Below are 287291 nucleotides of genomic sequence, written 5' to 3'. Positions count from 1 at the left end.
GAAAATTTGGAAAAAAAAAAAAAGATTCTGATTGGGCAGGCCTGCATCATGTGACCAATCCTAGGGAGAGACTTTAATTGGGGAAGCCTGTACCCTGTGATTGGTCATAGGGAAAGATTTTGATTGGGCAGATCTGTGCCATGTGATCAATCCTAGGGGAAAATCTGATTGGGCAGGCCTGCATCATATGATCAATCTGAGGCTGATTCCTAGATTCAGGGACAGGAGTGGCCACACTATGATGAGCAGCCTTTATCAGACCACATGAGGAATCGTTTTGTGCAGAACGAGGGCAAAGCATTCTAGTCCAAAAGACAGATTTGGCAGGGTACCTCATCTGCAGCACCAACTAACCTATGGGAGATGAGCACATGTGTGGATGGTTTAGGTCACCCATTTCCCAAGGAGAAGTGTGGGAGAGGGAAGTAACAGGAAATATGTCAAGGGTGCCAGGCACTGTATTAGGTGCTCCACAAGCATCATCTCTCCTTTTGACCACGTAGGGATATATGCTTAGCCCTGTTTAACTGACAAAGAATACCAAGGCTCAGAAAGAGCAAGTGGGTCATATGGTGGTGGAGAAGGCCCTGGGAACAAGGATCTTTGACCTCCCATATTCCTCCCCCACCAAAATAGTTTAACCACACTGTGAAGCCCTCCCTGAGCCCCACAGTCCCACTGCTAGGTGATCACTGTACAGAAATGAGGGCTGTGCACAGAAGATAATATGCAGAAGAGTGTTTATAGCAACTGTTTTTCCCAGAACGACCCCAAACAGGAAACAAGCCAAAGTCTGTCTACAATAAAATGGGCAAATTATTTGGGGTATACTCACACATGGAATACTATATGGCAAAGAAAATTAATACATTACAACATGAATAAACAGCATGAATAAATCTCACAGGCATTTTGTTGAGTAACAGAAGCCACACACCATATATGTCCACTTATGTGAAGTTCAAGAAGAGGGAAAGTTAATCTAGGTGCAGAGATCAGAATAGTGGTTACCCCTGGGGTGGGATAAAGACTGGGAAGAGGCATCAGAGAGCCTAGGGTGGGGGCTCAAAAACTCGATATCTTGATAGGAGTGATGGTGATGCAGATGTATATGTGGGTAAGAGTTCATCAAGCCAAGAGCACTTTAAACATGGCCACACCAATGTTCATAGCAGCTTAATTCACAAGAGCTAAGCTATGGAACCAGCCTAGATGCCCTTCAATGGATGAATGGATAAAGAAGAAAATGTGGTACATATATCTACAATGGAATATTACAGAACCATAAAGAAGAATGAAATTATGGCAGCTGCTGGTAAATGGATGGAACTGGAGGCTGTCATGCTAAGTGAAATCAGCCACACCAAAGGCTGAATGTTCTCTCTGATATGTGGGTGCTAACACACAATAAGGGGAGGGGAGAATAGAAGTTCATAGACAAAGAGGAATGAAGGGAAAGGAGGGAGGGTGGGGGTAGGAAAGACAGTAGAGTGAGTCAGATATAACTTCCCTGTGTTCATATGTGAACTCACAATCACTGTGACTCCACATCATGAACAAGCACAAGAATGGAAAGTTACACCCCACGTATGTATCAGGGTTCTCTAGGGGAACAGAATCAACAGGAAGTACAATTATAAAAAGGGGATTTATCAGGTTGGTTTACGTGACCAGAAGCTGGGTAGTCTACAGTGGCCGTCTGCAGGCAGGAGAGCTGGGAGAACCAGGAACTGTGCAGCCCAAGGGGCAAAGCCCAGGAACAAGAGGGATCAATGGTGCTACCCTAGTTCAAGACCGAAGGCTTCTGGAAACGCCCTGGAGAACCACTGCAGAGTCTGCTTTGGAAGAATGAAGAAGTAAGACTCCCATATCCTCAGATGATCACAGCAGTAATCAAGAACCACTGGAGGAGAACCAAGCTGGCCTCTGCGGCTGCTTCCTTGTTCTTCCAACTTTCATTCAATCTAAGCCATCATCCTTTTGGACGGGGCTGTCCACACTCAGGGAGGGTCTCCACTAGTTGGCTATCCCACACGCCAATCATTTCTAGACACACCCTCATTGACACGCCCAGAAGCCTCTTAATCTCAGCATCTCTTAACCCAATCAAGTTGACAACTCAATTAACCATTACAGTGGATGTATAATACATCAAAATACACTCTACTGTCATGTATAACTGAAAAGAACAAATTTAAAAAGCAGTTGTGCACTTCATAGCCACAGGTTGAATGGTGTGCTTTATATAATTCTTACAAGTTGTGTTGGGTGCCGCAGTCTGGCTGGGCACAAAATAACCGAGCCACCACAAAAACTTGTAGATTCAAACAGCAACTCTTTATTCCCGACTCTCACCAGCACTCTACACGCACATTCTGGGAAAAATACACTCCCTCCACCGGGCTCTGCATACCAATTCTCTCAGAACCCCGCTGCAGAGAACTCCACGGGAACTCAAGGAGCAGGCACCTGAGGCAGCAGGATACGCCCTATTCCCAGCAGGATCCACCCTAAACCTGGAGCCACCCTAATCCCTGAGCAGGGTCACCTTTCAACCAAAAAATGCCATGCGTCATTCTTACTTGGCTATGGCTCTCAGCAGTTGGGATATATATATCATACTTCAATTTTTTTAAAAAAACTTCATTCACAAGTTTGATGGGTAGATATTGCACTCCCTTCAAGTCTGTGCAAAAGGGTGCTGATGCTTTCCCACCTAAAAACTCTTCACTTCTCAGGACCTCTTACTAGAGGTGCTTTAGTGACATCACACTTCAGAGACCCCTCTGAAGTCCCCCCTCCCTTCCACTACCTCGCAAGTTCCAAAAGAGTGAGCCGTGGGTTCCACAGGGACCTACTCTTTTTCTGGCTTCAACCACCAAAGTGAGTTGGGGCCAGGAATGGCGCTGTCAGCACACCATCCTCCTGGGAAGGAAGCCCTGGCATGGCCACAAGGACCCGCAGTTCCCAGGAGGACTGAGGGGTGGAAGTCAGCGGGCAGACCACCGTCAGTAGTAACGTGCTCACAGAAAATGGAACCAGACGAAGGATCCAGTGGCCAGGACACAGCAGGGAAGTGGCTGGATCTTGGGCATCTCAGGTCATAAGGTCCTTGCTTACCCACTGAATTAACTCAATCTTGCCTCTCTCAGATTCCTCCCCAGTAAAATGGACACAGACCACCTCATCACACACGGAGGCAGAATAGCAGAATGGAGACTTAGCAGAAAGGCTAATCTAATCTTTGTGTAGATGAGAGAAAAGGAAGTTCCATCTATTGAGTTACTCTAATTGTAAGGGTCTGGCGAACGACGGAGGAAGAGACCACCAAGAGACTGACTCATGCAACCGCAGAAGGGGGTTTATTGAAGAATCCAGCGTGCTGGGGCTCCGTGCTCACTCAACAAGGGAGAGCGGCCCAGAGCCCCGAGCAGGGGTTGAGCAGTGCTTAAGTACACTTTTTGGGGAGGGCGGGGACTTTACATACATCACAGTCTCCTTTAACAAATCATCATACACCGGCGGGAAAATCAAACAACAATTCTTAAACATGATTAGCACATTAATTGGCGGGAACAGGTCAGGCGGGGGTGATAGGTCACTCCTAAAGAGGGGGGTACATTCAAACTGATGGGTTTGGGCCCTGAGATGCCTCCGTGCCAAGCTGCACAGGGTCCTAGGTTATTAAACAACCAGATGGTCAGGGGGGATATTTACTGGGCAGTCCCGTGAATTGTCCTAACAGCTACAGGAATTTCAGGTTTTGGGTGTAGCATAGGAACTTAACAATACCTGGTCCTTTACATTTTAACTCAGGCTTTGCAGCTTAGAAACTTTACGATACCCGGTCTTTTACACTTTAACTTCAATTTCTTTTACTCTTACATAATATACTAATTTTCCTAGAATAAGACACATGGTGACCATCTTCCATAAAAAAATATTAAGTTTTCAAATCTACGATGTCTTTGATATGACTGGTATCCACTAGGGTTGTGCAGTGCACTATGTGAACAACCATACACATGTTGCTGTTTGTAGGACATGAGGTACTATGCAAATATAAGAGGTTCACTTTATTATTCTGGCCAGGAATTTTAGCCTTCATCTTGTAGGCTAGGAAGAGAGCCCTCACTAAACTCTGGCTGAGCCCATGCTGTGATCTCAGACTTCTAGTCTCCGTAATCAGGAGAAAGTAACTTCCTGGTGTTCAAACCACTAAGACGGTTCTGATCATCTGGTAATTGACATTCCCTGAAGCCATCAACCGGTAATCATCTTAGTTGCTGTCTCTCTCGGGGATATTTGATTTCAGAGTCTATCCAAACCCAAGACCCAAAGAGTGAAATGCTAAGGAGGACTCTTTGAGCAGCACCCGTTAGAGGGGAGATGTGCTCCAGGGAGACGGAGGCTGCCTCCCTCCCTCATCACACACGGAGGCAGCAGCCTCCTCTGCCCACACCCGAAGATGGCCACGGCTCTGGGTTCTGAGACCCTGTCCTCTGGGACAGAGGCTGATCCTGCAAGACACTCCCCAGGCAGGAGGCTCCGTGTCTGCAGCCTCCCTCTGCTGTAAAATTAGACTCGCCTATTTCCAGCAGGCAGCTGGCGGGTGGGAGGCACGGAGAGTGGGCCCTGACCCTCCAGGGACGCTTGGCATGGAATCAATAGGGAAAGTCATCTAGTGGGCTTCCACACACTTCCTCCCCCACAGCTTCTGTTTTAGCATTTTGGGAGGGAAAAAAATAAAAAGTCATTCTGGTGATGAAAGCAGGTCCTGCCGGAGGAAAATGGCCTTCATCGTAGCGGGCTGGTTCCCTGGGAAATGCACGTCCTCCAGCTCTCGAGCTTTCCTGGGCGTGGCTCAAGCACTGGGGAGAGAGAGATGGACAGGACCCATCCCACCCTCAGGCCCCACAGCCTGCCAACTAGTAGAGGAATCATTACCAAAGGGTGTGACAAGTCCCATGGGAGGAACAGGGGAATGGGGGACATGGAGAAGATGGCCAGGAGGCCCTCTGGTTGAGCCCAAGGAGGTCCCATTTGAACAGACTCTTGCGGAGCCATTCAGAGTTCACCGGGCAGAGGGAAGTGTGGGTACCACCAAGGGGCAGACCCCCAGGCAAAGGCAAAGTCCTGAAGGATCCATGGGTCGTGCTGAGCAGTTTGGACTTGACCCTCCTTGACCTCCCAGTAGTGACTGGGAGCCAGGGAGGGCTTAAACCAAGGCTGGGGGCCACTTTCCAGTGAGGACCAGCATGATCTTCCCTGAAACCCGGGCTTTCCCAGGATGGAGCAGAAGGACACTGCACCCTGGGACTCTCCTCCTCAGGGCCTGGCTTTCTGCTCAGTGACCTCCAAGCCCAGGTGGTGTTCCAATAAGAGTTTAGGTCCATGTTTGCTGCAGTTCTTCCAGTCTTTCTGAAAACACAGGCCAGTCACTCCTACTACAACTCATATATCGGGTGGTCCACCCCCATTGGAGAGGGAGATGGGGAGCCCAGGCTAGGGAGCAAGACCTGTCCATCAGGAGAGGAGACTGGAAGGAAGGATGGGGGAGAGCAGGACTGGATACCTCTCTGGGCGCGAGTCCAAAGTACAGAGGCCTGTGTCTGAAGGATACAGCAGCCTGGCCATCTGGAGACCACGCAGGATGTGGGCACACCTCCACAGTAGTGGACCTTGGTTCTCTGTGTTATCTTTGGAATTCATTTAGGTTGGCCACAATTATATTTGGAGGTAGTGGTGCCTGTTAGGTCTATAGCTTCGTGGGGAAGTGATAAAATCTTTCCTAAAAAAAATGTCCTTCCGTTCCTGTTGGAAAAACTTTCGGTTCACACAGTGACTAGGAACACATACACATTCCTTTTCAGTCAAATACAGAGGAGTAAAGTCTTCAGTCAGTGACCCGGAATGCCGAAGGTAGTTCTTAGACAGCCAGAAGAAACAGGAATCTCTCTGGACCTCATCCTCCTGGATTTCAACCCCAAGGGGGCTGTTGTCCAGGAGGAGCTCTCTGGGCCGGAAACCAAGATGGCGCCCAGCCCCACCAGGCAGGCAGAGATGAGGATGGAGAAGGCCAGATTGCCCCAGAGGAGGAGAGGCCCTGTGAGCCCGATGGGCCAGTTGTATGTAACTCTCAGGATTTATTTTTTCTACCTATTAAACACCTGTGAGCTTCCAGAACACCTTGTCTAACAACCTCAACCTGGGCAGAAATTGAGGACAATGTGACAATGGGAAACATTCCTAAGGCAGCCAGAGTGCCCTGAGGCCAGCCAAGAGGTAGCAGCAGTAATTACTACAAGAGCCCCAAGGGAGGTGACTGGGGACAAAGGTGAGCACTACCTCCCCTGGAGAAACTTCCCTCCCAGGTAGGTGCTTTGAAGGGTCTAAGTGGGTTTAGAGGGAGATTGTGGTTCTTTGTGACCTTAATGTAAGAATCCATGAAGAAGGACCTTTGAAAAAAAGAAACTCTTAGCTCCTGTTGAGAAAGTAGAAGTCCCCACCACCTCCCCACCAGGACAGGGCCAGAGAGGTGGGAGGTGGTCAGGGCGAAAACAGGATCCTAAGAGGCCTCAGGGTCACAGTTAGGGCTTCTGGTTCTGAATGAAGGCACTGGAATCCCTGTTCCCCTCCTGAAAATGTCTATGCAAAAACATACGCGCTCATTCAGAAATGAACCCAGGAACACCCGAACAACACCCGTACCCCGGGAAACCCCTCCCTGCTGCCTCCCTCTTCTGCTCCCAACAGACAAAGCCGCATGGAGGGACTCTGACTTCCCAATAATCTTGCAAACAAATGAGCCTGACTCTAACTCCATTACAGGGCTAATCTGTGTGACTCGGGCCTGATACGAACAGGAAATGGGCTCATTCATTATGGATGGTGTGCACTTGGCCCGTTCTCCAGAGGCATCTGTTAAGCAGTTTGCAGCGACATTTTCCTTAAGCAAAGGGGAGGGGCTGAGACATGACTCCTAGGTAAAGGTCAGGCCCACAGGGACCATGGCTGGAAGGACTTGCCCATCTCCCACCCCATGGGCAGCGCTTGCCTTTCCTGCTCCACTCAGTGTCCAGAGATGAGCTCACAGCCTGTGGCATCTCTGCCCCTGGGCAGCTCCACAGCCATTTCATTCATATCCCTTCTTGGTTTGCATGAGAAAGGACAGGGCATCTGGGGCATGGTTTTAGAGGGCTTTGGTTCTGCAGGACGGCGGTTCTCAGGCCCTGGCTCGGTGAGCACCTCTGGAGGCTCCCACTGCCCTGAAGCTTCTGGTTCACAGTCTGGGTGGGTGTGAGCTTTGCATTTCTCACCTCCAGGGGCAGCTGCTGCTAGCCCGAGGACCACACTTTGAGAACCACCAGTCTAATTCCTGCCCTGGCACCAGAATCCCTCTGCAAGCCCCCCTCGAAGGTAACACTGGACATGACACGTTCTTCCTCCTTTCAGTCACCTCTTGGTAGCACTGGCCTCTCTGCGTTGTGCTGTATTGCCTTGCCTGTCTGTCCTACTGGTGCCCAGAGGGCGGGATGTGTCTTAGGTACTGTGTCCTCGCAGGGCCAAGTTCATGGGTGTAAATGAAGCTGGAGGAGTCGCAGGAGGCCACGCAGCACTCAGAGGACAGTGGATGCTGCTGCAGGAAGAGGCAGGCTCAGGGAAGGAAGGGGTGACACAAAGGGACAATCAGCAGAGGGACAGTTTCTTTTCGATACCATCTCATTGTTTGGATTTTAAAAATGAGAATGATTCACGCACTGTTGAGTGACTCAAAGAGACTGAGGACTATGGCATTGACTCACACATTCCCCTTAGACGCTGGCTCCGCCACCCCACCCTCCCACTGTGTCCTCACTTATGCCCAGCCAATGGCCGACTTGCCAGGTGCCGCGTAGAGAGCTGTCAGCACACAGCCTTGTCCAGTCACTGCCACGATCACCGGGTGCCTACTACTTCCCTTCCCTGTCCCCCACGGGACACGACTGAGGCACAGGGAGTTGGACCCTGTGTAATGGGCAGTGGGGTGGCATTCACTTGCCCTGGCAGCTCCTTGGGGAGGTGGAATCTTCGCCTCTGGCGAGGTTTCACCCCCTGGATGTGGAGGCTCATCTAGAGATGGAGTCTCAGTCATGTGCAGCAGTTCCACTGTGCCCCAAAGAGGATGTGAAGCAACTGCAGATTTAGTTAAACAAAGCTCGTGTTGCCCAGAAATGTAGCCTTTAATTCAATTTGTGCTGGAATCACAACTGAAAAACAAAACAAACAGCAGAGCATGGAGGTGCACACCCGTAATCCAAACAGCTCTGGAGGCTGAGGCAGGAGGACTGCGAATTCAAAGCCAGCTTCCACAATTTAGAGAGGCCCTAAGTAACTTAGCAAGGCCCAGTCTCTAAAGAAAATATAAAAAGGGCTGGAGATGTGGCTCAGTGGTAAAGCACCCCTGGGTTCACTCCCTGGTAACACACACATACACACACACACTAACACACACACACAGAGACACACACACACACACACAGACTCGAGCATGTGGGTGTACCAAAATAATAATGATAAAAACAAAAAACAAAACAAAAGCCATCAATCAATCAGAGTGGGCATGACAGATGTCTTCTGAGAGCTCCTGTCCCCTGTTGCTGGTAGGCTCACAGCAGTAGGTGCCAAATGCGGAGGAAAGGGTAATGGGTGGGGGTTAAATACAGAAGATTCTATTCCTTCCTTGATGTCTTCTGCTCCTGGGTGCAGAGTGGCCATTGGCTGTCAGGAAGGGAGCCCGGGCCCTGCTCTGACAGGCCTTGAGCCACGGAGCTTGGAGGTTCTGGACTGAAGTGGGCCTAGGTCCCTCTGGGGAGACCTTCTGCCCCAGGTCAGCAGGGCTGGGGAGGGGAGGAGTGGCCAGTCTGTCCTTTAACAACCCACCACAGATGATCCTGATATGCGGCAGGGGGTGAGAACCACCGGGAAGTCCTTCACAATTTTAAAATTCTGATTTCCACATTAAAATCTCTCCATTTTCTAATATTTCAGATTCTGTCCCTCTCGGTAGCCCCAGAGCCCTGGCCCTGCCTTTCTGATGCAAGTGACTGGGTTGGTCTGGAGTTTAATGGCCTCCTTGGAAGGAGCCAGTTCCCCAGGGGGCTGCTTGTTCCCCTGGAGGCCTGCAGGGTTATTTATGGTTTCTGATTTTATTTATTCCCCGCCTCAGAGCTAACTGTTCTGCATACAGAGAACTCAGGCCTGGGGTCTGCTGCTGGGCGGCTGGGAGCCCTGCTTGGGTGGATGGGCAGAGCCAGCCCACTGCCTTGGCAGAAGAGCCAGGCCCCTCCTAGGGGTGATTTATGTGCTGCAGGCACTGCAGGGACACTCCACCCCTGGGAGCTGTCCCCAGCATGGGGTTGGGAACGGGTGGGTTGACAGGGGCTTCCCCGGCAGGAGGCTCCTGAGGATTCCCTTGGAATTGGAGGGCTCCACTGTCTATTTAACCACTCGCCCAGGACCACCCAGGAGGGCATCAGCTGGAGCGTGTCTTCCTGTGGGTCCCGCTGACGAGGACAGAGCTGGAGGGCACAGCCCTCGGGACGTGGATGTATGTGTTGGAGACCCACAAAGAGGGGCTGGGAAGGAGATCGTCACTTGAGACAGAGCCGGGGCTGCCCACGAGGGCTGGAGCCATGGCCAGCCAGCCAGCCCACAGGACAGGAGCTGAGCAGAGAGGAGAGCCAGCCAGCGCCAGGGGCCACCAGGCAGGGACAGGGGGACAGGCAGTCTTGCTTGCTCTTCCCTCAAACCCTGTGCTCCCCACAAGGAAAATGGAACCCAGCTGATGGCAAGTCTGAGCAGGGCAGCTTCAGGGACCAGCCCCAGGATGCAGAGCGGGGCGGGATGAAGGCCTGGTCCCCAGAAGGGACTTGAGGCCAGCTCGGCGGGACCCCCAGGCCAGCAGGTCCCCAGAGACTGTGAATGGACTGACTGGAGCTCCCACAGCTGGTGAGGAATACGCCAAGCCTCACCCTGGTGGCCAGGCTTTCTGCCCCGTCCTCTTACTTAGGACCAGGTGGTTTTGGAGGCAGGTGGCTGAAGAGAGCGACGTGGTCCTGGCTGGGCAGCGTGGGGTGAGGGAAGGGCTGAGGGCACCCTTGCCCCTCCTCCCCCTCCACCCACCCCACATCCCTTCCCATCCTCTTTACTTCAAGGTCCCCCCCAACTCTGCCCTTGAACCTGCAGCTTGGAGGTCATGGTCACACCCCCAACCTTCTCTTTCTGGGACCCAGGGACGTGAGCCGCCAAGGCAGAGGCAATGCCACTCTGTCTGAGCATGTGGCAAAGTTCCATCTCCCAGCCTCCTTCATGCTGAGTCGAAGTCATGTGACCAGTTCTGGCCAATGGGACACAAGCAGAGGTGACACGGTGCCTCTGGGTACTCAGAGGCAGGCTGAGTACCCAGTTCTAGTTCTTTCCCTGCGCCGTCACTGGAAGGGGACACCTGTTGACACATCACAGGACAGAAGGGATCCCCAGGGGAGGATGGCCACCCTGGAGAGGCGCTCGACCTTCCTGTGCTTGACAGGCAGTGAAGCCACCTGAGCTGGGGGGTGACTTTTTTTTTAACTGTGACAAAGCTGGCGTCACCTGCAGTGGCCACATGGTACAATTACTTCTCCCAGAGAGACAGTGAGGTCCCCTCTTGCTCACTTCCACAGTCCCCGGGGCCGTCCTCCTTCCCTGTCACTTCTCCTTGCTAAAACATGCTCCCAGGGAGGCCAGGGACCGCCTGTGTGTGGCACGGAGGAGAAACAGCTGTCACCAGACGGACAAGTGTGGGGACACACGGGGAGACAAGGGCCACTCAGAGTGTCTGAGTCCTGACTGGCCCTGGGGCACCTGAAGGAAAGCCATCAGAGAGCAGGACGGGATTCAGGGGGACCCAGACAGAAAATCGATCCGTTCAGAAGGGGCAAAGCACGAGCCCCCTCCGTCCAGGGGGTGGTGAGGACAAAGGCCAAGGGGACCCAGGACCCCGGGGACCCGAGCCTTCCAGCACGCACAGGAAAGGGGCCATCCCGTCCCAGGCTGGGACAGGCCCCAGGGAGAGGAAGCTGTGATCATCCCACTGCACTTGGCCTTCTCCCGGTGGCAATTTTAGTTGTCACATTTAAGGATTTGGTGGGTCTGGAGAGGAGCCAGAGCCGATAGGAGAAACACGAAAGGTTGAAAAAAAATAGAAACTGTAGAAAACGCCTAGGGGAGATGGGAGCCCAATGGGGCTGAGGGAGGCAGGTGGATACTGGTGAGCAGCTCTCTAGTTCTGGGGAGAGACCCTACTAGGGGGCATAGATTTGTACAGCAGCAAGAAATATTTAAGTTAGACTCTAGGAAGCAAACCTAGGTGGAAGGTAGTCATGCATTGGAGGAGGAGGTCTGGCTGCTCCTGAAGTAAGCACTTCTCTCAGTCGCCCCTCTTCTCAGAAGACCCTGGTGGGCCTTTCCTGGTCCCATCAGCTGGACTAATGGCTTGGTTTTTTTGGAGTTTTCCCATATGGTGTGCAGAAAGAGTGAAACTTCAGGAATTTTCTATTTTACGATTTCCCCTTAAGTGATTTCCTCTATGGCTCTATTCCTAGGAAATGGCTCATGCCAGAGAAAGTTCTCACTGTGACCCTGGGACCAGCTTTAGGAAAGACGTCACAGAGGATTTGGGGAACTAATGTATTCCAGAATATCAGGACTGAAAGGGCGCCTTCAGGTGGTCCAGCCACCCGGCTACCCTACAGAAGAGCAGGGGAGCTCCCACCTGCGGTTCCTCCTGCGTCCTGTGACCCTCAGAGGCCGAGCTGGGGAAGCAGGGAATGTCAGGGCGGAGGACAGGGAGGGATGGAGGCCTGGGCAGGAAGGAAGCACACAGCGCCCCTCCCTGGGCTGGTGGTGGGCGCTGCCAAAAGGGGGGCGCCCATGGGGAGGGTTGCGTTGGGTCCAGGCTGCGGGGCTTCCTCCACCTGCCTGCCCCAGATTCCCGCTGCCACCTGGCCCCTCCCCCAGGAAACCCTCAGGACCACAGGGAAAGCGGGATTCAGGGGCCAGGTTGAGAAGGGGCTTGGGAATGGGGTGCTGGGATGTGACTTCGAGAAGTGCCAACTAGAAACAGGAGTGCACCCCACAGAGCTTCCTGGAGGCGCCTCGGAGTAGTAAAGGGTCCTGGTGCCGAAGACCCAGTGGTGCCAAGGCCCGGGGAGGGGGCGGCGCAAAGCCCTGGCAGGTCCCCGAGCTGAGGGGCCTCCAGGTCTCAGCTTGCGTGCACTGCCACCCCCGGGGGTGGCGCAGCTCTAGGACCCGGGATCCCTCTTCCTGCCCAGGGACGCGCCTCCACGTGGCTGCTCCTCCCAGGCAGTCTCTGGGCTCCCTCCAGGTTTTCTCGAGCTTTTCAGCCAAGACACAGCCCACGTCGGGGATCCACGGACGAGGACCAGCGCCAGCCGCGCGGGGGAAACGACTGACAGTGGTTCCCCGCCCGGCCACGTGCTCGCCCGGCCCCGGCGCACCTGGCGCTGCCTCCCGCTCCCGCAGGGGAGCTGCTGCCGCCCCTGCACCTGGTCGCTAGAGGGCGCCAGGCTCCCGCTGCCACCTCGCTGCCCTCTCCACCTCCCTCCCCATTGAACAGTCAGAGGACAACCAGGAACCCCCCCCCCCCCCGCCGCCGCCCCCCGGATAATCCAAGGAGCTTGCGTCAAAACCAGAAAGAAAAATGCATGCCCTGCAGGTGCCCACCTGCTCAAGGTTCAGTCTTAGGGGAGAAAGGCCATCGCTGTGCAGTGGGTGAGCCCAGGATGAGCCTCCCACCCTGACATCTCCCTGGTGCCCCAGCTCGGCCTCTGAGGGTCACAGGGCGCAGGAGAAACCCGGGGTGAGAGCTCCCCGCCCTCATCTGTAGGGTAGGGTGGTAGCCGAGGATGGGACGCCCCCAGATCCCTGCTTCCGGTTTCAGCAGGGGGCTCAGGGAAGATTTCTGGAAGATTCCTGAAGGCCGAGTAGGCAGTAGCAAGACAGGAGGGAAGGGCTTCCCAGGGGGCAGGAACAGCATGAGCAGGCTCAGAGGCATGCTGCAGTGGAATGCCCCCAATGACAGCGCTGTTGGGGCTAGGGGGAAAAAAAAATCCAGACCTCAAACCCCAGATCCTGTGACCTGTGCTGGCCAGGAGGAGGACCTGTGCCACAGCTCCACAGCCTCCAAGACAGCCAGTAGCCATTTTCACAGATTTTTTTTTTCTAAGGGAGGTTCCCCATTACAGAGTAATGCATGCTTACTCTATTAAAACTCCAAACACTACAGAAAACTTCAATACTCAAAGCAAAAGTCCTTCCTAATCCTCTCTCTCTCTCCTAGAGATAGCTACTGCTAACAGTGTGATTCAGATTTTTCTTGACTTTTCCTGTGAGTTTTCAAATACGTGTGATTGTATATATTTTTTTAAACGGAATTAAGCTTTTCTGCAATTTGTTTTCTTCACAGTTCATCTTGGACACATTTTGATGTGCAGGCATGTCAATCTAGACAGCAGGGTTCCTTGTGAGCCCCACTTACTGTTGAAGAAGCCTGCTCGCAGAAGTTCGGGGGCTCCGGGCCCCACACTCCCTGGTGCAGAGCCACACCCCTGTCCCTGCAGCCTCTCCCACCCTCCCTGCTGGGAATGGTCAGGAATAGGTTCCTGTGTCACTTCGGGCTGACCAGGAACATCCCAGCAAACACAGTGCCTGAGCCTTTGGGGTGGCCTTGCGTGTGCTGATAAAGTCCTGTCAGCTGAAAACCAAGGCTCATCCCTCTTATCTGTCCACGATCCCAGGAAGGAGGCTTTGGGGGGCAGCTCCATGAGGGTGGGGGTGAGTGGAGTAGACGCACCTGCTAAGTCAACAGCTTTCAGAAATAGCCAGAAGTCACCGGGGGCTGGAGGAGGCAGGAGCCGGCTGAGATTCACCCCGTAGGATCCCTTCACCTCGTGCTACTCAACACGTGGTCGGAGCCACAGTGTGGTCTGGCCTGGGACCTGGTGAAGGACACAGAACCCAGGGCCACAGGAGGACCCACCGAGTCAGATTCTGGATTCCCGTGCCTGGTAAAGGACGGGGAGCCAAGCTTTGGCCCAATTCCACACCCCATAAAGCCAGTCATGGCCACTTTTCTAGACCTTCAGCTGATGTACTCAGTATTCAAAAGGGAGCAATTATGAGGCGTGTCTGTGTGTCAAGCATTCGCTCGTATTCATTTATTTAATCCTCCCAGGGTGCTTTACAGAGGAAGAGGCTGGGATGGAGAGGCCATCCGACTGGCCGGAGGTCACATGCCCACCCTCGGGTGGGCTGGGACTCAAACCCAGGCCCCCGGGGACCTCACTACCACTCCACCCCGCCTGCAGTGAGATGGGCCTCTGCAGCCTGACGCTGTTCCAACCCAGAGCACCTTCCCAGTGGCGCTTGCCAGTACGTCTTGCTTTCCTCCCCCTTTACCTCCCTCCTCAAACACGATTGCCTTCCAGAAGCCGGGAGAACTCACCACGAGCATCTTGTCTGCTCTTTCAGGGATGCTGAGATAGACAAGGAATAGCAGCACATGGTATTTATAAGACCCTTTATCTCCCTTTAGCTACCCCCCCAAGAACCAAGGAAGATGAGACAGGACTTATCATCCCCACCAGATGAAGGGAAAAGGAGCCCAGAGATGCCCAGCGACTTTGCCAAGGTCACACAGAGCTGAGGCTAGTTGCAGGGGCCCCCTGACTTCCTGAGCACATTGCCTTCATCCCTCCAGGGAGCCTCCGTTTCATCCCAGCCTCCCCACCCTCAAGGCGGCCCACATCATCTCTCTCTGCCTCTGAAGCTCTGTGGGGAAACCGGGCCCTGATGGAGCCTCAGCCTCTCTCCCAGGCTGCCTCCTGCTTGAAGCAATAATAAATCACGGCGTTTCCCTTCATTCCGGCCTGATGTTTAATTCATCGCTATTCTGGCTGCTTTAATGCCAAACATTTATTCAGCGAATAGCTTTGTTTTGCCGCCCAAGCTTTCTTCTCCTGTTTAGAATACCATTTCCATGGCAGAGGGAGCCCTCCGTTAGCTGCCTTCCGGGACCCTCCCCTTTCCTACTCCCCACTAGTGGCCCAGCCCAGCTCTGCAGGCCCTGGGGACCCACCCTGGCGCTGTGGGGTGGCTCTAGCTCTGCCAAGGAGCCCAGGCTTTCCGACTTGGGTCAAAGCATCTGACACAGTCCATCTGCTCAGCCTCCCTTCGTCCCGGCCAGTGCCTGGTGTAAAGAGCTGCCTGCTCCCTGTCCCCCGGCTTCCAAACCCCACAGCTGGGAAATGGAGTCCCCTGCTACAAGGCGGGGTCTGCCCCTGTACCACACCAGTAGGAGTTCTTGCTCTGCGTTACCCATATCTTGCACTTCCCTTAGCCAGACAAGTCTAGAACCCTCCACTCCTACCCCCGAGTGCTACCTGGGGCCCCAGCTCCTGTGACAGGCTTTCAGTAGCAAATGCTCTTGTTCTATATTCAGCCTCCATAGTCAAGAGAGGCTGATGAATATCTACGCAGCGTCCACTCTCCCTCTCTGTGGCAGCAACAGTTCCCTTAGCCGAGCACTGGGCTTGAAACTCAACAGGCATAAAACATTCTATTACCCAGCCTTCCTTAGAGCTAGGTATGTTTGCATGACTAGGTTCTGGCCACTGAGATCTAAGTGGAAGTGTTATGTGGGACTTCTGGGAAGACTTCCTAAAAGGGAAAAGGCACAACTTTCTTCATCTCTTTGTCTTATTTGCTATCTGGAAGGTGGATGCAATGCCTGGAGCTCTAGCAGCCATTTTGGACCATAAAGTGGGATCTGGGTTTAGGAGAAATACAAGAGGAGCCCAGGTCCCTGATATTAAGGATTCACCCTTCTGTGTGGTTGGTTCATCTCTGAATTTCTTTCACAATAGTAATAAACTTGTATATTACTTTGGTAACTATTCCTTTGTATCTTTCAGATGTAGGTGGCCAAATAACTCCTAGCTGAAGACACAGCCTCTTACCTCTTCTCCTGATCTTGATGGGAACTGGTTGTCTGCCAAGTCAGCTGCCTACACCAGTTTCGGATATAAGATTTATGGATGTGGTACCTGGTAGGAATGAAGGACCGGAGAGGTACAGGAGGGGGAAGTGTCTGGGACACAGAAGTAAGATGGTACAGCTGTAATTCAGTCAGCTCACTTCACAGATCAGGAGAGTAAGTTTCATTAGGGACAAATCATTAGTCCACAGCCCCAGAGCCACTGCGTAGCAGATCCAGGATCTGACACCAGATGTGCCTGACTCCACCCACCACTCCATCACTGCTGGGAGAGTCTGGAGAACTTCACAGAGAACCCAAGTGCTTGCCAATCTTGCCCCAGGGTGGGGCTGCCTTCGAGAGGCCGATGCCTTAGCACAGCTCTCCCCTCCCAGGCAAGCTCTGCCAGCTGCCTTCTCCTCGAGGTTCCCTGGCCTGAAGAGCACCAGGCTTCTCCTTGTGACCCTACAGAGCAGTGCAGGGAAGGATTCGTCCCTCTCTGAGGAGCCTGGTCGGAGGCAGCTGCTCTGCCCTGCTGCAGTCAGGGGGCAGCCTCAGGCTTCCCAGACCCTGCCTCCCGGCCTGGGCACAGAGTGGCTCTGAGCACTGGACCCAAACCACCGCTGGGCAACGTGTGTCCTTGGGAAAAATGCTCACCCTCGCCTGGATCAGCTCCATCACCTGTGAAAGGGATACGAGTCCACCTCCTGGGGCTGCTGTGAAGACGCACCAAGAGCAGGGGGCGGCCTTAGCTGGCCTGGCTCCCTTGGTCTCCAGAACAGGAGCCCTGGGCAAGGTGGGCACAGCCATGGTGCCCTCTGGTGACTTTGCTTGTTGTTCACATCACTGTTGGATCCTGAGCTCCCTCCTAGCAGGGAGAGCTGACTGTCTAAGTGGCGGGCTAGTCTTTGGTCCTGTGACTTAGAACAGTGACTGTCACATGGCAGATACCCCAATACAGAGGAGTCTAATAGAACTGTGCAGAGGGGGAGCGCTTTCCTTTTCCTCCCCCACCCCATTTTCTTCTTTCCTGTTTTTTTTTGGGGGGGGGTGGGAGGAACTGGGGATTGAACCCACTGAGCCACATCCCCAGCCCTTTTTTGTATTCTGTTTAGAGACAGGGGCTCACTGAGTTGCTCAGGGCCTCGCTAAGTCACTGAGGCTGGCTTTGACCTCGAGATCCTCCTGCCTCAGCCTCCTGGGCCCCTGGGATTACAGGTGTGGGCCACTGTGCCCAGCTTATCTTCTCCCATTCCCTTCCCCTCCCAACCTGTCCCCCCCCCTCTCTGTTATGCCCCACCCTTCTCTCCCTCCTGCTCTTCTCTCTGCTCCAGCCTTTGAACTGTCTCCTTGGCAGGGCTCAGGGCCGGGTGGGAGTCTTGCTGCCTGTTCTGCTCCAGTCTCCTTGCTTTAGGATGAGGAGACCAAGGTGAAAAGTTCAGAGGGGGCAGAGGGGACCATCTCCCCACGCACAGCCACCTACCCGAGCCGGGATCAGCGCAAGACCATCCAGGGGATGAGTGACACACGGATGTGTCCTGTCGCTTCTTCTTCTGGAGCCCCGCCTGACCTGCTCTGCCCCCAGTGCATCTAGGGGTCTCCAAAGGCGGTCTCTTCTCGCTGGGCAGGTGACCATGCCACCGCCCAGGGAGCCCGGCTCCCTCCCTCTGCTCCTGTGTGTACACAGAGACCCTTTGCCTTGTTTCCTATGGGGTTCTCTTTAGAGGCCCTGGCCCTCCTGGGGAGTCGTGGGGGGCCTTGTCTGGGCGCTCTAGGCGGCTCAGAGCTGCATGTTCTGATCAGAACAAAGTCCCTCCTTTGAAGCCTGCAGCCTGTCGCTGCTGCCTGCTTTTCATTGTCCCAACCTCCTCTCCTCTGGGGAAAAGAGGTTGTCTGCACCTGACACCCTCCCCACAAAGCCCAGCCTGGGGTTTCTGTGGGCTCCACCTGTCCTTCCTGTCCCCTTTCCCTGCGCCTGGCCCTGGGCTTCCTGAAGGCTACCTGGCCCTCGGGGGCTGTGGCTCCTCCCGGGCCTGGAGCCTGGAGAACAGCTACTCCGGAGGCGGATGGATCTGGCCACAGCCACCCGTTAGTCTGCCATCCTGCAGCCAAGTGGGTTGCATGCCCAGCTGTGAAGGGGAAAGGGGCGTGGCTTCTGGAGCCTGCTCAAGCGGGGGTGGGAGGGGGCTGAGCTGAGGGCGCAGAGGTGGCCAGAGCCCTGAGGTCAGGGGGTCTGGCTGGCTGGAGCCCACTGGTCTTGGAATAGGGCCAGAGGAGCCCGTGGGGAAGGGCTTTCTTACACATCCCAGCGAGCAAGCCCCAAACTACAGGGCGTCTCAGTCTTGCCAATATCTCAAGGCGACACAACAGCTGACGGATCCAATGGAGCCTTGCACCTCGAGCCCTGAATTTACACACTGATTTACCTACTGCGTGAATGAATGGGGGTGGCGGTTTCACAGGTCGGGAGTGGAAGACGGGACCACTGTGCACAGTGGACCCCAACACCTGGGGGAAGCTATGGAGCTGCCCCCACCCCCGCCAGACGGCGTTTTGCAAACAGCTCTGGGGTCACGGAAACCCCTTTGGAAGCTGAAGTTCTTACTCTCTGGAACCCGGTTAGGAGCCCCTGGCACAGGGGTAGAGTGAGAAGGTCCAATTTGGAGTGCGTGGACCCCTGTTAGGCTGCGAGAGGCCGAGATCACCGCTGAGACCGGGTTCCTTGCTGGGTCGGTGACGGTCCGTGCGACGGTGTTGGTGGAAACGCCGTGTTGCCAGCCTGTTTTTAGTAGCCTCATTGACTGCGATCACACCTGCCCAGGACAAAATGAGCCCCCGAGCACTGTGGAGCAACAGGGGGACCGTCCTGGGGGGCACGGCCCAGCAATCGTCCAGGAAAAATAGCTACTGGGCCCCCAGCTGTGGGAGGGGCCCCCCTGCCCTTCCCGGGGTCTCTGGTACCCGAGTGGCCTGGGAGCTTCGAGCCGGGCCTTTGGAGCTGACCGGGTGACCCGGTGATGTTTTGCCCACGGCTTTGGGTACTGACAACCACAGGGGCTGAGCAGGCTTTAGCTGCATTACTAAAGCTATTAACTTAAAAGCCACTAAACAGCCCCAGCTTGTGTCCCTTCATCTGCCCCCCAGGCAGCCAAACAAAACCAACCAGAATGTGGCACAGTCAAAAGGACACGGGGGCTTATGGATACCTTCCCACTGCCGGGCGCTGTGGGAGCAAACCCGAGTCTGGGAAGGCAGCGGCCACGGTCCCCCAGAGCATCCTGCACCCCCTCCCAGAATCCTCTGCGTCCCAGGCCAATTCTCAGGACCTGTTACCAGAGGGGATTTCTGAGCACATCCGTGACACAGGGGTACCTGGGTGGGGGACATCTTCGACATCGTCGGTCAGGGATCAGAGTTGAAAACCCTGGGGCAAGCACAGCGGCCAGAGGGAAGGGGCACTGAGTGGAGGCTGGGCTGTGGGCACCAGGGAGGCCCAAATGCACCCTCCATGCAGGAGTCGAGGCAGTGACCTCCCTGGGGCAGAGGGCCCACAGAGTGAGTCTGCAGACCACCCTCAGGCTGGCTGGCTCTGCAGACAGCACCCGTGAGTTAAGGCGGCATCCTACTCTGAACAGCAGCTCCCTTTATACAGTCAACAGCACAGTCGCCAGGCACCTGGGGAGCAGCGGCCAGAGGATTTGTACCCCAGGATTAAAGCCACAAGCCCCGGCGTGTAGGAGGGGGACGCAGGGCAGTTTCCTGCTCAGCGACGTGGCTGGCAGGGTGGCTCTCCTAGATGACTTGCCGCAGCCTTGACACCTCTCACTGCCTCTCCTGGGGATCAGAGGGCCAGCAAGCTCAGGGCTGCTCACGAGGAAGCCCCCTCCGGTCGCCCAGGCAGACCTGGGCCTTGCCTCATTGAGGGAAGACTCAGCATCTTTGCAGCCAGCTGAAGCCAGTGGTCACGGCGTGGCGAGGCGCTGCTCAGCCCCCTGGTTACAGTCGGTCTGCACATTCAGTATTTATGGCAGCTGAGTGGCTGCGAACAAGCTGAGACTCAATTAAGATAATGCTCCCCGCGCAGAAGCCGTGGTTAATGCCGAGAAGCGATTCCCGTCCCCTCCACCGGCCCGGAGTGGAGATGCCAGGAGACCAAGAGCCAGGGCAGAAGCCCAGAGATGGGGAGCGGTGGGGGGCGGGCCAGGCGGAGCCGAGGGGCCATCTCAGGCCCCCACTCCAAGACAGCACCCCACTCCTGTCCTCCAGGGTGCTGTCACTTAGCCATCCCTGGGGGCCCTCCAGGTTGCCACCATCATGAGAGAGGTTGGGTTCAAGAGGACCACGGGTGGCACCAGGGAGAGACAGAGGCAGCGCAAGAGGAGAAGGAGGTGAGCGGTGAGGCCAGGAAGGGACTCCCAGGAAAGACTGCAGGGGACGGCTGGAGGTGAGGGTTTGTGGCCCGAGAGGAGAAGAAAGGAGATGGTGGAGAGGTGGCTGGGGAGGGTGAGGGGAAAGAGGGACGAAGGAGGCAGGGGGTGGGCCAAGGGCACAAGGTAGGGTGAACACAGAGGAGGTGGGCGGGGCAAGGGAGGTGAGACCCAAGAAAGGAGGCTTGGAGGGCAGGGCAGAGGGAGGAGAAGCTGAGGGGGTGAGGGTGGAGAGGCCAGGCAAGGCCAGGGTGGAGAGGCTGAGGGGAGAGGAGTGTGGAGAGGCTGAGGGAGGCCAGGGTGGAGAGGCTGAGGGAGGAGAGGCTGAGGGAGGCCAGGTTGGGGAGGTGAGGGGCTTCAAGCTGAGTGAGGAGAACTCATCAAGGGAAGAATGGTTTTTGATGAGTGGCCATCAAGGAAACTGTCCAGCATCAAGAGCAGGAATGACTGTCCACGCCATCCTAGGCCCTGCTCCTAGACTCTGGGGCAGTCTGCCGGCTCCCTGTTCAGGAGGCCTCAGGGCTGTGGTGCCTGCCAGGGGTGCAGTGCTGGGCATCAGGGGTGGCTGTGCCAGCCAGAGGGGCCAGATTCAGAGTGGTGGCCAGCAGGCCAGACCCCATCTTTGGCCTGTCCTCAGCTGCTTTGGCCCCTGCATCTCTGCAGGGTCACTTTGCTCCCTTTTGATCCCAGATGGCACACTCTCCCCAGTAGAGGAGAGTAGTAGAAGGCCCCAGGGCCGGGTGCTGCGCAGGTCTTGGTGCCGCTGTGAGCACCTCCTCCTGCTCCAGTCACTCCTCCAGGTCAAGACATCCTGGTCACCATGAGCGTCATCCCCGTCACCCTCGTCACCATTGCCTTGCTTGCTCTCACCACCTCTGCGTGTTCAAGTGTTCCACACACACTCATGCACACTCACTTTCTGTTGACACAGACCCCAGATCTACTCCTGGGGAGCACTGGGACTGTCAGGGTGTTTGGAAACTCAAGTCCTTAAACAGAAAACCAAGATGTTCAATCTCTAGGGAGCCAGATGTTGGGAGGGGCTAGACGGTGCCGGCCAACCCTCCACCCTACTCCGGCTAAGACCCTGTGATTGTGGCGGGACACACGTCACAGCTCTGCCTGCTCCCAAGGGGTCCCAGATCCTTCCTCTGCCCCTAAAGCAGATGCCTCTGCCCCTGTTCTTACCAGGCAATGGACAGGGTGCACACATGTCTCCAGCCGAAGACTCTGACGGGTGGGTCCATGTCTGTGCCTGTGTCCCGGCCATGAAAGACACTGGGAAATATTCTCTAGTCTCTCAAGAGGCAGGATCCGCAGAGCAGGAAATGCCCCAAGAGACTGTTCAAGACAGATGGGGCCAGGTGCTGTGGTACCCTCCTAGAATCCCAGCATCTCGGGAGGCTGAAGTAGGAGGATCGTGAGTTCAAAGCCAGCCTCAGCAACAAAGAGGTACTGAGCAACTCAGTGAGACCCTCCCTGTCTCTAAGTAAAATACAAAATAGGGCTGGGGATGGGGCTCAGTGGTTGAGGTCCCCTGAGTTCAATCCCCGGTACCTCCCCCCCCATAACAACAAAACAGACAGGTGGGTGGCCAAAAAGCAGGGTGGATGCTCCCCTGGGTGGGGAGGGGACCGGCCTGGAGCCAAGTGCAGGGCAGAACTGAACAAAGCTGTCACTCACCCACAACCTCCTGCGTTTGTTTCTGCGGGTGCCTAGCAGGGGAGGGGAATAGTTCCGTCAGCTCTCAACAGGTGCTGCCCTGGGTGGGGGAGGAAGCGGTGCGTCATGGCAGCCGCCCTGGAGCGCAGGTGAACTTACTGGTGGGGTTGGGAGGTGAACCCAGCGGACCGGGTGGGCACGGAGGGTGCGAGATGGGCTGCACGGGCTCAGCAGGGAGGCGGGAAGACGAGCCGTGGCTCCTGTCCACTGCAGCTCGTCTTCTGCCAGGGAGCTGTCCAGATCTGCCCGAGGAGCAGGCCCCAGAGTGAGGACATGGAATACAGATTGGAAGGCGGGAGGCGAGCGTCTGGCTGTGCCCGCGTTGCCGACCTGTCCCTGGAGGATACATCTGCTCATCTGGCTCCCGGTGTCCCCTCCTCTCCACGCTTAAGAGAGAAAGGCCACAAAGACCAGAACAGTCCCTGCCACCTCTCCAGAGGAGGAAGAGTCCAGGGCTGGGGCCCCCTTGCCTTATACCAGGTAGTCAGTCAGTCCACCACAGTGTCACAGGATTGGCATCTGTCCCACCCCAGGGCCCATGGCCCCCCATGCTGGACCCTTCTCCACGTCTCACTTCCTGGTGAACTGCTCCAGGCTTCTGTTTTTCTTGTGGCTTTCGGCTGACGGGATCCGGGAGCAGCCGGCGGGTTTGTGGGCCTAATCGGGCCTGATGCATCTCTAACGAGACAGAGAGCATGCATCTGGATTTGTCACCCGACAGGTACAGATGTCGGAGGCTCTCATCCATGAGACAGAACAGCTCTTGGGGATTGAGAGGCTCAGACGGTGTTAGTCACACGCGGGCTGCTCACCTCCAGCGGCTGCTGGCAGACCTTCTCCAGCAGGTGGGGGGCTGGGGGCCCAGAATGTCATCAACTGAGTTATGAGGACAGAGCTGAAAACTGCCCCCTCCCCATCCTGCTCCCAGCCACCACAGGCAAAGGGATGGCAAGAGCAGAACACCTAGGCTGAGACCCTGGGGCTCTTCCGACTAGCCAGGAGGCCCTGGGCAAGGCCCTTCCTGCCCTGAGCCCTGGGGACTCAGCTGGCTCATGGGCTCAGGAGGAGCAGCTCCTGCCTGGGGTGCCCTGCGAGGTGGCTCCAGCCCTGGCCCCACACTCGTCAGCTGTGAGGCCCTGGACGTTTCTGAAGCACAGCTGGTGTCCCTCTAGAATGCAGAGCCTGCCTGGTCGAGTGGCCTGAGGGTTAACACCTTTAACAGCCAGGGAGGTGCTGCTGGCCCTTCCTGTTGGGGGTGCAGGCAGGAGCGACCCGGCAGCCACCTCCCTGGGCGGGAAGCTTTCTGCTTGCTCATCCTGCTTCTCCTGTCAGTCAGGGGGCTGCAGGCGAGGTCTGCATCCAGCCTGGGTCCTGATGAGGAGGGGCGATGCCACGCACCCATGGTTGATGAAGGGAAAGAGATGCTCCCCATGAAGGTGGCATGCACTGCGGGGCTCCCGAGGACTCAACGTCGGCAGGACCCCCAAGGGCTCTGGGCCATCGTGGGCACATGGGCAGGGGACTCCTCTCTGGGCCTCAGTTTCCCCATCTGGGATGTGGGCATCTGTGAAACATGGATGAAGCAGGAAGAGATATTTTGGTCTTATACTTTGCTTCCTGGAACCCAACTCCAAAAACTCTTGGAATCTCTGAAGAAGCATCTTTTTTGTGTGCTGGGGTGGTTCGTGGCTGGGGGGCTCTGCGGTAGCCTCAGGATAGGGTGCCTGTTGCCAGGGGTGCCAAGCATGTGACTAAAGAGTTAGAACTTTTAGCCTCGCCCCCATCCTTTGAGGTCGGGGGGGACTGGAAATTGCTCTCATCACTGATGGCCAGTGACTTAATCCAGCTCACCTGGGTAGTGGACCGTCCACAAACGCATTATAGACAGGAAGACAGCCAGGCTCCCTGGGCGTGCGGTGTGCCTAGGAGCAAGCCCAAGCCCTGTCCCCGTCCCCAGCCCTGTCCCCGTCCCAAGCCCTGCCATCTCCTCCATCTCTGAGCTCCAGCTGTAGCCTTCTCTAATAAACAGATAATGGAGGAGCTAAGTAAGGAAAAGCTTTTCTTGAGTTCTGGGAGCATATCCTTGGAACAGATCCTTGAGCATCGGACGTGGGTCCTAGGACTCTGATTCACAGCCAATTGGTCAGAAGCCCGGTGGCCGCCTGGACTGGTGACTGGGGTCTGAGATGGGGAGGGGGCAGTCTTAGGGGTCTGAGCCCATAACCTGTGTGGTCTGCACTAACTCTAGGGGGCTAGTGTCAGAATTGTAGGCCACCCGGTGGGTGTGGAGGGACACCCACTGCACATTTGGTGGCCCGAGAACTAGTGTAGCAGAAGAGAAAATGAGGGCAGTTGGTGTAGAGAAGGGACGAATTCCAGGCCGGGGGTGGGGCGTGGATGGGTGGCAGCACTTTTTCCTCCACCGTCAGAACCTTCCAGGTCAGCTCCAGTCTCAGAACCAGTGGAGCGAGGGAAGCTGCTCCGGGGGGGCCTTTCCTCTCCTCCTGCTCCCCTCAAAGGAGCCAAGAGCCGGGAAGGCCACCTCTCCTCCCCACGGCACAAGCCGAGGCCAAGCCCCTTTCCCTATTTAGAAAGCTTTGGGACTTAAATGTCAGTGGCTGATAAGAGAGTGGCACGGTAGCATGGCAGTTACCAGCTGGAACCTAAAGAAAGGAAAGGAAGATCAGAAACAGAACCCCTTGGCCTGCCTCCTGGGGCCAGGAGAAGGGCAGGGCCTGTCTCCATACTAACTCCTCACCTTGCCCAGGTCAGGGGTGGCCAGTGAACACAGCACAGGGAGGTGTGAGGGACTAAGGTGGTGACGTGGCTCACAGAGGCCAGGCGGGGCCCGGAGTCACCTTGCCTGGGTCACTAGACTGTGGCTCCAAGCGAGGAAAACGGTTCGAATCCCAGCCCCTGATGGCTGGTGGCTTCCTGGACCACCTGGAACTCAGTCTCCTCATCTGCAACGTGGCCATGATGATGACTCCTGTGGGGACTGAAGGCAGGGAGGGGGCAGTACCTGTAAGTCCCTCCAGGTGTCCACCCTCAGCAGATCGCCTCCTCGAGAGATGAAGTCAGGAGCCAAGAGCCAGGAGCATCATGCGCAAGCCCAGGACATCTCAGCCTGTCTGACAAGCCCTTTCATAGCCATTGTCCTCTACGGGAACGTGCGATGCTCCCACGGGTCTGGCAGGAACTCGGCAGCTTTCAGGGCAGCCCCAGGGTGCAGGCCGCAGCGGGCAAACGTGCTGGGAGCGGGGCCTGGGCCCTCTCCGGAGCCTGGCTCCTCGCCCTCCTTTCCAGGCTGACTGGCCATGGAGATGCTGGAGACGGGGAGGGAGGGGAGGGAGGGGAGAAAGGCCTGGGAGCCAAGGCAGCCTGGGCAGCTTTCCCAGTCTGGAAGGTGCTGCTGGTCTGTCCTCCCTGGATGTTCTAGAATTCTCCCCCAGGCTGACCTGGCTGAGTTGCCCCTGGGTTTGTTTTACCGCGTCCTTGTCTCTCTGCAGGAGAGTGGCCCTGGGGTTCTGGATGAGGCAGTGCCAGGTCACCTTTGGCTGGGATTTCTTCCCTGGTCCCTCCTGTGTCCTCATAGGGTCACTGAGGCCCAGTGGGTGGTCCATCCCTGGCCACCACAACAGCCTCTGAGCCTGGCTCTCCACGCACCTGCAGCTCACAATTCTCAACCACACCAGGCTTGGCATCTCCCGGGCCCCCGACTCAGGTCCCAGTCCTGCACCACTCAGCCCCAGGTCTACCTGTCCCAGCCATGCCCAGTCCCTGTCACTCGCACTGTCTGTAGAAGACAGAGTGCCCGGGGGTCTCCAGCAGTTTAAGACGGGAGATGGGGGTCACACACGAGCAGAGGGTCAGGATGACTGGATGCCGGGGTCTCCCTGGGGTTTTTGACTTGCCATGAGCCCAAGACCGGGAGACAGTTGCTGCCTCTGCTAGGGCCACATCGGTGGCCCCACACAGGGCTCACCATGGTGTGGCAAGGGACAGATGAGCTTGCTCCGGCACCACAGGATTGTCAGGCCAGAGATGTGGCAGGTGCTACAAATTCTCATGTCAGCCAGAGCCTGCCCGCCGTCTGCCACCAGCACAGAGGGACGCCTTCTGCCTCCCTCGCCCTCCAGAGCTCTCGTGGGGGGTGCCTCTGGTTGGCAACACCCAGGTGTGGCTCGAATCCAAGCAGCGAGGGATTCTGGGAAATGTTGCATTTATCCTTGTAGACCCTGTGATGGATACAGTGGGCACACAAGGGGGAGAAAGCGGAAGCCCAGTACTACTAGACAATATCTGATATGCACACGACCCCCTCAGCCCCCACCTGGCCTGCAATCCCGGCCAGCTGAGCCCCAAACCCGCCTCTGCTACATGGAGAGGGGCTGTCCCCCCTCAGCCACAGCAGGGACTGGCCCCTCCCCAAGACCCATCACCCACCCAGCTCCTTCCCTGAGGTCCTCCTAGCCCGACTGTACCTCCCTGGACCTTCTGGGGCTCCTTTGGGGTGACACTAAAGCTGAAGAAGAGCTGTCACTAGAGAGTACTGGCCTAGGCTCAGGAGGCTCAGAAAGCCGGGGTGTCGGCTGTGAATGTGTCTGTGGCCGCTCACAGCCTCGTTCTTGGAGTGGATTCACTCCCAGGCCTCATCCAGCTGTGAGTGCCTGAGGTTTCTAAGCATCTCTTTTTTTTAATTAACAGAATGAACACAGTCACATACACAGTCCCCAGGAGCTGGACACAGGTCTGCTGGGCTCACCCAGCGTCACTGTGAAACTCTGCCCTAGAAAAAGGCTAAAGATAGGTGCTGGGGGAGGAGGTGGTTGGAGGGGAAGAAGGCCAGGCAGGGGACTGCCCCAACAGAGTCACACAGCCTGGGGGCCTCCGAACCAAGACTGGGCTCAGGAAACCAGCCACGTGCAGGTGGGGGGCAGGGGGACAGCGGTAGGCAGGAGCTCAGCACTTGGACCCCTGGGAGGGAAGGCCACTGTCCAAACTGAGCTGGACATTGGGGTTCAGGCTTCAGTGTCCCGTGATCCCCTCCCTCACAAGCCCCCACTGGACCTTCCTCAGAGCTATCAGAGTCGCAGCCATGCCCATGACCTTGAGCCTGCACATCCAGCTTAATCCACACCAGCGTCAGAGCGAAGGCCTGCCTGTCACTCGGGGATATTTATAACCTCCTGCCAGGCCCCACTACCTGGCAGCCGCCTGGAAACTAGGCCACAGGAGCCATGGAGGAGCAGGCCCTTCCCCCTGCCCGGCTCCGGCATCAGCAGGCCCTGAGCAGCCCTCAGGCATGAGCCCAGCCCCAGCCCCAGCCTCCGCCCTGGCATCTCCCCCACTCCCTGCTCCCTCTCAGAGACCCAAACTCCCCAGAGCTCCCAGTGCCAGTGGACAAGTCCACGCACCTGAGAACAGAGCCTGAGACCTTCACCTGCCTCCCCTGCCCCACTCTGTGTGGCGGATTGGACTCAGACTGTCTGGATCAGGTACTGGCTACCCTGCTCTCTTTTGGGCCTTATGTAATGTTGTGTGACCTTTCTGTGCCTCCATCTTCTCATCTGTCAAAAGGGTTCAACACTGAGGAGTCTCTGAATAGACGTCTCGGCATGGTATGTGGTTAGGAGCAGAGACCACAGAGCCAACCTACCCTGGTTCAAATCCTGAGTCTGCCACTCACTGGCTGTGTGATCTTGTGCCTATTACAATTAACCTCTCTGGGCTTCAGTTTCTTCTCTCATAAAATAAGGAACAAGAATAATACCTGCATCCTAGGGTTGATGTGAGGATTAAGTTGATAGCGAAGCTCTAAGAATGTTGCCTGGCACATAGTAGGTGCTCAATTAGTATCAGCTTTAATGGTGATGATTGCGGAAAGGTTTTCTTCTAGCCAGGCTGCCCTCACTCCTTCCTTCCCCCACACTGCAGCTGACACAGCTCTCTCCTGAAGGACTCCCTCTTTTCTCTTCTTCCCCCACCGCAGTTCAAATGCTCCACTTCTTGCAAGCCCTGCCTGTTCCGTGCAGCCTTCCCTGACCAGTTCTCCAAACCCTCTTAGGCCTACCCTCATGTGATCCCCCTGGGTAAATGTAGACTCAGGACCCTGAAGGAGTCTGTGAGGCACACTCCTGCTTCCTACCCCGCGCGGGGCCAAAGCTCTCCTGGATCAACCCTGTCCTTGCCCAATCACCCTCTGGCCCAGGCAGGACTCTGGATTCCTGGGTGGGTGAGAGGTGTGATTTGTCTCCCAACAGACCAGCAAGGGCTCTTGCTCGCTTGCACACACACACACACACACACTCACACAGAAGGTGTGCACAGTGCTTATGTCCTGTAAAATAGAAACCAGCCACTTTCCCAGAAATGACTCCACATTCCTACTAATGACAATCAAAACACACTGTTCCCAAGTCTGGATTTCTTAGCTCCAGGGGTAGCAGACAAGGGTCCTTCTGGCCCCTGGGTACGTGGAACACATCCAGGAGGTCAGGCCCTGCTGTGTCCTGGACACAGAATCCTCCCCCCCTAGAAAGGGACACAGCGCTCACCATGGTGTGGCAGGGGACAGATGAGCTTGCTCCAGGGCCATGTTGTTTCAGAGGCAGAAGAAGTCCCAGAGCCACTGATTTCTCCATCTTGGAGGCCTGACGGATGGCAGGCGGCCCCTGTGAGGGTGCCCCCAGGCATTCAGTTCCAGGCCCGTCAGTGGCTCTGCTGACATGGCCACCCCTGCCTGTCCCTCACCGCTGTGCCCTGGACGGCAGCAGCTCGCTCCTCCCACAGGTGATGGCTTTGCAAGTCCCCCTTTTTCCTGCAGGTGCAGGGAGAAGCAGGCTCTATTGGGGGCAGAAGGGGGGTGTCTTTGGACTCATTGTCCTTTCTGGGGGACTGAGGGCCACCCAGCCTGAGTGTTCAGCCCCTTCCAGCGTCCAAATCAGCCTGCACCAGAATGGATGCGGATGGAAAGAGGCCGTCCCGTGTCCCCCGTGGAACTCAGGATGCCCCTGCCTGGCCCTCGGCAGCCCCTCCTCCCTCCCTGCTCTAGTTGGGAAAGGGAGCATCAGTCCTCATGATAAGTACCAACTACCCCCACACTGTCTTTTTAAGTCGCCCCAGAGAACAAGGACACCCCAAGAGAGTGGAGGGAGCCCAGACAGGAGGACAGGGAGGAGAGACGCCTGGTAGAGCCCGCCAAGCCGAGCCCCATTGGCCTGTGCTCCGTCCACACCTGGAGTCTGTGTGTTTCCTCCACCATCCTGTGTGGGACACTGCGGGGACACAGGCTACGACAGCGTTAAGAGGCTTCCCACATCCCCTGGCCTTCTGACCTTTCTGCATGACCAGAGAACAAGGCAGGCCATGTAACCCTCTCCCCCAGGCAGGAAGAGGAGCCTCAGGGCTGCAGGATGAGCCACCCTACCCTGGACGGAGTCCGAGGCTCCCCAGGTGCCACCCGGAGCTGCTAATGGCTCAGAACTGCTCCTGCCTGCAGGGACCTCTCCCCCAGGAGGCTGAGCACGCCACCCTCCCCGGCAGCAGCTTCTGGGCCTCGGTTCCCCTCCTGCTCCTCCAGCTTCTCCTGAAAGTGCTTCCCCCCAATCCCACGGCAGAACCCCAGCTCCGACTTGGCTTCTGTGGAACTGAAGGGCTAGAAGAAAGGGCTTCCTGTCCCCAATCTTGATGCTCTTAAAAGGGTGCTGGGAGTCCTGTGGGTGTCCATGGTGATGGGAAACCTGGCCTCGTGCGGGGACCTTGTCCTCCTCTCCACCTCCCAGGGGACAAGGGCTTTTGTACCTTCCCTGGGAAGCTGCCCTGAGAGCCCAGCAGCTCCCACAGCCTGCTGAAGGCCCCCCTCTCCCCCCAGCCCCAGTCCCCAGGCTGTGACAGCCAACACCATGACTCACATCCCACCCCCACAATCCTCAGTGGGCCTCAGATTGCCACCCAGCGCCCTGGCTTGTTAAGCAGTGCAGATGGCAATTAGCTGCATGATATGAAAATATCCCGACCCTAATTATTTCAGGATGAGGCCAGGGACCATTAATAAATGATGAAGGAGAGTCTTTCCAGAGGTTTCGCTGGCCCCTGCGCTGGCTTGTGGAAGGCCGGGCCGTTGAAGGGTCCTTCCCCACACAGAGTTCAGAGGCATGGGGTGGTGAGACAAGGGACAGCACCCAGGGAGTCACCGTGAACCTTCTGGGGAGACCAGGCCACTCTTCCTGCCCTTAAATGCAGTCCTCATCCTCCAGACAGGCGGGAAGCGCACAACAGCAGTCCCCGGATGTTCCCTGGGGCACGCTGATTGTAGAATGCAGCCTTATGAATGACTTCCAGGAGGGTTCCCGGGCATCCACTCCTGCACCCTCCCATCTTCCTCCCTTCCCTGTCCCAATCCAAGCAACAGTGACATTTTCCATTTTTCCCAGATTATTAAGCTTCCTCTGCGCCTCCTTCTGAGGTGGTCCCTAGGGCTGTGCCCACTGGGAGTGGCAGTCACACGCCAGGAAGGAGGGATGGAGTGCTCAGACAGAGATCCGAGAAGCTGGGTCTGCCCTGTGTGTAAACAGTGGGTGTCTTTTTCCAGCAACCCATCCTAACAGAGCCTGGGAGAGAAAGAAAAAATGAGGTATTCATGAATCTTTTCATGTGCCAGAGTGAATGCAAATGCACGCTCACGCTCTTTCACACGCATGTGTGTGCACGCACACACACTTGAACAGAGCGGGGCTCCCCTTCTTTGAAAGCCTGAACATGAACACTAATACCTATGGGAAGGGGTGTATTTGCTTCACAAAAGGATTTGCAGCAGGGCTTCTTTCAATAGTAAAAAAACAGAATGCATTGAAAATAGAATTAGATTTACAAGAATGTGATTTTCCTGTAAATTCTCAGAAGCCCACATGTTGCAGGGGCGTGCCTACGTGTGCGTGAAGAAGCAGAACTTGTTGGTGTCTCTCGTCACCCAGTTGAGGACAGGGAAGGCATTTCAGAATCGACTCATCTCCAGGACAGTGGGCACATCCCACCAAGAGGTCTGGTCACTAGAGAGTGGCCTCTAGTGATCTGGGACTTACAACCTCACTTCCTTCTCCACCTCCTGCTAGCACAGGTGAAACAAAACACTGGACCCCTAACCTGCCACAAGCCTGGGGCTCCTGATTCCCCACGAGGTCCCCATCTCCACATGGCTGCCCTGACCCATAGCCAGCCCAGCCTCCAGGGATGTTTGAGTGGGGTCAGCTAGGAAGGGTCTTTCCAGTGATCTCAACCAGCAACTTGATTAACCCACCCAGCAGCAGCCTGACCCCCAGGACCCAACAGGACCCTGGGCCTTCCATCTTTCTGCCAAGGTGACTAATAAAGAAAGCCAGGCTCCACCAGTCCCCTGTCTGTCCCCCTCCCACTGCCGTGCCTGGCCTCTAATCCCTGCTCTTGGGAATTCTTATCTCTCCATCTTCTTTACTGGGCTAGGACACCTTCCGGATGAGTTTGGACTCACTTCCCGGGTAACAAGCTCGCCTCTCATTAAGACCTCACCCTTAGGACCTGGGTATCCACTAAGCTGGAGCCCCACAGGTGTCCATCCACAGGGACTGGACACCCAGGGGCTTAGATTCAGGCCTCTGCCAACTCCAGTCCAGAACTTGTCCCAGTAGACACACGCACACACACCTCTTGAAATCTAAGCTCCTTTCCCAGGACCAGGAGGCGATCACAGTAGTAAATACTTACTGAAGAAAGGCTCAGGCATAGCACAGCTACGGTGTCCAGGCAGCATTCTAAGCCCTTCACATAAGTTAAATCATTCAATCGTCACCTTAACTCTCCAAAGGGGGGCAGCGCCATTACCCCTCAGAAGCCCAGAGAGGTTAAGGAACTCCCTCAAGATCACACAGCTACCAAGTGGCAAAGGAGGGAATTGGGCCCAGGCAATCTGACTTCAGAGTGCGGGTTTAGGGACCCCTGAGCCCTGCTGACTCCTCCATCACTGACCTCAGATCCTGCCCTTCCCCCTGCCCGCCCTCCTGGCCCCTCTGCCGTCCAGCTGCCGCACGCCAAGTTCACTCTACGCAGGCTCCTGGCCTTGGCTTTCCCCTGCCTAGACTCAGGACCCCACCTTCCTGTGGCCTCGGGAGACCTTGCCTGGGGCCGTCTGAAGCCATCTTTTCATTCACTGCATTTCTCGGCTGTTTTTCCAGCGCTTCTGCCCCAGCTGAAAGGGTCCCATGTGCTGGTCACTGATTTTACCACTGCTGCCAAACTCCACGCGGCCCCTCATCTAGACCACCCCAGCCTGGCGTCCTGTGGGCACTAATAGAGACTCATGCATGATCTTTCCACAAGTGAGGTGAGACCGGCTGTCCAGTAGTGGACGCCAAGAAACAGAATTCTCTGGGGACAGGTTCGAAGTTCCCGGCCCAGTAGAGACAACAGAACCTCCACGTAGGGCTGAGTGTCCCCACCAGCTGGGCCAAGCCCTCTGTCGTTGCCTGGAGAAATGGAAGGCTGGATTAAAAGGTGTGAGAAGCCAGCCCCTCCAGACTCCTCGAAGGGGTGAGGGCTAGGGTGGCCCAGTCGCTCTGGTTACCCAGTCAGACATGGGGCTCTGAGGAGGCAGAGCTCAGCCCGGTGCAGAGGGCGCCCTCCACACCCCAGCAGCGCCGCCCGCTCCGTGCCACTCTCATCCCAGGCCCCATCTGTGGGAAGAGGATACCATCTCTGCTCTCGACAGAGAGGTGGAGAGAAAGAGGTAGCGGCACCCAAGCACACAGATGTTCTGCCCAGTGCTGCCCGGAACTGGGGTGTTCTATTCTGGACAGCAGATGTTTGGGGGAAGGCAGGGTCGCACGGGGTCTTGGTCATGGATAGCCCAACTCTAGCAGATGGGGCTTTCTCTGTGGCACTCAGGTCTTATCAGTTTGTACGCTGCTTGAAGACCTCATGTGTGTGCACACGTGTGCCCAGAATGTGCACAGGGGGCAGTGATTCGCGCAGTAGGAGGAGCAGGATGCCCTAACCCCCTGGGTGGTTAAAAGCCAAGGAGTTAAACATAGTCTTCCTAGGGGAGAGACTGGGGGGGGGGGGTAGCATGTGCCCCATAACTGTCCCTAGTGGCAGGGGCTGAATTAGTCCTCACTGGCTTGGAGGTCCCCAGAGCCGCTGTTCCCAGGTGAGAAGGTTCTTAGAAGCATGTGCTGGATGGAATGGGCTGGGCAGAGCTCTCCAAGGGAGACGACCAGGAAGCCTTGGCTGGAAATAGGCAACCGGCTGAAGCTGAGACGGTCCTTCTCAGAGCATCACTGACGGTCCTGCCCTGGTCCCCAGCCACCCAGAGACCTCCCAGAGTCCTGTGTCTGTAACATGGGACTAACAAGTGACCTTTTCAGAGCATCGTTGAGAGGCTGGAGAGAGGACGGGAGAGTACTCAGCACAGCCAGAACAGCACCAGGGCTCTCTGCTTAATCCCCCAAGGCAGCCCCCTCCCTGCCCTGCCTCTAGTGGAAACGTCCCCGCATGCTCACGCAGGCACAGGTGGCAGGATTTCCTTTTTTCACCAAAAACCATTTCACAGCATGTGTATGACATTTTCTTTATCTATTCATTCTTCGATGAAAACTCAGCCTGTTCCCATATCTGGGCTACTGTGAACCATGCTGCAATGAATCCGGAGGTCTCTGGAGAGAGAGGCTGCATTCCATTGAAATGAGGAGTCTGAGGGTGGAGCCGCAGGAGCCGGGAGGGGAAGGGCGCTTAATGGAGGCGGGGGAGGGGGCAGGATGGCGAGTCGCCTCCGCCTCCGTTCAGTGGGTGTGAAGTTTCAGTAATGCAAGAAGAATTCCTTCCCCAGATCTGCGGGGCCACATTGTCACCACTGTTACCGCTGACAATACCACATTGTGCACCTCCAAATGGTTAAGAGAGTTCTCACCACAATGAGGGGGAAACGGACCACAGGAGCAATGCCTTATCCTGTCCACGTCTCTGTGAGAGTGACTAATGCCTGTGTCGGCTCAGCTGTGGGCCGGGATAGGCTGTGCCTGTCCCTGGTGCTGAATCTGCATGGCGCTCCCTGCGGCTGCCTGTCTGCCAAGGTCTCCTGGGTGACTTTTTCACAAGGATCAAAGCTCAGGATCTTTACCCAAGCGAGATCCCAGGGAAGAGGACCAGCCACCCATGTTTCCCTTCTGGGCAGACTCCACCTGGTCTTCTCAGGCTCCTTCCTACCCTGCACCCTCAGAGCTCAGGAACCTGGAGAAGGTTGTGTTTGCAGGACCTGGGGCCTTTGTTCCTGCCTCTGAAGTCCCCAACTTTGGTGAGGAGAGAGAAATAAGGCACCCCAAGAAATGCCCCAATTCCTCCCCCTTTCCAAGGATAAGATCCCACCATTCCTCAGGGGCAGCAATCCTGGTATGAGGAACATGGTCCTCCATCCCCAATCCCCCCCACAGTTTGTCTGGGGCCCTCTGTTCATATCCACATAGGTCAAGCTCTTCACCTGGACAGGACCCTGCCCCTCCACCAAGTGTCCTGGCAGACCCCACCCCTGCCTTAAAGCTGACCGTGGACATCTGCCTCACCCACAGCCCACGGGGCTCAGACAGCTATGCCGGCTCTTTCAGGGACATTCCTGCACCAGGAAGGGGTCAGTAGTTTCTTTAATGAAGACTTCATATCATATTCCTTACTTCTTAAAGACGTGCTTGGAGACAAGACAATTAAGAGTCCATTTTACTTTCCATTCCTTTGGGGCACTTGGTTTGGGGCAGAAGAGAGATGAGAATTCAAGGAAAGAATTGGTCAGAGTCTCCCTCCTCACCTTCCAGGGTCGATGGCCTCCCGTGCCCTCCGACCCCTGGGGTGGGGATCATCTTCCTGAACATGCTTTGCAGACAAGGTTCTGGCAACTCAAGGAGCGGCCTCTTCTCAGTGACATCCTGGGCAAGCTGCTGTGGGCCAGCGTCCTTCTCTGGTGTGATTCTCACGGGTTCTACCAAGAACAGTGAAAGGGTGAGTCCTGGCTAACAGAGGTGGCCACAGCGCCCATCCACATGGCGGTAGGGCGTGAGCCCCAGGGCATCGGGGCCCTGGGCTGCTGCTGTGTCTCTCTGGACTCATCAGGGGCATGGAGTCCTTTCAGCTCATACTGAAAACACTGAGGCCCGGTGTCCTCCTGGGCCTGGGGAATGGGACAGTCCAAGCCCTGGCGCATGGCTGGTGCATCTCTTCAGACGTAACCACACCCACTCTGGACGTGCCCTACGGATCAAAGAGGGATGGATCTGGTGAACATGGGCTGCCGGGAGGTGGGCCCAGTCCCTGGATGAATTCTGAAAGTCAACACACCCCTCGTTCCCCAGCACAATGCCGGCACTCCTGGGCACCATCTTGAAGAGCAAATTCTAATAGCACCTAGAGGAGACTAGAGGGATGGCCCCGGCCACTGTGCCAGTCTAGTGATTCTAGAACCCAGGCAACCGGACGTTGTCATTCGGAGGCTGCGACTGCTGGCTGCATTCAGTGATGCGTGTAATTAACATACAGGAGGCTGTTAGCACTTCTGCTTCTCCAGCTGCTGTGTGCTGCGTATTTAATTACTTATTACTTCTCAGTTTACACATACACAACCCCCTGAGCTGCATCTTCTGCATGGCCACTTTACACATTAAGGAAGTAAAGCCATGAAATAAAACCCTATTCCTGTCCCGGCCTTTGACAGCTGATGGAACCTCCGGTTGTCCCCAGGCCCAAGGCCCCTAAGCCCACCCACCTCAGCCAATGTAGCCGCAGCAGACACACCCCAAATTCTGAATCTGCAGTTTGCTCCCTGAGGCATCCTCTGTCCTCAGAAATGACAGTCAGCCTCACTGACTCCTAAGGCTGGCCTCTTCCCCTTAGTCACTAAATGGGGCACATGGGCCTGGGAGCTGCTGTGAGCCCCCAGGCCCTCTTCCAGCTTCAAGAGCCAACTCAGCTGGGTGCTGTTGTGCTTCGCCACCCCTGGTCAGACAGCGAGCTCCCCAGAAACACAGGCACCAGGTGAGATGTAGGAAAAGCACACCTGTGACCATCAGCCAGCCGTGAGCTCTCCAAGCAGCTGCGGCCGGGCCTCGAGGGCCTCTCTCACAGCCTGGGGAAGCAAGTTCCTAAGAGTGAGCTGCTCCGTTTCCCCAGTCCTCGCATTGCTGCTGGACTCGGCCTTCTCAAGCTTGTGGCCTGTGAGCTCAGATTCAAGGCCTTAGGAACGACGGGATCATCGATTCCAGTGTAGGTGAGTGTGCTTATTGAAGACTTGCTTGGCCCTGTCACTTACCAGGACTGTGACCTTGGATGACCTCTCTGTGCCTCACCTTGCTCATCTGAAAAATGGGAGCCCTACTGTCCATGTCAAAAGTTTAGAGAGGCTTAGCTGGATAGCTGGTGCCTGAACTCCCCAGGGACTGTGTAAAGAAGCGCCAGCTTCCCCTTGCCCGCTCACACAGCCCTCTCTACATGGCGGAGGGCCTTCCCTTCACAAGGCTCAGAACAGCCAGGTTACCAGGACACACCGCATGGGCTCTCCCTTTTCACTACAACTGCCATGGCTTGGCCCATTCTGTGCCCTTGGCATACCCCATAAGGCCTGACCTCAGAGCGCTTCCTGTGCTGCTGTCCCCAAGGCCAACCCTAAATCGCAGAGGTCCCGCTTTACCCACATCCAGGGGCAGCATGGCTGACCAGGGGACCACAGTTTTAAAAGGCCAGAGGCTCACTGCCTGCTCCCTCCATGCTTGGGCCAGCGTTTCAGACCCATAAGAGGAGAGGAGGCCTGGGGCAGGAGTGGAGTGGGGCGATGTTGGTAGAGGGCCCTGGAGTCAGGCTTCTTGACTTACTCCTGATGTGACGACTGCTGAGTCCTCAGGAGCAGGTGCCCTCCTGCCTCCCCTACTGGTGATGGGCCATAAGTGACAGGTAAGAGTAACCGGCCTAGGGGACCTTCCTGAGAATGAGCTGCGACCCCCAGAGCAGGGGAAAGAGCACCCTGAGGTCAGAATGCAAGCTTCCCTGGCTCAGAGCCCCATCCCGCCACCCCCATGCCCTGAGCTGCAGAGGTCCCCTGCCCCACGGCACAAGCCAAAATCAGAGGGTTTCATCTGCATCTCTTTCTGCACCATGGAGCCTGCTTCTGGCTTTCAGGATGGGCTGAGTTCCCCTCGGGGGACGCCAGAGGAAGACAGGTTCAGCTCACCACCAGCTGGGTGACACTTGCAGTCCTGTTTTGTTTTGTTTGTTTCCAATCCACTTGCTGGTATTGACTGTTCCGAGACTTCAGACAGCCGCAGCCTGCGCTCTGTCCAGTGGCAGTCAGTGGGAGTGAGGATGCCCAAAGTTCACCTCTCCTCACCTGCAAGCAGGACACAAGGTGTCAAAGCCAGATCAAGTTCTCAAACCCGTGGTCCTTCCCCGTCTCCAGGAGGAAGGCCGCAAGCCCTGGCTGATCGTTCTATTGTCCTGTATTCCCATAAAAAGGCCATGACACCTATTCATTGCTTCCTTCATTTAACAACTATTTCCTGAGCTAGAAATTGAGTATAACAATAATAAAAAAAAAAAAAAACAGGCAAAGCCACTGTCAGGACAGTCGGAATACAAACAAATGATTAACTATGTATGTGTAGGTGTTAGGTGCTGCTATGAAAATAAAGGAAGATCAAAGGATGGGATTTTTTTTTTTTTATAAAGGTGGACAGGCAGAGCGTCTTTGGATAGATAATGACATCTAAAGAGAAAGCAGGAAAAGTAAACATTTCAAATACTAGGGGCAAAAGCACTGCAGCAAGAGGATACTGCCGTGGTCCCTTGAGAGGAGAGTGTGCTAAGGAGCAGCCAGGAGGCCAGCATCAGCAGGGAGCATGGGCCAGCAGGACCACAGGGAGGGTAAAATCAGTTTGGTGGGGCTGGGGCAGTGACTGGGGCCATGGGGGACATTGGCTTTTCCTGGGAATGAGATGGGGTTTGACAGAGAGGGAGGGACATTATCTGACTTATGATCCAACAGGATCCATCTGACCCCTATTGAAAACAGACTGGGATAGGAAAGTCCGGGGTGCAGGGGGCAAGAAAGAAGCAGAGAAGTCATCTATAAGGCTACAGAAATAGCTCAGGGGGCAGAATACCATGTGTAGATCCAGAGTGATTCAAACATTGAGAAGGGTGTTGAAGATTTGTTGACAGTGTGGGTTTGGATGGCCAGAGGTGAATGGCCAACTTGGCATTGCCACAAAGACCATCTGGCAATTACTCCGCTGACCCAGGAATCTCCTACCCAACATCCAGACATCACATCCAGAACTGGACACTCTCTGGTTGTGGAGAACAGTGATTTGAATCACAGTCTGACTCCCCCATGGATGCATTGCACTGGAACTGCCTGTGCAGAGGTGCAATTCAAGATGGCCCAGTTGCTATGGTGATGCTGACCCAAGGAAACTGTGCAAAGGATCAGGGTTCTCATTTGAGGCCTTGAGTTCAGGCACCAACTCCCAGGGATAGACGATGCTGAGCATAACAAGATAACCCTAATGTCTCGCTGATCCTGCATCCTTCAGATTGCCTGCTTTGCTAAAACTTTCTAACAAATTACCTTTTAATGATGAAACCTATAAAATAAATGTGCTGAGCTAGCTCTGAGTCAGTCAAACTCCATCAGAGTTTGGCTGCCCACCTGGCCCCACCTTTTTCTCTCTATCTGTATCTGTTTGTCTTTTCTTCATTCCCTCATAGCTCCTTGTCCTTGTTCTTCCCTGAATTAACGGCTTTGGCTGAGAGAGAGATGAGAGGGCTACAGCATCTGGGGTAAAGAACCCATGGCCTCACATGCTAACCCTGCCCAGACCTGTAACCTCCTTTCTTATACTAACTCAAAATCCATGTCCCTGTGTTTCACTAAAGCAACTCAGGGCATGTCTCCACCACCTCCCACAGGATGTCCTCCAGATTCCCAATAAAAGTTTTCCCTGAGCCTGGCTTCTTGCTTAGCACTACTTTCAGTCCCCCTGGATATGGAGATCCCAGAAGGAAGCAGATCTGGGTCTTGTATTAGGTAAGAGGGTAAGGGACAGATTGCCCTCTGAGCTGCTTCTAGATCATTCATGGAGTTTGGTAACTGATTGGCTCCCATCCAGGAATCTAACTTTGTCAAATGCACTCAACTCCACCCTGTTTTCCAGGTGAGGGATTGGAGTTAGATTAGATGGTGCTTCCCTACCATGAGAAAGCCACAGTATAGAAGAGCCCCTCCTGGATCCCCTCCTCCAGGACTGCCTGCTTTTTAGCGTCCATGGCCATGTCCTCTGTCTCTCTGCCCATCCTAGTAAATAAATTAGGTGCTCCTATCCAACAGCAGTCCTCACCACTCTACACCATTCTGACCCTCCTTGCCTATTTAAGAGGTTGGTTTCCCCGAGAAGTGGAGGGAGCATGGAATAAGGGTTAATATCTTTTAATGGAATCCAAAAATTCTTTATAGAAATAAGAGAAAAATCTACATTTTTGTACCTAAGAAAATTGACTGAGAAAGATCAACTAAGACATAGTCTCTAAATCTTTAAGACAAAGGTTTTGGTTTCAGACAAAAGAACAATACTCAAGACCTCCAGACCCAATACTGTAATCTACAAAGGTAAGAAAAATATCTTAGCATCAGGGTATCTGGAGCATCCTGCAAAGCAAGGCAAGAGTGGAGCGCTATTTTCAAGAAACCAACGGAAAATATATAGTGGGCCAAGGACTTCACGTGCTAAAGCTGTCATTCAGTTTTGCAGGCTGTAGAAAGGCAAATCATACATTCAAGGAGCGAGAGAACTTCACATACATGAACCCTTCTTGGTTGATCTGCTGGAGGATGAATTCCACCCTACCAACATATGATTGGGGTGGAATTCTGGAAAAAGAGTCTAGAGTGTCTCTAAGAGTAGATCTGTGACTTAAACAAGGATTGGGAACAAGAGTGGAAAATAATTATAAATGTCACACGCTCTAACAAAGCAAAAAGAATACAGCTTAAGATTGAGCTGACGTAGAAGATTTGTTGAACTTGGGTCACAGGCCCACACCCCAAGTTACTGATCTAGTTGTGCATGGGTGGGGTCTGAGAATTTTTACTTCTGTACAAATTCTCAAATGATGGCTTTCTGGAATCTCCTTCAGAACTTTTGCTGTTATGGTTATAAGTCAATTCAGGTTCAGCATTTCTTCTTGGGTTAATTTTGGTAAATTAAAAAAATGGCATATTTCATCTGTGTCTGAGATCTTAATTATCAACTCTGATCTTTTCTATATTCTGATATTTTTAACATTATAATTGCCCACGAAAATTTGAGCTGTGAAGAAAGACAAAAAAAAGAAATTAGAATAGGATAATCAATCATTGCACAGGAAATGGGGAGGTATCAAATTATACTACTTAGAATCATCTAGATACTAAAAGCTTCAGAAAGATTAAAAGGTGAATAAGGATATTTTGAAAGGTATCAATGCAGAAAGCAACTACAGAGCCAAATGTACACTTGAGCAAATATCAAAGCAAATCTTTTTGAAAAGAGTAAGAAGATATTTAATATAGAGATAGAAACACAATAAATATAATGAATAAAACTGTTCTAAGATAAATTGACATAGGAGTTGATACTCAATATATTAGTGATATCAGCAAATGTGAATGAGCTTAAGTTACCTTAGTAAAAGAAAGAGATTTTTCAGACTATCTAAGAAAGAAATAGGCTCTGGTTTATTCCATGTACAAGTGATTAAAAGGCTTACAAAGAAAAAAATGAATATGGAAAAAGTTATGGCAGGTAAATGAGAAGAATTCCAGTGTTTGGGGAGCAGATATTACACAGTTCAGAATTTAGGACACAAAACATCAAACAAGACATAGAAAAACATTGTAATGTAATAAACCACATCCACAACATAACTATATCAGTCACGAATATCTATGAACCAAATTGCACAAAACCCACCTATAACATAAAGTAGAAATTACAGCCATGAAAGGAGAAATACTTGGAAAAAATAATGATTAGAGAGTTTTCCACACCACTCTCAGGACAAGACAGATCATGTGAACAAAAAGTAAATACGGATACAGAAGGCTTCGTCAACGTGGATGATAAATTAGATTCTGTAAATGTGTATCAAATGGTGCAGTCTTTAATAAAGAATGTGTTTTCTTCTCAAGAGGATGTGAAACATTCATTGAAACTGATCGAATATTAGATCACAAAAGAAATGTAAGTTCCACATTACAAACAGAATTATTTGATCACAACGCAGTGAAAGTAGAAATGAAAAGCAAACTTTAAACATGTTCTTCCAGAGATGGGGGAAAGAGACTGATTTCCCTCCTAAAAGTTAAACAAATACATGACATTTACTAAGTTACTGATATCAAAATATGAAGGACAGTGATCCAGAAAAGTCAGGGAACAGATGACACAAGTTTTATTTTGCTGGCCTAGTGCTGTGGGAGAATTCCCAGTCCTTGGGACAGAGAAGGGGATCTGGGCAGAGCTCTATAGACTCCCTGACCTGGGAGCCTGTGTCTGGAGAGATCACAGTGGCTGGAGTCCATAGAACAGCACGCCACAGACAGGAGCTATAGAAGGTCTCTCTCAGCACAGAATTGGTCAGTTCATATTGATCAGCATATACTAATCATGTAAAGAACTACCCAGAGCCATATAAAGAATCAACCAAAGGAAATACTGCCAGGTACTCTGTCAGGGCAAGGATAGTGTCTGTCCTCAAGAGCCGAACTGGGAAATGTCATAATGTGCATAGTCTCAATATATTTTTTGTTTCATTTTTTAATTTCTTCTTTGGCCTAATGGTTTGTTCAGGTCTGTGGTTTTTAATTTCTACACATTTGTGGATTTCCAGTTTCATTTCTGCTATTGATGGCTAGTTTCTTTCATTGTGATTAGAAAAGATACCTGGTATGATTTCAAGCTTCCTAAGTTTGTTAAGGCTTGTTTGTAACCTAATGTGATAGATCTTTCAGAAAGATGCATTTGTGCTTGAGAATACGTACTCTTTTGCAGTTGGGTGCAAGGTTGTGCATATGTCTGTTGGTGACAGTGGTCTACGCTGTTATTCAAGTTCTCTGTTCTCTGACTGATCTCCTTTCTGGATTCTATCCATTATTGAAAGTGAGGTATTGAAGTATCCTACTATTATTGTAGCGTCTTTTTCTTTCTTCATTTCTGTCAATGTTTGCTTTATATATTTAGGTGTTCTGATGTTGGTTGTTGGGATGTTCTGATGTTTATAATTGCTATATCTTCCTGATGGGTTGATCCTTTGATAATTACAAAATATCCTTCTTTGTCTCTTAGGAAAATAAAAATAAAATCGGAGATAAAACATTTTTCAGGATTATATGTCTGATAAAGAACTTGTATCCAGAGTATGAAAGAAGAACTCTCAAAATAATAAGAAATCATAAAAATCAGTAGAAATGGGCAAAAGACTTAACCAGATACTTCACCAAAGAAGATCTACAGATATCAATAAGCCCATGAAAAAATGCTCAACACTAGCAGCCATCAGGGTCATACAAATTAAAAATATAATGAGATATGACAGCATAAATTTTCAAATGGATAAATTTTTTTAAAAATTAGCTATATCAAGTATTGGTGACAATTTGAATGAAGTAAAAGGCAAAGTCATATACGTCTTTCCTTCCTTCTTGTTTTTTTTTTTTTTTTTTTTTTTTTTTTGGTGGTGGGGGGGACTGGGGATTCAACCCAGGGATGCTTAGCCATTAAGCCACATCCTCAGCCCTTTTAATATATTATTTTGAGACGGGATCTCCCTAAGTTGTGTAGGGCCTCCCTACATTGCTGAGGCTGGCCTTGAACTCACAATCCTCCTGCCTTATCCTTCCGAGTTGTTGGGATTACAGGCGTGTGCCACCATGCCAGCCATACACTGCTGTTGATGTAAAATGTACAGTCACTTTGGTAGGCAGTTTGGTAGCTTCTTATAAGTTAAACATACCCATCATATGATAAATCATTCACATCCTAGATACGAGAATGAAAGTGTATGTCTATACAACTGCATACTCCCAGCAGCTGTATTTGTACTAGCTAAAAATGGAAAACACAAAAGTCATCGGGCGAGTAGATAAACCAATTGTTGAACATCCAGGCAGTGGAATTCTATTCGCAGTAAAAAGGAATGAACATTAAGACATGGATGGATCTCAGAATAATTATGATGTGTAAAAGAAACTGTACAAAAAGAGTACATACTATATGATTCCATTTATATTAAATCCTATAAAATTCAAAGTAACCTACAGTGACATAGCAGGTCATTTCTTGGTAGGAACCAGGGTAAGAGAAGAAAACAGCGTGGGTTTTGCTGATGTGCTCACTATCTTCATTGTGGTGATGGTTTCATTGGCGTTTATAAATGTCAGAATTTAGGAAAAGACTTTCATATCAAAATATTTTTAGCGATGCCTTTCCAACTAAAGTTTTAAACCAACCTCTTCTTAAACAATTCTGGAGTGATAATTAAAACTTAAGAGGGAATTCAAGAATCCTGATGAAAAAAAGGATAATCAAACCACTAAATATCCTATCATAAGATGCATTTAAAGCAGTGATGAGAAAATTCTTCACAGCTATAAAAAATCATATTGATAAACACTGAAAAATGAAAATACGTAATGTTTCCCCCCAAAGTACAAAAAAGTAAATATGCAACCTAAATATGTGAAGAGTTGAGATAGAGGACAGGAATATAATAAGCCTAAACAACAAATTAAAATCCCAGTTATTTTTTAAAACAGCATTTAAGAAAAAATGTATAGAAAAAATATATGTATATATAATTGATAAGGAAGAAATATCTACTGATAGAGAGCAAAATTTTCTTTAAAGTTGGGAGTCATTTTCCACATTTGTGCAAGTAAATTGAGTGGAAGGAGTAGAGAATCAAGCAGACACTCACTGATTAGAAGACTGAATATGGTTTGACATTTGAAATCAGGTGATTGTTCTCCGTATTTAAAGAATCATATCAAATCAAGGCTGAGGGAAAGGATATTAACATCATCTCTAAGACTCTTCCATGAAATTACTTATTAATTATGAAAGAAAAAAAAAGACTTTGGCAAAGGAATAATTCTAGCTCAGTACCTCTTCATAAAATGGAACAAAGTTAACGTCATCAACCAAAAGACAAGATAACAACATGGCCCCCAAATCCAAAAATCACTGAGCTAGTGTTTCTGCCAAGAACGCATTAAGTGAGTCCAATCCACAGGAGACAGCAGGCCAACCACATTGTGGAGGGTTCTAAAAATAACTGATCTGTGCTCCTGGTGTCAATGTGACAGCACCAAGGAGGAGTGAGGCAAGAGTTCCAGATGAAAGACACATGACCAATGCAAAGTGTGACGCCGCACTGAATTCTAGACTGGAAAACAAAACTGCCTGAGAAAACACCACTGGGATCCTAGAGGAAATTGAAAAATATGCCAATGACATGACAGTTAGCTCTCCTGATTGATAAAATCCTGCACTTCTGCGAGGGAATGTCTTGGGAAATATTATGACGGAGCAGGCAAACGTGATGTAATGCAACTTGCTATTAAACAAGAGACAGAATGATAAGGAGATATGGCAAAGCATTGCTTATGAGCAGAGCCAAGCAAGCAGATAAGGAAATTCATGTGCTGTGGTTGCAAATTCTCTATAAATTGGCAACTATGACAAAGCAAAAGCTTGATAATTTATCCATCTCCATGACAGTCCTGATGCTCAATGTGTATCCAATTTCTTAATTCCATAGGCCTTATTAAGCCCCATCACCACCAGCTATTTGTTTATTATGTTCATTATGAATCTCCCTCCGTAAAAACCTGAGCCCTCAGGAACAGAAATCTTTGCTCTTTTGTAGAATGAAGTAATCCTGAATTTCTAGAACTGTGCCTAGCACTTAGTACGTGATGTAAGACAAATCCTCCTGAGTGAATGCATACTAGAGCAGGTTCAAGGTTCAAGCTCCTGTGTCCAAGGCCTTCCTCTCCTGTTACTCGATCAACCTGGGCACAACACTCACTGCCATGGAGCCCAGCTCCCAAAGAATATTTACTTCAAGGGATATGGAGAGGGTGGTGTCAGCAGAAATGGAAGAGTCTGTTCCTGTGGTCACAAAGTTTAAGAATAAACTGGCAAAGCCTGTAGGGATCAACTTTTTAGGAATTCTGGAACCTAATCAAAAGCTTTAGGCAAGCAGGGGAATATTTAATCAAGGGGAAAAGAATTATGTCTTAATAAGAAAGCTTTGTGACATTTTTATTTACCCTGGCCCTGTCCCCCATTCCCCAGCTTGGTGGCAGGTATAAGACAACAGACAGCATGCCCAGCATGTACCAATTACCACAGGGAACAGAACAGATCTCATTTCCAAAGAATCGGGATTTTGTTTTGATCTATCTGGTGGCTCATTGAAGAACTATCTCAAAAGTGCTCGCCTCTATTTCATCTAACTGGAACACATCCAGGGTTGAGCCAGTTATCTGGAAAGAATTTTATTGAAAATATTTAAAGGCCAGTGCATTAACTGCTCCTGCCCAAGGAAAGAGATCACAGTTGAGAAAAATAATAGACTAACATAAAAGCTTGGGGAGAAAGTCTAGGCTATGAGAGGCTTTGGAGAAGAAGCTCTTTTAAAAGGTCCCACAATTCCTGGGGATCTAGAAGGTCATGCACATAATTTAGGATAGACATAATTTAGGCTCAAAAAAAGTGTGAAAAAATCCTGCCCTCTTACCTGTGGCCAGACTTAAGGCTCTGCATACCAGGAAATGAGGCTTAGGCAGAATCGTAAGCTCTCTGGCTAGTTTTTGAAGGTTTACTCTGACACATTCAGAGTCCATCCTAAAAATCTAGGACTCTTTAACTTTTGGTTCTGTTATTTAAGGAAATCTCTCTGTGAAATCACTATCTGACCACTCTTCTAACAGAATAGAATATGTTTACAGGATACCAACTATGCAAACTGGCTCAAAAAATGCACTAAACCTATAATAAAACAACAAACACAATTAGAAGTAACAATTAAAGCTCTAGGGGTGGGGTACAGAATCTGATTTCAAGAGTTTCCACATTACAATGTTCAAAATGTCCAGTTCTTAACAAAAAAAAAAAATGAGGTGTGCAAAAAAAAAAGTATGATCCATACATTGGGAAAAAAAGAAATTAAAAGAAACAATTCCAATGGAATCACAGACATTAAGACTTTAAATATTTTAAATATACTTAGAGTCATAGAAAACCATATATATAGAACTAAAGGAACCTTTGATAAGGAGAAATACTAATAAATATTATTATATAAATGCACACATACATACATATACACAAGAAATGTAAACAAGAATGAATATAAAAAGGAGCCAAATTGAAATTCTGGAGTTGAAAAAAAAGCGATTAAAAAATAATTTAGTAGCAGATTTGAGCAGAGAAAAGATTAAATTTGAAGATAGTCCAATTAAAATTATACATCAGGAGGAACAGAAAGAAAACCTAAAGAAAATTGAATACAGATTAAGAGACCTGTGGGACACCATCAAGCATATCTATATAATAATGAAAATCTCAGAAGGAACAGAGTAAAGAAGAAGGCATAAAAATAATATTTAAAGCAAGTCAAACATGGTCCAAAATTGATGAAAGATGTGAATCTACACATCCAAGAAGTTCAATGAACTCCAAGTAGGATAGGTTCAAAAATATCTACACTAAAGTTGATTGTAAACAAAGGGCTGAGATCCAAGGACAAAAAGAGTCTTGAGACCAACAAGAAAGGAATGAAGTCCTTGTCATGTACAAGGATTTCTCAATAAAACTAGGAGCTGGTTTTTCATTAGAAAGCATGAAAGCCAAAAGACAGTGAACTGATATATTCAAAGTGCTAAAAGGAGAAAACATAAATCCTGTCAACCAAGAATTCTATTATCTAGCAAAACTATATTTAAAATATAAAAGAAAAATCATGACAGTCCCCCAATTTTTGAAAAAAAAAATCTAATGGAATGTGTGGCTAGTAAACATGCTCACAAAATGCTAAGGAGAGTCCTTTAGGTTAAAATAGAAGGACATGAGATGGTACCACAAATTCACATTTTTTTTTTTAAAAAAAGGATCACCTGCAAAGGTAACTACATTGGTAAACATGAAAGTCTGTATTACTATATTTTTATAACTCTTCTTTTTTTTCTGTATGATTTCAAATACAATTTTATAAAACAATAATTATAAATCTATGTTGATGGCCACACAATATATAAAGACATATTTTGTGCAAATAACAGAGGGGGTGGAGTATATGAGATCACAGATTTTCAAACTCTATGTTGGTACTAATTCTAACTAGATTGTTACAGAGTAAGATATTAACTATAATGCCCAGGGAGCAGTAAAAAAAAATAACTCTAAAGGTACAATAAATAAACTAAAAGGGAACATAATGACACATTAAAAATATCTACTAAAGCTAAAAAATGCAGACATGAAGAAATTTAGAAAATATAATAGAAAAGACAAATAAACAAAAGTGATGAAAGCTTTACCTTATTAGCAATTATGTTAAATATAAATGGATTAATATCTCAAATTAAAAGGCAAAGATCAGCAGAATGAATTTTTTACATGGTTTGCTGTCTGTGAGATACATAATGTATATTCAAAGAAGGAAATACGGTGAAAATGCAAGGATGGGGAAACATTTCATGCAAATGGAAACCCAAAAGGAGAGGATGGAAGGCTTTTTCCCCTTTTGGTTCTGGGTGCTTAAGGAAATCTCTTTCAAATCACTATCTAGCAAGACAAAATAGACTCTAACACAATGGTTACAAGGATATTGTATAATAATGAAGGAGCTATCAAGTCAAAATATAACAATGATGCACTAAATATGCCTAACAAGAGAGCACCCAGACGTATGCAATAATGGCTGTTAGAACTGAAAGGAGAAAATGGCAGTTCAAGAGTAATTCTTGGTGCTGTGGTTTGAATATGCTCCTTAACGTTCACGGGTTAGAAACTTAATCCCCAATCCACAGTGTTTTAAGAGATGGCTAAGTCAGGAGGGTAGAGTCCTTGTAAATGGGTTAATGCCATTATCATGGGAATGGATTAGTTACATAGGGAGGGGGTTCCTGATAAAAAGATGGGTTCAGTCCTCTTCCCTCTCTCATGCTACATGTTCTTTTGCCTGTCCATTCTCCTGACATTGAATAACACAGCAAGAGGCCCGTGGTATATGTGGCCCTTTGATCTTGAACTTTCCAGCCTCCAGAACTGTGAGACAAACAATTTTCATCATGAATTACCCAGTCCTAGATATTCTGTTATAACAGCAAAAAAATGGACTAAGACACTGGGGACCTTAATATACTACCTTTAATAATGAATAGAACAACTAGACAAGAGATTATCCAGCAAATAGATGACTTGAACAACACTATAAACCAAGAGGACTTTGCTGATATCTACATAGAACATTCCATCCAACCACAACACAATATTCTTCTCAAGACTACTTGTAAACTCTCCAGTAGGAGCCATAAGTTTGGCATTGAAATAAGTCCCAATAAGTATAAAAATAATGACATCATATAAAGTATCTTCTTCAATTACAACAGAATGATATTAGAGATCAAATAAAATTGGAAAATTAACAAATACATGGAAATAAAACTACACACTCCTAATCCAATGGGTCAAAAAAGAAATTATAAGAAAAATTATTTTAAAAATCATTTATAGGGCTGGGATGTGGCTCAAGCGGTAGCGCTCTCGCCTGGCTACCGTGGGGCGCTGGGTTCGATCCTCAACACCACATAAAAATAAAAAATAAAGATATTGTGTCCACTGAAAACTAAAAAATAAAAATCATTTATATCAGAGAATATAAATGAAAACACAATCACAAAATGCCAAAATGTATATATGATGTAGTGAAAGCAGCACTCAGGAGAGTTTTAGCTATAAACACCATTTGAAAAGAAAAATTAACCCAAATCAATAACTAAATTCTATAATGAACTAGAAAAGCAAACCAAACTAAATTCAAGCAAGCAGAAGAAAGGAAATGATAAAGATTAGATAAATGACATAGAGTTTAGAAAAATAACAGAGAAAAAACAAACCCAAAAGTTGGTTATTTACAAAAGTCAACAAAACTGACACATTTTTTAGCTTGACCAACCAAGAAAAAGAGAGAGAACATTCAAATTACTAAATTCAGAAACAAAAGAGGGGACATTACTATGACCTTGCCTCAAAAAAGGATTATAAGGGAATCATATGAACAATAGTATGCTAGCCATTATATAAATTAAATGACATTAACAAAATCCTAGAAAAATGCAAACTACCAAAATTGACTGATGAATAAATACAAAGCATAGACACATAGATGAAAGAAATTACACTTAGAGTTCAGAAATAACTTCATATATTAATGTTTAACTGCTTTTCACCAAGGGTCCCAAGACCAGTCAGTGAGGGGAAAGAAGAGTATTTTCAACAAATGATGCTGAGATAATGTGCAAAAGAATTAATTTGGACCTCTATTCACCATAAAAAATTAATTTTAAGTGATAAAAGACCAAATGTAAAAACTAAAAACTATAAAAATTCTTACTTTAAAAAAGGTAAGTGACCTTGGATTTGGCAATGTCTTCTTAGATCCAACACCAAAAGCATAAGCAACAAAGGAAATAAAGATAAATGGGACTTCATCAAAATTAAGTTTTGTGCCTCAAAGGACACTATCAAGAAAGTGGAAAAACAAATACACTGGGAGAAAATATTTGCAAATCATTCATCCTGTAAGGGACTTGCCTTGGACTGCGTATTTTTGTTCCCTCAACGTTAGTATGCGGAAATTCTACCTTCAAGGTGAAGGTATCAATAGGTGAGTTCTTTGGGAGGCAATTCATGAGGGTCCTAAAGAAGGGCCAGCCCCTTTATAAAAACAGGCCCAAGAGCCCCTGTGTTCCCTTCCATCATGCAAGGAAGCAGTGTGAAAAGACCACCCTCTATGAACCAGCTAGCGGGCCCTCACTTAGAGGCCAAATCGCCAACACCTTGATCATGAACTTGATCACAATCATATAAGTGATTGTGAAAACTAAATTTTTATTGTTTATATACCACTTCTGGTACACATGGGAGCTGGTGATAGTGATTCAAACAAAGAGCAGCCAGGGGTAGTATCTAAACTACATAAAGAACTCTTTAAAATTCAACTAGAAAAAGACAATCTAATTTTATTAACAAGCAAAGGACTGAAGTAGACATTTTTTTCCAAAGAAAACGTACCAAGACGATGTGGCCAAGAAATATGTTTAAAAATGATCAAAATCTTTTAACATTAGGGAAGTGCAAATCAAAATCAAGACAGACCATGGCGCACATAGTAGCACAGCTATGATTAAAAGGAAGAAAAGAACAAAGGTTGATAAGGATGAGGAAAGAGCAGGACCCTTATACATGACTGGTCAGGGTGTAAAATGGTAGAGTCACCCTGGAAAGCATTTTGAGAGTTCCTCAAAAAGTTACACATATGGTTACCACAGGATCAAGCAATCCAATTCCTAAGTATGTACTCAAGAAAGCTGAAATCATGTCCAAAGAAAAACATCTTACACAAGTCCACAGCAGAATTGTTCATGAAGTGGTAAACACTCAATTGACCATCAAATGATAAATATGTAAACAGCATATGCAACAGAATATTATTTAGTCTTTAAAAGAATGAATACTGATACATGCAACAAATGGATGAATCTTGCAAACTTCATGCCAAATGAAAGAAGCCATTCACAAGGGTTATCTATTGTATTATTCCATTTACAAGAAATGTCCAGAATAGGCAAATCCATTCAAACAGCAAGCCAATTAGTAGTTACCAGAGACTGAGGGGAGGGCAGAATAGGGTGTGATTACTTGATGTGCTTAGGGCTTCATTCTGGGGTAAGAAAAAAGTCCTGGAATTAGTGATCATGGTGGCATAATTTGGGAATGCACCAAAACCCAATGAATCATACACTTAAAATGAGCTTTATGTTATGTTCCTTTTATATCAATTTTAACAGAGATATGAGAGGTTCTAATGTGATGGTGCACTTGAAACTTCCACACGGGATCTTTCCAAGCATGTCCCCAATGACTATTAATACACAGGCATTCCCAACTGGCCCCTTCTCAGCCACAAGTTTTCTTATCTCATTCCCTGGACCCTAAATACTAGGACTATGAGGATCACATCTTCCTGGCTGCATTGCAGCAGGGGCAGAAGGGCTGAAGGGGGTATTGACAATCCTTCAGCTAGAAATCTGGGTCCCCATGAGCTGGCTGCGCCTGTTCAAGCGTTTCTGTCTAGTGACAGGTCAGCAGCTGGCATCAGGAGGGTCCAGCTTGCAGCCCCACCCTTCACTCTTGGGCAATCTGGCCAAGTGTCTTCTGCACGCTGCTTTCTCGGGGTAAATCTGAAGGGGGCACTGGAGGAGGATCAGTGCCCAGGATTTTGGCAGCTAATACAAAGAAGAGGTCTTTGCCCCTTTGAAGCCAGGCCAGGGATGCCCAAGATGCTCCTGCCGTCCCACGTCCAGAGGATAGCCCTCCCCGCCAGCTCCTTGGTCCCAGGAGCCCAAGAGGGTCTCCGAAGCCCTGGAAACTCAGGGAGAGTGAGGGGGTGGGGAGGGGGTGGGGATCCGGGCCTTTGATTGGAGGATGCCAGGGTTGTGGGCGTGGCTAACGGCCCAGGGCAGCCGTTGGCGGTTATTTTTCCAAGAGTCATTTTCAGAAATGTCCCCAAGCTGACATCTTGCTGCGAGGTGCTTGGTGGGCCTACCGGGAAGATGGGGACCCCTCTAAGGATGCGGCAAGCCACTGAGGCCCGGGTGCTGGAGACCAGGGATGGCCCCTTCACTTACCCTCATTGATATCTGAAGTTTTTCAGAAGCCTTCACCAGGGCCACTGTCCTGGGGTGCGGAGCCCCGCCCTGGGATAGTTTGCCAGAGCTGCTTGGAAGCCCCTCCGCGCCCTTCCCTCGGGGTCTGGGGACTCACCCCTCGCGCTTGTCCAGCTGCCCTCCCTCTGCCGTGGTATTGCATCTCTCGTGGAAGAAGGATTCCATTCGCCCAAGGAAGGGAGTTTCCTGCGTGGGGTGAGAGGGCCTGGAACGCGCGGGCCGGCAGGTGCACACCCAGCGGCAGGAGGTGGCCCGAGCGCCTGTCCCAGCCTGGTCCCATGCTCGGCTCCCTGTCTGCTGGGATGGGTGAAGGGTTGGGGAGGCTGGCCCTCCAAGACCTGGGCTCAGGAGATGCCATTATGAAGCCCTAGGGCTTCTCCTCGAACTCCGTGGGATCGTGGGAAAGACGCCTTACCTTCTGTGGGCATGCCGTGTCCCCTGAACGGCCCAGGCCTAGTCAGGCCTGATTCAAAGTCCACGTGAGAATGGCGATGATGGTGTCTTTTGGAAACCAATGGGCGGCCCCTGGTGATTTCAACTCTGTCTTCCCTGATGCTCCCTTTCTACCTTTTTTGAGTTTCTGTTTATTCTCTTCCATAGGAAGAGCCACTGGCCAGGACGCCCCCGTCAAGCTATAACAAGGAAAGTGGAGCCACCAGTCCCTTTTTCCACTTGGCCATTTTCTAGGAACTGGGAAGCCAACCTTCATGAGAACCCACGCCAGCAAGACCTTGCCCAGGCTCACCCCTTCCCAGCCTGGGCTGAGCTTTAGCTGTCTGGAAAAGGACCTGCTAGCAGGACCAGGGCTCTGGTTCCCTGAACTCACACCCCCATGACTCCCCCTCTAAATATTCAGAACTCTACTTTCAGGAAGGAGATTTGAGTTCAGGCAGCCAAAGAAAAGCCTAGCCCTCCAGAGGCCAAGGCTCCCATAATTCCTTCATAAGTGGGCTGGCCTTCAATGGAGCCCCACTGTGTCCTTAAAACTAGGAAAGAGGAAATTCTTCCTACCTCCTCCGTTTGGTCCCAGAGCTCAGCTCTCACCCAGAGGTTTTTCCATTTACCATCAACATGGAGACTTGGCTCTTCACAAGGGTATATTCTCCCTCTTTCGTGCATTATCTTGTTCCTCAAAACTGCCCTTCTGCAAAAGAGGCCTGTGGGACCTAAGGAGCCTGGTCAGCCACCCAGGCCCCAATAAAGTCCCTCATACCTCAGGAGAGAGCGGGAAGAGTTTAATAAAGGCGTGACGGCACGCTTTACTGCCTGAGCTCACATTTGGTGTGCTGATTCACAAGCAGAGCCCTGGATCCCATTTTCCTTCCCACACCAATCAGATGGATTTGTGTTTGTACTAGGGAGGTAACCTGGGCTATGAGGATGGCTGTGATAGGGGGTGTCCCTGGCCCTCCCACCTCCCCCTCTGAATAATGTTCAGGATCTTAGGGACTTGACACCAGTTTACTTGACACCTGGCAAGGTTTCTCTGCGTATTTGTGTTAGGGCAAGGACTAAAGGGAATGGATGTATCCTGCAGAACATTATGGCCTTCAGAAGATGTGGGAGGAGGAAATAGCAGTTGATTTATGATTTTTGAAACTTTGTTCTGATCTTTGAATGAAGGCAAAATTGGGAGATTTCTAGGTTGCTAGTGACATAACTCGGGTTATTACAGTTTAGATACGAGGTGTAGCCCAAAAGCTCATGTGTGAGGCAACACAAGAGGATTTAGAGGTGAAACAACTGGGTTATGAGAGACTGGAGCTAATCAGTGCTGATCCACTTAGGGATTAACTGGTTGGTGATTGTAGGCAGCTACTGTGGCAGGCATCTGAGGAGGTGGGCGTGCGTGCCCTTGGAATTTATGAGTTCTCCCAGCTGCTTTCCTCTGCCACACACTTCCGCCACGGTGTTCGGCCTCACCGTGAGTCCCTAGGAATGGAATTGGCTGTCCATGGACTGAGACTATGTGAGACCATGAACCCCCAAATAAACTTTTCCTCCTCTGATTATTCTTGTCAGGTCTTTTGGTCACAGCAATGAATAGTCACTAAAACTCCACCTTGTTGTATACCTGGGAGGCAGTGGGCAACTTACCTGCACCTCACAACTGGTAGTGAAATGAGCAGAACCCCAAACATCCACTTCCTGGGGCCTCAGAGTTGCCCAGTGCCCTCTGCCCCTGGCCCCTCTCCCCTTCTGGCTTTCCCTATGTGTCACGGAAGCTGATTTGGTAAGAATAAGGATATCCCTAAGACTTCTCAGTAGGGGCCCTGGCTGGCTCTCTACCCCCATGGTGGCCATGGAACAGTCTGGAAATTGACTTTGATAATGGCTCTGGGTGAAAGAATTCCCCACGCAAAGACACTTCGCCGGGAGAATTCCAATTTTATTGCAAAAAGCTGTGTGTTTATATAGAACTAAGGGGGAGATGGTAGGGCTTAGATAAACGGCAGGCAACCCGTTTATTGGCAAGTTCTTCCAGATATCAGCTCCGGAGCCCAGGAATTAGTTCTCATTGGGGCTAAGGTTCCCTGCCAGCGAGATTTGAAATTGGCGCTGGTGGGAGAGTTCACACGGGCGGGAACTTTTTGCGCCACTGCAGAAAAGAAGAAGGTAGAAAGAAGAGGTCCTTAGGCGCCATGTTGGGGTTTTTTCTCTGGGGTATGGCTGCCGTTTATACTTTTCCCAACACTGGGGTCTTTACGGGGGAAGGGAGGGTACCAGAGACTGAACTCGGGGGACACTCGACCACTGAGCCACATCCCGGCCCTATTTTGTATTTTATTTAGAGACAGGGTCTCACTGAGTTGCTTAGTTCCTCATTGTTGCTGAGGCTGGCTGTGAACTCACAATCCTCCTGTCTCAGCCTCCCAAGCCGCTGGGTGTTACTAGGCGTGCACCACCACGCCCAGCAGCTCTATGGTCTTTTTGAGGAGCAGGAATTGTGGGATCTGTACAAACCTGGAGCCACAATCATAAAGCTATTTGCTCATCAGAGCCCAGGGCACAAGAATACCTTCTCATGTGTTCTATTCCTTGGAGGTCTTATGAATTAAAACTATGGATTGATTTATAATTAGAATAATACCACCTGGAAGGGATATTGATGTGTGGAGGAGGGCTTATGTGAAGACTTCTGATCTTTTCCATCCCTGAGACGCTGGGCTTAATACCCATATAATGATCATAAATGTCCTATTATTTATAATAGTGTTACCATTGATCCATTACATTAATCATCATGAGTTGGTAACTCCTGGAATCCTATGGCTTATTTGTATAACTTTAGAGAGCACTGTAATTTGCAACACAAAAATCCTTTGAGATAGATGCCATAGCCATTCTACATTTGCAGATTCTAGAAGCAGAAAAAAAAACAAAACTCAGTGCCCTTGACGAAGAGAGTTTGCAGTGAACCTAGCCTGACTGGGGAGGAACCACCTCTTCTGGTCAGCTGTGCTTGCTCATTTCCCTATGTAACAGTGATAAGTAAAAATGATACATGTTAAAAATACGATATGGCAACCACCGTGCTCAATAAGTAACGTGGGTTCCTCTTCCATGTTTGGACAGTCCTTTGATTTCTACTAAGGGGCTTTCTATTTGTGCTGCCTCACAATCTAAGGCAAAAGAGTCCTGAGCCCTGGGCTCACACCTTGTCCCTTCTCTGCTGGTTCAAGGCCAATCCAGACCCCATGAAAAACTCCCACCCTTCTGTGCAACAACCTTGCTCCCAAGGAGCCTGGACCTAGCCAGTCAGTGCACTCCAGAACAACCCGGAAGGCCAGGCTCCTTGCCTTCAGTCATTCCCCACCCGTCTACCTTGATCCATCCCCTCAAGGGACCTGGAAATGGCAAATGAATGGGGCTGTGCCTTGCAGCCATCAGTCTTCATGGAGAAATGGGTTCTTTCCTCCTCCACTGCAGCAGGGGAGGACACAGCCAAGGTTTCCAGTGGGCCTCTGTCAGAACTGCAGGAAGGAGGGGTTGGGCGTCTCTTCCTGCCCTCAAGGGACAGACACTTGAATCCTGAACATGACCACATACCAGGTGGGCCCTGCCTGCCTCCTGGCTTTCCCAGGTGGAGGGCCCACAGGGATGCTGTACCCCTTCCTCCCTCCCCTCAGTGTGCACAGTGGATGGATGGGGCCTTCATCCTGGACCTGGACAGCTGTGTCTTCCCACCCAACTCTTCTGGTTCTGCCCCTCCCCTCTTCCCTACATCTCCTGGCCTGGAGCCCTTCTTTTCTGCTTAGTCCACAATGAACAACAGACTCTCACCCCTTCCACTGGACCCTTTGGCTCTGGAGGGCTGAGAGATCTCGTGTCCATGGAGAATTCTGGTAAAGCTGCCCTTTGCAGCCCCATCCCAACTTTCCAGAGTCCTGTCCTGCACCCCCTTCCCCAGCCTGACTGCCCTCCTGTGTGGACCTCCCCTCTCCTAGCTCTGGACTGCCCTCACAGCCTCCCTTCTTGCCCTCTGCCCACTGTGGCAGCCCTACCTGTGGGGCTGAGCCCGAGGGCATGTGTGACAGGAACATCACTTCTGGGGTCACGAGATTTAAAGTCAGAGACGTGTTTCTGCTCCATAAACCCCTTAAGGTCTTGAACAACAGCAATAAATAAATAAAAAGCTTTGCTGGCCAGTTTAGGAAATCTGCACAACACAGAAGCAGCAATGTGCCAATGGGAGTCTGGTGTGAGACTGGGAGGAGTGATCATCCAAGTTCTTTTCCAGAAAGAACTTTCTGGAAAACTGAGATACTTTCTGACTCTGCTAATTTTGTGGATCTCTTCATATAAATGCCTCCAGAAGTGCTTCCTCCTCACGGTTCTGCAGACAACGCTGGACTCAGGCAGCAGAGGATCCAAGGCCAGCCCTGGAGTCAGGTGGGCTCAGCTGCCCTCGCCACCTTTGGTTTGTGAGAAAGCAAAGCTGGCACACCTGCTCTTCTTTCTCATGATTGTCACAGACCCACATTTCCCATAAACTCAGGGAGGGTGGAAAACCTTAAAGGGCAAGAGAAAGTCCTAGTCTGTGCTTCCCCAGGTCTAGGCAGAAGGATCCTGGAGTTGTTTGCATGATTCCTCCCTCAGAAGGAATCCTCTAAGGGACTCTTCTAAGAGTGGAGACTGAGGACCACTTACGCTGTTGTACTGCTGTTGAGCCCCTCCCACCCCCTCCCAGCCTTCTCCGCACTGGGGTTGGAGGGACCCTGGGTATTAAAGGGAGGAAGAGCCGGCTTGTCAGTAGGGACCTCTGGGCCACTTTTCAGCCCTCTGATCAGGGCCAGGCTCTCACGGGGTGATTTTCCTGGTAGCTGGCAGAGTTTTCCTATCCCAGAAAAGTTGGCTAATCAAAAGGAATGAAGGAAGGAAAGGAGGGAGGGATGAAGGGAAGGAGGAATGGATGATGGAAGGAGGGAGGGAGAGGGGGAGAGAGAGAGAGAGAGGGAAGAAGGAAACCAACTAGTGGGACGTTTTGGTGGCCATATTTGTGTCCTTCTGAAGCCCTGCTGGTCAGATTCTGGCTGTTATGCTGCTCCTGGAATGAGGGGTGAGCAAAGATTGGATATCTGGTGAGAAAGGGGTAGAACTGCCATCCTCATCCCAGCAGTGAGTTCCAGAATTTTCCAGGTCCTTCTAGCTGTTTGGAACTGTGTATGTCAGAAAATAAAGGTATACCTGGGGCCACAGACCATATGTGTCCTCTCTGCCCCTCCCCTGCCTCCTTCCTTCTCAAATGGCATAAAGACCAGTGCTGATTTGGCAAAGGAACAGCACCCCCTGAAGTGTTCCCAGCCAGGGCCCTGGCTCTGTACCCAGTGTCCAAAACTATTTCTCCATCATACTTTGGGAGCTGCTTTCTGTTGGGGCTCTGCATTTCCCATCATGGAGCCATAATCACAAGACCTGGGTCTGACCAGAGTCCAGGGAGCCACTCCCTGCCTTGGATGAACACTGAAATTCATCATGCACCATTTTCCTTGTAAGAAGATTAATAAGAGTTTTCATGGATAGTGAACAGGGCATTCTGGAGTAGATGACTTCTGAGAGCTTCCGCCACTCCTGAGAGTCTGTGAGCCTGACATACCTAAAATTACCCTTAATATGCTATAATTTATAATAATATTTTCAATGTTGCATATCATTACTAATAATGACTGTTATCATTCTGCCTTTCCAATTCGCTGGATGATCTGTGTAACTCCACAGGAGCCCGCAGCACACTTGCTGAGGTCAATACTTACCATTGATACTTTCCTGAAAAGGAAACAGAAGCCAAGAGATAGGCCCCCAACCAGCTCCTCCCACTGAACAGCCCCTCCTCCCAGGAGCAAGTGCATCTTGCTCAACTCAGGACTCTCCAGTTCCCGGCAGCTGTCCTTCTGCCAAGCCTGCTTAGCTCCCTGTACCCTAGTCTGTCCCTCAAAAGCTCCAGAGACAGCTAGATTTGCCTCCTATAGCTCCTGCTTTCCCAGGTGCAGGATTCCAGTCCTGCCTGGGCCCCTGCTCCACTCAACACCAGCCACTTCCCCTGCCAAATCTTAATTCCCTCCCTCTAAGATGGGCCAAGATTGGGAATTTAAAATCTGGTGAATTCCTCCAGAGGTGCCATAATAGACTTTGTAACTCTCTGTCTCTTCTCGAATAGTAGTTTTCCCAGGGCTATGTGTTGTTCTACAATGAGCAAAAACAACCCATCTTTGTAAAACCAGAGATCTGGATGCCAGCTTGTGCCCCTTGCAGAAACATGCAGTCCTCAAGGGCATACACAGCAACTGTCATTTTTACTTTAAATTGTTTCTGGTCTGCGAGGCCAGCAAATGCATGTTGAATAGGCACACAGGGATTTCTCCACCTCTCTCGCTTTTTCTGCTGGGCTTCATCTCCTCAAGGGCAAGGTTCACATGCCAGGAAGCAAGCTTTTGACATGAAACCCAAACAACTCCTCATTGCTAATCTCCTCTGCAGCTGTGTAAGCAACTTCAGGACAAACCCACAGTCTAGCCAGCTCTTCCCTGCACTACCTCTGTGACCTTGGGCAAGGTTAATCCTCCTTTACCTTAGTTTCCCTACCCATAATGAAAGTAGTAATCCCTGGCCAGGCACAGTGGTGCATGCTTGCAATCCTAGCAGCTCAGGAGGCTGAGGCAGGAGGATCACGAGTTCAAAGCCAGCAAAAGCGAGGTACTAAGCAATTCAGTGAGACCCTGGTCTCTAAAGAAAATACAAAATAGGGCTGGGGATGTGGCTCAGTGGTCGAATGTCCCCCAGTTCAATCCCCAGTATCAAAAAAAAAAAGGAAAGAAAGAAGGTAGTGATACCTGTTTCACTGTGTTGCTTTGATGAAAAATTGAGATAATCTACATAAAACTCTTAGAAAGTACGTGGCATATAGCAAACTCTCAATAAATATCAGATATGATCACACATTCAATTTTGCAGTTCACTATTCACCTGAAAATTGCCGACCTTATGTCCACTGAATGGATTTCCTATAATTGGTCTGGATAGTAAGGCACCATGTCCTCCAGAACTCCACAGCAACGACTGGGAAGAGCACAAGAGGGGAACCAGGAGAGAAGCGGATGTAACTGAGGAATTAAACCCTTTCTTCTTGCAATAGTCTTCCTCAAAAGATGAGCAAGATACTCACTTGTGACCAGGATTGCTGAGTCCATGATGGAGGGGACAGGTGTGAGGCTCTGAGGTTTCTTCCCAGGAATGTAGAAACAGGGTCAGGTAGGTCAGCTTACAGAAGGACCCATGGTTTGGGGAACAGGGACATCTTGGATGTAGTTCAGGGGATTCAAAGAAAAGAAAATTAACTATTGTCAAGTATTAAATGTTGAGTTGCTGCTGGGTGTGCCAGGGCATATCACAACCACAGTTCCTGAGCATGTGCAAAAGTAAGGTGGTGAGTTCACCATTGAATCACCAGGCTGGTTGGAGGGACCTGAGGCCATGGGAGGCTGGTAAATGGACTGACTGACTACAGGCCAGAAGGGCTTTGGGATCCTTTGGAGATGGGTGAAATCCTAGCTCCATTTCTTCATCAGTAGGAAACCAAGCATATACCTTCAAGATCCACTGACATCTCAGAGGGACTAGAGCAGGAGATCTTGCTCTAATTCCAGACAGATGCCAGCCTGTGAGGTCAAGGCCACTGGCTAGACTCCCCAGCAGCACATCCTGATGTTGGATAAAGGGGCCAGAGGTTAATGATCCCCAGAAGAACAGGAAAATGACCAGAAGTCTGGACGCCCTTCCCCTGGGTCAGAGAGCAGAAGAGAGATGGAAGACATTGTCCAAACTGAGATCAGGGTCAAGGCCACTGATCTGTCGATTGACCCTCATGGCTATGGCAGGATTCCCAGGACAGCTTTAGAGGTAAAGGCCAGCTCCTCTCTTTGGTCTGGGGAAGCACGTCAACATTCCTCTGCTATAAACTGCAGAGAAGGGAAACCCAGGAGCCTGGTTGTCAACACCTCCTGGCTGTGATATGGAGAAGCGTCATGAAGACAACAGAAGCTGAGAACCCACGATCTTTGGTTTAAAGACTGAAAGCACAAATAGAGGTGTTCTAAACATGGAGGTCAATGTTCTTTTTACATGTTGGGAGAGCAACTTGAGTGGATCTGGTTCTGCTCTGCGAAGGGACAAGCCCCAGGTATTTGGCTGGGAGAGGCTGTCGTGACACAACAAACTTTTCCCGTCGCCAACAGCATCACGTGGGACCACACTGAATTGGGAATCTGGGTGTTTTGTTTAAAGCTTCATGTTGAGGTGTTCTGGCTGCTGCCTGCCAACAGTCTTTTCTCTTGAGTGTATGTTTTTCCAGCAGTAGTGTGCAGAAACCCCAGTGGCTGCAAGAGCGGAAGAAGCCCTCAGCCCCAGCTCACTGAAGCCCTGAGAACTTCACTGTAGACACTTGGAGATCAAAAGTCCTGGGAGCACATGGACTGTGCTTAGGAGCAATCAATACTCCATACTTTTGGACGATCATTCCTTTCCATTTTGGGAAGGGGAAAATCTGACACAGTGACCTTTCTCTTACTTGGCTGAAAATTACAACCCTAAAAAAAAAAAAAAAAAGTGTGCCTAAGATCTGGGAGAAGTTCAACACTCTTATGATGGAAAAATGAAAAAACATTTCCTCTGAGGGGAGCCTGCGATGTGTCATTATCAAGGAGGCGGGGAAGGGAGCTGCATTGTCTGCCTGAACACCTGACAATCAAGCATTTCCTCCATCTCTGCCACTCTCCTCTGCCAAAGACGGGGAGCTGTCAGGAGAGCGAATCTGGGTGGGTAAGTATCTCCCCCGACAGGAACAGCATTTTTGGACTAGGAAGAGGTGAGACAATAGGTTTGGTTATAGGAGCAAGCCGGTGTGAGGGTTTTTACCTCCAGGGCAAGAAGTTACAGGCTCCCAGGGTAGAGGGGACCCAAGGAGACTGGAGAGGGAAGGCTTATTAACCTAGAGGTCACCAAGAGGGGTGAAAGGTGACCATGGGGTGGGCCAGGCCAGGCAGTCTGAATCCTGGAAGAAGATTCCTGGCAGAAGGAGAGAATGTTTCAAGCCAAGAAGGGCCAGGAAGGCCAGTGTGAGGTCAGAATGAACCACTTAAACAACAGGTTCTTGCCTAAAGTCAAAACTGAGGATCAAATAAAAGCCGGGTGCTAAATTCATGGGCAAAACTTGGGAAGTTGTGTCAGTGTAGAACCCAACCTGTAACAGGCTGAAGGGTGAAAGTGGGGCAGTGTGACGTCACAGACCCTGGGTAAGTTAACCCCTCTGAACTTCAATTGTTTTATTTTTTAAAAGAACATAATAACATCTCATTTGAAAGAATGTAGAAAGGGTTCAGTAAGAAAAGTATGTGAAGTACCAAGCACAGTACTTGGAAACTGTAGGTACTTAATAAGCATTCATCTCTTTCACCTTCCAAAAGTTGCTTTCTAGTCAATTTTGCTGTCACTCTAGAGCTGTGCTGTCCAACTCAGTGGCCAGCACTTTAAAGGTGGCTAGCCAGAATTGAGATGTGCTCTAAGCGTAAAATATACACCAGCTTTCCAAAACTTGGTACAAAAAAAAATTGCAAATTCTTTTTACTAGTTTTATAATGATTGCATGTTGAAATAATACTTTGTATATATTGGGTTAAATAAAATAAATAACTAATGTTGAACTCAACTGTTTCACCCCACGGCTACAAAGAAGTCTAAAATTTCATTGTGGCTCACATCTGATCCCTATGGGGTGGCACTGAGGCAGATATAGAGAGAGGGTCTGGGACTGGGAAGCTGTGTTCAGGAAGCTTATTTGTTCCTATACTTTGGTTTTGAGTGTTGGTTTGTCTTCATGGTCCTCTGATAAAAGACCCTTTTGAAAACACCACCCAGGACTCCACCAAAATGGAGGGAAAGTACCCGTGCGCCCCTAGTGGCCAGGTGTGGTAGGGCTGGGGGGGCTGGTGTATCAGGTGGGCAGTCAGGCCTGGGGATGGACTGCTCCCTTCCCCACCTGGAGTTTCACTCCACAGTCCACCTTTACTCCGGGATGACGGCCTCACCCTCTATTTCAGAAAACTCCCCCACCTTTTACATGAACTTGGCAGGAAGCAAGCTCTCGCCAGGCAGTAACAAACAGGTGCAAGAGAAAATGCCATTTCAAAGTCATCTTTAGAAAACCCAGAGTTTCCAGAGAAATGAACAGCAGACATTCACAGACAGGAGAATGTTTTTTTTTCCTCCCTCCCAGGAAGTGTGGTTGGTAGCTGTTTGGAAAACCATACATTTGACTGTACTTTATCTTTTGCGAGAAGATTGGCATTTATATTCTGACCACAGGGATGTTGCTTTCCCAAACCCCAAAGTCAGAAACATGACAATCAAAAGAGCAAGTACATATCGTGTCACCACAAAGCTCTGCCCGCTGAGGGGCACAGACAGTGAGTTGGGTCCTCCCCTTCTGCTGTCCACCACATCCCCCTGCGGGTCTGACAAAGGCAAAACGTCAGGTGGCATTTGAGACCACTTCCACAATGGCTACGTTTGGACAGGATGAAGGGGTAGGAGTCACAGACAAGGGGGAGGGGAAGGGGGGGAGAGATTTCCCTTCAAGTGGCCCAATTCTGTGGGTGACACCCCGACAGGGAAGGGATATCCCCCTGGCACTGGGGATGGCTTGGAAAATGAACCTGGAGTCTTGGGAGAGACTGGCCTGATCTGCTGATGACCTTGTTAGAACCAGAAAAAGATAGGGGGAGGGCAGAGTAGCAGACAGGAAAAGAAGAACCAAGACAGGAGGGGGCAGGGGGGAGAGAGGGCGGAAGGGCACAGCTGGGTTGGGAGGCTCCCACGTGAGCCAGAAGGCGGCCCTGCAGGGAGCCCCGCCTCCACCCTCCAGCGCCCGGGAGGCAGGGGCGGGGCTTGCCTCAGCATCAGGCCGGAGCCCATCAGAACTTCTACAAAGTCCAGGATGGCCTCACCTGTGTGCTTTTTACACTGTGGTGGACAAGTAGAAGGAGGAGGAAGAAGAACAAGAGGAAGAGGGTGGAGGTCCGTGGAGGAGGCTGGGGGGAGGGAGGCGTGAATCGGGGAGACCAAGGGAGGGAGAGGTAGTGCGTTGGTAATGGGGAGAGACGTAGAAGGAGGCAGAGGCCAGGACAACAGAGATGCAGGGAACACCCTTCAGGTTTGTCCTCCAGAGTTTCTCCCCGGCTCTCTGGGAGTGGGGGGTTAATCCCTAGGTAGACAGGAATGGTGAGCCTCCCCTCCCACCCTGCCCACCTCTAGGGGTGGGTCCTCCTCAGGGAACCATCCAGAAGGCACCCCAGATCCCATCCTGAGCCTCCTTCTTCAGGAACAGACAGGGGACAGACCTGGGACACAGAACTGTTCTAGTTGGGGCGAAGACAGGGGCATGGATCACAATGCCCCCAGGAGGTAGGCAGCCTCCGCCCTGCCCTGGCTTGGTCACTAATGCTCCATGAGACTGTGGGCCCATCTCTGCTCTCAGGGAGACACAGGAAGGGATGAGGGTGGGATGATCATAATACCTCCCCAAGCTCCAAAACTCTGATTCCGTTTCCCCTCAAACGTCTAGAATGTTCCTTCTGTGCCCGGAGAGGATAAGGACTGCTCTGGCAGCTGGTGCTCCTGGCCCACTGAGCTGGACACCGCCGTACGCTAGAGTTGGGGAAAGCCAGTGAGTCCTGAGACTGGAAGGGAAGTGGGGGGGGTCTTCCAGTTCTGTCTCAGGATTTTGCCAGTTAGAAAGCTGAGATCTACAGAGAAAATGTCCTCGCCTGTGTCATTCAGCTGGTGGTCCCTGTGGCTCTGGAAACCACACCCAGAGCTCTGGGCTCAAAATCTGTTGTCCCCTGGTCACCCCACATCTCTTAATAAGACCCCTCTCAGCCAGCACATGATCATGGGAACTTCCTGTCCCAGCTTCCCAGGAAAAGAGGCAAATGCCCTGAAGCAACCCCAGAGCAAGGTCCCTATGCCCTACAGGCTAGAGCCCCCTCCCTGCCCATGTGTAGGTCCTGGAGGTCATCCTCTGGCTTAAGCCACTGTGCTGGGTGAGGGCCTATTTGAGAAGCAAAGGACACTGGGTCACTATCGGCCATTCCTGCCTACCAGAGCAGGGCGTGGGGATGGCTGGGGGTAATGAGGGCTCTGGGCAGGGAACTCCACACTCATCTCCAAACAAGACTGAGACCAGAGTCATCCCCACGCCTTGCCAACTGGCCATGGTCACCCGCAACCAGGGAGGACTCTTTCTCGTGTAGAGGGAATTCTCTCGGTTATCTGTGGGAATGAAGAGGAGAAGTCTGGGAAATGGAAACATAAATTAGAAATAAAAACAGCACTGGACCCATGAGCGATCCGAAGCCGCTTGCTCAAAGCTACATTTGTGATCAGAAAGACGGAGTCCCCGCCTCTCCAAACACTCAGGGCTCAGCGGACACTTGAGCGAGTCACATTCCCTGAGCACACCCTGCTGGGTGGTGGGGACGGGCCTGGGAAGGTGACATGGGGGGCGGGGGACTGGGGGGAAGGGACGAGAGGCCTTGACTGGGAGACAGAACTGCCCCTGGATGTAAACATCACCATGGAAACTCCACAAGACTTGCCCGAAAAGGTCCTTTGCCCTACTTCTCCCACTCCTCGAGGGTGGGAGGGAGGGTACCACCCGGGGGCTACACCGTGCTCTCCATCACCCACTCGGAGCTGCCGAAAGTCCCCCGGGCCCCCACAAGGTCACTCTCCTCAAATGGCAAGAGCATGCCATTGACGGAAAGGCTGCGCTTCGTCCAGATGTTTGAGACCCTCCGGGGAGGACTGTAGCCACCGGGGGCCACCCCTCCTGCAGCGGCAGCCACAGCTGCAAAGTCCCCCATGTCAAAGGAGTGGCTGCGTTTGGTCTTGCCCTCCAGGGGCAGAGGGAGCAGGCTCCTGGCCCGGGCGGCCGGGGGCCCTAGCAGTGGCTCTCGGTCTGAGTGTTGGGCCCTGGCTGATGTCCCGGACCCTCTCCCTGCTGGAGTCCTGGAGTCTAGCAGCTCTTCCTTCCTCTGACTCTTGAGGTCCAGGGAAGCAAAGGCCCCCATCAAGCGGTCAAGGTTGGGTTTGGGGCGGGTGGCAGGGGGTGGAAGTCTCCAGGGACCCCGTCCCAGCCCCGCAGCCTCCCCGCTGCCCAGTGAGCTGGAAGAGGAAGAGTCGCTGAAGCCCACCAGCTCGTTCCGCACCACCACCTTGGGCCGCGGCTGCAGGGCTGGCAGGGCTGGCCCGGCGGGCGCGCTGCCCGGAGGTGGAGGCTGGGCCCCATTGGTCTGCGAGTACACGTTGCTGACAGTGGCTGCTGCCATCTTGCTGGGGACCTCCTGATTGCAGACCTTGTAGCGCACCATGAGGATGACGATGAAGACCAGCAGCGTGGCCACGATGATGCCCCCGATGACCAGGATCATGGTACCACCCAGGATCTGGCTGTGCATGGACTGGCACTGCGGGTAGTCAGCCTTGGTGAAGAACTGGGCGCAGCCCACGATGTTGGTGGCCGTGAGGGTCGTGGCCGTGTCATCCCACATGGCCAGCACGCACAGGTCGTAGCCTGTCCCCGACACCAGGTTGTTGACCACGAAGGCCTTGTTGGAGGCTGGGATCATCCTGGGGAGGGAGGTAGACATGGGGTAAGGGAGGGCGCAGTGGAAGGTCAAGGTGACAGGGACGCAGAGAGCCCCGCAGAACCAAAGGAAGAGCAACGGGGAGAGGAGGGACAGGAAAGGGGAGATGGGGCAAGAAGAGGAGGAGGAGGACAGGGCAGGTGACAGGCAGGTGATAGGCATGGGCACAGAAAACAATGGGAAAGCAAGGACACAAGGAGCGAGACCCAGGGAGGGGGAGCCGGAGAAAGGCCGTGGAAGAGGAAGCGTGGGGAGTTAAGGGAAGGATATCAGAGAGCAAGGCAGCAGAGGAGGGCAGGAAGCCACCCAGAGGGAACAGGAAATGGATGGTGGAGGTGAGAGAAGCAGCAGAGGACAGTGCAGAGGGGACACACAGGGAGAGGCAGGGGGGACACCAGAGGCAGAGATTAAAGGAGCGAAGAAACAAGACTTAGACAAAGGGGCCCCCGCCACCCCCTCCCAGGCCTGCTGCCAACATCCCCCAGTCTCTGGGACGTGGAGGTGGGGGGAGTCAGGTCAGCCCTGCCCTACTCCAGCCTGTCCTGTTCTCTGGGGCGCCTCAGGACACCAGCACTGAGCCCTCTCTGGGCCAGGTGCTCTGCTGAGCCAGACAGGGTCCTGCCCTGGGCCACCCACCAGCACTGCCCCCACCTGCAGGGCTCTCTCCTGAGCCAGGAGGGCTGGTGACTGCACTGGGGGCCTGTTGGGCTGGGGGTGGGGTCAGGTGGGGTTTAAGTAGAAGTGGGGGGGAGTGGAGAACCGAGCTCCCCCAGGGAAGGGATGGACACTCCCCACTCCAGGCCACAGCAGGTGGCCCCCCCAACAGCTCTGGGGAAGTTTCTCAGTCAGGAGGACCCTGCTAGGGCCTCCACCTTCAGAACCGGCCTAATGGGGCAGCCGTCTCCCACACTGGGGTCCGTCCACTGCAGCCTGGGCCCCTCCTGCTTGGGCCTTCCAGACATAAGCATGGACACAAGGCCCCATCTCTAATCGAGGGCCCACTTCTGTTTCCAGGGGTGAGGCCTGGATCACCCTGTAAATGCTCCTGCAGAAATACCCCCTGGGCCTGAAGGAATGCCCTGTAGCCTCCCTGGTGGCCCCTCTTCTACCCCAACCCCCTATTCCCCAGGACTTGAGAACGAGAAGGCTCCATCCGCCCCTCCAGCCCCGAGACAGGCCACAGATTGAGATCTCAGATGTGAAATACTGAGGCCTGAAGACACCCACCTGAGAGATCAGGGCTGACAGGCAGATATTGACATCCTGTCAGTGCATGGCCCGGGAGGCTCTGCTGTCCCCCCAGCTCCTGGGTCCTGCTGCTGGGGAAGTCACACTGGGGGAAAGCCCCTCAAGCCCCTCTGCATCCCAGAGGGTTTGGGGCACAAGAGGCCAGAGGGGAGGAGAGGTGGATCTGTCTGAGGACTCCACTGCCGCAGTTCTACCTGGCACTGTGCCCTCTTGTGAAAGAGTGCTTAGGGCTCTCATTTCGCAGGAGGAACGGCTGAGACTCAGAGAGGGTAAGTGATTACCAGAGGTCACACAGCTGGGACTGCTGGGATGAGGCAGTTTGGGGACTTTGACTTTATTTCTAGGTCCACAGTCTGGGCTTGTGGTGGATACGGGGATGCATTTCTTCATTTCAAGTCCTGTAGGGCCCATTGCAGCTCACGCTCCACCCATAGGATCCCTGGCCCCCCGGACAGATCCCAAGGATCCCTATGTGACCCGTGTTCCTGGGGACACTGGCAATCCCCAAGCCCAGTTCCTCCTCCCTGAGGCTATAGATGCAACTTGGCGAGGCGGGAGCTGGGCACACCCAGAATGATGTCAGTGGTAAGAGCAACTAGCAGCTGGCACCTGAGTGCCAGGCTCTTGTAGTGCCCTGTGCCTGTCAACTCGGCTCTCCAGAAGCTCTCTGGGTGGCCGCTGCCATGATGCTCCTTCTGCAGTGGGGGACAAAGCCGGGATGCAGACCCCAGCAGCCCAGCTGCCGTCGCTGTGAATCCCTGCCCTCCACCACCTGGAGGGCTCGGGTGACTTGAAAAAGCAGAGCCACCGGAGGAGGGGGGCATGCTGCGTCCTGGACACCTACAGCCACATGGCTCTCCCCATCACTCCCCAACCACCCAGCACAGGACCTGCCTCGAGACCCCTGAGGTCATCTCCATGTGCACCCACCTTCTGGGAGGCAGGTGCTGCGACTATTGCTGTCATTACTAAAATGACAGTGAAATGAGAGTGGCTCCCAGGGCCTTGCCTTGGGCCAGCTCCATCCTCAGCTCTTCAGAGAGCATGAATACTCACATAATTCTCCCAGCAATTGTCCAGAGGTAGTTACCACGATGGCATCTCCACTTTATAGACAAAAAACTGAGGCACAGAAAGGTTACGCTACCTGCCTGAGGGTGCCCAGCCGTGGCCTGGGGCCCCAAACCAGGCAGTCTGGCTCCATGGCCTCCACTCCTCCCAGACACTGCTCATCTTCCTGCCGTCCCTGGGTGACTTTGGAGCCCTGCCTGCTTCCCAAATAAGGGAAATCATAATGGAATGAAAGCTAGTTGGACCAAGCTGCTCATGGAGGTGCCATTGGGTGAGGCTGGTTCTTGGCAGGCTGCTGGCACCGGGGTTGCAAGGTCAGCCTGGAAAAGCCCCCCAGGGTATCTAGCCCAGCAATGAGGCAGGAGGAATAATCCTGCTTCCTCAGGCCAGGACCAAGAGCCAGGAGGCAGCTCCTGGATCCTCTGCCCCTGTGGGGTGTGTGTGTGTGTGTGTGTGTGTGTGTGGTGTACAGGTGTGGCATGTATCCGGTATATGTATGTGGCGTGTGTGGGTCTGGGGTATGGGTCTGGGGTGTGTGTGTGTGTGTGTGTGTGTGCGCGCACGCCCATGCATCTGGGAAGGAGATGTCAAGGAGAGCCAGAGCAGCTGACTCAGCAGGCCCCAGCTGGCAAGGTCAAGTTCATCTCTGCTGCACCAATAACTGGGACTTGCAGAGCCCTTACCTGGGGCTGGGAAGTTCCCATGCATATCTCATATAAGCTCCTGCAAACCCCTGAGGAAGTTAGCATCATTCTGATTCAGAGGAAGAGGAGGCCGAAGAGTTTGCACTCTTCCCTGGGGGAATGATGGAGCGGAGACCAGATGGGCTCCACTGGGATCCCACCCTTCTTCGTCTGAAGCCAGGCCGCTCCTGGATCCAGGTAGCAAAGACAAGCCACTTGAAAAAGTCACATAGAATGGCCACTCTTCAAATTCTAGTGACAGAAATGGAATTCCCTTGCCACCCCGTGCTCTGTACACCCTATCACACCCCCAACAGAGCCATCTGCTGACCCTGGCTGCACTGGGGGCCTGGACTCCCCCTCATGCCCACCTGCCCCTCCCTGGGGGGTAGTTCTGCTACCTAAAGGCCCCCTGCCTCCTGATGCCACGCGCAGGCCCTGCCTGGGCCTCTCCACTTCTGGTCTGGACAGAGGCACAGCCGCCACACAGATGTTCTGCATTGGGTATGCTCCTCAGAAGTCCCCTCAGCCCACCATCTCCAGAGTGATCCACCCAAGTCTCAACTGTGACTGTGTCCCTTGCCACTGACGTGCTGGTCAAGGGCGAGCCATGACCTACAAGAGACGGTCGCAGCCGAAGCCCGAGCATCATCTCCTTGTCGTCCCACCTATACGACCTCCAACTTTGCTTACTTAGGCAGGAAAACATCCCAGAATCAGTGGGGGCCTGTCAGGCAGAGGGCTTAGTGGCAGAGGGATAATAACTGAGGGCATTTACGAAAGGACCCATTTCAAGGAGGTGGGTAGGGCATGGGGGACCACAAGGGAATAGGCAATAACCCAAGGCTAGTGTCACCTAGCTGTGACCCCCTGCTGTCCCAGGAAGGACAGAGAATCACAGAGGTGGGTCTTGCTCATAGGATGGCCCACCGAAGAATCCTGTCCATGAACTGTTTATTCCTGCTCCATGATCAGCTGCCCAGAAATTGAGAGTAGGCCTTACAGTTGTGAGCAACTTGGCATGGGCTGTCACATCCAAGCGCATGATGGTATTTTCTAATGTCTGTTACATAATTACAAAAGCATTCAGACAGGGAAGAAACAGAGCTGGTCCTTTTGGAGGAATCTGAGAAGCAGCAAACGAGAGCACAGTTCCTGAGCCTCAGCCCTCAGGACCCCTGGCCTGGCTAAGTCCTGGCCGGGCCGTTGCCCTCTGCACTGCAGGATGTTTGCAGCACCCTGGCCTCCAGGACTTGCAGTCCAGAACACACCCCCAGCTCTACAAACCAAAAATGTCTCCAAGCATTACTGAATGGCCTCTAGGGTCAAAATCACCCCTCATTGAGACACAATGGCCTACAGGATTGGGGTGATGGAGTTTCCAGGGTCACTTCCTGGGGTGGGGACCCAACAAACAAGTAGCCCAACCTCCCTCTTCCCGGCCCAACCTTCTGCTTCTCTTCTCCATGGCAGAAGCCCACTAAAGGCAGAGCCCCTTGGTCTCAGTAGTCAGCGTTCCACCAGAGCAAGGTGCAGGAGGGGAGAGTGCACTTGGGGACAATGACATTAACTGAATAGCCAGAGGTCTCCGCCCTTTGAAAACCACATTCCTGAAACCCTGATGCATTTCCCTCCATCACGTAAACTGGCGACGTCTCTGTTAGCAGAAAATATGAATTGCTATTTTAAGTTAAGTTGCTCCAACGTGTTAAATTTAATTAAGCTCACACACTCTAAAACACAGTTTGAAATTGCAATCCCGGCGCCTACCCAGGAAAACAAAGCAGGCCTAAATGGCTGTTTCTGAGTCAGTCTCTTCCTCTCCCTCTCTCTACCCCCCGCCCCCACTCCCTCTCTGTGTTTTTATTCATTTGGCATTTATTCATTCAGCTGAACACTATCCAACAATCTTCAGCTGACCCCAGAAGTTTAAGAAGAATTCACAGGCAAGAGCAGCCCAGTCATCCTGCTGTTTTCTCTCAAATTTGCTTTCCCTCTTTCCCTGGCCCCCTCCCTAACCACTGCATGGCAGGGAACTACATTTCCCATGCTCCCTTGCTCTTCCCAGGTTCCTGTGCCCTGGGTCAGCCAGGTCCAGCTGGCCAGTGCAGGCTAGAGGGTGGGAAGAGGGAGAAGCTGCTGTGACACAGTCTCTCTTCCTCTTCTTTTTTCCAGTGCTTTCTCTCTGACAGCCTGAGTCCCCTCTGGAGGCTGGCTCCTGGTTCCAGCTCCTTCCAGAGAGATCTGGATCCCCATCCTGCTGACACCCCCTCCTTATGCTCTTCCAGCCTTGGATGGGGCGGGGCGGTCACTTCTCACCTAGGCTCATCTGTGGTGCTCCCTGTCTCCTGGGTGACCCCCAGCCACTCCATCATCCGCACAAGCCCTTGCTCCGAAATTTCTTTGGAAAGACTCGCAGGGCTCTTTCCCTCTCTCTGACAGAATCCTAAGTGACACAGGAGGTAGCTTTGACGGGATGCCAACATCCCATTCACACCATCTTTTCCTCGTAGGTGGGATTAGACTATCATTTCTCCACGCCAGCAGCTCACATCTTGGCACTGCCTGGTGGGACTCCAACTAGGGCATCCCTCACACTCCCCAGGTCTCCATGTACTTGGGCCGCCAGGTCCAGTGCACTAGTGCAGGCACGGGTTGGTCCCCTTGCATGCAGAGGTCCCTCTCCCCAGAAAGGCCATCTCCTTCTCCACCCAGGTCCTCACCCTCTGAGGCTGATGCAGATATCATTTCTGACCCCAGCCAGAGCATGTCCTGCTGCCTCTCCTCAGCCCTCCGCGCTATCCCCTCAGGGCCCTTCTCCCTGATGACGGCTGGTTCATGCCACCACCCCCTCGAGGACCAGGTTGTGTCTTATCCCTCTTTGTACCTCTGAACTCGGGGTCTGGGTTGCTCCTTGGGGGATGTGTGCTTGGTTAGGTGCTGAGGGTAGAGTCCCTTTGTGCATGGGGAGGGGCTTATTGAGACTCACTGGGGACTAGCGCTAGGCTCTCAGACACCGCTGGCCTGCGACCTTGCTGCAGGGAGTCTTCTGTGTCCTTCAGGCTCACTGCATGGGCCCCTGAAGGCCATTCATGGATGTGCATGTATGGGTTTGGGATGCATGAGTGCAGGGTACAGGTGAGTGTGTGTGTGTGAGTGTGAGTGTGAGTGTGTGTGTGTGTGTGTGTGAGTGTGTGTGGGTGTGTGTGTGGAGTGGAGGTGTTTACTCCTGGATCATTTGTAAGGGTCTGATCCCAGGCAACATTAGCCACTGTTAGGCCCCTCTTCTACCCAGGCCTAGCCCTAGACTCCCACATTCCCTGACACTGGGAGGGGTCACCCCATGTGACCTCCCAGAGACATCTGCAAGCTGGTCCTGCTCTTTCTTAGCAGCACAGTTTACCCCCAGAATACACCCCTGGGGCCTCAGGGCCCAGGATTGGGAGTGGGAACAGGAATTGGGGGGATTCTGAGTTTCCCCCTGGGCCTCATGGTGAAGCGTAAATGACCACCTCAAGCCACTCTCCCCTCTTGGGCCCCTCTAGACTTCCTCCCCAGCCTCCCTTGCAGCTAGGGATGTTTGAGGACAGTACATTCTGGCAAATGGAATGGGGGACACAGTGTGCCACCAGCTTTCTAAGAGCCAGAGCGCCTCCCCCACATGCTCCTTCCCTTCACCCCTGGACCTTGCGGTAACCTGACCTTGATAAGCCCTGCGGGGAGCTGCAGACCCAACCTGAGCGTCTCCTGCCTGGTCTGGCACACCACACTGAACATCAGGAGGCCAAGAAAGACATCAAATCCTGTTGTGTTTGAGCTTCTCCATTTTTGCAGCAGCCATGAACCTCCCCCAGGAATGCAGCCCCCAAGAGAAGACAGGTGGGCGGAGTCGCTGGCCTTGTGCAGCTGTGTGTTGGGGGGGGGCGTGTAGGGTGCTTTTGTGTGAGGAGGAAATGGGTGCTGGTGTCCACGTAAGAAAGCAGCTCCTTCCTTTCCTGAAGTTGTCAAACACCCCTTTTATCTTCGGGGCTCCTCCTGCCCCATCCATCTCAGCTCCCCCAGCACCTCCCCTTTGCAGAAGCTCTGCCCCCCCCCTCTCCCCTCCATCAGCGATACGCACAGCTGCCTGCTGAGCCCAGCACTAATTTGGAGAGGCCACGTCAAGCTCCCCGCGCCCCTTCCCTGGCTCGGCATCCTCATTACCAGCCCTTCATGGACCCGTGGCCTGCCAACCTCTTCAGCCGCCTTCACATCTCCGACCGCATGAAAGGGCCTCATTAAACCCAGACGAGAGGCCCTGACTTTGCAGCCTCTCCTTCCTCTGCCGAGCCCCTAAGGGGCCTGCTGGCTTCCCTGCACAAACCCAAGGCAGGAGAGGAGATTGGATGCTCTATCTGCACACCCTGCATGGGGTACTTCCTGTGAGGCTGGCACTTCCTGCAGGCAGGGTCTCATTCTGCAAACTGACTCTGATGCAGGAATGTTGCCCCACATTGCAGATGAAGAAATGGAGGCTGGGCAGAGAGGCTGCCTGCACAGGCCTGCCAGGCCACCCAAGCAAGACTTCCCTATGCAGTGTTACCTGGGAATCCTCCAATTCCGCAGCCTCAAAGTCAACCAGCTGTGGATTGGAAATATTTGAAGAAAAAAAAAATCTGTGTACAGACTCTTTTTCTTACCACTATTATTGCATCCTCTTAGGTGCTATGAATAATCTGAAGATGACTTAAGAATACAGGAGGATGTGTGTAGGTTATATGCAAATACTATGCCGGTTCCATATAAGGGACCTGAACATCTGCGGATTTGGGTACCTGCAGGGGTCCTGGAACCAGTTCTCCTCAGACATTAAAGGATGACTGTACTGTTTTACTTAAATTTAACTAAGCAGAATGAAATTTTGGCAGGAAGTAAGTCTTTGAGTCAAGCCAACTGTTTGATGGCAATTATCAAAGAAGAAAACATGTTACCTTGCAGTAACAGGTAACGGTTACTGAGCATCTACCATTCGTCAAACGCCGTTCTGAGTATTTTACATTATTAATTAATTTAATTTGTATAGCAGCCTGTGAGGGAGGTGCTATTATCATCCCATTTTACAGAAGTGAAAATTGAGGCTCAGAGAGGTTATGAGATTTGCCCAAGTTCTTGCAGAGTTTTGTGCTCAGCCAAGATGAAAACCCAGAACCCTCGTATTTTCTCAAGCTATGTGGAAAGTACATTTAATTTTGCTCCCCATTTTACAGACAGTGATTAAATGAACTTCCTGAGGTCACACAGTCAATTGGAACAGAGATGGGATCTGGTGAGAGATGATGGTGGTCTCAGGGCTTCATGCCAGTGGGAGGTCTGAGGGAAGTAAAGAGCCACGTGGATACATGTGGGCACAGTTTGGGGGCAGAAGGAGCTGCCTGGAAAGGCCATGCAAAGGCCCTGAGACAGGAACAGTGAGGAGGTAGCATGGCTGGAATGGAGATAGAAAGGGAGGGTGGTAGGGAATGAGGTCACCAAGGCAGTGGCCAGGAACCAGGTTCTAGAAGGTTTGCAAATGTGTTTACTCTTGTGTTCCATCTCTGAGGGTTTTCTGGGTGCCAGTGTTGAGAAGAATTCTGAGGTTGCATTCAAACTCTGTGGGATGGAGTGTTGTGCATCTGGAAGACCCCGGGCCCCATATTTGATGGTCCAGGGATTAGAGGAGTCGAAATTATCAGAATTACCAGTGCAAGGCATGGAGTCCCCTCTACTGGTGCCAAACACCGGCCTTGCCTGAACACAGGGCCCTGAGTGAGGACCGGAAGAGGTGCAGGGCTGCTCTTCAGAATGGTGGAGTATGCAGAAGCCTCAAGGCCCCAAAGGTCAGGCCTTTTATCCACTTGCAAGCCAGGGCCCGGGATGAGGAACTGGCTGTGACCCTGCTCACTGCCTTTGCCCCTCCTGAGAACATGGGACCCTCCCAAGTGCCCCTGCCTTGGTGGCTCCACCGGTCAGTGAGCCGAGGAGACACTTCCTTCCATCATGGCTGAGATTCTGAGACGAAGCGCCCAGCCAAGGCCTCCAGCCTCAGGTGTATCCAGACATTCCTTCCACAGCCCTGGGGACTGCAGGCAGAGTTAAAGGTCAAACCTCTGCCTCTGGGTGTCCTCCCTTGCTCCCTTCCCCCAGCTGCATCTCCACAGCAGTCAGAGGGATACAGTTAGAATATACGTCAGTCCTGTCCCTCCTCTGTTCAATGCCACCCCAGTGAAGCCCATTTCATGTAACCCAGAGTCCTCCATAGTGCACAGGTCCCAGGTGATCTGCCTCTTGCCTCACGGATTCCCTCTCCAAATACTCCCCCTGCTCACTCTGTAACCTTGGCTGCCTGCAGCTCCTCAGACCCACCCAGGGCTTCTTGCCACAGGACCTTTGCACTGGCTGTTCTCTTTGCCTGTATGCTCTTCTTCCAGGTAGCTAGGTGCTCACCTACATACCTTCTCCAAACTTCTGCTCTAAGGTCTCCTCAGGGAGACCATCTCAATCACCCTATGTGAGCTTCCGCCCACCTCTACCCCTGGCTCCCCCAAGCCCTTTACTCTGTTCATTTTCCTCCATTGCACTTTGCCTGACAGACATTATCTCTCACTCCCTGTGCTTACTGTTCAGTGTCTGTCTTTCTCTCCTTCCACTGGAATGTCAGCTCCCTGAGGTCAGAACTTTTCCTCTCTTTTGTTCCTGGATTTCCCCAGGGCCTAGAACAACACTTGGCACAGAGTAAGCCCTTGACATCCTGAGGTGTCGTAGTGTCCTCTGTGTCTTAGTGTCCTAGGAATGTCCTGTTTCTGTAAAATGGGGTGTTCGTCATCTCTGCCTTACAGGGTGTCCTGAGGATTCAGTCAATTACAATTCATGAAGAACCCAGGTCAGGGTCTGGCACAGAGGAAGGTCTGCATGAGGATGAGCCACATATAGGAGTGGGCAATGCTTCACCCCACAACCCAGAGAGAGGCAACCCTGGTGCTGGTTCCTCAAGCTGGAAGCTGGAGATGGGCGGTGCCTGGTCCTGACTGAGCATGCAAGGAGCCATCTTGGGTGTGGCACTTGCAGGGAGCCATCTTGGGTGTGGCACTTGCAGGGAGCCATCTTGAGTGTGGCACTTGCACACTGCCGGATGTGCCACTTGTTTTCAGCAGACACAAGGACAAAGCCCTGGCCACTATTGGAAATTAGGCCACAGTGATCTGAGACCCAGCAGGCTGTCTCTGCACCCATCTCCCCAGAGTAAGAGCTTACCTGGAGACAGGTGAACTGCCCCATCAGGAAGGCCCTGCCTTTGCTTCCTGGCTGGGGAACCACGGCAGACCCTGCTGCCTGTGCCTGTGTGGCAGCTGCTGCTTCAGGGTGCTCCTTCACAGAGTGGAGAAAGCCAGGAGGTTGGGGACAGGTGCCAGTAATCACTACCAGGGCTCCAACCCCTGTGCCACCAGTGACCAGTTGTGTGACCTTGGGCATGCCACTTAACCTCTCTGTAAAAGGGGCAGGTGATGGAGTCCCTCCCAGAGTTGCTGTGGGCTGAGATCTGGGGTCTGTCTAGGTGCAGCCCTGGGCCTCCTGGGCCCTTCCGTCCAGCACTGCCTTTGCTGGCTCTCAGCCGGCGGCTGGCTTCTTTCTAGTTCTCCTGCTCATCTCCACTCAGACCACAGGAACAAGAGGGGCCCTGACAGTCACTGGATTCCTCAGTCCCTCAACATAGGCCCCTCTGGCTGCAGCACTCTGCTCCTGCACTTCCTGGGACACGCCAACTGCTGCCCCCCTCCTAGTTCTGGGCAACACATCCATTCCTGATGCTCACCTCAGGTGGGCTGTGTTCTGAAAGCCTGCTCCTCCCCTCCTCAGGGACCACCCATCTGTCCCTAGTGCAACCCCAGGGGTCCGCCTGGAAAGCTCCTATGTCTTTCTTTTACCCCTGGCTGACTTTCTCCAGTTGTGAGGCCACGCCACCCCACTTCTCCAGAATTAGCATCCCATGCCCCCCAGCAACTGCCAGGCACAGATCCCAGTGCTTCTTAGCTGCTCCCCTCCCGTCAGGTGATTTGTCTTAGGACCCACATTCTCCCCATCAGATGTCACGCTTCTCAGGGCCACTCTGAATTCCCTGGGAGCTGCATCCGTGGGTGGCCCACACTGAGCCATTGGTGAGACCCCCGGGGCTGCTCCTGAGACTCCTTTCTCTCTCTGTTCTCTTAGAGCAGTGCTCTGTCACCATGGGCTAAGCCCACCAGGACCAGCCCCCTTATCCCATGCAAGGCCTCTGTCTGTCTGTCTGTCTGTCTCTCCTTTCTCTCTCTCTTCATCCAGGTCTTCACAGATGTGGGACTTCCCTCTGGATTTATTCGTCCTCAACCTCCACCCACACAGGGACTGGTTTAGCATATCTTAGAGGAAAGACTGTGGACTTTGGAATCAGACAGAAACTTCTTCGGAAGACCAGTCCTGCCTCTGCCTAGCTGACTCCAGATCATTTTTCCTCTCAATTTCCTCACATGTGAAATGGGATAGCAAAGCCAACCCTCTGCGAGAAATTACGGGCAATGGGGATAAGCACACCTGTCCCTTCCCGGGGCCTTTCAGGGCCACAGCAATGATGGCTACGATGACAATAGTTGCCATTTGTCTCCTGGAGGAGCTGAGAAGAGTTTGCTCAACAAGTCATCGTTTACGGAAAAACACAGAAGGTGTCAGGTCAATTACACCTTGTCACATACAGAACGGTGGGAGCCGAAGATTCCCCACCAGCTGTGTCCAGGATGCGCTAGGACAACCAGCTGGCGCCGAGTCGGCACCACCCAACATGGAACCGGATGGCACGATTCACCTCCACCCGCATGGGACAACACCCAGGGGCAAAGCCAGCGCCAGCATCCTTCAGAATGCCACCACAGTGCTCTCTTCAGCACACATAGACTAAAAACTGGAACCTTACAGAGAAGACGAGTGTGACCCCTGTCAGAGGTGACATGCACATCTGTGAAGCTGTCACCATTTTTTGGTAAAATTCTGATACATGCTACAACCGGGATGACCCTGGAAGACATTGGGTGCAAATGGACAGATACAGTACACAAAGCACCTAGCGTGGACGCACTCAGAGAGACAGAGGGCGGGAGGGTGGCTTAGGGGCTGGTGGAGGGGGACGCGGTTGCTGTCTGAGGGTGCCCATCTCACACTGGGATGATGACTCCTAGAGACGGACAGAGGCGATAGTTACACAACACGAATGAATTCGATGCCACCAAACTGTCACTTAAAAGTGGTTAAAATAGTCCCTGCGACACGCGTACATTTTGTACCTCTCTCTCTATATATATATATATATATATAAAATGTTATCACAAAGCAAATTCTGCCAGGGGAGCAGGAAGAACAGGGGTTGCTGGGAATCTGTGTGTCGCTCCAGCAAGGCTGAGGACGCTCGGGTGGCCAGCAGTGCACACAGGGGCTGCTTAGTTCTGTTGCCCAGGCTGGCTGGCCCTGTCGGACCTGGGGCCACAGGCGGCATTGGAGAAGGTGCCCAGCGGGGAGAGTGGCCCCTGACCATCTGCTTGCTCTTCTCCATACTCATTGAGGGTTGAAGACTGGGGCAGTTTCAGGGCAGGACATGGCAGGAATCCAATGCCCAGGAGGAACTGCTGAAGATGAAAACCCAGTGACTCGCAGCACCTGGGCCTGAGTTCAAACCTTGCTCTGGCACTGACTAGCTGTGTGACCCTGGGCAGATTACCTGACCCCTCTGCCCAGGATGCCTAACCCTCCTTTATGAAATACTGTGGTCATAAAGCCAAATGTCTGAAGGTCAAGTTCAAATCCACCCCTGCCATCTGCCAGCTGAGTGACCTTGGACAAAGAGATGTTTCTCTCGTCTATCAAACAGGAAGGCCCACACTACTACTGAAGCCAGATTTAAAGTTAGGTAGTCAGTGTAGTTAGGTAAATCGGGTCTAATATCCAGTGAAATCTAAAATGGAGGCCATGCTGAGAATGATTCCGGGAAACGCAGGACAGCTCATGGAATGTTAATGAAGTCCCCAAAAAGGCCCTAGGCCAAAGTCCACCTCAAAGAAAAGTTAATGGAGCCCAGGAAACAGCCCCAACAGATTTGGAGATAGCCCATCCCAGAGAAGTGATAAGCCCATCCCAAAAGGTGATAATTAAGTCCTTCCTGCCCATTTGGCCCACCTGTGTCCTAACCCTTCCCCCTTGCATTTCATCACCAAACCTATAAAAAGGGGAGACAACCGCACTTCCATGGATTCCACCTCTTGGGTCCCCTTCTTCCTCCGGGAGAAGTCTTTTCTGCTGTCCTTTAATAAACTTCTAATTTCTACTCTGACCTTGCCTCGGCGTGTGCTTTTCTGGTGTTATTCTTCAACATCGGGGAAGCAAGGACTCGTCACTGGTCAACAGCGGTAACACTACCTGCCCTCAGGACTGCTGAGGAACCCAAAGAGACGCATCCCTCCTGGGACAGGCTGCAAGTGGCAAAGCATGCACCAGTGTGAGCTGTCACTTTTATATCCCGAGGATAGTTGGTATGACAGCTTGGTGGAGAAACTGGCCGATGCTTTCTTGGGGGCTGACGCGTGGCCTGCTGGTCATCTGGCTTGCAGATCTGCTGCATCATCTGCCCACTGCCTGGGCCCCTGGAGAAATGCCCTTCCAGCAGTGGTCAGGTGGAGCCCACTCAGCACTTCCCTGGGCTGGTTCTGCTGATCCTCCCAGACACCACATCTGCAGCGAGCAGACAGGAGGGAGGAAAGGGAGGAGGCGTGGCTTCAGGAGGGAGACCTCCACTCTGTCCAGACAACTGCAGCCTCTGACAGAGTCCAAACCCAGGAGCCCAAGGAAAGGAGGATGGGGACAGAGCTGTTCCCACCCACCAGGCACCCAGGTTCAGGCTGGGGACGGGAGCCTGGAGCAGTAGCTCTGTCATGAGCCCTGTGTGACCTGGGGAAAGACACTTCCCTTCTCTGTACTTCCACACCCACTTCGGACATTCCAAGTTTCCACAAGAACATCACCAGAAGGGAAGAGGCAGGGGAAGGCAAGGCGGGGCACAGCCATAGAAGGACAGTGGGAAGGCAGGGACAGGTCCCTAACCCTGAATGCTCACATGATTTAGCACCAGAGGAACCTGGGCTCTGGGCTAAATCCTGACTCCACAGCTTCCCTCTATATCTTTACCCTGTTCACAGATTTCCCAGAAAGCATTAGTCTTCCTTTTTTTTTTTTAATTTCTTTTTTGGTACCAGGGATTGAACCTGGGGTGCTTAACCACTGAGCCACATCCCCAGCCCTTTTTATGTTTTAATTTGAGACAGAGTCTTGCTAAGTTGCTTAGGCCTTTCCCTAAGTTGCTGAGGCTGGTTTTGAACTCATGATCCTCCTGCCTCAGCCTCCTGAGTTGCTGGGATGACAGGCATGGGCCACCATGCCCAGTTAGTCTTCTTGTTTGTAAAAGCAGTTACAATCATAACTGCAGTGGTGGGAGCATTACAATCAACGTATGCAGAGCGCCGACATCAAAAATAGCTCCATCACCCATGTATGCATATGGCGAATGCTTTTTTCCTTTATCATCTATCAATAGATGAATTAATTGATGACCTATCTAAGTGTCCATCGTTTTCACAGACAACATTGGCACCGCTGGCCCACCCTCCAGCAGGAGCCCTCTGGTGGTGAAGGTGAGCCATGCGGGGCTGAGGGAGCCGGGTCTGGTCCTGGGCTGGGGGAAGATGAGCCTCATCAGGCACCGGACTCCTTATCCAGGAGCGTGGAGGTGCCCCTCCGGCCGGGAGGCACAGTCCTAGTTTTGACTGAGGGTAACTAAAAGCAGCAGTGTCATGACCCCACCCGCAGGTGGCTCCTATGGTATGAAGAACGAGCCACACTCAGGCGTCATTGTCCCTGCATGAGGATGCGTGCAGGCCTGAGACCTTTAGTTTAGACGTGGTCACGTGAGTAAATTACACACGAGAAAGTCGCAGACTTGCTTTCCATGAGGTGTACCGTCTGAGGCCCCAGAACCTGGGGCTCTGTCCCCCTCTTCTGCTGTGGCTGGGCAGAGGGAAGGACGCTGGGGAGGAGTCGCCCTGCTCCTCTCTGGCACACTCACACCCACGCAGGAGGGTGGCGGTGAAGCCGGGTGTGGGTGGAGGAGAGCTGTGCATATTGGCCAGTGTGTTTGTGAATGTGTGCGTGTGTGCATGAGTGTGTGTGGTGTGTGTCCATTGGCCAGTGTGTAAGTGTGTTCATCGTTCAGTGTGGAAGCATCCCTGGGAGAGCAAGCAGAGGCGGGAAGAGGCTCTTGGTTCAGGCTGTGAGCATCTGTGAATGTGTCCCCAGGGGTGAACCCTGACACAACGTCTTTCCAGGGACCACCGTACCCTGCCCCCCCTCCACTCTAGCCACCCTGGCCCCCTCGCAGGGTCCCGATGCTCTCCAGCCTTGGGGCTTCTCCCTGCTGCTCCCCTGCCTGGGATCCCTTCCCAGAGATTCCGGCTCACCCCCTCCAAGTCGGCCCCCGGTGGCCACCCTATTCAATGCTGTGATTTTCCCACCACCCAAGTCCCCTGGCCCCTCCCCTGCTGTGCCGTTTCCTTCAGCACCTCCATCCTAGTGTGCTCGAGGACGATGCTGGAGCCTGGTCCCTCCAGGAAGAGGAGCCTCTCCAGTTGTCCTGCTTCCTCATGTGTTCCCAGCACTCGGGACAGAGTGTTTCTTTTATAGCTTATTTGCCTCATTTTTAACACCGGGACGATGGCAGGAGCTCGCCACTTCCCAGACGGGTTTAATGAATGTGTAAGGAAAAGCGCTGAGAACGGAGCTCGGCACACAGCTCGATGGATGTGTTGGCACCGCAGCTTGGGGGTGAGGGTGGCATGAGCCTCCGTGGGGAGGGTCCAGCCAGGCGGGAGGATGGGGTGGTGCTTAGGAAACACCCCTCCCCATTTCCCACCCCAACCCTACAATTCTTAGGAAAGAAACTCCCCGAATTCCCCAATTAATGGAACACATAGTTTTGGGCCCCCTTTGGGTTAGGAGGTGTGTTATCAGTCAACTTGTCACCCATTTTGTTTTGTAAGTCAGGGTGAGAAGCAAGCACGCCTTCCCTGCCCTGGGCTGCACTGCCCTGGGTCCTCTGGGTGGTTAATGGAACGTGACGGACAGCAACGTGGTATCGGAGCAGCTTGGACCCTGCAGGACCTGGAGCTCTGGCTGGGAGCAGGAATCTGGGTCCTCCTCCCAGTTCTGTACCCCCATCAGTGCTCTCCTCCTCCAGAGCTCAGCTCTCCCTGGCGTGGTGAGGGGTCTGAGTCAGACCATCTCTCAGGTAACTTCCAGAGAGTCATCCATCTAAAAAATGTCCACGGAGCACCTGTCACATGATAGGTGGAGCTGTCCTGGGACCTTGGGTACAGCAGTCACCACAACCAACACAAGTCCTGGCCTGAGAGGGCTGGAGATGTGGGAAGGTGGAGGGAGACGGCGCTCGGTACCATCTTTGTGCGTGAGTAACTCATTCAGCAGGTTAGAACTCGGGATGTGCCAGGGACAAATGAAGAGGTGTTTCAGCAGGTTAAGAGAGACAGGAAGTGTCAGTGAGGGGGACAGGCTGAGCCCCACCTGGGGGTCAGGCTAAGCGGGAAGGGAAGGTGACATTGGAGGTGAGGGACTCCTTACATTCTAGAGGTCTGTGAATCTCACTGACTCTCAGGACTGCTATAATACAGAGTGAGTACCATCTGGGGTCCCCCGGAGCCCCCACATCTTCTCTCCCTCCACCTCTGTGCACACGGATGCCCGGTGGCCCAGCGGGTGACAGGGTGGAAGACAGATCGGGCGAGTTCCCCGGAGTGGTGAGTGATTTACCACCGTCTTTACTCACACTCCCGTATTTCAGGCTCCCGTGGCTCTGATGGAATAAATATGACCTTTTATTCTTCACTTTGCTTAAGACTCAAGGTCAACAGCCCAGCTGTGATCTATGGGCTGCTTCCTCCATTGGGCGTCCTCCGCGGGGAGCCCCATGGCTGTCAGAGATTCATGGTGCCATCCTCCAGCCCCGCATGCCCTCGGGAGCTCTGGGAGATGCTGGCGCCTGAAGGGCAAAGGCCAAACCATAAATTTCCTCCCTCTCTCCCAGGCCCGCCCCATCACTGGGGTGGACCCTGACCCGATTCATCTCAGCCTGGGAGACATCGGCAACAGGGAGGGGCAGCCATGGTCCAAATGGCACCTTATAAATGAGAACTCTCAAGGGCATGGCCAAGCCAGGCACGGTGGCCCACGCCTGTAATCCAGAGGCTCAGGAGGCAGAGGCAGGGGAATCGTGAGTGAGTTCAAAGCCAGCCTCAGCAACTTCGCGAGACTCTGTCTCAAAATAAAATATTTAAAAAAGAGGCAGGGGTTGTAGCTCAGTAGTAAAGCGCCCCTGGGTTCATTAAAAAAATAAATAAATAAAAGCCAGCCTGACTCAGATGGATTCCTCCAGGCTCTCTATGCACTCCGTTTCCAATCCAAGACTTTGTCAGGCATCACCAGTACTGTCTGGAAGTTCTTCCACTTGTCTAACTTAGAATCTTCCTGAAGCACCCACCTGTCTCTGTATCTGTGGATGGATGGGGTGGGTTGGTCTGGTGCATACATCACTTGTTTCCTCATGGTGACTCTGAGTGACAAAAGGCCGATGATTTGGAGGTTGTTAGTAGAGAAGGCGACAGTGTGAAAGGAAATGGAGTCGCTGGTTTCTAGTTTAAACACATCCCCTGTGACCCCAAGACAACTTATTCCTCACCATCCTCTCATGATCTGGAAGGAAGAGGAGTGGCCAGGTGCTCATTAGAGCATGATAGGCCTGGATTCAAATTCTGAACCTGCCACTTCCTGGCTGGGAGACCTCAGGCAGCTTGCTTACCCACTCTGGTCCCAGAGATTACAACCAGTAAAGCAGGCATAATAGCTACTCCCGGGTAGCTGTGAAGGTGCTTGGGCAGTGGGAGGACACAGCAGGCACTCAGACAGGTGCTGGAGACTTCCGCCAAGGCCTGGAGCCAGCTGGCCTGGGTACGAATCCCAGCTGAGACCTTGCAAAACTTCTTAACCAAATTGTTCCCCGGAAAATTGTGCTTCCTGCAAAGTGATCTCAGGGTCCTTCTTGGTCGGGATGTTGAACAAACTAAAGGAGCCGGTCAGCGGCGGCTGCTAGGAAGTCCCTGGGGCTAACAGCTCTCGGGACAGCTGGCCTTTATCTTCGTCATCACTGAGGAGAAACCACCCACGTTTACTTGGCACTTGTTGATAAACTGATGTGACTCCATTTTTGGGAAACCAGCCTCTACCTCAGGGCAAAGCCTGCCCAAGGAAGGGGGTGTGACCCTTGTCCTTGGAAAAACCCACAGAGCACTCCTAGGCACATACCCACTCCGCTGAGTTGTTTGGAGAGATCTGCTGCGCTAGGTGTCCCTGACTCAGTCAGGCTAGGTGAGGACCCATAGCAACCACCTAGCAACCACCAATCAGCATGAGACAGGGAAAATACCTGGGATGCCAGATGACCCTCCCAGTAGTTTATGGTGGTTGGTAACAAGTTGGGAAACCATGTAGTTCAGCATGCACTCCCCTCATGGCTTAAACCAATGGTTCAAACGAATCCCCCTCTTGTACTAGCCAATCACCCCTACCTAACTTGTTTCCACCAGTGAATGTGCTAATCATGTTTTAGAGTTGTTTTATGATCTTCCCGAGGTGAGTGATGATTTGCTAAGAGATGCTATGATGTATGTGAAGTCCCTGCTTTCCCCAAAGAGTGTATAAAACTGCTGCAAATCCCGGGCTCGGGCCTCTCAGTGTCACCAGTTGCTGTGTGTGCGCGGAGGACCGAGCTAGCTCACAATAAATGCTTCTTTGCTGCTTACATCAATCTTGGTCTCTGGTGGTCTTTTGGGGGTCCCGATCTGGAGCATATCATTGTGACCTAATTTCCATCCCTCAGTCTCTGGTTTTAATCCATGCACTTCCACTCAAAGATGCACAATCTAGAAACATGCAGAAGTGAGACGAGTGCTTCTTTTAATGTTTTATTGAAGATCAAAAGTCAACATCGGGCCTGAGCTAGAGGCCCTGGGTCCCCAGGACGGTTTGCTGTGACATCCGGACACTGACTTCCCCTATGCACCCCACCATGGAACTGCCACAGAGTCCGGGCCACTTCATCTTGGGAACAGCCTGAGGAGGAGGGGTCAGGAGGGCCCAGAGCAATGCGAGGGGCGTGTCCTCATGGGCGTGGCCTCTCGAGGACCGCCCAGGACGGGGAGGGGCTGCCTCTGCCCGTTTAGCCCTGGCCAGGCTGGCCCTGGGACTGCAGAGTCATCACCATGGAGGCGAGGCCCCAGGAGACAGACCTCAGGCACACACAGCCAGGCGAGAAACACAGTGGCGCCCCGACCTGCTGCACATGTGTCAGTCCTCCTGGAACCCTTCCCTGACTCCCAGGGCTGGGCCAGTCCCCAGCACCTGCTGTCACAGGCACAGCCCTCCTCAGGGCCCTAACTCCTGACGTGCCCACCCCTCCCGCATTTCTATTTACCATCTGTCTGTCTGTCTCCCTGGGGAACACGATCTGCTGGAGGGCGGGAGGGCCCTGTGTCCCCCTGCTTGGGACCGAGACCTGACTTCATAAGCCTAAAGGTAAAGGGAAGGGTGGAGGGCGGCAGGGGGAGAGGTTAATCTGAGTCAGTTAGCACTGGGTGGACCATGACAAGCGTGGACATATTATAGAAGAATTAGTTTAATTATTTCTGCTGAGGACAGAGGTAGGATCTCAGGACAGGAGGCGGGGGGATGGATTTGGGGGCTGTACTCAGGAGGGCTCAGAAGTCCTTGGCACCGAATAGGGATGTGGGCCTTGAGGGAAATGTGGGGTAGTTTTTGTCCCTGGGAGTTACTTCACATGGGACCAGTCCGCGTCCCAAAGGGTAGTGGGGTGAGGGGTGACAGGTGGCAGAAGTGTGGGTAAGTAGGACTCACACAGGGAGGGATGGTCTGAGTGACCTTGAACTGGCCCTTTCTCACTTGGGAATCTCTCAGCTTGTGAATGCAGCAAGAAGGAGGCCCATTTTAAAGACAAAAGAACTGAGTCCAGGATAGTTGGGATGAGCTGGCAGCTGGGTTGATCCAAGGATCTTGGCTTTATGGCTCCTCTTCCCAAACTGTCTACAGCTCTCTAAGTATGCCCACACTGGGAACTGGGCTTGAGGTCACTTGTGACCTCTTCTGGCCTCTTCCCTCCTGCTACTGCCAGAGTTTCCACTGTGTCCTCCAATAGTTTCCCCTGTTGGCCCAACTCAGAGGAAGCCACCTCTGCGTCTCCCAGATTTCTGTACATTTTACATGCAAAGAAATGCATCTCTAATGGTGGAATTTCAGTCCCTTTGATCCATGAAAAAGTATATTTTGGACAGGCTCCTGTTCCTGGCCCACTCCAGGTAGGGTGGCAGGAAATGGGATTGAGCCTGAACAGGGACACTAGGGGTGGCGGACCCAGCCTGACCCAGTGGCCACAAGGCCAAGACATCCTCCAGCCCCGGCCCCGAGGAACAGACTAATAATTACTAGCCAGGCCGACCTGCGAATTTTCAAAGCCCCCCCTTTCTACTCAGACCTTCTTCCTAGTGACACTCAAAGCCAGGGACAGGGAGGGGAGCAGCCCGTGGCTCACACACGGTGGCATTTTGACAGGTGGTAAAAATATCTTTCTGGAGTTTAGTGCCAGCTGCCACCAAAACACCCCAGCTTCCAGGATCCTGTCCTGTGCCCAGTCCTGTCCTCAGCAGCACCCCTGCCTGTCCCTCCACAGGGAAGCACAGGACCCCAAGACCCTGGCCACCTTCTAACCTGCAAATGCCACCTTCATCCCGTGGCCAGACGCCGGCACCCGCACACCTAGGAGCCACTAGAGAAGGTGACTTATGATCAGAAACGCCGCGGCACATACCGAATGAGCTAATTAAACAAGAATATAAATAATTACTCCCCCGTCAGGGATGGGGTACGATGGCTGAGGAGCTGGGACAGTGGCCTCGTGGGACACTCTGCCCTGCTCAGGGAGGGCGCGAACTCCTTGTCTCCACTCGGATGGTGAGCTGGAACTCATCTGGTCCCAGGCCCAAGGATTCTGCCAGAAAAACCATTGTAACACGCCACTGAGCTCATCCGGAAGGACACCCGGGTCCTGCTGCCCATCTTATAGATGTGGACATGGAGGAGCAGAAGGGTCTAGACACAGCTCAGATCCCAGCACCCGCCCTCAGCGGGTCTCCTGGCTCCACCCTTTGGCTACAGTGTATTCTCCCTGCAGTAGCCAGAATTTTCTTTCTCAGTTACATGATGCCTATTTCCTGCTTTCAACCCCTCAGTGGCTCTTACCTTTTGCAGGATAAAATCCAAGGCCTTACCCTGGCCTGAGTGGCCCTGTCTGCTGAAGCCCCGCCTGGACCTCACCTCACTCCCTGCAACTTCTCCCTCAGAGACACCAGAGTCCTTGCTGCCTCTGCAACGCTGTGAGTGCATCCTGCCCCAGGGCCTTTGCACCAGCTGCCTCCCCTGCCTGGCCTTTTCTCTCACTCCACTCTGATCTCTACTCCAATGTCACTCCTCAGCAGGACCATCCCTGACTACCTGTATAAAATAGTAGCCCCAGCCTCTGTCTCCTGGTGCACATTTTTAATCCCATCTCTCTCTCCCCCATAAGAATGTTAGATCCTTGAAGGCGAGGACTTTGCCTATCTGGTTCTCACCCTGAGTCTGGATCGGACTCTCAATACAGATTTGTTGATTGAATAAGTGAATATTGAAATCAATGACTATCAGTGCCAAATCCAGAGTTTTCCTAAGCACACGTCATTTATCCCCTCAGAACTAGGCCCTGGCTCCTTGCTGCCAACACGAGCAAGCCCAAAGTCACATCACCTCCCTGGGGCTGAGTTCTCATCCACCAAATAACAAATAACGGGTCCCACCTCTCAGGGGAGTAGTGAGTACCAGGTACAAGAACACACAGGAAATGTGGCAGGAGCTCGGGAACATGGCAGCCGTGGGTGACAGGCAAGGCCTGCCTCTGCCCTCTTCCAACCTCCCTGCACAAACCTCCTGTTAACTCACTAGACCCACAGTTCTCAAAGTGTTGGTCCCCAGGCCAGCAGGACAGTGGCAGCCTCGCGAGAGACTGTGTTCCAAATGCAGATTTCCAGAGACCCCTCCAGGCTGACTGGATGGGAAGGGCAGGGGCAGATTCTGCATTGTGTTGACAAGCCCAGGGGCTGATTCTGACACTTGGTGGGGTTTGAGAGCCACGGCCCCAGAGCCAGCCTGTCCGCCCAGGACGTCAGGAGTGCTCTACTGAGTTATTGGTCCTGTTTCTTCACTTGCATGATTATAACCGTGGCCTCCTCCCGGCCTGGAGGTGGGGTGGGGGAAGGCCTGCCCTGCCCCTCGCCCTGGGTCTGCCAGGGAATGTGCCTCGGCTAACATGTGATCTAGCAGATGCGACCCCAGCAGCCTGCCACTTGCCCCTGCCACTGGCTTGCCCACAGGGACACACCCTGTTCTCCTCTCAACCATGAGAAAAATATACCCGGATGACACCTGTCCTCCCCTGGGACTCCAGAACAAGCCACGGTGAGGAGATTCCAACCTGGAACTGAGAGCCACGCGCAGCCCACCCCGCAGAGACCAGTTCAACCCCAATCAACCTCAGAGCCATGATCGAGGAAGTCAAATGTTAGCAGCTGCAGCCACTAGATACTGAGACGGCTTGTTGGGTGACATTCCCGCAGCCACAGCAGCTGACGGGCACACCTACACTCGGGCCTCGCGGTCCCCCTGTCTCTTTCTTCACTGGCTCCATCTGAAAGCTACACCCTCCCTTCTTCTCCGAACCCCACCTGTGCAGCTTCTACTCCTCGGGGTCTCAGAGGTCCCCGACATGGCCCTGCAGGCCCAGGACAGGAGGTACTTCAGCAAGTTCCTGGAAAAGCTCGAGAGGACGAATTTCTCCAGGCAATTCATTCCCAGGCTGACCCTTGAAGGGGCTAATTACTCAGTGGAAAGGCTCTTTAAGGTACCATCACTAACTCCCGACCTGGTTAGAGGCTCCGGGTGTCAGAGCTCTAGGTGACGCTGGACTTCCTGGCACCTGTATTATTTACCAGGCACTAAGAGTTGGTCAGTACCCAAAGCCTCCACCCCACCGCCACAGAACAAGTGGGGACCCACATGTGGAGCCCACCCCAGTTAGAAATAACCCTTCTCTGGATAATCAGGGGGCTTCTTCATCCTTACCATGTGCCTCTGTGACCCGCCTTTGGCCTGGCTTGGCGCATCCCATAACGCTCTTGGGACTCCTCCCATTCACTCCCCCATATCTGAAGATGATGGGTGTTCGTGTGTCGTTTGTCCTCACACAGGGTGCCCACTCTCACCCCCCACACACGTGCCAGGCCGCAGGCCTAATTGGCGAGAACTGAGACATCCCTCCTAGCTTCCCTCTGTGTCCTGGTGTCCCCAGAGAGGAGAAAAAAGCCAACTCAGCATCACAGAGAGGATGCCCAGATCACCCGCCCTCCGAGCCTGGCCTCGGCTCCCCAGGCTGGCTGCTGGTCTCAGGGAGTGTGTGGGTAGCTGGAGAGGGACATTAGTGACAGGGCCCTGTGCCACCTGCCACGCACCCTCCTCTCCTCATTTCCCAGCACAAGGCTGACTTTCACTGGGGGAGGTGTCCATGGGCCTGATCACATGCTTCCCTTGCTCAGCCCCCACGGCAGACTGGGGGGACTCAGAGCAGAGTCAGGGGGCGGTCATTATAGGGGCTGACACATCCTGGAGACTGGAGCCTTACTTTGGGTTCCCAGGAGGTGGACAAAATTGGGTAGCAGTTGTTTATTCGGGAGGCGGACTCAGAAGCCCTGGTGAAGGAATCAGAAGGGATCAACACAGGCGGTCTTGTTAGGCAGGTTTCCACTATGGACCCCACAGGCCTAGAACATGCCCCCACCTCCCCACCCCTGGCTGTCCTCTCTTCTCCCCTGAGCATGAGGAAGCTGGGGATCCATATCTCCTTGACTCTGTAATAGGCAAGGGGCTGCACCTGGGGACGCCAGCTCTGCCATGGCCTGGCACTGCAGAGAAAGCCCCGGGCACAGTGTCAGCAGACACAGGACAGTGAGCCCTGCCTCAGTTCCCTGGGCCCAGGGAGCTCCCAAAGCATCCCGGAAACACCCCCCCAGCTGCTTTTGCTTGGTATTTATTTATTATCAACACAGGTCAGTTGTACAAATGAAGGGCTTCCGGGTGGCATTTCCATACATGTATATAGCAAGCTTGGAGCATGCACCCTCCTATCTACTGTTTTCCCCATTTCCTGACCCTCTTTTCCAGACCCTAATTGTCCCTCTTCTACTTTCAAGACATTTTTTTTTAAGTTTCCATGTATGAGAGAAAACGTGATATTGGTCCACGGGTGTCTGGCTTATTCTGCTTGACGTGATGTCCTCCAGTGCCATCCGTTTTCATGCAAATGGCAGGATTTCATTCTTTATGGCTGGACGAAACCCCACTGTGCATATAGAACATATTTTCTGTCTCCCTGCATCTGTGGATGGGCTCCAGGCTGATTCTATGACTGGCCATTGTGAACAGAGCCTCTACCTGTGCTGGCTTGAGTTCTTTCAGGTGTAACCCAGGAATGCCACACTGGAGCATCACAGTTCTAGTTGGAGCTTTTCGAGGAAGCTCCATGCCATCCTCCGTAGTGGTCACACTAATTTCCATTGGACATGGGCTTCTTTCACAGGACAGAAACAAACCCTGGGTCTGGATGAGCTGCTGTCATCAGATCTCCGCAGCTAGAAGTGTGTCCATGCTTTGAAGATGTCCTCTTTCATGTCTGTCATCTCCTTCCAATTCTACAAGCACTTTGGGAGGTAGCAGGATGGTTGTTATCATCCCCATTCCACAGATGAGAAGCCTGAGGCACAGACAAGGGAAGACAGGGATTCCACATCTAGAGCCCCAGACTCGGCTAATAGGAATGGCTCCAGCATCCACACTGCCCAGGCTCTGGCTTCCGAAGGGTTTTCACAGACATTCCTCTTTGGACATGGAATGTTATAGAGGAAGCAAAATCCTGGAGAGGTCGGAGCAGCGCAGGGTAGAGCCAGGATCCAACCTGGGTCTCCTGGCTCCTTTTGTCCCTAGGAGTTAGGGACCAAACCCCCAGCTACGGATTTACAGAAGCTCTGTCAACCAGCACTGCCCAAGCCCCTGACTACCCTGGGTACCGTGGGACTACGCCCAGTTACCACGAGAGCTTTGGGAACACTGGATACAGACCCAGGTGGACTCAGGAAATGGGTCCTGTGCCGGGGAAAGTCTAGTGTCATTGGAGGGCTCAGTGTGGTTCTAGTGACCACCAGCAGCAGCACTGTCTAGAGTCTTGATGCTCCTCCCAGCCCAGCCCCTCCCTCTGCAAACATGTTTTGGTGTTTCATGGGAGGAAGTCAAGGGTATCTCCATCCGGCCCTTCCGACTGCCCACACATGCCTAAGGTTACCACAGGGTGGGCTCCCGTCCTCTCTTACTAGAGAGTTAACAGCCTCACCTCTAAGGGCTGGAGGTGGGTGTGTGTTGTGATCTCCTCAGTCCTGTGAGTCATCCCTGTCTTCAGAGAAGGAGCTCTTTTGAGAGTAAACAGGGAAAGACATGCAGAGAAATCAGTTGCCTCTGAACGCTTGCCCTGAAGGTTTTTGAATCTGAGTGGTGTCACCATCTTGAGCAGAGAGGGACCTGATGAAGGGCCAATAATAGGACTTAAGGCACTCTTAGAAGGCACCCTGATACCGTCTCCCCTGTGCATGAGCCCGCAGTGGGTTTTGAAATTCCACCATTAGAGATTCACTCCTTTGGGTTTTACTGAGCTGCAAACTGAATTGCAAATATTTCTAAAAGGTACACCTTAGACCTCGAGCCCTTACAACAGATCTCTCTTCATATTCTTTTCCAGGGTTACAGCTCTCTAGGTTTTGAAAAATGGAGACCCAAGAGGCATCCTGGCCAACCGAGACAAGAAGCACCAAACAGGAAAAGTGGGAGGCTCCTCGCCACAGTGAGCACTTACTGGTATCAGTGCGTCCCAGTTAGCTGTGATTTCATTCCAGGACACCCTGTCCTGTGGAATATACATAAAGGAGTCATCCCATTTACAGATGAAAAAATGAAGACTGAGAGCAGAGATTGGCATACGGTCTCAGGACTAGTAAACGATGGAGCTGAGGTGCAAGCAAAGGTCATGGAGCCATGGAAGGGTTAGCTGTCTCCCTATCTTCTCTGCATTACTGAGGGTGCCTTGTGCAAAATTTCCCAGACTCCCTTGCAGAAATGTGCACATGTGCACCACTGAAGTATGAACAGAAGGAATTAGGTGGGGCTTCTGAAAAATCTCTCACTTTGTCCTCTTGCTTTTCTTTTTGTTCATTTTTCCTGCTGCATAAAAGAGCACTGTGATAGCTAGAGCTGCAGCAGCTCTTGTGTGCTATGAGGAGACCTTAAAGACAGAAACTGTGTGCAGAGGAAGGCAGGGGAGAAAGATAGAAAGAGCTGGGCACTCTCTTCCACTGAACTTCTCTTAACAGAGGGGCACGTACACTACTGTGGATGTCAGCCAGGTGGGAGGGCCTTGCTGCCCTTCCTCTGGGGTCCTTCTTCTCACATCCAGGTTAAATTCCCTTTTCTGTTCACCCACTTTTTCTGTGAGACCTCCAGCAACTTTGCCACTTCTCAATGGCTCACCATTGAAATGAGGGATGGGATGCTGCTCTTCATCTTGCCCCTAATTCCTACCAGGTGGTCCCAGCGGCTGCTTCTCAGTGGAACCGAGGTTCTCACTGCCACCCGTGTCTCCGCTTTGTGCCAACATTGCTGGAATTTGGAAATGTGGGGAAGCGAGGAAGCTGACAGAGAAGATCCCTGCAGACTCTGGCAGGATAAAGAGAGGTCCTGGTTGTTGTCCCCCACCCACATCTCCAGGCTTGATGAAGACTCCGGGTCATTGTGAGACGCCCTGCAGCGTGGAGCCTGGCACGGTGGGGAAGGCCCGGGTCTGGGAGACTGTATTCCTTATTCTTTGCTTTGTGAAACTCAGGGAATCTACTCAATTCACCTGAGACTTGGTTTTGTCACCTGCGAAGAGGGCACAATATTCTTTGCCCCGCGCCTTCTTGTGGATGTCAGGTTTCAATGGTCAGCAGGACAAAATCTGTAAATGTGGAATTCAGGGCAGGCTGATTTTGATCTGGGCTCTGCCTAAAGAGCTGCCTCTCCCCCATGCACCCCATTTCCCGTGGCTGCCTTTCTCTTCTGCCTGTGGGAGCTCAACCCACCTTCTCAGGAGACGCCAGCCTGGGGACACAGCTGAGTCCAGGAACCTTCCTGGGATTGGTGGCAGCCTGTCCTGGCACGCCCCCTTGCCTTGAGGGAGCATGTGTCCCTACCAGCTCTTCCCCATGTCCCAGAACCTGGGGGCCAGGTTCATTAGTAAATTTTCCTCCACTCGATGGTGGAGGTGGCCGTATATTTTCCTGGGTTGGGGATGGAGCTCCCCCAAGGCGTGACTGAGAAGGTCCTGGCGGGGTGGAAACTGGCTAAATCTGTCTCCTTGATCTTTACCCAGACGGGAGACGAGCAGCAGCCAGAGTTAGAGCCTCCAGCCCTGCCAAGCTCTCTCCAGGGTGGGCAGGGTGTGGCAGAGAAGCCTGGTAGAGCAGGGTGGGAGGGCCATTGCCCTTCCTCCAGGGTCCCTCTTCTCACAGACCCTCCCTTGGCCTTGGAGGGGACCGGGGCTGTGACCCAGCAGTAGGGCGGGGAGAGCAGCATCCTAGTTAGTTCCACACTGTGCTTTGCAAGTATGTGTGCTGTCCCCTGGTCCTCCTGGGGACTGTTCTAACATCATGCCTGGTGACAGATGTTCTTGACGACTCTTAGAGACAAGTGTTTGTGAATGTCACTCGGGCTGATAATGACATGCAGGGCACTTAATTTCCCATGTCACATCAGGGATGAGGTCCAGCTGGATGGGTTGTCGCTCTCTCTGGGGCAGGGAGTGGGGGACGCCCCTCCCATCCCCTGTCTACTCTTCTTTCGTGATATGTCGCCTTTGATGCTGGCTCCGACCTAGAAGGCAGGCCCTGACCATGAGAGACGTGACTGCCAGCCGTCCCCAGTCACTTGATGAACAGGCCAGGCCCTGCTCGAGGACTGTCTGTGGACGGGCATGTCCCCAGTGTCTACCTGCAGGGTCCACTGTGTGTACTTGGGGAGGACAAATGCTTTGGGAGGGCAGCCAGAGCCAATGGGTAACTAGGGGTCTTGTCATGTGACACAAGAGCCAGGCGTGGTTGCACAGTCAGACCGGATCCCGCAGGAGCTGGGCAGGTGTCGACATGACCCAAGGCTGCACGGCGCCCCCTGGAATGCAGGTTACAGCTCCTGTGCCCAGACACTGCTCACAGTTCCCCGGGACTCTTATGGGACCTTGGGGTAGCTCAAGGTGACCTGTCAATGACCTATGTCCACGTTGAGTTGGACCCTCTGACCCTCTATCAAGGTCCTATGAGACAGGGTCCCTAACCCTGGGGTACCAGACGCCACAGTGGTCCCAACCGGTAGAAGCAGGTGAGTTTAGCAGGAGCCTCCTCGTCCTGCTCAGGCAGCCGTGGAAGTCTGAAGTGAAGCGATGGCCTCAGCAGGCCAGGATCATGTAGGTCATGTTTCCACTCCTGCCTTAAAGTCAGGGCACCGGCTTGGTATCCCTGGGATAGGGACAGCCAGGTTGTCCTGAAGGCCTTCTCCTGTGGGCAGCCAATGGTTGCATGATGGCTGTTCCTCAGCTGCCTCTCAAGGCCCGAAGGAGGGCAGCGGGAGGGTGTGGAAAATGGGGGCTGCTGTAATTTTATTCTTGTAATGGGCCAATGCCTATTGTCCTGTGTGCGTACGTGCATGTGTGCTGTGTGCGTGCATGTGTGTGCGAGTGCATGTGTGTGTGTGCGTGAGTGCGTGTGTGTGTGTGTGTGTGTAAGAGAGAGAGAGTGTGTGTGTTTCTCTTCTCCCACCCGTAAGTTCTTCAAAATCATTAAAGGACCCAGGATTTCTTTCCTGCGTCCTCTCATCTCCAAGGTCAGCTTCACCCTGTCTCCCATGAGCCTCCAGGATCCCATTCATCCACAGCCTCTGGAGGCATGGCAATGTGTGTACGTGACCCCTAAATCTGGGCCGTCCTGAATTCACCCTCTCACGGCCCCCCTGTGACGGGGGTCTGAATGATTCAGGACGGCCATTAACCTCCCACGGTCTGTTAGTGGACTCCTGCTAACACAGCTGAGGACTAGGGGTGCATTTCAACGCCCCCAGCACTGGTGACTGTGGTATTCTCCAGAGCAGGTACAACTCTGAGCGTAGGCACACGGAACCCCAGGCAAGGCGGGGCCTCTTCACCTTGAGTTTGGGCAATTTCAATGGAGTCCCTGAACCAAAATAGGCAGGTGGGTAGACAGATGGATAGTTAGACAGACAGACAGACAGATGATAGACTGGTAGCCATGACAATTTTCTAAACACATTTTCTCTGCAGATATCCGTTCCAACAACAAGACACTGAGCTGCACAGAAATGGGGACAGCCGCTGGGGTGCAAGTCCACGGCCTTCTAGCACGTTCACATCAACTTCTGAGTCAGTGTGGGTATCTGACCAGTTGCAGTTCCCTTCAGGAGGTCAAGTTTCTCCATTTTGTCCTCGGGACAGCAGGGGGCTTTGCCAACATCCCACACAGTTGTAATACGCTGTTTGTGGTAGTGACTCGTCCAGTGGAAACCCTGATGGTGTTTGCCCAGTTCACCGGTCACCCCAGAGGTTCCAGTCCACTTTCATGGAAAGTCTTTCTAGAATTTTCTAGGGACTTCATGCCCAGTCTTGCACTGTAAGCTTTATCGGGTTTATTCTTTGCAAAACAGAATGTCTTTCTTCCTGCTCGTCTATCTCAAAGTCACCGCCAAGGCTTGCACATCTCGCCTCTGTGTTCTTCCAGTCCTGGAACGTGGCCTAGGAGCCCAGAACTCGCCCTTGACATTCCGAGGCATGTCTGTTGAGCTTGGACATCCCTCTCCGTGGTACCGGCCTCATCCCTCCTGGATCAGGCTCTGGGCAAGCACAGACTGCCGGCATCTGGATTCTGTCTCTGCTACTTACCTGCAGAGGAACACCTTGGGCAGGTTTCTTGTAAAAACAGAGTAATGGGTTTTACCCCCTGGGGTTCCTTGCGAACCAGAGCCCATTTTGTGCATTAAAGCCCTTAGAACAGCAATGGCAAGGCCTCCCTCTGGGCAGCCTGTGCCACCCCGCTGTGCCCTTCTCCTTACTGGGGGAGATGGAGGCCAGTGGAAGGTGCCCATGTTTGCCTCTATCTGTGCCTTGCAGCCTCTTTCCTGACCAGCATTAGTTCTTCCTGCTATGAATACAGACTAAAACGACCTTGGGGCTGCTTTGGGGCTGCCTTTAATATTCACCTTCTGATCAGGACTTTCCTTTTTCCTTTGGTCCATCTTCTGGTTAAAACCTAAGCCTGGTAGAGAGTCCATGCAGCCTGATGACATCTGGTTTGTTGTTGTTTGTTTGTTTGATGCCATGCATCCTCATGGGGATGATTCATTTTCTAAAAACCCAGTTTCTTGATTAAAGTCTGCTAGCTGTGGTCCCATGAGGACAGTGACGACAGTGGTTGAGCTGGCCATTGAAGGCAGGGGCCAGGGTACACATATGGTTTATTGTTCGATTTCATGTTTCCATAAAGGAATAGCTGAAGCAATTAGCTCAATAAAGGGAAAAGGTGTATTTGGCTCATGGTTCTGGAGGTTCAAGTCCAAAGTTAGGAGTCCTTTGGTTCTGGGCCTCTGATGAGGCCATCAGATGCCAGTGACAGGAAGTCGGGTTGGAGCAAACCACTCAGAGGGAAAAAGGAAGACTCTGTGGGCCCCACAATCCTTTCTGGGGCACTAAGACCTAAGGACCTCCCAAGAGGCCCCACCTCTTAAAGGCCCACCGCACCTTCTGATACCACCAGGGAGAGGACCAGGACTTTATAGACGGACCTCTGAGGGACACACATCTAAACTCTAGCAACAGCCCTGCCTCTTTCTGGCTGAGTGACCTTGGGAGAGTTGTCAAATTCTCTTGACCTTTTATGCTTCTGGGTGTGTCCAGGAGGATTAAATGAGATAGTGCCTACAAAGCTGAGAACATCAAACACACAGTAAGCCTGCAAACATGCTGGCTAGGGAGTCTCTCACTATTATTTGGCCCCAGGCCCACGTTTAACATTTTTCTCCCAAATTCTGGAAGTCTGTCTTCTTAAAGATAAGACTGAATTGTATATCTAAACTTCCTCTTCCAGGAAGACTTACCTGAAGCCCTCCCCTGCCTTCCCCCAGCCCCAGGTGTATTTTTTTTTTAAAGAGAGAGAGAGAGAGAACTATTTATTATTTATTTTTTGGCGGACACAACATTTTTGTTTATTATGTGGTGCTGAGGATCGAACCCGGGCCGCACGCATGCCAGGCGAGCGCGCTACCGCTTGAGCCACATCCCCAGCCCCCCCAGGTGTATTTTTGAGACATCACTTTGGTGACATGGGTGGGCCGCTGCCTAGATGCCCATGTCTTCTCTGCAAGCCTTAGCTGTGTTTCCCTCCCCCCATGCCAGGGCCAGCCACAGAGCTGGTGGCTCGTTCCCTTCATGCTTTTTATCAAAGTCAAGACCATATAATAAATTCACCAGGGAAGAAATAGACTTATTTTCAAAAGGTCAGCCTCCCAAGTTATCAAAGAATGTAAATTAAAACAAGTTCCATTTTTCATCTCTGGAATTGGCAAAGATAAAAGGCATTGTGTACTCAATATCAGCAAAGGTGTGGTCAAGTAGGGGCGCTGTCGCCCACCACCAGGGAAGGGTAGGAAAGCACTCACATGTACGTGCAAAGATGGAAATTGACTTGTTAAATCCATCATTCGACTCTAGGAAAATAGGTTAAGGCAATCACTGAAGTTGCAGCAACATAGTTATGTACGAAAATATCCATCCCTGTGCTACTTTTAATATGGAAAAATGGGAAACAACCTGGATGTCCAAGGATTGGAGATTGGTTAAATAAATTATGGTCCAGAGAAATGAAAAATATGTTCATATCATGGGAACTAAGCCAGCTGTAATGTTGAGTGGAAAGAATTAAGATATAATAGCATATACTAGATTGACCATAAATATCATTTAGAACTGATGTAAAATGGAAGGCACTTTCCAAATACTTCTGGTTACATTTGGATAATGAGACTGCAAGTCATTTTTATTTCTCTCTTTATAATTTTTCTTTTCTTTCCAAATTTTCTACGAAGACTATGGCTTTTATAAGTAGAAAAATACATGTATTCTTAAGCTGAATGATATATCTCTGTATATTTTGATATATGTATGTATGTGCATATGTTTGACTTCAAATCTAATCCTGCTTTCTTTCCATTCTGAGATATGAAACTGCAGAGCAGTCCTGCAGATGTGGAGAGGGGGAGTTCCCTAGCCCCTCTCTGATTCCCACCACAATCACATGTACCTGTTCTCCCTCTTGAGCTCTCTTCTCCCACCGCTTCCCATCCAGAGACTAGGCCATCACAAAATCCTCAATGATGGATCCAGGATTCTTGCTCCGGGGACTCTAGTTGTCTGGTGGAGCCTATGGGCTCCCTTCTCCAACCAGCATGTGTAAAATGAAACATGGGCCCCTAGGCCTCCGTGTGTCCCTCTGCAAGTAAGGTAGGCAGCTACTGCAGCTTTCTGCTCCTTTATATCTACCAGGCTTAGGAAATGATCCCCTTGACCTTCACAGTAAGTCTGCAAGGTCAACATCCTTGTTTCCACCTCCGTCGGCAGAATGGAGCCCAGTGGGGTCAGCACAGATGACAAGATGAACCTCCTCTAAGACCCTGGTCCCACACAGCAGAGTGCAACCCAGAAAGGGATGCTCTTCTCCCTCTAGGGTGGCTTAGAAGACCTAGCAGAGGTCTCCCAAAGGAGAGAGGCTGCCTGAGGGTGGAGCCAGTCCAGAGGCAAACGGAACCTAGGGGAGGTCAGAAACAAAGGCAAGGCATTTGTGGGGACCTCTACCCAGCTAAGCCTGAAATGGGATCCTGACTTTCCAATTACATAAATCAGCACATTACTGTGCTCTTTTCCTTCTCTCCCCCCGCCCTCTGTTTTCTTTAGCCAGTCTGATGTAACTCTCTGCCACCAGATGTACATATTAAGTCAGGCATAGATTATACCGAATTACAGATGAGGAAACTGAGATAGACCAGAATAATCAAATGACTAGCAGGTGGAAGAGCCATGACATGAATCCCACTCTTTCTGACTTTCACCACAATTACACAGAAACCAAGGCGAAGGCCAAGTGCCTTCCTCCTTGGACCTCTTTCCACCAAGAGGTCTCCTCATTGCTCTTGTAGGACCCCCAGCTGGGCTCCTTCCAGAACGTTCAGAGGCTCCAGACCAAGGACCAGCAACCACAGCCACTGAAGGGCACAGTTCTGCTGCACACATACCCTGTGCAGGTCCTTTTCTTAGATTTGTAGTCATCTATCTCCTTTTACTTGCATGAATGATAAGGTGAGCCCCACAGGCACCCAGGGGGAAAGGGGCACAGGTGGCAACAGATCAAAACCCTGGTGGTCCCCTCCTCCTTCCCGCCAGTTACAGCCCCTGCCTCTGCCACGGCCACTCGCTCACCTGTAGATCAGTACCTCATCGTCGGAGCAGTTGTACTGCAGCTGGTACATCTTCACCCGCGGCGCCGACTTGCTGACCGACCACTTGACCAGGGCCGAGGTGGTGGTCACATCGGACACCAGCACAGCCCTCTCGGGGGTGCTTTTAGAAGGCTCCCCTCCCCCGCTGCCTCCACCACCACGGCCGGTCTTGCTGGAGCCCGTGATGTCGGAGAGGCGAGACTTGGGGGGCGCCGTGCGGCTGGTGCTGTTGCTGAGGTGTGGCAGCTGGACAATGGATACCTCCACGGTGGCCGTGGCCTCCCCCGCAGCATTGGCGGCTATGCAGGTGAAGGCGCCGCTGTCCTGAGACGTGGTGATGAAGATGTCCAGGGTGCCGTTGTCATATACAGCGGTCCTTGAGGAATTGCCCACCAGCCGGTCATCGGGGGCTACCCAGTGGATAAGGGGACTGGGGTCCCCGATGGCCTTGCACTTGAGCGTGGCCGCCTGGCCCTCCAGGACCAGCAGCTTGTGTGTGTGCTGTGTGATGAGAGGCGGCTCACACACAAACTCCTCCTCACGCACGTGCCAGAAGTAGCGCCCCTTGAGGGCCCCCGGAGAGCCACAGGTCTCCAGGTCATCATCCCTCTGGAGCCTCCGCAGCCAAAGCAGCTCGCAATTGCAGTGCAGCGGGTTCCCCCCGAAACTAAAGGACAAGGGCGGGGCAAAGGGCGTGGCGGTCAGAGCAGAAGCCTGGGAGCGGGCAAAGATGGGATCTGGGGGCAGCTTCTGCAGCCTGTTGGAGGTGAGGTCCAGGCGGGCCAGTTTCTGCAGGTCGGCAAAGGTGCCCTCGGCGATGTGGTCCAGCAGGTTGTGGTCCAGGCTCAGCTGGTGGAGGTTGACCATGCGCCGCACGGAGTCCCAGGGCAGGCCATGCAGATTGTTGTAGGAGAGGTCCAGGTCCTCCAGCGTCAGCAGGAAGTCCTCGAAGGCGTCATCTGCGATGCCACCCAGCTGGTTGTTGTTGACGATGAGGTGCTGCAGGTTGACCAGGCCCCGGAGGGTGTCCTCTCCCAGGCTGGGCAGCCGGTTGCTGTCCAGGTGCAGGGAGCGGAGGCTCTCCAGGTCCAGGAAGGAGAAGGGCTGGATGTGGCTGATGGTGTTCCTGGACAGAGTCAGGTCCACCAGCCCCGTCATGTTGGCGAAGTCCTGGCGGCCGATGTGGATGATGAAGTTGCCACCCAGGCGCAGCTCCACTGTCCTCCGGTCGATGTCGGGGGGCACGAAGAGCAGCCCCTTGGAGGGGCACAGGGTCCCCAGTGACTCAGACAGGTTCTGGCAGACACAGTACTTGGGGCAGGCATCGACCACGGCAAACGCCATGCCAAACGCCAGCAGCCCACCAAGCAGGGTCTCCATGGTCTGGTCACTCGGCCTTGGCGCCTGAAAGGGAGGCACAGAAGGTCAAGGTCAGGAGGTGACTTCCTACTGCCCTCACAGAGCTTCCTCCCTCCCCCAACCCACTGCCTCAGGGAGAGGCAGAGGCTGCCCGTGCCCAGGCGAGCTCTCCTGCCTTCTCATTCAGTCCCACTAACTCAGGTCTTAGTTTTCTTCTTTCCTTGGTTCTTACCGTCTTCTAACATCCTATTTAATTTACTCATTTATTGTGCTTATTGATTGTTTCCTATACCCGCTGCTAGAACTCCAGCTCCATGCTCCATGAATTGCTGTATCCCAAGCATCTAGCACAGTGCCTGGAACACAGTTGGTGCTCAACAAATATGTGTTGGATGGATGGATAGATGAGTAGGTGGATGGATGGATGAGTAGGTGGATGGATGGATAGATGGATGATACCATATCAACGGTTCATCCAATGGTAGTTGAGTTTGAAGGTATATTATAGCTGTCTTTTGAAGTACAGTGTTATCTGCTTAGTTGGTTTAGACTTTTTTTTAAATATTTTTTTAGTTATACATGGGCACAATATCTTTGAGAGTTGGGGGAGTGAAGAGAGACACAGGAAGGGAGGCAAAGGAACCAACTTCTGAGCACTTCCTTCCTGTAGGGTCCTATGTGTGGCCCCTCATGTATTTGGACTCCCTTTACAAGGAAGGGATTGCCCATGCATGCAGGCCAGGACTAACGGTGGCCACAGGGTCTCCTGGGGTCTTTATTCAAAAATCGTTTTTTGGCTTCCTGACAACCCTCCCCTGTGGTCTCCCACTCAGCGTGTCCCTCTTTCCTGCTGGGTCTTTCCTCTTTGGAACCTGCCATGGTCTACTTTACTTGATATTTCACCTACTTGTCTGGTTTATTGTTTGTCCTCCATGCTGGTGACAAAGCCCCCAGGAGAAGGGGCTCTTTTTTACTCACCACTGTGTGCACCACTGGCACTTAGTAGACACTTTTGCATGAATCTACTCTCTAGGGCAGAGTGGAACAGCCATGGGCTGCAGCCTCTGTGCCTCCAAATCCTACAGTTTTCTCAGTTGTCCATGTTAGAGCAACTTTCTGTACCTTATTTGTGTGGCGCTAAAAGCAACCAATTGAGTTGGACTCTGGGAGAATCATACACACTCTTGTGCAGCGTCTCGCAGACCAGCATTTCTCAAATTGCCTTCTAGGAGTGCTAATTAGGATTCTGCAAAACCGGCTTCTGAGGCCAATAAGTTGGTGAAAGTGCTGCCTACTCCTTTGCTCTTGCAGAAGCTCTACACACATTTCACCAGTTCAGAAGAGTTGAGGGAGGCTGCGGCAGCCAGACACTGGTTAACATTTAATTCCACTTTACTCCCATTTTTTAAACCCTAAAGATATCCCCTCGTAAGCAACAGTTATTAACATCTTGAGGAAGTAGCTTTCCATAGGTCCCAATGTGAAGACCATTGCTGCACATAAAAAACTGGCAGAGTTTTAAAAAAGGGATGTATACTGTAGTAATTTAAAACACTATTCCAATCAGAATCTTTACCATGTAGATTCGAATTCCATTATGCAGCCTGTTGAAGGGTAAATCCCCACCTGAGACCCTTCAAGGGCCAGTGATTCACCCTTCATTTCAGCAGGAGACAGTGGTACTCTAAAAACAGCCCTGTCAAGCAGATATACAATGTGAGCCAGAAATGTAACTGTAAATTTTCTAGTGGCTATATTTTTAAAAACCTAAAAAAGAAATGGGTGAGATTAATTTTGATAACATATTTTATTTCACTATATCCAAAATTCTATTTGAGTATATTGTCATAACAATTATTAATGAGGTGTTGAACATTATTTTATTTGTATGAAATCTTCAAAATCGGTGTGTATTTTATACTTAGCGCATGTGTCAAAAGCTTGTCCACCACAGATGGACTTTGGTTTCCATAACGGACAGTGATGAGAACTGTAGCTCAAAGCTGAAACTCTCCTGCCACCTGTTTGTGTAAATAAAGTTTTATTGGAACACAGCCACTCTCGTTCATTTGCATATGTCTAGGGCTTCTTTCCTGCCACAGTGGCAGAGGGGAGTAGTTGCAGCAGATAGCATGTAGCCAGCAAAGCTGAAAATACTTACTACTTGTCCTCATGTAAAATGTTTTCTGACCTCTGTTCTAGAGGATTTTATTTCTTTTCATCTTCTTTATTGTGGGGACTCTGTTTGAAAGCATTTACCAAATGCCTAATTCCACCCAGTTCTGCTCTGGGCTCCCCATGGGCGGCTGCCCCCCACCCCAGCACCTATTCTCACCAAACTCTTGCCTGAGGTGGGCACACCCACCCCGCCCCACATCCTGCCATGTAAGTACATCTATCCCCCCATGTGGAGAGATGGTAGCTTCCCACCTGCTACCCTGTGCTGTGCTCACACGTGTTCTGGCCTTCTGGGTCCCTGCTCAGCTGTGGCCTGATTGAGCAACTGGAGTCTTCTCCCTGTGCCTTGAGTCCTCTCAGGCTTTCCAGCTATTGGACCCCATGATGCAGAGTGGAGGAGGTGACATTCCTTTGCCTGCCATGGCTGACTGACTGTATTGAGAGGTACCCCATACTCCTTGGGGGTCAGGGACAGCCAGAACCAAGGAAGCCCCTGGTTAATATGGCAGGAGGTGACTGTGTGTGTTCTGTGGCCCCATGAGGAAGGCTGTCTTCCTCGTGAGCCCTTGTCAGTAACTGCTGTGGTGTTCTAAGGCCAAGTGATGCTGCCCGACATTGGATCATCGTGGCGTAGCTCAGAAATGATAATATTTGACAGTTGCAGTAGTGTACGCCTGTAATCCCAGCCACTTGGGAGGCTGAGGCAGGAGGATCTCAAGTTCAAAGCCAGCTTCGGCAATGGAGAGGCGCTATGCAACTCAGGGAGACCCTGTCACTAAATAAAATACAAAATAGGGCTGGGGATGTGACTCAGGGGTCGAGTGCCCCTGAGTTCAATCCCTGGTACAAAAAAAAAAAAAAGAAAAGAAATGATAATATTTGTCAGATGCATCCGTTTGTCCCTTGGGATCCTCTTTCCTCCCCAGCTGTTCTGTGTCCTGGGCAGGTGACCCATAGGGACTACACCAGGGTCATGTGGATGTCTGCCTGCTGCATCCTGTGGCTCTGTTGCTGGCCCTCAGGAGCTGGCAGAGGAGGTGGCTGCAAGCAGGGAAGGAAGGCCACTTTGGGATGCAGCCCCTGGAGCCCGAGCTGGAGCCCAGGGCCTATTACTTCAAACAGCTCCGTCTTTGTAAATGATGCTAAACAAACCACACTTAAAAAAAAAGGAAAAAAAAGTTTTTTGGGGATTAACAAATGTCTAATGAATTCAAATCTGTGACATAATAGAGCCAGGTAAATATATTTTAAGTAATCAGCATGGAAGATTACTGACAGAGAAGTGACTATTGAATCTTAATTAAAATTGTATTCCGAGAACTGTCATTTAACACATTTCTCTAACAGTCAAACAAAAGGCGCTTTAAACCCCAAGAACAGAGGGAGACAATGAACGGAGTGACTCTGCAATGGTGTGAATTCGGGGTGGGAAGGGGCTGGAGGAGGCAGCCTCCGGGTAGGTCACTCCATCAGCCCCCGTGGTGTGGGTGGTGGAGGGAAACGGGCGAGGTGGCCATTAGGAGACCAGGGCTGGGACCAGGTACAAGATCACAAAGGAATGTAGGTGGAAGGGCCAGAGGATTATTTGTGGGCAAAGCTGGGAGCTGTACTGAGATCAGAAGCCAGACTGTGGAATAGATGCTGGTATCAAATGTCAGGATCGGCTTTGTAGGAGGAGTCCAGGTGAGCTCCTCAGCTCAGAAAGGCTATGTGCTGGCACTAGCAGAGAGGGTGGGACACAAGGAGAGGCAGAATCAGAGGAGCAGGAAGAGGAAGAAACTCTTTCCGGGCTCCAGCCTGCAGTGGCCTCAGTCAGCTCAGGTTTGGATGTTTATCCAGTGTAGGAACAGTATCTCCTCCCTCCCTTGATTGGATTTCTTCATGAGTCCTTGAAAAATTGCAAGGTGAGTGCTATCACCAGGACAGTGAGCAACCTGCCCCACTTTTCCTTGTGGCCCTGGGTACTGTTATCAACATTTTAACCTCTATGCAGTGAGGTTCAAAGCAGGTTGGGTTTCCCCAAACTCCCCTAGCTACCCTGGAAAGAACCACGATTCACACTGAGGACTGCCTGGCTCCACGCCATGCTCAGAGCGCAGGAGTCCCCTTTTGGAGGCTTCTCTGGGTTTACCCAGGGAAACTGGCTGTTTCCACTACAGGATTGCCTAGGAATTGGTGATGCCCCAGCTGTTCCACTACAGTCTTGGAGAAAGGCCTGGAAGGAACACGGAGGTTCTCAGAAACTGCACTGGCTCAGAAAGACCCGCATGTCAGTCCCCAACGGTGATGAGTCATACACACCCCGCACACATGCACGTGCACACACAGGCATGCACGCATGCACACATGCAAGCACAGAGAGAGAGAAATGTATTGGCAATGAATACAGGATTGTGAAACGAGGCTGTGTGTTTGTAGTCAAAGGCTCCAGACAGAATTTTATATTTAAAACAAAAGGAAAAAAGAATGGACAGAGAATGGAAGCAGAAAGGAGAGATCCTATTCCTGGGCCAGAGGACTGCAGGCCCCATCATTCCCATCCCAGTTGCTGCCTCCATTCCCTCCTGGGGCCGCCTCCCTGTCAGCATCACCTCCAAGCTGCTCCAGACGGAAGGAGCAGCATTTAGCAGATGGCTGGCTCAATGTCTGTGCCATCTCTCCACCCTGATTTCCATTTAAAAGATACCTTAGCAACCAGCCCGAGCCACCCGCCCCTCCAGCCTATAAATCAAGCAAGATGCTTGTCTCTGGCTTCAGGTAAAAAGAATCAGCCCCTCCAGGGTGCTCCAGGCTGGGAAAGTGTGAATTAATAAGAGTGGGAGGGGCTGGGATGTGCCACCTAGAGGCAGCTGCCTGCCTGAGCTCCTCTCCAACTTCCCTCCCAGCAATCTGCTGCTCCTCCGTATCACACCACTCCAGAGGAGCCTGGGGCACTGGCTCTGGGGCAAGGGGTGGGGGGATCCCGGGCCCCAGGGGTGCCCAGAGACTTGGAAAATGACAATCTGGACCACAATTATTCTAAGAGCAACAAAAGCCAGTAGGCTTCAGAAGCTGATTTCCCACTCCCCTCCCCAGCACCACCACTTACAGGGATCCTTCTAGAACCACAAGAAGATGTGTGATGAGTGTGTGTTGGGGAAGAAGAGAGCCCAGGCCTGATAAGAGAGGCACAACCCGTGACCTCAGAAGCCCCGATTTTGATATTGGAGTCTTGGCTTCCAGAGAAAAAAACCAGACAGGGGGGAGAGAATCACCGAGAGGCCCCTGGCCCACTCCATCACTAGCTTGTTGGAGACAAGGAGCCACACATTGAACCGTCAAACCCTTCATAAACCAGAGAAGAAGAGAAGCCTCGGTTGGCACAGACAACAGCGAAGAAAAGGGAAAACAACGTCTAAAACGTGGCAAGGGAAGAAGGCAACCATTGAGGCTGTTTAAACTTCTATTGTGCAAGATAAGCAGTTGTTAGCCTAAGTTATTAAGCACAGAACGCTTCCTCCCTGTGCTCAATGACAGCATTACGCCTCTCTGTCACGGCATCCACCATGGCTTTTATTGTGTTGCAAGGTAATTATGTGTTTGCCTGCCTTCTACCCCCCATTCACCAGGGACCCCGTTCTTGGCAGGGACTGAATTTTGTTCAGCTCTGAATCCCCAGTAGCAAGCCCAATACCCGGCACTAAGTAGGCACCCGGATGTGTCTGATGAGTGAATGAATAGGTGCTCTACCAGGAATGACCATAGCCTTTGGTACTTGTCACAGCCTGTATCCTCTGAGTTGCTGCAGGGGGAGGGCTTGTCCTTGTGGGCCGGCCAGGCCTGCTGGGGAATGAGTGCCCCACCCGGACAACAGTCCCCCACCAATGCTAGTAGCAGATGGGGGATGAATACCTCGATTCCCTCTCCCCTTGGCAGAGTCAACATGGAGGCATGTTCTACAGTGTCCCCTAGAGAACCCCAGTGGGACCGAGTCTCAATTTCCCTTGAAGTCACCTGCTCCTTAATGCAGTGTCTGCTGGCCTCCTTCCCTGGCCCAGACTCATTTCCCCACTTCTCTTCCCATGTTTCCTGAAATCACCCAAATAAACCACTTACACTCAAACCCTCGTTTCAAATCCTTGTTCCACTTCTGAGGAAGCCAGCCCAAGGCAAAGTCCTTAATTATAGCTGTCATTATATAAGCTACAGACAGCCCGGGCACCGTGGCAATGTGAGATACAGGGGAATGAAAACTGTTAGGAAAACCACGCGGCTTCTTCTCAATGACCAACGGACCCAGCAAGTTATTGGAGGAAGGAGACCTCAGTTTGCACACGAATGATGGGTGGCCGCCCTTTAATGGAAATGTCTCCTGCCCAGCGTGGCCGTGACCTGGTGGGAGCCCTGTGTTAGTGAGGGTCTGATTGCAGATGGAGCATGGCCCGGGCCTTTGTGGGGGTGAGGTGATGAGGAGTTGGCGTGGAGAGGGTCTGCACGTGCCTGTGAGGAAGGTCGTGTTGGGACAGCGGGTGTGAGTGACAGCCTCTGAGGGGGTGTGTGTGTGTGACAGAGGGGCGGGGCATGAATGGGGCTGAGGGAGGGAGGGAGGGGTGTGCTCACAGGACCAGGTCTGTGTGTGTGGAGGAGGGCTGGTTTCCCAAACCACCAGGATGTACTGAGGCTGCAGGAGGAAGGAGAGGGACAGGGGTCTGTTGGTTTGGCTTTGATGGAAACAAATGCCATTTTGCTGCCGCCTTGTCAACTTCAAATGCATTAATCTCCATGGTTGCCTGTGATCTGTCCCTGTGTTGGGGACACAGACAGCCCATGGCTGGCAGCTCTCTGTATCCCTCTCGGCCTCAGACTCGCCTTCCTCCTACCTGCCAGCCTCTACTCCAGCCTCAGGTGTGAGTCGCGGGGGCTCAGGTGACACAGACTTCTGCTTTGGTTCAGTTGTGACTCTCAAGGTTCTTTCTCTAAAATCCCCCCCTGCCCCGATTCCAAGCATCTTTTGGGGTTCATCACTCGAAATCTTCAGCTAGGAAATAGCTCTAGAAACCTGAGGGGACCATGACCTTCTCACCCTAGAGAGCCAGGATGGAGAATGTGGACACCCAGGGGTGTGTTTCCAGTCACTGGGGACTCTTGGGGCCTTTGTCCCTTGCCCCGGCTCTTCTCCAGCGGGTGAATCCCAGGACCCAGCCCTCGCTATCTCCACGCTTCACATCTGATCACAGATGCCCCAGACTCCCTGACTGTCCAGCACGCCGCCCTCCCAGTGCCCCCTGGCTCTGCCCCAGGACCACGTGTCCCGGTCCTCTGCAGGATGGGGCTAGCGAAGGGGCAGTGGGGTGGATAATTCAAAGCAGCAGATAATCCAAACCTCATTTCCATTTGGCCGGAGAATGTTCACTCTATGATTTACTCTCCTCATTACATTTGGCTCAGGCTAAAATTAAAATTGGCTTTTCATATTCGAGCCCCCCAGGCTGGAGGCTAGCCCAGGCAAGATAGTATTAAAGTCCATTGTGACTAGGGGACATGATTGTACAGTGACATCTTGTGAGGGACATCAGATTTGAAGATCATTAGAGGGAAGGGGTGTTTCTGCCAGCCAACTGGGGCTCTCTGAGGATGGGGCAGTGTCCATTTCCTTTATCCCAAGAACTAAAGTCCTGCTTCCTAGGTCTGAGGCAGATGTTCACAATGTCCCCCCACCCCCTCCAGGAAGCTGCCCCGTGAGGCCTGGTCTCCTGGACACCCCTCCCTGTGCTGTACATCTGGGCCTCGTCAGGGACACAGGCCGTCTCAGGACAGCTCAGAGTCTGCTCTGAGGACCGAGCCTCACACAGGCCGGCGGTCATTAGTGGCCCTCTTTTGCATTTGGTAGGACATCAAGCATGGCAGGTTTAATATCAGGCTCCTGATAACACTTATAGTTATTAAGACAAAAAGAGTGTAGAAAATGAAATTTGCTTCTCGATGGGTGTTTGTTTGCCTGTTGGATTGCACCTGTTGACAGGTGGCAGGCAGGGTGCTCTGCTGGGGGAACGTTGCAGACAGGAGGCTCCCGTGCCATGCCTGGGCCTGGCCTTTCCAACCTGGGTTCACAGGAGAGAGCCCGAGTCACAGAAGCACAGCGCCTTTCAGCTGGGACTAACTTTACAGTCAGAGCTCTCCCCAGGTCCCTCGGCAGATGTAAGTCACAAGGAAGCCACCGTAGGATCAGGGGCAGGATGAGATGTGGGGCAAGACTTCCAGGGCCTCTGAGGGCACAGGGTGCTGGGCTGGTGTGTCCTCGTTGTCCCCTTTGCACACATGGCTGAGACCTCCCAAAGACCAGGTGTGGGGGGAGCCCCCAGCCCCTCCCTGTGTCTTCCACTTGGCCCAAGGCAGATGGGACAGGTTCCTCCCAACCTAGCATCTTTGTTATGCTACTCTTCTCTGTACCCTGACACAAAATCAGGGTCCTGGGGGGAAACAGATGGCAGAATCAAAGGGACACCTGCAGGAAGTGAAAGAAGGGGACTATTGATAGAGGCCTGGGTGGGATTGAGGAAGCAGGAGTGGGGGTGCAGCACCCAAGGCTGGCAGCACGGGGACCCCTTCACCCTCTCAGTGCCAAGCCTGAAGGGGTGAGATAGGGGGCACCCTCAAAAACTCATCCAGCCTAGCCACAGAGAAGGAGAAGTTTGCAATCCAGGAGCTGCGGCCCAAGTCCACAGAAGTACCAACTGGCCACGCGCCTGGGAGGGAGCAGTCAAGGGCATGAGCATCTCGCTCCCACCCCACCTCCTGCTGATGGCTCCAGGGCCAAATCCAGCCAGGAGCCAGAGGACAGGGAGCCCACCCGCCTGGACCTGGCGGAGCAGCCCTTGGAGCCCAGAGCCCCGCGAATACAGGTAGAGAGTTAATATGGAAGGGCAAATGGAGAATGACCAGAGAGCCTTCCCCTCCTCAACTGTCCCAAAGAGTTGTTGGATAATTAAAAAAAAAAACCCTCAGAAATATAAAGAAGAAAGAAGGAGGGGAGACAGGAAAAAGAAAGAAGAGAAATTAATCCATTGGAAACAACAAGCCCCATAGACTCAAGGGCAGTAAATATGAATTCAATTTGGTTTTGCCATTTACAGAATCCAGCCTTCTCAAGCGCTGACAGGCTGATCAGATAAAAGCCACTGTTGCCACCAGGACGGTGCATTTAAATTTTTATTGCAAACACCAGGCTCCATTACCCCAGGATTTGCTCTCTGCATTCCTAATACCGCCCGTCTCCGTATTGGAACAGGAGCATCCGGCTCTCACCTACAGGGTAGCAGACAGAGCGAGGCCAGGAGCTCTGCTCACTAGGCCACGTGCTGGCCCTGCCTTGGGCCTCCACGAGCTGCTTCTCCTCTTCCTGCCTCGGTTTCCTCACCTGGGCAATTTGGCTGAATAGGGGGATGGGGACAGCCTTCAATGCAAGTTCCAACCCTAGTTAGATGAGATTTGGGGAGGGAGCAAGGACCTCCAGGCCACCCCAGCACCCACCAGAGCCCATCCCAGGCCCTCAGGTGTGCAGGGTGAGACCTCGGCTGTCTCCCTCAACATCCTGAAGTTCAAACAGACTCCCCCCTTCTTCTCAAGGTGCTGCCTTTCCCTCTTCGTCTCTCTTCTCCATCGCTTTTCTTCCCCCCTCCTTTGGCCTCCTTGCTGAGATTTCATCTGGAGCTGAGATCTGGACCCCTGCTATCAACCCCTCCTTCCCACCCACCTCTACCCCACCCTGCAACATGGGGACACGCTCTGCTCAGCAGCACCGCTGCAGACCCTGCATCAGGCTCCTGTCAGGCAGCTCATTCACGGGGGGCGGGAGGGACAGGCAGGGCTGGATGGGCCACTCCCTCTTCTCAAAGGTGCTCAGCTTACAAACACGCCCCACAATGACTGTAATCAGGGGAGGAGGGAAATATTTACAGTGACCCTGGCCCTCGATGTGCTACTTCATGCCAACCATTCCAGAATGCAATACCGTCTGCCCATTCCACAGACAGAGAAACGGAGGCCCAGAAGCTCAGGTAACATGTTCAATGACTCATGACAAAAAGCAAAGCTGAGACCCCAGCCCAGGTGTGCCCTACCCCATCACAGGTGACACTTCCTGGAATGGGTGGCGCTGACTGTGGCCTTGAATGACAGATGGGAGGATCTATGTAGCAAATGCAAGGGCGAGGTGCTTAATGAGGATGTTCTAGAAGGCAGAACAGAGGTTCCAGGTGTCGTGGGGGAGAGGCAGTGCTGACCAAGGTGGGCCATTACAGATCCCCTTTAAAGCAAGACCCTGTGGGAGGCCCAAGTATAAGAAGTGTGTCTTAAGAACTTAGCAGAGAGATGACAGGAGGTAAACACATGGGCTCACCCTCATGGGCCAGGGATTCACCTCACCTGGAATCCTGCCTTACCTCTCACCAGCTGTGTGATCTTGGGCAGGTTACTTGACCTCTCAGGGGCTCTCAATTTTTCTCATCTGTAAAATTGTCTCATTGGGCAGATGCACTGGGTAAAACTCTGAAGCATGTTGTGAAATCTCAAAATGGTGCTGCCTGGTAGAATTCTTATTCTGTGGACTGGCTGCTGTCAGATGGAAGATGGGTACAGAATGGATTTTCGATTGCCACTGAAATAGAACGTGAAACCGCAAAGCTCTATCACAGAACTCAGCGCTCCCGGGGGACCTGGGCCACTAGTTGAAGAAATGCTGGTTGTCGTGGGCTGTGTGGATAGGAGAGCACAGGGAAGGCCGTGACCCTGGGCCACCAGCTCTTCTCCACCTGCCACCCCAGGGTACAGGCTTGGGCAGGGTAGGGTGCAGTCTCTGGTCCAGGAGAAAGGTGGCCAAGGGTACAGGCAAAAGGGTCCAGAGCCCATGAGAGTAATGTGCAGCCCTGCTCTGACACTTTTGGCCACCTGCTGTGACCATGCCCATGCGGACCACAGAGGAGAGAGGTCCCAGCCTCCTCTCGGGTCACCATACGTCTCTTAAGAATTTCCACCCCTGCCCGTTCCTAACCACCAATGGCTGCTGAGTGCTGTCTTCTGCTGCTGCCAGGAGGCTGTACTATTTATTGAGCTGAATCATTATCAGCTATAAATATTTATTGAGCACCTGCTGTGCTGAGCTCCCTGTCGCCTGAGCAAGAGCCCCCTTCTGTCCTCTGGGAGGCTTCCATCTCTTACACGCAAGACAGAAATGCTCCCGAGAGGGAAGACACACAATTTTCTTCCTCCAGAGGCAGGGAGAGTTGTATGGGGCAGGGGACAAGTGACAGAGGAAAAGCTGACAGCCTCTTCCTCAAACTGGAATTTGAGAAAGGCGGGGGGCTGACTCCCTCAGACAGAGGCTCCCTTTTGGCCACCCTGGGGCCTTCCATTCCTTTGCCATGAGAGTAGTTCTCCAAGAATTTCTATTTCCTCTTTGTGCAAGACAGAAGACCCCAGGAACTTCTATTAACCTCCAACAAAGCATGTCCCCATATTATGTCCCAGTTGGTCCTGTGTAAATTTGGACGTTACTTACCCTTTGTGTGTGTATGTGTGGTACTGGGGATGAAACCCAGAACCTCACATGTGGTATGCAAGCACTTGACAACTGAGCTACACCTCAGCCCTTTTTTTGTTCTAAGTATTATTTTATTTTGAGATAAGTTCTCACTAAAATTGCAGGGGTTGGCAAATTGAACTTGAGATCCTCCTTCCTCAGCCTCCTGGGGCACTGGAATAACAGGCATGTGCCACCACACTTGGGAGATACTAATTACCTTTAAAGTTGCCATTATGTTGCGACACCAACCACAGACTCTGAGATGGCCACGCCCTCAGTCTTTCTTCTCTTTCCAAATCTGGCTGCCATTTTAGCATCTCCATAGGCAGAGCTGCCACTCTGGGGGCGGGGGAGGGGTGCTTCCAGGTGACCTAACTGGGAACCTGAGGTTAGAATCTTGAAAGTTTGTCCTCAATCTTTATCTTTCAGTGAACTTCTCAGAAGGTGACTGACTTGCATTTAGCTCAACTAATTGTCACTCATTGCTATTTCAAATGTAGATCCTCTTCCTCCTCCTTGTCATCTGATGGCAAAGGCTAGTGAGGGCCAACTATATGCTAAGCACTTCCTGCTGTAACCCTCTTTGTTGGCCTCCACCCGGGAGGTGGGCATGGTCACCAGCCCTACTTTACAGGTGAGATGAGCAACTCCTAGGTTGGAGTTTAGAAGACTTGCCCAGGTGGCCCTCCTAGTGAGTGGTCACTCATGTCCCTGTAGATATCAATAGGGTTTAGGGACCCTTAGGCCCACCATGCTCTCTTCCAGTAGAACCAACCAACGAAACAGATGTGAAGCTCGCCAAACAGCAATCACTTTATTATCAAGCGGTGATAATAACTGATAATTAATTGAGTGAGAATGGGGAGTATTTTAGTCAGCTTTTTTGCTGCTGTGACTAAAAGACCCGACCAGAGTAACTGTAGAGGAAGAAAAGTTTGAGGACTCATGGTTTCGGAGGTCTTAGTCCATAGACAGCTGGCTCCATTCCTCGGGGCCCAAGGTGAGGCAGAACATCATGGCAAAAGCAGCTCATATGCTGATCAGGAAGCAGAAAGATCTCTACTAGCCAAATACAAATATATACCCAAAGCCATGCCCCCAGAGACCCTCCTCCTCCAGCCACCCCCTACCCGCCTCCAGTTACCACTCAGTTAATTCCAGCAGGGGATTAATTGGGTTAAGGCTCTCACAACCCGATCATTTTTCCTCTGAACCTTCTTGTCTCACATCCAAACCATCATAAGGAGCATGCACCAGAGCTTGGGGGTGGGCAGGCCAGATGTACTAAAGGCCAGAAAGGTGCCCTCGCAGTGAGACAGAGAGCCTGGGTGCTCCTGAGCACTGTCCCTCACACCTGGGGTGGAATGTGGCCTCATCTTGACTCACACCTGCAGAGCTGGGTAGGTGCCCACACCTTCCCACTAGGACCATGAGAAGAGGAAGCTGTCTTAAGAGGGGGGTAGTGGATTCTGGGATTCTGTGGGGATTAGTGTGCTCAGCAAGTGAGAGCTCCTCTCCAGACCCCACCCCAGCCAGCCTCAGATAGGATGAATGAATAATGATATAGAGGTCATGTGGTCAGGGTGAGCTTGAAGCCAAAAGAGACCCACTTCTGCCAGCATGTGACCACAGCTGGCCAAGCCAGACCCATTACCCTGTTGCTTCCAATGCAAAATAGGAGGGGTATTTGGGGACGATAAGATGATGAATCCACTTTCAGCCCTCACCTTTTAAGATGCTTGTCTTGCTGCAATACTCAAAAAGATCAGTTAAGTAGGTAGCTGAAATATTAATGGCTGGTTGTGTTAATTGAGGATCTGCACTGCCTTAACCCAGGCACTGGGTCCTCAATGGTGTCTGTGGCATGTGGAGGGACTGCAGGGCTGGGGGAGCCTGCCTGGTTCTCCCAATTCACATCACATATGCACCCCTCACCATTTGACATCAAGCAAGCCTAGGAAACCGAGGCCCCTGGCTCAGCTCCCTGTGGAGCCCAGGAGATTGCATGGAGGACTTGCAGAGCAGAGGAGGAGGGGCCTTTGGCTAAAGAAACGAAATGGGGGCAACTTCCCGCTGCTGTCGGAGGGATAAATGGCCCTTCCTGCAAGGGAATTGTGCAGAACCTCCTGCTGTCCTCTTTCCCTGCTAAGAACCTCCAGGTGTATACCGTGAATATAATTAATAATAGAGTGTTTCACATTTCAAAATTGCTAAGAAAATAAATTTCAAATGTTTTCACCACCAAATGTTGAGTATTTAATTATTCCTTATCATACTTATAAATTATAGCCTCACTTTTAACCTCCAAAATATGCAATTTATAAACTATCAATTTAAAATAATAATAGTAATAAAAATCCCCAAGTGTTATTTGACCACAAGGTCAGCCCAGAAGAAGACTACATTTCCCAGCCTCCCTTGTACCTAGGCATGGTCATGTGACTAAATTCTAGCCAATGGGTTATAGGTCTGTGATGCCTACAGGTATCCTTTAGAAAGACCACACTCTTCCTAGCTCCTCTCTGTTCCTGGTGACTGGGAGATAGGCCAATGTGTAGAGCTTGAGCAGCCATCATGGGCCACGAGGTGGTAGCCATGTTTCAAGGAGGCAAAATATAAAAAAAAGAGGAACCCAGATACCAGATGATGATGACAGCTCCATATAACCCTGAAGACTTCCTGCAATTTCTTTTCATTACCAATTCTAATTTTGAAATAGTTTAAGATTCATAAGAAGTCATGAAAATAGCATAAATAGTGCCCATAGACTCTTCTCTCCGGTTTCCTGGTGATGATATCTTATGTAAGCATGGCACTGTTGACCCGGGTTCTTGTCTGTTGACACAGACAAGCCTTGCTCCCTGAACTTGTCACCTGAGAGAGAAATAAAATACGACCTCACTTATTACTGTTTCATGAAAATAAATTCTGCATTTTTAATCACTCCCAAAGAAATCTAAATTTTTTTTAATCACTCCCCAAAGTATATGGGGTCATCCCAGCCTCATCCATGAGACCTACACAATGGGCAGATGGATCTGCACAGGTGCAAGGAAGTAGGAAGCTTCAGGACACGTGGGCAGGCCTTTGGAACACCGAGGAGCACAGGACATCCTGCCATCTTTCCCTCTGCAGACGCTTGCAGGACGGACTTCTCCTGGCCCTTCTCCATCTCTGACACCACCCTCTCTGAGGCCATGCTCAGCCTGCACACCCCTATCACCTAACCAGTGCTCAGCCATTCGCCCTTGAGTGTCCATTAGTGTGGAGTCTCGTGTGATGGACACACTGGGAAGGCGGGTGACATTTGTTGGTATTTTAAACTCTGGTGAAAACAAACAAATTGCACTGGAGTTTAATGTCAGAGGCCCCTGAGCACATTGCAGGGGAGGGGAGGGAGGAACCCCTCATCTGAGGGACATCCTCCTCCGCGTCCCTGTGTGGGTATGCATGGGGGATCAACCATGCCGGAAGCCTGAGAGAAGTCCAGGTGCACAGCTCTTGACCAACGTCCAGCTGCATCCCATTGTGGACTGGCTGGTTATACATGAGCACATGTCCGTCACCCCTTCATCCACCCAGTGAACACTGAATCCACACAAAAGATTCGGCATTCTGTGCAGAGGGTCAGTCAGTGATGGGACAAATATGGGTGATCCCCACCTGCAGGGAAAGGTCTCCTTCAGAGAGGACAAAGGGATATGAGCATAACGCAAGAAGGACATGACCACCATCGTTAGGAGTACAGTTCTTTGATTGCTTAGATAAAGGAGGAGGAGGAGGATGGGAAGGATTTCAGACGCTTTGCCCTGAGGCCCGAAGAACAAACATGGGGTGTGTGTAGGTGGAGTCCGTCCATGCCATTCATCTCAAAGGTAGCATAAAAGCATCATCACACACATTACTGTTGACTTTATTGTCATCACTCCTCTCGAACTGAAGGGATGTGTGCTGGAGAAGCTGACCTGTGGGGCCTAACCTGCAGAGGAGTGTTTATCTGTCTCCTGAGTCCACGGAGGGGTTGTTTCCCGAGGCCTGTGAGTGAACTGTTCAAATTGCATGCTGGCCTTTGGGTGATCAATGTATGTTCCTGGGAAGAGCATCCAGAGCCTTCTTAGATTCTCCACCGTGAGGATGATTTGACTCAAAGTTCAGCTCCCATTCTAGAATCTACCAGAGGGGAGGCCTTGCTGGCCCTCTCTCCATAACTCATCCGACTGAACCTCTCCATGGAGAGAGGCTGCCCATTTCTAGACGTGGCTCTCATTCCTGAGACCTGGGTTGAGGCCTGATCTGGGGAGAAACACGGGGGAGAACAAGGTGAGCTGTGTCCCCAGGGGAGTTGGCATGGTTTGCTGATGTCTGGCCGTGCCGTGATTGAATTATCAGCCCTTTCACTTAATGAGCTTCTCTTGGGACCGGCCACGAGGCCTGTGTTGGGAGAGCAGGCGTCTCATTACCAGGCTCCAGTGGCACCGTGTGGAGCCTGGTCTCCTGACAATTAGGAGAAGGAGCTGGAGCGCCAGGCAGTGTCCCTACGTGAGCCTGGGCCTGTCAAGAACATACAAGCTCCCTTCCACCTGCGCGGCCTGGCAAGGCGGGAGGCCTCTCGTAGGAGATACCAAAGAGAGACGCTCTGTTTGATGTCCCCTGGGATCTGGACCAGTCTGGCTGCGGAGAATACATCATGGCTGCCTTCCAGATAAGGAAAGGGAAAGAACTGTACAGGCTGCCAGGCCCCGACCCATCACTCCTTCTCCACATCACTTTCATCCTCAGGGAAGATCCGGGAATGAAAGGCAGACACAGGCTAGAACTGCCATGTGAGGTGACTGTTACAGTTTGGATAATTGGTGTCCCCTGAAAGCTGAGGAGGGAGACAATGCAGAATATCCAGAGGTGACCTGATTAGATCCTGAGAGTTGTAGCCTAATGGGTGAATGAATTCACTGATATGGGCTGACTGGGTGGAAACCTTGGGCAGGCAGGGTGTGGCTGGAGGAGGTGGGGCACTGGGGGCGTGCCTTTGGGTGTATATTTTGTCCCTGGTGAGCAGAGCTCTTTCTGCTTCCTGATTGTCACATCCTGAGCTGCTTTCCTCCGCCATGATGTTCTGCCTCATCTTGGTCCTAGAACTGCGGAGTTGGCCCGTCATGGACTGAACACCTGAAGCCGTGAACTAAAACAAACGTTTCCTCCCCTACATTGTCCTTGTCAGGTCTTTGGTCACGGTGATGAAAAGGCTGAGGGAAACAGTGAGAAGGCACGTCAGAGTGCCTCTAAGTCACCAGCTTAGACGCCCTCAGGACCTCACGAGTCATGGTTGGTCAACATGGAAAAGTTCAAGGCCAACCACATCGTGGGCCAGGCACATGGCGGATCTACTCCTGGGAGACTGTCCACAAGCTCACACTGACCCAGCCTTCACCCCATCAGCTGGCCAGGTCAGAAAAGCCTGTGGCCTCACCAGCTGGGGCAGTAATGTCACCATCTGCTTTGATGAGTCCTGAGCATGACTGGATGCTCACCCCAGGGCGTGATGTGGGGGACAGAAGGACATTGTAAGCATGACTCTCCTTGGATTCTCCATGTTCAAAGACAGAACTCAGGGACCAGACCCACCTGACTGTCAGCTCTATGAGGCTTTCGTGACACTGACCCCAAGGAGGAGAGGGATGACTGGCAGCGTAAGGGAAGCTCCCGTGAAGCCACCCGTGAGAACATTTTGAAGTTGAGGGGAGAGAGGGAAGGCAGGGGGAGGGGCGGGCGAGAAGGAACTGGGGGAGCTGTAGGGAGTCCCCCATCTCACACCAGTCGGTTGGAGCCCTGGGCTTGTTAGGCAAAATAAGAGTGATCCCTTGCCAGGGGTATGGTGTGAGGCCAGGGCACTGGACTGGCAGAGTAGGGGACAGGTCCTCCTTGGGGATGGTGTATATCCCCACTTCAAACCAAAGGAGGGTCCTGATCTGCACTGCAGGTGGAACCCCGACTTTCTCCAGGAAGCAGGCCCAAAGTGCTTCTCTCTTCTGTGTCCTGGCAGGAACTGTGCCCTGTCACCAGTCATGTCAACAGGCTGGACAGAAAAAGAAGAAGGGACAAGGAGAGCTGGAGAAGGACATTGTGGCCAGAGCGTTAGGGGACACTGAGTGCCTCCCTGTGGTACTGATGTGGCACCATGTGGCTGTGAGGTGAGCGTTCAGGCCTCTGGCTGTAAGATCTAAGGCCTAAGTGTCACTAGACCATCACACCAACTGCCACCAACCATAAGTCCTCATTAGTACCCTCCCCATCTCTATTCCCCCTGCCCAGATTCCCTCTCTCTCTCTCTCTCTCTCTTTCACACACACACACACACACACACACACACACACAAAATGCTTTTTGAGTTGGCTTTGATATCCAGATGTTCCTTCCCTCTAGGTTAAACACCCCCCACCACACACCCCCTAGTCTTCTCCCAAAGGAAAGCATGGTCAGGAAGGGTGCGGGAGTGTCTGAAGTTTTATCCACATCACTCACAGGGATTTCATTTGCTGGGGGCAGGTCGTATGCCCAGGATCAGTAAGTCACTGATTCAGACTATCTTCTACAGCAAACTAATTTTCAAGGTTCTCTTGGATGTGCCACAGCTAAAAGCAAAATGTTCCCCTGAATGTCCAGCCCCCACCTCCTTTCACCTGGCTCAGAACACCCGCCCTCCTCTCCCTGGCCAACCCTCCAGGCCTAATATTTCTGCTCCCTTTCTTCCTGCTAGGAGCAATCCTAGGGTCCTTGGGGCAGGCTCTCCTGCTGAGCCAGGTACTCCAGACCAAGAGGACAGACTGCAAGATGCCTAGACGATTTTAAAACGACCTTCGAGGCCTAAGTTGTTCAACCTTATTCTTAATGAAGGAAATGCAGATGAAAACATTTCAACTTCATGTGTCACCGAGTTTGATGAAGAACAGCATATTGGCTAATTCCAGTGCTGGTGAGGCTGTGGGTAGACAGGCCACCAAACACTGTTGGGGGTGGCGGGAGGGAGGTGCAAACTAGAACAGAACTGGAAGACATTTAGGCAATATCTATAGAAATTTAAACGCTAGGGGACACTGAGTGGCTGGCATTGACATTCTCCCTGTGGCACTGCCATGTGGCTATGGGGTGAGCATTCAGGCCTCTGACTGTAAGATCCAAGACCTAAGTGTCACTAGACCATCATACCAGCTCCACCAACCATAAGTCCTCAGTAGTGCCCTCTATTCCTCCTGCCCAAATATTCTCTCTTTCTCTCTCTCTCTCTCTCTCTCACACACACACACACACACGCACACCTAACCTATGTATTTATCTCTCATCTAGTTATCTACCTTCTCTCCATCTTTGATTGACCAAGCGAGGAAAAAAAATCTTGAGAGGTTTCTCTGAGAACCATAACTGGGAATCTAGGACATTAAAAAAAAAAAAAAAAAGCTTTCTTTTCATTATATACATTTTGCTACTTTCCCCATTTTTAATTTAAGTGTCACTTTTATAATTAAAAGTAGTCATAAAGTAGATAATGAAAGTAAGGGGACACCCCTTGATTCTCTCCCCTGCTCTTTTGCCTGGGGAATTCTGCCTTCAAGCCCTGTTTCCAGCTCGGGGGGGCCCCTGGTGAGGTTTTCCGAGGTCCCTCTCCATCATCCCTCCAAGTTTGCCCATGCAGCTCCAGGACATCGGGGTCTGTAAGATCTAAGCGTCTTGAGGCTTCACCTGCATCCCAGACCCTCAGCCACTCGCTCACCTCCGTTGCTACCATGGCAGAACACTTCCATGCAGACGTGGGGACCCCTGTAAGTCTGGGCTAATTCCCCGCACCCCGGGCATGGGATCTGGCTTCTGAAGCAGCTCCCCAAGAGGCCAAGGCTCCACCTGGAGGGCAGGGGAGGCCACTCCCTCTGAGGCACTGGCCCATGAGAGCAGGAGACAGGAGGGAGCAGCAGATCCTCAGCAGGCTTCCCCCGGGACACGGGTTTCCAGAAGCCCTCCCAGAGCAGCTGTGCTAGACTGAGCTCGTGCCCCTGGCACAGGACCTGCTCTGGGGGGCTTGTTGTGAAGCAGAGGCCACCACAAGGACATGTCACCCTGCCTGGCTCCCAGCCTTCTCCGTTCCTCCCCGTGGCCTTCACTCTCTCCACCCTGGAACTGTGCCTCCAAATACGTAGCCAGCTCCTCGGGCTCGGGGTTCTCAGGGTTCTGGGGACATCAGGCTGAGCCGATCACTCTGAGCACTACTTGCTTTTAAGCCTCGGCGGTGGTTAATGGCACGTGTCGGTTTAACTGGCGACACGTGCCAGGATTAAGTGTGTTTCTAGAGGGGTCTGTGAGGGCCATGTGAATGGGTGGACTCCATGGGAGAGCGGGTTGCAGCTTCCAGTGTGGGCACCATCCCATCCCCGGAGGCCCCAGTAGAACCAGCCGTGGAAGGGAAGGACTTTGCCCCTTTGTCTCCTGCCTGCCTGCTTGAGCTGTAAAGCCTCATCTCCTCGTCCTCTACCCTTGGGCTGGGATTTACAGCACCGGCTTCTCCAACTTGAAAATGGCAGATGGAAGGATTTCTCAGCCTCCATAATTGCATGAGCCAATTGCTCATCATCTATCTTTCTCTCAACATTTTCCTGGACTGGCGCTCAAACTGATCTGAGAGAAGAATAGAGGACCAGAAACACAGAGCCCCTGGATGCTGTGGAAGGCAGAATTTAAAGAGCCCCCCCCCCCAGGTCCCTACCTCCTAGACAATCCCCTCCCATTGAATGTGAGGGGCAGGGATTGTGGGTGTGGCAGGGCTTCACTCCTCCTGTGACTGTGCCCCATTCCACAGCAGAAAGGACTGGGCAGAAGATATTAATGAAGATCCCTAATCAATTGGCTTTGAGATGATGGAAGAGAAAATCCTGGTGGGCCTGAACTCATCAGATGAACCCTTAACAGGGACTCCGCCCTTCTTGAAGTCACAGAGATTCATGGTAGGAGAAATGTTTCCCCTTCTGGCCTCGAGCAAACCGCCATGTCAACATGGCTAGGCAGCAGGGATTGGGGGACAGCCTCTTGGAGCTGAGAGGCCCCAAGAGAGGCAAGAGAGCGGGAGCCGGAGTCCTCGAGGATCTTTGATCTCCCAGTGATCTGAGAGAGCTTGGATCCTTTCCCAAGTTCAGCTGCCAGATGAGGAGGCCTTGATACAGTCAGGCCAAGAGGATCCACAGGTACAGAGACAATAAATCTGTGTTTCTGTAATCCATGAAGGTTTGGGTCATTTGTTATGCAGCAGTTAGAAACCAACAAACCAGAGACAGCTCCAAAGCCAGTGAAGGACACTGAGCTCAGAGGCAGGGGGTCTAAGTAAGAGGGACAGAGAAACTGGATCCAGGTGTCGAGGAGGCCTGATTCTTGATTCAGAAATAGCCTGGCTCCATAGCTGCTCTAGGAACCTGTGATGGCTGGTATCTTTCTGCCTCTGTGCTGTCATGAATGGCTGGGGACACATGATAACCATGATGATGATGGTGGTGATGGTAACCAGGCTGCAGTGGTACCCCACGTCACAGACCTGTTGTCAAATCTGGTACATGTGTTACCTCGTGTGATCCTCCAAGAACCCTGGAGGGGAATATTTGATGTTTTGCCTTCATTCCATAAATAGAGAAAATGAAAACAGATCCCTGGGGGCTTTCCTTGGTGACACAGTGATCAGAGGCTGTGCAGGACCCAGATCTAAAGATCATGGCCTTAGGGGGGGACAGAAAAGAGGAGGAGGAAACGTAGTAGCAGTGCTCCTCTGGTCAGGGTCAAAGACACTTACTCACAGGAATGCTGGTGCCCAGGGAGAATGGCGGTCCCAGAATCCCCCATGCATGCTTTCCCCCAACCAGGAGCGATCGACATGGGGCTCTGCAGCTTCTTCCTTAGAGAAGGACTGGACTCGTCATCATGCAGTTCCTCATGACCACGGCATTGTCCCCACTGTGGCCCTCCCTTCCACACACTCCTCCACTTCCCCTGTGGAAGCACACCTGCTTGAACTCCCTGGTTCTGGGCACTAAGAGACCCCCATATATGGAGGCATGAATGGATAATGAGGGTCCTATACTCCGCCTCCAAGCCAAGAGAGCATGCATCTTCTTAGACGTTTGTCTGAGTCCCAATCCCCAATTCCAAGGAGGGATGCTAATTATGTAGCTCTGGGGTCTTGAAATATAGGTAAGCTGCCTAGTCTGGAGAACAGCCCAGCAGCTTCTCATATGGGATTAGCATTTTTCTCCTCGAAATACCTGTCTAATCAGTAACATGTAAATATTCATTGTTATTCCCAGGGTTACATCAGAAATAAGAACACTCAGAAAATAGCTTCAGGTGCCATGATTTGCCATGGGATTGTGGGCCAGGCACGTGCAACAGGTACCACTAGTGTTCACTGATACTCAGTCTTCCCTGTCTAGAAAAACACTTCTGAGCCCTTCTGCAGGTTTGTGAGCTTTGTGACAGCCTCTGGCCAATAACATGTGAGCAGAAACGATGTGTGTCATTGGCACAACTGAACATCCACACTCTCTGTTGTCCTGCCATAAGGGACAAGGAGGCTACGGGTTCTGGAAGTCACAGCTACAAGATCAGCCATCCTTGGCCTGATCTTTGAGAACCACATGGCAGATGGTTGCCCCTCAAAACGTCACTCAGGCTCACAGTGGATTTTGTGAGGGTTAGCAACAAACCTTCACAGTGTTAAAATATCACAACTAGGGGCTGCTTGTTGCTGAAGCATAATTTAACTTATTCTAACCAGTACATCACTTCACTTAACTGAGACTGTGTCTCTTCTATGACATGGAGAAAACCTGCCCAGCCTTTATCCCAGTGTGACCCTGAGGAACAGATGAACCCAGAGATAACTTCTTTGTAAACATGGATGGGTGAATCACTGCAGGTGAGTTCAGGGAATGGGAAACTCACGAGGATGGGGTCTCATTGCCCATTGGTGTCCTTCCTACGTGCATGCGGTGATGACCATATGTATGAGGCAGCAGTGACAGCTGGGCACTAGACGTTCTCATGGGAAAAGCTACTTAGGAACAGTGAAAAGCCCCAGGTCTCAGGAAACAGATACATGTTCCTTTTGGCGCTCAGTCTAGGACAGCCCATGCAGTCTCCATGTTGGGTTCTAAGTCCTGGCCACCTGGTAGGCAGTGATCCCAAGCAGCACCAAGTGCATCTCAGCTTTCTCTGTTCTCCCAACAGTGAGATAGAGCACAAATGCTCCACCCTCTCTTCTTTATGCTAACAGATGCCCCCATCCTTTCCCCAGGGTTCAGTTAGGTGCATGGGGCCATCCAAATAAGAGATCTTATTCCTTAGCCTCTGGTAGGGTAGGTGTGCCAATGTGACTGTGTTCTCCAAAGGAAAATGGAAGCAAAGAGTGCAATATTCATACCTTTTGTTTTAAAGAAAAGCTCTTATCCTCGGTTTCTCTTTCCAATTCCTATGAGTTGGATGGCAAATGTGGCAGCAGATGAGCACAATACCTAAGGGGACAGTTGAAGCACAAGATAGAAGGAACCTGGGTCTGACCCACTCTGTGGAGCACAGCTGCCCACCTGCCTGAACCAGCCAGACTGCTCTGTGAGTATAAAATACGCTCCCATCTTATTTAAGCCACTCTCTATGGGAACTCTTTGTTACACAGCTTCACTTCTATCCTAACTAATACACTGGATAAAAAGATGCCGTGAGTAGATATTTTAGTTTATTCCACACCTGCTTTCCAAGAACATAAGGGACCAGTAGCAACTAAGCAGGCTTTCTTGTTTGTGAGCTTGGCTGAAGATCTTTGCCATCCCAAAGGAGTGAATCCAGGCCCCTCCACTGGTTGGGGCCCTGAAGGGTCTCAAGATCTATAGGCCCCACCAACTCTGCTTGTGTTCCCCAATAATCCAAGGAAATGGTCTCTCCACCTTGACCACCATTACTTTAAACAACGTGAATAAAGTCCTTAATGGCACAGTCACAGGATAAAGGCTTAGACCAGAAGAATTGCCATTGCAAGGGATGATGTGTTCCCTGATGTCCCTGCCTGGTGGGGGTGGTAACAAATTAGAGTAAGATGCTCAGGGAGGCTGTGTATGATGTATAACTCCCTAATCAACTGCAGTGAAATTGCACATATTGTCATTTTATAGTAAATGGAGATACTTTGCAGCCTGATGGTCTCCACCTTGTCTATTAAGTCCTAACTCTATCATCTTTCAGGACGCAGAACAAATGACACCTATTTCATCTTGAAAAACCTGCCATGTTCTGCAAAACCCCTTCTCCAAACTGCCAAAGCACTTTCCCTCTGCTTCTTTTGGGACACTTGGCCCTCTGTTCCTCCAACATAGGCAGTGAAAACGCGACATGAAGACTTGCTAATGAGAACGTGTCACATTTGTCTTCTGCATCCTGCTAAGGACCTCACATGCGTTGCCTCATTGGATTCTTAAGTCAATTCAATGGATCAGCCATGATTGTTATCTCAGTCTTACCAGGAAGCACAAAGAGATTAAGTCACTCTTTTTTTGGTCACCCTGCTAACAACTGGTAGAGAGGAGATTTCAGCAAGCTGCACCTCTATAACCAGTGGGCAATGCTCCCTCATCCCAGAGAGAAAAAAATGGGTGCCTGTGAAGCTGGGCACGAGGGAAATGTCCACACCAGAGAAGGTGGTTGCAAACAGGAGCAGCCACAAGATCTGAACCTTGTCTCTTCAGAGGGGCTCCCTTGCTGAGGCTCGTACCAACAGCAGGACTGAGCTTTGAGCTCCTCAGCTGAGACAGCGAAACAATTCTGTCAATTAAGTCAAAAATCTGCTCAATGTAGCGAAAAATCAGTCACCAGGGTCTGGCCACAGACCCAGGACTCCTTCCAGGGGACAGACTCCTCCCAGGTCCAGACCAAGGGGATGGAGAAAGAGCTGCCTCCCAGGACCTGGGCCCTGATTTGCATACGCCCTCTGATTGGTTGGTGAGACTCACACCTCCTCTGGTCCTAAGGACCTCCCCTGAGTGCAGGAGGGGCAAATCCTGTGGGCTCCGAAATGTGCATTAGAAGAAGAGCTGGAAGCCGCCCAGATCCAAAAAGCGCATTCCCAAACCGGGGAGTAAGTTCTGTGCTGCCTGCTGTAGAAATGCAAATTGCCATAATAAATGCCGATTATCCCAATTACCTCTAATTGTCTGGCTTGTGCAGCAAGAGCATTACCATAGGAAAGGCCTAGAAGGGAGAGAGCATATTTAGCAGAAGGCCCCCACCCAAGGATCTGGGTGACAAATGAAGTAGGTGATCTGGCCCAGGAAGCCCCCACTGTGTCCCCTAGGATGGATCATTTGAGGGGGCTTCACAATCTCCCGGCTGCTTAGGGATGGCACCGAGGCAGTGACATCTTTGTGCAATGGTCATTAAATGCTATTTTAGAAATTGGCTGTGTGCTGGGGAGATAAGGGCAGAGAATAAATGCTTGTTTTCCATGCTGCCTTCCTGCTGGCCAGCTGGGGCTGGGGGAGAGCTAGGAGAGAAGAGAGGCTACTGAATGAATGACCCACATTATTTTGTATCGTTATAATGTAACATTTGATGCCTGCATTTACTGAATCAAGCAGCCAGGCAGCCAGGCCTGGAAACACAGGAATTTAGAGCCCCAAAGTGATGGTTAAAATGACACACACACCCCTGCCCCACTCTGTACCAGGTAACTTCAATCCTTCCGAGAGCAAATCACTTTTTGAGCTTCCAGCCCATGCCAGGCACGGTTCTAGGCCCTCCAGACGCCACAGAGAATAAAGTAGACAAAAGAGAAACAAACAAATCCCCAACCAAAGACAGGGCCTCTATTCTAGTTGGGGGAGACAGAGAATCAGTGAGTAAAACCAAGGAAACAGTATTTTTGAAAATGGGACGTGCTCAAGGGAAAAGAAAAGCCGAAGGGGGGGGGGGGTGGACAAGGCAGGTCTAGGGTGGAAGTTTAGTGACATTTGGGTGACAGGAAAGAACACAACACAAAATCTCCATCTGTAGCAGCAATGATAGATTGGGCCCTCTTCCAAGAAACACAAACTCTATTAGTCACCACCTGAATGAACTCCAGACACAGGACAGAAAAATGTGGTCCCCTGCTATCTATACAAAAGCATTAGCTAAGGTCCTGTTTGCAGTTATGTACACTCATTTTTTATTAGCTTAGGTAAGATCACAAACCTTGCTGGGACCTCTCAATTCTGTTACAGTATCGATTGAGGAGAAAGGAATGCAAAATGTGCAATCTACATCTACCCTTGTGAAATTAAAACCTTTGCATTTACTGAGAGAGCAATAATTACTCTAGAGTCGAGGGAGCCTTACCTAAAACCAAGAAAGGATTTCATTTGCCAATAAAGAGAAAAACAGAGCCTGAACAATGAGTCTGGGAACACTTGCCCTGGGTTCCAGTTCTCAAGCCTGGTGCGGTCCAAGGGCAGAAGCGTTGGCAGGTGCAGAATGATCGAGAGTCCAGGAGGGCAGCCACCCAGAGTTGTGGATTACACAGGAAACTAGAGATGACCTGTCTTGCAGGATTCCAGGGATGTGTTTGTTTTTTTCTCTCTCCCCCCCACTAGGGATTGAATGGTGGCGGGGAGGTTACCACTGAACCACATCCCTGGCTCTTTTTAATATTTTATTTAGAGACAGGGTCTTGCTGAAGTGCTTGCGGCCTTGCTAAGTTGCAGAGGCTGGCCTTGAACTTGCAAGCCTCCTGTCTCAGCCTCCCAAGCCTCTAGGATTTCAGGTGTGCGCCACCGTGCCCATCTGGCTGGAGATGCCGCCTCTAGAGGAGCTGGGACTCTGTGAGGAGAGAGAGCCTGCGATTCCCTCTGTACTTGATTCCCAACCTCCTTTCCCTGGCCCACTGCCCTGGAGAAGTCTGCAGCCACTTCCTCTTTCTCTCCTCCACTGCCAGCGAGTTTACTGGCTCCTGGGTACTCTAGACCCACAAAGCAATCCTGGTCATCAAGGGGCTCTGAGGAACACGACACCTCATAAGTGACAGCACTTAGGGTTTACAAAGCACTTTGGTGTCCGTTTGCTCATTGAATCTTCACAAGCACCCCACATTTCTGTTTACAGGTGAGGGCACCAACACCCAGAGAAGGTGCCAAGTTCACAAAGAGCCGGGTGGCCTAGCCACAATACACATGTCCATCATTACCTCATCGCAGCCAATTGCCTCCAATGTCTATGGTGTACTTCTTCTGTACTGATAATTGTGACTAATATGCATATGTGACTGTCCATATAACTTCCGAAAAAGCAACCACATGTTTAAGTTCTGGTCAATAAGATAAGTAGTGGAGGTATGGGCAACTTCTAGGAAGTCTTCTGAAAAGAAAGGCTGGGTTGTTCTCCCTTCTCCCTTTTGCTGGCTCAAATGTGGATGTGATGGATGGAGTCACAGAGGCCAGGTTGGACCATGAGGTAAGTTTGGGAATGGATGACATGCCCAATAGGGTTATGGAATAGAAAAACCCTGGACTTTCTAACTGGGCTTTCACATAAGACGAAAATAAATTTCTACTCATCAATTTGGATCTTCTGTCTCTCAAAGTCATATCTTGTCCTAAGTAACAATAGTATTTTATCTACAACGAACCTACAATTAGGATAGAGACAGATGCCTCTTTGCATCTTTGACCAGAATTCTAACTTGGCAACCCTCTGTCTCTTCCCTGGTCCACTGCAAAAGCTTCTGTTTCCACTCTTGCTACTTGGTATCCACGTCCCCCATTGTGGAGAAGGCACCTAACAGCGATGTTAATCAGGCTACATTACTTCCTGGCTCAAAACCACGAATGGCTTCCTGTATGCTGTAATGTGGTGTGTGGCCGGGGGCTCGTGTCTCATGGCCACGTTCCTGCTTGGCTTTCCAGGGGACTCCCCACCTCCTGTGTCTTGAGCAGGGCTGCCCATTCCACCCTGGGCTTCCGGCACGCACTACATCATTTCCTACCCATGGGCCTTTGCTCATGCCTCCTGCCTTTACCTGGAACAGTGGCAGGGGACATGGGATCTACAGGGCTCCTTACGAATGCTTCTCTGGAATCCCTTCCCACATACCACACTAAGCCTGCTCTTCTGGCCCAAGATGGGAGGCTTCTGTGTCTTCCTAGAACTCTCTGTCATTAATTATTTATCAAGTAGCTGCCTCGTGCCCTGCAAATGGGGACTCAGGTGAACCATCTGAACCTGGCCTCTGCCCCGTCCAGCCTCTGGAATTCCCTGTACAGCATCAGAAGTAGGTAGGTAAACAGGCCCTCGCCCCTCCCGCCCTTCCACTCCTCCCCAGGCTCTGAGGGGTCAGCGATGCCTCCCCAGATGCCACGAGTGCTGGGGCCTGCCCTGGCCATCTCCAAGACCTGCGTCCAGCACAGGGTCCAGCACACGTGTTCAGAAATTATTTGCTGCATTGAAAACACTTCAAGGCAGGTGTCCACACGGTATTTTCTGTATCCTTCTGCAGGCCGGAGATAGTCATCATTTAAGAAAGGAAATGCGACGAGAGGGGTGCGCTGGAAGGAATGAGCGGACTCAGAGAGGCACCTCTGGGCCAGCGGGTGTTTCTGAGGGTGGGAACGAGCTCAGATGTGGCTCCTGGTGGAGTTTTGTCTGGGGCTATGGGTTTGTGAGTACTTCTTCCCTGACTCGGAAAAAACAAACTAAATATCCAAATAACAGTGGGCAATGAAGACCAATCAGGACGGAGATGACCAGTTCTGGGTGCTGGAAGCCCAAAGGGGAGGAAAACACCCCCAGTGGAAACTGTGCTGACGTGGAGGTGGAGGGGCAGCTGAGGGAGCACAGGGGGGCTGGTTCTGGCCCACAGTACGTAGGGAAGGACACAGGAGGAGCCCAACAAGTTCGCATTCCCATCCACCTCTGCTTCCCGCCCCCCTCGGATACAACTCCTCTCCTTTCTGGCTCCATCTGTAAAATGGGAATGATGTCAAGCTTGGTCTATCCCCCTGGCCAATTTTCCAGGGCAATGAGGTGATGTGAAGGGGACACGAGGAGGAACAGTCCTCTGTCTCAACCTGAGATGACCATTGCAGTGGGGTGAATAGAACCTCATCCTTAGAACCCTGAATGTGACCTCATTTGCATGAAGCCTCTTTGGAGATGTAGTTTAGTTGGGTGATGAGAGGCTCCTGGAATAGCCAGTCGGACCCCAAGTCCAATGGCAAGAACCTTCGAGGAGAAATGCGGAGCAGGGGGGTGGGGGAGACAGAAGGGAGCAGGCCATGTGCCTGGAGGGGACATTGAGACTCTTATCTCTTCCTCTCGTTTTTCACTTCCCAGACACCACAAGGCAATCAGGCCTCTTTAGCCCTGTGCTCCCCCTCATGATGTCCTGGGCCACCACAGTCCCAGAGTGACACAGCCAAGCAATCAGACTGAACTGACTCAACTCCCAAGCCAAATTCAACCTCTCCCTTCCTGTAAGTTGCTTTTGCCCTGTGTCACCCTGATGGGAAGCTAAGACCCCTATGACAAGAGAAGCAGATCCTGGAGCCCTGCAGCCCCAAGACCAGGAATGTTGGCACCACAGGAGCTGGAGACACACACAGAGGACCCGCCCCTGAAGCCTTAGGGGGAGGTGACACCAGCACCTTGATTCAGGCTTCTGGTCCTCACAGCTGTGAGAATTGACATTTCTGTGGTTTAAAGTCACCTGCTTACAATAATTTATCACAGCAGCCACAGCAAACGCAGGCACCATGAGTTGTGGTATGTGTGCCCCACAAGTCCATGCCACTCTCTGCCCTCTGACCTCAGGGCTGGCCCCTATAGACATAGCTCTCCAGGGCACACCTGGCCCCTCCCTGTGCTCTGACAGCCTTCCAGATGGCCTGGAAATGCCCAGAGCTGCCAGCCCCTGTCAGATCCCTGACTCTGTCCAACCTAGGTGAACACATCTTTCATTCATCTCTTCAGTTGACCGTGGCAGATGCACCTATCTGTAGCCAGGTCCCTGCCAGCCACAGTGTCCTCCTACATTGGGACAGAGGAAGAGATTGATTGCTTCAATACTGGCCCTTTCCTTCTGAATCCTCCCTGGCAGATTCTTCTTCCTACACATTGGGTGACCATGTCCCCTTGGTACCTGAGGCATGTCTGGGAATGCATCTCCCCATCCTGCCTGCAGAGCCCCCCTGGCCCAGCCAGCTGGGGTGAGAGGCATGTGGGCTTGGAAAGGGACAGTTGTGGCGGGAGACACAGCTACAAAAACACAATGCCCCTCCTCCTCCGCCACCTCCCCATGCCAAAGAAACCATAGTGAAAGGGCCTGATGTTCTTCATGTAATAAACCATTTAATAGGCAGCTTCCTGCCAGCTGCAGAGGGGTTCCCTGGAGAGCAAGGCAGGGGTAGATCTGGAAGGCCACACAGCTGGCAGTGTCCCTTCTCTGGTGACACCTCCACCAAAATGTCCCAGCCTCAGGGTCTAGTGCCCCTTGCCACCTGCTGCCGCTCTCATTATCTGGCTCCTGCACATGAGTGACCAGGCCTGTGCCCACCTCCAGGGGCCTGAGACACTCAGGACAGGAAGTGGGGATACAGGTGGCTTTCCCACAGATACTGCAATGTCAGGAGAAATGACAGGGCTGCTTGAGCCAAGCCCTCACCCCACGGAGGATGTCAAGGACCAGAGGCACCAAGGTCATACCTGGAATGCCCAGCCTAAGCCTGAGAGGGACATTCTCAAGCCAGAGCAGCAAGACTGAACCTGGCAGGCGAGGGGTTTGCAGGCCAATGGCTAAAAAGGAGGAAAGGGCTGGGGGGTTCTGGGACCCCAAATTTGTGCCATCTAAAGCTGCAGGCCTGGTGCTAGGGATTGGAAGGGGGTCCAGGAAGGGGCTGGGACTCTACTCAGCAGCTCCAGAACTGAAGCCGGGCAGGAGGGACTAGGGAGGCAAGTTTACGGATCAATATCCAAATGACTTTTCCCAAAATGCAACCTGTTGGAAGGCTGGGTCTGGCCTCCCAGAGAAGATGAGCAGACTGTCCCTGGATGTGTTCCCTGAAAGACTGTCATCATGGGTAGCATGTGCAACTTCACAGGGACCCCAAACATCTATTACCTGATTACAACAGATGCCCCACCATGGATACCTGGGGAGTGTGTGTGTGTGTGTGCGCGCGCGTGCGCTCCCTCTTGCTCTGCCCTCCCTCTAGCCTCTGGCTTCTTCGGTTTGGTCTCCTCCCCAGGGCTGGGTGGGGTTTCGAAAGAATCTGGAGAGTTATTCTGGCAACACAAGAACAAACCACTGTTTGCCTGAACTTTTCACTTCTCTGCTGGCCGGGTCGGCATCTGGAGCCTCCGAGCTGTTGGCCACAGCAGGGACAGAGCAGAAGTGGGAGGGTTAGTGGTGCAGGGATCAGGGGGCCACCTGGGTCATTTTCAGCCTGGATTCCCAGGGTCCTGACAAATGACCTTTGGAGACAGTCTGCTGAGTACCTCCTCTGTTGCCAGGTGGTACCCAATCTACCCTCAGAGAGAGGCACAGAGACACTCCCTCCTGCCGATGCTAAAACGGCTTCAGAAACTGCACCTGTGCTTCCGAGGAGATGCTCCCGCGAGCTGGATGTGTCATGACTCTGAGCCTCATTTGACACGTTGATATCATTTGTTTCCCCTCGCCTCTCCCCTATCTGAGGCTGCCACCCCCACCTGGAGGCACTTTGGCAGGCTGACAGGTCTGAACCCTGTCGTTCCCAAGCCTCATTTCCATTCTCTAAGCTTCCCATGAATGGGATCCTCCTGGGCTTGGAATCCGCCTTTCCCAGCTGCCACTCAGCCAGCCTTCATTCACTCTGGGCTGATCCGCCAGCAGCTCCTTCAGCACCTGTCTCTGGCTGTTTTGGAAACGGGTCTCCCTAGGTGAGCTGCTGGGACAGAGGTCCTCCCTGTGTCCCCAGAGGACACACAGAACACTCCTGGCTCACCCTGACCCTGCAGTACAGCTCACATCACATCTTCCCAGGCCTATGCCTTCGGGTCCCCTCCTCTATCTCTTTCCCTCCAAGAAATGTGACCCATTGAGCCCCAGCCAGGCTCCAGGGTCCAGCTCTCTGCTGGGTGGTGGCCAGGAGTGATAGTTATGAACTGACAAGCAGCCCAGCTGCTCACTCCCGGGGCCAGATGGCCTGTGACGCATCTCAGGTAACATCACACCTGTTCTCAGCTCACATTGTCTGCAGGAAGCTCCCAAAACAAGGCAGCGTGTGTCAGAGTAGAGAGCACCTGTGCTTCAAAGTCAGGAAGACCTGGTTTCAACTCCAACCACTTCAGAGTCACATGAGGAAGGTGGCATGGACCGCCTGTCCTCTGTGTCCTTTCCGGGCTGTGGGGAGATGCTAAACAGCCAGGGCTGACAGAGCCTCAGCCTCATCCTAACCCATGCAATCTGCACTGCAGCCCCCAAAGCAGGCATTCCTATGGTCACCCCCATTTCACTGATGGGGAAACTGAGGCCCAAAGGGGTGAAATCACCTGCCCAGGGACACACAGCTAGAGGGTGGCCATCTGAACCATCCATCCATATGACTATCGCATGCCACCTCTCCTGACCACCCTCCTCGCTCACCCAGGTGTTCCCGACTCGGAGCAGGCACACAATGAATGAGAGATGTTTTTATCACTGCTGTTACTTTAGACACGGGGCTTTCAGGTGGGCCAAAGCATCCACCAGGTGTGACAGATGAAGCCACTGAACTCAAGAGGGAGCCGGGGCACCTTCCAGTAAGCCATGAGCCTTCTATGGTGGCTTCCTGGGGCTGCCTGAATGAATTGCCACAGGTCAGGGGACTTAAACAATCGAAAGTTATTCTCTCCTAGTCCTAGAGGTCAGAAGTCTGAAATCAAGATGTCAGCAGGGTGACCCTCCCTCTGAAGCTCTAGGGAAGAGTCCTTCCTTGATTCTCCCAACTCCTTGAAATCCTTAGTGTTCCTTGACTTGAAACCACATGGCTCCAATCTCCATCTCTGTCCACATGGCCATCTCCCAGGGCCTCTCTGGGTCTCCTTCCTCCTCCAACACCCCCACCGCGCTGTTTTTGTTTTGTTTCTTATAAGGGCCACCATCATTGGACTTAGAGCCCACCTTAATTGGGGATGATTTCATCTTGAAATCCTTATTCCAAATAAGATCACATTCCAAGATTCTGGGTAAATTTCACACTTAGGAGCCGCTGTTCAACCACTCCACACTTTCTTGACCCTGGTTTCTGTTGCTTCAAAAGAGCGAATGGCGCTAGAAGTCCCCGTGCTCTCCTGGGTCTGTGAGGAAGACGCGAATTGCAGAACCTCAGCGTCTCAGGCAGGAAGACATGTCCTTAACGGATGACAGACCACATTCACTGCCACAGGCTTCAGTAATGGACATCCACAATGCACCCCACCCACACAGGAGGAGCCTCCAGACACAGGTGAGGCCCCCAGAGGAGTGGGGGTGCTGGGGACCTGTCCTCCCTCACAAGCCAGCTGCAGGCTGGGCACTGGCTATGGGGCACGTTGGGGCCAATTGATGTAGCTGTTCTACTCAGAGATGGCAGCCAGACCCCGAGTGTCACAGGGAATAGATAAGGATGCGGGGGCCACGGAGGGAATGTCGAAAAGAATGGACTTTGAGGAACTGCTTGGGCTCAGCACCAGGAACAGCGCAGGCTGGGCCCCGCCCGCACGCTGGCCCCGCCCACACTCTGGCCCCACCCATAACCTGGCTCCACCCATAACCTGGCTCCACCCACACACTGGCCTGGGCTTCCGGCTGAGACAGCAAAGTGTGGGAACTGGCATAACCAGGGCCAGCCTCAGGGGCTGGCGGTAGGAGAAGACGGGAGCTTGCACAGGTCGGGTGCAAGGAGAACTTCTACGGGCTGTGCCCGCAGAGAGTTCATCAGCTCTTGGTCCAAGAGGAAGACCACCTGAGGGGATCCTGAGGTTGAGCGCGGGCAGGCCGATTCCTTCCCGGCACTGAGAGGGACTCTCTCCTCACAGCTCTTTTAAAGCAGTGTCAATTTTCCTTTAGCTGACGCCTCACCCTCTGGGCCCTTACCCTGCTGCAGTTCCAGCGCACCAGGTTTAAAGTACCCCAGGTTTAAAGTACGCCAGGGTGAGCTGCCTAGAGAGAGCTCCTTACTCTCAGGTTACAGAAGGCCAAGCAAGGGCGCTGGTGATTTGCCCAGGGACACATAGCTAATTAAAGCTGGGGTTTGGAAGAGCAGCTGTGTGAAATCCCAGCCAAGGGTTTTGCCCTGGGATGACACTGTGACTTTCCTGGTCTCTAGACACGTGCCTTCCTGGGCTACTTCCACCATAAAAAAAAAAAGAGAGAAAAATTATACCTTATGATTGCATTGGTATAATTGCACTGATATAAGGATAAATGCAACCCAGGCTAGATTAAGAATTAAAATGTGATTCATCCTGAAGGTTCAACATGGCCTCCCCACCGCAAGCCTCCTGACTGGAGATTGAACCCAGGAATACTTTACACTGAGCCCTTATTACTATTATTATTATTTTAAATTTTGAAACAGGGTCTTCCTGAATTGCCCATGCTGGCCTCAAGCTTGCAATCCTCCTGCCTCAGCCTCTGGAGTCATTGAGATTCCAGGAGAGCGCCCCCATGTCCATATGAGTGTGGCTTTTGAGACCCTCTACTAGCCTGCCCAGGCCACTTCTCTAGGCCTTTGTCAGGCAGGCCCTTCCCTGCCCCATCCATGCCCGGACCCAACCTTACCAGGAGCTGGGTCATCAAATATTCAGGCCTTTCCCCTTCCCACATCTCCTGCAGCCCCCTGGATGTCCTCTGCTTCCCATCTGCCACTGCATTTTTCCAGATGCATCTCCTTCCTCTGAGTAGCCTTCTTTGACAACACACATCTACATTCCCTTTGTATGGAACCATCCAGAAATCCCATCTGAATGGGTGTCTCTCCAGTTTAAGGGCAGGGCCATGCTCTCCTGGCATGCACACAGTGCTCCCACCCACTGCCCATGCTGGTTCACAGCAGGGTGCACAAAGCCCTGTTCAGCAATCCCTGTTCAGTCGTAGGCTGGGTACACTCAGCGTTTTTAGTTTCTCCTTCCTTGCTTTCTGTCTGGCAAACTTGTATACATCCTTCAAAGCCGCAGCTGAAGCCTCCCGGCCTCTAGAAGCACCCCTTTACCATCTGGAAAGTCCGTGTCTGCTTGCCCACTCTCCTCAATTCCCACTGGAATTTGTACTTGGCTGTTTTCCCACGGTGGTGGGGCTCTCCTGATGACAGTAGCCAGCCTGGTGGAAGTCCTGTGCCCCACTTCCCGTCCACACTCACTGGGACACCAGTCAGGAGCTACATCCTCTGGCCTGCCTGGGCTGGGCCCCCAAGGACATCTGAGGCCTGGTGCAAAATCTCCTAGACATTTCTTCTTGCATTCTTCATTAATAAAAATCACCTGTAACTCTTGATTATTGGGGAATAGATTATGTAGGCCAGTGATCCTCCACCTTGGCTGCACGTTAGACTTACAGGGAGCTTGTACAGAATTCCAATTCCTGGCTTCTAGCAGATTAATCTGAAAATGGGACCCATGTCAGTATTTGGGGTATTTTTTCAAAGGCTCTTTAGGTGAGTCTGATGATCAGATGGGTGGAAAGTTTTCTAATTGAGTGTCTCCCTTTTGCTCTCATGATGTCTCTGTTTTGGCTCATTTCCTAGGTCAAGGGACTCACTCCAAGACTGGCCAGGCAGAGGCTCATAGTTCTTAGAGCTGATGGCAATCTCAATCGACCATGTGACCTGGCTGCCTGCCTTCAAAAGGTAATCTCCATGGTCTCTCCTCTCATAAGAAATCTGAAGCCCAGAGAGGTTAAGTGTTTCTCACAAGGACACACAGTGAGTGGATGGTGGAACTGAGTTGTTACAAGTCAGGTTATTTGAATGGAGATGTGGTCATAGGCTGGGAGGGGCTGGCACTGGGGGTCAAATAAGGCTTGGGGGATGGCGTGGAGTATATGTCTTCCCAGCACCTGCTGGCCTTCCCATCCCAGGGTCTACAGAGTTAACTTCCACCTTCCTCAGAAACAACTCCTTGGCTTTGGCCGAGCCGCCAGCCTTGGGCAGAGCCTGAGATCTCCTCCCAGGACAGAGAGCCCCCCTGGAGCCCAGCACTCTCAGCTCCCAGAACCTTCTGCTCCTGTGTTCCCTGCAAAGCTTCTTCAGCGGCTATGGTGGTGAATCTCCGCCCCCTTCCTTAGGGCCCTGGCGCTCTTTTCCAAGCCTGGGAAGGAGAGGTGTTTAATTTATCAGATGACGCCAGAGATGCATGGGGTGGGACACAGGTGGCAACCCGTGAATGTGTAAACCTATTTGAAGCTTCCCCTCCTCCTGCCATCATCAGAGACAGTCTGGGTCACAGGAGCCAAGTGGCAGCGTCAGAGCGGGAAGCCACAGAGATGTGCTGGGGCAGGCGCTGCCAGGCCTTGCCACTGCTCTGCCGGGCCCAGTCCTGCCACCATCCTCCTTCTCCAAGATGGAGTGGCAGGGCATCCTGGTGCCCAGCACACGCCTCCTTCTCCTTTCCCTAAGTCTGAGCCCCCATTCTGTGCAATTATCTTAGTTAACTTGGTCCCTAGGGTAACTCTAGGAGGTTTAATGCTATCATGGGCATACACAAAGTGATAATAACTAATTGTCACCATCAACACCATCTCCATTGTTAATATGTTTACATACTTATTATGCCAAGTGCTAAGTTCTTTATACAAACCCCTTCATTTAATTCTTGCAAAAGCCCTAAGAATAGGAACAATGACTATCCTTATTTTTACAGGTGGAGGAAAATGAAGAATGAAGAGGTTGACTAACTTGCCCATCGTCACACAGCTAGAAAAGGAGATGGGCCCTTCATCTGTTGGAGAGTCAGGAGTGAAGGGACAGTGGTGATCACTGCACTGCCCAGCAGAGGGTGTCAGGCTTCACACCACTGAGCTGTAGTGGCTGCAGGGTGTGGGCCTGCAGGATAGGACACGCAGGTGCCAGCCCCAGCTCTGACCTGCATGTCACCGGCACCCCAGGCCTCATGTAAAATGGGACTGTAGAAGTGACACTCTCTAAGGTTCCTTCTAGATCTCGCTTTTTAGAGTTCCCAGGAGGTTCCTTCCTGCTCTGACCGCTGGTCTTGCTGCGCAGTATGGAGGACACTCTGGATGAGGTTGTGCTGCTAAACACAATTAAAGCAAGATCCTCAATGTAGAGGGGAGGAAGCTGGGACCTAGAGCAGGAATCCAACCTAGTTAGTGGCAGGACCAACTTGGGAGTGGGGGCTGCTGGCCCTCTGTCCCCACCCAGGGCCCCCCTGAAGGACCTGGCCTCGGGGGCAGGTTGTAGAAGGTGCTGGGTCCCACTTCTGTTGAGGACGGAGGCCAGGCCACATCCCTTCTCCAACCTACCGGCAAGGCCCTGTGCTATGGTGGAACACGTTTGGGAAAATAGTTGGGCATAATTTTTTTTCTTTTTTTAAACGACAACTTCTAGGAAATATCAAGGACTCCTGAGAATTGATGTTTGAATGTAGACAAAGATCTACTTCCTTTTTCAGGTCTTCATATGGCAGCCTCATGGTCTAGCAGGAAGGATAAAAGTTAACACTGATTTAGTGCTTGTTGTATACTAAGCTGTGTTCTGTGGCGTTGCATACATTAACCCAATTAGTCTTTTCTGTGGCGTTGCATACATTAACCCCAGGTTAGTAGTAGTATCCCTGGTATCCAGATGAGATACAGAGACCTAAAAGGCAATTTCATATATCAAAATGCTGGTGACGTGGAGATTTGGTCCCCACTTGTCTGGTAAGGAATTCAGGTTCTAAACCACCATCATGGCTGTCCCATGTCTTAGGGATCACACTTTAGGGCTTGGAGCTCCTAGATTTGAATCCTGACTCTGTGATCTGCTTGCTGTGTGACCTTGAATGAGTCCCTTGCCTTCTATGGTCTTCACATTACTCCCCCTGGAAATCAGAAGAAGATAGTCTACTCTGCAGAGTTATGTAAGAAATCATCAATAGCATGTGTCTCATGTGGTGCCTGGTGGGGCACAGGCCCTAATGGTAGTTATTATTTGTGATTTAAAGGATTATCAGACTGCCGACCTGGCATTTAGGTGCAAAACCTAATTACTCTGAAATTCATAGTAAGTAAGATGGAGCCTAAAATAGCATCACCTTTATATTTGCAGGGGAGATTAAAAAAAAAAAAGACCCTAGGGTAAATGTCCACAGAGAGTCTGTGCAGAGAACTTGTATGTTAATTGCAAGTGCCATCTAACTGGAGAGTGTCACCAGTTGCTAATGGGCCCTGACAAGTGTCTGGGCTATTCTGGAAAGCAGGCCTTGGGAGGGCTTGGGCTAGGGAAGCAGAGAGTTCCTGGGTCTGACTCTCATTGAGGCAGACAAGTCCTCCCCTGAGGATCCAAATCAATTGGCTTTGCAGTTGCTTATTTCTTGCCAGGGATAGAAAGCACTTTCCAGAAACTGAGTCTGGCAGTCTGATGTGCTTGCACACTTAGGAAGAGAGGACCCTTCTCCCCTCCAGCCATTGCCTGAGTGGTGCTGGAGGCTCCCTGATGAGGTTGGGCAGGCGGATGCCAGTGCCCAGGTCTGAGAGTTCCCTGTGCCCCATGCCAGGAGAGGGGGGCTGGCAACTCCATCCACAACCCTGCCATCCAATCTAGGTTCCCAAGTGCTAAAGTGGGAGATTACAGACACCCTCAGACCAGGTGAGCCTCAGCAAGGGCAGCGTGCTAAGCACAACATCTGTGGTGACTCCTTGCAGCCCCGGGAGGGAGATACTGCTATCTCCAGTTCACTTGGGGCAACCGAGTGTCAGGGTAATTACCCTGCTTGTCCAAGAGCTAGAAGTTTGGGGGCCAGGGTGTGACTCAGGGGTCTGAACTTGTATCCCCAGGCCTCTATCTTATGAGTGTCAACTCCAAGCAGAAAAGGGTGTACTTTTAGGAGGGGCTGGGGAGGGTGGGACATGGAAAATCTCCTTGGCTTCTGAAACGTCCTTCTCCAGATGTGCCCAGGTCTGAAGAGATTTCTCTACAGGTCTTTGGCAAGACCTGCAGAGCATCAGACCTGGATGACAGGCCCCACGGACGTCCCAGGTTCTCAAAACAGGTTCTAGAAGGCAGAGTATAGATGGACTGGTGTCAGGAAAGGACAGAGGCCCTGGGACCACACGGAATCGTCTTCACCACCCTTTGAGGTCCACGTGGGAGGACCTCCTGCCCTTGACCCCCAACACCACCTGCCAGGTTTCTCCTGTGGTCCCCAAGGCCCTGGCTTCTCCTCCAGGCAACAGGTGTATAGACAGCGAATAAAATCGCCAAACTTGTCCTTTTTCTTTTTCAAAGATGTCACTAGTCTGTGGTTGCCATGGCAACACCTGCCGGCTTCTCTGAAGTCGGTGCTCAGCTCCCCCTCCAGCGGCCCCCGCAGCCTCCCCCACCCGCCCTCCTCCTGCCCACCCCTCTTCCCGCCCGGCTCAGCTCCGCCCCAGGCCCTAGGCCTCGGGTTTCTCCAGGCCCAGCCGCTCAGACGCCGTGGGCAGTGGGGATGGCTGGGGCTGGGGTGGAGGACTTCAGAGGAACGCAGATTGCAGGCAGGTAAGTGACAGTAATGAGCTCCTGCGTGGCACAGGCCTGCCAGGGACGGCCGGACATGACTAGGCAGCCGACGGGCCGTGCCTGCTCCACCGCCAGCTCCCGGTCCCTGCTGCAGCCACTGTCCTTTGGAATTCTCTCTTCCTCCACCAAAGCCCAGAGGGCACCCGAACGGTGGAGAAAAAGGACCTGGAAACCAGCGAGGCTGCGGGAGCCGACAGGGCAGGACCCCACCTCGCAGGGCCCAGGGGAGTGGGTGTGGCGAAAACATGTGCGAAGGCCGCGATTGGCTGGGGTTGCCGGCCACGCCCCTCCCTCCCCACCTTCCCCCAGGCCCCTCCTCCTGCCCAGTCTCCTGTCACATAGTGGCTTCCAGTCTCTCGGCTGTCCTCTCTCCTCCCTGCTCCTCCCTCCTGGACTGGGCAGCTGGCAGAGCCGGGGGCCACTGTCTGGGCTCCCACCCTCGGGTTTGCCCTCCCTCTCTGGGGCCACCGGACTTCTCAGGGAAATGGGGTGCACGAAGGACAGCCCTGAGCTCTTATAGGGAAACTTGATGAGCATGGGGGTATACTCAAGGCAGCAGCGACATTTATGGAGCACCCACGGTGTGCCAGACTCTGAGGAGTTTTTCCCAAACCAGCTGATTCTGCCATGGCCCCCTCTCTGCAGTGCGAACTGTTACCTCCAGGGAAACCGAGGTCTGGAAGTGTCAGGAAATAAGGAGCAATTCCACAACCTGGAACACGACGAGTCTGGGGAAGGACAAGGACAGCTCAGAAGCAGGAGCCCTGCACCCTCAGGTCTCAATGAGGCTGTCAGGGTATTATATCCCCGAAGGGGTCTGAATCCCTGACAATGGTTCTAAGTTCAAGGTCACCCACAGAACCTCCTGATCGGGTCAGCAAGCCCGGCCCAGAGAGAATGGCCATCTCTGCCCAGCTCCCCACCAGGAGCATAGCTCTGAGCAGGCATAACGGGCAGAATTCTCCACTCCTTGGGCAAAACTTTTTCCAGGGATGAGCAAGGGACTTCCTGCCCACTCAGGTCAACTCTGGAGGCTGGCTGGGGGGCTGGCTGTGCTCCCCCACCGCCACCTCTTCTCGATACTGAGGCAGCATAGTGTCCACCTCCTTGGTGTCATTCCAGGTGCAAGACTGCCCTGAAGGGACAGGGTGGGGTGGGCAGGGCAGTGCCCAGGAGAACTTGAAGTTCCCAGGCCTCTGCCCGCTTCTTTCCCTGCCTCTTGGCCCCTCTCTAATTCTGCCCTGTTCTCCTGAAGGCCCCAGCTGAATAAGAGGGCACCTCTCATTGCTCCTGTGCCCACCTGAGTTCCAGAGCGTCCCTGCAGGCAGTGACTCTGGATGGCGAGGACAGTGCCTCTCACACTTTAATCACCTGGGGGTGAGCAGGAGGTAGGGGAAGGGGGAGTCCAAGATGCTGCACATTTGTGTTGCCTGGATGCACCATATCTGGAGTAGTGAGGGTCTTGATGACCTAGGACCTCCACCCAAGAGTTCACCTGGAGAGACAAGGCTCCAGGGCTCTGTAGCTCTGCACTTCCTCCACACCTGCCTTAGGCCTGCTTCCATGAGATCAGAGCCACAAAATGCAACAATGTGGCCCTTGTCTCAGAGGAATTCGATCCTTGCAGACCCCTTTAGCCCTCAGACAGTGGCAAGTATGCCCAGATGAGAGTTGCCGAGATGGGCCTTGCGGTCCATGCTCCTCTGCCTAATCAGACAAAAGCCGATAGAGTTCAGAAGAAAGAAGAGAGCCCAAGGAAGACACAGTGAATTTCTAAATGTAGCTTTGTTTCTCTAAGGGCCCCCAGAAGAGGATCTGAGGGTCATGGTGGATCAATCACAGAAGAGGCCAGGAACAGGCAGGAACTCTCTATGTCACACCCCAATCTCAGCCTCCTTCCTCTTGGGTTTACTCTTCTGTTTACAAAAGGGGTACTTCTCAGGCAGCTCTTGTCTGTAAAATGCTTCAACCATCAGCCCAAGAAGGTCTGTGTGCACTCAGACATAGGAGGATAGGATGACATCTCAAGGTCACTCCCAAGTTGGGGAACTGTGTGATCTTCCTAGCTTCTCCTGGGCATCACAGAGGGAAGAGGTCCCTTCCCTATGGTTATTTGTGGTTTTGACTTTGATTAAACCTCAAGATTAATTTTTCCCACTGACAGAGTGGCCAGCCTGGAAGCCATAATCCCTTCGGTGGTTCAACATGTTTATGAGGGTGAGAGGGTGCTTAATGCTGCAGTTAAAATGCTAAGCTCAGTAATCAGTTCATTAGGAATTTACTCAATATGTTTGCTGTCTGCAGCTGGGCCCCGCGCCCCTGGATGGAGATAAATCAGCAGACAATGCGACCAGTGACAAGATAAACTCCAACATCCGCAGTAATGCTTGGAAATGCGTGACGCAGAGGAGAACGCTCTGGCCCTGTGCCCCTGAGGTCCTGGGCAAGGCCAGGCTGCTGACCAGAGCCGAGAGAAATCCCGATGCAGAAGGAGGACACCCGAGGTGCTGACTTCAGGACCCTGAAGGACCTCGGGGGTGCATCGGGGCCATGATCCAGGGTCTCATCTTTGGTCATGGGTCAACCAGCCGTGCATCTCGGTTTAGGTGACTCCTGAAGGAGACCCCAAGACAAGGGTTGTTTATTTGGGAGAGGACCCCTGCAGACCCTGGGAGGGGAGTAGGGCATGCGAGACAGATAATACAAGGCAGGCGCATTAGGCAAGTCACAGCGGTGGCCTAATGGGGGACCTCTGGAAGACTGTGCAGAGCACCCACATCAGTGTCATCCCTCCCTCCTTAGGGCAGGGAAGCTGGAGCGGGAGTGCCCACGGGCCACTGTTTGAGGGCTGCTCCAGGGCATCACTCCCCTGGAGAGGGCGGGCTGGCACTAAAATGCCGATGGAGGCCATGGTGCCAGGCTGGTGTGCACAGACATGGTGAGGTCCAGAGTGGACAGCGTCCACTCCCTAGGGCCTGAGCCCTGTAGGAGTACAACCTCCACTAGAGGAATCTTAGGAGAGACTCAGGAACCTCACTTTCTGATTGTGCAGGGTCTCGTGTGACTCTAATGAAGGGTGGGAGCCCTGAGCCCTGGGCACAGACTTCTCCGGGCAGTCACAGGTAGCAAGGCCTCATGGTGGGTTCCTTGAGGCTCCCAGGGGGCCTCTGGGATGGCTAGAAGGAGTCTCCATGGTACTGCTCCTGAGCCAGGGGTGGGAGGCAGTTGGAGGGGCTGCTGGACCATTCTCTGGGTGGAAAAGGGACAACAGAGATGGCCTGTGGTGGCGGTCGGCTCGCTCATCTGAAATGTTAATAGATCATCTGGAAGAGGGAAGCCACACAGGGAGAGCTGGAGATGTGCAAATGGCACTCTGTTTTTTTGGGGACTGAAATGTCAGTCCAGTGGGGAAATGCTAGCGATTCTCATGAGGGTGTGTGCAAGTGGGCAGGAAAGTGACAGATGAGATGCGGTGTGGGCAAGTGTAAGAATGTATTTAAAGACATATCTCAAGCGCTACAAGACTTCCTTCTAAGATGATGCACGCCATGGCTGTTTTATTTTGGGAAGAGTCAGGAGAGAGGAACTGACATGGATGGAAGGGCCACTAGGTGCCAGGTGTCTGAGAAGGTTTAGTGGATCTCCTGAGTGCAGAGTGAGGAGACAGGGTTCAGAGAGGCACAGAAGTTGCCTAGAGCCACACAGCTGAGAAGGGTTGGGGCTGGCATTCTAATTCAATCTGTGTCCTCTTGGGTCTGTCCCCCAAGGACAGGAGTCTGACAGGTAAAGTGGCCAGAAGAGCCCCAGGGCCCAGTAGTCACATGAGTGGTGCACCAGGGTAAGTGTCACAGGAGGCTGTGCACATGGCTTGGACAAGGGTCAGGGTGGCAGGCAGCCTGCTCCTGGTCGCCTTCCTCTTGCCCATCCTGCTTGGTCTCTTTTGCTGGTTCTTCCTGTAAAACAGTCAAGTGCCCCAGGCCCTTCTGGGCCCCTCCTCTGCTCCTGTCTTTCCCGTGGAGAACTCCAGCAGCTCCTCTCCACCAGCTCCATGGCTGGAAGTACCATCAGGAGCCTCAGATGTCAGGAGCCCAGGGTCACGGTTTCCTGCTGAGCTCCAGACTACCATATGGCTCTAGCTCACGTCTCCACTGGGATGGCATTGGGGTGTCCCAGACCTCTCATCCATGAGGAGTCCTTGATGTCCCCCTCCCACCCTGGCCCAAAGCCTCCTTCTCCTGCCCCCTCCCTCATCTCAATAAACAGACTCCATGGATCCTGTCTTTCAGTTTCTGCAGAAGGAACATGTCCTGAGCAAGTCAACAGATGGTGGGAAGGGAGGTGACAGGTGTGTGACTGCTTCTGAAAAGGTGGCAGGGAGAAGGCACGTGATGAGAAGTCAGTGGGCTTGGTCAGCAGATCCAAGGGTGGTGGGATAGGGGATGGCTGGGACCAGGCTGGTCACTCAGCACGAGCAGAGACTTGTTAGGGGCAAACCAATGACCACCATGTGGGGAGCCCACCACTCCTTCTCTTCCCAGATCTCTGCTTCTCCTCCTTGGGGATCCCCCAGAGGTGGTCCTGCCCCTTTCTTCTCTGTGGCCCCTGGGCTGCAAGGCCAATAAGAGGCTAAACAGTCAGGGTCACTCATCCCTGTACCCTGCGCCTCAATGTCACCTTGAAAAGCCTTGTGTGGGGCATGGGGTCCCCAGATCCATTTGACTGGTGTGCAGGTTAAGGGCTCAGCAGGCCCCTACTCGTCCCCAGCCAGGGGTCACGAAGGAGAGGGACCCGCTCCTCTGGTGCTTGGAAAGCAAAGCTGAACAGGAGAAGCCGTAAAGCCACTGGGTTGGAAAATGAGAAAGTGGAATAAATGGGCTCTTAGGAGGGAGACGGGTCTTCCCCACTCTCTGAACAGGAGTAAACACGGAGCCGGCCCAGGAGGGGGGGCTGACTCCAGGGAGGAGGTGGCTGCCATTCTAGATCCATGAAGGATGGGGTGCAGGCCCCCCCCAAGGAAACTTCTGATTCAGGCCTTCCTTCCCCCACCCCGCCGGCCACGCCTCCCCATCCACGCCCACCTCGACCTCCATCTGGCTCCCTCCCAGCACCAGCACCCCTGGGAGGCAAATCCACCCTCCCCCAAGCCTCGCCCCTGCCGCCTGCACCTCCTTCCTCTCAGGACAGCGGAGTCCCAGATGCACCCCCGTCCCACTTGCCCTCTATCCTGCACACCAGGCAGCTGCCTGCCACCCTGTCCCTTGTCCAAGCCATGAGCACAGCCTCCTGTGACCCACAGAGTGTGGTGGATCTCATGCCTCAGGTCTGGCTTCAGGCCTCCTCCTCCAGGAAGCCCTCCAAAAGCCCAGGACCCTCAGCCTGACCTAATGCTTCCACCTGTATTTCAGTTTCCCCGTGGCTCCACGGTGGTGGGTCGGCGTGGCCGGGATGAGGGGTCACCTTGGGAGGTGTGAGATTAGGAGGAATAAAGGAAGGGAACTAACTCAGCGACACACAGAGTGCTCATCGCTGGGCTGAATGGACTGTGTCCGGTTTTGTTCTCGGCAGAGCTGTGAGCGCGGCCTGAGTCTCCCTTGCTCCTTCTGTGGATGTCTGTCGAGCACACACCACAGGCACACAGCCCTGCCTACCTGCCACCCCTCCCTCCCGTGTCCCTGCTTCTACTTTCTTGTGTCTGCACACCATCAATGGCCTCCCAACAGAAAACCAGAAGCATCAACCAAAATGCAGGTGTCCGTCCCGCTGCGCTCCCTCAGACGACCCTCACACGTTGGACCTAGGAGATTGAAACAAGCTTCTCGGACCTCTTCACAAATGGGGACCTAAGGCCCGGGGTGGGCAGTGCCTGTCTGAGGTGGTACAGCAGGGAAGGGGACAGAGTCCAGGACCCCTGCAGGCCACCAGACACCTGGGCCTGGCAGTCAGTGGGAGGCGGCCGAGGAAGGCCTTGGGTGCTGCTGAGGGCAGGCCTGGGGCTCCTTCCCTTCGCCTCCCTCCTCTGAAGGAAGCATATCCCCAGCACCTGACTCCCCCGTTTCCTTCAGCGAAAACCACAATGAGAAGGTGCTGAGGAGAGACCAGAGGGCCTCACCGTGGCTCCTCCCTCCCGTCTGTCTGTCCATCTGTCTCCAATCCCTCCCCTTCCGTGACTCACCCACACGGCCCACTCCACGCAGATGCCTGGTGCCCTGGCCCCACCCCTGCCTGCACCGTCCCACGCCTGCTGCTCCCCCAGGCCATACTCATGGCCTCCGGGGCCTCCTTTCCAGCCCCACCTGCCCCCCACCTGCCAGGACCTCCAGCTCCGAGGGCCTTGGGCCTCTGCCTTGGTCCTGATGGTGATGCTTGGTGGCAGAGGTGGGGGCCTCAGCTCCACCCAGAGCGCAGGAGGAGGAAGGGTCCAGATCTGCGGCTTCCAGCCAGCCTGGGGAGGAGCAAGGCCCGCGGAAACAGACATCTTGTCAGGGTTCCGTGGAGGCCGGGGAGGAAATGGGAACAATTAATCCACATTTGCTTCTCCAGATTGGAGTACAAGTGGGGAGATGGAAGAATTAACCTTTTCAAAAATGTAATTTCATAAAATCATCTCGCTTGGAACAGACTCTCTCCTTATTACTATTATTTATGGCCGTGTCCAGGCTTTAGGCCACCACCGGTGTGCAGAGACAGAGGAGGAGCAGCGGCCGCAGTTCCTCATGGAGACAGGACCGCTGACAGGCTTGAAGCCCAGGTCTGGGGTGCAGTCGCAGATATCCTCAGACCCCTGCGGGCCCCACAGGGCACCTGCAGCTCTTCCCTCGAAGCACCGCTCACTGGGACCCATTCTCAAGTCACTCTCCAGACTGTCACAGGAAACAGCATTGCTGTTCACCCTTCCAGACCCTGCGGACCCTCTCTGGGCTGCCAATTCCCTGCCCTCTTCCCCAGGCTCACCGTGGCTGTCCCAGACTGCAGCCTGTGAGGCCGGACCTCAGGGGACACGCTGATGTGCAGGTCCAGGCTTGTTCACAACAGATCCCTAGCCCTGCCAGGGCAGGGACATCAGAGGACCCTGATGCCACTGCTTGCTCCTGGGCGTGGGGAAGGGACATTTGGTTTTCTGTGCTGGGACCAGAAGTGTCCTGCTCCCCTGGCTCCCCTGGCTCTGGCCAGCTGCTGCTCTTTGAACTTAGAGAAGGATTCACCCATCCAAGGAGGAGAGACCACAGGGGGCCAGTGTGGCCACAGGGTGATGAGTGAGGAGTGTGAGGAGGACAGGCAGCTGTGGGTGGGGGCGGGGTGGCCTAGCACAGGCCTTGCAGGCCCCGGGGAGAACTTAGGTCTTCACTGGGTGGACTCGGAGCCACTGTCAGATCTGAGCAAAAGCAGGGCATGAGGGGCCTTCTCCAGCCACCTCCACCCTGGCCCCAGGGTCTCATCCCTGCTCCAGGCCTGACCCTTCACTCAAGGGCTCACAGGAAGCCATCTTGGAGAAGGCCTGGGCCGGTGGGGAGGAGAGGCAGAGTGGCCTCTGGCTGCCCATGTCAAGCTTGCACCTGGTGGACGAGAAGCTTCCCTTCCCAGCAGTGGCATAGAAAGTGCAGCAGGTGGGCCTTTGGTGGCCTGGCTAGGGTTCTCCTGTCATTCTTTCACTGTGCAACTTTGGGTAAGCAGTTCACCCTCTCTGAGTTTCTTTTTCCCTCTCTGGAAAATCAGGGGTTTGGACCCTGTGGTCTCGGCTCCCTTCCAGCCAGACAATAACTCTTTCTCAGATCAGATAAGGAAGAGGATTGGGGGGGATGGTTGGGCAGGATGGTTGGGGAAAGGGCCCTCACCGAGTCCCACCAAGGTGGGTGAAGCAGGGAGGTGAGGTTCTTCCCAGGTGTCTGCCTGGGCCCTCCCACCCTGCTCCATCCCCAGCCCCGCTCCCCTCCCCGGACCCTCTGGCCCTAAGCAGGAAGCACACATTGCACCTGCCAGGTTAAATCAGATCAGCTCCTACAACAATTTAACGAAAGATGGATCTGGCCTGTGAGTGCGGTTTGTAAATAGAGGCTTCTCGGAGCCGGTTGTTTCACTCAGAATGAAAAACAATTGATTATCTTTAGAGCCACTTACTGAGGCTTATGGGCCTTGGTATGACCAGGCTGGGGATTCCGGGGGTCCAGTGCGCACCCGCCCCCACGTGGCCCTGCTGTAGTCCTGTTCTCGGGGAGGGGTGAGCACGTGGCAGTCAGGGTCCCTCCTTTGCTGGGGGCCAGAGAGAGGGAACAGGATCCCAGTGGAGGACAGTGGCTCAGCCTGTCAGCTCTGAGGCAGGCAGAGCAGAGTGCCCTGGGGACAGGAGGAAGGAGGACTGGGGCCTGGGAGCCTCCCTTCCTGCCCACTGCCAGCTGCCCTTTGCCCCTTCCTGGGTGCCCAGGGGAGCCCCCATTGCAGCACTGACGGACCCCCGGATGGCAACAAGCAACCACACACAAGATGTCAGAGAGTAGTAGGTGCTACAAGAAGACACCAAGCAAGGTCAGGCATGAAGGGCAGTGAGTGTTGGCCCCTCCCAGGCCCTGCTAACACCTGGGGAAGGGCATTCACAGCAGAGGGCCCACCTGCAGTCCTCGAGACCCTGGAAACTGGACCTGGGCCAAGTGTCCGGGTTGGAAGAGTGACACTGTAGATGTCTCCTACCCCGGTCAGACCATCCTGATCTTCTGCCTCGGTTTCCCTGTGTGGCAGGGGTCTGGGGGCCAGGCACTCCTCTGTTCTTGAAGTCCTACCTTGAACCCCAATTTACTTGAAATCTGTGCAAGGCTACCAGCCCCTTCCCAGGGGCGAGAGGCTGTGTTCTGCATCCCAGGCTGGACGGGGCTCCCCTGCACTTGGACAGGCAACTCCAGATCAGGCCGGCAAGCCCAGCTGGCCCGGCATGGCCTCTACCTTCACAGCCCCCATTTTTCGCCTTAACCTGCTGGACTGGGCCTGCTCCTCCTCCCAAAGGAGTCCCGTCCAATTCTTTCTTGCTGAGGACGAGGCCCCCTGGGACCTATCAAAAGCGCCCTGTCCCTGCCAGCAGCCCCTGGAGACTCCCACTTCTGTCTCCTCCCCTGTTCCTGACCCACCATCTCTTAGATCTGGCTTCTGTCCTGTCTGACACCTTGATCCAGCTTCGTCCATTTGTCTGGAAGCTGGCCTCTCCCTGGGCACTGGCTTCCAGCCTCAGGGGCCAATCCTGCCCACTGCCTTTCTAGCCAAGCTCCAGGATCCCAGTCATGGCCAAGTTCTATGCACTTAACCTCTGGGCGCCCACCTGGCCCCCAAGGGCAGACCCCCGGCTGGGCAAGTCCTCTGGCCCTGCCACATGCCTGTCATTGAAGCCCTGCTGTGCCATGGTCCTGGAAAAGGACAGGCAGGGTGGGATGGGCCTCCCTGGGGACAGGGTGGGGAGGAGAGTCCTGCTAATGCTGTGATCAGTGCTGTGTCAGGAACCTTAGGGGGAAACAATACAGACAGGAAACAGGTTCGAGGTAGTTACAAACAGGTTAGTTATGTGTCTCGGGTCCAGGGGGAGACAGATCCTTCAGTCCTGACTCTGTTCCTGACAAGCAGAATGACCTTGGATAAGTCACAGTCTTGTTCCTCAAACGTGAAGAAAAGGGCCTTCGCCTAGACCAGTGATTTCTAGTGGCCTGCCGTGGAAGGTTCTGAGAGTCCTCTCAAAGGCCCTGGGGTGGAGGTGAGAGTAAGCCATCCAGCCCTGGACCCCATTTCCACACATGCCCCTCTTCACCTCCCCTGTCTGTTTAAGCTGCCTTGAAACGATTCCTTTGTGCTGAGCGTCTTACAGATAGTTTTCAAACTGCTTCACCAGATGGGTTTGAGCTTCCAAGAATTAAAGGTTCATGGCCAAGTGATGACTTCCACGTCAGCTCGCTGTCTCTCCACACAGCAACTCCCACCATCATTCTTGGCCACTTTGGTGTCCTGGCAGGTGGCCCATCGCCACCCTGACCCACTAGCACCAAAGATCTTCTCCATCCCTTCTTCTCAACCTCCCCATGTCACTGTACCCTAGACTTCCTCATGCCCAAACCACCTCAGCCTTGAAAGCCCGATTTTCAGCATCCCTTGGTCTGACCACCAACCCTTCCTCCCTCTCCAATCCTATGCCAACAGCCATCCCACCTTGCCGAGATTTCTGGTCTTGTTCACTATCAACCTGTTCTTATTTTCCTTCATGACTCAGCCCAGGTTTCCTGCCCCAGCTTCAAAACCACCCTCCTGCCAGACACAGGTGGCACACACCTATAATCCCAGTGACTTGGGAGACTGAGGCAGGAGGATTGCAAGTTCAAAGCCAGCCTCAGCAACTTAGCAAGGCCCTAAGTAACTTAGCAAGACCCTGTCTGAAAATAAAAAGAATAAAAAAATCCAGCTGGGAATGTGGCTCAGTGGTTAAGCATTCCTGGTTTCAATCCCAGGTACAAAATCCAAAATCCAAAATCCTCCTCCAAGTGTCCATGATGTCCTGGGGCTGCCTCTCCCTCCTCACACTCACCTGCTGGATAACCCAAACCCTGGTGAAACCAGCCAACGCCTTACCAGGCACTTGTACCCATCAACTGGCTGTCATCTAGGACCTCGGTGATGTCACCCAGCTGTGTCCACTGGTTCTAACACACGCCCGAGCACGCCTTTCAACCTTCCATGTGATGTTTCTGCACCTTTCTAGGAAATTCACTTTTCAAAGAGTCCCGTGAGTCCTCAAATCTTTACCACTTTCCCTATCTGACCAGATGACAGCTTTCATACATACTTTATAGAGAAGTCAAGGAGATCAGACAGCTCATTCCTCTACCCTTGCTTTACCAGTCAACCTGCCTCAGCACCTACATCCTCTGCCATTCTTTATGCTAAAATGAAAAAAAAATGTGCCCCTGTTACTTTATGAGACCAAACTCTCCTCTTGTGACCATGATCCTAATGGGACCCTCATCTTTTTAAAAAAAAATTTAAAATTTTTTGTGTTTTTTATTATTTGTTTTAACACCCTCATCTTTTCAAAGACTCTTTCCTACAACGATTCCTTCTTCTCTCTCCCCTGTACCATTATTTCCTCTCTGGATCACTCCTGTTGACAAGCATGTTTTACTATTCCATATCTACATATAATAGCATGTATGCTGCGGCTAATAATGTCTCACGTACATTTCCCTCGACTCCACATTGCCTTCGATTACTATTACCCTGCCCGCCCCGTTCATAGCAAAAGATTGACAGTTAGCTCTGTCTCTGCACTTGATCCCTCCTCTCTTGCTCTGGGGCTTTCCTTTTCCCGTGGAAGTCACTTTGACCCAGGTCACCAGGGTCCTACCGACCCTTCCACCATCATCTCATCGCCCAGGGCCAACCGTTTCCACACTCTCCACTCTTCACATCATCTGGCACAAGGGACCCAGTCTCCTTCCTGAAGCCATCTGCTGTGCCCAGTCCCCCTTAATCTGCTCCCAGTCACACAGCTATTCCTTTCCAGCCTCCTTTGCCCCCTCCCGGGCCTCTAGCCGACTGCTTGTCTCAGGGTCTCCCCTGCTGCCACCTTCTCTCTTGTGTCCCTGTGCTCCCATCTCACATGAACATGCCCTGCTGTGGGGCTTCCAGCACCTTCTGCCTGATGGAGACTCTTCAGAGCTCACCTCCAGCCTAGACCATCCCCCGACTCCTCCAGAACCGACCACCTCGCTACCCACTCGCCACCTCCATTGCAATGTCTACGGGACATTTTGAACCAGAATGGAAAAACAAATTCCCTCTTCTCACTCTAATTATTCCCTCGTTAAAGCCTTTCCCATCTTGAAATGCCCACCAGCCACTTCCTTCTACCAAAAATCTTAAAAAGCATCATTGACTCCTCTTTTCCCCTCCTGCCAAATACCCCATCTGTCACTAAGTCTTGTTAGTTCTACCTCCAAAATGTGTTTCCACTGAATCCCATCCCGAGTCTCTCCACTTCCGCTGCTGCTGCTTGGCCCAAGTCACCATCCTCTCTCACCTGGACCCCGACATCAACTGCCTAATGGGTCCCCTTCCTGTCTTTCTGGCCTGTCTCCAGCCTGTCCTCTGCCGAGCCACCAGCAGGATCTATCTTGACTGGAATCAGGTCGGGTTGGTCCACTGTGGCTGAGGAGAAAAGCCACAGTCCCCACTGCAGCCCTCCAGGGACCTCCCCCAGCCCTGTCCTTGGTCACAAAGCTCCTGACCCCCTGGCTTCAGCTTGTCCCAGCTTAGGATCTTTGTGCTGTCATTCCTTCTGCTTGGGCACCACCCCTGGCCCACTCTTGCCCCTTATCTTTCAGCTCTATCTTAAGTGTCCCATCCCCTAAGAGGCCTCTGCTGACCACCTGTCCAAAGGGGCCACCCCGCTCACCACTGTCCCACCACCCTCCACCCCATGTACCTTTTTATCTTCTTTACTGATACCGAAAGCATGTTACTGACTGGTTTGTGTGTCGTTCTCTTTCTCCTGCTAGAATCTAAGAACTTTGAGGACCAGATTCGGCCTATGTGGTTCCTGATCCTAATCCACGAATCTCAGAAGCACCTGGCACATAGGAGGTGTGTATTAACTAGACCTAACTAGTAATGCTCGCCCCCGAGTTCCTTGCTGACTGGCCTGGAGGAGTCCGTTAACCACTCTGCGCCTCCCTGGTCTATAATGCGAGGGTTCTAAGACCAGGCGTGCCTTCAGGGCCGGGTAAGGTCGTGGACGGATGCCACAGAGCTTTGCAACACACCAGGCACCATGCAAACGAGTCGGCCCCACCTGGCTCTGCAGAGAGGGCCGCGCGCTGGAGGGAAGGTGTTCATACACCCCAGGCAACGCCCTTCTCTGCATCCCACCTGCCACCTCCCTCAGGTGTCCATGTGCTTTCCATTTTCACCTCTGCCTCTGCCCTGGCCCAGCCTCAGAGACCCCTCTGCATTCATGCTAGATATCCTCACCCTGACCCTCACCCTCAGCCCCCTCCCTGGTTCTCACTCCAAGGACCCTAAAACCCTCTCTTCCAGCATCTCCTCCCAACCAACTGGGCCCAGCCAGCTGCCCGCATTGACCCCTGCCCATCCCACTCTGGGTCTCGTCTCTCCGTCCTCAGCTCTCTCTCCTCTGAGCCTCCCCTGTGCCCTGCCCCTGTCCACACTCAAGCCTCCGAACCTGCCTTGGACTTTATTCACCAGCAGCAATGTGCTCCCTTTCCTCCTTTTCCTCACCCATCACCACATTAGCATCGAATAAGTCCCTGTGCTCCATACAATGCACGGCGACACACTGCCTCGGTTTCCCTCTGCATCTGGGAGGCTCCACGGCCAGCTGCTCTAGGTTGTCCACACCGCCCGCCCCGCCTGCCTGTCTGCCCAGGATTGATGTCTGGCCTTTGCAGAGAGGGCCTCCGGCTCCCCGGGAAGCAGGGATGATCACAAAAACAAGATCCGGACATCAACAGCTGCCACACAGGGGATTCTCGGAAGACTAGAGAAATGTCACCTCCCCAGTCTCAGGCCACAAGAGCCATTTATCATCCTTACTGTTGGGGAGCAGCCCCGAGAAGCAGCTGACCTTGAGGAAGGAGAGACTCACTCACTGGGGACCTGCTGGGGTGTTGAGGGGAACAGGGACTGGGGACGACAGGTGTGGCCAGGTGAGGGAACAGGAATACTGACTTGATGACAGTGTGTTTATAGGTCTAGTGGCACTTAAGGCCCTAGGGAGACCCCCTGGGGGAGAATGGCATTGCAAGTGTATGCAGAAGACCAGAAAAGCTGGAAGGACCTATCACAGAGACAGAGGTAAATAGTGTTTGTGCCCGGTCAAATCCAGTCCCCTGCCCTTAGGTCCTCATGGAATCTGCATGCATCACTGAAGACCCAAATCCACACTCACCAGGGCCACTGGCAGAGAGGCCAGAGTCTTCAGGTGAAGATCTTGACACATTTGTGAAGGTGTTTCTAGATATTTCCTCGATATTTCTACTCCCAACCTCATACCATGTGGCTCTCTGCTCATTTATCTATTTCTTGCATCTTCACAAACAAGCACACACACTTGCTTCCACATACAAATATATTCACATCCAGTATTTTAAGGACTGAGGTAGCCAGGGACTGTACTCCTCAGACACGTGATCACATGTGCTCCGCATGCTATCATGCTGACCCTGCTCTGGGACACCCATGTGGACATGCAACCATCCATGGTGACGGTAATAGGCACTGGGATATGATAGAGAATAAGGCCACCTCAGAGCCCTGCACTCAAAGAGCTGTGCACCAACCGCAGAGAGGCATACACACATCCTCTGGCCCGTGCACGCAGCCTCCCTTGACATGAGTAGGTGCCCAAATGGACACTGCACACAGGGGCTCACATAACCCACAGGCATTCACTGAGCATGGGTTCCACACATCCTGGAAGAATACTCCATACTGGAGATCACGCAGGTGAGCAAGAGCATCATGGTTCCTACCCTCATCGTCCGTACGCATGTGCATGCACACATCCACACACACACACACCCACACACATACCCACACATAGATTTTAAATACAGATCCCAAATGGAGGCATTTTAGGAGGCTCTTGAAAGGAGCTCATTTAGAATGAGGGCCCTTCCAAGTTCAAAGTCAGATCCATAGACTGTCCATTCCTCTCCCTGCCTGTGTCCCAACCCCTCTCCCTTCAACATCACATCACCTCCACCCTGACCTATCATGGCTCTGGAATAATTAAAGGGCCAGAGGAGTTGCTGCCTACCTTCCGCCTTGAGTGCCCACCCCCCTTGAGGACGCTCAAGACGTCTCCCAGTCTCCCCACCCCCAGGACAGGAGCCAGGCGTGGCCCAGCGAGCAAGGATTTTTGCTGAGACATTACATTGCCAACAGAGCCTGCTCCTTCCAGACATTTTTTTTTTTGCTTCTGCTTTTGCTTTTAAAGAATCAGAAATAACTTGGCTGTAAAAATGTGCTTTGGGCAGAGAGCTAACTCCCAGGGTCAGAGCCCAGGAGAAGATTTCTGCTACATAGTTTCAGGGCAAATAGCAGGCGCTCAGCAATTTTATTTTCCAAGGGATGGAGAGAAATACAATTGGAGTGGATTTAGGGCTTCACGGGGCTCCTCTTCAGGTCGTGTTGTGTGTGGGTTTTTTTTTCCCCTAATGGAGAGCACCGCATCAGAAAAAGCAGGCAGAGGGGAAGCCGGAATGAAGCTGGGTCTACTTCTAGCTCCACAGGAGGCCAGGGCCCCGCTGACCTGGAGAGTAGGTGGTCCAGGGAGATGGATTTGGAACCACTGGCCCAGTTTGGATCTCCGCTCTGCCTTCTGTTAGCTATAAGAGCAAGATTTTAAAAATAAAATAAAGTAAAATAATTCTCTGTGTCTCAGTTTCCTCATCTGGAAAATGGAGGAAATAATAGCATCCGCCTCCTAGGGCCACTCTGAGAATTAAACATGTCTATGTTTTATATGCAGTACATGCAGAGGACTGGCCAGCCCTCAGCAGGGGTGGGCTGGGTCAGCCTCCTGTTCTCTGACTGTGGCCTGCAGCTCCCTGCCTGTGGGATGGATGATGGAGGGTGGAGCACTTCTAGCCAGCCCCATTGCAGACAGCAAGGCCCAGGTCCTGGTCCCTGAGTGCCACTCCATCAGCCTGCTGTCTAACAGGTGGCTTATTCCCCACAGGGACAATGCAGCCATTGCTCATCCTTCTGGATCCTCCCCCCACCCTTCCTCACCTGGCTCTGGGCCAGAGGCTGGTCTCTGAGGTCTGTAGCCCCTGAGCCCCCTGGCACCATTGCCGGCTGGGCTTTGCCTGTGGATGTAGGAGCAGATGGGCATCAAAGGACAGGGGCAGCTGAGGCTGGGCATCCCACTCTGTGCCTCCATTCTGCTTCCTCCCACCCCTCCAGGCCTGGGGAAGCTAAGGCTTTCCTCCCTGCTGTCTCCGTGGGCCCCACCTCCCTTGTTGGTTCTGTCCATTCTGCTGACACCTTTGTGAACAGTCCCTTCCTTAAGTCTTTTGGAGAAGAACGAAAGCAGCAAAGTACAAGGAAGTCATGATTGTATACAAAAGTGTTTGTACAAAGATGTTCATTGCAGTGTTGTTTATAATAACAACAACAAAAAAGGAAAAACCTAAATGCCCTACTATAGGGCACCAGGTAAGTCAACCACAGTGACCAGATGGCGCACCAGGCGGCAACTTCTGTAACAATGATACAAGTCATGAATGTGTGTGATTGTTTGATTGTCTGATTTGGCTTTGCCTTTATCTTAGATCAATTGGTTTATTAGTTTAACCTGACACATCATATTGCCCACTTTACACATAGCATAAATGTGAAACTTACAGAAGGTTTTATAATTTGAGTGGTAAACATAAAACTTTTTTTTTCCAATATTGGACCTTTTTCAGTAGTGAACCCAGGGGTGCTCTACCACTGAGCTACATCCCCAGCCCTTTTAGTTTTAATTCAAGAGGAGGTCTCACTTAGTTGCCCAGTTTGGCCTTAAACTTATGATCCTCCCACATCAGCTTCCTGAGTACCTGGGATTACAGGTGTGCACCACCACCTCCAGCAATAATAGATCTATTTAAGAGGCTTACACATTGATGAAGGGATATGAAGGCAGGGCTATAGCCCCAGCAGGAAATAAGACAGGAGCCCAGATGAGAGGGTTGTCCTGCAAGAGTGAATACTCTGGACAGGGAGACTACACTAGGGAGGATACCTGGTGAATTCTGGGGGCCACCAGCTGGACAGGCCTCCAGGTCAGTTCATAGATTTGGGAAGTTATTTTCATGGAGTGAGAGTGTAGGTGTGGGTGATATGGGTCGAAGTGGGCTGTGCAGACTAGATGGAGCAGGAAGACAGGGGGGCACTGCCCAGTGGGAGAGCAGGAGAAAGCTCTACGATCTGTCACTAATCTGGAGAGTGGGAAAGACCATTACTCGGCAGCACTGGATGGACTGGGGTGGGGGAGAGGGGCTGCCATTAATGACCCCCAGCTCTGGCTGCCACAGCTGGGTGGCAGAGAATGTTGAAGGAGGAGGGCAGGGGGCATTTGAGGCACTTCTCAGACATCAGAGAGGGGATCTAGAGTTGACAGCTGAAGATACAGGCAGGAGCCCAAGAGGGTCCTCTGGGTAGGAGAAGCCTGTTTGTAGAGAATCCACATGTGGAGAGAAAAGGAAGGCAGAGTATGGATGAGATCACTAGGGAGAGGCTGTGGGGGGGCGGCGAGGCTTCGCAGGGTCCCACACCAGTGATTGCATAAAGTACCAGACTCAGGAGATACGGCTCCCAACCCTGCCTCATGACAGGTCATGTGACTTTCCTCTGCAAAAGAGGAAGTGGGGAGTAGAGCCAAGGATTCCAAATGCCTCCAAGAGAAGTTAGATGAGAGAACTTCACAATGCCCCTTGCATTTAAACACTTGGAGGCCACCGGTGACCCTAGGCAGAGCCCCTGGGTTGGAGAGGCAGAATGAAGGCAATTCAAAAAGGTTCAAGGAGTTAAGACATGGAGGGAGGGAAGGGAGACAGTTCTAAGACGTGCATGCAGGGATGGGGAAGGATAGGCAGGCGCCAAATGGCTATGGGATTAAGGAAGGAAAAAGGTTTGGTTCCAAGAAAATGTGCTCAAGGCCAGGGTAAGAGCTTCCTGGAAGCACACAGCAGCAGAGATCTGCTGAGAGCCACACTTTAAAACTAGCCACCATCTGGTCCATGAGGGACACCCATCACTCAGAGGGTAAATGCTGGACTTTGAGGTAGGTCCTGGATTCAGGCATTAAGTGGCTCTGTAACCTTGGCAATGTGACTAAACTTGTATGAACTTTAGTTTCTTCATCTGAAAAGCAGAATACTGAAGGAGCTCTCCTAAGCATTAATGGAAACACCATCTAGCAAGTGCTTAGCACGGTCCCTGCAACATATAAGTGCTCAAAAGCGTGTCTAATCAATTCTCCAGTCACAATAAAATAGCCACCGTTCCTCAAAAACTGGGCTGTTCACGGCTCATCATCCACTGGAGCTACAGGTAGTCGAGAGCCTCCTTCCCACGGAAATCCACTTGAGCCAAGGACAGCCAAGATGGGAAGCTAGTGGAAGGACACTGGCTGGGGCTGAACCCGTAGCCCAAGCACAGAGCAGATGCTCTCCCCACGATGGAGAAGCAGGTGTGGAGCAAACCAACGCCCTGCCTCACTCTTCAACCCTCTGCCATTTCAAAGCCCCTCTGCCTACACAATCGCATTTGCTATGACAGCGAGTCTGCTTCTCATGCCTTAACATTTCTGAAGGCACCCAGGGGACCTGTCAGTGTGGCAACTAGGGTCCTTGGGTCTCCAGATCAAAGCTGCTAAAGACTGGCTGGTTGACAGGGACAGCCCCTCCTTTACTGTCAAAGCCATTTCCCCTGAACCTTTGCCGGGGTGTGTGACCCGGAAACGTGGATGGCAAGCAGGACAGAAAGTGGTGCATAAGATGGGCCTGGATTTTTACAGAGGAGGTACCAGATCCCCCTGGTGCCAGCAGCTTCTGTGATTGTTTGCAATCTGTCATGGGGGACCTCCAGGGGTTCTGCCCGAGTGGAGGTGGGGGGCGGGGCTAGCCAGCGGGATCCCCAACTCCAGAAAATCGCCTCCCGGTGAGTGTAATCGCCACTTTCCACAAGGAATTTCACCGTGCGTGCTCACTTGCTTTTTAATCATCTTCTAAATATGCATTTTTTCACGTTATACCCTAATGGCACCCAGAGAATCATTAGGATCTATTGGGACCATAATCCACGGTTTCGGAAGTCTCCAAGTATGTAATTTCGCTCCATGACGCAGGTTTCTAAAAGTCCACAAATAACCATTTGCATGATAAAGTCACAGCTCCAAAGTCAATTACAGCTAAGGCTGGAGAGAATTTGTTTCGTTTTTGAAAAATTAAAATGCAGAAATCAGGAAGTCGCCACACCAAAGCCTGTCGTTGCCCTGGAGGGAGGTGGGCAGAGAATTGAGCCCCTTCCCGTGGGAGGAGCCGTTTTGGAATCACTGTGCAATCTGGGCCGGTCGCCTTTAGGGTGGCGCTCAGTGGGGTTGGCTGTGGGACTTCACCTCCACAGGGATACCTGTCTTCCCACCACATTTTGAGGTCATGCATGCTGACAGAGATTGGAGGTTCTGGCTCTGACTCCCCAGGGGTAGGCTTCCTGGACATGACTGACTCTGTCTCCTAGCCATGGAGGGACAGGAGAGAGTGTGGCTAGGTGTCTGCTAGAGCAAAGAGACCCAAGTCATCCCCCATCTCAATTCTCAGACCCTGTGGCCTGGTTCTGAGCTGCCTGGGTCCCCAGTAAGGAGCTGAGACCGTTGCCACCCCACCGGGACCAGGTACACCTTGGAGAGTATCTCCTTCTATCATCTTCCCAGGGCAGACATGGAAGGAAGGAAAGCTGTGACCAGGGTCACACAGACAGAGAGCAACAGAATGGATGCAGACCCCCAGGCTGCTCCCTTTGAGGATAAGCTTCCTTCCATGAACCTGGAAGCCCCCTCCACCACCATGGGTTTATTCCAACAGCTGAATAAAAATCCAGATAGATTTGTGTTCCCTGTTCATGCAGAGATTTGTGCAGAAACTTAAATTGAAGGCAGAGTTCAGACCAGAACGGACCTGCTGGCTCTCTGAAGCATGAATGGAACTATTTTTAAAAGGAGAGAAAAAAAAAGGATACCCCCAGAAACAATACTCACTGGAGCCAAACCTCCATCCTACATCGTATATATCCTAGAACTGTGAAACCAGGAAGTGTGGAGCCCTGAACGGTTCCCCAAGCTTAACTGGTACTGGATTCAGTCGGCATCTAGGACCTCGAGGGAGATGCACCTGGTCTCTGGGAAGGTGCTGGCAGGCTGGCCAGATTCCTGAAAACCAGACTGCGGGGTGCTTGGCCCCAGCTCTTCAGCCTCACTGTTTCAGACCTAGTAAAAGATGCTTCTCCCAAGGTGTCACTGTCCCCAAACTTGGGATGGGCTATGCCTCACTAAGAGAAGGAGCCCAGTTTGGTGGTCAATGAGAAGTCCACGATCAGGAGTTTGGAGTTCTGGCCCACACACTTCCGGTAACAAGCTGTTAAGGTTTGGATATGAGGTGTCCTCAAAAAGCTTATGTGTTGAAAGTCTGGTCCCCATGTAGCAAGGTTCAGAGGTAGGCCTTTAAGGAAAAGATTGGATTATAAGTGCTGTGACCTCATCAGTGGATTAATCCATTGATGATTCATAAATGGATTAATAAATTGAAGGGACTATTGGGTAATAACTGGAGGCAGGTAGGACATGGCTGGAAGAAGGTCACTGGGAGCATGGCCTTGACTTCCATCTGTTCCTGGCCCCTTCCTCTGGCTACTGCCTGGCTGCCAGGGACTGAGCAGCCTGCCTTCTTCCTGCTTGTCCATCACAGTGTCCTGCATCATCCCAGGCCCAGTGGAGCAAGATGGTCGGCTGACCATGCACTCTGACACCATGCCCACGATAAGCTTTTCCTTCTCTATCTTGTCCTTATGGGTATGCTGGCCATAGCAATGGAACACTAACTATCACACCAGCTTTGAGAATTCAGTCAACTCCCGGACTCTAAGATTCGGCTTCCTCAGATGTCAAATGGCACTGTCCCTACTTTACCTGGGGCTGTAAAGCTGGGGGAAAATCAGAAAAAAAAGAAAAAAGACCATAGCATTTTTAAGTTTAATGTTTGTAAAAGAGACCATTTTCAGATTATAAAATACAAAACAGCTCAGGTCCCATTATTAATCTAGACAGTGGGGCAACAATAAGCCAGGTAATCATGTTTAAGTGGTATCAACCCTGTTTCCGCTCCCTGGGTGGAGTGACGTCCTCAGCCCTGGATTTGGAGGCAGGAGCCTGGAGTCTGATACCCACTCGATTCAGCTCGGCATCTCTGCTAGACCGTAGGAGCCTTGACTCATCCAGTACATGGTAGGTTCTTAATAAACCTCTGCCAACACGTCAAACTTTCCCCCAAGCCAGACTAATATTGCCTTGGTTTAGTTCATGATCTAAAAAGGGATGCTTCTCCCTGTCTTCTGTGCCCTAGCAAAACACAGATGGGATTTTGATTACTAAGTTTATTGAATGCTTGTTCTGTGTCAGACACGGTGCTAAACCCGGAGCACACCGCATCCTGTTTAATTTTCACCAAGGCTTTCAGAAACTGAGGCCCAGAGAAGCTAAGAGACATAGGCTGGGTAAGCAGGTCACAGGAGGAGTTGAGACTGAGCACAGGGACTCCAAAGCCCCTGGGTTGTTTTTGTACCAGGGATTGAACCCAGGGGTATTTAACTACTGAGCCATATCCAAATCCTTTTTTATATTTTATTTAGAGTCAGGGTCTTGCAGAATTGCTTAGGGCCTCTCTAATTTGCTAAGGCTGGCTTTGAACTCGTGATCCTCCTGCCTCAGCCTCCCTAGCCGCTAGGATTACCAGGCATGTGCCTGGCTCCAAAGCCCTTGCTCTTGACCTTAGTTACTAGGCAGGTCCTTGGGACCCTCTGAACCTTGCATTTCTCATCTAAGAATTGGGAAGACTGAGGCTTCTCACTAGTTTAAAGAGCAAACAAAAAAAAATTTTTTTAAGCAAATGAAAAAAACACAAAATTCTTTTGTATTTAAAGATACAAAAGAAAAATTGCCCAGTGCTGTGCCTGGTACTCTGTAAGTACCAAGAAAGCAACGCTGGTAACATCTTGTTTTGTTTGGATTAGATTTTTCGGTCATGCCTCTAGGAGATCCTTAATAGCCTACTCACAAAATGTTCAGTTGCAGAAGGGCTTCGGATTCTATCTGAATCTGATTAAATCTCAAGCCAAAACTCGGAGACAGGCCTTCTGACTCTGATGTCATGATGACAGTAAGATGAATAATGATGAACACACGTGTGCCTTTTCGGAGCCAGACATCACGCCTGTCATTGTGAGCCTGGAGGCGGGAGCCTTTCTCATTGGACACATGAGCAAGCAGAGCCCTGGAGTGAGCCAGCATCTTGCACAGCCTGGGGTCAGGTCAAGAAGGTCCTTCTCAGCTGTCACCATGGGCTACTGCCTGCCCCCAAGCACCACTTCCTCCTAGACTTGACTATCTCTGCAAAGCGACAGGCCCCTGCGGCTGGCCTTGTGCCACCCTGTGAACCCTAACAGCTCCTGTTTCGCTGCCCAAGGACCTGCGCCGGGGGAGGACAGAGGAGCTTCAGCCTGGCCCTTTGTGCTGAGGCTCTCTGGAGGGGAAACTGCTGCCACTTTGGGAACAGGAAGAAAACATTTCCATCCAGCATGTCCACGTGGTGGGAGACAAACACAGAGCCCCCTCGGGTGGGCAGGGGCAGGGGGCTCTGTTCCGGCTCGCAGCTTCCAGCTCAGTCAAGTTGAGAGACAGTTTTTCTGTTTATAAAAAAACAAAATGGACGCTGGGCATTTAGTTGAGCATATGCTCAGTGGTAGGGGCTTGTCAACCGCCGGGCCGCGGAGGCCAGGCCAGAGCAAGGGTCCTGGAGAAGCCAGTGTGCCCGGAGACAGGATGCTGTGGCCGTTATTTGTTTGCAAGCTCAAGTGCTCAATAATTATTCCTTTAAGGGGATAAGGCAGAACGGCCTAGGAAGTCAGTCTTTCATTTACTACATAGTTCTGAGCGTCTATTTCGTGCTCAGCCCTGCGAACAACAAACAAAATAGAGAAGGCTCCTGACCCTTCTGGACTGAGCATCCCAGGGGCAGCAGCTGGATCACAGCAACTGAAACAAGTAGCTAATGATACCATCTTCAAAGACAATACACACCAAGGGGAAAAATAAAACCAGAAAAGGGGACCGGGAGGCCTTGGGGGTGGTTCAGGAAGGTCTCACAGAAAGGGGGACAAGATCAAGGGAAACATCCCAAAGGGAATGCCCCGACTGAGTTTTCAAAAATGAAATGTCCTTAAGAAGACACGGGAAGAGGGAGATACTTTCAGCAGAGGGAGCAGTGTGTGCAAAGGTCCAGGGGTCTGAAAGCTCAAGGAGACTGAGGAGCTACCAAGAGTAGGGCTCTTACCCGAGGGAACATGGGAGGAGCGGGAGGTGACAGGTCAGAAGGAGCGAGCATTGCCACACTAAATCCTAAGCATCCGCCAACAGCCTTGGAGAACCTTGGAGGATTTGAAGGAAAGAAATGGCACAATCCTGTTTCAAGAAGATCCAATGAAAGCTGGGTAGGAGAAAGGTCTGGGAAAATTCTGGACAGCATTCACAGGGAATGCACCCACAGAAGCAGACGTGAGAGAAAGGGGTCCACATGGGAACCAAAGGGTTTGGGTGAACAGGAAAATACACACACATTTATATATATGTTAGATTCTTTATATATATATATATATATATATATATATATATATATATATATATATACTTTATACATTTATATTTATATCATATATATGCATATCAGTGTTGTTATTTATCCTAAAGGATCTGAGAAGGCCTTCAAATAAAGTTTTAACTTTCTTAACTTTTTAAGATTTTAAAAAGTTGACTGTGCACCGAGCACTGTGGCTCACACCTGTAATCCCAGCAGCTCGGGAGGCTGAGGCAGGAGGACCATGAGTTCAAGGCCAGCCTCAACAATTTAGTGAGGCCCTAAGCAACTTAGCAAGACACTGTCTCTAAATAAAATATAAAAAGGGCTGGGGATATGGCTCAGTGCCCCTGGGTTCAATTACTGGTACCAAAAAAAGAAGAAGAAGTTGAATCTGCCAACCTCAGCATTTTAAAACTAACTTGCCCACTCACCCTTTTTTGGTTCCTTTCTCCCCCACCCCCCATATGCCCATTAACCCCCTGGAGAAGCAGCAGATCAGGTCAAGGGCCGCCAGGTAGCTCCCATTCCCCAAAGCGCATCTCTTTTTCCTTATGCAGCACTCGTGCCCCACGCGTCCCTGGCTGGACGGCTCACTTCTAGAACACCCCCCCCCCCCGCAGCAGCCCCCACCCTGGGTCTGTCACCTGGGCGACTCCCAGTCTGCTGAACCTGCTGCAGGTGAACACACACGCCCAGTCGCTCCCCGGGAGGTCAGCATAATCCAAAGCAGCAGATAATCCAAAACCATTTATTTTTGGCACGCTTAAGGCTTAAGTAAGAGTTTATTTTTTTTCTTCAGCATTAGCTTCCTAATTTGGCCTCACACAGACACATGGCAGAAGGAATTTGCTGTTTCTGAACATCGGCTGAGTGAAGGGGGTACAGGGCCCCAGAGACGCCTGGGGAAGCCGATTGGGGAACAGCGCTCACAGCGTGGTCTGACTCTCCCTCATGTGGGGAGGACCTCCGGATGGGACACTGGGTGCTCATCCAGCCCCAGCAGCCCCCTAGAAGACAATGAGCAGCAGTGAGCGGTGCTAAGAGTGTTTGTGTGAGGGTCACGTTGACAGGGTTTGGTCTCAGCGTCCCTGATGTTCTTGCTGTCCTGCCCGAATGTCCCCCTGAGATTTCTCCATGCCAGTGCCTGACCCTAGCTGACTGTCAGCACCTGCATCTTTTTCTCCCACAAGAGCTATGGCACCTGCCCCAGGATTGGCCCAAAGTGCCAGGAAAGTTACACTCCCCATTCCCAGGCCAAGCCGGTGTAGCCAGCTCAGGGGCATCAACGCTCCTGCCTGCTCACCGCTGGGTGGCACGATTCTGAAGCTTGTGGCCTCACTGTCTCCCAGGGGTCCCCTGTGGGATTAAGCTGCCACTGCTACTGTGGGCAGGTGGCCACCCTCCCTTGGCCGCTGCCCCTGCTCTCTGCACTATCCACCCATGTATTCTGGGCCAACCTCCCAAATAAACTACTTACACTCAAATCCTGGTCTCAGACTAAGACACCCGGGAAGAGCGACTTAGCAAGGACTGAGCCTCAGTCTTCTGAGTCCTTGGACAAGGCACATAAACCCACTCTGTGTGGTTCTGCTGGACATTGCCACATGCTGGATAAGCCTTGAGCCTTTGTCATTTTCTACCCCCAGTCAAGTCAGAAGGGTCACCTATCAGACTTCACTGGGACCAAAATGTCCACAAAGAGACAGGAAGGAGAACGCCAAGAGGGAAAGAGGCAGCCCTCTGCAGCCTGGATGCAGAAGCTCAGCCTGCACAGCGCTGAGGGAGGGCAAGAAGGGGTCACCTGGTTTAATTCACAGACATCTCCAGCCAAAGCCACCTGTTTTGCTAATTAGCAAATTACCTGCCCAGAGGGTCCTCCCCCAGCATCTGCCCATCCTCTTGCTGACACTGGGCCAGGCTGGCCTCCCTGACCTGTCCCCGACTGTCATCTCTCACACACACCCACTCCACGCTAGACATCTGTTGTCACTCAGATCTCAGGTTCTTGGAAGGATCACGGGGTGGCCAGGAACAGCTGGGGATGAGCCAGTCTCCAGTCTGAGCCTGGCTGGCTGAGTCACCTTGGGAGAACACCTCCACCTCTCTGAACTCTTTCTCATAATCCAAAGGGCAAGAAAGGATCTTCATGCTAGGACTGTCACAGCCTCACCCAGGAGGAGCTCTCTGTTCCTGCCAGAGCTACTATTTACTGAATATCTGCTATGCACCAGGCCCTGTCCTAGGTGCTTAGAATGTCCTGGTGAGCAAACCAGGGAAAAGTACCTGCTTGCAAAGGAACTATGTTCTAACTAAGAAGTCAGAGCCTGCAGGCTCAGGATGTGGCTCAGTGGCAGAGAACTTGCCTAGCATGCACAAGGTCCTGGGTTCCATCCTCAGCACCAAAGACAGCCCTGTACCCTGTCATCCAGGTGTTCTAATAAGAGACTCTCTCACCCCCAGCTGTAAGACTCCCCACGGCCACCAAAGAGTCCCTAGTGCTCCAAGTCTCAGCCTAAATCTACTCGGTGGAATTCATACACAATCTCCAAAAGAACTCTGCTGCCAAGTAGGAGTTCATTATCTGGAGTGAAGACTCAGTTACTCTATCCAGCATGCAGCAGAGATGAAGGTCCGGTTCCAACCCAAGCTGTGCAAGACACTGAGCTCAGGATGGGGAGGCCAGTCCCCCTAAACTACACCTCTTCCCACTGCTCCAATCTCAGACAAAATCATGCTGCTCCACTTGAGCTTGACTCTGGGCAGTTGCTGTCTGATGTGGACCCAGGACAAGAGCAGAGAATGCTCCTGGGCTTCCTTCCACCCACACAGATGGCTCTCTCTGTGGGTCGCCATGTCCCTGTTGGGCTCTGGCACCTTCCTCCAACGTGGATCCCTGCCCTTGACACCTCCTGCCTCAGGTGTGTGCCCATGGCGGGGCAGGGGGTGGGGGACACTTATTCTGATAGTATTCTGTGCAAAGCCTCATTAGAGAGTTAGTTAGCAGCCTCCCCTGGCACATGCGCCCACCAGCAGCACCCACGCCATCCATGACAGAGCTGGGGAGAAGGGTTTATGGGATTAGCACACTTTGGGATTATCTCTGCTCAATTAAGGCAGACAAGTAGGTGAAAACAACAGAGATGGAATCATTCAACCAGGGCTCACATGAGCTAGGAGGGGAGCAAGGGCAGACCAGGCGTCTCCCCGCCCCAGCCCACCCCTTTGCAAGTAGAAATGGGTGGTGAAGGAGCTCTGTGCTCTGCTTAGGCATCAGTAAGCCTGGCTGCTAGTCCCAGTCCTGTGACCATGAGTTTAGTTCCTAGCTTCCTCTGAGCCTCAGTTTCTTCATCTATCAAAAGATAGGACCAGATGACAAGAACCACTGGGAACGCATTTCTGTGTACCGAGAACTGCGCCCTGCGCTAGACACTTTTCACAGAGCCTCTTATTTCGTCCTATGTTGATCTTTGTTTGTCTCCTGCTCTCTCTTCAGTGGCTGGCCCCTTGTTGGTGACGGATAAATATTCACTCAACGAGTTCTTCTAACAACTTTCCAGAGGGGAAACCCACACAGAATGTGGGTAAATTGGCAAGCTCACCCAGCCAGACCTGAACCTGGTTCTAGACCTGCACACTCACCTCTTACGCTGCCCCTCCCTGGAAGACCTACTGAGTGCAGATGTCAAATGAGGCAGAGTCTCAGTCCAAAGCCCAGCCCAGCCCAGGGTGGGCACCTCGTGAACGCCCACATCATTTTCTCATGTGCTGGCACTGATGGCCCCACAAGAGCCCTCCTTGAACTTGTACAAATAAGACAACAAGGGTCCAGTCAGTCCCCACTCATTCTCATTCATTCCATACATACATTGAGTGCCTACTGTATAGCAGGCTCTGAAGGCCCAAGATGAACAGGACGCAGTATCTGCATAGCAATACAGCAGGATGGGTACTCCCCAGAGAGAAAGGAGCTGGGTGCAGGCCGGAAGCAGTCAGGTGGGGGCTAGAGGAGGGTTGAGCTGCGTGGAGAGCCGCAAACGGGGAAACCCCTCAGTGCGAGCCAGGGAAGAGCGACTGCTTCTGCAGGGGTGGGGGGCAAAGAAGGAGGACTCATTATTTGGAGCAGACATTGAACTCAGCATTCTCCATACATTATCAGCTTTGTTTGCTGCTATATTTGCAACATTTAGAACAGTGTCTGATGCCTAGGAGGTGCTCATACTTCAAATGAATGCATGAGTGATTCAAATTCTCCCCAAGGTTCAGAGAAGTGCAATGACTCGTCTGTGTTGATAATCAGTGGGACCAGGATTCAAACACTGGCATGGCTCCCAATGTCTTATTCATGTTCTTTGCTACAGGACTTTGATGCTTCTTCCATAAAGAGGCAGAGTATATCGCTCCATTCTTTGACTTTGAACTTGGCCATGTGACTTTCTCTGGCCAGTAGAATACAGTGGAAGTGATATTGTGCCAGTTCCCAGCCTGGGCCTAGGCTTCCAGGGGCCCCGCGGGGTTCCTCCTACATTTTTGTACTTCCCCCAATGCATGACAAGAACGTTCCTGGGCTAGCCCACGTGTCTCCTGAGCTAGCCCATGTGTCTCTCTTAGGAATGAGACCTCCCCCACCAGCTCTCCAGCCAAGCTGAGCTCAGCACTGCTGCTTCAGACCTGGAGGCTGGGATGGCACGTTACTCGGCATCAGCTGACAAGCACCGCAGGTCTGTCTCGTTTTAGAGCAGGAAAGCTCATATGTCAAAGGTGCCCCATTAACACAGGGGCTACAGGTAAGGCCAGGGCAGGGCAGGGAAGGAAGATTTCCCAGAGGAGGAGCCTTAGGAACGGCAGCAGAAATAAGGAACGATTCCTCATTTGTTCAACAACACCGTGTAGATAGGCCACGTGCCACGTACTGTCATAAGTACTAGAATTGTTCGGACGAGACAGAAGGAGCATTCCAGGTAGAGGAAGAGCATCTACAAGGGCACAGTGGTCCTAGGCATAGCCTGGCACATCTGGATAGAAAGGATGGGCGGGACCAAGAGGGAAATAAACCTGCAAACCCAGGCAGACTGGTGGGGGGTGGGGTGGGGCAATGGGCCTTCTCTGAAGTGAAGGAGACCCTTAAAGGATGTGAAGTGATGCAGTGATGAGACTCAGCTTGGGGTTTAGACAAAACTCATTGCCGCCATGAGAACTGGTCAGCAGGAAGCAGGAAGCCCAGCCAGAGAGTTGTGATAGGGGACAGGAGAGCAGAGGGCAGAGGAGGCAGCAGCTATGACATGGGCTAGAGGAGGAGGTGCTGGAGGAGGTGTCAACAATGTCATCCCCGCCTCCAGCGTGAGCAACTGAGTGACAGGCTGTGGGGAAACAGGTGGGGTCAGTTCTGGGGTCGGCGGGGTGCGGGGGAGAAGAGACTACCCTGGGGCCAGGTTCCCCTGTGGGAAGAGCCTCCCCTTCCCTTGCTGACTTGGGTCTTGCCCCACCACCCAGCCATCTCTCCCACTTAGCCTGAGCCTGATGTGTCCCATTCATGCACTCTCCACCAGACAGGTCCCCTAAGGGTCTCTGCTGCCTGTGCACTCCAGGGAGGACAGGCCACTGGCTGACTCAGCAGTGCTGGCAAAGAGAGGGGGCTCTGCAGGCTAGGCAGGGCGGCTCAGGGGGAAGGAGGGGCAGGCGGCTGCCATACCTGAGTGCTTCTCCCCACCCCCATGGAATCCAAGCTGAGGCTTGGCTTTGAATGTGGCCAGGGAGGCTGCCAGACCTGTCCCCTACTCCCTTGGAGTACCCTCAAGGGGTACTCAAAGCCACCAGGTGCAGGGCAGGGGCAGGTCATTCAGTCCCAGAGAGGGAAGGAGGTAGGGAAGGAACTGGGCCCACCAGACAGAACCAAACCGAGCAGGAGGAGTCGAGCTGGGAGAGTCAGGAGTAGAGGAAAACAGACACGGAGTCCTTCAAAGACAGAACCACTGTGACCAAGAGAGACACAGCTGGAATCAGGGGGGACTGTGGGGGCAGAGGAAAGGAGGGGTGGGGGGAGGCGCTGCAGAGGGTGGATGTAGAGGGTTGAATCCCAAAGATGGGAGGTGGGGGAGTACAGAAGATGAGAGGGTGGGGATTCTCAGCCAAGGAGACTTCGGTGGCCCTCAAGGGAAGGGGGAGGGGAGAGGATGAGAACAGCCACCAAGACCCCCTCCCAGAAGGTCCAAGGCCCCCAACCAGAGCCTGAGGCATCTGCAAGCTGAGGCTGGGGCGGCCAGAGAGAGGGGGCTTCTTTGACAATTTCAAAGAAAATGGGCACAGCGTTCTAATACTAACAGCCTGTTATTAAAATCAAGTGCTATTTTGCAAAATGCATTTGCCAAGGAATCGCTAATTACAGGCAGCGCGCATTTCTGTGTGTTGGTGCAGATTAATCCTGAACGGTTTAAGCAGTCGAATTTTATACATATAATTATCATTCAAGATTCACAAAACAGCAACATGATGCTCTGGGGCTCTGCCCTTCAGGGACTGAGGGGCTGGGAGGTGGGGGTGGGCAGAGGTGTCCAGACAGGGGGCTTCCGGCCCATCTTGGGTTGTGCTGAGCCACGTGTGGGCAGCTCACCCTGACCCAGCTCCTCACATGCATCTCTCACTTCCCGGAACGGAACAGAATAGACACTGATGACGAGGGACGGCAAGGAAGCTGAACGCAGCCCACAGGAGCGCTATGGGAAAGCGGCGCCCCTCCCTGAGCCAGGATCTGCTGGGAGAGGGAATTAGCTGCGGGGATGTGAGGCGCAGGGTGTGTTCCGTCCTTCCAGGGCCTCGGTTTTTCATCTGTGAAATGGGCTTGCTGCAGAGCTTCTCCAGGGCTGAGGCCAGAGGAAGGGGAGGGGTCCGTGTGTGTCCTGTGGCGCTGCTCAGCCCACGGAGTACCCTAAAACCATGCAGCCTCCGGAGGGAGGGGTCTCAGGGCAGGGTGTGGAGGGGAGGCTGCTGCTGCAAGGTATGTTGGGAGACTGCTGGGAGGGGAAGGCGGGGAGCTGGGAAATCTGTGCCAGGTGCAGGGGGCACATCCAAAGCCACTTGGCAGCACGAGGCTGAGACAACAGCTCAGTCTTGGAGAAGGGACAAACCCAGTCAGATGGGGCCGCAGGGTGTCCAGGAAGATGGCGTCACAGGGGCTTCTGGAAACAACCCAGAAGTGGGTGCCCATGGACCTGGAAGGCCCAGGGACCCAGCCTACCACCTGAGGCCAGGCTTGCCCCAATCCCATGGGGAGCTGTGAGGGTCAGGGACCACCCCAAGGGGAGTCTGGAGGTGAGACCCAACAGCCCAACTGGACACCTGGGCTGCCCCTCCTTGGCCATCACTCCTTCAGAGCCCCTGCGGTGGGCCTGGGCCGGAATCCCAAGAGCACTGGGGTTGGCAGCCCCTGGCGCAGCCCCCAGAGGCCGCATCTACGAGCTGCCAAAGGAAGGGACTTGGAGCAGGGGGGAGGGCTGCCGACGCTGCCCTGGGCTCCTGAGTGATGGGCTAGAGCAGGGCTGAGCGCAGGAGCAGGGACCCCCACTGGATATGGGTGCAGCGGCCTGGAAGAGGAGCCTGGGGAAGGAGAAAGCGGGCACCCATCCTGCACCAAAGGGCTACGGCAGAGGTTGCTGGAGAAGCTGAGTGTGTCTCGCGGTGCACTAGACGTGGGTCTCAGTGAGGGTGAGCTTTGACTTTAGTTACACTGGTCCTCGTTGCTTCAGAGGCTCCGATGAGGGGGACTACTGGGCCCAGAATCAATATCATGTCCCCAAAGGTGCCTGTTACTTGGTAGGTGCTCAGTAACTGCTCACTATGCCATGAATTTGAACCCCCATGTCCTCCCTGGGGATGCCGGCTGAGGACCCTGGCCTCCAGTGCTGCCCCTCCAGACAGGCCTGTCAGGCATGACTCAGGTAACACAAGACCTTATTTCACCACAGATGCTATGGTTATTAACTTCAGCCTAACAGAGCACCTACTGTGTGCAGCCCAGACCTGGGCGCTGGGGTGCATGACCTCGCAAGAGCCAGATGGCACCATCAGCCCTGTACTGGCGAGACTCACAGAGAAAAATGAAGTCAGATGCTCAAGGCCACGGGGCGGGGGTGTGGGGGGGTCCACGGTGGCACTAAGCCCCTCCCACGGCAGGGCAGGGGTGACACCCCCAGGTTCCCCAGGTCCCGGTGTGTTTCACTGCCTGGAAAGGTGAGTTGATCCAAGATCACAGAGATGAACATTCCACCCTGTTTTCCTCACAGCTGTGAACAGCAGGGGGCATGGGGAACCTGGGGGACAATGGTCCCCGGAGCCTGCTTTTCTTAGCGCACAGGGGAAACTTAAAAATGGAATGAAAACCACATCCCAACCTTGATACCTCAATCTGCCCAAGATACACGCAGATTTTGAGACAGAAAAAAATCCCACCAGGGTCAACTCAGCGAGCCCTCTGCCTCCAGCAGGTGTCCAGTAACCAAGACAGATCAGCTGGATTCCTGCTCTGGCCCAGGGACTCCACCTGTGCCCTGACTCACCTGTGGGCTGGCCACGCCCCTCTGCCTCCCCTCCCGGCCCACAGCCCTCTTTTGTGTATGGCTGTGAGGGAGGTGAAGCCTGGCTTCTGGTGTCCCCTTTTTGTCCCTTTTCCATCTTCTGGGGACCGGGATCACTGTGGCAGGGGATTCCTGTTCCTCTGCTCACTCGCTCCCTTCCCCAAAGCCCACTCTAGGCCTGGTACTATACCATCTTGCTGTGTGGCCCTGGGCAAGTCCCATCCCCTTTCTGATCTTGAGTTCATCCTCTATACATTAGAGAGTTGGTATAGATGGACTTCAAGATGCCCTCCAGTTTCTCCCCTGGGTTCCGACTCTGACAAGCAGTGTCCCATCTGGCCTGGCTCCACTCTTCATTGTCCTCTGGGGCCATGCCGGCGTTTCGGGACGGGAGCTCTGGACACAGGAGCATGCCCTGCTAGGAACTGAGCTCCCGCACCAGTCTCAGAAATCGCCCCAGAGAGCAGAGGGGCGGCCCTGCTGCAGGCTGGTTCGCTAGGCAAATTACAGCCTCTCGGATGCGGATGACAAATGACGACTAAATGGTTTGCTTTGCCTATGCAAATGAAGCCGCCGATTTACATTCATTTGCACCTGATGGGTGTCTGAAATGGATGGATTTGATTTGTGCTTGATCCGTAAGTGTCTAATTTATTAATCAATAAAACGTCATGTACAGGCGCGAGGATCCCGTTCCAGCCGGCCTCCATATATATGTAAATAATGCAATCTCTCAATCTACTTGTTATGTAAATGTTAATATAAAACTGACAGAAATATGTGTCTGCACAACTTCAGGAGCTGAGCTGAAATTTACACAGCTCCCTACCCCCCCCCCCTTGACCCCAGGCTCTTTTGAAGCTTCCTGGCTTGGCCTGCCTTCCCCTGGGGCTCCTGCTGCTCAGGGGACCCTTCTCCAGAAGCCACAAGCCAGAAGCCTCGCTGGCTCTCCCAACCCTCAGGCAGGGCCAGACCTCCCCCTGGGGGACCCTCCCTTCTACCCGCTGGACAATTTGAGCTTTCTCTGGCCCTGGAACTTTGTCCCCAAGAGCATACCGTACACAGTCTTCCCCCAAATTCCCCCCTCCATTTCTGTGTGCTGAATCTGTCCCCCTCCAAGGACCAGCTAAATGTCACCACCTTTAACTAGCAAGCAATGCAGCTCTCAGGCACAGAGGTGGGTCTGAACCCATCCTGCATGGCCCAGGGCGGGTTGGGCCTTTTCCCAGGAGCAGAAAAGGCTGCTCCAAGCCATGGTGTGCCCATAGGTGACCCTCCAAGGGCCAGGCCCTGTCTGTGCCTCAGCACTCCCTGAAAGGCCACCAAACAAACCTCAGCAAAGACAGAAACCAAGGCAGTTCCCCCTCCTGCAGTCATCAGGACGGCCCAGCCATGCCCGGGCCTGGTCACTGTTCCTTTGGGCACATCAGCTCTGCACATTGGCCTCCTGGACCTTCTCCACTGCTCCCCAGCTCCCCGGGCCCCAGCATGGCATTCCTTTTCTCCATGTCTCCCCCTGCTGTCCACCAGGAGGGCAAGGTGGCCACTTCCCAGGTCAGTGGCCCCCAACCTACCCCGTGCCTGCAGCGGGTGGCCAGCGCCTGTCTCCCCTTGGGACGCAGCCAGCAGACCCTGCCCACTCTTCCCCCTGCATGTCCACCACCTGAACCTGGCTTCAGGAACCACTCTCAGCCCACAGGTCAGGGACCCAAGGACAGAAACCCAGGAGGTGAAGCAGGGTCCCAGCCTCACACACCCAGGAGTGGGTCCCGTGGAATTCAAGGCCAGGCCTGCCTCTTGGGCAGGATGGGTCAGTGCCTAAGCTGGACGACCAGCCAGTGGCTGATAAGGACCACCCCTAAATTGTTCCCTTCTCCATAGTCTTCATGGCCCTCCCTTCTACCATTAAAGCTCTGGGGGGGTCCCTCTCCCATAAGGGCCATCTTTGAGAGCGCTCATATCCCCAAAGCAGTGATCAAAAGTAAGACTCTAGCGAGAATCCTCTGTGGGTTACCAGCCGCCTTGTCTGTCCAAATGGCGCTGATTTACACGCTCAGCAGGGACTCGGGGCTGGGTTTGCTGAGGCCGGTCCTGGCACCATCAACAGAAAACACAAATCCTCCATGGGCATCTTTTCATCGAAGGTGGCACTGTGGGTGGGAACCTGCACCCATTGGCAAGAGCTCATGAGATCCGGCAGTGACACCAGAAGGGGCTGCGCAGGGACCCCAAATGCAGGCCAGCAGTACTCGGTCTTCAGAGCTTTAGAAATGCCTGGGAGGAAGCGCAGGCCACTCACCCTTAAGTAAGATGGATGGTGACTCTCCAGGAGCCACCAGGGTAAGGCCTGGAGCCTCAAGCCAGGGTGTGGCACTATTTTCTGTGGCTTCTCAATAGATGTTATTTTATTCAATTGGCCCTGTTGTCAAGGAGGTCACAGCTAGCAAGTGGCAGAGCCAGAACTGGAACTCGGATCTGTCTGACCACAAAGCCTGGGCTCTTTCCAGTTCCCAGTCATAGAAGGAAAAGGCCTTAGAGACACCAGAGACGGTGTCTTAATGCCAGTCTTAAATAATGAGGCGGAAGCTGGATTCAAGATCATTTATTAAGAATTGATAACAAGCCTGACCGAAGATGTAGTCGTTACGTAAGTGATTAAGGGGAAAGCTACCCCGTTGTACTTGGCCAGAGTTTGAAAATCATATGACATTAGTCATTTTACTCATTAATGATTGCTTAACAACCCTGCGTTAAAAATAATTAAAGCGATGCACCTGCGGGCATTTGAAACCGCATGGTGATGTGCTAGATATTGGGACAAGTTCGGTTGTCTAAAGTAGATCAAGGAACCTCCTGCCACCAGACACAACAGTAATCTTAACCAGAGCAGCTGTAATGTATGCAAAGTGCAAGTGCTTTAGACACAAGAACTCAGGTAATCCTCCAAGGTGGCTGTTCTTATCCTCATTTATAGAGGAGAAAACAGAGTCTCAGAGAGGTTAAGTTACCTGCCCAAGGTCACAAGGCTAGTTGGGCCACAGCTGGGATTCAAATTCACTTTCTCTCTGGTTTAAGTACTTAACACTTGGTCAGATTTGATATTTTTTAAAAAGAGGTGTCATAAAGGAAAACTTTAATTTCATATTTCCAACTCCTGAAGTCTAACAGGGTCAAGATCCTAAGTCCCTATTCCAGTCCCTTATCCCTGCGGGATCCTGCCAAGGTGGGCTGCATAGGGGAGTCCAGGCTGAACTTGGGGAAGGGGTGGTGCCTAGATCCCCAGACACACCAGATGCCCGTGTGGGCAGGGTGTCCTCTGGGGAGGAGCAGACCTGGGGCCTCAGATCTCTGTGCCTCCTGCCTGCTGCCACTGCCCTCTGGGGACCCAGGGTGGACCCTGGGGGCTCACAGCCAGCCATGGCTTGCCCGCTAGGTGGAGGGCCCCAAGCTCAGCTGATCCTCCTGTTTCTCTCTCTGGAGGGGACAGGGGGTCCCCTGGGCTGCCTGCTCCTCACCCCAAGATCCTGGTGCATTCTCCAGGGGACCTCCTAGATTGCTCACACTAGCTAGTGGCACCCCTAACCCCATTCCTGCCACCACCAGGACATGGTGGGCTCTGTGCACCTGCGCGTTGGAAGGCCCTGGGTGGACAGCCCGCCTCTTCAGCAGGTGGAGGCTCCCCGTGGACACACAGGTCTACCTGGGGTAGATTCTCCCTACCCTAATTTTCTCTTCTCCAGGCCTCAAGGACCTTCTCAGTGTGGAAAAGGAAAGATGCTGGCCGTCACAGCCTTCCTGTCATCTACACCCAGCTAAACTTGGTGGGGAAATGATTTACAGTATTCCAGGGGAGCAGGGCAAGCACAGCATCTCTGAAATCACTGGGTAGTAGTAGGAGGATGGTTAGTAACTTCAAAGGACTCCAGGACCTTTGCATCACCCTGACTAAATGGGGATGGGAAGTCCCCATCGTGACAAAACAAGTTCCCAAGTTGTATGGAGTTCAGGGTCAGTGTTGTGCCAGTGTAAATATAATGAAGAAAATGGGCTATTTATTGCCAACCTGAAGCTGTGGACTAGACTGCTTACCGTGCTATCCACTTTGTTTCCGCAGCTGGTCATTGTGGGCTTAACAGAAATATAACTCATCTTAATATTTGCTTAAACCAAATGGAATAGAGAAAGGAAATAAATCTGCTGCCAGACCATCAAGTGGGGCCTGAGGATGGTCTATGGATTCCGATTATGTTGCTTCCAGCCACTGCTCCTGTGTCCACCTTGTGGTCATAGTTCATGAAAGACGCAGAGAGCTATCTGGGTCCAAATCCCAGCTCTGTCACTTATTAACTAAGAGGCTTCGAGCAGGGGACTAAACCTCTATGGGTCTCAATTGCCTAAGCCAGGGGGTGGGACTAAGAATTGCAGACCTCAGCAGTCTGCCAACGTGTGTGCAGAGACAGTGCCTGGGGGGTGGTGGTGTGAGGGGGCGCAGGAAGGTTCGGTCAGGTCAGTGGCCATTATTGCTAGGACCCTAATTTGAAGGATTGTTCCTGTTCTTCTTGTTTTTAAACTTCTTTGTCTCATATTGCATACAGATTTATTTGCTTGCAAATCTTTTCCTTGCCCTGGTCAGAAGATGCAGATGGCCCCTCTGGGTGACTATTGGGCGCTGTGACATTTTAAGCATGGGGAAACTGCAGGCCCCAGGTAGTTGATAGAGAAGGGACAGAAGCTGAGATAGGCTTTTCTTTGCAGTAGAGACCTTGGGCTCTGGGCCCCTGGAACATGCAGGACTGCCCAGGGACACCATGGCTGTCTCCACCTTCCTCTGAGGCTTAGATTGATAGAATGTGAAGTCTAACAGGGATGAATGCAAAATTCTACATCCAGGTTAGGCAATCCCTTGAACAGGCCTAGGGTGGGGAGATCTGATTCCAGATATGAAAATGAGCCCAGTTAAGGCAGTGGGTGGGCAGGGAGGTTGGGTGAGAAAAACTTGGAAGAAAGTAAAGGGGATAGCAACAGCAGCCTGGCGGAGATGGTCCAGATGGCTCTGCTTGGTCTCTGCAGCACGTGGCCCTATGGCCCACACCTTCGTGAACTCTCCTATCTTCTCCCTGTGTTTTTGTCCTCTCTCTTGCCCATGATCTTGGAAGGTCATTCCTCTTTGCTTGGTCCTGAGCCCTGGTGTTCCCCAGGACCCCACCACTGCCCCCTGCTCCTCTCAATCTCCACGCTCCACATGGATGACTGGCCCTCACACACACTCTCCCCAGCTGGCCTGACCCGAGCCCCCAGCACACATTTCCAAGTGCCCATCCACCTCTGCCCACAGGGCTCTTGTGTTCATGCCCTGCTGCTACCCTGTGTTCCTGGGCCCGACAGCTGGCAGCACCATTTGCCTGGCTGCTTGCTCCAAGCTGCAATCCCTGGAGCCACTTGTGGGGAGGGGGAAGGTGGGCCCCATATTGAAGAATGAATTTGTTGACATATAAAATACAGGCAGAAAAGCTCATGTATCATAAGCTCCATGAATTGGTGCAAAGGAAACACAGCCCTGTAAAGCAGAGCTCGGACCCCGAAATAGAACAGAATCAGCCCCTCGTGTCCCCTTCCAGTTCCGTCTCCACAGGGCGACTGCTCTTCTCACTTAGATGGCAGATCATGGCTTGGTAAATTACAGGCACGGAACCCTACCGTGCGAGCGCTCTTTCAGAGCGGCTGTCTGCACAGGTTCCTGAGATTCCCACGGGTCACGTGGTGTGGCTTTGGGTGCTCTGCGGTGTTCCTGGGTGTGAGCACCTCCCTCCCGATTGGCTTCTTCTCTCCTGGGCGTTGATGCGCATCGCTGTAGCCTCCGGCAGGGGCTTCCTGCACGCCGCTGCTTGCATCCTGGAGAAAGCATCTTGCGGGGACCCACGTGTGCCTTCCCGCTGCGTGTTCATCTAGCAGCGAGCTGCGGGGTCTGCGCAGCAAGCAGGCAGCTGCACTCGATTCCGCCGCTGGCTTCGGAGCGTCTGCCCCGCATCTCCCTTCAGCGGCTCGGGAGCTCTCAGGTTGCCCTTGGAGCTGTGTCTGGACCCCTCCCTCTCCCTCCCTCTCCAAGTAGCATTTCCAGCAGTCCTATCGGTGTGCCAGTTTTTTTTTTTTTTTTTTTTTTTGTTTGTTTACGAGGCTGCTTCCCCTGGGCGCGCAGGTCCTGCTGATTCTACTGACACAGTAGTTTCTGTACCTTCCCCAGTCCCTCGCCTTCACTCTGCCGTCCTATCTCCTGTCCTTCCCTGCAAGCCTGCATTGGCTACGGGTCTCCTGCCTCCTCCTCCACAGGACAGCAGGGTGCCCTCACACACCTATCAGGTCCCTTTCTGCTCAAGAAGCCCCTCCCTGCACCTCTGGCAAAGTCTCCATGCAGGGATCTTGTGCCTCTCTGCCCTGTGCGTGAGTCCTGGAAGAGCACCTGGGTAGCTCCTGCACCAATGGAGGCTCAGCTCCATTCTAACCCCACCTACTTTTCCAAGCACGCCCCCCACACCCCGCTGGCCTGCAGACCCTGCAGGGGACCACTATTTACCATGCACCTCGGGAGCTGCTCAAGCATCCCTGTCTCAAGAGTACCAACTGCCTCAGCCAGGTGCTGGGTGGTAGCCTTCACCTTGGCCTGCCTTGGAGACAGTCTCAGGCAAGTGTCATCTGGGCCTACTCGGGGTCCTCAGACCCAGAGATGTCAGGGGTGGACATCCAGCTCACTGCAGCTCAAAGATGGGAAGGCAAGGCATCCTGTAGTCAGCCACCCTTATGATAACCAGGCCTCCCAAGGCGATTTTTTAAACGTTTGCTCAACAATTTATATTTTACAAGAGAGCATCATGCACATTATTAAGATGCAACCGCCCTATGAGATGTATCCCGTTGTTCTCATTTCATAGATGACGAAACGGGCTCAGAGAGGTGAAGTCACCTGCCCACAGACACACAGCTAGGAAGTGACACAGTTAAGAGATTAAATTGGGGTTGTGATGCAAAAGCCACCCACCACCAACACAGCCCCTGCCTGCCCCGCCCACGGAAATGCTCCACCTCCTCTCAGGCCTCTTCAGGTATTTTCCCTACAAAGCAGTTCCGGGTTTCCCAGTCAGAATTAATTAATCTCTCTTCTGTGCTCTTTATCTGAACTTTTATTATAGCAATTATAGCAGCCTGACTTTTATTATAATCATTATTTACATGTCTGCCTCTCCAACGGGGATGGGAGCTCATTAAGGGCGGAACCCTGTCAGTTCTGTACCTTGAGCCTCTGGCAGGCTGGTTCTGAGCCCAACACAGTAATATTAACAGCAGGACAATAATGAAGGCCTCTGGCCTCCAGGCTTAATCAAGCCCTCGGCCTGGTCACCTGACTGTAGGTCCAGCCGCAGGTCATCTGGGGTTGTAAAAATGCATCCTGGAAAGGTCCTTCCTAGCAGGGTCTTCGTCTCCCTGGGGTGAGGAGTTTCTCTGGGCTTCGTGGGGGGTCCTGGCCACCATGTCCTTGGTTTGCAAACTGGGTCTCCATCTGCTTTTGTCCCCTTCTCCTGTCCTCCCTCTCCGTCTCCTTTTCTCTCTCTCCTTTGTCCTTTCTTTATCGTTCCCTTAATTGGATGAGATATAGAACCAAAATACATTTTCCATTACTTGTTGTACCAATTGAATTTTTTTATCTGTTCCCTGCTCTAAAAAGTCTGTGAGTGGGATGTTTTCTACTTTACTTCTCTCCTGCTCAACACACACACATGCGCACAGAGAGGGGGGAGAGAAACCAATTCCTATTTCCTTAAGCTACCCTCAAGTCTTCTTTTATTATTTATTTATTTATTTATGTATGGCACTGGGGATTGGATCCAGAGGCCCTTTACCACTGAGCTACACCCCCAGCCCTTTGTGATTTTTTTTTTTTTTGAGACAGGATCTTGTTGATTGCTGAGGCTGGCCTAGAACTTGTGATCCTCCTGCCTCGGCTTCCTGAGTTGCTGAAATTATAGACCTACGCCACTGTGCCGGCTTCAGGTCATCTTTTCTATCAATTACGAACTATCGATAGGAGAAATAAAAGCACCACTCCCACTCCTCACTGCCTCCAAAGTGAGGTGCCACTTCCTAGACTGTCAGGCTGGTCGCTTCTCCTGGACCTCCTTTCTCTCCCTGTGAGATGAGATCTTGGGAATTGGGTGAGTTGCTCCTCATGTTTTGGGGATCGAGGACCACTGTGAAGACCTTGTGAGAGCTCTCCCAAGTGAAATATGAAATGTGTATCTTTTGCAGAAATCTTTTCACACAAGGGACCCCCAGAGCCCTGGGAGCTGTCCACTACTGACCTATGACTATCAATTCTATGTACAGCTCACATCATGGCTCTGGAAGCAGCTGCCTCTGCCATGGCAGGTACGATCTGCACAGGTTCTGACACAAACCATGTGACCCTGGGCAGATCCTTATCTGCCCTGTGCCTCAGTTTTTCCCTTCTGGAAAACATGGGCTTCATAAGAGCACATATATTTCATAAAGATCCATTGGAGAATGGACTTCTGCTGGTGGAGCCTGGCACAGAAATACCAGATGTTGCTGTCATTATTGTCTATGCTCATTCTTCACCTCCCTCACGGGCCACTGTCCTGGCCACCAGCGATGGCCACCCTGCTGAGTCAGCCTGGGGAGGAGGAAGGGCCATGGAATTCTTGGACAAGACCAAGACAGATCCCTCTTCATTGGATGCATGCTAAGAGCCAGGAGCACTGCATATGCCTTAGAAAGTCCCTAGGAGAGAAAACCAATCTGCCCTCCACGTCTGGGAGTTCTGTATCCATGGACCCAGAGCAAAATGTGTGTGTGTGTGTGTGTGTGTGTGTATTTGGGAAAAAAGTCCTCATCTGTACCAAACACGTAGGCTTTTTTCTTGCCATTATTCTTTAAACAATGCAGAATAACCACTGTTTGCAAGGCGTTCACGCTGTATTAGGTGTGTATTAGGTGTCATGAGTTTTCTGGAGATGACAAAGTATCTGGAGGGTGAGTCTAGTCTATATGCAGACACTCTGCCATCTTACACAAGGGACTTGAGTGTCCTAGATTTGAGTACCTGAGGGGGTCCTGAAACCAATCTCCTGGGTGCTGAGCAGTGGCACCACCACTGTCCCATTTCACAGAGGGGGACATGAGCTTAGAGGAATGATGCTACTCCCCATCCTGCCAGCTGCGTGGCAGAGCTGAGCTGTGGGCCAGCAGCGGCCTGACTCCAAAGCCCGGGCTCCGGGTCACCACTTCCACCAGGCAGCCTGCCTCCCTGCCCGGGCAGCTGCGGCTCAGGCCTGTGTGCTGAGTTGACCCCGGAAAGCCAGAAGGCCCCAGGGAAGTGTTCCTGCGGGACAGGAGGGCAGGCTGGGCACTGTGATCCTCACCAACCTCTCGTCTCTGAGTCCCGGCCGTCCTGCCCGCGTGTCACATGAGATATGGCCAGGAATGCCCTTTGGGAGGCCTGGGAGCATTTACAGCCAGGCCAGGCTGCGTGATGATCATCATCATGATCGTGGCCATAATGGCTGCTGCCCCTGAGTTAAGCAGGCAGCTGTGTCCAGAATGCCTGTGCAGAGCTCAGGGCGGCCTGAATCCCAGGCTGTGACCTGGACTCAAACCTCCAAAGAGGAGGAATGAGCAGGGCCTGGGCCATCCCTCCACTGCTCTGGTGTCCCCAGGGTGTGGACAAGAACCACGTGGGCAGGAGACCTCGCCACTGCACCACCAGGAAAGGGCTGTGACGTGACCCCATTCACCACCCAGACCTGCCTCCCCATCCGGGCACCTCCTTGGCAGGTGGCAGGACTGGGTGGGAGGCACCCTCCAGGGCTCTCCAGCAGCCTGGGCAGAGAGGTGCCAGTGTCCTGCTCAGCCATGCAGCCGGCCTGGTTGGGGTGCAGGCAGGAGGAAGGGGGGCAGCCAGGGGGTGAAGCCTGGCGCTGGGCTGATCATGCCTCATGACGCTTATTATGCCCTGCTTGTCACCGTGCTTGGATCGCGTCAGCGAGGGTAGAGAACCCAGGGCTGCGGAAGCTTCCTTTGACGCGCACAATGCAGAGAAAAAAGTAATTCGATTAGGGAAAGGGGACAAGAATGACAAGGAGACAGAGGTGACCTGGTTTTGCAGCTGGCTCAGCGATGCAGAAGCAGAGGCGCTGGCCTGAGCTGGAAGGCTCGGAAGATACAGCAAGGCCTGGGTGGAGTCAGGTGAGGGGCGGAAACACAGGAGTCAGGTCAGTCGCCAGCCGCTGTGACCAGTCACCAGAGGCAGAGCAGGAAGAGACCTGGGAGGCTGCCCAGGCTCCTAAAGCAGGGGCCCTGGGGAGAAGCCAGGGAGAGAACCAGGTCCTTGAGCACCAGGGCCCCGTCCTCAGGGACCCCCAGGCTGGGGAGATGCCACCCCATTCTCAGGAAGCTCCAGTTAGAAGGGGAGAAACAACCTCTACTTTCCGGAAACTTCTAGTCTTGAGAAATGAACCAAAGTTACTATCTTTCCCGAAGAGATCCCAGGACACACATTACCCACACGTGAACTATTTCCCAAGGTCATCGTGTAACTTCTCAATTTGGGGAATAAGCAGAATGACTTCAAATAAGTGGCTGAATTTTTTCCTTCAGCTGGTTGAGTTAGGGGAGGGAAAAGAATCAGAGCAGAGACGGGGAGGGGCCGGGCCTGCAGTGAGTCAGAGGGAGGAACAGGGACCCACCCAAGGCAGAGGGCCATCAAGGCCTGTCCCAGGGAGCCCAGGAGAACTGGCCTGCAGCCCCCATCACCGAGGACCCAGAAGCCCAGGAGAAGCCCCGCCACACAGAGGGCAGCTTCTATGCACGGGTCAGAGCTGTCCCCCTTCATTCTCCCCTCCTGTGACCCCAGCACACCACCCCACAAGCACCGACCACGGCCGCTCTGAAAGTACCCTTTATTGAGTGCTTACTACGTGCAGTCGCTGTTCTCAGGGCTCCACACACAACCTTTCTTAAACCTCACAACCCTCTAAGGAAGGAACAGTCATCCCTCCGTATTTGTGGGGGATTGCCAAAATCCAGGGAGGCTCAAAAGTCCCTTCTATAAAGTGTCATGGTATTTGCAAAACACCTCTATGCATCCTCCCAAATACTTTAAACCATCTCTAGATTACTTCTAATACCTAACACAATGTAAATGCTGTGTGAACAATTGTTACACTGTGTTGCTCAGGGAATTGTGGGGGGAAAAAAACTTGTACTGACTTAATTTACTTGATTTTTTAAAAAAAAATATTTTCCACCCAAGGTTGGTTGAATCTATGGATGAGGAATGAGGATCCTGCAGCTATGGAGGGCCAACTGAATTACAATTTGATTTTACTTCCCTGAAATACTTGGGACCAGAAGTCAGTTTCATTTCTAAAGCATCTGAATTTGGGGATAATTGTGTAGACATAAGCAGCAGAGCCTCTCTAATCCGAAATTCTAAAATCTGAAATGAAACTTTCTGAATGTCATATCAGATTTTAGATTTCAGGTATTTGGATGGGTGGGGGGATGCCTGACCTCCATTATTATTCTTAGTTCCCAGATTGAAAAACCAAAATTGAGGCACAGAGAATGTAAGTCACCTGCCACAGCTTAGGAAGCAGGTACCTGGTGGCCTGGAATTGGACCCAGAGGCTCTGAGCACGGGCAGGAAGGGAGGGACTGCCCAGGAAGAGGGGAGGGTAGGAGAGGGGCTGGGGCTGGGCAGCTGTTGGGAAGCCCTGGTCCAACAGTGTCCCCTACTCTCAGCCCTCCCTGTCCCCAGCGTCCTGCTTCTCCATGGCCCCCAGCCACCCACTGCCTCCCCTCTGACAGCTCATTCCAGAGGAGGAAGCCCCTCCAGCCAGCCCAGGCCTGCTCACCTGTGTTGAATCACCACACAACAGGTCCAATCAGATGCAGAGGGAGGCTGGCCTCAGACAGAAGCCTTCACCCTGGAGGCCTGTGTCCTCTCCCTCCTTTCTGTGGTAACAGGCAAACTGGTCACTACATGCTCATGACTCACTGCCCCCAGAGGGCAGCTTCTATCCACAGGTCAGGGATGCACACACCTTCATTCTTCCGACCTGTCCTCCTAGCACACCATCCCACAAGCACCTACCATGGCCGTTCTGAAGGTACCATTTATTGAGTCTTACTATGTGCACTCAGTAACCTGGTCACCCAGCACCAATTACTGCACTTCCCCCAAATGACAGATTTCCGCAGCACCTCCCAGGGGACACCTTGTCCCATCCCCAACCTCCAGTGTGGGTTCTCACACCTGTGACTGTCCCAGGGCTTCCCCTGAGGACAGTGTGCCCTCTCTTCCCGCAGTCTGGGAAACACACAGAAGGAGTACTCCTCCGTCAGGCTCAGGGCTGGGGCCGGGGGAGGGAGAGAGGAGTCCTGGAATCAGCCAGTGTCAGACTCTGAATCTTTGGTTCATCAGATCTTTCTTGCATTAATTTTTATTTTTAGAAAAGTGACATGCACAGATTATTTATCTGGATGAGTGTGCTTTGTGGCATCACCTAGAATTTTGTGTCTTACCTTCCCCCACACCCACCCCTGGAGATTACAAGTCTGGGGCTCTGTCCACCAATCCTCTGTCCCAATTTCTACCTCTCCTGGCCCCAAGTTTGCCCTTCTGTCTGCTGTCCACCCTGTGCCCAGGCCAGATCTCAGGGGGCAGAAGCTGAGAAACAACTGTGAGCTGTGGATTTCTGGAGGCTTCCTAAACAAGTGCCAAGGTTACCCCTCCCTTTTGGGGGTCACTGACCCTCTTCCCGTCAACACCGTGCCAGAGGTACCATTTCCCCAGCTTTAATCATCTTGATGTTTCTTCCCTGACAGACACTGACAAGGGTTCACTGAAGCCAATACTAACTATTTGGAGCACAGAGGAATAAATAAGATGAGGAGATTGAGAAAACGGCCACTCTCGGCAGCCCTGGGATGTTTCCAGGGCCAACGCGCTCACTCATTCAGTAGAAATCTTCTGAGCATTCATGGTGTGCCAGGTACGGTCCTGGGACGTGGGATGCAGCAGAGAACAAATCCTCATCCTGCCCACGGGAGCTCCCGTTCAAGTTTCAAGGTGGAAGGCGCAGGCACGCCCACAGACCTCTGGTGGCCCAGACCACCTGGTGTCCACAGCCCCCATGGCGCTGGGGAGCCTGGGATAACTTGTTGGTGTGTTTTGTGTTTTGATCAAAGGGTGATGGAGAGCTCAGCCTCTATGTAGGGTAGAGAGGTCTTGGATGGGGCTTGGGGGGTCAGGGTCTTAATTTGATCTTAGTCTCTACCCTGCTGCTGCAGGGTCGAGGGGGACATTGGGCAGGCCACAGATTCAGCAACTCCTGACTTGATTTCCCTATCTGTGACCAAGAGAGGCCAACCCTCCATCACTTCTCCTTCCTGCCCACGGGGAGCGGACAGGGACTGTAATGATAGCAATCTGGCAGACCCAGGAGTCAGGGCCACGGAGCACAGTCACTGAGAGGACAGATGCTGTGTCAATGTGGGCATCCCGGCCAGTTGTATGAGCCTGGAAAGCCTCCGTAGTACTCCGTGCCTCAGTTTCCTCATTAGGTATGGGGGAGAAACTACCATGCACCCAATGGTGTTGCTGCAAATGAAATGCTCACAACAGTCCCTGGCACTTGGTAAGTGTTTGGTAAATATGGCCAATTGTGAATTTGCTGGGCCTGCCTGTGCCCCCTCTGTGCTGTAGGGTGATGGCTGTAAAAATGAGCAGATGGACCTAGGACCACCCCCTGGATCCAAGCTCTTGCAAATCATCAGCATCTCCCCTGGGGCCCCAGGCCCTCCCCATCAAAGCAGGGGCCTGAGCATCCCTGCACCCCCCTGGTGCCCGGGCCAGGGAGCAGGGACAGCCAGAGAGTTGTGGGCCGGGCAGTTTCGTTGTGGCTCTGCTGTGACTGGTGGTGCAGGGAAGGAAGATGTCGCCCCGAGGGGCTGCCAGCTGTCTCTGCCGCACTGTCGTTGACAGCAGGAAACAGAATGGTATGTTCATTGCGAAAGGGAAACGGCAGAGCGAGGCTGTGCCTTCCGCAGGGCACCGTGTCTTTGCTCCTCGCTTGGAGGAAGCTCACCAGCATGCTGTCTGGGGACACACACGCCACTGCCTCCAGAGGCCCCAGGGGCACAGCAAACCTCCAATGATGGAAGAGGACAGTCTGGCCAACTTTAGTCCTTCCCCAGCTCCCTGTGGGGCCAGGAGGGGTGAGGAGGCTGCAGGAAGTCACAGGGGTCAGGAGGAAATGAGCACTTGATTCTCTCAAGGAAAGGACAGGGCCATGAGCCTGACCATGCTAGGCCCTATGCCCATGTCCTCTGTACCATCTTCTGCAGCAGGATGGCTGTGCACCCAGAGTGGGGCTTGGTCACAGGGGTGCCACAGGCCAGGTATATCCATGGAACTCTGACCCCCTTGCTATGCCGACTGGAAGGGTGTGGTCCAGCATGAAATCTCCAGGTAATGCTGCTTTGCCCCAAATATTCTTCTCCCACGACCTACAGGGGACACCTACTGGTAACTCACGTGGGGCCACCTGACGCACCTGTCTATTCACACATACAAGCCTCCTGTTCTCTCAGAGGACGCATCTGTGCCAGACATGAGGAGGAGGAAACCAAAGTCCTGCCCCTGGACCCCCAGCTGTCAGGCAGAACATGCCCCCTGGGCACAGCTGTGAGCTCTATGAGGTCTCTGTTCTCCACAACCCCCACATGTCAAGATGGGACAGGTCTCTGGTGGGTATTCATGAGATCCAGGATGGAAAGCGGTGGGGCTTGAGGGAAATGATAGAGGCAGATATTGGGGCGCTGGTGACATCAGGGGAAGCCCCATGAGGTTCCTCTAAACACTCAGAGGATGAAGATGACAGAGAAAAGGCCTGGGGTAGGGGGCAGCCCCCGAGATCACCAGCATGCTGTCTGATGATCTCTGCACTGTCCCGACATGCTGACCACAGGCCTAGGGGGCAGGTCTCAGCTGCCATGAGTGGGGATGTTCTTACTTACAAAGGATGCTGGGAACATAGCTCTGCCAAGGCAACTGGATCCCTCTGTCCTCCAGCACCCTCCCCCAGAGACTCATGCCCAACAGTTGGCTTCTGGGCCACAGAGAGACTCTCATTATGCTATTCAGACATGTGCACCATCAGACCCTTCTGCAGCTGCATGCAGATGCACACCGGTAACTCCCCCACCCCTGCATGCAACCAAAGAGATGTGCCAGTCCCTGCATGCCCACAAGATGCACATATACACACGCACCCACATGCACGCACACTAAGTAGTACCACATGCAGGCACACACCATCATGTCCAGGATGGGTCTCTGCTACTAGCCACTTGCAGGAACCCCACCATATGCACATTTACAACACACACACACACACACACACACGCTCTCTCTCTCTCTCCATCTCCAGGTGGGCTGCCTTGGGCAGGATGCTATTTGCAGGGGCACTCATGTCAATGCTAAATGAGAAGCGAGGACAGTGCAGGAGGAAGCCGCACTCAGTGTGACGCTTCCTAGGCCCCGGGGTGATGATCTTTCCATGGCCTGCAGGCTGTGAGATTCCCAATTAGGAAACCTGTGCCCCGAGAGTTGACAGTGGGTCATTAGGATGCAGCCCAGGCAGCACCCGGCTAGGAGGAGGAGGAGGAGGAGGAGGAGGAAGAGCTGGGGTGGTGGGCAGATGGGGGGGCGGGAGGCACTGGAGTGAGACAGCAGCATCAGAGAGACTTTCAAAGCGATCTGGAGAACATCTGCAGAGTGCTGAGCCCTCGGGCACTGGGATCCACAGCCTCCACCAGCAGCGGCTTCCTTATCCGCTCCCAGGAGAGCAACCACCACCCAGGCCACCAGCAGAGACCCTGCACCCTGGCCTCTGAGCCAGCTGGGTAAGTAAGATGCTCAAAGACCTTCTCCCATCTCCTCCTCCACTAAGAATCAAGGTGCTAATCCCCAGCCCGCCATCCTGCCACTACATGCCTCATCTGCAAAATGGGCAGCAACCCATTCCCAGAATAAGTGACTGGGTCTGATGGCTTCTAGAGCCCCTGCCCCTCCAGAGGCCATGACATTCTGAATTACTCTTGAATGACAGCCCTTCAGACATGAGCAGGTGCATTGCAAAGGCCACACACCTGTTCTCCCTTGAGTGCATGGACATCTCCTGCTCATCCATCCCTGCCCCATCAGCACGGAATCCGTGGTGTTCTCGTTCATTGTGGCTTCTCTGCTCACACCAGCCCTGCAAGTCCTTTCTGAATGAAGCCAGGCCACATGACCATGACACCTACACAGCCATGTGTATGTACCTGTCTCCTCGCCAACAGCGATGACATGAGCCGTGTGCTCTGTGGCTGAGTCATATTCGTGGCCTACGCTCGGCTCCTGGTCCAGGCACACTCCAGGTGTCTTGCACATCTGTGTCCTCCCTACTCCGACTTCCCACTCCCGTCATCTCGTCTCCACGGCCCTCCCCCCCACCTTTGCTCACCTAGGGAAACGAGCTGTGGGAAAACAAGTCTGTGATTTTTCACGGTGTTTATGAATCTCTTAAGCTTGACACAGTGCTTTTTTTTCAGCTAGAAGCCTAGCTACGATGTTGCTGTTTTTGCAGAGAAAAATCAAAGGGAAGGGATTATAATTATGGGTCAAGTCCCAGGCGGGAAGCAGCTGCGGGTGATGGGGGCTTCCCTCCGTGGGCATCTTTTGTATCAGCAAAGAGCCAGGCCTCCTGGCAGCGAGCTGGAGAGGAATTGAACCTGGGTTTTTGCCTCCTCTGTTCCCTCCATCCCCTGCCCTCATGAAATGCAGGGCCCCTCTGGACAGGCTCCTGTCCTTGTCCTTGGTGTGGCCAATGCCTGCAGCCAGGTTTGAAGGGTTCAGCGGGAGTCACAGAGGGACCTGGGCCAGGCATGCCCTCACCCTGTCCCCTGTCCTCATCACATCCTGGGGATCACCCTGCTGGCCTCTAGCTTCCTTCGAGGGACCGCCACACACAATTTCACCAAACCAACACCACCCTGAGGTGCTGGCCACCAGCAACTTCACTCCAGGGTGCCACCAGCAGCCACTGGTACCCAAGCTTGGAAGGGACTATCCAAATCTGCCCAGCTGAGAGAAAGAAAAAAGAAAGGGAGGGAAGGAGGGAGAGAGAGAGCAGGGAAGGAGAGCCCCCCACTTCTGCTCAGATGCTCCTTGTCTGTAAGGACAGACTTCCCGACCTACACGCTTAAGGCTGAGGAGCCCTTTTCTGGCCCCGAGAAACCCCAGGCCTAAAGTTCCCACCAGTATATTGGGACTGTTCTGGGTCTTTTTTTTTTTTTCTTGAGCACAAACTTCAGTGTCAACATGAAGCTGTGATAAAAGCCAGCCTCTGTTCCCCAAGCCCCAGGCCTGGGGTTCCTGGGGCTGAACATTTCTGTGTTGAGTTGAGTAAACAGCTCTAAGTATCTTGTATTCCTGAACAGGGTCCTGGCTGGGCACCTGAGTGGCCCAGACGCCCTTGCCCCCAAAGATCTGTGATCTGAGCTCTCCCTTCTGCTGAACCCCAGATTCAGAAAGCCGGGGCTGAGAAGAGCTGGGAAGTCCTTGGCTCCTGTGACAGAGGAGATGGAAGGAAACTGGTCCAAGCCACACTCACAAGGAGCAGCTGCCTGTACCCCCATCTCCACAACACAAGCCAGCCATCTGAAGGCATGGCCCACCTTTCATGGTGCAGAAGCTCCCTAAGTGCCCTCATGCAAGCCAGCTTCCCTCTTTGGACCCCAAACTTTCATCTTTATAATGAGGGAGTAGAGTAATTGGGTGACAGGAACCTCTGCAACCAGGATGGTTAGGCTAATGTCAACAGGGGCAGGATGGGGTAGTAGTTAGAAGCCAAGTGTCCTGAGTTCAAATCCTGATCTTCCACTTACTAGCTGATGTCCCTGGGGAATTCACTTCTCATCTCTGAGCTAGAGTTTCTGGCACTGTAAATCAGGGGTAATAAGAGAGCCTACCTCATGGATCTACCGTGAGGTCCAATGAACCAATTCATGCAAAGTGCTTAACATAGTACCTGGTATAAAATGAGCACTTCATAGTTGGGAGAATTATTTTCCCCATTTGAAAACTGGCCAGAGAGCAAGGAACCCAGTCTTCCAATGTGGAGTACTGTGCCATGATAGAGGCCTTGGGCATTTAGGGGTCAGAGCCTGGGGGCAGGCCGCTGATGACACAGGATGAAGATGGGGTCACTGTGCGGGGCAGAACGCTTGAGTTCTGAGCCCCTTCCAGGCCCCACAAGACCAACTCTCTCATCCATAATGCAAAGCAGGCAGCCCTGGGGCTCACTGAGCTGCCACAACGACCTTCCGTTGGCAAATAGGAGAGCGCGAGCTACCGTCATTGAAAACGAGTTGATTGAATGGATTTATATTCCCTCATCTCCCACGTTGGAGCTCTGGGCCAACTCCTGGAGCATGCTAAGTGGGTTCCCTGGCTGCGGGGGAGCCATAGCTAGAGGGGTGGGGAAGGCAAAGGGACACACTGGGATGGTCCAAGGAGAAGGGAAGGGGAAGGGGTGGTCAGGCAGGGGTGAGGAGAGGATAATGAGGAGGAGGAAAAGAGAAGGGGGACGAGAGAGACATGGGAGGGAATGAGCAGAGGTGAGGCAGGGAGGGAAAAGGGAGAAGAGGGAGAGGCACAGGGCATAACTCAAGGAGCCGGCCAACATCCTTGGCTCAGGGGCGAGGAATTTTAGAATCCAAGTTCCAGCCGGGCGCTGTAGCACACGCCTGTAATCCCAGCAGCTCCGGAGGCTGGGGCAGGAGGATGGCGAGTTCCAAGCCAGCCTCAGCAACTTAGCGAGGCCCTGAGCAACTCAGTGAGACCCTGTTTCTAAATAAAATATACAAAAAAGGGCTGAGGATGTGGCTCAGTGGTTGATCACCCCTGAGTTCAATCCCTGGTACCAAGAAAAAAAAAATGCAAGCTCCCGGAGGGGGTAGACATTTTTATTGGGACCATTTCTTTTTTCTTCCTTTTCAGTGTTCTCTCAGTTCCTAGCATCGTCCCCGCCTAGGAAAGCATCCTGTAACTATTTGTTGAATGAACACGTTTTGGGGCAGGCACTCGGCTCACACATTTTGGCTGCTCAGCTTTCTGGAAGCTTTGTCCCCCGCCTGCAAAGTGGGGGACTGCAGAGAGAGAACAGGCCTGGGCTTCAGTTTGTTTTGTGTGGTGCTGGGGATGGACCCTAGGGCCTTGCACATGCTAAGCAAGTGATCTACCACTGGGCCACCCCCGCCCCACCTCTGTTCTGTAGCTCATGGCTGTCTTTGAAGATCACAGCTTGGCTAGGCAAAGAGGACTGAGAAAGCGGAGGTGAGGAGAGCTCACAGACAGCATAGGGCCTGGGTAGTCTGATGGCAGGGGGGTCGGGGGATCCATGCAGGTGTCCTGAACACAGCTGAGGACGTGGCTCTAATGTGTCCACTTGGTCACAAGGGTCTGGCAGATCCTAAAGTTCTTTGCATCATAACTGAAAGGCTCATTCCTCCTTGGAGAAAAGGTAGAGTCTTCATCCCAGTGAGCTGTTGATACTGACCCCAGGTCTCCCTGTAGCCTCTGCCAACCACCTTGACTGCGGGGTTCAGAGGCATTAGGGCTGGTGGTGAGCAGCTGGGCCCAAGTCTGTCACCACCACCTCCTCACCAGTGCTAGTGGGGAGCCCAGCAACCCCTGTGACATGCCCCCATTGACTTGGCCAACTCTTGATACAGACTAAATGACAAGGTGACACTCACTGGTACAAGTCCACAGCCCAGCTCTGTAGATTCCAGGCCTTGCAACCTTGAGTCATTTAGGAAAGAGTCAGAGCTGACGGCAGGTGAGCATCGGCTCTATCCCAGTCACTAAGAGTCCTGTATATGGGCTCACTCTCCTCTGTGGCAGGCACCAGGCATAGCCCATTTTCAATGGGGAAACTGAGGCTTGGGGAGGTGAAGGAGCAGGCCCCAGCCGTGGAGAGAGAGGTACAGTCAGGACTCAACTACCTTCTGCAGCACGTTCCACCTCTCTGCACCTTGGTCTCCTCATTTGCCAGATGAGATGCCATCTTCTTCCTATAGTCACTGAGAAGATCCCAAAGTCCTTGGTGCAGAAGTAGCCAATTAACTACAACTATTGTATTTTACAGATTTGAGAGTGTTTTTTTTTGTTGGTCACAAATGGCAATAAAGCCAATCTTGATTTGTGCCAATAAGGGGCCCCATATTATGGTGATGCTCCTGCCTCCTCAAAATCTCCAACTGCTACAGCTGTTAGCTTCTCAGCTTGTTTGCCCCTTCAGAGCCACCATCCATGCCTCTCCGCCCAATTACTGCCCCAGAGGCTGGTGAGTGTGGTCCACGTCAGGGGACACCGGGCCCTCTGCTTCCTGTTGGGTGAGGATAGTAGGGAGGATGGCAGGAAATGGGAGGGGGAGAAGGGAGGGCATCAGGGATAGTTGTCTAACCCTACTTCCTCCCCATCAGTCTGACTGTGACCTCCAGCCATTCCTAACAGGCTGACTTCAGGTCACTGTTCACATACTCAGGGGCTCAGGAACCACTGCTTCTCCAAGTTCAGTGTTATGAGCCCCATGGTGTTACAATTTCCCCTGACTTCTCTATACCATGGCTGCACCTTTGTAAATCACTCCTTTCAAAATAACTCATTTGTCTGTGTGTCTGTTTGCCAAGGGCACCTGGATGAAGGTCCCCCTAACACGGGGGCGTCTGCTGGGTGAAGTCTGAAAGCATCGTTCTCATTAAAGTCCAGCAGACTCTGGGTCATCATTTTTGTTCTCATATTTACCAGCCAGGTGACTTACATGACTCCTTAGTTTTCTCATCTATTTTTACAGGAGAGTAAAATTAGGTGTAAAAATACTACCCACCTTATGGGTTATTTTGATGACACAATGGACATAGCAGGACTCAATAAATGTCAGTCCCTAGCATTGCGGCACTGTAGTTAGATCAGGAGGATGCATGGCTGGCTTCCCACAAGCTCTGGCTTCAGTCTGGGGAGCTGCATGGTTCTGGAAAGTTCATTCCAGCCTGGCTCCAGTCCCTGTGTTTCAGTCCCTTCAAGACTGCAGGGAGAATATATCACCCCTCCTTTCAGATGGTGATCTATGGACACAGCCTACATCTGCTGTGGCCCTGGTGTTACTGGAGGAAGGCCGACCTGTGGGTAAAGCCAATTCACAGAGAGCAGAGAAATGGAGCCAAACTCTGACGCTTCCATACCTGAAGTCCACACCACTGTCTTCTCATACAAGCGCTATGGTTTTTATCTGGAAAGTCCCCCAAAACTCATGAGAAAACATGGTCTCCAGTGCAGAACAGTTCAGAGGTGGGGCTTCTAGACAATGATTGGATCATGAGAGTTCTGACCTCATCAGTGGATTAATCCATTTGATGGATTGATGGAGTAATCCATTGATAGCTGGATGGACTATGGGGAGGCAGGACCTAGCTGGAGATTTACCTTCTCTCTCTCTCTCTCTCTCTCTCTCTCTCTCTCTCTCTCTCTCTCTCTCTCTCTCTCCCTCCCTCTCTCCCCCACCCCCTCTTCTCTCCAGAAGCCATGAGCTTTCCTCTGCCCACCCTTCCTTCCCCCAGGATGTTTCTGCCTTAGAGCTGACCATGGACTGACTCCTCTGAAACCATGAGACAAAATTAATCTTTCCTCTTCCAAGTTGTTCTTGTCCTGTATTTTGGTCACAATGACAAGAAGCTGACTAACACAAGGCAATAGAATTCATGTTTTAAAGTTGATTCAAATGGGGCTTTTGTTTACTTATAAGCAATTGCACCCATCGGATTGGGAACTCGGTGCTGAGAGTGGGAGGTTGACATAGTGCACTCTCAAGTAGGGCTTTTGTGACCAAACCAAAGAATCAGCCTGGCAGATGACAAAGGTGGTGCTATTCAGGGCCTCTGAGCACTGTGCCTTGAGCGACTCTGGGGCACTGCTGACATTCACAGTCATTGTACGTTTGTATATTTACAAGAAAATATAGCAAATGGAAGGAAAGTGACTGGAGAAGAGAGACTTTTTCTAATTTGCACAAATATGTCAACAGGGCCAGGAGCAGAGCTGTCACTCCCCGAGGCTGGCAAATCAGCGACAACAGGGAGGTGGCTGGCCTGCAGCCTCACGTTCCTATCAGTGCCTGTAAGGCTGTGGCGGCTAAGAAAGGCTTTGGATATTGGAACAAGCTGGCTACTTCCAGTGGCCTTCAATAAAAAGTGAAGCCTGATCATAAGAAGACAAACTTTGGCTCAAGCTGGCCCACTGAGAAAGAGAGAGAAGAAGATAAGGTTTTATTAAGAGGCCATTGCTGCCTCCTGTGGCCTGAAATCCAAATAGTCTGAGATTCTGGTGATCTGGAGTTGGTGTGTTGTTGCATGTGAGCAAAGACAGGTGGGGACCCCAGTGGGACATGGGTGAGCCTCAGGAGGAAGTGCCAGGCCCCACCAAACACCATTGCAAGGAGGCTCCCTCCCAGGCAAGGAAAGGCCTCCTGAGTGCCATTGGAACTGGGTGGAGCCAGTGAGTGAAGGACAGGTCTGGGCTGCAGGGACCTCCAGGAGGGACAGACCAAAGTGGAGTCCGGAGCTATGAAACTAAAAGCTGGGGATGAGGGACAGCAAGGGTGCCTGTTGCCAGGGGACCAGGCGCACACTTAGGACTGACTCAGCAAGATCTTTTGGCTGCAGCAACTGACACCTGGTATTGACTGGGAAGTAAACAGGCTGGACATCTTAGGTCCTGAGTTACCTCTCAAGCCTGGTTGATGGTGGTCCTAGAGTGCTCAAATCTTAAGGCAACCCCCAAGTTCTCAGCTTTATCCAGAAGGTGGTATCTGGTCCTCTTTAATGTCCACCTCAGAAGGGTCCTATGAGGACAATGGACAGGGAGAGCTTCCCACCCCAGTCTAGCTAACTAAGGAAGTCAAGCACTTCTGGAAGACGCTACGGACATGGACCAGTGATCACAGTTCAGCTTTTATATGTCACTGAAGATGATGAAGAGGATGAAGAAGACTCACAGAACCAAGAGGGACTGGACTGGGAGCCATAGGAAGCAACCAAGTGACTTCACATGTCTCTCTCTGGGGACATGGGCATTGCATGTAGGTGGGTATATATGGTACTAGGATATGTGTCAGTAGCCAAAGAGGTGGACTGTGGTAGAAAGAAGGGGTTGCCTTCCAGAGAGCCAGGGGAAAGTCACTTGATGTCCAGGAAGGACATCTTTTGAAGTCTGGGGAAGCTGATTCCATTTCCAACATGCTAGCTAGTCAGTGATGGTCCACGACACTGGCCAGAGACCAGTTCCAGAGGAGACTCTGATACAAATAAGTTCATTTGGAGTGACTCTCAGAGACAAAGCACTCAGTGACAGGGTTTACAGAAAGTGGACTGGGCACCAGGCATAATTCTCTGTCCTCCAAGAACTCCTTCTTCATGAGAGTGTCGTGTACAGACAGGAGGCCAGGACGTGAGCCCGAGGAGCAGGAAGTGGGCACACAGAGCACAGGACAAGAGACGAAGCCCCAGTCTACGCAAGCTGCTCCTGAGCTCTAGGCTCCCCCTGGGCTTTTCACACACATGACCCAATAAATGCCCTGGATCATTTAATCTAGCTTGAGTTTTTTATTACTCGCTTGCTATTTATCCCTTGAGCTGAATTCATTTCTCTGGATTCCATCATAGCACCTGGACCCCTGGAGAGAGCACAGATAGAGATCAATAAATGCATGAATGAATAAACACATTCGGAAAAGCATCAAATATATGTTGGAAGTGGATGGATTCCAGGACGGAACCATAGCAGCTACCGTGCTCAGATCCGCTGCAAGGAGTAGACCGAGCAGCGTAGAGGGACGAAAGAATTAACAGAGCATGCTAGGGACAGGAGGAAAATAATTACCCTGATCCGTTCTGACATACACACATGATGGGCTCTGAAGTGAGAGATGAGGGGTGGAAAGAAGGAAACTTCAAGTCCGTCAGGTCTGATTCACCCACTTTGCAGATGAGGAAACTGAAGCCCAAATGAAAGGCAAGACCCATCCAAGTCTGGCACAGACCACAGTCCACTTAGAAAGGGCAGGACACACCCATTGCCCCCCTCTGCCCACACTGGAGGGACCAGGTCTTCTGTTCCATTCTCTAGGACAGTGGTTCTCAAAGTGTGGTCTCCAGCTTGTAGCTCTGCATCACCTGGGAAACCATGAGAAACAAAAAACCTCCCAGGCCCCACCCAGACCTGCCGATTGGGCACTCTGAGGCCCGCCCAGCAAGGCTGGTTTCCCTAAGTCCTCCAGGTAATTCAGATGCATGCTCAAGCTGTAGAAAACCACTGTTCTAGAACAGTGGTTCTCAATTTTAATGTGCATACAAATCACCTGGGGATCTCATCTTGTTGAAATGCCAATTCAAATTCAGTAGGTCTGGGGCAGGGCCTAAGAATTTGCATTTCTAGCTAATTCCCAGGTGATGCTAAGGATGCTCATCCATGGACCTCACTCTGAACAGCCAAGTGCTCTATACTAAAACTTTCTCCTCCCTGTCAGTTGTGGAAATGGGAACTTCTTATACAGGTAGCTGAGGAGACAGACCCACTTGGATTTGACCAAGTACAATTCCCACCACGAAAGAGATGGATTGATGCCAAATCGTGCCTGTAGCCTACCACATCAAGTAATTCAAGTACAAAACACAGGTTGCCAAAGGACCAAAACCTGCTTTTATTTTTCCTTTCTCACTTTATAAAAACCTTTTTCTTATAAAAGCAATATCCTGAAAAGATTTTTAGAAAAATAAAAGGAAGAAAAACACATTCTAATCACCCTGGACAAGCAGCTATTATTTATATTTGCATATTCCTTCCAATTTTATCCATAAGTATCCTTAAAAAAAAAAAAGGAGTTCTATCATGTACCATGGAGTTTTCTCAACTAGAATAATTCTGCGTTGGAGTGCTGTTATTCAATTCTCATTTATCTTAATCAGCAAAAATCCCATGTCTAATCATCCCATTAATATATCAGCCATTTGGCAAGTTAGGAAGAGCTACACTTTGCAGTGGCTGATACTTCCGGGTCCTTAGAGCAGGTGCAGGCTCTCCAGCACGCACCTCCCTTCTCAGACACTCTCCTCCCCTGTGGAGGGGAGATGGTTGCTTGCCTCAGCCATTTCTAGTTTCTAATTAACCCACATTCCTAGGAGAAAGAGGCTTCTGAGTGGCTTAGCCCATCTCTGCCTCCTGACTATTTAAAGAGATTTGGCTATGGTAAATATCACCCAATGTAGACTGAATTATTAAACAAGGCAATGATGAGATCAACACAATTGATTTTTTTTAATATCAACAGACCCTACACAGAGAGAAAAATAAACAAATAGAACTATAGCCAAGGAGCTAAAACCACCAATGGAAACTGAGTCACACCAAAGGAAAGCCTCAAACTCCCCAACGAAGGTCAAAATTCACAGTGTGGACATCTCAGGGAATTGAGGAAGCAACAATTCCAGGGGACAAATGAAGGACTGGACTTCTAGACACTGTGAATAACCAGGAGAGGACTGTCTCCACTGCATCCTGAACAGGAAGGTACATGAGGGCAAGGCCCTTGTGTTCTAAGGTCAGGGTCCAAACATAGCAAATGTCCAATACGAAGGAATAAATGAGTGACAAAGGAAGCAAGTGACCAGGGAACTAGCATGAATGAATCAGCCCCGGATTGAATGACATTATAAGGATGAAATATAGACATACATTGTCCGCATCCCAGTCTTACAGGTGGATGGTGCAGGTTTTATTTTAATCCACAGGTAAAAAATATGGTGGTGCTTCCTGGCAGGGAGCTGGGGGCCCAGGGAGGCTGGCTTTGTGCTTCTCATTTCTGGGGCTTCTCTCAGATCACACTTTGGGTCGCTGGTGTCCTCCTAGCCCTGAATTGGCTGCTGGTGGGGCCAGAGAGGCCTCTGTCTCTCTATGGCTTCAGGCAGGCTGGCCTGGGTCAGCTGACCTTTCAAGGTCTTTAGAGAATGTCACACTCAACCTCTTCTTCCCCAAGCCACCTGGCCCTCTCCATCAATGAGCCCCTCCATGACCACCACCTGGGAATCAGGGCATCCTCACTGGAGACAAGCTCCTGCCCCTTATTCCTTGCCTCCTAAGAAGGGGAATCATCTGTGCGATAGACTAAAACAAAAGGAAGAGACTGTCCAAGAACAGGCGTGTTAAATGGACTTAGGACTTGGTTTGGGGGATCCCCTCAGTTCTGGAGCTTTTGCTCAGCAGACTAAGCTCCTGCCCTCCTGAGGGTCTCTTCTCACTGGGCCTCCCCAAAAACTGCCCCCTCTACCTTGGCTCCATCTAGGAGTAAGTCAGAATCCAAGACGGATGGAGGGATGGGCAGATGGGTAGAAAAATGTGGTCAACAGATGGGAAGAGGGGTGGGTGGGTGGATGATTGAGGCAGATGGATGGTGCGGAGGTGGGCATATGAATGAGTGTGGGAAGGTGAATGGATAGAGAGATTCAAACGTGGGTGATCACAAAGACAAAATGATGGGCACCATCTTGGATGGACAAACTGACGAAAGCAGAATGGTCCCAAGGGAACAGATAGCTGTTTTTATTCTTGTGTTGGCTTGTTTCCCAAGAGCAACCATGAATTCAAGGCCAAGTGGACCCCACAACGGCTCAGCCCTCCAGACCACTATTTGGTATTCTGGTTGTCAAGCCCTAATTGCAGCGAGGTTAAATGAGCTCCCCTGGTACAGATGAGCCCACGGAGGCCCGGGATCAGAAGACAGGCCTCAAGTCTCAGATGCTTGCATTCAGCCTCCCCCTCTCCCTCCCCAACCTCTCTGAGATATCACTTTTGTCCTGAACTTCACCTATATATCTTCCATCTACTGCTCCTCCCCACCCCCAGCCAGTTTCTCTGTTTAAAGTCACCGCACAGCAAATCCACCTACGAGCTCAGTGGTTTCCGCAGCCAAAGCAGGAGGTACGGGCGACATTCTCTTTCTAACAAAGCCATTCTCAATAATGTATAATTAATTATAATGTGTTTTTTCAAAAGGCCTTTTCCTTACATGCCGGTGGAAAGTTCTTCCTGACATCTAACATAACTCTGTCCTTCTCTCTGCAGTTGATTAAATAATTTCCCCTGGATTCTTTTCCCTGGGAATACATGGCATTGTTGCTACCTGCTTTAGAAAAGGCTAGTATAATTAAAAACACTCTAAGTGCTCCGCTGGGGGCCCCCTCTCCTGCCTGCTCCCCAACACCCCCGAAGGGAACGCTGTGGAGAAAGTGGGCACTTCAGGCTCCTGCCCACCTACCACCCTTCCAGGAAGAAGCCACAGCATGAGGTCACCCTGGGGAGAGCAGAAGGCTAGGGCCTGGGGAGGAGAGACAGCAGGGGCTTGGGGGAGGGGGCAGGGAGGGGGCACCGGAGATGAGCTCATTCATGGTGAGGGGGGTGGGCGACCCTCCTCCTCCGGGGCCCTCCACATGTGAAACTGAGCTGACAGGATGCAGGAAACCTTTCTCAGAAGTATTGATCACAAAGGGATGGGTGGCAGCCAGCGATGGGGCCCCATCCGGAGAGGAGGTCAGGCCATAGGCAATTGGAGCCCCACGCTGCTGCCTAGTTGCAGGAGGAGGAGCTGCGGGCCTGGGAGAGACACCCTCTATTCTCAGCTCCACTCCTTGCATTCACTCATTTTCTTTGATCTCCACCTGTTATTCAGTTCCTCTCCCGTCCTCCCCAAGGCTGCAGGGACCTCCACCCTGCAGGAAGCCCTCTTCCCCAAAACAGATGAACCGGGAGTCCAGCCCAGGTCCCTCTCCACTGACTCAAAATTCCCACCACTGCCCCCCCCCGTCACTTGCACGTGCCTGACATACATATTGACCAGGTAGTTTCTTACCTGGTGCTCATGCTTTGCTATGCTAAATCTTTCTTGTTCACTAAGTCCAAGTCAGACTGGGAATCCCAAAGACAGACATAATAAAATCAGGAGAAATTTTTTTTTTTTGGTAACCAGGATTGAACTCAGGGGTGCTTGACCACTGAGCCACATCTCCAGCCCTTTTTTGTATTTTATTTAGAGAGGGTCCCACTGAGTTGCTGAGGGCTTCACTAAGTTGCTGAGGTTGGCTTTGAACTCGTGATCCTCCTGCCTCAGCCTCCCGAGCCGCTGGGATTACAGGCGTGCGCCACTGCACCCGGCAAGATCAGGATAACTTTAACAGCAGGAATAGAGCACATACCCCATTCCAGCTCTCCATCAGGCGTGTTCTGGCCACTTGCCCGTCCGCCACCTGTTCTCCCCAAGCTCCACCTACCCCACCCACTTGAGCCACCTGGAAAAGGCTCCCACAGTTAGTGGGTCTGGGATTGGTCTTGTGGTTCTGAATTAGGGTCTGGAGTGGCTGGTGGGAGCCACAGTCTCAGGTGGCCCTCCCAGGATTCCTCCCCTGTATGATGACTGGGTGGCCAACTTTCCTGTCTAGCACTTCCTTGGTCTGCAGGTACCCAGTCATCTGAGCACCGGCCCTCTCAGGGGCCAGGCCCCTCTTGCTACAGTGAAGGTCCTTCTGCTGCAGAGGAGAATGTGACATGAGACTGGGCTGAAAGTGCAGAACAGTGAGGATCAGATTGTGACCCACCCATCCCTGGGGAAGGGCAGAGGGAGGGGAGGTGGAGGCTACTTCAGTGTGACCGTCTGTCCCCACAGGAAGGGTTCTGCAGGAGATGCCACCACAAAAGAGTCAATCAGGGGAGGACATGCATGTCCTCAGGATGACAAATTGCTACAGTGAAGGGTGTGAGGGGTGGGCACAAGGTCATACAAGCTGGTTAGTATGGAGACAGAACTGGAACAAGGTTTCTTTCTCTAATACCCACACTGCTGATGCCCTGGGCCCTCTTTTCAAACCCTGAGCTCCTACCTGAGTCAAGTCACTGTCTGAGTGACCCCACATTTGAGCCAGCCCTAGGATTCCTGGGCTATGGCCACCAGTGCTTGGACCTCTCAAGATACAAATCTGGCTCTTGGGATCCTTTGATTTTGTCTTGGCCATGTCACCTGGGATTATGAGCTCCCAAGAGACATCAAGAGACATCACACCAACAAGAGACATCACACCTACCAGAATTGTAAGCAATACTCACAGCTCGGGGTCCCCCTCCCCACTGCCTGCTCCTCCAGCCCCACCTCATGCCTCACAGCCCTCCTGCCTTGATGCTAAAGCCTCCCCCTGAGCAGGCCCAGCTTGGAAGGACTGGGGTGGCCCCAAAGGTCTTGGGGTGGCCTGGCTGTGTGCCCATGATGCAGGTGGTGCCAGCAGGGGGTACCTTCTCCCTCAGTAGGGCAAGACCTCCTGGGTCCAGCACATGTCCCCCTGATTGAGGGCCCCAAGAATCAGAGGTCATGCCAAGCCCGCTCCCAAGGCACTGAATGACTGGCAGAAATAAGGCACGAGGACAAGAGCACCACCAGCCAAGAAAGCAGAGCCATGGGGCTTCAGAGAAGGGGCAGCAAGGGGATGGCAGACCTTGACCTCAAAGGACAGTAGGACATCAGACAATAATGATAAGTGTGAAGGGCTGGTCCAGACCACGGCATCCAAAGCCTCAGGAGATGCTCTCCACACCCACAGTGAAGTGCAGATCCAGGCCCTGCCACGGGACCTCCGCGGGCGAGTTCCTCAGCCTTTTGGGCAGGGTTCATAGCAGCACTATAGATACAGTCATCTGGAGTGACCCCAAAGGCTCAGGTGTTGAAGGCTTGGTCCACGATGCAGCAATGTCCGGAGGTGGGCTTTTGGAAGTGACTGGACCATGACAGCTCTGACCTCATTGGTGGATGAACCCTTGAGGAGTTCACAGCTGAATGGGCGATTGGGAGGTGGGGCCTGGGTGGAGGAAGAAGGTCACCCAGGGTGCATATTCTGGACCCCCTCCTCTCCCCACAAGGTCAGTACCTGCACTCCACCACCCACTCCCTGACATCATGTTCTGTCCCCCCCCCCATAAGCTCACAGTGATGGGGACAAGTTCCCACAGACTAGACTGAAACCTCTGAAATCAAGAGCCAAAATAAATCTTTCCTACTTTAAGTTGTTTGGCTCCAATATTCTGTCACAGTCATGGAAAGTCAATTAACGCACATATTTCCCAAGATCCTTGTGAGGGTGAAGTCCTTTAATACTTAGAAGGAATGGAAGGCCATGTTTGGCCACAGGGTGAGAGTGAGGGGTTAGGGTTAGGTTTGGATTTGGGTAGGGGTTAGAGTTAGGGTTAGGGTTCTCTGTAAATGATCCTGGTGGTCATTGTTGATACTCTTCCTAATAGAATCTCTAGTAGCTTTGCTGTTATCTCATTTCTAAATTTTGGGCAAGGAGACACTCGCTCACGTTCCTAATGATGGAACAGACTACAGTGGTGAGTGGCAGAGGTCAGGTGACCTATAACGGGGCATCCCTGTGGATGCCACTTGATGCTGCTCACGAAGGGATGGAGCCTCCGCTGGATGATGGGTGTCTCTGTTTCCCTGGGCATGGGTAAGCCAAGGCCCCAGGGAAGCCAGTGGATGCCCCTGAGGAGACCCCCAATAGCAGCCTCCTGCAGTCCAGTTAACACCTCCTCTCCTTGGGGCCCCCATGAGGTAGGAAACATGACTGGCACCTCTATTCTGCAGCTAAGGAAACTGAGGCACAGAGGACTTATATCTCTGCCCTTGTCCCTGCTCATGGGTCGAGGATTCAGGGGAAGGGCACAGAAAAGAGAGTAAGTGGGGTCAGAATGGAGGAAGGCCACGATTCCTACCTTTCTCAAGTGCAGAGGGGAGCCAGTGGCGGGCTTGGTGGGGAGGGGGTCAGCCTCTAAATGCTCCTCTGTGAAAAGCTGGGCCCAGGCTTCCTGAGGGCGTGTAAATCAGAGTTCCTAAGTGAAGCCATTCCTGGGCGGAGCGCTCAGTCTGTTGCCCACTGCCCCTGTTCCAGACATTATTTTGAATTTAGTTCATGAGTCCCACGGCTGTAAATCCCGCTGAGAGCTGCTGGAGGCAGATGTCTGTGCACCCTGGGAATCCCCGGCCTGCTGTCTGTCCTGGGCTGAGCTGCAGAGGCTCCCCTGGCCTGGGAACCTGGCCCCGGAACCTGGCCCAGACTTATCCGTGGATGGAAATGGCTACATGGCGCCTCCTGCTGGTGATACCCTGATAATACCTCACCTTTTGACCCTAAGAAATTGTCCACCTCAGAGAAGTATCAGAGGTCCCAGAAGGGCCACAGCAAATGACTCGAACCTGCCTCTCTGCAGGGGCTTGTCTCAGGCTCCCCCTCCACCTCCTGGAGCCCTCTCCAATGAGCAGCATGGCATTTGACCAGCCTCTCTGCAGACCCGCACCTCCCTGTCCCGCACCTCTGGTCTTACTCACAATCCCTCCATTTATCTTTCTAGGCCCTCCACCAAATTCCACTCATGTGGGAAGAGCGGGCCTACAGGGGCAGCCTCTCCTTATGGCCCTCTTGAAGGCACAGTGCTGAGGGGGCCTTCCCCAGGCCAAGAAGCATTTAGCTATCTGCCCAAGCCCTCCTCGCTGTGCTCTGCTCCAGCCCAAGTCACCAGCTCCTAGAGAGAAGGGACCCCTCCCCTTCATCTCTGCACCACCTTGGTGAGCACTGGGCAGAACATTTGGAAGAAGCTCAGTAACATTTGCTTTGGGCAAAACGACTCATTTCTGTGGCCTTAACATCTCCCACAGTGTGGGAAACAAAGAGGGTGCTAAAGGTGGACGTAAGGGAATCCAGTCTGGAATACTCTCTGATTGAGCCTGAAAGCCACCAATACATGCTCCCTTCCAGGACGATGCTCTAGTCAGCAGCCTGGGCCACCATCACCAGCCACCCTTCCCGAGGCCTCATACTCAGGCCCTGTGGGTGCTTCCTGGGACCAAGCTCCAGGATGCAATGCCTGAGAGACCATCCCTGATGGAGGCCAGGGTGTGAAGCCAAGGACCCTAAGATATCCAGAAATGGTGGGGCAGAGTGGCATGAGAAGAATCAGCCTGACTCCCACAGGCAAAGGGCCTGCAGTTACCCACCTACAGAAACACTCTCTGTCTGGATGGGCCACACGGAAGATGAGCCAGGAGGTGAAGCTTCTCCTACTAACCAGAATAGACAGAAGCTCCCCCACCCATCAAACCAGGTCTGCCGGATCACCCAGAGCAGGGCTCATCACACCACGGTTCATGGCCCATTAGTGGGTCAGGAATCAATGCAGGAAGTCATGACCAGCATGCTTAACAGGCCAGAACAAGATAGGAGAGGGCTGGAGAGAATAGGTAAGAGGGCATTGTATTTACTGAGGACATTGAGTCGTGATATTTTTGTTATCACTGTGCATGTGTTTGGTATTTGTATGTATCAAATGCACATATTAAGATGTCATGTAAAATATATTTCTAACGATGGGTTCAGTCAAGAGTAGAAAAATCACTGACATACCTGCTCGAGATCCCACCCAGGCCTCCCATCCCGATGTGTGCCTCTGCCTGCTCTGATTCGATGCAGCAAATACGAGCAGTGTCCACCTGTGCATGCTCACGGGAGCATGCGCACATACATACACACATCCCTGACTCAGTGCAGAACCATCTTCCACCCAGTATCACAAGTAGAGTATGTTCAATAGTCACCTTTGTTGGGACCTTGGGGATACACAGAAGGTGATGCTAGGAGCTCAGTCCCCAGCAACAGGGCCATCAGAACAGGAGCACCAAGCCCCCTGACACTTGGCACAGTCAGCCATGGGGACTGATCCCCTGCCTTGCAGAGAGAAGAAAGTGAAGCACAGGTCTGTGTGGGCTGCAGGAGAGCTGGCCAGGATCCAGGCCCTCCCATAGCAGGTCAGGGCTAGAAGGGACTCCATGGACCTTTGGCAAGAACTTGCACTTAGTAGATGAGGAAATAAAGACCCCAACCAGAAGCCAATAGCTGGTTTGGGATGGACCTGGAAATAGACTCCATGGTGCCTAAAACTTCCTTATGAGCACTGTGGTCCAGGCCTGCCAGAGACACCAGTACACTGGGCAAGTGGTAGGCCACACACTGACACAGGGCTCTCTCCTGGGCCGGGGGCTGACTGCTGTAGACCCCGCCAGCTCGCTGTGGCTGAGGATTGATGAGATTTGCTGCATATTCTCTTCTTGAGCTTCTGCACAGAGATGCCTCAGCCCTGGGGTTTGAGAGGAAGCTGCTCAGAATTCAAGTCTGGGCTGAAGGTGAGGGAGGCCCAGCCTTTTTAGCTACTAGAAAAACAAGAGCCCCAGCTTTATCCACATTTAGCCCTGAAGGGAGAGTCAGGAACGGAGAGAATGACAATGAGGACAAGTGCCAGAGAGGCTGCAGGAAGGGGGCAGGATGCAGCAGGCCTGGGAACCCAGCCAGACTCAGGCCTCCTTGCTCAGGCAGCAGAGAACCAGGGCATCTCCCCTCCACCCTGCTGCCCTGCAGGCCAGGAGCCTAAACAGGAAATGTGACTCCTGCTCACCTCCATTGCCCCAGGGCCTAGGCGAGCAAGCAGCTCATTATAGGTGTTCAAGAAGCATCTGAAGAATGATTGAATCCACAAACAAATGAACGAAGGAAGGAAACTGAGACCAGAGAGCATAGAGTCTGTTCTCTGAAAGATGATGGTCCATCTAGGACATGAGGAGAGTTATAAAGATGATCTGAACATCACCGTGTGGTAGGAGACAGATGAGGGGACAGATCACGAATGAGGTGGGAGGTCAAGACTGAGCTGGGCAATCACAGGAGGTCTCCTGCATATGGAGGAGGGTTTGCAGGGTTGGGTCAGAAGGAACGTGAGAACTGGCCAGGTGAACAGGTCTGGGGTGGGCAAGGTAGCCAAGGGAGGGGGGCGGGGGTGTGAGGATAGGAGAGCTCCAATTGCACATCCCTAGGAGGAAATGGGGAACCACCTGGAGAGCAGGTCATTCTGCCAGAGACCTGTGGTTCCAGCCAGAGGCGGGAGTGTCCCTCTGCAGCTCCCAAAGCTCAAAGGACCCTTTGCCATTGGAGAAGGAGCAGGCATCAGGCCTCCTAGTGACACATACATCAACCAGCTAGAGAAAGCTCGGAAAAGAAGCCTGGTCTATTTCTGTCAGTGCTTAGAGATAAAGACTTCCCTAGAAATTGACTACTAAGCCTCCATTGTGCATGCAAAGGCATGTGTGTGTGTGTGTGTGCATGTGCACACACTCGAATGCACATACACACACACACACACTCCACTATCCTCAGGAAGCCCAATCTGTAGCTTGCCCATGGCTGTGTCCCTCCAGGGGCTGCAGGTGAGTCCACAGCTGGTCAAGGAAGTTAGGGTGGGTTTGTGTGTGCCAGGATGTGTGGGAGTGTGGGTCACAGGGTATCCTTAACACCTACCTCCATGTTTTGCTAAAGAGCTGACTGCCCCCTAGATGGCTTCTAGCCCCACCTGCGTCTTCCTGGGGGTTAACTCTAAGCTGACAGATGACTCAAGGGGTCACGTATGTAGAGACCCCTCCCTGCAACCTATAGGGGACCCACCGATGATCCACATGTGCTTGGGCCCCTCTCAGTTCTGCTCTGGAATTACCTGCCTCTGACTTCAATCAGTTGCTCTCTATTTGTGACTGCAGCCCAGACAAGCAAGGACAGCCACAAGGGGAGGGCCCATGAGCTCCCCCATCAGCCCCTCTGGGGGCCCTCCAGGGTCCTCAGGCTCACAGAGTTTTCACTTTTCATCAAAAGCAGAACATGCTGGGAGCAGCAGCTGACAGGGGATCCCTGTCAATCCACAGTCACTTATCACGGTGCAAAGACCTTTGGGGAGCCATTGGTTAGGGGCTCCATCTGGAAGAACATCGCCTGTTGCCATTTTAAAAGCCCGTTTCTTTGGGACTCAGCTGAGGCAAAGGTAGATTGGAAACAGCTGAGTCCCCAGATGTCAGCCCTCCCCCTGGGCATGGGGGACCTGCCACAGGCCCAGGGGCCATATCTTGAGCAGCCTTGTCTCCTGAGATAGTGAGAAACAAGAACAGAATCCAGGGTGGAGGCGAGAGGATGGGTGGAGGGAACAGCCCTCCCCCACAATCTCCTGCTGTGTCCCCAACATCTTCCCCAACTCACTATCCCGGTGGTTCCAGGGACTCCTTCCATGTGCTGGGTCCCAGATACAGGGGATCCACCTTCTCAAATGACCACCACCACATACCAGGTACGTGGCTCGGTGCTTCATATCATCTCATTTAATTAGTAGAATGAACATATGAGGTAGGTTTTCTTTTTATCCCCATTTTAAAGGTGAATGCACTGAAGCTGAGGGAGGTCAAGTAACTCTCCCCAAATCATGAAATCAGTAAATGAAGGCCCTGGGATTCAAACTTGGACTCAAAAACCAGTCCCTAAAACAGTAGCCATCCCTGTGTTCAGCTAAGCATGCTTAATGTCCACTGGAGGATGTGGGCAGGGGACCCCAGAACTGTAGTAAACAGTTTCTGTCACATTCATGAGCAGGGGTCAACAATTGCAATCATCCAAATAACATTTCCAGAGGATCCACCATATGCCAGGTACTACTTGAGAGCCCAGGGATACAGGTGGACAACAGGAAGTTCCTGTCCCCATGGAGCTTAGAAATCTAAGGATCCATCCAGCTGCCCAAGCCAGAAACCTCAGGGTAATCTTTGCTAGCTCCTTCTGTCCACAGCTCCCCCATCTGATCAGGATGCCACCTAATCATTGGCATGTCCACTACCATCATTACCACCCAAGCCACCATGCTCTGTGTCGTGAACTCATCCAAGGGTCTCCTAGCTGGTCTGCATTCACACACTCTTGCCGTGCTCTGATCAGCTTTCCACAGTGTAATGAGAGTGATCTTTTCAAAATGTAAATTTGATTCTCCTTCCCTTCAATTATAATCCAGCAATTGCCTTTCCATTGCTCTTTTGCAAAAAATTCTTCTTAAAAGTCCATGATGCCTTACTTACCATCCAGACGGTCCCTTTTCTCCTGACCACCAGAGCCATCTCCACCCTCAGGGCAATCACAGCCCCCATCCTCACCATCCCCCCAGCCACCTGCACCGCAGCCTTCGCCATCACAGAAGCACAAGCCTCGTGGAGCATCCCCGGTGTGCGGCCTGCTGATGCAGTGGAACCACCCTGCCTTGAAGCTCTGTCGGAGACGTGCATGAAGAATCACACAACCAGGTGTCTGTCTGTTCAAAGAGAGGCCTTAATAAGGCTGGTTGGAGTTTCTGGACTTCCTTCTGCTCAGCCACAGTTGGAGGGAGCACTGCTTTCCCTGCCCAAAAAGCAGGATGCCCAATAGCCAGGACCATCCGGCAAAGGATGAGAAGCCCACGACAGGTCATTGTAGGACCCCATCACCAACATCTAGATTCAAGATCCGTCACCAACATCGAGATTCAAGCTAAACCCTGGTATGAAGACCTCGGAGCAAAGCCTTAAAGAGAAGCACAAAGAGCATGTTCAAAGGAGGAAGAGGCAGGCTCACCTCTCTGAGCCCTTGAAATATTATGTATGTAGCTCCTGCATCCCCTGATTTTAAAGATGAGGAAACAGAAGAGGATTCAGAGAGGGAAAGACACATATCAAGGTCACACCGTAAGTTCCTAGGACATCCAGAATGCAGCTAGGATTCCTGGCTCTGAAACTTCTGGAGAGAAAGTCATTCAAATAAGGAACTACCACAGGGCTCTCATCCCTGGACTCTGAGGAGGAAAGAGTAGGACACTGTTTCTCTGGGCTTCGGCTGTTCTCCAAGGCCAAGAGAAAAACAAAATGGCGGTCACCGCCTATTCCCAGCCAATAGGATAAAACACTGAGGTGGGGGCCTTTCTCACTGATGCTCCTTTTTTTTTGGCTAAAAGAGGAAACAAGAAGAAATCCTCCTCAACTCCAGGCCCTAAAGGTCACCAACAAAGTGAACGAAGTGACCTGATTACTTTAAACCCACTATGCCAACGCCATCTTGAGTCTTGGCTTCCTCTCTGTGTCCTCGTCTTCCCTTCTTCCCTTCTGAATCCCAGCTTCAGAGAAGATGTGGGACACAGGCCTAGAGCTGGAGGGGCCAACAAACACTCACAAGAGGGACAGAGTGACGGCAGGTAGAGCTTCCATTGAGCATGGACCGAGTGTACTCACAGGCCAGCACGTCCTCAGTGTCCACTGGGTCACACGCCTGCCCATTGAACCCCCCAGCAGCCCCACCTTGAGGAAATCCGAGGGAGGAAGGTGCAGACCTGGCCCAGTCAACGTGGAGGTGCTGGTGAGGTGGCGGGGCAGGCACTCCACGGGGACTCGACCCCAGAGCCAACTCTTCAGGTCCTTCTGGAAAATCCACAATGGACATTCTATCCTTTGAGTCCTGTATGGTCTGCTGAAGAGCAGTAACGCCCAGATTCACCAAGGACCCGCTTATGCCCCAGAAATGTGAAAACGAGGTTCACTGTTGGTGGCTGTCCCTCCCTTGTTTCTTGTCTTTCTTATAAATTGGATTGTGCCTTTGCTGGTTGACAGCAATTTACTGACTGTCCCTCTCATAAGAGAAATATGTGCAGATTACTACTGCGAGTGGAGACCTTAGACTGGGCTGGCCTGTCCTCCCGCAGTGAGGTTAAGACATGCCAGGACTAAGTTGGGCCCCGTGTACCACAAATCCCGCTCTGTGCCTGGGCAACTGTGAGGTGGCCCCGGACCTTGGGTCTTGTGGATTTTCTGAACATAGAGACAAACATGCATCCCTGCTCCCACCCACAGCAGCCCATGTTCCTGAGTGTGCAAGGGGCAAGAAAGGCATTTATGTGGGGGGAGGGTGGTTGGGTCCTCCTCACCAGATCAGGATGCTGCACATGCCCTGCTTCCTGCCCTGTCTCAAGTCCTTCTCTGATACCAGCAAACACAGAGTTCAATTAAAGCCTAGGGTATCCTTTGAATTGGGTGACCCACTTGAACCTGAGTCCACCACTGGTGTCACTGGACCAAGTAAATGTCTCTGAGCTTTCACACATTCTTACAGATAAGGAAACTAAGGCACAGGGCGGACAGATGACTTGCCCAAGATCACACAGCTAGCAAATGACAAAGCCAACCTGGAGTGCCCGATGACACTGCCTCCAAGGGGTGGCAGATAGTGCTGTTCCTTCAGAAGGACACAGAGCACTTTGTCAAGAGCTCACTTTGCCACTCAAAGTCAGCTCTGGGACCACACCCCCCTGCAGGAGGATGCACAAACTGTTAGAGGGGAACTACATGGTAGCCAGGGAGCTGGGAGTCAGGAAGTGTGACTGCACCCAGGATCCAGGTGTCAGGCTTAGAAAAGATTTAAGCTGCTGCTGCAGAAGCCCTGGAGGGTGGGTGCCAACAGCTTCAAGGTTGGACCAGCCTGGAACCCGGGAGAGCTGGCCCATTGGAGGCATCAGCTTTGAGCCGGGAGGGCCCTCTAAATGAGGAAGCTGGTCCAGGAGGGATTTCCGGGCACACACATCCAGCTCAGGGCAAGGGGCTGTGGACTAGGGAATTTTCATGGAGACTCAGGGATTCAAAACCACACAGAACACTCAGATCAGGATGAGACAGGGTTCCATCAGCCCAGAGGGTCACAGTTTGGAACTGCAGCTGGGGACAGGGAGAAGGCTGCCCTGCCCAGCTTCCACCGTTCAGACACACCAAGGAGGGTGGAGCAGGGGACCTACAAGTCTCCTTCCCTGGACAAGCCTGTCCCTAAACCACTGTGGCTCCAGTGGAAGGGCTCCTACACTCTGGTCCCTGGCTCATCCTCCACTCAGCTGCAGACCTGCAACCTGCTGTCAATCTGGGCTTAAAGGCCTTGCCCGCCCCACTGACTTCCCACCAAACCTAAGGTCCTTGGCTGGGCACACAGGGCCCTCCCTGGCAGGGCCTTGCCTTCCCAAGAGGCCACTCAGCTCCCTGCTCCTCCTCTCAGGTCCCCCTTCCTCTGGCAAGGCCTTTCTAACTAGGTGACATTCTTGAAGTTCTGCATATGGAATCAGAATCCCAGGGACACTTTGAAACTCCCATGGCCAGGCAACGTCCAGGCCAATTAAATCAGACTCTCTGGGCAGTGTTTGGGCCTCCGTTTTAAAGTCCCCTCCCCCAGGTGATTTCAATGCGTCACCAGGGCTGAGAAACACAGTTCTCTCTCTAACCAACTCCATCCTACTCCCTTGAAGATTCAGCCCAGGTGTCTCAACCAATCATCAAATATTTATTGAGTAGGGCACTATTCTAAGCACTGGATATAAAAATAATGATAGCTAATATTTATTGAGCACTTGCCATATGCCAGACACTCTGCTAAGTACTTTACATATATTAACTTGTGTAACCCAAACCACACCTCTGTGGGGCAGGTACTATTATTTTTCCCTTTCTACACATGAAGAAACTGGGACACAGAAAGGTAAAGCAACTTCCTCTGAGTCACACAGCTGGTGAGTGGTGCAGGGGGACCTGCACACAGGCATTTTAAGCACCACAGTTTGTGCTTTGTACCACCCCGCCTCTTCCCCATTCCTGTCTTACAATACTCACAGGCTGCAAAGAGAAACAAAAAGCAAGTAAGCAAACAGAATGTGGAAAGGGAAATGGGGGGTAGAAGGGAATGCCAGCCCGAGAGCAGCAAAGGGGCCAACTTCTGAAGACCGGGCATCCATCTAAGCTGACATCTGAAAGGTGGGAAGATTCTAGTCGAGCAGAGGGGAGTCATGGGATTCCAGAGAGAGGCCCAGAGAACACAAAGGCCCAGAGGCAGGAAAGAGCAAGAATTATCCTAGGAGCTCTCAAAGTCCGGGCGAGGAGATGCGGCTAAGCGCAGAGGACGTAAAGAAGTGGACAGGGAGAGGCCTTGTAGACCACCTGGAGAGGGTTTTAAACCGCCCCCCTTCCCTGTGCAGTGCGCATGCGCATTGTTCTACAAGAGGAGGGAGGCGGGGCCATTCGGGGGAGGCGGGGCCGTTCGGGGGAGGCGGGGCCATTCGGGAGGCTCCTCCTGGAAGCCCTCCAGGTGCCTCCTGCCATAGTGCATTTTAATGGCCTGTTTATCTCTTCGCCTCCCCACCGGAGTGGGAGCACTTTGAGGGCAGGGACTGACTCTAACTGGCCTTGGTCACCCAGCAGTTGAGCAGTACCAGCTGCCCGCTGTAGGTGGGTCCAGTGGATCCCGCTGGGCTGGGTTGATTGGGTCCTCTCCCCAATAGATCTGGGACTTCAGGGATCTTGGCCAGCAGAACAGGATGTGGCACCCTCTCCTGCCCGCGCTGAACACCCCCCAATACACACCCCTGATGGGAAAGGAGTGTGGAACTGCAGATCAACTGCAGATGACCTGCCCAGCGGGCCCATCCCCAGCAAACCCCATCAGACAAGGCGCATGGAGGGAGGGAGCCAGGGCCCAGGGCCGCCGGAAATAGCAGAACCCCGGGATTCCAGGCACTGCAGGATGTTTTAAATAGCCCAGGTACTTAGCAGGCCCCGGCTGCTCCTCTGGGCTTCTCAGGAGGGGGGAGGGCCAGGTCTGGCATCAGAGCCTCTGTGGCCCACCCTCTGCCTTCCTCACTACCACCAGGTGGCCTCAAAGCCATGTGATGTCCCATTGGCATCTAAATCAGGAGGATCTAGGCAAAGGGGAAGAGGCTTCCTGCAGGGCCCCAGGTCACATGGCTGTTTGGTGGCCAGGCTGGGTGGGGCATGGGGTTTCCAGACTCCCTGCGCTGTGCTCTCTCAAGGCACTTCCCAGCAGACCCTCAGGACCCGGGCCTGACCTGGCTGCTCCTGGAGGCTGATTTTCTGTGGAGGTGCTACAGTGGCTCAGGGCACAGAGTACCCGGAACAGAAGGGCCCACTGGCTCCCGGGAAGAGGCCCCCGGCCAGCCCTCCAGGGAGAGCAGCAGCACAGTGGTTGAGTAGGTGGGGTCATACCCTGTGTCTGCCACAACCCAGCTATGGGGTCCTAAGCAGGTTACTTAACCTCTCTGCCAGCTTCCTCACTGGAAGACCATCGATCGCTCCTGTGATGGGCTGATAACAGGGTGCCCTAGGAGTCATGGGGAGTGGATGAGCTTATAGGTATAGAGTGTTCAGAACAGCACGTGGCATGTAGGACGTGCTTAATGAACCTGAATGTTGGTGGGAACTTCCTAGGCCAGTGTCAAGGAGCTGAGGTCACTATCCAATTCATAAACCCACTCCGTGACTCAGTTTCCCCATCTGTTAAAGGGGGAGTGGCCCATGCTTATAAGTGACTAGAAGAGCCTCATGAAATGCTAAGAACTTTGAAGTGTGGAAGTTAAAAAAGAAAAGGCTCCTGAGAAAGGGGGAGGCTTGATGGGCAGGTGACCCCGCAGCAGAGGAAGGGGCTCATAAATCACCCCCACCCTGCAGGCTGTCTGGGTTTTTATGGGCCCTAGGGCCCAGGCCACTTTACAGAACATCATTCAGAATTTATAGACTCTTGTCACTGTCCTTCCCAGCTCTTTTATTTAGTTGCCTTAGAAGCAAGCCTGGCATTAATAGTGTCTTTGCTGCCTGTCCAGGGAGATGCAGCCTGTTCTGCATTCAGTCCCCAGCTGGTGGGAGGAGGAGCTGGACGTCCACCGAGAACCCCGGTGTGGAGCCCTGTGGGCACCTATTGTCAGCAGATGTGCGGCCAGCAGGCAGGCAGAGATGCCTCCTCTACCTGTGGGGAAGGATATGATAATGACAACGACATCAAATGAAACAGGAGCCTAAGTCCCCCCCACTCACTAGATATCTGGCCCTGTGAGGACCTCACACTTACATATCAGTCTGAGCACCACCATAGTGGGCTGGAGGCCTCCTACGCTGTTATCACCCAAGGAAACAACACTGAGAAGTGCCAGATGAGAACCCCCAGGAAACCTAGTCCTGCCCTGCCCCCATAAGCAGTGTGACTTTTGCTAAGAAACCTGGCTTTTCTGAGCTTCAGTTTTCTGCTCTTGATAAGGGGTTAAAAGTACCTGCCCTGACTACTCCCCAGGCCACGGGGATGAAGAAATGAGACCATGCACACGTCAGAAAATTTGGAAAAGATAGGTTGGGAGTCATGGCAGAGGGGTCAGGAGTTGGGGCGCTGCTTCCAGATAGGGCCCCAACCCCAACCCAGCCACTTCCTGGCTGTGTGACCCTGAGCACATTACTTTACCTCTCTGGGTCTCGGTTTCCTCTGGTTTCATTGGATAAGAAGGCCGAATTCACAAAGTTTTGGTGAGACTGACATAAAATAGGATCTAAAGTCTGCCACTTTAGATGAGCACTCTGAAAGGGCAGCGGGCATCAGACCAGTGGGTTCAATCCCAGCTCAGCCACATGTTTGCTGTGTGACCTGGACGGGGTGGCCAACTCATCCCAGTTGGCCTGGGAGTTTCCTCATTTTCAAATTGGAAAGAGTTCTGCCTCTGGAATCCCCCGATTCCAGGAGCCCACGACAGCTCCTGGAGGAGTGTCACTGCTCCGTGGAGCTCCAGTCCCCACATCTGCATCTACTGGGCAAAGGCAGGCGGGGACAAGATGAGAGGTGCGGGGCGCTCTGTAGCCGGTGCGCGTGCTTTGCTCACGACCACCCTTGGGAGCGGGGCTGGGATTAGCCCCCTTGTACAGAAAGGGAAACTGAGGCTTGGGAGATACGTGACTTGCTCCAGATCACACAGCTCCTCAGTGGAACCGCTGAGGTTTCGTCCAGGCTGCCCGACCTCCTGCACAGCTAGTGCTCAACAGCAGTAGAGGGGAACATAAAACAGCAAGCGCCTGACCCTCTGCGTCATCTCCCTAGCTAGTGTCCAGCACAGCTGGAGACCCTGAACCCACGGGAGGGTCACTTTGTCCTTGACACCTACCTTGCTAAGGGCCCCATTAGCAGGGCAGAGTGGAGAGGAGTGGGGCAGGGAGTCACCCAGGGAACCCAAAGCCCACCAAAGCCCAGATGTGCAGACCCCCTGTGAACCTCTGCTCAGACGCAGGAGACCCAGGCGGGCTGGCAGCGGGCAGTTGCCCTCAGGCTGTGTGCCCTGGGACCTGGGCCCAGCTTGAGGATGAGCCTGAACCCCAGGCAGCTTTGCCTCCATTACAGCCCAAACCCAAAGGTCAAGGATACTGCAGAAAACAGTCCCAAGAGACCCTTGGGGGGGCAGGGGCAGGGTGTCAGGACAGCAGCCTTCCCTGGCACAGGAGGAAAGGGAAGGGCAGTCCCTGCACCACCCATCAGGACCCCACACCACTAGTCTGCATTTGCCCTCTGCCCCTGCTGCAGGGCAAAATGGCAACCTTTGGGACCCCAGGCACCTGAGGATATTGGGGTCAGAGCAGGGCAGCCCTTAGCTTTGAAGGCATTTCCTGATGCTACTAGGTTCTCCAGGATGTTCCCTAGGTGTAATGAGACTCCCCTGCAATGGAAAGGTGTTGCAGAACAGGAAGCCTCTTTGTCATTCTGTGAAGTCGATCCACTCCTCTGCACCCTCCCACCCCAGCAGGACTCAGGATCAAAAGCATGAACCCCCCTTAAGAATATGGGCTAAAGAGCCCATTCAAACTGGGGTTTGAATTCAAGTTCTGCCCTCTTCCTAGCTGTGTGACCTTAGGCAAGCTCCTTAACCACTCTGGGCCTCCACTTCCTCCCCTGTGAAATGAACTAAGAAGAGGACTCAGCACACGGAATTAATGTGAGGCTAAGGATGAGTGCAGAAAGCTTACAGGGGAACAGAGCCGGGCTCACCATTAGCATTCGACACCCAGAGCCGTCCTTATTATGGTACAATATCATATAATCCGAGCATGACCTGGTCATTCCATTAGCCTCTCTGAGTGCGGGTGTCCTCATGTTTAAATGGAGCCAGGTCCGCATGCCCTACTTCCTCATGGTCGTGGGATCCAGAGGAGATAAGCAGGGTTGTATGAAGAGCTTTATGATGTAGAAAGTGCCGCGGGCCGGGAAAGGCAGGAATGGAATATGAACCCTAATAAATACAACGCAGTGTAAACAGGCTGCCACAGCCGCGATGCAAGGGGAGATAATGCCCTGCATTAACGCCTGCATCCAGAGAGGGACAAGACGGATGGCAGAAGGGATCGCGGCAGAGAAAGGGCGAGCGAGACGGGCCGAGCATGAGGGCTGCACCGGGCGAGAGGGAATCGATGTGGTTCTGTAATTTAAAAACCAATATACAGTAAATATCAGCCCCGCTGCAGAGCGGCAGCCCGGCAGGGTGGCCGGGCCCCAGATAACTCACGCCCCAGCCTGGCCAGCCACCTGCCAGCCTCTCCTGCCGCTGACTCTGATTCATTGCTGTCTCCCTCTCCCCTCCTGGGGTTGGGATTTTTTTTTTTTTAATTCAGAAGCTGTGGTACCTGCCGCGCCTCCCTAATTAGATGCCGTATTTACATGGCCTGAGATTGACAGGACAGGCTGATCACAGCGTCCAGGAAGTGTGCTTGGGGCCCAGATGGCTACCCCAGAGAAGGAGCCCGAGTTGGGGCTCAGGTCCCAGCAGTCTGGAGTGGCTGGGTGTCCTGTGCGCCAGCGGGGTCCCATTCTGGCTTTCACTGCCCACCCCCTTCAATTTCTGTGGTCACAGCCCCACCACTGCCCTAAATCCCTCCCTGGACACTGACCCCTGCACCCATCTTCCCAGGAGGTCCTGAAACTCCAGCCCACAAGCATCCCTCCTCTGGTCTGGTTCACCCCCCCGGGGGGGGGGGTCCTCAGTCCTTCTGCAGGGTGAATGGGTTCAAGGACCAAGGCCATTTCCTTGCCCCAGATGCTCCTTCAATCCCCAAAGTCCCAGGAACCCTTTCCACCCACCACCAGAGCAGCCCTGGGGACAGGGAGCTGGGGGAGGGGGGCAGGAATCCTGCCCCCAGAGAAGCAGCTTCCAGGCCAGGCTGAACCACCATGGCTCCTTCCCTAACAGAGACCCACAGTCCAGCCTCCTCCCTCTGACCCTGCTCGTGCCCTTCTTCCCCCACCTCTACCCCACCCAATACACCTTCAACAGCTCCAGGACATGGTGCCATTATCATAGCCCCTCCCAGGGCATTTATGACAGTTTCCAAAAGCTCCAAATATGCCTGTCCTGTGGCCCTGCCACCAAATCCCACCCCCGAGGGGCCATGCTATGTAGACGCAACAGCCTCTCCTCTCCTCTCCATGCCATGCAGACCCTGACCAGGCCTGAAGAGGGGTGTGGACTTCCTCCCACACTGGGCCTTATTGTTCCAGTCCAGTTCTGACCCCATCAGCCATCGCTGCCTGATGTCCTCTGCTCCCAAACTCCTGTAAGTCCTCAGCTGAACAGTGTGGTCATAAACTACGATGGAGACACCCATGATAACCCCTGTGCCTCAGTTTCCCCTCAAACAGAATCATCATGTCTGTCTGGTCTGCCTGGTAGGACTGGTGGACAGGGCAGATGAGATCACAGCACACCTGGGAACCTCCCCAGCTGCTGGGTACCTCAGTGAGCACACCGTGGTCCCCTCCATGCTTAGGAGCACAGCATACTACTGCTCCCACTGTGGCTGCTGCTGGGCCACACTCAGCGCTCAGCAGGGGCGGGCATGTGCCAAGCGCTTTCCAGACAGTCACTCATTTAACTCTCTGGCAGCCTTATGAGAACTGTGATCATCCCCATTTTGCAGATGAGGAAACCAAGAGACAGCAAGCTGTGCACACTCACATCACCAGGGAGAGAGGACACAATGGTGGCCCTAGCAATGGGGGGGGCCCATGACACACATGCCCCCAGAAGGATGCTGTCTCCACATATTTTGGCGCCTTCGTGTTCCCTAATAAGATGCCATGTGTGTCTGTCCCATCTTTGTTATTAGATACAAATTTCCCAAGGACAAGGGAAGGCCTGCCATCGTCACATGAAGACCTCTCCAGTACAAGGAACCTGCGTGACCATTTGCAATTACTCTGGGACTACAAGCCCAGCCTCTGGCCAGAGGTCCCACATCTGGATTCTTGCCCCAAGTACAATGGCCCTCGTTGGTCACTGCTTAGAAGCTGTGAATGCAGACATGGAGTCCAGGCTTCATGTCTATTCTAAGGTCTCTCCTCGCCCGCCTTCCCCAACTCAGTCCTTAAGTACGTAAGTACCCAAGCCAGGAGGAAGATTAAATGGTTCCTTTGGGGACAGCTGCCCCTACATTGGGACAACGGCCCCAATCTCTTCATCCCTTCAGTTTCTATCTGGGTGAGAGGGTCAGATGTCAGATTAGTGTTGGGGTCGGGGGAGGGATCTGGAAAAGTAGGTTGGGAGTCTGTCTCTTAGTGGTCTTTGCCAGCACACCATCGGCAGCACCATCGGCATCATTACCACCATCACCCACATCACCACCACCACCACCACCACCACCATCAGCTTTACATCAAGCAGTTAATCATGTGTGACCTCTGGCTGATCTGAGAAAATAAACACACACACACACACAGGACTCATAAGCATGCAGATGGGGGAAGTTACCAGAAACCAGTGAAAATCGGAAACCTTCACCACCAACTCAGACAAGTCCCTCCATAGACAGGACTATAAAAATGCAGAAGATAAATCCGATCACCAAAGAGACTAAGGCTGCATGAGCTGGGGAGATGATTCAGCTTGGTGGCATCTGACCTGCTGGGGGCACATAGTAGGCATTCAATAAATGCTTGGAGAGTTAGCCTGAACAGGGGAGCACCTGTGGCCACCAAGTCACAGAAGGGCTTGACTACCACATCTTGGACTTTCAGGCTCCCTGGACCTTAAAGTGTGAAGAAGTGGAAGACGCCCTTCCGGGCCAGTAAGGGAACCCCAACTCCCCCAGTAGGCATCACAATGCAGGCCTCAAGAGGGGGTCAGGCTGAGACCATGAAAAACAGCCTGTTCACGAGGAGCAGAGCTGGATCCCTAAGGAGCAGCAACAAGAAAGCTTGACCTGACCCCAAGGACAGAGGTGGCCAGTGCTCTCTGCACTCCCCAGTGAACACCAGTCAGGACTGGGGCTGGAGTGAGTGAGTGTCTGGGGCTGACCTAGGGTGGCATTTCCCAGCTGCTGGAATTTGACACGAATAGAAGCTCCCAGCAGCCTGAGAGGAAGGAGGGAAGGAAGGAAGGAAGGAAGGAAGGAAGGAAGGAAGGAAGGACAGACCACCAAGCAAGATTAAGAAAGCACACGTGTCCTGGTCAAGAAGAATAGAAGGCTCCAGGGCCAGCTCCACCACCCCAATGTGGCACCCAGTCTCCCATCACTAACCAGGGACAGAATATGCCCTTCCTGTTTCCCACAGTCGTTCTGCAGAGCGAGAGTGCCTGGGCTCTGGAGTGACGGAGCAATCTCTGGGACGGGACCAGAGGTCTGGGTTCTCATCCTGGCCCTGCTGCTACCTGGCCTCACTCAAATCTGAGCCAGATTCCTTATCCACAGAGAGAAGAACCCCTGTCCTACTGAGCGGCTCAGGGCTGTGGATGGCAGACGTGCTCTTGGTAGAATGGACAGCACCTCAGGGAGGCCGGACAACATGCAGCCAGGTCTTTGATGGAGAAGTAGAGACAGTGGACAATGGGAGTGTGTGTGTGTGTGTGTGTGAATGTGTGTGCGAGGGTATGTGGAGGTGAGTCTATGCATGTGCAGGTATGTCTGTTTATATATGTGAGTGTATGTTGGGGTGTGTCTGTGTATGTGCTTGTGTTGTGGATGTATGTGATTGTGGGCATATGGATGTGTGTAGAGCCATGGGTGTGTGTGTGTTTGAGTTTGCATTTGCACACACATGTGCAGGAGTGGGGGAGGCGGGAGATACTCCCATTCAGACTGCAGCCCTGGGTCCTGCACATTTAGAACTGGACCCTGGCGAGGAGTGTGGTCACAGAGCAGTTGGGGCTTGAAGCAGAGGGCAGTGCCAGGTCAGTGGTGTCTGCAGAAGAGGATGAGAAGCAGGCCACAGGACCCTGGCAGAGTCCCCCCAGGGCGCAGGCAGCTCAGCGATGTCTCTGCTCTGAGGCTGGCCTGTAAACTCACGAATCACAGGACCAGGGTCTGAACTGGAGAGTGGCAGACCCTGCTCTACCAGTGGGCATGGGAAGGGAAAGGGGATGGCAGTGTCACTCGTTAATGCCCAGCAGAGCCGGAAGAACTCTTTCCAGGGTCCCCGTAACCCAGAGATACTCTATGACCAGCCCTCAGGGCTTTGACCTGTAGAAGACCTTTAACCTTTTACCTCTATGACCCCAGGTCACCATCATCCTCTCCCTTCTAACCCAGGACCTTTCTGGGTGTAATCATGGCTTCACTACAGGGGATGTTGAATTAAGGGTTCAACTTGGCCCATCTGGGAATTTTTGATGCCTTTTTAGGATGATAGAGCCTTGTCCTGCTACCTATGGGGTCATGTCTAAGGGTCTCCAGGGGTTCAGAAAGTCAGCCATGTTTTAACCTCATCGTAGGCATCCCCAGATCCTCAAGATCCAAGCCACAGCCTGAGTCTAGATCACTTCCCAGTTTCTCCAGATCCTACAGGCTGAGTGACAGCGTGTCACACATTTTGGGGACCAGAGCACAGAACAAGGAGACCTCCTGACAACTGTTCTGAAGCCGGAGCCTCCACAGACACACAACCCTCACTGGGGACTGGGGTAAATACCCCCAACCCCCAGCTTCCTTCCCAGGGAGTAAAGAGGGCCGAGCTGGGGGGTGGGGCGCTGTGTGGCTCTGGAGAAAAGGAACAGGATGGGTCCTGGGGAAGGGGGACGGGATTTTGCATCCCCAAGAAGTTGATTAAGGCAAGATGGAAAGACTGCTCCCTCTGGGAGGGAGAGAGGAAGAGACGTGTGGAGGGAGAGGGGCCCTCAGCTTTCTGCTTCTGTGTCTTGTGTCCTCAACTCCAGGGGGGCCCTGCAGGGGGTGAATTCATTTGGGACATGCCCGCCATAAACATACTGAAGAGTCCAACTTTGGAACTGGGTAACCTCCTGTGTTTCAAAGTAGGACAGCCACCAGGGAGGCCCAGGCTATACCACAGGCCATCCCAAGAAGGCTGATAAATTACAGGAAACAGTCTTGTCCCTTAATCCTCTTTGACACAGTTTAACACTTATGTCTCGTCTCTACCGTTCCAATCTGTCCCTCAGGCTGCCCTTGATCCGTGGGGAGATTCAAGGAAGCAGACCCAGATCTGTCCAAATTAAGAATGCGTTGCCTTCCATTGCTTAGAAGCAAGGCCGCAAGCCTGGGTCTCCGTGGAGCCCCCCCACAATCCTCTACACAGCCTTCACTTACAGGGCCAGGAGAGGATCCAGAAAAAAGCATGGTCAGATACATCAGGGCACCTGTAGACCATGTCGTCCCGTAAGCTTTCCTGGTGCATTTGGACTCAATAGTTTAAGGAGCCAGGTGACCCAAGACAGAGTTACTTCTGGTCTTTGGCTTCTCACCTCTTTTCCTTTGACCTTCTGATCAAAGACTAGCCTTGAGTTCTGGGGCAGTGCATCCAACTTGGCCTCCCCACCCGCTTCCATCTGAAATGGAGATGCCTACTCGGGAGGTCTGGGGTGGGGTTTTTGCATCCCTGACCTGCTCCCAGGTGAGGCTGAGGCTCCTATCCACACTTGAGATAGTAAGGAATCAGGGAATCTGCCCTCAGGTCACCTCCTGGGTTCTCCCTGTGCATTAATCCATCTCTTTTCCTGTTGGCCCTAAGGCATGCAGTCTCAGTGGGGGCAATATCACCCCCAACGGGGCAAAATTTTGGTTTTGGTGAGGAGGCAAAAAAAAAAAAAGAAACAAAAACACATCTTTTGATGTGCAAAAAACAGATAAATGTACAACATAGAAAGAGATATCCAAGCCAGTAAGGTGGTGCACACCTGTAATCCCAGCAGCTCAGGAGGCTGAGTCAGGAGGATCGAAAGTTCAAGACCAGCCTCAGCAACATCGAGGTACTGAACAACTCAGTGAGAGCCTATCTCTAAATAAAATACAAAATAGGGCTGGGGATGGGGCTAGTGGTCGAGTGCCCCTGAGTTCAATCCCCAGGTACCAAAATAAAAAAGAAAGAAATAGCTATCCAGTCTCTCTGTGGCGCTAAGATCTCCTGGGAGGCATTATCAGGAAGCAGCCTCCTTCCAGGGAGCAATAATGAAAAAATGATGGAGAAACGCTGGCCCAAGGAAGATGCCCTCTGCTCACGCCTGTGCCCTTTTCCTTCAGTGACAGCTGCCTGATTTCAGAAGTCAGTGAAGCGCGCGCCATCATGGCCTTTGCTAGCTGCCTGCCGCCAACCCCGCAACTCTCTGGAGCACGCAGTTCCTCCTGTGTAGGACCGTCACCACTCTTTGGCCACAGGCACAGTGCCTACCTGCCTGGCCTGTGATCTTACTGGCCAACCATAGTCCAGTGTTAAACCCATTCACAAGGCTCACCTTTGATGCCCAGGCCAGGAAGTCTCTACCTTTGACATTTTGCTGACTTAGTCTCAATGAGGAAGGAGTCACAGATATGACCCAAGTGCGCTAAGGGACTTGCTTATGAAGTGCGTTCACATTCTCTGCCTGGTCCTTACAACCCTGGGGTGGGGGGCAGGTGAGCCTCGCAAGGGAAACCAGGCTTCGGAGGACAGGGTTGGCCTCCCGCCTTCACCCAGGAGGCAGAGTCAGCTGCCCTGACAGGTGGAAGTCCACTGCTCCCACCATCCTCCTGCTCACGTCTCAGAGGAGCGGTGACGAGTGTTTTTAAACCCGAGAGGAAGGATGAGTTAGGTCAGGAAGGAGAAGCTCCAAAGTCACCTTCTCACCAGGCCAGCAGCAGTGTAGAAGTGCCCACCCATGGTGCCCACCCTTCCTCACCACAGCGTGGGGGGACGTGGTGTAGAGTAGTTAAGAGGGTAGGCTTTGAAGTCAGGAGGACATGGGAACTGCATGCCAACTCTGTCTCTTACTAGCTACCCAGCAGGTACCCAACTTCTCTAACCTCAGTTTTCTCATCTGTAAAGTGGAATTAATAACAGACGATCTTACAGGATCATGAACCTTCCCTGAGATACTAATGAAGAGCCCTTAGCACTGTCTGGCACATAATAAGTGATCAAGAAACCAAAGAGGCTGATGGCCTAAGAAATTTCTCAGAATATTCATCCTACTTTTTCAGTGCCCCATCTCTGAAATGCCCCCAAATTCTTGTTGACCTCTAAGAATTTAAGAGAAAATAAAACCTGCCTTCAGGTAGCTTTGATGGGCTGTTGCTGCTCCTGTAACCCTTATCTCCTCCAGAGACACCCTCCTGATGACCCTCATCCTGAGCAGGCTAGACATGGATACCCTCCCCCATGCTACCTTTAGACCTGATCCCTGGAAAATACCTTTTTTCCAGGCCTGTATCTTAAGATTAGACAATCTTCTCCCCTGTTCTAGTTGGCCTGTGGGCACATCTGCTAAACACATATCTGGGTCTGAGCCATCTCCCAGACTTGAATGTGTCCAGCTCTGCAAGCTGGACCCGAGCCCAATAACAAGCCCTTCCCAGACCCCAGGAGAACTGGGTCCATTCCCTTGACCAGGCCTGATGCCTACTTTTTCTGTGAGGTCAGCCCTGGAGGACAGGGAGACAGAACTAAGAGAGGGCAGAGGCCAGTCCTCAAGGATATTTCAAACCCCAGACAGGGAAGGGTAACAAATGACTCTTGTGAAACTCCAAAGTGATCAAAGACAGGGGGAGAAGCAGGTGCCTGAGCCCCAGAGGGGAAATTTACTTCCCTGCTATCAATTCTCAAGTTTTCTGGAGGCCTTCCTGGAGTCTTCACGATGAGCTCATGAGCAATGGCACTGAATCCTCCTGGCAGCTCCCTGGGCAGGGGCAATATCCACCATCTCTCTGAAGGCCTCGCCCCATCTCCCAATCACCCCCACCACGAAAATTCCCTCATCTCTGAGAAGGGGTGTGGCCAGGAAAACATCTGGCCATAACACATCTGCAGGGCACATGCCACTGTTTCATTGCACCAGATGACAACCCAGAAGCTCAAGTGCTACCAAAGATGAGGCAGAGTCAGGATTTGAACCCAGACCCTCTATATTTAAGTTTTGTTCCATGATATGATAAAACTAGTCATTCCAGTAAGTTGTGTACTAAACTCCATCTCTGCCAAAGAAAAATCACAAAACACCCAAATTGTTGTAGTAGTTCTTGTTTAGATCCAAGTGCACGTAGCTAGTGCAGGGGGTTTTGTGTTTGATGTCTCTGTTTTCAGTTTAGCAACGTCCACCATCAGAGTGTGACTTCCTTGATGTCAACCATTGTGCTCAGCTCCACCTTAGGACTGGGAACTTTCTGAAAACAATTCTTTTTTTTTTTTTAAAGGATCACTTACCATGATTAAATGGAATTTATTCCATAAATGCAAATATAGTTCTAATTCCAACTTCACCTCTCAACTGCCTCTGGGGTAGACAGCCGTCTGGCCAGGAGCTTGGAGGCCTCTCTACACGCCCCCCAGTGATAAGAAAAGAGCAGACCTGCTCCACCCAGCAGGCTGCAGAGGCTTGGCAAGCTGGCACTTGGAGGCCAGAACCCTGAATCCTTGATTTTACTTTGGAGCTGACGCACGGATAAGAAAAGAGGTTCCCCCTTTAGTAAACCAGGGCCTGAGAGGTCAGGAAGCTGCCCACTCTCCAGTAGCCCTGCCCCACACCATCTGCATTTCCCATCCCATCCATCTCCTTCTTCTCCTCAGCCTGGCCTTCCTAGCTCCCTGCTCACCCTCCCTTGGAACCAGACTCCTGGCCTTCTCACATTTCTGGACCTGGGTAAAGAACTGGCACTTCAGAGAAGGGAGCCTGAGCCCCAGCTCCCCTCCAGCCACCGGCAGGCACCCACCCAGTCCTGCCAGCCAGAGAGGCAGCTGGGAGCCCACCTCCTGAGAAGCACCGCCAGAGGCTGGAGCAGAACTGCCAAGTTTGCTGTTTGCATTCCCCAGGGTGAGGACCCGGAGATAAGTAATTACATCCTTGGGCAGGAATTAGACCAGAAACTCTAAATTAAGGGCTGGGCAGGGGCCTGAGAAGAACCAGGGGAGGCAGCCTGGAGGAGAGGTGGAAGGAACTCTGCACTCCCAGCCCCACACACAAGCGAAAGACAACATTCCAGCATCAGCAGAAGGGCCGGCAGCTGTCTTGATGCTTGGTGACGGATGGCTCCAAGCACAGGCCTTTAGGAGCTTCCCATCCTCCCTGCAGACCCTGACCCCTGCAGGCCCAAACAGACTGACCCCAGGAGCAAGTCTAGGCTGCGCTATGTTACTGGATATAGCTCTGGCAGCGGGTGGTGACCAGCCCAGGGCACAGCCCCAAGACTCAGTTCACTTGCTCCCAGTTCACCCATCATTCCTGCCTGGGCTGGCTCCCGACAAGTTCCAAATTGGCCCCCACCCAAATACAGGAGCCCATCAAGAACCTCTCGCCTTGGTCCCTAGGAGCTTTTCGGTTCTCTCCCCAGCTTTGCTCCTCCCTAGCAGCGGGGGTCAGTTTCCTGAAGCAGCCCCGTCCCCAAGCCCCACAAAGCCAATGAGACCATCTAGCCCACAGCTACAACCTCTCTCTCTCTCTCTCTCTCTCTCTCTCTCTCTCTCTCTCTGACACACACACACACACACACACACACACACACACACACACACTTCATGATGGGCAGGGCAGAGGGTCAGCATCTATCTACAGCCTTGCTAGTAACTCCAGCTCAGAGTATAGGCTCAGACAGGCGCCCTCTCCCTGTAGGTCTGTCTGTCTGTCTGTCTGCCCCTGTCTCTGGGTGCACTTGGATTGGTCTGGCTCAGTCCCTCTGCGGTCTCTGCTCAGGCTCCCTCCTCTCTCTACCTCTCTTCGGCTTTCAGGCTGTTCTCCCAGGAACTCTCTGCCTCTGTCCTTTGTACTGGGCTGATGGGAAGATGGGCAAGACACTCCCTCCAAGGTCTGTGCAGAGCAAGACACAGTCTACCTCCTTGGTGCTTTCCAGGGCTCTTCCTCTTCCCTGCCCAAGCCAACCTTAGAACCAGGGCAGGGCTGGGTGGGAGTCAGACCTACCAACCCCGGCATGGCTAATGCCAGTTTCCATATTGCTTCATCATGCCACTCTGATGCCCCAAGCTGCACATGCACGATCCCCCATCTCTCTGCATTCGACCGAAGCCAGAATAGGGTCCCTGTGCTTGCCCTACCTGCCTCCCCAAACTGCAACCATGCCTTTCTCCCCTGGATCGGCGATCGGCACTGCATCAACCCCTCAGCACTTGGATCTACTGCACCCTACCCAGTCACCAAGCTCCGGAGTCCCCGCGCCCCCACCCAGACCCCAGCAATGGCTCTCTCCAGGCCTCGCATGTGCAGAGATGCAACAGAGTGGTCTGGTGGCAAAGTTCTCCTGCTGCTTCCAACGGTTCCGTTTGCCCGCGGCTCCCGGTCTCTCCCACCCGCTCCCGGCTTCACACCGACCCACTCTCCTCGCTCCCCGGCAGTTTCACCCCCACAATCGAAAAACAAGAAAGGAAAGGAAACCTCTCGCGATAAGGATGGGTAAAAAGAGAAGGGGGTGCCCGCACGAGGATCCAGGATGAGGGGAGTCCTCAAGTGAAAAAGAAAAGGATGCAAAGTTCCCCGTTCCCTCGGGTGCGTTCAGCCCCGCGCTGAGCTCGCGCGAACACCCCGGATACCGAGACGCGGCGGCGGCGACCACTCACCTGGGCAAGGCAGCATCTACCCTCGGCTGGGAGGCTCCGAGGCCGGCTCCGCGGGGCGCTCGGGCTCCCCGGCTCGGCCACGCATCCTTCCCCGCCCGAGACAGGCTCGAGCTAAACCTCCGGCTCCGGCGAATGCAGGCAGATGGTGGCCTCCGACGTCCGCGCGGGGAGAGCCCTGAGCGGCTTATTCAGTTATATCCATGGCATTTAGCAAGAAGAAGGGTGGGGGGAGCACAACTTGTTCTCTTCTCTTCCAGGTTTAAGAAGAAAAAAAAGGAAAGAAAACAGAATTCCTTCCTAGGAAGATGCCCGTAGGATTTTCCGGATCCAAGAACCCCAGGCATTCCCAGGAACCTCGGGCATCATGGAATGTGGGGTGTCTTCAAGTTCAGACGAGCCTGCCGGGGTGTGTGTGTGTGTGTGTGTGTGTGACAGTGTGTGTGTGTGTCAGCGAGAAGGAGCCAGGCACTCACACCCACACGCACACACACAAACACACTCCCCCGCACTCCCCGCAAGCACACTGCCCCCCCACGCGTGCGCGCACACGCGCGTACTCAGTCTCTCTCGCGCTCACACACACACACACACACACACACACACACACTGTCTCTCTCCCACAGAACGATCACACGCACAGATCCGGAAGGGAGCTGGGCGGGCTGCGGAGGCAGCGCAGGGCCAGCAGCGGAGAAAGCCTACCGGCCGAAGGCGCCCAGGAGCCCGGCGGCCGTGCGCTCCGTCCCCGCCGGGATCGCCGGCTAGGCAGCCCCCAGTGGCGGCCGGCGGAGCTGCAGGAGCCGGGAGCCAGCCTCCCTGCCCACTGCCCGGCCAGCCGCGGAGAGCACCCACTTCCGCACGGACCGACACGGCCAAGGAAACCCTAGGGATTCACGGTCCTGGCCGGGTTGGCGCAGGAATGGTGAAGACAACTGGCGGGACCCGCACGAACAGGAGGGACTGGCCTGGGGCCGCAGCCCAAGGAAGCGACCGACTGGTGGGCGGCTAGACCCGGAACCCGGAGGGCGGGCTCGGCGGCCGGGTGACGCGGGCAGCCCCTGCGCAAGGCGACCCGGGCGGCCAAGGCTGCGCTGCTGCAGCCGGCGCCGGTGCTGCCGCCTCACGTGCGGCTCGCGCTGTGCAGCCGTCAGCCCGCCGCCTGCCGGAGGAAAACCCGACCGCGCCGGCCAGGAGCCGAGGTTGGGGGCTGGGAGGATCGCGCCCACCCAGCCCTGGAGCCCGGCTCTGAGTCCGCACCCTAGCGAGAGACCTGCGAAAAATCAGCGCCTGGTGCATGCACACTCACTTCGACTTTTCGTGAATATTACAAGAACCCGTGGTGTTTAACAGGATCGCGAATCTTTACAACTCTTAGCTTGTTTGATCTTCTCAGCAACCCCATTTGACATAAGGAGGAAAAAGACTCAGAAGAACAACGCGACTTGCCCAAGGCACGTGGTAGATAGTGGCGTCCCTACTCAAAGCAGATGGTGGGTTTGGAATCAAAAGGCCGGGATGTGGCCAGGGTCTCTTCATCTTTGATTACCCCCTCTGCCCACTGGGATAATAACAGCCAGTTCCTGGGGAATGCAGGACTGGGCTCTGCCTTCCTGGGTTCCGAAGAAGTGCACCTTTCCCATTGAAGGAGATCCGTTGTCAAGTCCTACTCATGCTCCAGGGGCAGGGAGAATGTCAACATCCATTTCTTCTCTACTGGTGGCCAACATCCCATGCACCTGTTCCAGTTACCCACAGGGAGGCACATGTGGCATGTGGATGAGTCTCTGCAGCACAGCACTGGCTCAGCTGGATTAATGTGTAACCTTAGACACAGTCTCCTGTCTAGGCACATGGGAGGGTGCATAGATGCAGAAGCCCACGCAGCTAATTACCAAGCACTGAGTACCCAGGAAAGCTGCCACACGGGCAGGCTACAGACCCTTGAAGACAAACCTTCCCTGCCAGGATTCTGGAGAGCCTGGGGTGGGGAGAAGGGTGTGGCCAGGAAGAAGCACAAGGTGTAGCAAGGTGGGCTGGCCCTGGGGAGAAGGAAGCTAACTCAGGCAAAGTGAGGCACAGGAAAGGTGGGGAATAGAGGAAGAAAATAAAAATAGGAAGGGAAGGGAGAAGGAAGGGGGAGTTGAGTAGGAGGTCCAGGGAGAAGCTGGAGGGCATGTTGAAGGGAGGAGGAAGGGGAAAGGGAAAAGGAGGGAGAGGTGAGAATGGAAGAGGGTGTTTTCCTCCCTTCTAAACTCCACTATAGAGGTGGAGTCTCCCTGGGGGAGGGGAAAGGAATGGAGATAGGAACTGCAGTCCCAGCTCAAGTCTCTGAATTCCCCCAAGAGTGGGGGCAGCAAGTTAGGATACTTGCATGCTCCACAGTCATCCTTAAGAGGACCAGAATGGAGTGGCAGAAATACAACCAGGCGGCTACCAGAGCAAAAATGGAACTGCTCTGGGAAAGGTTAAAAAAAAAATGAGAAGGGGCGGGACACAGGAAAGATGGCCCAATCCCTGCTCCGGAATAAACCCTCATACCCTATCAGAAAGTTTTCCCTGGTCAGAGAAGGAAATGTGGATATTTTTGAAGAGTCAGACCCTGGATCAGGGGTAATTTAGAGACTGGCTCTGCTGAGCACGGGCTAGGAATCAGGTGGATAGGAAGCTTGCCATGGTTTTGGAAGAAGGGGTGATGTGACAAGTTCCTTCCCCTTAAAGGGTTTGGATATGTGCTTTGTAAGAGCCTTTCCAGTTCTGATGACCCTGGAGCAACCTCGGCATATGGATGGGGGCCCAGATGCATCTTAGGAGGCCAACAGAAAACCAGTGCAGCCGCCATAGGGCAGATAGCAAGGAAAATCCCCAGAAAATAATCCACATTTGGATCATGGAAAGGTGAGTGATGGTAGATTTCTTGTTCCCTTGAGCAAGCCCAGAGGGTGGGGTATGGACACTAACATGGCACCTGGCTGCTTGTTCTGGTCACTAACCACAACAGTGAACCAGGGCTTGCTACTAGGTAATACCATGTTTCTGTATGAGACAGGGATGTCACACTGAAGTCATTCTAATGATGGGCATTTGGATTCTCCCCCATTTTCACTCTTCTAATAACCCTGAGATGAACATCTTTGTATTTAAGTCTTTGCCCACATTCTTGTTTCTTTAATCAGCCAAGACCCCCTGAAGTGGAATCACTGTGTTAAGGGTATGATCATTTTGAAGGCTCTTTGAACACACTTCTTTGTTTCGGTTTTAGAGTCAAGGCACTGAAGTGCAGGGTCGATAAATGATTTCCCAGAGAGCGCCCAGCAGGAGCCTAAGGATGTTTCCACTCACCCTCTTACTGTCTCCGTGGGGTAGAGAATGCCTTGGGTTCCAGGCTGCACGCCAAGGTCACTCTCCATCCTTCAATATGACTCTAAAACTCCAGTGTGAAGAAAGTTCCAGCTCCATGTGCTCCCAGTCCAAACTCACCCTCCTTGAGGCCACCTACTCTCCCGGGCATTCCTCATCAGCCTTACCCTACTGTCGGAAGCCCTGACTCCCTGGCTGTCCCATAAGGACCAGTCCCCTGGCACACTTCAGAGCATAGAGCTGACTCCCAATACCTGCTTGCTACCTGGAATCTAATAAGGAGATGGCCTAACAGGGGCTGGAGGTGGAGAGACACTCAGCCTGGGGAGAAGACTGAATTAGCCTGGGTCTATACACCCATAGAAGCACCCCAGTGCAGAGGATGAAGGTGTACTGTGCCCACTAAATACGAGAAAGAGAAGGAATTGTCCTAAAACAAAGTGAAGGCTTCGGGTTAGACAGCAGGATGGAGCCGGGTGCCTGAGGCCATGGAGTTCAAGGATGGTGACCGTTAAGTAAGCCCGTTCCATAAAAGAGGGGTGCAGTTTGTAATCCCAGAAAGCATGTGATGTCATGTACCTCGGTTTTCCTTGGCTCATTGTGGCCTGAAGAGTGGCCATTGGCTAGGAGAATGGGAGCGATCCCAGGACACGGTCTCAGTGGATCTCTATTCCATGGACTGGAAGCTGGGAGCCACTGAATTCTCAGCATCCCCTTCACCTAGCTTCCCCCAGAACCAGCAGCTGCCCTATCTCCAGCTTATCCCATTGGCCTGTAGGATGTGGGCAAATGCATCCCCAGGAAGTAAGACCCAAAACTGGAATATACTTTCTGGACATGAGGATGTGGTCTATAGATTCCACATCCTTCTCAACTGCTCTTTCTTTCCCAAATGCTGGAGTAAGAAGCAGCCAAAATAAATTCCTATTAGTATGCATATGTATTCCCAAATTCCTAACGGAATGACTAACACCACCTACAGCCATTAGTTGTAGATGTTTAGAGTTTGTTTTCTAAATCCAGTTTACTTTTCGTCACCCAGCCCTCTGTTTACCTCCTTCCCTCCCCACCCCCAAGCCCTGTGGGCAACCATCTCAGCTTCTTGCCCCAGTGCCAGGTCTGCCTGCCAGTGACTTCCTGGTGCACCAAAGATCAGACCATCCTGGGTCCTCATGATCCATCACCAGAGAAGACTTTACTGAGCGTCTTCTATGTAGCACCTAGTGCTTTGCTGAATACTATAGAGGAGAAAATAAGGAAGGAGAAGGCAGAGAGAAAAGACTTGCACTGACACTAGCACCGCGGCTTTCAGTCTATAAAAAGCATCCTCAAATGCTCCCTCATTGGTTTGGCACAATAATCACATGACATAGATCATTGTCCCCATTTAACAAAGACACTGAATCCTGAATAGGTAGCATGCCAGCTCTTGAAGCTATGGACTGATGGCCCTGGATTTCAAACCAAGTCATCTGACCCCACATCCCAGGGTCCTTCCTGTGTATGGAGCAGCCTCTCCAATCCCTGCCTTGTGCTACTAGCTGGCCAAGCACCTGATGCAGCCTGGAGTGCAGTAAACATCAGGCAAAGAGAAGGCCAAGGTGACCAGGGCTGGCTTCATAGAAGCTTTCCAGCCCAAGAGACACACACACTGACCGATGCACAGTTAGAACATTCTGGATTTAGGGTGGTATGGTAGAAAAAGCACCAGAAGAACAGTAGGGGCTCCAGATCCTGGTTTCTTAATATGACCATAGGGGCAACTGTCACTCTCCCTGGACTTCTGTTTCTTCATTCTAAATGAGGCAGTCAAGGCTAAATGATCTCTAAGATCCAATTAGAAGCAATAAAGAAAACAGCCATTCAGAACTGCAGACAACACATGTCATTGTTTCTTGGTGTTCTGTCTCCTACCAAGGAATTCCCAAATCTTAAGGGTGGGGTCGCAGCAGAGAACACTGTGGGCCGACATGAGTGCCTAGGCAAATCTGAAAAGGATCATGACTCCTTGCTCTGCCCAGACACTGGCCACAGCCCAGGCAAATGTCCCAGGGCTTCTCCAGGCCACCCTGAACCCCCACCCCACTCCCCGATAATAACAGTACTAGGACTGTGTACAAGCCACTCTTTCTGCCATGGATGAGAATTAGTTTATTTAATTCTTGTAAAGACTCAACAATGCAGGTCATGTTATTATCCCCATTTTATAGATATAAAAACCAAGATACAGAATGGTGAAGCAACTTGCTAGGTCAGAGGACTGGCAGGTGGCAGAGCCACAGTTCTTACCCTAGCAGCTGTGCTAGAACCGACTGGTTGGGAGGCCAATTTGTTTAAGAATTAATAGAAGAAAAATCAGCATCTCCACCCCAAGTGGTCAGAACACGTCATCCTTCTTTCTTACCAGCTCTGGTTCCCTTCCTTTGCCTCTCCCTGCCTCCTTTATGCATTGTTTGGAACATAGAGTCATAAGTGTGTGGTTTGTTTTATAATCCAGTCAACTGTGGAAGCACAGCCATCGTCATTTATGTCCCTGCCTCGGCATCGTTCACCCACGAGATTTATTGCAGGAGGAATTGACTGACTACAAGACTCTTTCCATTCCTTAATCAAGTCTGTGGCTTCTCTTTCAAAGGGACTCGGAGAATGGAGCAGGAGCCAACCCATGCCTGGTCCTGAGCAGGACAATAATTCAATTTAATCTAATAAAACTGCCTTTGTGGTTCCACGTGAAAAGTACAGAGAAGGATTAAGGGAAAGATCGGCTGTGGCCCAACCCTACTCACTGGTAGGGCTGGCCAGCCATGTCTCCAAATGACTGCAGTCAAAGAGCAATAGTAAAAATAGAAATATTGGGGGAAATTCTGTATTTCCAGTATAGAAATCAGAATAGAGAAGTCAGACAAGACTTCAAGAAGGGGATGACAGGGAGTTCATAACCCACTTGAATCAAATGTATGAAAGATGATATGTCATGAGCGTTGTAATGTTTTGAACAACCAATTAAAAAAAAAAAGAAGGGGATGACAGGTGAATGACACTTGAAGGGTGGGCAGCACCTGGGTAAAGAAAGAAGTAATAGAGACCAGCGTTGCAAGTAGTAAAGAGGGCTAGGGGCCAGGCAGATAAGTTGGATATTTGGGGTGATGCAGAGTTTTCTGGTGTGACCCAGTCACAGGGCATAAGAAGGCAGGATGGCTAGGAATGTTGGTTCTGGATATGGACTCTCTGGGTTTAAATTTAAGGACCCCCATTTGCAAAGGGAAGTTACTTTAGGAAAGTTATTAAACCTCTCTGTGCCTTCATTTCTTATCAGTAAAGTGGGATAATAATAGTGACTATGTCATGGGAAGATGAGAAGATTCGGTGACCTAAATGACTTTAGGAGTGTGGCACAGTTAATATTCAATTAACTGTGTAGTTATTGTTTTACTATTATTCTTATTAATGGATAGGCTGGGAATTAAGGGTGCAGTAGGTTGACATTTCCCTGAACACAAAGGTAATGTTTCCAGGTCCATTTCCGCAGATAACTCAGAAACATTGCATGGTTTTGAACAGATCAGGGTAGAGATTTGATGGTGAACTGTTGAGGTAAGAGACCGAAGGAAAGGAATACAATTGCTATGGTGTGTCTAAGTATTCTCCAAAGGCCTACACGTTACAGGCTTGTCCCTGGCACATGGTGCTATTGGGAGGTGGTGGACACTTTAAGAGGTGGGGCCTAGTGGGAGGATTTAGATTATTGGGGGATGTCCTCCGCAGGGATTATGGGACAATGGTCTCTTCCTCTTCTTTTGGCTCCCCAGTCCTGAGGCAAACTATTTGGCCTCACTCTGCTGCCATGGTGGGCTGCCTTGCCATAGGCCCCAAAGCAACGACGCCAGACCCTCATGAACTGGAACCTCCAAAACAACAAACTAAAATAAACTTTTTTTTCTCTATAAGATGATTGTTGCTGGTATTATAGTGACAGAAAGCTAACTAACATGGCAGTTCTAAATCCATTAGGAGAGTCCTAGTAAGGGGGAAGAGGAGGTCAAAGGCTGTGGCATTAATAACAGAGAGGGATGACAGAGAGAAAGAGAGAGAGGGGGGGAGGGAGGGAGAGAGAGAGAGAGAGAGAGAGAGAGAGAGAGAACGGAGGGAACTCAGAGGCAACCAGAGGTGGAGTCGTAACACAAAGGGGGCTTGGGCAGTGGTACTGAAGAATTTCTGAATTTTGATCACTCACATGTCTGAGTCTGAGTCTTAGGAGGGGGCAGTCAAAACCCATTTCAGAACATGAAGTTCACTGCTGGCAGAATGGTTGGTGTCCTTAGGAGGGACAGTGGAACGAGAGGTAGGAAGCAAGTCCCACATTTGACATGTGGAGCCTGAGCACTTGCGGATGCCCAGGTCCTCTTGTCCAAGATGTAATTTGATAAAGGGTGTGGAAGAGATGATGGGGGTAGACTAAAAGTGAAGGTATGGGAATGGAGGAAATTCCCAGCACAGGAAGGGTAGGGTGAGGGGGAGCTCGGGGTTCGGAACCTATACTTACTTTATTTCATGTACCATCCTCCTCGAGCCCTTGTACACATATGATCTGTGACCTCCCTGCCAAACAGAAATCGGTTGGCCCATTTATGTTAAGGAGATGTGGCTCAACAAGGTTCCAGTCACCCTTTTACGTAGAGAAGCCAGGAGACAGACGAGCCCACCAAGAAATCAAGGCGGGAGAGGGGGCTTAGAACTTTGTTTCCAAATATTCCATGCCAGGACTGACATAGAAAATGATATTTTCATGACACACAAAGAGTAAATAGATTGTTCTTCACCACAAGTGATTGGTCAGACTTGCCTGACTTCATGCAGCCGTACTGAGTACGGAAGGAATTGTTGTCACCGCACAGTGATAAACACAGGTGACATTGAATGTATTTAACAATGGCATAACCTGGACCCCAACCAGTAAGATCAGAAGCCCTTGACCAACCCCAAACATCTTTCTGTCTCAGTATTACACGATGAGGAGATCCATCTTGTGGTTCTAGAACAGGAGCTTGGGCGGCTAGGCAGTGGAGGGGACCACAAAGGGGGCTTGGGCGGCGGTACTGAAGAATTTCTGAATTTTGATCACTCACATGTCTCGATGACATGTCCTGGCCCAGACTGTGACAGATCTGCAGCACGCTTGTGAGCCACAGCACACCAGCTGGACGTCCGGCTCGGAATTGGGTTAAATAATCTACTCGACTTGGCAGAGGAGGAGGTCTGGGGGAGGCGGTAGCTGATAAAGCAGAGCTGTCAGGTTTGGTAATTTGGAGGTCATCAGTGGCCTTTAAGAGAGCAATTTCTGCAGTGTTACGGGTGTGGGAACCAGATTGCTAGTGGTTGGAACCGAGTGGGAGGTGAGGAAGTAGAGGCGGTGAGTGGATAATACTTTTTTGAGAAGTTTAGCTGAGAAACAAGGGTGGAAGGTGGGACAGCAGCGCAGGAGAAATTTGAGTGAAGGAAAGTGGGGGGTGGGGAACCACTTGGTAGTGAGCCAAAGCCAAGCAGCCACGGGAGAAAGCAAGCAGGAGAGACTGTCCAGGGGGAGGGCGGGAAGGGAACCCTAGAAAGAAGAAGGGCTCCCTCTTTCTCAGACACCAGCAGACATGGACAAAGGGCAAGGAGACCACACTGATATTTTTGAGGTAGAGGGAAGTGAGATATGGGCTGGACTGGATCTTTTTTGGTGGGAGACAGGGATAGAGGAAGTAGAATTTGAGGGGAGCAGAAGGTTGAACAGCGCCTCGGGGATGAGGGTGGCCCTCCACCAGAGGGCCAACACAGATACTCCAGGCGGAAGGGTGGCCTCTGGCTCACATGGCATTTTTGTGGAACTCAGCAAGTGCCAAGGGATCTGCTGTTTGCCAACCTGGGGACAGCAGAAAGAACCAACTGTGTGTGCTGGAGGATTTGGGGACAGTCAGGAGAGAGTGAGGATGTATGGATCATGGGTGACCCTACTTGTGAACTCTACTTGTGGGTAGAGTTCGATAACTCAATGCATGTCTACGATGTGTAATGATCAAATCTGGGTAATTAGCATATACATCTCCTTAACCCTCATCATTTCTTCATGTGAGGATACTTTGAAGTCTTCTTTGCTAGTTCTTTATGAAATAGGTAATAAGCCATCGTAAACTATAGTTAGTCATCCTGCTGTGATGTAGGACAGTGGACTTTGTCCCTCCTGTCTCACGGGTCTTTGAGGCCTTCTAATGTGACATTAGAAGGCATGAAGAAGGTGACAGTCATTTCCTGCTTTTGGTAGCTGCAGCACCAGGGTTGTGAGCTCCTAGGGTTCTGCCCAGCATCCACATGCCTGCATCAGGGAGTGAAGGGTCCTGGACTCTGGGTCACAACACTTTCCCATTGTTCTTTCTCTTCCATGGACTCTAGGTGTTGGTGTAATAGTGCCCTTTGTGATTCTCAAAATCCAAACATCAACTTTGATATACGTTCCCTGAATTAAATTCTCCTCTGTCTGAAACACCTAGGGTGATTTCTGTTTTCTGTTTATCTGATAAAAGTCCAGGATGTGACCAGGCATCTGGATGGCTGAAGGGGGTGGACCTGGGGGCCTAGGAGCTGGGGCACTGAGGCCAAGTGACCAAGATGGAGAAGGTCGCAGCTTCTGAGTGTGAATCTATGGTGGAGGCCAGAGAGGAAATCTCACACCTTGCCCAGGGTCTAGACTCTCTTGGGCTATTTCCCAAACGTGCCAGTTTTTACTAAACCACAGCATCTTCCTTGTCTTGCACCCTGCTACGTTATCCTCCTTGTACCCTAACTGGTTCCAGTGATTGCAATCAAATGGTGGTAGGTTTTTCACTCATTTCCCTGCCCTTCCTTTCTTTTACTGTTTTCCTTCCTCCCCAGATCCTTAGAAACAGATGTTGGCCTCTATTTTTTTAAAGCCAAATTCCTTTCTTTTTTTCTTTTTTGGGGGAGTGGATGGTCCTGGGGATTGAACTCAGGGGCACTTGACCACGGAGCCACATCCCCAGCCCTATTTTGTATTGTATTTAGAGACAGGGTCTCACTGAGTTGCTTAGCGCCTTGCTTTTGCTGAGGCTGGCTTTGAACTCACAATCCTCCTGCCTCAGCCTCCCAAGCCACTGGGATTACAGGTGTGTGCCACCACACCTGGCCATCCTATTCCTTCTTACAAGAGTTTCTTGATCTAGAGCTCATGGGTAATTCTACGGGGAGCTCTGACCCACCTGGAAGCATACAGGCAATCTCACACATATGTGCATTTGTGTGTTTCTTCCTACATATCACACTTCATTCTCTTCGTTTTGGGAGTTGTTCAGAGGAGAGGAAAAGAAAATTCACTGATAATACCTGGGAAACTTATTTTTCTCAAGGTCTCCAACTTTTTCTGTGATCTCAAAGATGTCACTTTTTTTTTTTTAAGATGTCACTTTTGCTCCCTGTATCTCAGTTTCTTCAACTGTACAATGGAAACAGTGTTTCGTACCTTTTAGGATTGTCATGGGATTAGACACAGTATAAAAACAGCACAGCAGCCTGCCACAGTTGACTTTTAATAAATGTTAGCTATTGGCATTGGGCTAGAAAGGAGTATGAGTACACCATATTTTATTTGGGAGGTAACCTAGAGCATGTCAGCAGGGAAATGGAAATGCCCTTCAAGATTTCAATATTCTTGGGCCAGGAACAGGGCGCTGAATTAGATGACATGCTGAAGGCCTTTCTAAGCCCCTCAAACGTAAAACCAAAAGTAAAGACTCCAATAAAGTGTTACCAAGCAAGTATTGTCAGGTGGGACTCATTCCCAGCAGGGATGCCTGGGAAGCAGGGTGGAGCACACCCGAGTTGTCCCCTACAGGGCAAGGAACTGCAATATTTATCCACTGACTTGCCATGTGTCATTGGCTAAAAACTTCCAGGAACATTAACTCTCCAACACACCTGGCTTCCTTGACCAGGAAATAGTCCTCAGGCCTAGGTCTCAGTAGTGACTTGGTTGGATAACAGTGAGCGTTTAAGAGATGGCAGGAGGGCCATGGCTGTGACTGCTACAGGGGCTAATCTGAAGCCTTCCCTGTTCTCTCAACCAGCTTTGATAGATTTCCTGCTCTATGCCCCATTAGCCATTAGCTTGTCTTTTTGTTGTTGCTCTGTGCTAGTCTAGCAGTACGTATTGTGGGCATGCATTTCTGTCTCTCCAAGAAGACTGGAAGCTTCCTGAAGGCAGGGGTGGATTCTCACCCAGTTCTCTGATGCCAGAATATGATATAATGGCTGGTCCCAATGTGAATATCTGAATCACATGTATAATGAATTGATAGTCCTTAGAGTGACAGTTTGGGATGAATCTGATGACCCCACTCTGTCAGAGGGGTGACACTATTACTCATTCGGAACACGTGGTGGGAGATTTATGTCCCCTCCTGTTTCAGTGGCAGGTGCCTTTATCACAAAGCGTGTATGATTCCTGAATCACTTGCCAAGGGATTCATGTCTCAATATTATAATCTCCAAAGAGATGATATTAGAAATTCAATTTTAAAAAGGAACTGTTTAGGGTGTCAGCACGTTATGATAATTATCTGGGAGGATTTCTCCCTCCTGTTTCTTCTTGAACTGCACTAGTAAGCTCTTTTTCACCTCAATACAAAGAATGGGAAGAATATGGACTATTTATGTGTGGGTCCCCCACCCCCAACCACATCCTCCATCTCCCATCCCCATCTTGCCAACACATGGGGAGCGTACTCTGCTCCCCGGAGCACACGCCTGAATAAGCCTGATTGCTTTCCTGTATTTCTTTATAAAACTTTAAATATTCATCGTGCCATCAAATTAAATGGGATTCTTCGGCTGTCATTCTTTTCAACACACTGAGTTCTTTTCTCTGGTACCTGTCCTTCCACGATTTGAAGCCTCTGGAGACTGGGCATTTATCTAACATTATTCCCTATCAGCTTGGCTCCCAATCAAGAGAGAGGGATGCTAATGAAAACAAGAGAGTGGGCGGGGCTTGTTGCTGAGACTGGGAAATCAGTGGGGAGAGTTGGGGGAGGAAGCAGAGAAAAACCAACAGATTCTCCTAGCTCAGAGGCGCAGATTTGAGGATGAAAGGCCAGATGGGAGAAGACAAGACAGAGGAGGTCAAGGGTGAAATGGAAACCACCCAGTAGGTCTATCTCAGTCTTCCTCCTTCCTTTTTCACCAAGTTCAAGGGCAGAAAAAAAATAACCTGCCCTTCAAGATTTCAATATTCTTGGGCCAGGAACAGGGCGCTGAATTAGATGACATGCTGAAGGCCTTTCTAAGCCCCTCAAGTCATTAAATTTCTTTGTCCGGCAGCAATAGAAGCTTAACAACGAGGAAAGCCCCAATGGGAACCTCTAGGAGAAATTGGGAGGAGGGGTGGAGAATGTGAATATGCAGATCTGGCTGAATATTATATAGCATTGCGTTAAATTTCAATGCATTACATTATATTTTAATCTACTTCCTCTGCCTGTGCGGTCCCTTAGCAAGGGAATCCATCAGCGAGCAGCGGACTAACTGCCAGGGAAGGGGTCACCATCTCAGCACCATAGTAATTTATAATCAGCCTGAAGTTGGATAATGCGTGATAGGGATAAGCCTGCGTGGCAGCGGCGGCGGGATCCGAGTGCCGCAGGGGGCAGGGGGCGGGGCGGGGGCCACTGCAGGCGGGCACTGCAGCAGTCCACCCCGTGGGCCGCCCACCGTCGCGGAACTCACCGCAGTGCGGGACTTGGGAGTTCAGCCAGCTTCAGGCCAGCGTGCTTAAAGAGCACGTGGTGCTGGACAGCGCACCGCGCGCTCTGGGAAGCATCGGGGCGTCGCTGGGGAATAACTTTGTCTGAACCACCAAGATTGTGCAGGCGTTGCGGAGAACCTAGCTGACGTCTTCCCAGCGGGAGTACCAGCTTGTAGTATGGTCCTGGGTAAGGCCCGTCTCTCCAGGTCTCAACCTTTTGGATTTGCAAGCGACGATTTATTCCAGATGCTCCCAAAGGACCTTCCAATCCTAAGAATCAGTTGCTTGTAAATGCATTAGATTCCTGTCGATATAGATTCTCAAACCTGATCATCAGTATCATTGCGGAGGAAAATAAAATGTATATTCCCAGGTATAATTATGGACTTTTGATAGGACTGGGATGGGACTCAGAGAAGGTATAATTTTAGCTTCCATGCTTTTTAGCTCTTCTGCACCAGGCAGGGAAGAGGAGTTTGGAAAATACTGCATTGGAACACCTCTCTGTCTTGATGTTTTGGGCTCTCTACCAAGACTTCCCTGTCCTCACACCCCCTCACCCTCACATCTGCTCAACACCCCCGCCCCAACATCCCTGGGCACCGATGACTTTTTTTTCCCCATAAACTTTTTAAAGAGCTCATTACGTTCCAGGTTGGCCTTCAGTTTCCTCAAAGATAAACAATATATAAGACCAGACAGCTGCTCTCACTGGAGGATCTAGTCTTACGGGGAAGATGGACAGGCAGATGGCTGGTTGCATGTGATACACTGGTAAGTGCCCCAAGAAGCAGCTGAGTACCTTGCAAACAGGGTCCAGTAGGCTTCTGCTATGTGCTTACACAGTAGGGCAGATGCCTGCACCTCACTCCCACCCCGTGGCTTCATGGCTTTCTTATGCAATATCCTTGATGTCACAGACAGCTCTCCATCTGTGTGGTGTGGAGCACACTGCCAAGGAGAACACTCGTCACCCTTCTCATTCATCATGGACCCTCAGGGGACACCTGCCTTGCTGAAAGAGCTTCCTCCATCTATTATTCTGTGTCATAAATCTTCCTTTTAACCCCCCTTTCCTTCTTGGGTTGCTTTTCCCCAAGATTTTCCCTCTCCCCACTTGTCCCCATCTTTTCAGTTTATGAGTCCCCTCCAAACAAAGAAGCTTTCCCTAACTCCATTCCTTGTCCCCAACTTCAGATGCCATCTGTGATGAGGGTGGTGAGCAGCAGCTGCCAGGGAGAGAAGTCCTTGAAGAGATGGAGCTGGATTCCTTGCAGCATGTTGTACAGAGAGTGGGCCGAGGTTTGACTCCCAGAGAATCACACTGGGGCTAGCATGGTGCTGAGGTGGTAGGATCAGCAAAGCAGGCCCTGGGTGAGGAGCAACCTCCCTCCAGTAACTGCAACCAGACTGGCTCGGCACTGACCTCTCGCCCAGCCCAGAGTTCTACACACAAGACGCCTTCATTCCTTTGTAAATACTGAGTCTTTCCATCCTTACTGCTTTATTTTGCTCTCTCTTCTTTACCAACCCACCCCATGGTACCCCACTGCTGCTCTGCTCTTCTCTGTTCTCATGGAACGGATGCTTTGGACATCGGTTCCCAATATTGCACACCTTACAATCACGTCCATTTCTGAGTCTCCAAACCCTTCCTTTCATCCAAGAAATTGTCCTGATGGAAAACATCTCTGTCTTTCTGTGCCAATCCCTAATTTCTCAAGGTCCATTGGAGTTCATGCATGTGACTTGAAGGCAGAGGGATAACCTCTCCTTTCCTTGACAATTATTTTTTCTACTAAACAAGGTGATTGTGTTACTCTTCTGCATGAATCTGATTCCCAAGTCATGCCAGTTTTTGCCAAGGATTATATATATATTATTTCTACTATATATACTTTCAAATATTCCCACTTCCACCATGTAAGGTTGAAATGAATATTTCTTATATTACTCCTACTTCTTCAATAAGTGAAATTCATGATGTGAGTACCACACTCCACACACACCATCAGGGTTTCCCCCCCCCCCCAATTTTTGCCCTGGAGCATAACTCACATTTGGCTTTCCTTCTGGGACTGTCCTGGAACATTCTTCTTAACTTTGGTGGTTCTCTGTCCTGGAGTCCAGGTCCTGTTCCCATTAACAGCTAATCTAGTTTGACATCAGATGCTCCAAACAAGAGGTCTCACCTTCACCCAAGAGAGTCCTACCATAGAGTTCAGTGTGCCCCCAGTATAAAGCTCTAACCATCATGCTCACCATTCACAAGATTGACAAGCTGACTCAAACCCAGTTCCAGTTCCCTAATCCCCTTTCTATGCTATAACACAGAAATAGTAGACAATCTACTAGAGGAATCAAAGTTATCTCCAGTAGTGAACCCAGCCCCAGCCCCTCTTCCTACTTTGACCACTTGCCCACTACATTTAATTTTAAATGACAACTCTTCAAGGTGGTAGCCACTAGTATTCCCTCTTTGCAAGCATGAAGTTGAAATGCACAGAGGTTGAAAACCTTGCCCATAGTAACTATGGGGCCTGACACTATCTGCCTTCTTAATCCAGGAAAGACTTTCAGAATGTGAAGGGAAGGCTCAGATGTTCATAGCAAAAAGGGCTCTTTTCCTACGAGTCCTGCCCAGATGAATGATTCTTCTCACCCTTTATTTGCACAAAGGAAACCATAGAATTTTGAGGGTGTTAAATATGCATGGTGGATGCTATCAGGGCCCTGCTCATATCCCCTTACTACTCACTGGTTCTGCGCCTGCTGAGAATCTCTTATTGCAAGCACCTGCATCTCCCTGCCTGAGGGTTCCTCTGGCAGTAATGACACACTCAGCCCTCATACCAAAAAGGCTGTCAGTGCTAGAGAGTTAACACCCAGAGAGAAATTTCCCACCAATGATGAATGGGAGACTGATGATTAATGACCTCATCATTCTGCAAATGGGATAATTCTGAAACACATGTCCCAGAAATTCTCATTGTTTACCAATTGTTCACAGTGGCAAACTGGTCATCTTCAGATCTACGTTGGCTTCTTTCCCGGCTCCCCTATTGGTCTCTCTCTTAGTCCAGCTCCTGTTTCCTTCTGGGATGCCCTCATATAACCCTAGGCAGACACATATCACTGGAATGAACCACCAGGAGTTGGGAGAGCTGGTTGGAGAGCAGAGTAAGGAGGATAGGGAGAGAGCAAGTGCGTGGAGGAAAACCATGGTCCATAAATCTCATTATGATTCCCCCCTCTGCTTTGACTCTCGGCAATTTCACACCATTCTGCCTATCCAGCCAGCTATGGGCAGTAGGGCTGTGCAATCTTGACCCAGGTTAATTGCACAGTTCTCCTGAGACTTTAGGTCTAGAGAGGTTAAAACAAGGTTTGCATCCCTGTCTGGAAAGGCTGCCCTTCTGCCTGGTGCCACTGAGCGCTGGCCTTGGTCCTGAACGGGAGTGGTGCTAGCATGTGGTCTAGATGAGGCTGAGCTAGACCAAGCTATTGGAGCTCAGAGACCCAGAACCTCAACAGAGCTGGGCAAAAGCTTTGGACTTACTTATCTCATCCCCTTCATGGTAAAGGTGGTGGGGTGGGAGGCCCAGAGGGTGAATGGGATTGATGTGATTATACCTGCCATTTAAGATCAAATATAACTTGGCTTTGATTACCTGTGTCAATGAAAACAGAGGAGGAAGTTCATAGAATTCCAAATAGCATGTAATGCAGAATAATTTCTATTTTGAGTGTAGATTACATTTGAAGCCAGTTAGGGGGAGGAAGATGTTTGCAGGTGTACCTTTGTAATCATGTTGAGTCCTGTTAAAGGAGGCAAGAGGAGAGAGGAAAATGGAGGAAGGAGGGAGAGATGCTAGGGAGTAGCCAGCATAGAATTAAGGATGTCCTGTGGACGATATTCATGGAGTAAACTGAAAGCTTTTCTACCAACCCAACACACGCATCCCCTGCACTCAGTCTTCACAGGGTTCCCCCACTCTCTCCCTCCTTGTTTCTTCTCCTTCCTTTCCCTCTCCATTTGTTTACTCCTCTCTTCTCTGTCCCCTGCTCCATGGTTTCTGTGATCTAGCTCTCGGATCCTTCTATTCACCACCTCCTTACACAGCTGCCCACATCCTTAACTCCTTGCTAGTCTGCCATATGCAATTGAAAAGCCTCCATCCTTTAGTTCATTCAACTCTCTCCCCAGGTACCTCTGCTGCCAAGCCCTCAAGAGACAAGTCACATACTGAACCTGAACCCGAGTTTGGATCTCACACCTCATCTGACTTCTTATCACCTCTTGGGACTAAGACTTAGAAAATCTCTTTTTCTCACTCTCATAGGGATCGTGTCGAATTTCTTCAACTTCTCTGATGGCCATGACACTTGCCCAGCTTCTTCTTGGTAGGTGATAGGGCTTCTCTGATAACCACAAAGAATCAGGCTGCAAGGCATGGACTTCCCCAGCCCCATTAAAAATCAATCCCTTCTTTCTTTTCTTTTTTGCATAAAGAAGGAAGTGTCCCCTTTTCTGCCCAATCATAATCCCTCTATTTATTATGGGGAGTTTTTATCCTTCTATCTTTAGGAGAAATTTGTTTCATCAAGCCACCTTCTTCTCCATCAGCCTCCTTCCTGCAGCACAGAAGCAGGTTTAGGTGTCTGCCATTCCAGGTGAAGTATCTCCTCTCTCTTCTTCCATTAAAGGTCATATTTTCTAAAAGAGTGCAGAGTGTCTTACACCCTCTTCTCATGCCCTCTCCCACCATTCATTCCTCAACTCATTATATTATGGACTCCAGTCCAATCTTTCCACTGAAGCCTCCATGCTCAGGACAGTAGTGAGCTCATAATCTCCACATCCACTGAACACACAGACATGCAGAAACACAGACGCTCCTTTTAATTCTTGCTGTATTTTACAACTTCACATTTTGAGTGCTTTAAGAATATACCTTCCATGATTTTTATGACACACTTGTTCTTCTCCTATCTTTTGGACCACACCTTCTCAGACTCCTGAGCTGTCCTTAAAAAGATGGTGGGCCCTGTTCTCACTCCATGCACTCTACTTACTGGGTTCCACTTTTCACTTATTTGCTACCAAATGTATGTCTCAGCTCAGCATACACTGTGAACCAAGCAGGGCCATGTGAAGATCCCCGCTGGGTGTCCATGAGCATCTCAGACACATCTTGTCCTCCACAAATGTCATCACTTTCCCCCCCCCAACTGGCTTTCTGCTTTCATTTTCCATAGCTAAGGAATTAAGTCACCCTAGACTTCACATCTGCTCTCTCCCCACCTTCCTATACCAGCATCTCATTAGTTGTGGATCTGAGGTTGCCTCTATGTCTAATGTCACGCCACCCAACCCCCGAGAGAGCTGCACCAGAGCCACACATATCTCTGCTCTTAGCCAGCTCCCATGTCCTCCTGGGATTCCTTTGTATAAGCCAGGCAGACCCAGATCAGTGGGAATGCACCACCAGGAATTGGTGGGACTGGTTGAGAAATGGATTAAGGAGGGCATTCTCTGGTTAGGTTTTGTTTGTTTGTTTGTTTGTTTGTTTCCATTTAGGCTGTTTTATTTGACTAGTTATTTTGACTTTTAGGTACTGGTGTGTGTGTGTGTGTGTGTGTGTGTGTGTGTGTGTGATTTCTAGTAAAATGCAATTCTAAACAGGAAGAGTAAGTTAATGTTAGTCATTTTTACTTTAGTGTGAATTAGTTTCCTTATAAAAGAATATGACAGGGGATATAGGAAGAAAGGCTGAATACCTTGGGTGGTAGCTAAATGGAGACCAAGGAACACTCCCAGGCACAGAACCAGGCAGTAGGAACATTTGAGTCAAACTCTGCCAACCTCCCAACTTCCCCCCAGCCTTGGTGTGCAGTATTCACCAGTTTTAAATTAAAAAATCTGGTTATTGCTTCACATCTATCTCAAGGCTGACCTATCTGTGTGGTGTTCACGGTGACCGATCCTCTTGGGGAGATTTGAAGATTTAAAATAGAGTTATCTGACCTATAAACATAAGCTACATTCTCTCTCTGTCTCTCTCTCTCTTTCTGTTTCTCTCTCTCTCCCTCCCTCTCTCTTTCTCTCTCCCTTTTGCTTTATTGCTTGCTTTCACTTAGCTAGAATGTAATTAAATTTGAATTGTGGCCAAAACCGATTTGTGAGACAAGCATTTGGTTAGTGATACAGAGCCAACCAGGTGAAAAAAAGCTCAGCAAAACTTTAAAAGGGCCAATAATCACATTGTGATTGAAATTCAGTCCCTCTCTTCTCATCCCTTCTCCTATTAAGTCGGACAAGAGCTGGAATCCCTCTTGGGACCTGGGCTCATCGTCTTTCACAGATGGGTCCAGGCGTGTATGTACACATAGCAGAAAGGGGCGGGCCCCAGCCTCCCCTGATGAGAGTTTGAGACCTCTAATTTGACGGACAGATTTCAAGAGATCAGAATGGGCCTAGAGTTAGCAGATGAGGGTTGGGGTAGAGATAATATTGGGAGAAGACAGAGGAGCAGGAATGAAGGGGTCAGATGGTTGGGGCATCAAATTCCAGAATCTAAGACTAGAGTAGAGGGAGAAAAATCAGATTATGACTCAGAGAGAAGGTCTTGGGGGATCACTCAACAAGGAATTCTTAAAGTTGGAAGTGACCTCACGTGGTGTCTCTTCTAGCATCCTTTCCCATTTTGCTGATGTGGAAACAGAGGCCAGGAAGGGAGTGGACTTACCCCAGGTCACCTAGTGATTTTCAATCAGTCATCAGCAAATAGTGACTTGGTATGCCTGATTCACTGGGAGCGTTCCAGGGAAGTGACACCTGGGTGACAACGAACACATCCTCCCAGTGGCCTTCACCTTTCACTTCCTGTGATCAGAAACACACCTGCAGTAGGTGAGCTGTGACTCTGGTTCTTCCTTTCCCAGCTCTTCCCAGGACCACATCTAGGGAATTCACTAAAGGGAGCTGTGGATGGGTAGGAGTGTGTGGTGAGTGTGTGTGTGGTGTGTGTGCATACCCATGCACACAGGCTGGGTAAGCAGGAACCCACTGGCCATCTCTCATTACCTTCCAATACCAGAGAGAAAGATCTGTAGGGTGTTGGCTATTTGGGATTCTTGGTGTGGCCAGCTCTTTACGATGGCCCACTGTGTCAGGTCAATGCTCTGCTTCCTACCAATGGACTTCTTTGGATCCTGGTACTTCCCTCAGATCCCTGACATTCCCAATTGACACAAAGGTTTCCTATATTTCTTTGTTGGATGGATACATGAATGAATGGAAGGATAGAAGGATGGATGGAAGGAAGGATGGAAGAGGGATGGAAAGAAGGAAGGAAGGAAGGAGGAGGGAGGAGGGAGGGATGGATAAACAATGGGCAAATGGATGAAGACACTGAAGTTCAGCAAAGTTCAATAACCTACCCAAGCTCACAGACAGAGTTGAGCCTTCCAACCCCGTGTTCCACATGTCCTTCCAAGAGCTGAGAGAAGACCTTGAAAGGTGACAGCAGACACGGGGATGGACCGGCTTCTTAGTGAAAACCAGCTAAATGTCCTTACATTAAGTTCCACGGCACTAAACAAGGAGCATCAGACTGAGTCTAAAAACTGGGCTCTCCTTTGGGTGCTGAAGTCAGGTGTTCAAGTCACATCTCCTCTTTGGGTCCCAGTCTCCTGCTTTGTAGAACAGGTCATTTTGACTAGATAGTGTGAAAGGCTGTCGGGCCCTGATTCTTTAAAACACTGTAATTCCGATGCCCATGGACACCCAAGTCCCATTAATTCATTTAGTCAACAAATAATAATATCAATAATAAAGATAATAATTATGATTGTTGTATTTTCCAGCTGGATGGGAGATGTTTGGCTGAGAGGCTCTTCCTCCCCGACGCTATTTGGGGAATTCAGAACTAAATATAGCCAGTGACAGGCATTCCAAACACCATCATCTCAAATTAGGAAACACATTTGCACCTCCTATCAACAGTGCTATGGCAGACACTCTGACGACGCTGGCAAAGATGTAGGAAGGCTGTTTCCTCCCATAAAAAATATATGTCTGCCTCCTGGAAAAAAAAATGGTGTAGAGATCCTGAGAAAAGAGCTGATAATGGGACCCAAGGGGCACGGAGCTGTGTGTTAGAAGTGACCCCATCCTCAGGAGGTCTGGAGCATGCCATTGCTACTATTTATTGAACACCTACTATGTGCCAGACTCTAAGCAACTTACTAATTACTGAATAATTTCCTTAAGTTCCTTCTGGTCTTCATGGCAATCTTGAAAAAATAATCTCTCAAGGCCACAAAGCCATGAGTGACAGAAGCCAGCTAAGCCTCTATAGCTGTCTCAACGCCAGTTTTATGTCATCCACAATATTGTGCTGGGCTCCTCCTTCTCTCCTTCCTTGAAGACTAGTGGTGCTTCCCACGTTTCTGACCCTGTGTTAAGTACACAAAGGTAAATAATAGACAGCTGTTGCCCTTAAAGACGTCCCAGTCAATGCTCAACTGACAACAGCAGCTATAATCAAAATACGGTGTGACATAAACAATGATAAAGAATAATGTGGGGTCATGTAGGCGTGTAGACAAGGGCCGCATGAGACCCTTCAGAAGGGAAGCAAGGTTTGAGGTAAGAGACAGCAGCCATAAGCCTTTGACAGGCCATGGAGGCATGAGATGGCCGTCTAGCAAGAGGAGCAGGACAGGCACCCCATGGAACCCCGGGATTCGGGAGCAGCCGCTGGTGCAGTGTGGGGATTTTTCCTTCTGCGATACTCCATCTCCATTCCAACACCAAGTGGCACTACTAGAAGAACAGGGAGGAGAACCAATTCAAGGGGCCCCAAATCCAGAACTTCTCTCCTTCCTACTTTGCAAAAGGAGGTAAGCCCTGGGTCTTCTCCCTGGGAAACTCAAAGCCCAGGTGGAGAAACCCGGGTGGTGACCTGGGTCCAGAATAACCTGAGCCTGCCCTGCCCCCCCCCCCACTTGGCTTCCAGGTGACTCCACAGCCCTGGCACGTGAGCTGGACAGTGTCTCCAGGAAACTGAAGTTTTTCCCATTGAAGCTGACCATGGCCTGTGGCTCTTGGCGCCTGCCCCCTGGAAGAAGGAACTGGGGAGATGATTGCCAGGGTCTCACTGGGTGGCATCGACTTCTTCCTCTCTGCCCTCCTCTGCTGCCACCATTGTCCTGTGTCTGCCTCCCTGGTCTCCCTGGTGCCTCTTCAGTTCTTCCTCACCCCACAGCCTCCATCGGGTGTTCCCCCTTTGGCCTGGCCCCTGCCCGCCCCTCCTGGCCACCTCCCTCTCCGTGCCTCCGCATCACCCCCTCTCCCCAGCCTGAGCTTCACCATATCAGAAAATAAAAACAAGGCACTTTTTATGTTTTGTTTCTAAACCCAAAGCCAATAAAACGCTGCTTGCATTTGAGGGAAGAGAAGCGATAACTCAGGCTTAAGGAGAAGCGCAGCTCACATCTGTGGTCCTCATGGAGTTCTGTGGGGTCTGGCGCCACCCACGTCACAAGGCCAGTCCCAGAGCAACCGCCTGGGGTGGGGACTCAGAAAATAGCTCCCAGGGAACAGAGGCAGCAGGTCCTGCCAAGCAGACAGGCTGTCACTTGACTCTGGACATGCCTGTCCCCTTCCCTTGGAGAGGTGAGTTCCACCCCTTGATCAGCACCCTCGTCTCCATCACCCAAGCACAGGAGGCTTCAAAAAGCCTGTGTCCCTCAAGGGTAGATTTGGTGACAGGGCCAGGCCAGTCATACCTCTATCCCATCCTGGTTGTGACAAGCTGCAGTAAACAGCAATACCCCAGTCAGAGGAGTAGACCAGGTCTTGGCCTCCGGGATTCCCTGAGGATGGCAGTCGGACAGACCATCCTCTCACCAGACTTCTAGTGTGATACAAACAACATCAGCCCCACCCTGGAGGAGTTCCCAAGTTAACAGCTGATACAACTCACCTCGACACCTGCAGAATGCTGGGATAAAAAGAGAAGTAGCTGGCACACACCTCTAATCCCAGGGACTCAGGAGGCAGAGGCAGGAGGATCTCCATTTTGAGGCCAGCCTCTGCAATTTAGGGAGACCATATCTCAAAATAACATGTAAAAAGGGCTGGGGATGTAGCTCAGTGGTAACACAGCCCTGGGTTCAATCCCCAGTACCAAGAGACAGAGGGAGTGGGAAGGGATTGGGATGGGAGAGAACATGGTCTTTGGAGCTAGAGGTCTTGTTGATTAGAAATAAATCCCAGCTCCAACCTTAACTGACATCTACATCTGCAAACTGGAGCTTCTTTTCCTAGCAACCCAGATAAGGACCATGGAAAGCTTTATTAACTGTCACTCCCTTTACCTCGGCAGTTGGCAGAAGTATGGATCTCTTTCCTGTGACTCCTCTTGGCCTCTGCCTCTGTGGCCCTTTCTGTCAGCACCCCCCAGTCCCTCCCCCGCACACATACACATTCTTCTGTCAATCTCTGTCTCTCAGATTCTCTCTAGAATAACAATAATGCCACCTATTTACAGAGGGCCAGCTTCAAGCCAGGCACTATAATAGTTGCTTAACAAAATCTTGGTCTCCACCTCCACTGGCTGTAGATCCGTTCTTCTTCTTGGGAAGTCCTGGGTTGATTGCCCCCGAGGACTTGCTCTTCCCTGCCCTCCTCCAGCTCAGCTCAGGGTGGCTGCTTGGGCTCCATTCCTGGGGTCTCAGCTGAGTGAACACCTAAAACCAAATGTCACGATTTGTAAACCTGCCCAGAGCCATCAGCCTGCACAGTTGCTGTGAGCCTCTATCCAGCTTAGCATCCCACCCCCGAGGCCGAAAGTTCCCTTTGATTAGTTCATTTCTTGATCCTTCTATTATGAAGGTTCAAATCCATTTTCCAGATGGTGCTGCTGGCACAGGGAATGCCTGGGCTGCTTGTTCAAGGTCACCCATGGCCCCGTACCAGGAAAGATGGTGTATCTGAGGGGGGTACGAGGAGTCAGGAGGCCAGGGTCCCCACCTGCCCGGTTGGCAAAGTGGAGGTGTGTGCATCTCAGTGACCGGGCTCTCCACTGCTGCGCCCCCGTCACCAGGTCCTCCAGTCAAGCCTTGTAGCACCACCCAGGCTACTGGGGGTGGGGCGCAAAGCAGAAGCCGGGGAGGCGGGCCCGACACAGGGCTGCCATGACTGTCACACTCCTGCCAGGGCCCCTGAGGAGCCATGAGGCGGACTGCCAAGCAATTAGGGCCCAATCTTTGAGGATGGCCAGAATGGAAGCCTCTGTTCTCTGAATGCCTGCCCAGAATACAGAGTGACCCCGGCTTGGAAGGAACAGCTCCTTCTCAGATTCCTCTGCAACAGCAGCACTGGCAGAGAGGGGTAGGTGCGCCCTCCACCACTCCCTCCTCAGTCTGAGGGACATTCTAGGGTTGGGGAAGGGGGAGGTGCAGCTCCCAACCAGAGACTGAGACAGCTCGAGGCAGCTTTATCAAGGTTCCACTGCTCATTCTAAAGTGAGCAAATGTCATGCAGAGGATGTCATGGAGCTGGGGGCTTCTGTGGTGCTGGGGTGCTGGAAGATGAGCCTCTCCCCACATTCACGGGGGTCCATATGTAGGCGTCCTTCTCTCCCCTCTTTTTCACTCACAGCTGCCTGGAACAATCTCTCTCCCTGTGTTGGTTTTCAACGGCTCTTGTCCTTCTTAACTGGTCTAGGTGCTTGCCTTTCCAGGAAGCCTGCCTGAGGAGGAGCCTCCCTTTACTGCCATCCCACCTCCTTCCAGGTGAGACGCACGGCCCTGCGTCAGTACGAGGTATCTTTGTTCTGAAGGAAGATGCGCATCTTCTGACCTGGGAAGGACGGAGCTCCCAAGCATGTAGCTGAATGGGTGTTCCAGATCCTCAGAGGTAACTGGGCCTCCCTGTCACTACGAGGCATGACTGTAGCTGACATATAGTGATTTTTATTATAATGGTGTAATTTAAACTATGATGTTTGCATTAAAACGAAAAGCCTCTCATCTTCTCATTATTGAATGTGTGTGTGTGTGTGTATGTGTGTAAAACACCCAGTTTGTATTTCTTTTAATTGGGCATTTAGAAACCAGGTGGGGAGTAGATGAAAGTTCCCACACTCATCTTCTAGGAAAGAAAAAAAAAAGTAGCCCAGAGGTTCTATATGTTTGGGGAGAATAGAAACAGAGTAATTGGCTAATGTTCGTAAGAACCAATAATTAACAAATTTAGACTCAAGGTATTTCTTTCTCCAAAGAGTAATCATGTGTTTGTTTTAAGTCACAAATGGGTTGATTACAATGATCAGCTGGTAGAAGTGTTGACTGAACCTGACCAGCTGTGGAGTGCAAACAGACCTGTGGAAACAGAATCGGGTTTTCATTCCTACTGATGGATTTGGTGAAGGCAGAACGTCCACCACACCGTGGAACGAAAAGATGAGCCTCTGGGTTATCAGTTCATGTGCACGTTCTTTAATTAGCTCACATCATCTCTGTTCTTTGGGAGCATCTTTTGTTGCAGATCTGTAGCTTAAAAAGCTATGCATGCTGGCCTATGTCATTATAAGGCAACTTTTATTTCCCACAAATTATAGTCTATACACAAAAATTATTTCCATTAATATTTATCTTATATTTTCCCCAAATTTTATCATGAAGAATTTCAAACATTCTGAAAAGATAAAAGATTTTTATTTTCCGTGAACACCCATCTACTTATCTCTTGTCTCCTAAATTAACATTTTTAGCATGTCTGCTTTTTAATTTCTAACCCTCCTCTACCCTTCCACCTATCTGTCCACTAATATAGCTTATTTTTGATAGATTTCAAAGCATATTATAGACATCAGTGCAATTGACATTTAAGTACCTCTGTGTACATATCATTAACTAGACTTAAATATTTGCTTGAAGTTCTTTTTTAGGTGGAATTTACATTTAGTGAATGCGTCAATCTCCAATCTACCCCTTGATGGGTCTCGATGAATGCACACAGCTGCACAGCACAAACCCCCCAGCGCATCACCGTAGCTCCAGAAGGTCCCCTCGTGTCTCAGCCAATCCCCTCGCCACCACCACCCCCAAAGTAACTGCTGTTCTGATGTTTTTTCGGCAGAATAGTTTGCCAGTTCTAGAGTTTGATATAAATAGAAGCATGCAACGTCTACTCTTTAGCATAAGGCTTCTTTCACTGAGCATATTTCTGAACTTCATGCAGATCGCGTTGAATTGGTAATTTGTTCCTTTTGACGACTGAGTCGTAGTTCACCGAATGACTATATCACAGTTTCGTTACCGGTTCTCCTACTAATGCAACCCTAGGCTCTTTTCAGTTTGGGGCAGCTGGAAATAAAGCTGACATGAACATTCTGTACAACTCTTGCAGGGGACATAGGCTGTCATTTCATTTGGATAAATATCCAGAAATAAAATGACTAGGTCATATGTTAGAGGTATGTTGAGTTTTGTAACAAACTGCCAGAATATTCCAAGGTGGTTGGATCATTTTCTACTCCCATCTGCAGTCTAAGAGCCGAGCTTCCACATCCTCACCAACATCAGTGCTGTCGGTCTGTGTGATTCAAGTCATGTGAATGGATAGGTAGCAGAATATCAGTGTAGCCTTAATTTACATTTCCCGGGTAACTAGTAATGTTGTAGTAATTTTTGGTGTGATTATGGGCCATTCATTTTTCTTCCTTTCAAAGTGTCTGTCCAAACCTTTTGCCTGTTTGTCTTTTTATTATTGAGTTGTAGGAGTGATATATATATATATATATATATATACATTCTGAATACTAGTCTTTGATGAGATGTATGCTTTCCAAATATTTCTTCCAGTCGGTGACTGCCTATTAACTTTCTCAATAATGCCATTTGATGATTAGGATTTTTTACTTGTCAGGAATTCTGATTTAACTATCATTTATGTTTTGATTGTCTTCCTTAATCCTGTCTAGGAAACTCTTGCAAGCCCAAGACACAAAGGTAATCTTTTCTTCTAAAAGTTTTCTAGGTTGTGATCCATCTCTAATTAATTTTTTTTTAATTTGGTAAGGATCAGGGTTCACCTTTTCTGTGTCAATATTCAGATTTTCCTGCGTGATTTACTGAAAAGACTTGTGTTTCTCCTTTACACTGATTTGGTGCCCTTGGAGAAAATGGAATATGGCTAGATTTGGGTCTCTTTTGGGACTATCTGTTCTGTTCCGTTGATCTATTTGTTGATCTGTATGTCAGCCCAAACTGTTTGGATTAATGTAGATTTTATAGCATGTCTTTGAGACAAGGAGTCTAAGCCCCTTTGTAAAAAAAAAAATGCCTTGGATATTTTAAGTTCTTTGCATTTCCATATAAACTTAAAATTAACATCAATTTCTATGAAAAATTTCTTTTGGGATTGTGATTGGGATGGTAATGAATTTGTGGAGAGAAACCAATTTGGGGGAGACTTGGTATCATAACAGTTTTGAGTCTTCAACTCATCTCTCCAGTTATTTAGATCTTCATTACTTTTTCTCAACATGTGTGTTTTTCAGTCTCACATTTATTTTCTTAAGTTTATTCCTAAGTATTTGATGATTTGTTGCTATTGTAAGTAAAATCTTACAGTTGCTATTACTGGTAGATAGATATCTAGTAGATTGTAGGGTTTGACTTTATATCCTGGAATTTTCTCAATTCGATTCTTAGTTCTGGTTCTTGCTTTGTGGAACAACTTCTAATTCCTTGCCATTGTATATGGAAACAACCATGTCACTTCCACATACAGTGCCATGTCTTCCTTTCCAGCTTCCACGCCTCTCTTGCTTTACCACACTGGCCATCAGGTTTAGAATGCTGTCGAATTAAAGTGGTGAGCGTGGACATTCCTGCCTTGCTCTCCACCCGAAAGGTATCAGGATATAATCTTCCACGAATCGCTTTCATTTTTCTTCTCGCTAAGAGAAATGCTTACAGGCAGAAGTACTGTTGTCCTATTCTGAACTATCTTCTTAAGAATGTTTGTACAGCCGGGCACAGTGGTGCATATCTGTAATCCCAGCTGCTTGGAAGGCTGAGGCAGGAGGCTCACAAGTTCGTTGCCAGCCTCAGCAAAAGCAAGGCGCTAAGCAACTCAGTGAGACTCTGTCTCTAAATAAAATACAAAGAAAAAAAAAAAGGTGAGGGGTGCTGGGAATGTGGCTCAGTGGTCAAGTGCCCCTGAGTTCAATCCCCCAGACCAAAAAAAGAACATACAACAAAAAGACTAGGCAAACAGAGACAGCGTCTGCCTATAGAGAGGAGGCAGATCTGTTTGCAGTCCAGGATGGTTCCTCCAGGGCAGTGGCTTGGGCAGGTTTGCTTTAGCCTCTTACAATTAATTGGGATTTCTTAGCTGTGGTGCAAACCCACTGCATGTGGAGAATCCATTTAGGCCTGGTGGGACTTGATGGGTGAGGATAGCTAATAAGAACATGAAGCTCATGCTGCCTACCCTGCTGTGAATCATTAATCTTTTGTCTCTCACCCTGGAGTCTTGTGGCTCCTGTCAGGGCCTGTGGATGGAGTCATGTCCATAGCATGATTTGTATGCTGAATCAAAATTCCCATGTTGGTTTATTTATATGTTAATCTTCAGTATAACTGTATTTTGGACCTAGGATCTAAAGGAGATGATTAAGGTTAAAGGAGGGAGGTCCCAGGGAGGAGCCCCGATTCCAGTAGCATTAATGTCCTTACAAGAAGAGATGCCAGAGAGCGTATCATCCCCCATCCCCCAGCAACACAGAGAGAAAGTGATGTGGAGGCAGAGCTGCTCTCGGAAAGCCAGGAAGAGAACCCGCATCAGAAACTGAACTCTCTTGGAAACTTGATCTTGGTTTCCAGCCTCCAAGGCTATGAGGCAGTAAATTTCTGTGGTGTGAGCCACACACGCTAGTGTTTTGCTGTGGTGGTCTAAGCAGACTCATCAGCATCCATGAAACTGTGATAGGCTTGTTGTTTTACCATTAGGGTGAAATCGTAAACCCTTCACATTTCTTGACAAGAGGGAAAAGATTAAATCTCTCACCATAAAGTATGATGTTTGCTATGAGATTCTTGTTGATGCTTTTAGTCAAATTGAAGGAGTTCCTTTCTATTATTAATTGCTAAGAGTTTTTATTCTGATTAAGTTCTGCATTTTGGTCAAATGTTTGGTCTGCATCTGCTGATGTGATCATTGTTCTCCTTTATTATGTTAGTGATTATGCTGATTTATTGTTGAATGTTGAATCAGTCTGGAATTACTGAAACAAAACTTATTTAGCCACGATGTAATAAAAATATATAACTATTATATTATGTAATAATATATGTGGTATGTGTAATAATAATATATAACTATTAACTGTACTCATTTTGATAATATTTTGTTAAGTATTCTTATATCTTATATTCATGTAGGATATTCTGATTTTCAATTTTCCTCTACTTTCTTCTTCTTCTATTTTATTTGTTCTTTTAGTTATACATGACAGTAGAATATATTTTGACATATCATACATACATGGAGTATAACTTCCCATTCTTGTGGTTGAACATGGAGTTATATTGGTTATGTATTCATATATGAACATAGGAAAGTTATATCTGATTAATTCTGTCTTTCCCATTCCCAGGACCCCCCCATTCCCTTCATTCCCCTTTGTCTAATTCAATGAAATTCTATCCCCCCTTCTTATTGTGTGTTAGCATCTGCATATCAGACAGAACATTCAGCCTTTGTTTTTTGGGGATTGGCTTATTTCACATATTATGGTAGTCTCCAGTTCCATCCATTTACCAGAAAATGCAATAATTTCATTCTTCTTTATGGCTGAGTAATAAAGATAGCGAAAAGGCTTTCCAATTTATTCTATAAGGTTAGTATTACCCTAATGCCAAAAATCAGATAAAGAAATAAAAAAATAAAAAGAAGCTTTTTCACTTCCTTTATTTTATGTATTTGTATTAGTCAGCTAAGCTGCCATAACAAAATATCATAGACTGAGTGGTTGTAGCAATAGAGTTTTATTTTCTCACAGTTTTGGAGGCTAAAATCTTGAGAGTAGGGTTCTAGTGAGGGTTCTTTTCCTGGCTTGCAGAAGACCACCTCCTTCTGTGTTCTCACATGAGCAGAGAGAGCCCTCTGGTGTCTCTAATAAGGGCACAAATTCTATCACCAGGGCCCCACCCTCAAAACCTTGTTTAAACTTAATTATCTCTGAAGGGCTCCATCTCCAAGGACAATCACACTAGGGAGTTCAGGTTCAGCATATGATGGGGAGGTAACAAAATCCATAGCAGAGTTTGAGTAGGATTGGTATCATTTCACTCCTTTATTTGAACAGTATTATGAATTGAAATTACTTCATAGATAGAGAGCTATTAATGTCCTTCTATTTCTTGAATTGGTTTTGACGTTTTGATTCTTTCAAGGAATTTGTCCATTTAATCTAAGTTGTCCAGTGTATTGGAATAAAGTTATTTATATTTCCTTCTCATCATTTTCATGTCCTTAGGACCTGTAGTGATGTCCTCATTCCTGATACTGGTCTTTTGTGTGGCTAGAGGTTTACCAGTTCTGTTGGAGCTCATGATGGTGAGTTTTTCTGATTACTTATGTGACTTTGACCTCATTGATTTCTGCACTTGATGCTTTTCTTCCTCTTACTTCCTTTGAGTCTGCATTGCTCTTCATTTTCTTGATTCTTAAACTGAAATCTTAAATAACTGATTTTTCTTCTTTTCTAATATAAACCTTTAAAGCTATAAATTCACCTCTAAGTACTGCTTTAGCCACAGGTTTTTGACGTGGTATGTTTTTTTTTTTTTAACCTCATCAAATTAATAATCAGAAAAATGACAAATGGTTGTCTTTTATTTAACAGCATCTTTTAAGTTCTTTGATTCATGCCTTTTAGAAGAATGTTATTTTTCTAAATGTTTATAGTTTTATAGATTTATTGACTTCTAATTTGATTTCATAGTGGCCAGAAAGCATACTCTATATAATTACCTCCTTTTACGTTTATTGAGCTTTGTCCTAGGGCTCTGGGTCTGGTTTATCTTGTAAAACATATCATGCACACTTGAAAAGAATGCGTATTCTACATTTGTTGAATATAGTTTTCTGTAAAAAATCAATTCGGTCAAGATGATTGATGTTGTTATTCAGATCTTGACTGAACAAGATTTTTGCTTCTGGTTTCCCTTTCCTAGACTGGAAATTAAAAAACAGACATAAAACTCAGGGTTTCTGTAAGCTCTTAAACAAAAAATTATGTAAAAATATGTAAAGCACTTAGCATATGTAATGCTTAAAATGCCTGTGACCTTTCTCTTGGGTGCCCACTATCCCCTATCTCTCCCTGAGGTCTGACATCAGCTGGAGGAACTGATGGACAGGCAGACAGAGATCCATAAGGAGGGCATGTCCACCAGTTCACTCGTCCTTGTCCTTTTTCCTCACCCCCATCTGCTGGTCCTTGCTTTGTTCCGGGGATCAGAATTGGATCTTGTAAAGTTTTTTTTTTTTTTTTCCTGGTACCGGGATTGAACTCAGGGGCCCTCAACCACTGAGCCACATCCACTGGCTGGTGTGCAGATATGGTCTCAGTGAGCCATTATTTGGAGCATCAAAACAGAGCAGGATGGAATCCCCAGCAGCCTTAAGGAGCGACAGACATGAAGCAATTCTACCTGTTCTGGGTAACCCAAGCTTTTTAACTAAGAATAATTAGAATAAGACATATCCCATGCTTGCATAACTATGTCAAAATGGATTCTACCGTCATGTATAACTACAAATAACCAATACAATTTAAAAAAAAGACAAACGTTCATTTTTATTTAATGTCTTTGGGGATCTTTTTGTTACAGAAATCTAACCTGAATTCTGATGGATTAAATCCCTCCAACACTGAGGCCCAGATACCCTGCCAATGGAATGGTGTTGAGTTGATGGTAAGTTTGCCATCTTGATCTCAGCTTTTGGAGCCAGGTGGGTGGACTGTCATCTATATGAGGCCAGGCAATATGTGCCCAGCATGTCCCCCAGAGTGTGTCTCTCTGTGCTTCTGCTCAAACCTAGGTCACTCTCAGGAGGTCTTTGAGCTGAGTAGGAAGCGATGCCTCAGCATTCCCAGGAGAGGCGGGGAAGCTCTTGAGCTGGTGTCAGAGCTGAGCACATACCTGGACGGCCAAGGTGCTCAAGGACAGTAGGAGTAATCTAGGGTTGTTCTGAAGGTGCTGGCTAGTGGGGGAATCATGAGGACTGGGAAATCTGAGGGTGAGGCAGGTTCAGTGCAACAGTGTTAAGGTCGTGGAACCTTTAAGAGGCGGAGCCTACTGAAAAGTAATTTGGTTATTACATCACCACTCTTGAGAGGGATTGATGTCATTCTTGTGGGATGAGTTAGTTCTTGTGAGAGCAGGTTCTTATAGAATGAGGCTACCTCATACAATTTGCACATGGCTGTTTCTCTTCCTGCTTCTCCACCACATGATATAGCCAGTGGGACCTTCTTCAGGACTCAATCACCATACTTTTGAACCACTAGAACTGTAAGTGAAATAAACTCCTTCTTTATAAATCACCCAACCTCGGGCATTTTGTTGTAGCAACACAAAGCAAACCAAGATAGCACAGGTGGCCGAACCAGTAGGCTGCAGTCAGACTCTCTCCAGCAGGGGTCAGAGGCTAGAGAGGCTTGGTAGAACTGTCCACGCTCTGTCTCTGACTCTGAGGTCCTCAGCCTTGCCACACACAGAATCACCTGAGACCAGTGGAATCTCTTCAGGGGAAGCCAATCAGGAGAGGCCAGAAAACTCCCTAGTGGTACGAATGTGTAGTCTTTGGCATGTGTTTTAATTGGCTTTTTCACTGTTGTGCCTAAAAGATTTGACCAGAACAAATCTTTTAGATTTGGAAAATCTAAATAGAGGAGGAAAAGTTTATCTGAGGGCTTACGGTCTCAGAAGTCTTAGTCCATAGAAGGCTGGCTCCATTTCTTGGGGCTTGAGGTGAGGCAGAACCTCATGGTGGAAGAATGTGGCCTGTTAAGGTCTGTAAACAAGTCTGGATGGCGTGGCATTTGGCCAGGGGGAGTGGTTTGTGAGGTGGAGCCAGCGAGCCATTAAGTGTGGAGATTCCTTATTGGTTGACTGCGAGCCATTAAGTGTGGAGATTCCTTATTGCTTGACTGCGAGCCATTAAGTGTGGAGATTCCTTATTGGTTGACTGATGTATCTAGTTTATGCTAATTAGATAAGCTGTGTGGAATGTATAAATACTGCTCCTGTCCTGCAATACACAAGTTGTTCGACCACCCCCCCACCCCCATTATTTTGCTGCAGAGAGAGACTCCAACTCCAGATACCAAATACACACCCCATAGCCACGCCCCAAATTAACCACTACCACCAGCCACACCCCCTGCCTCCAGCCACCACTGTTAATCCCTCAGGGATCAATTCATTGATTGGGTTAAGACACAGAATCCAATCATTTCTCCTCTGAACCTTTTGCATTGTCTCACACTTGACCTTTGGGGGGACACCTCACATCCAAACCCTAACAGCATGAGTCCAGATGTATCCACTGACTAAACTAGCTCTTCTGAGTGGGCCAAGTCTTATTTCCTCATTGGTAAAGGGGATACCTGGTAGGGGTTATACTGAGTCTCCACAAAAGATTCTGAAATCCTAACCCTCAACAAGTGCGAGGGTGAGATTGGGAAATAGGTTCTTTGCTGATGTAATCAAGGTAAGATGAGATCATTAAAATGGCCCTTAACAAGTGTCCTTTAAAAATGGAAATCAGGACACAGACATAGAAAGGGACAACACCATGGGAGGACTGGAGTTGTTCTGCCACAACCCCAGGAACATCCAGAAGCTGAGAAAGAGGCCTGGAACTGATCCTTCCCTGGAGTCGTCAGAGGGAGCAGGGCCCTGCCAACACCTTGATCTTGGGTTCCCAACCTCCGGAACTGGGGGACCCTCGAGCCTTTGGGTTATCCACCCATGGTCAGTACTTTATTAAGACAGCCTGAGCTTATTGACCTACACACCACTTTAAGGGGGTTTTCTGGGATTTGGTAAAGCTCTGATGTAACATCTTCACTTAATACATGGTGATGACACTATTTCACTTTTCTGAGTCTTTATGACTATACAGTGCAGCCATGTGGCCACGGACAAGTTGATCTCTGGACACCTCAATTTTTTCTCACCTATCAGTGAGGGTCTAGTTGATAGTATCGTGAGAATAACTTGAGGTCAGATGTGAAACACACCTAGAATAGTGCCCGGCACATCCTAAGTGCTCAATAAAGGTGACGATGTCATAAAATGAGAAGGAAGGACCCAGTGATCCTTACTGAGACATTTCTAAATAGAAAACCACATCCAACAACTGCTTTTGAAGTGGTCCAATTAGAGAAATTCTCTGATTGTTTTTTTCACAAGTTAGATTCAGAGAAAAACAGGAGAAAAAAAACCCGAGGATTGTTCAGGAAGAAGTCCAGAGAGAAATGGCCATGCCTGGGAGCAGGCTAGACCTCGGGGTCCTTCTTAGATTTGCAGCTAGTACAGATGCCGGCCAGGAACTGCAAGGAAGGCCTTTGGTGCCTGGACTCTGGATTCTGTCCTTCATCCCTGAGCCTACAATGCTGCCTGGCCAGGAGCCTGTGCTTCCATGGTCCTCACTGTGTGGAGCGTGGTTATTAGAATTAGCCCCAGGTGTCTCTTAGCATCGGGGACCACGGCCACAGACAAGTGGCCTTGAGAAGCCATAGCCTCAGGTGGGACCCTCAAGTTCACAGGCAAGGCAAGGAGGGGGCAGGGGTCTGGTAACACACCACCTACAGCCACAGTGCTTAACAACTCCAGGGGATGCAGGTGACAGTGCTGGTTATGATGAAGGTGACAATGACAACATCTGGGTCTTGCTGTGATTTGAGATAGATCCCAGCCCATGCTAAGCTTGGGAAGCTAGGAGGATAAATCTGCCCTGTTTTATTGATGCCTCCGACTCGTCCTCCCAGAGAAATCTGATTATCTGGGCCAGGCTGGCAGACGTCAAAGTGAAATGTTTGCTTCCAGGTCCCCACTTGAGGGGGGTGGCTGGGGCTGGCTTCTGCCTTCCTGTCAACAAACCATCATTAATCCCCCCTCTTACAGTCGATATCTGATGTCACTTTTCCTGGTTTATGTGGCTCGGTGACCTTCCCTTATTTTGTTCCTAATAAAGATGGTTCCAATGGGGCTCGTACTGACGAGAGCCCTTTAATTCAGAGGGCGTTAAATCAGAGAGGGCCATTCTGGGACAGCAAGCAGCTTCTCTGGTTGGTCCATGAGGCTCTAGTCTGGCCACCACTGCAGGATATTTCTCCGCCTGTGGTGAGTGCTTTCTTTTCTCTTGGCCTGGGATTTCTTATCTTTCCTTTATAGGTGTGCCTCTGGGAAGGTTCCAGTTTAACTGATCCCAAGAGGCACCCTGGACTCCAGGGTATGATTCCTGTAGCTCCTGCTATACCTACATATCACACACACACACACACTCACACACAAACTATGCACCTCCTGATTCCACTAATTCCATCTCTCTAAGCCAAAAGCAGATTCTGACCATAATGGTGAAGCTCCTGAGGTTCTCAACCCTGGTTATGTATTAGTATCACCTGGGGAGCTTTAAAAAATACTGATGCCTGGAGAAAAACTTAGCAAGCACTTTACGAAAGAGGCCACCTAAATGGCCAATAAACATGTCCAGGGGCTCAGCTTCGCTGGTCGTCAGGGGAACGCAGACTGATCCACAGTGCTGTCCCACTGCACCCTGCACAGCTGGTGCCAATGAAAGTCGCAGGTGGCTGCAAGCCACGGCTGGGGAGTGACGCACACACAGCTCTTCCTCACGCTTAGCAGCGGTGTGCATGGTGCAATCGCATCAGAAAACTGGGCATCCACACCGAACATCATGTACCCCCTGGTCTGGCACTTTCCTAGTGCAGACTCACAGAAACACAGCATGTCTCCACCAAAGACACGGTCAGGAGTGCTCATGGCAGAACTCTTCATAGTAGCCCAGCCTGGAAGCCACTCATGTTTTTATTAGTCAGAGGACTGATAAACAAAGGGTGGCATATTCCTGCAAAGAGATGCTAGTTGACAGCCGGGATCAGTGGCTATACCCAGAACAACATCAACGACCCTCATACACACAATATCAAGTAGATGAAGCCACATGCCCAACATACATACTTTTAAAATCTCATTTATTTAAAGATCAGAAACAGGTTAAAAAAAAAAAAAACCTTGGAGGTCAGAGACAGAATGTTGGCCAACTTTTGGGGAGGGACTGGGAGAGGACAGTAGGTGGCTGAGCACTCTCAGTGCTTAAAGTGTGTAAGGTGTGTTACTTTGTGAACACTTATCACATGTGTACACTTTGGATTTGTATGCTTTTCTGAGAGAATATTATATTTTCATAGTCTAAAAAATCAGTACATAAACTCTATCTTCAGAGATCCTGATTCAATTAAATTGGGCTTCTGCTCTGGCTTGGGTGATTTTTTGGTACTGGGGATTGAATTCAGGGGCACTCGACCACTGAGCCACATCCCCAGCCCTATTTTGTATTTTATTTATAGACAGGGTCTCACTGAGTTGCTTAGTACCTCGCTTTTGCTGAGGCTGGCTTTGAACTCACCATTCTCCTGTCTCAGCCTCCTGAGCTTCTAGGATTACAGGCATGCACCACCATGCCTGGTTTGGCTTGGGTGGTTTTAAGTCGTCCCAGAAGGTTCTAATGTGCAGCCAGGGCTGTGAATCCTGGATTTAGGGAGTGGAGTTTCAGAGTCAGAGACATCAAGCTCAGAAGACTCATTCTCCCACAAACTTGCATAAGTTATTGAGTCTCTCTGGCTCCCTTTCTTTTATTTTGGTTTTGATTTCAATCTGGGAAAGGCGACAATAATTCAGTCTCTCCCATGATGGACTATCACAAGGAAGGATAGGGATAGTGCATGCAGAGTGCTCCCTACTGTGACTGCTCTAAGTTAGCAGCAATCCCAGGAATGGCCATCCCAGGGTGACCCTTCAGCTCAGAGAGGTCACATCACCTCCAGCCCTGCCATAAGACATCTTCTGGGCCACCAGGGGTCCAGGAGCTCTGGACTGGGAGATGGGAAGCCTGAATTCCAGGTTGAGACATGGAGATGGAGGCTGGGCATGTTCCATCCCTATCAGGGCCTCAGTTTCCCCCAGGATGACAAGAAAAGCCAAAGGCTGGCCCTGACATTCAGTAGACACCATGATCCACCATGAGAAAATGTTCCAGCCACGCAGGCCCACTTCCTCCCTCTGGGTCTTCTTCCCCACCCCCATCTGAGAGTAGGTAGTACCGTACGTACATTGAGACAGAACCGTTTCGGTTGACGAAATGGAATCGCGGTAGATCTTCTGGCCCCTTGAGGACCCCAGGCCACGTGGACGCCAAACAGTATCTGTTCCAATTCCATCAACTTTATAAGCCAAACTTCCCACCAGTACTTTCTCAACCCTTGCACACGAGAAAGGGTGAGAAGAAAGAAAGCAGAGGAAGGTGGTCAGCTGTCCCCTTTGTCCAAGGTCCCCGCTCAGCCCTGGATGTTCCTGGCTCGTTGCTCAAGCTAGATCTCAACGATCTTCAGCGGAGGCTGTGCTCTGCCCTTCAGGGTGAGGCGGGCCTTCTCCACCCACCTCCCCCCAACTACTCGTCAGGGGCTGTGCCTAGGTGGAAAGCCTGGAGCCCCACAGGTTTAGCTGAAAGATTCCAGCTCAATCAGGCAAACAGAAATGGAACTGAGGAAAGGCGTATGCAGATGTTGCAAAGCTATTCTGCCTTGAGAAAGTGTCACCCCCCTAGCAGGGAATGGGGAAGAGGGCCAAGCTGGGGAGTTCACTGCCCCCTCTGAGTTCACTGAGAATTCTGTTCCAATATTAGTCATCTGAACGTTTTAAGAATACGACAGCTCGGCTCCCAGATGGGGAAGTGGGGACAAATGGATGTGGGGGATGACTGCCAATCAGGCAACAGGACAGATGTCTGGGAGGTGAGTTCTTCCTCATTTACCTTCTCCCAGGAAACGTGGGAGGTGGCTGGAAATTAGCACTCTGCCCCAGGACCTGGCTCCCCCAAGGTGGGGACAGGGCCTGGGCATGGAGATCCTGCCATTCCCTAGTGACCATGCAGTACAGTTTTCCAGAAGTCTCCATGCAGCCACAGCAAATGTATTTACATAGTTTTTTTTTTTTTAAATGAAGTAAAATGACAGGGCATGATTTCAGCTTCTGCAAATGCATTTTTCTGAAAAGAGAAGGGAGCCTGCATTTCTATGACCAGCAGAGCCCACGTCCTTATCAGCTGCGAGAAAAAAAATTTCATCTCCCTTTAAATGCTATTGGAAGTTATTTGTCAACCCCCAGAAACTAAGAGTCTAAAAACAGAAGGGGGACGTTCTGAAGACCTGCTAGAGACAAGCATGTACTCCCAGGAAGTCAGAGAGTGTTTGGCTCCTATTTGCTGCATGCTCTTTTGTGAGAGAAAGAGATGAAGGGAGATGGGGTTCAGAGAGAGTGTCACTCGAGAGTAGCAGAGACTGATGGAAAGGCAGACACACCCAGGGCAGCAAGAGGTGGAGTCCAAGGATGAGAGGACCCTAGATGCAGAGAAAGCCACGTGTTCCATGGCTACTGAACAAGCTATAAATACACAGCGGAGTCCAGGAGACACATTAACACCACACACCAACAAATGGCAACTCTCCACACTGTAATAAGCAACTCTCCAGATCCCTGTGGATTTCGGTGTCCACCGGTTTGGCGGAGATGGAGACTTCTCCATCTGCATTAGACGTTTGGTAAGAGCAGTGGCATATGGCTCTAGGGCCACTTGTGGAAAGGCATCAGACACGCAGGGCCAACTGTGGTCAGTTCCTGGTGACCAGAGGGCAGAAGCATGATCCTCCCTCAGTCAGATAATCCTGCTGGATTTGAGAGAGGGTACACTGGCAAAATGATGGTCTCAAGGGTGGAGCTACACAAAGCAAGCCAAGGTCAGACAGGACATGGGATAGTCTCTGCCTGATTGTGGAGGGAGCTGGGTGGGGTAAGAGAAGAGTCACTTATGGACTGGAAGGAAAACACAGAACTATTTGAACTGGATCCACAGCTGTGCCTGTGGAGCATGGCTCTGGGACTCTTGGGGGAGAGATCCTCTGATTAAAACCTCTCCTTGGTATCTGACATGGCATAAAATACCTTTGCATCCATAGGGAACTTTGAACTATAAATAACAGAATATCCAACTCAAAACCACATTTATTGTCTGCCTAACAGAGACCTAGAAGTATATCATTTCAGAGTTATTAGCTGCTCACTAATGTCAGCTCAGATTCTACGGGAGTGGCACACCCCCTATATCTTGATGGGAGTACTGTAAAAGAGTATGAAAGCAAAAGGAAAAAAGAGTAGCATGAAAATAGCATAAAAATATTGTCTTAGACTACTGAATGGGGGGGCGGTTTGTTACACAGCATTATTGTGGCAGTGGCTGACTGCTACACCTTCAAAATCATACCATTTTAGCAGTTAGCTACTATTGTAAGTTTGGCTTTGTCTGGGAGAAATAGAACTGCAGAAAGAAGGTGGTCTCCCTGCCCCTGTGGTTACTGTCTTTCCCTTTCTCTCATCTTCTTTTACCCCACAACCACTCTGTAAACTGAAGGAGACTACAGAAGTCCCCTGTTGGAGGCTCCCATCACCCTTCATGCCATGTTGATTTCCGTCACAGACACTGTCATAGACTGCTCCTTACTGCGAAGGCTGCACAATACCTGCTGGGACATCTTCACTCCGTGCTTGCCCACAGACCTTGCTTCCTCACAAATTCCTAGTTAATCTTTTTTTTAAAAGATCCTTCCCCTTCCTTATTCTTTGTATCCACAGATCCTGTAGCATCATCCTCAAGTCAAGCCAGTTCCTTTGCAAATCACACAGGCCCGTCAATTTGGTGAGGCAGTGGGACATAATCTCCTGCCTTCTCTCTGGGTGACTCTCCACTGCTTTCCCCTCCCCCTCTCCAGCCTTGGTGCTCACTGAGCCTCTGGCTTCTGGTTTCTCTTCCCACCTAGGATGGAGTTCTTTCCTGCCCTGGACTTCAAGAAGTATTCCTAGAGCTCTCCCAAAGGATGTTTGCTAAGCACCTACTATGTGCACAGCAGTGTGCTGAACACAGGAGATACAACAGTGCCCCAAAGAGCCAGAGTGACTGCCTTTCAGTTTCAGCAGAAGTTTTATAGATCACTTCCCGGAGTCCAGTGGGACCCAATAAGGAGCATGGCATTTCCTGAGGAACAGAGGTGTACCTCACAGGTGTGGCCAGCCTTCTTTCTTCTCCTTCTCCGGGCCTATGCTGTGCCCTCTGCTGGGAGAACCTGGGCCTCAGCTAGGGCCCTTCTCCTGGCCCAAGCCCCGGGCAGCTCCCCACAACCAGGTGTTCAAGGTGCACAGCTTCCGGCTTCATCACCCACAGATCACTCCTGAGGCCTGTTCTATGCAGTGGCCAAGAGGTCCACACTAGGTTGGAGACCCCCTCTCCACAGTGGAAGCTGCACATTAACACAATACAGCAGCCTCCTTCCCTTCCCACGATATTTCCCACACTCTACTGGTGCTTCTAGGGCTCAGTTCCAAAGTAAACGGTTCATATCCAAATGTGGGTCTCAGGGTCTGCTTTGGAAGAGACCCAAAAGAAACAGAAGGACAAGCAGGAGTGGTGGCTGAAACTGAGGGCCCACAAGGCACTGGGAAGCTTAGGATCGTTAACTCTCGTTAAGCATTTGATTCTTCCGTCGCCTCCGTGAGGCAGGCACTGGGAGCCTCTCCACTTGGGAAAAGAGGAAACAGGCAGTGGAGGGGAAGGGCATCCGGGAATCCTGTGCACGCAATCCAGGCCCCAAGCCCTGCTCTGGTCCCATCAGCTCTGGAGAGTGGGAAACCCCCTTCGCTTCTAGGGCCTCAGTTTCCCCTCCTTTACGATGAGGATGGTGCTCCTGCCCACCTTACCTCAGAGAACCGGGCAGCTCCTGGGAGCGGAAGGACTGCAACTCCAAGAACTCCGTGGACGAGAGCCCCGTGGGCAGGTGAGCCTCAGGGCGAGAGGGAAGGCAGAGGAGGGCTCTGCTCTGGCCCCGGGCTCAGGATGCATCTGGGAGGGGTCCCCTGCTCCTGCCTGCCCCCATCTCCAAAGAGCAATGTTAGCGCTCTCCTCCTCCTCGGGCAGGTCTCCTACCCACTGTTCTTCATCCTCTTCTCCAATAGAATTGTCCTGTGCTGCTGCTGTTTGTTTGCTTTGGTTGTTTAATCTCTGCTGAGCTGGGGTCTGCCTGAGCATAGGGCCATGTGTCTCTCCAGACTGGGGCTCCCTGAGGAGCAAGGCCACATCTCCCCTTTCCACCAATGTCATGGTTCTGAGCATTAAGCCTCCAGGCTGGGGATTCCTCCAGCAGACCTGGGATCAGGGGTGTGTGGAGGTTCGATCCTGACCTCAGTGGTCAGGGAGCAGAAAGCCCCAGCGTTAATGGGGAGGTCCTCATTCTGTTTCGTCACTTTCCACTTGATTTATTTATAGGTGTCCACACTGAGGGAATTTACTGGCCATGGCATTGGCCACATTTAGGGGTCTCTGTGATGGAGGGGCTGGAGGAGGAGAGAGGAGGGAACTTCAGGAAAGAGTGTAAGCTAAACACACTCAGGACCTCAAAGCTCCCAGCCCTCACGGAGGTGCTGCATCAATCCACACTGTGTGGCTGTTGTGGAAAGGAGGCTTAGGTACCCGTAGCTCCTGGAGAAAGAAATTCAATTCTGCCTGGAGGCCTGCTCTGACCCAAATCAGAAGTGGGAAAACATGTTTCTGGCTCTTACTCTTGCCTCTCCATGCCTTCCTTCTTGCAGGGTCAAACCTCCCTGATCTCCTCCATGCACCTCCTCTGACCAGCTGTTCTGTGTCCCTGTCCTCAGGTCCCTCTGTGGGGAGAGATCCTTGTTTATTCCCGTCACCTCAGGCTGATGCTCAGTCCTCCAGGTGGTCCCCATCTTCTGCAATCATTTCCTTAGCTTAATGGATATGGGGGATAAACCTTCATGAGCACTTTCATATCCTAAGCCTATTCTGAACAGTGCACATTTAGTAACTAATTTTCTCTCACCACATGGAGTGTAACTTGAATTACATGAGGTGCTACAACCTGCACGGCCATTTATTCAGGTTGCCAAACCAGGCGGTGAGGGGATTGAGAGAAGACAAACAGACACACAAATAGAGAAACAGCCGGGACTCGGTGGTTCAGCCAACCGCTGATGGGGGAAGACTGACCACAAGCAAATTGGCCCATTTTTTTTTATATAGGTTTAAACATCAAAAGGATTCATTGTGAGAAATGTTCTTCAAAGCAAGCAGAATCAAGGTCATGAGTATGAGCACCATTTTGCATTGTGAGGTGGACATGAGCTTCTGGGGTCCAGGGTGGAATATTATGGTTTGGATATGAGATGTCCCCCCAAAGTTCCTGTGTTAACAAAGAAGGTGAAATGATTAGATTGTGATAGAGGTAACCGATCAGTGGATTCATCATTTGAATGGATTACTGGGTGGTAACTGCATGAGGGGGGCATGGCTGGAGGAAGTGGATTGGGGGAGGGGCTTGGGAGTTACATATTTTGTTCTTGGTGTTTTCTCTCTCTCTCTCTCTCTCTCTCTCTCTCTCTCTCTCTCCTTCCTGGTACCATGAGCCACCCTCCTGTCACGATGCTCCACCTCCCCTCAGACCCAGAGCAATGGAGCCAGCTGACCATGAGCTGAACCTCTGCCACTGTGAGCCTCAAATATACTTTTCCCCTCCAAATCACTCTTGTCAGTTATTTTGGACACAGTGACAAAAAGCTGAGTAACCACGGGATAAGTGAAGGAGTGACTCAGGGAGTGGTCACCCAAGTGCTGGCCCTCTCTGTTGAAACAGTTTTCTCCAAGCACATCAGTGAGGCCCCAGACTCTGTCTAGGCAGATTGTGTGGGTGTAAGCATGTGTGTGTCTTTATTGGTTTGTGCTTCTCTGTGTGTCTGTGAGCATGCATATTAATGTGTGTAGGCCTGTGTGTGGGTGCGTGTCTCTGTGTGTGCATGTGTGTCTGTTTTTGTATTCAGGCGTGTGTGTATGTATGTGTATTTGTGTATGTGTCTCTGAGCACGTTTGCCTATGCATGTGTGCCTGTGTGTCTCTGTGTGGGTCTGTGTGTGTGCATGCATGTCTGTGTGTGTGGTGTGTGCGTGCATGTGCTTTGGCCGGAAGCGATCAGGCGGTTAGGGCTGGCTGGGCTGTGACACGCCTGAGTCCCGCAGCAGCCTAATCATGCCTGACAGATTGATTAGGGGAGAGAGTTGCTGCGTCTCTGTTGCAACAGACAGGGGCACGCGTGTCTCCACTTAACCTCTCCCATCTCACAGGAAGGAAGGGGATGCAGGCTGCACGGAGGAGGGACTGGGCATGGAGGGTGGGCAGATCTGCAAGGAGATGGGAAGAGCAGCAGCATGGTGAGTGAGGTGGCTGAGCCAGAGGAGGGGAGCAAGAGGCTGGGACATGGGGGCGGATGTGGAGCTGGTAGCAGCTGCGGCTGAACAGTTGTCCTCACTGGATCCAGTAGCCCTGTTCCTGAGGGCTGGGCAGAAGGGGCCGGGAAATGGCCAGCAGCCTTCAGATGGGAGGGCCAGGCTGTGGGCTCCCTGTCATGTCACTGAATGATGGCAGCCCTCAGCTGGGGAGAGGAGCACTGGACTCAAAGCTGCAGAGGCCTTGGACGGCATGGCCACTGTCCCCATGTCACTAAGGGAGGGAAGAAACTGGACGCTCCCAGCAGTGGCCTCTTCACCTGGGCTGAATCTTCTCTACATTTCCTTAAGGGCCACAAGATGCCATGAGACCCCATGTTTTCATCCAGTCCTCTGTGCCCCAAATAAAGAGGCCCCATGGCTTCTCTAACTGGTCACTTAAACTCTGATTATGCTTTTTTAATTCTGTCTAGCAACAGAAGTAATGTGCCATTAAGTCCCTCCTTATATTGTCTTTTTCTGTAGGATTTAAAGATGACTGGCTGACCAGTGTAAAAAAACTGTGTAGGCGGGGGACGGTGGCGCACACCTGTAATCCCAGCAGTTTGGGAGGCTGAGGCAGGAGGATTGCAAATTCAAAGCCAGCCTCAGAAACTTAGTGGGGCCCTAAGCAACTCAGTGAGACCCTGTCTGTAATAAAATAAAAAATAAGGCTGGGATGTGGCTCAGTGGTTGAGTGTCCCCGAGTTCAGTCCCTGGTAACAAAACGGAAAAAAAGAAAACTGTGTATGTGTCTAATCTCCGATGCACAGCTCCGGAGTACTCAGGCGGGTGACGATCTGGACTGATCCGGCACAATGGTAACAATCGTTGTCACGGGGGAACAGGAGTTGGAAATTTTTTTATTTATATCTTCTGCCTTCTCTCTGTTTTATAATCAGAACAATAGCTGTCCCTCTCCTAGAAGTGAAATGCCAGGTTTTAAATACATGCAGTTTCCCAATTTGGTAAATAAAATACACATAGCCAAACGACTGAAAAAAGAAAATTAAAAAAAAATGGTGGCAGAGTGGCTTCGTTTTAAAACCATTACTGAATCTTTTTGCCTTTTCTTTTACCGGCTCCTTCCAAATCAGCCGTGTCCCCTCAGCTGGGGGCCCAGGTGTGGGGGAAGGGGAGAGCACCAGGAAGGCCTTCCTTCCACCCCAGTCTCCTCCTGGCCCCACCAGGAGACTCCCTGGAGAGGAAGGTGACAGCATCTGCTGTGAGCTCTGGGTCCCAGGCTCTCCGAGTGACAGAGCACCACATCAGCTCCACTGCTGGTGGCCTGGTGGACTCTGCCCCTCACTTTGTGCCTCTGCTTGTGCCCACCCTCCTTCCAGGGGCCCTGGGTGCAGCTGGTGCCCCATGTTCTTGGTCAGTGCCCAGTGGTTCTCAATGGGGCACTGCTGGCTCCTGCATTAGGGGGTGTGTGACATTTCTGCCCCCAAGGGACTGGCTGCTTAGAAGGTCCCAGATGGTAGACTTCCATAGACTCCTCCCCACACGTCCAACCCCTCGGCCACACAGAGGCTGTTCTGCCTCCACTGCCCCCACCCCACTGAAGCCAGCTGCCGTGACTTCATCTCCCCTTCTGAGGACTTAGGAAAGGGCAGCTGCTGTGGCTGGGTTGAGCCCGCCCCCAAAATCACGCAAGGCCTGACCCCAGTACCTGGGCACGCAGCATGGTCTCATCAGTTACGGTGTCGTCATTGGTGTGGGCCCAGTTCAGTGTCACTGCTGTCCTTATAAGAAGGGGAGACAGAGGCACAGACACAGACACACACAGGGTCAGAAAAGAAGCTAATACGAAGGCTGGAGCTTCGCTGCCATGAGGCAGGGAACAGGGGGCTGTGAAGATAGAGGAGGCAAGAAAGGTCCCTCCCCTGCACAATCCTGAGGGAGCACAGCCCGGCTGAAGTCTCCATGTCAGACTTCTAGCCTCCAGACTGTGAGGCGATAAATTTCTGTTGATCTTGTGCTACTCTGTTACGGCCACCCTGGGAAATGAATAAGGCATGTGATTAGCCCTAGGAAACTAACACAGCATGTAATACATTCTGGTCAATAGCATTAGAGAAAAAAGTCCACTAGGGAAATGTTTCCCACTAATATGAGGAGACTCAAAAGAAACAATGATTTATCAGGTGATGGTGTTGCCGTGTCTGCACGTGATGACGGGGACTGCTGCAGCCATCTTGTGAACATGAGACAAAGCAGATAGTATAAGCCTGAAAAAAGAAGAAAATGGAAAGAATGTGAATCACTGATGATTATTGTTAAGGAAGTAGTCAGCCCTATCACCACTTGGCTTTGGGACTTCTTGTTATGTGAGATAGTAAATATACTTATTATTAAAAATCATTCAGTGTTTGCTTCTCTATTTCTTAAATTCAAATGTGCCCTCAATGACACAACATATGGTATAACCAATCAATCAACAGTCTCGCAGTCTAAGACCAATGGTGGATGCAATTGAAGAAGTTAGCAACTATTGATAGCTTAACGAAGAAGTAGCCAAACCTCAGTGAATCAATATTAGGTCTGTGAGTCAAAGCCCCAAGAGAGAGAAATCTAAGAAGTACTGGATGCTTCTGTCTTCTCAGTCAATCTCAATTTTTCAGGTATAGTCACAGAAATGTGCCAAAGCCAGGCTGCCTTGAGACAGAGGGTGCCAGTGTTTGTCCTTATGCGACAGGTCTCTGATCGTGGTTTGAGGACCTCAGGGAGATGGAGGTCAAAATTACTTTTATAATAATTCCAAGATGTTAATCACCTTTTTGCTGTCCTCTCTCGTGAGTGTGCAGTGGCGTATTCCAGAGGGCGCCTGACATGTGATATCACAGCAGATTGCACGCAGAAATAGACACGAGAACCCAGCTGTCCCCTAATGGAGCCAGACATTAAGGAGCTTCAGCAAGTCTGCTTTCCTTGCAAATTTATTTTGTAAAATACAGGTTATTTTTCATAAAAATATCATTTGATTATGATGCAATAGATTTGTCATCATTTAAAAATAAGAAAATAGCCTAAAGATTTCTCAGTAGATAAAAGTTGATGTAACTCAAATAAATAAAAGCTCTTTGGAGCCTCGGTAATGTTTCACAGCATTGAGAAGTTCTGAGACCAAAAGGTTGTCCAACTGCTCACCCAGTGACAGAATAGTTGACTCCAAGCACGGAGAGGGGATGTTCATTTAGCTGGGACTGCAGGCAGGGGAACAGGAATCACATCAGCTGACCATCCTGGGAGCCAACACTTGCAGATGCCTGTAATAGACTAGCTATTGTTCAGAGTTTTCACACGTTACTTGCAACACCTGTTACTGGCAGACCATTCACACCTGTTACTTGCAGAGTGTTCAACCTGTACTTGCAGACCATTCACACCTGTTACTCGCAGAGCACTCACACCTGTTACTTTTAATACCTGTTACTTGCAGAGTGTTCACACCTGTTACCTGCAGAGCGTTTATACCTGTTACTTGCAGGCCATTCATACCTGTTACTTAAAACACCTGTTACTTACAACATCTGTTACTCACAGAGCATTCACACCTGTTACATGCAGAGCATTCACACTTGTTACTCACAGAGCATTTGCACCTGTTACTTACAGGCCATTCACACCTGTTACTCGCAGAGCATTCACACCTGCTACTTGCAGAGCATACCTGTCATTGTGCATAATTCTTCCACCACACATTCATCTATTATCATCAATGCAATACCCATTTTGCAGGTGAGAAAAACAGATCAAACAAAATAACTCTGTGAACTCTCATAGCTACTAAGTGCTAAAATCAGGGTTCGAATCTGACACCAAAATGGGGTTCCTGAATCTGCTGCCTTTAGCCTGTACATTCTCATGGAGCCAACACTCGAGACCCGACGCTTGCTGGTGCTTGAACTTCAGTGGATGCTCTGAGGTCTCCGGGCCCCGGCATCCTCATCTGTGAAACAGGCGTTGAAATATCCAGGTTGCAAAGAACAGTGGAAATAAAGGACAGGAGAGCAATTTGTAAACGGTGGTGTCGATGTGATTATTATGACTTCTGCCTTCCTGCTGGTGCCTCTTACCTGGGAACCATTTTGAGAACTATTAACTTGCTGTTAACATTAAAAATCGGAGCCAACTCCCAGAATGGAACACGTGCGTCTATGCACAGGCATAGGTTTGGCTAGGTGGCCTGGGGAGCTCTCCCCGAGTCCTCCCCCCATCTTGGCAGCTTTTGTGAAGGGACGGGCCAGCTTGGCAAGTTAACCAAGCACCGACATCTGCGCAGCTGGAATGAGAACTCAGTCGTGGTGGTGAGTTAGAAGGCCACCCCTCTGCTTCCTCTCTGGACCACAGGCAATGGCACTTGAGATCTGACAGGCCTTTTCTGAGTCTTTGACTCTCAGCACAAAATTTAAAAAGCTCCATTTCCAGGCACTATTTTGTGAGGCAAGTAATAGAGTCTGAAATGATTATTAGCTATTTATTATAGCAAAGCTCTGAGCTGAGATGTGCTTTAAAAATACTAAGCAGCCGATGGGAAGGGGGGCTGAAGACCGAGGGCCTGGGACGCTGGCAGGGAGGCAGGCGTGTCTAGGGCTGTGGCCCCACGGAGATGGTTCTGGGCCCAGGAGACCGTCATGCCAGCACCACCCCCAACTCTTAGCCAGTGTCGGTGCTGTGAAGCCACGTCCCCTCGCTGGTCCTCAATTTCTGCCTCTATCCCTTGAGGGTTGACCAGATGGCCCTTAGGATCCTGTAAGCCTTTCAAGACAGTGTCCCCTGTGGTCACAGTGCAGGGCCTATGACCCAGAGTAACAGTGGAGTAGGTGTGGGTGAATGGAGAGGTGGCTGGAGCTTTGCCCAGGGATGTGCCTGCCTTGAAGAGTTTCCCAGCTCCCCAGGAACTCTTGTAAAGGGCTGAAAAAACTTCTGGGGAGTGCTCCCTGCCATCCTCCTCTCCTGAATGCAAAGACTCTGCCTCCTGGCCTTGCGGAGGAAAACAGAGTCCTTCTCATGCTTGGGAGCAGCAAGAGCTTAGACTGGGCCTGCAGGGAACTCTTTAGCAACACTGGAAAGCCAAGCCGGCCTTGGGTCAGGAACCCCATCAGCTGGAGTGGCTGACCCTGAGGTAATGGCTATGAGCTACCATTAACTGAGTGACTACTATATGCCTTTCCAACTCAGATTGCCAAGGACATGGAGAATCTGGGCATGATTCTGGTACAAGTCTGGCACACATGGTGGGCACAATCCACGCTTCTCCATGGTCTGCCTCCCTGGGCACCTGCCTCCCCACTCCCAGGCATATTACAGGGCAGGAACTTCAGCAGAGCCTAGAAGGTCAGCTGTCCAGACCCAGGTCATCCACCACACCTGTCCAGGGTGAGGGTAACCAGCAAAGCACCGGGTGAGGGCAAGGTGACAGAGACAAGACGGGTTGCAGTTTCCTCACTTGAAGAATCTTCTGGCAGGACAGCCAGTGCCCACCTGGAGGGAGAGACAACCATTCTCCAAGACACACAGCAAGAACTGTTGTGGGTAGATAATGGGGATAAAGATGTACAAACTTTCCCGCATCTGGGAATGCACATTTACCAACAAAAACAATGGTGTCAACTTTTTAGGAAAGGGAAGGACACTGCAGTGTTCCCCAAGGTCGTTTGGTTGCTAAGCCACCAGAGATAGTGGAAAGGCTGAGAGGCCTTGGAGATCCTTGATCACTGAGAAGGCAAAGGGAGCTTCCTTTGGTACCATTAGCTGAGCACCTAGTATGTGCCATTGTAACAGATGGTACTTCATTCACTTTGCATCATGACGGTGTCAGATCATTATTGCTATTCTTTATAGAAAGGAGGAACTGTAACCTGCCCAAATGCACAAGGCTAGCAGTAATTGGCCAGGTCAGAATTTGAACCCAGGTCCTTGGATTTCCATTCTTAAAATCTCTTTGCCTCAGCAGCCTGCATCTCTGGAATCATATAAGCCTGACAGAATAAAGATGAGTAGGAATGCGTGTGTGGGTCTACACCCGTGTGAACACAGCTCCTTCAGCTTCTCTAGCCAAGCTGAAGAGTTGGAGGAGGAGAATTTTGTAATTCACAAAGATGGAAGGAAAAAACCACGCCCCTTCAGCCAGCCCCTTGTCACTCCCCGTGACGAATGTTCACGCTCTGGCTTCCTGAGTCACACACACCATTTAATAGTATAAACATTGATCCACATATTTCATGTTTATAGCCACTGAGTCCAGAGTCCTACAGCAGCTCCTATGAGCGCACTGCTGTGTCAACAAGTGAAATGGCAAGGCCACCCTGGGGCCAGGCTCTGCAGGGTGGGGACCCTGAGCCGTTCTGGGGACACCAAAGTGGGAGAGGAACTGGAGGGAACCATTCATGTGGGCATCTAGGTTTCAAGGGGGAGGATGCCATCTTCTTCTGGTTTTTACTGTGTGACGTTTAGCTTGGGGCAGGAAAGAGACATCAAGAAGGTAGAAGGGCACTGGGGAGACCTCGACCAGAGGAAGGTGGAGCAGGACACGGGGAAAGGAAGAGGAGGAGGCCAGCGGTGGAAAGGCCAGCCGGCAAGACGGCAGGCCAGCTTGCTTTCCTCTTGTTCTTCCTAAGCCGAAGTCAAAAGGAAAAGTCTTTCTTGAGGTTCGCCCAAGTCAGTGGCCAGGACTCTGGGGGAACTGGCTTGGGGTCCCGGCAGCATGTCAGCTCTTGGGTTGCCCTTGAGAAATTGCCCCGGGGCCTTCCCACCCTGGAAACGTCCTGTTAGCCAAGCAGAGAAAGAAGGAGGTGACAACCAGGGGAACAGGATCCGCCCCGTGATTGGCAGCCAGACCCAAGTTACCCAGGCCTCTCTTGCCCTACCTCCCAGGAGTCCATCCCCTCTTGACCCCGGGGGAACAAGGTCTGTGTCTACACAGGCAAAGCAATGAATGGTTTCTATCATAGGATATGAGTTGTGTAGATGGAAGATAAACAAGATGGACCACTCCCTCTAGGTCAGGGATCCTCAACTGTGGCACTGTTGGCATTTGGGGAGCCTGTCCTGTGCATTGTAGGATATTTAGAAGCATCTCTGGTCTCTACCCAGAATCCCCACCACACACACACACACACACACAAAGTATGACAACTAAAAATGTCTTGAGACATTGCCAAAGTCGCTCTGGGTGGAGAACGGCTGCCCCTGGGCTACTTGCTTCCTGGAATGAGCTTTAGGAAATGCCTGCTCTACCTTCTTGGGCCTCTGGAGCACCTGCCTTGCAGCTGGCCTCAGTGCGTGTCCCCCCTCTGTTTCCAAGTCCACCAAGGGAGACAGCTTATGTGAACATCACAGGTGACGTCTGGCTGCTTCCGCCTCCTCCATCCACTCCCCAGGAATCCCCGCAGCGTCCACTAGACAGGGAGTAAGTAAGATCCAGGACTGGTCAGCAAGAGGCGGAATCAATGAGGAGGATTCTGAGTCAGCAAAGCCCGGCCCTGGGGACTCTCTGCCCCTGGGGACATAGGTGCCTCCATCTGTTCACCTGTACAGAAACAGAAGCCACGTGGGAGGCTGTGCCTTCATGAGACTGGGCCCCTGGGGCCCTCAGGCCTCTGTCTTCTCACCTGTGTGATGGATGAGCTGAAGGTGGGAGACCTCTGAGTTTTCTGCCCATCTCTCAGGACCTGGTCCTGAGATTCTCTGCTCTAAGATTATAATTAGAAAAAGCCTGAGCGTGTGTGGCATCAAGATGTGCCCAGCATGCTATGAATTCCCTCACGGTCCCTCTTAATTACCTGAAAGGATCCAGGCAGGCATTGCTAATGCTAAAGGAGAGGATAAACCCCAGCCTAATCTGGCCAACCATCAAATGCAACATGTCCCCACCCCAACACCTCGGTAATAGACGGGAGACCTCATGGAAAAGCTACCCCCAAGAAGCAATCCGCGGATCAATGAAAGTCGACCAAACACGTGTTTTGATTAATTTCTAGCAACGAGCAAGAGCTTGCTGGGCCCAGAATGCCTGGTTAACGTCTAATTCCCAAAACAGGCAAAGGTCACCCCTCCCGCCTCTTACCCCAAAACCTGAGAAAAACCTGCCTGCCCTCTGCTTCCAGATCTCTCCTAGGAGGTCAAGTTGTCCTGTTTCCATGTCTCCCTTTCTCTGTTTCGGTATCTCTGTCTCAGCATCTCTCCATTTCCATATCTCTGAGTCTCTGTGCCTCAGTCTCTGGGTCTCTGTTCCTGCCCATCTCCGGTGCACCTTTCCTGTGTCTCCATTGTCACCCCTCTGTGACACCCCTGTGCCCCCCCCCACTTGTGCTCTCTCCCTCCAATCACAACAAATTGACATGGAGTAGAGGCCCTGTCAGGAACATTATCTGCCTGTTCAGACCAAAGGGGTTTTCTTTGTGCATCTCGCTGTGATTCATCTTCAGAGGGATCGATTCTCTGGCATCCATCTCTGCGTCTGCAGAAAAACTCTCCAAAGCACTGCTTCCCTGCTCCGCCTGGACCTCTTGCCTGGCTCAGCAGCAACAGCGCTCTGAGGTTTGCTGGCTTCCGCCCCTCCAGGAAAGAAAAAAAAAATCACCCGGGGGTGGGGGGAGAGGCTGACTCCAAAGAGCTGAGCTAAAAGCAAGTCCCTGGAGGAACCCGAGTCAGGACAGTGGACCTGGGACAGAGCTCCAGGCCCCCCTCTGCTCCTCTGGAGGGGCGCCTCTTATCCTGGGCACACAGCATTCCGATTATTGATGGAGTTGTAAAGTGTCCTTCAAGCAACTCATTCTTTTCAAAAGCTGTAAGGCCGGCAAGAGAAGAGCTTGGCCCCAAACCCAGGCTGCTGGAGAGGGGGGCGGGGAGGGAGCAGAGGAGAGACCCCCCACACACTCCTCCCCTGCACAGATGCCTTTCAGGTTGACCTTGACGACTGGAGACAGGCGCAGGTTTCCCATGGCAGGTCCATCTTCCTCCCAGAGCTGTGTGCTCAGGGATCAGGGAAGCTGTGGGGCCTCCTGGGAGGGGCGGGAGTGACAGGCCAGGGGCCGGGCATAGGAAGTGAGCCTTGAGCTGGTCTTGTTCCATCTCCCCTGCAGCTCCTCAGAACTGATGTGACGGAGGGTGCCATCCAGGTATGGGAACAGGGAGATCTCCCCACCGTGCCAGGTAGACAGAGTATATCCTCCACAGCCCGGCTTCCAGGACTAGGAAGGCTGAGATAGTTCCCCATGCCCTGGGGTCCCGGCTGAAGCCCACTGAAGTCTCTGTGGCTGAGGTCAAGGGTGGAGTGGCGAGGATTCCCCTGAGCCAAGCCCAGGGTGGCTTGGAGCTTCCTAAAGCTTCCTGACAATGATGACGGTGGGCTAGGATTATCCAGAGGGGACCCCCTGAAACCCTCCAATGTGAGCTACAGAGAAGCCTGGGGTTTTCAAAACTGGCTTCTCAGTGATATAGTGTATCGACCTCTAGGTCAGATGGATGGCATCCTTGACTGTGTTTTTTGTTAGAGACTACATCATTGAGTACATCAAAGATTAAAATAGGAGTAGACTTGGGATCAAGAGTCTGGATCCCAAGATGCCTGGCCTGTGAGCTACCCAGTAGCTAATAGCAGGCAGCAGCTGAGGCCTGGAACCCCTTTGCCCCTGGGGTTAGAGATGAAGCATTTGCTCATGGAGCAACAGGAGACCTCTGCAGCCTGGAATTGAGGCCACAGCAGACTTGGAGTGTGCCGTGGCGTTTATGGTCCCTGATTGTGGGGCCTGAGTTTGAATCCTGGCCCAACAACCTACAAACTATATGAATTTGTCCAACTCACACCCCACCCCACACCTGCTCCCCTCAAAAAAACCCTCTCTGTGCCTCAGTTTCCCCAACTGTACTATGGAGCTAATAATAGCAACACACTTTCTAGGTTTGTTGTATGAATTAATGAGATAATAGACCAAGGTCTGGTATATACCAAGCAGCTAGTAGTATTTTTAAAGCTGTTACTGGACTCAGAGGACTTAAATTTGACCCTGAGCCAGGGACTTATTTCTTCGGGCTTTGGTTTCTTGTATGAACTTGTTCCTACCTAACTCACAGGAAATAAATGTGAACGAACACGGGCACTGTTACTAAAACTTCAAGGGACTGTCCAAATGTGAGCTTTTCCAGGTACCACCCGGTGAGGAGACAGCATCTCAAGGTTGAGGGGGGAAGTAGAAAGCCGATGAGCTCACGTCCAGATGGGGTGGAGGACGGACAGACCTGCCTGGCCAGGCCACCCAGGAAGACGTCATGCCCGAGGAGGGTTGCCCAGGCTTGTCTCTCCGCATCGTGAGAAATGGTGCCTCTCTGTGGGAAAACTCTTGGCCAAAATGTTTTGCAAACAGTGACCCTGACTGCCACCAGCTCTGCAATGAGGAGCAGAAGTTTGAAATCAGGCTGCAGTTCTCCCAGAGAAGGCAAAGCCACTGTCCTCAGAGACAGGACAGTACTACCTCCAGCAGGACACACACACTGCCATTCTGTCAAATGTGTGTCCCTGATGCCTTCAAGGCCTTGTCATTAGCAGTGCTCATGATCATTCCAGTGTTTTACTTCCAGCACGTGGCAGGGTATATGTCCTGTGCCTTAAAATTAGGCATGTGCATATGATTAGCATGCAGCTTACCTGCGACTTGCAGTGAAGTGCAGAAGCACTTACTTGCCAGTGCTTGGCTCCAGTGTTCTTTCTCTTACATTAGAGATCTTAGAAGTTCATGTCCAGGTGATATCTCTTCCTTCCCTGAGTGAATCAGTAAATAGATTTCCCCTAACTCCAAGTTGTACTGAACATGTAGCACGAGCAAGGAATCAACCTTCTTTACATGAAATTAATGAACTATGAGTGCTGTTTGTTTCTGCAGCAAAAGCTACTCATCCTGACTAAGAAAGCCCTGAAATAGGCAATCTGAACACTCACACTGGATTGCATGATCTCGTCTCCAGAGAGGACATGCATTCACTTGCCCATGATTTCCAAAGCAGTCACAATAACAGGAGTGTGGACTGGGAGGTAGGTAAACAGCTCACAGAGGGCAGAAAGGCAAGAGGTTTTAACCCTGGGGTGGCGCAGCTCATTGGCATGTGTGCTGCTGGCTTGGAGAGCTTACCCCAGCTGTATCTCTTCCTCTCATTCCCCCTTGCTGATCCACATGATTCCCTGGAAAAGAGCACTTCAAAAAGAGAAGGTGGGGGGCCTAGAAGATGTAACCTACAACTATCTTTTCTTGTTCCCATTACTTCCCTCAGTCTCCAAATAGGACCCTCTCCGTGTTCCGGCATTCACATCAATGTGTACAGGACTTATAATTAACAACCTTTTACATAACACTTACCCTGTGGCAGATACTATCTTAATCTTCACTAGTACCTCATGAGGTACATACTGTTGTCCTCACTTTCCAGGTGAGGAAATTGAAGCACAGAGCAGTTGAATAATCCTCCTGGGATCACACAGCCCATCCATACTCAGTGCACGTGGCTCCATAGACCTGCTCTTCTCTGATCCTTCAGAGGCCCAAGAAAATAGAACAAAAAACGCCCACCACACCATATACCAGGAACATGGCCCTCTACCTGCCCTGGCCCCATCCATCTGATCCTGGGAAGACTCAGGAGTAAGGCAGAGCGTGGACACACGGGAACAGTCTGGGGCTGTGATGCCTCATTGACTTGCCTCAAACCTGGAATTGTCTCCTCTGGACCTCTGGTTATGTGACCTGAACAAACCTTTACCAGTGAAATCACTTCTCTTCATGTACTTGGTTACTTGCTGCCTAAGTGATCTAACTAAAAATGATTCTCACTGGTTTATTTTCTTCTAAATGAGGTAGAAAGCAGGGGATCCAATTAGTACTACAGCAACCACATTCCCACACTCGAAAAGACCACCAAGATAATAACTGAGGAATGAAAGTGTTCTTCGGGTCAGGTCCCCATGATCAACACACAATTAATTCTGACTCGCTGCACATTTCAAATCGAAATATATTCGCTGTCTAACCCTACATACCTTCTCTTTTTCCAGGGAAATAAAATTGTAATACCCTACCAAGAATCCACACGTGCAGGTTGATGCTCGCTTGCTTTTCTTTACTTCCAAGTGGAGGTAAGTGATAGTTGGAACTTCACGATACATCTTCCAATCCCTGGAGGTGTTGGGGATGTAGCAGGGACAGAATTTTATATGTGGGGTCAGCAAGGACGCTTAGGGAGCAGACTCCTCCAAGGAGTGGGTCTGCAGCTGCCTTGCTCTGGAGGGCAGGAAGAAGTTCAGCTTAGGTGGGAGCCCAGGGGACCTGAAGGAAATTCCTCAAGCCAGCACGGCCGAGTAACCCAGTCACATTCAAGAGTCAGAAATACTAGGGTTTTTATTTCGACTCTGCCATTGACCAAACTTGGGATCCTGGGAAATGTACTTAACCTGCGTGTTAACCAGATTTTCATTGTTATGACCAAAGTATCTGACAAGAACAACTTCGAGGAGGAGGAGCAATTTATTTAAAGCTCATGGTTTTAGAGGGTCCAGTCCATGGTCAGCCGACTCCATTGCTCTGGGCCCAAGATGAGACAGAACATCATGGCCGCGGGGCTGGCGGAGGAGCGCTGCTCTGCCCATGGCAGCCAGGAAGCAGGGAGAAAGGGGGACAGGCTACAGGGAAGATGAACCCTTCCAGGACACACCCCAGTGACCACCTCCTCCAGCCATGCCCACCTCCCTACGGTCAGTCCATTCAGACCAGGATAGAAAAATGAGGCTATAGCTCTCATGATGCGATCATTTCCCCTCTGAATATTTCTGCATTAACAGAGGAGCTGGGAGGAGGCACATGGCAACCAGAACACATCTCGGTTTCTCCATTCTGAAAGATGGCACTCAAACCCCTCCGTCATAGGAGCATGTGGGGTTGACAGAGACACAAGCAGGGGACGACTGGCAGCCAGGGCTTCCCTTCCCTGGGTCCACCCCATAAATGTGTCCAGTGCACGTTGAAGGAGGAAGAATATTCTCGGCAGAGGAGTGAGTACCGTGGCTCATTTTCAAGCCCGATTCCCCTCTTTAATTGAGTTTTGCTGAAAAACCCAGCGCAAGCACTTTTCCTGCCATTTTGCCAGATTTGATTCTCCCTGATAGCATACGCGCGAGCGGCCGCCCAAGATAGATGAGTGCTGTTGGCACCGGCGCGGGATGATGCGGAGGAACAGGAGCCTCGGAGGAGCAGAACTGGCTCTGTTCCCTAGAGGGGTCCCCGGGAGGGGCCTCTTCCCCTGCTCACACCCATCCTTGCCTGGGCCCCCCAGCTGATAGATCAATCCTCAACTTCGAGGTCACCCTGGGGGACTGGAAGAGGTCTGGGACGGGACATGATGTCTGGGTGCCACACTGTCCTTCAGGCAACTGAGACTGCCGAGGGTCTTTTGAAGGATTCTCACCACACACACACACACACACACACACACACACAAGATCCTTAACCAGCACGGTTCACCATGGGTGCTCAGCATTGCCGGTGAGTATTGATGAGGGAAGGATGCGGGAAAGGGTAGTTTTGGACCCTGATGCCCAGGTGGGGTGAAGGGAGATGCAGGGTAAGGGACAAGGCTCTCAGGAACGGCAGCCTGCTGGTAGGTTCAGTTTGGAGGAGAGTCAACCTCTCCTTCCATGACTGACAGCCGCCACATTCCTCACCCCCACGTGCCCATTCCCACCGTGTGGCATGGTGAGGGGGCAGGGCTGGTCCAGCCCTCTCACTGGGTTAGCCACAGAAAGGGAACCGAAGACAAACTGTGAGCAGAAAGACGCAGCCACCTTGCAGAGGATCACTGCTGGCTTTTGAAAGAAACTCCGGACGTTTTCTCTAAGTGGAAGATTCTTATCTGAAAGGAACTTACTGGCAAATTGAAGACAAATCAAATGAAAAATAAAGGCTCCATTATGATTCTCACCCTGACTCCACAGGAATTCTGGATAAGCCCCCATCTCCGTTTCCCTTTCATGTTACATCTTTTAAAACCCAACATATAGCTAATAATATAATGAATATCATATACCCACCAATCGCTCTGTGAAATTAAATATTATAGTTTCAACTGAAGCCCTTACAAACTCTGCCCAGGGTCACCAAACTCTGGAATCTGGTGTTTGTCATGGCCATCTCTATACAGGTTTTCAGGGTTGGCCAGAATATATGCATCCCTAAACACCATGTAGCGTTGCCTTGTGCTTTTAAGCCTGATGAACATGGAGTACTCCTTGCATTCTCTGCTACTTGCTTTTCTTCATTCAACATTGTGTGTCTGAGATACATTTGTGTTGAGCAGTGTAGCCATTTTCTCTGCATAGATGGATACTACTTTTTTCCCCAACTGTTGCTATTTAAAAAGCTGCCATTAACATTAACTTGCACCTCCTTATGTACATGAGAGAGAGAGAGATCCTAAGTGTCCACCTAGGAAGGGAAGACTGTTCCCAATCACAGAGCGCCCTGGCTGAGAACCAAGAGCAGTGGCATCCACTCATAAGATTCCTCCGTGGTCAAGGTATCTGGTAGCTTTGACTATTTCTATCCTATTCTCCCAAAGAAAGGATGGATAGAGAAGATGATGTGTGTGTTGGAGCAGGGGGTGGATCTGAGTGCATCTGCAGGAGCAGTGCATCCTGTGACCAGGCATCCTGTCCCTAGAGCAATGCCTGGCCTGCAGGTGCATAAAAAATGCTCAGTGGCTGAACATATCCCACGCATGCATGTGTGCACATGACATTGCATGACATTCTGCACACATGTGTGCTCCCCCACTCAGGGAGGGCACAGAGCACAGAGGTTGAGGCTGGAGGTAAGCCCATGCTCTGCACCTGCAGCCCCTTAGGAGGAACACTATGACAGGTCACAGAGTCATGAAGAAAAGCCAAGAGGTCTGACTCATGAACAAAGGGTGGGCGCCGCCTGCATTCCTGGGAGAGGACTGGGCAGGCAACTCTTGGTAATTAGAAAATAGGACAAAGCCCAAAGAAAACGGAAGGAAGGCATTTGGTCATCTTCCCCACAAGAGCAAAATTCCTCCTCAGCAAGTTTGAAGAACCAACAGAACAGGAGACAATTCACAAACGGAAGCAAAAAGAAATTAAAAAATTAAACACCAAGACAGAGAAAAATCG

General features: G+C 51.6%; 1 protein-coding gene and 1 non-coding gene across 2 annotated transcripts; one reads left to right on the top strand and one right to left on the bottom strand.

The window, feature by feature from the left end:
* Nucleotides 1-62958: 62958 nt before the first annotated feature.
* Nucleotides 62959-229225, bottom strand: Lrfn2 (leucine rich repeat and fibronectin type III domain containing 2). The gene is made up of 3 exons (XM_046450762.2): nucleotides 228235-229225; nucleotides 100396-101819; nucleotides 62959-66460 (listed from the first exon to the last, which is right to left on the bottom strand). Exons 2-3 carry the CDS (start codon nucleotides 101793-101795, stop codon nucleotides 65494-65496), a joined length of 2367 nt encoding a protein of 788 aa, XP_046306718.1. The 5' UTR covers nucleotides 101796-101819; nucleotides 228235-229225; the 3' UTR covers nucleotides 62959-65493.
* LOC124096788 (U6 spliceosomal RNA) lies at nucleotides 78397-78502 on the top strand. Its single transcript, XR_006853013.1, has one exon. It is a non-coding gene; the product is annotated as a U6 spliceosomal RNA (small nuclear RNA).
* Nucleotides 229226-287291: the final 58066 nt, after the last annotated feature.

This window comes from Marmota monax, unplaced genomic scaffold (genome assembly GCF_021218885.2).
Source record: "Marmota monax isolate L192 unplaced genomic scaffold, Marmota_monax_Labrador192_F-V1.1 WCK01_AAM20220418_F8-fsc00127, whole genome shotgun sequence".
Lineage (NCBI taxonomy): Eukaryota > Metazoa > Chordata > Mammalia > Rodentia > Sciuridae > Marmota > Marmota monax.
The sequence above is the reverse complement of the archived record's forward strand: the minus strand, read 5'-3'. Positions and strand labels throughout refer to the sequence as shown.

What these genes read in the sequence shown, in the direction of transcription:
- Lrfn2 (XM_046450762.2), bottom strand. Translation starts at nt 101,795, where the DNA reads ATGGAGACCCTGCTTGGTGGGCTGCTGGCGTTTGGCATGGCGTTTGCC. An exon ending in GATGAGGTACTGATCTACAG is followed by an intron (nt 66,461 to 100,395) that starts GTGAGCGAGTGG and finishes CTCCCTCCCCAG; the next exon opens with GATGATCCCAGCCTCCAACA.